The sequence below is a fragment of the Amphiura filiformis genome, chromosome 16 (assembly GCF_039555335.1).
Source record: "Amphiura filiformis chromosome 16, Afil_fr2py, whole genome shotgun sequence".
Lineage (NCBI taxonomy): Eukaryota > Metazoa > Echinodermata > Ophiuroidea > Amphilepidida > Amphiuridae > Amphiura > Amphiura filiformis.
Genome location: NC_092643.1, coordinates 37,359,378 through 37,599,592, shown reverse-complemented (window position 1 = coordinate 37,599,592; position 240,215 = coordinate 37,359,378). Strand labels below are relative to the sequence as shown.

Here is a 240,215-nt window from a genome sequence, read left to right as displayed (position 1 = left end):
TTTTGCTCAATATTTGTTGAGTAAAATACGTTTCATGTTGCTCAAAATGTTGAGTAAGACTTAACTCTTCATCATTTTGCAAATCTTTTCACTTAAGTTTTACTCAAATAATGAGTAATCGTTTTAATCAACACTTGCGTAAACCTTTACTCAAGGTTAAACGAGTAAATTTTTCCTTGTTTCAGAGCAAAAAAGGGAGCTACTCAATATTGGGTAAAATTTAATCAACAAACGTTGAGCAAATATTACTCCATAGTCAATGAGTAAAATTTACTCTCATCTTTGAGTAAAAAAGGGAGCTAGTCGAATTTTGAGTAAATATTACTCAACAAAAGTTGAGCAAATATTACTCCATGTGAAAGAGTAAATTTTAGTCTAATCTTTGAGTAAAAAGGGAACTACTCAATATTGAGTAAAGTTTAATCAACATGTGCTGAGTAAACAATTAATCAACCGAAGCTGAGTTATTCATATTCTTTCTGACTTCTTATCCTATCTTAATATGAGTCGTTTGTAACAAAACTAATTTGAAATATGGTAAAAAGAGATGATCAATTTCTGTACAACTAACGCCATATTTATTGTGTCAAAATTTGACTTATAGACTTCACATGACTTTGAGATCAATAAAGAACATGTAGCGCTTACTAGTTTGCAAATTAAAAGCCCAACATATTCCAATATATAGTAATATCAGTATATTACTAATACACAGCAAAAAATAAAAGCTCAATATTGAGTAAAATATTACTCATCACGATAGTAAAAAGGGAGCTAGTCGAATTTTGAGTAATTTTACTCAGCTTCGGTTGATTAATTGTTTACTCAGCACATGTTGATTAAACTTAACTCAATATTGAGTAGTTCCTTTTTACTCAAAGATTAGACTAAAATTTACTCTTTCACTTGGAGTAATATTTGCTCAACTTTTGTTGAGTAAAATTTACTCAAAATTCGACTAGCTCCTTTTTTACTCAAAGATGAGAGTAAATTTTACTCATTGACTATGGAGTAATATTTGCTCAACGTTTGTTGATTAAATTTTACTCAATATTGAGTAGCTCCCTTTTTTGCTCTGAAACAAGGAAAAATTTACTCGTTTAACCTTGAGTAAAGGTTTACGCAAGTGTTGATTAAAACGATTACTCATTATTTGAGTAAAACTTAAGTGAAAAGATTTGCAAAATGATGAAGAGTAAAGTGTTACTCAACATTTTGAGCAACATGAAAGGTATTTTACTCAACAAATATTGAGCAAAAAACACTTTCGAGTTGTATTGTGGCTCCATCTGCAGCTGGAACAAAGCAGTATTTTAAACTAAAAGAATGAAAAGAATACGAAATTAAATATAATATTCTGCATTTTCCTGGTTTTATTTTCAAAATAGGTATCAAATAAATCACAATATAGCATGTCTATTGTCTCATTACCCAATGTGAGCAAACATAGAATAAAATAGAAGCCGGTCACCTCTCCCAAAACTTTTGATGTGAAAAAGTCATTTGAAAATTAATGTTATTGATGCTGAGTGTTTTAAAAGGGACAGAAATTAAGTCTTCACTTCATTATGTTTTAACACTCAAGAATGGTCTAATGTTACCAGGTTCTTTAGTAGCTGATATAGTGTCCAGGAACTGCCAAATAGCAGTGATCAGCCTGTACATGTACTGGATATGCTAAGTCATTGTATGTGAAGGATTTGGTATATCTTGTGCACAAGTTCTACAACTTTCATCACTGTTGCGCATTGAAAAAGCTTGCCTATCCATTATAAAAACACTGTTCTGGATTCAACTTGCTTCACAAGTATATATGGCAGCGTGCGTCCAGTAAAGTTGGCGAGGAACCAGTCCAAAGCTGTGCCTTCCTGAAACATGTAAAATAAAAGAAAATGTAATAAAGGACATTAATTTCATGGATTGGGACTATTCAAGTGAAATAAAGCTGCCTTAAAATAGAAAATCCACCACCTTTTCATTGTATCAACCATAAATCAAAATTTGTTTGGTACTCGAAAGTGATGAAGTAGATGGAAGGTTTAAAATATATATAACCAAATTTATGGATGTCTTATTTTTAAACTGTCTATAATTGGTCAGATGGTATATAACCAAAAATGAAAACTCTTGCTGAAATTCTTGAAATATTAAAGCAAATATGACATATTTATGTAATTTACATTGTAATCACCCATTGCATTGGCATTTCTACTTTCATGCGATTTTGCAAATATTTAAAATATCTTTATAATTATTATATTATTATTCCTGTGATAGCGGGCAATGCTATTTTCAAGGGGACACAAACTTTAGGAGACAAGAATTTACAGAAATGGTAAACAAGATAATTATAAGATTCGCGCTTGATTATTCAAAGTTCACGATAGCCAACACCTGTCGGGTGAGGATGAGAGGTTCTACATGGGGTTTTCCCCTTGGCATTTGAGGTTTCATGAACTACACATTCAATGAACTACATGTATTCTGAAATGTACAAAGAAATTGGCAAGTTAAATGCAACATTATTGATAGAAATTTACCTGTTGACTGACGTTCGTGCATGTTTCTTCAACACCTTTCCTGGAAAGAGGTAGGGCAGCACAAAAATCCCGAAGTCACATCTGATCTGTAAGTAAAATATAGATCAATATTATAAATGCACTGAAAAAGAAAACTGCCTATGGAAAAAAATTTCAAGTGATATTTTGCAATGGTTTCACTCTCCTACTACATATAACTGCAAAAAAGTTATGTGGCACGAGTCAACATCAGGATCAGGGACGTAGCAAGAGCTTTGGGGCGATATGGACAAGGAGTAGTGTGAGGCCTTCTAAACATCTCCTTTATCAGCCCTATCCCTATCCACTTCATTTTCGCTTTTGCTCGGGGCCCATGGACTTTGTCCACCCTATCCACTTGCTGCTACGCCCCTGGTCCCAGGGCCTGGTCCACATCAGCGTATGTACTTCGAGGTTGCTCAGACTAGTACATAAGATATACGATCGCAAATATACAAGTACACAGCTAGCATGGTGAGCCGATGCCCATACTGATAAGCTTAACTAACTTAAAAACCTGTCTATATCCGGTTCAAATCATACAATAAGATTTCTAAATTGTGTAACAGGTATATGGACATAAAGTTATGAATAATAGTAATGAAATTAGTACCTTCAAATATTGGTTGTACTGCTGACAAACTCCATTCCACCAGCAGACACTGCACCTCCGCATCCCGGCTCCGCTTTTATACGCCATGATGACATGAATTTTAATACGTCGTCGAATTAAACTTACTCCGCGTGTTGAATTTACTACGCGATTTGAGTAAAATACAATGTGGCGATTAAAATATTTTACTTCTTTCCATTGACCATTTTTTTTTTTGGCAAAGAGTTGTGTCAAATATCGTCTTTTACTCGTTGATGAGTAAATAATTGGTCTATTTTTTAATCAACATACTTTAGTCGGTAGCACTTTACTCCTTATTTTTTGCTGTGTAATAACTAAATTATTACTATAAAATACAAAATAATGAGCAGTCTCTGTGTGTCGGGGTGTCTGCCTGTCTGTCTGTCATTCTGTCTGTCTGTGCGTCGGGGTGTCTGTCTATCTATCTGACGTTTTTGTAAATAAACCTCAATATGAAAGTCATCTAGAGTTCAAATCATAAAAATGAATAAATTGTTATATACACGGGAAATATTGCTGCTTATGCAATGGCTACAGGTTTTGTACTTTCAAAAACGAGAATAAGCAATAATTCTTTTTAAAATTACATACAAAATGAAAATGCCAACAGTGTAAACATTCTGTGGTTTTAGTTCCTTGTTTGTCTTCTTACTTTTCCCAAAGACTACATCATTTCTGCAGGAAAAGAAAATTCAAGCAACGTTCGCACCTGTTTATTCCTTCTATGACTTCTATAATTTCAATGACGCTCGTGTTTTCTTAAAGAAATACGTTGCATTTAAGAATAAGAAAAGAGCAGTAAGAATGTCCTGGAGATAGAAAGTTGTACATGTCGTCGCGTCTCAACATAATCGTTGTGTGGCACGGGAGAACACCTGTTTCCTGAGTATTATGTTGCCAACTTACACGGATGATTGGGTGATAGCTGCCTCTTCGTAATGTATTTGTTAGTTTGTTTATTTCTTTGCCTGCTTGCTTGAATTAAGGTAAATGCTCTAGTCATGCGATGTCCAAAGGGTTATTTTTGTATTTCATGTATCAATTTCAGCAGATGTCGTTTTAGTAAAATTGAAACTAAACATCTGTTTCTAATCAATTTAGTAAAATATCGTAAACATTATTATCATACATGTCAAATTGGCAGTAATTCTACGAGTTATGGCTTTCACATGACGATTTGTTTTCTCTTTACCATCTTCAAAAGATATTAAGTTGAACAATTATGATTGCAATGCCTGAATTAACATGTGAAATGTAATTTAAAATGTGAAAGGCGGTGCAATAATTTTCTGTCCTGGGGAAAAATGAATTTATAACTAGAAAACGTAACGAATTGTGACAAACAGACTGGTTTAGACATTTTGAAGAAGGATTTATGAAAAACAAAATGGCAAAAATTAATTTTGAAATTATGTTAATTATTATTAGGGGTGTATAGTAGATGGATAAACACATACCAGCAAACAGGTTTTTTAATTAATCTAATAATCAGCAGCACTCCATTTTTGCTACAAACATGCATTAGGCCGTATAAAAGTAATGTTTTGGTTCTCGTCCCCTCCCTCCTCAATTTCTGGGATTCGTCAGGTTTTTTTTTGGGGGGGGTAGATTTTTTGATTTTTTTTAGACTTTGGAATAATTTATGAAATCGTCATACATAATTAATAAATAAGTTGATTAGAGAACAAGGATCACTTCCAAGTCTTTTTGTGTGGTACTCTAGGGGGTTTATTCCTCAGAATCTCACATTTGAAAAAAGGCCTCATCGTTTCCTCGAGCACTGTTGGAAAAGACAGAAAACTACTGACAATGCTAATTTTACATTGAAACAAAACCATCTCCCTCCCTCATCAATTCATGAAAATCCTCTGGACGAGAACCAAAACATTAATTAATTTTATACGGCCTTAATATGTTATCTACACATTAAAGATCAATATGAATAGCTCAAATGAATCTTATATTTTTGAAATGGGAACATATCTGCTGGAGCTGAGGACGAACTCAAGACGTTTCATACCCCAGGTGCAATTGTGAAGTACCATATGGAATGTTAATGTTCACTCAGTGTTATCATATCCGTAGTCAAGGCAACGAAGTTCGTAGAATTTGAAATTAATTAAATTTATTATGCAAAATAATATATGATCATAGTAAGAAAAAAGAACCCCCTTCAATTCTAAAACATGCCTAAATACGCCTTTTGTAACAAACAAACCTAAGCCCATGACGACATTAATCAAAATACAGTAATTTGTGGAGATTGTGATGTATTAAGGTGTTTTTGTGCTATACAAACTCCCATCCCCCCATATACATAGATAGGCATCCACCCTAGAATATACACCCACACACCACACTCAAAAGAAACACCCCCACTCCACCCACACCCTCCACACTATACTCACTCCATCCCTACTCGTTTTCACCGACAACCATGGACCCGTATTGTGAGCTATTGTGTGTGTGGTTGTTAACAGTGAAACCGTGGCCCACACACACATACATATCATAATCCCAACCTGGACTTCTGTATTAAATTATGAAAGTTAATCGAGTAACTGTGGACCTATTTATACACCTATGATATTTACCTCATATGCAAAATTATGCTGTATTCCGCTGACGAGGACGTCCACGGTTCGCTACGTGTGGCTTTTCACTATAAGGGTGGTCTCAAACTCCACGTTTGCAGGTGAAAACAAACGCAACACAGACACACCCCTACACGTAAATACAAAAAAAAGTATTATGCAATAATTTCCATTATTTTACCATTGATCAAGGTATAATTTTCCTTAGAGAATTTACATCATTACTATGTAACCTAAAAATTAATGAACAACCCAGCAAACACAAAACGTTTTCGACATCAGTCGCAAAAGGTCATAAAAGGTTGTCAGAAAACGTTTAAATGTCGGGTTATATAAAGGGTATATTAACAGTATAAAACGTTTTCATGACCTTAAAAATATTTGTTGATAATCTACTGCTCAGCAAGCAAAAATGTTTTACAGAAAACGTTTAAATGTCGGGTTATATAAAGGGTATAAAAACGTTTTAGTAACATTCCAAAAACATTCTTGAAAACTTGATACAAAACATTCTAAACAGAATGTTATTTTGGGGTTGAAAAATATTTTGCCAAAATGTTTGCCCAAAATATTTTCAATAACGTTTTAAAAACGTTTTCATAACCTTTATATAACCCGACATTTAAATGTTATTAAAAGGTTTTGAAAAAAACATTTTAAGAACATTTCTGTGTTTGCTGGCTTTAAATATTTTAACATAATGTTATTTAAGTATTGCCACAATATTTGGCAAAAATGTTTGCAAAAATAGTTTACAATAACATTTTATGAAAACATTTAAAAATAGTGTTGTAGTGTGTTTTCATACAAAACATTTTAAAACGTTATCATGACCTTTATATAACCCGACATTTTAATGTTATTAAAACGTTTTTACCTAAACCAAAAGCCAAAATATAACATATTTAAAACGTTTTTAAAACGTTTTTGTGTTTGCTGGGAAGCAACACTTAGTAGTGAACAAACTCATCTAGAAGAACACTTATTTATAGCGTTGACGTCCATACATGCTATCGTAACATTTTACTAATGACATTACATCAAGAGCACTGTGATATGTGTGTGAGGCAATCGAGCAAATGAGTTGTATCTTGCGTGAAATCAATTTTCATATTTTTGCTTAATCACTCATGTTAATTAAATAGGCGGCAAATTGTGAAAAGTCCATTTAAACATTGCGTTGCAGTTCATTAGATACAACTATTTTACGCAAAAATTAAGCTCTTTGTTTGCTCAATCAGTCGGTCGGACGGACACACGCATGGGTCCTGATGGGACCAGAATCAGCCTGTAGACTCAAACGGAATGCTCAAGCCAAACAAAAAAGCTTTATAAGCATGCTGGCGTGTGCTGGTGTGTGGAATGAGAAAGAAGACAGAAACAGAAAGAAAATACAGTGAATAGTGTTGCCGAGATATAAGGATAGCCTATTATTATTCCATGATGCCCCAGTACTAAGGCTGCCAAATTGTTTCTTTCAAACAGTCAATGCAATTGACTTGGTTGAACCATTGATCTTATTTGCTTTGTCAGCGATTGAAATGTAAGTAAATCTGATAGCAACAATCATATTGAATGCGTTTCATCTTATAAAGACAGGTTGACATAACCTTCCGACATAATATGTAAATATTTTGCATAACCAGAAATAATATTGGGGCAGGCATCATTTGTATTTTCTTTGTAAGCCGAGTCAAGTCGTGAAGTTCAAGTGACTAATTTGAAAATAAATATATGGACTATTTTCGATAAAATACTACTTGTATACTAAAAAGGTCATTAAACTATATTTAAACAGATATTGAATTATTTTATTTTCAATAATGGAATTAGATACATAATGATTTAAGCTAATGTAATTTAAACAGTACTTGTTTTGTGAGTAACTCCTTGGTATTACATGGCAGAAGTTCTGGCGGCTTTCTTGATGAATTTAAAATCGAGGTTTAACACCGTAGCTCCTCTTTGAATTATTTTTTCTGAGCTGGCTAACAAGCTCAGCAAATATGAGACTTCATCCGGAATTTTTAAGAAAGTTTGAATTTTAGGGAGCACGGTGGCCGAGCGGAACGGGCACTGACTCATAATCGAAAGGTTGCGGGTTCCCCCTTGAGTAAGGCACTTTATCTCGATTACTCTTCTCCACCCAGGTGTTTAAATGGGTACCGGCATTCTTAAATGCTGGGAAGGTAACAGACTCGCTGTAGAGGAGGTGTAGCGATCCCCTATAGCAACATTACATGGAGGAGTCTGGCCCAATCGCCAATGAAAGAGAGATGGGCACTCCGATCACTGTTTATACAGGATCGACTCCTTTACCTTTACCTTTTTTGTATATTAAACGCTATATAATACTATATTTGCTGTCAATTGCTCTCCTCTATCCAGTGATATCAAAATAAGTATAAACACGTTACATTTTCCACGCAATGACGCTATGACGTCAAAATGGGATTGCGCCTTCGCCAAAATTAATGTCCCTTAAAGAACTTACATAATTATGATGTAACTTAAAAAATCAATGAACGTTCAAAATTAAGAAGTGAAGGAAACCATCTAGAAAAACACTTACCAATAACCTTGTCGTCTACACATCTTACAGTAACATTCATTAATGACATTTATTAATGCACCTTATGAAACGCAGTGATATGTATGTGATGCAATCGAGCAAAATGGCATTTACGGTGCATACATTTTTCTCCTCGTTTTTTCTTAATCGCTCATGTTAGTTTAATAGACGACAAATTGTGGAAAGTCTATTTAAACATTTCGTTTTAGTTCATTAGAAACCATTACGTTATTGAAAAACAAATAAGATACAGACGAATTTGATTCATTTTGCCTTAACTTTTTTTAACGAGACGGTTCGGGCACACTTGAGTCCTGATGGGACCAGATTCAAACAAAATCTTAAGCCACACTAAAAAGCATATATAATCATGCTGCCACGTACACTCGACCAGTAATAATTACTTTTTAGTGCATTTGATTAATTTAAAGGTAGGTTAGTGAAGAACCTCATTGTCGAACCTCAGCGGTTTTATATTATTATGTTTTATTAAAATACTTCACATTTAGTAATGTTCTGAGCGCTTTCAAGTTGCAAAATAAAATCCCATCCAATTACCAGTTTAACCACGGAAAATGCCTAAATGCAGTAAATTCTTTACGCACACCACCTGTGATTGCGCCACATAATGTTCCTCCGTCAAAATACTGACATGACCTGTTTATTAATTTCAATGAACCTGTTCATATTATTATTATTCTTTACGTGCATTGCATTATGTTTACACTACATTAGATATTCAGAGCAAAATGACGAGCAGCGGTTGTGCGAATACGATATTTTCTCCAAATATCAAGAGCTATCTCAAAAACCCTGAATCAATACTAGGCTTGTTTGTACTCATTCTAATGCATTTGCCATGCTGATACCAATTATGGTCATGACAATTTACAATTCTGAAATTTGTGAGTCTAAAAAAATTTAAACTTGTCGTCTGCAGTCGACACCCGCTTGGAGAGAGTTAAAACTAAGGGGACACTGATATGATGCTGGTTGAGATAAATTATTTAGTTATCGATCGACAACTTTTTCGGCAGTTGAATTTGAAATGTGAGCAATTCTGATAAAACAATCATATTGTTGGAATCATATTGAATGCGTTCTATCTTGTAAAGACAGGTTGACAACCATTTACGCTGCAGTCACTAGGTTCCAACATATAAATGTAAATATTTTTACATAACCAGGAATAATATTAGGTAGTTATCATTTTTGCTTTATTTGTAACCCAAGTGGTTCAGGCTCAGCTCAGGTGACTAACTTAAAGAATTCTTCTTAACGAAATATATTCACTCACAATTTTAAGTGCATGACATGTATCGAAAAAACACTGCGCATATCCTAAGGAGGGCATTAAACTAGTCAGAAATGGAATTATTCAGTTAAAATAATTGAATTAGATACACAATATTAAAGGTAATGTAATTTAAAGCATTTATTTTGCCACTAGTACCGCGGTATTACATGAGAGAAGCTTAGGCGGCTTTCTTGAAGAGAGATATATTATATTGTTTACAAATAAGCTTAAACCCAAGCTATCCAATTTATTTAAATACGGATTTAAATCGAAGAAAATGGAATTATTCAGATGCAATAATGGAATTAGATACACAATATTAAACTAAATTTAATTTCAATGAGTAGCATGTAAACATATTTGAATCTGTCATTTTGCCATTTGCTTAAAATATTACCTTTTTAAGAGTTTTGGTTTAGCAGCGATGTAGCTTGCGACACCATCACGGCGTCTTCATTCAGTGTAGTGTTTACAAGCTCTGCGTTCACATGACCACCGATTGGTGGTCAAGTGTCAGATCATCGTGTAGATGGAGGGCAGGTAGTATCCACCATTCATGTTGTGACAGGAGTATTGTAAATACTACGCTAAATGAAAACGCCGTGATGGTGTCGCAAACTACGTCGCTACTAAACCAAGACTCATCGCGGAATCGTTTAATCATATAGTTACTTCATCATGTTCATAATAATGTTCGTAATAAGTTTTCGACATGAAGTATAGCTGGCTATAATGAAAGATTAATTAGTTTGTTTGTGTTTTAATTAGTTTTGTGTTTATAAAGTGAGCTTATTATTGGAACACACAACAGAAGACAACACAACAACACAGGCAATATCTTAGCAATAAAATGAAACAGCTAGACCAACATACGTATACTCCTTACAAACATATATCACTAATTTAGGAGAAATATATTTGTGAGACACAATAATACTACAGACAAAACATGACTTTGCTATATCACTTGACAAAAATACACAAACAGATGTAATAATCATGGACTTCAGTAAAGCTGTTGACTCAGTTGAACACAATAGGTGCATGCTTAAGCTGGATAGATAATGGCACCCCTAGTAGTACACATGGTTTCAACATATAAACGTAATCAGTGGATGATGGTTGGCGGGAAGTATTTGAGTTCTGTTGAGCTGCGTTTGGTTGTGCCACATGACACAGTTTTAAGCCCACTTCTTGCTCTTCGTCAACGACCTCCCTCTGAACACAACATAATTTCTTACGATTGCGTGAAACCTATGAAGTAACACAGATACACACAAAACTATGGATTGATCTTGACACGCTTCCTGTATGGTAAGATTAATGCCAACTCCGATTCAAGAAATGTTATGTCAATACCATGAACAAACTACATCTACAACCAAGCACCCAAATGGATTATAGCACTTCAAAGCAACCCTCGTCACCCGGTCGTCTTACTCCTTAAGATAATGTTGAGCGTATCAACAAAGACCAAAACCAAGAACAAAGGTCTCTAAATCTCATCATACTACAAAAGATAACCTCTCATATTAATACACTCGTGAAAATTGTCTTGTGCTTTCACCAGCGGCATCATCAGTTGATTGCCACCTGTCTTAGGGCGTTTCGACCCTATAATCAAGACTCCCTCGAGGTGGGGGCAGTGAAACACACCACCTCCTGCTGGTGAGCTACCAATAAAACTAAAACTATGCTTCTAGCATCTGCTGCTAAATAAATAAATACATAAACGATATACTTAAACGCTTGTGGTTACACCCAAATGACTTAAGCTTGTCACTCATTTTTAGTAATAAAATGTTATCCCACCACAATCAAATTATGGACTTTGCTCTTGTGAAATTGTTATAAGAGATATGGACGTCAACCCTCGTTCTACTGCACACGGTTTTTAGAGAACCGTATTCAACTTAAGCAAAGTTGAACACCGATGGCGCTATTTATCTTAAATCTTGTTTCCATCTTTACAAGGGGTAGACACTTGTATTTTTTTATATCTTGAAATGAAAGGAATAACTCATATTATTGGGCTAAATTAAATTTAAGATATATGTAAATAGCGCCCTCAATTTGGACACAAATATACAATTTATTGAATAAAATTACCACAAAAAGGAGAAGAAGATGAAAAATTTGATGATGAAAAGAAAATCTAAGTTTAATTGTAAAGGTCTAGAAATGAAAATTATGTAATGTTTTGATACAAACATTACTAAAATGATAACATCAGACAACCATGACCGAGCCCCCTTTTGTAACACACACTACGAACAGGGGGAGAGTTGTTGCACCCCCTATTTTTCCATATTCCGTTATAATGTGATACCAATGTATAGCTATCCAGTGATACCAAACCTTTTCCAAATAATGTCGCTATGACGTTATAATGTGAGTGCCCTCGCAAAAAGCGGAAAATTCTGGCTATGTATAAAAGTGTAGGAAAAAATATTTTTGGCTAAAAATTCTACGAACATATATTTTCACCTACGATTAGCTTAAGTCGTTTGGGCGTAAACACACATGGTTTTTTATGCCGGATAAAATACATTGGGGTACAACTCCTCCCTCGTAGTACCAGGTAAACTCGATATATATGTTAAAATAGACATTTCCTTTCATACTTAGCAGAATGCCGCTGTAATTCGTATGTTCTGGATTTCTAACCGAAAATCAATCTTGTCTATACCTTATACAGAATAAATATATAGAATTGTGTACGTTAGAATTTCCGTATTTGGATAGAGCACGCTCACTTCATGAATGGCATAGCGATATTAAGTGGGGTATGTTTGTACTGATTTTGGTATCAATGGATAGAAGAGACACATAGCTATACATTGGTACCCAATAAATTTAGTATACAGGGTGTATCAAAATGTTTGGTACCCATCAGATTTGGTGTTTATTGGCAAGCTTGCTTCTTCAATATACAACATTGGATTCTCTTGAAATGCCAATGATTTATAGTTTGATGACCTTTCATAACATTCATCTACAAATAAGGTAGCTGAGTTACATTTTGTTGTGGTAGTCTTGTCCATAATCACTGGAAACTGATGGGTACCAATCATTTTGATACACTCTGTATGGTGTATAATATAGACAAACACAGGGGATTATACCACCCTAGCTGTGTTACTAAAATGACTCAGTTGACAGTTGGGCAAAGGTTAAAGTCATTTTACGAATAATACTTTTGGTCAACTTAAAGGTCGAGTACGTATTGCCTTGCATGAGCATACAAAAACGGAAAAATACATTATCATCAACATCGTATATCAATATATGATCAACATCAAGAATATCGTCTCCAGTTTCTTTACTCGCTATTCCTTTCATGGAAATGAACCACGGAGTTTGAAATAAGCTGAATAGAAAACATATCAGATTACAATAAATAATTTTGTGGATATTGTAAGGTTACATATATCACTATCGTCATATAGAGCCCTACCGAAGAAATCATTGTGTCGGACCTAGTTTGTACTATTTCTTAATCTAATAAAACTAACGATATTATTATATTGAAATGTATATATAATAATCAGTGCCCTCAATAAGATTAAAATGTAATAATACTATCAGCCACAAGACCTCAAGCAACCTTTTTTGTTAAATCAATAGCTGTGTATTATCTTAGCAGACCTCTGCCAAACGCTACTTCAGTGACAGCTCTCTTTTTATTAATCTTTATATTATCTTTATGTCTCAAAATCACCAATGACCTTTTATATATTTTTCATTCCTTCTAATGATATATGAAAAGTAAATGAAAAGTACACTACACAGGGATATATGATTACGACAGTCTGATAGACGTTCAATTATTGTCCCGCTAGTGTAGTGCCTGACTGAAAAGAAGAAAAAAATCGCCCAGTATATTGGAGGATTCTATCATCAATACGCACACGTATAGTGACAGTTACGTTAAGCATTCGTGTGGTGTTTCGCTGTTTATGTTTAGAGCAGGACGCATCCATGTTCCGGTTTTTTCCTCACATCACAGTTGATAGCCTTTACTGTGGTGATGCTGTAGTGACAAGATAAGCGGAATAATGCGACTTCACTATTTTCGGACTACCTATATAGCTAGTTAGTGCTTACTACCCGGCTGGTGAGATATTTTGGTTGAGTTCACGATGCCATGATGTGATATGAGAATCCACATGTTCATGTCGGCTGGCTGGCTGTGAGCAGGTTGTTCAACGGGAGAATAAACCATGTATTATGCAGCGTAAGGCTAAATGGCAAGGTGTTAAACTCCCTGAGTGAGTTAGAGAGAGAGATAGGAAGAAAGAGCGATAGAGCCTTAGTGTGTCCTCTCAGTGTATCAGTTAGACTTCACAATATGCGTCTCACTATGGCTAGAACAGACAGCCTTATCTCAATCATCGTAAATGTTATTTACACAATTCTATGCTATTCATTGGTGCTAACGAAGAGCATTGGACAAGGTAAGCCAATATATTGCTTGATTTAAATAACATTAAGGTGTTTTTTATATATTTCCAGCTACTGATGAATATTAATGTTAATCATAAGGAACTGTGATTGAGTGTCCGTAGGACATGTGCGTTATTTCTTGTATTATAATACAAGTAGCTTAGTGTATGTTTGTTGAAAATCAATTTGTTAATCAAAATTTGTGTTTTGCTTATTCATAGTACAGTAGCGTGGTTGAGCAAATATTATGCAAGTAGAGATCGATTCTTATGTATCATAACATTATATAGATTGAGTTAAGAAGAAAGTACAGATTACAGGGTTTTAAATATTAATTATAGAAAAACAAAAGGGGAAAACTTACTTTCACTCCCACGCAAGTCATAAAATACAAACACGAATTTTTCATTAAATAAATTACAACAAGACAAGGGTAACAAAAGGCGCCCATGCACACACCCCTACATCCAACCCGACACCCCTACCCCATCCCAGTGAGTGTAAATAATATCATTAATCTGATCGATGTGTGCATCTTAAATGACCTATGCAAAATCACACAGTGTGGTTTTTCCATATCCTAGTTTACCATTCTGAAGCAATATCAAATTCCTTAAACGAGATAGAGGAAGAACTGTCGCACACTCGCGAGCACATATCCAATCCACACCTTTACATCCCACCCAACACACCCCCACACCGAGAGCTATGAAGATAATTCAATTAAATCTGCATCTAAAATATACAAGCACACAATGTAGTTTTTCCACGTCCTGGTTTACCATTGTGGAGTAATTTCAAATTATGTAAAAAGGAAAAACTCGTCATAAATCCACAACCACCGCCACACGACTTACTTCACACACACCTCCACACACACAAACCCCACCACCCCCCACACACACACCCCCACACACCCCCACACACACCCCCACCCATACATCCCTACTAACATGTTTTCCACATCCTGGTTTACCATTGCGGAGTAATTTCAAAATATGTAAAAAGGAAACACTCGTTGTAAATCCACAAATACCTTTCGCTCACACACGCACCCCCACACCCCCCCCACACACCCCACACCACCACCTCTACTAACATTGCATGTAACAAATGCAAAACAATAGGTAAATACAATATAATTTCAACATGCATGGCTGAAAATCCCAGTAATTAAAATTACTTGGATTTTCAGCAGTGCATTAGAATTTACATACATTTAATATAGATATATAAATCAATCTTTACCTTGGCGAACAAGTAACTCATTGGTTTCAATACACTAATCATGGCGTTTAATTAAGACATTTGTTATTCTAACAGTGTCTGTTTTGTGGCCTGACAAATATTATTAAAAGCCAAGCACTTGTAATAAGTGTTAATGGAGGACTCACACAACAACCTTCTTATCGTAATGTGCTTATATTTGACATAGACGTATGGACGTAATCCTATCTACGCTATTGGATTTACTATTCTTACTAACTCTCCGCATGCTGGTGTCAATGGCTCTCATGTCAGCATATTAATGCTCTGCGTGCTATCCATGCGCTTCAACGGAAAAAGTTCAAGTTTTGAAATATTTTCTCAAAATATCAAGAGCTATCTTAAGAACTACTGAACCAATACTAGGCTTGTTTGTACTCATTTTAATGCATTTTTCATGCTGATTCCAAATATGGTCATAAAAATTTACATATCTGAAATTTTTTGAATTTTTAAAAAAATTTGAAACTTGTCGTCTGCAGTCGACACCCGCGTGAAGAGAGTTAATATTATATTTGAATTTATATGTTTTGTACAAAATCAAGTGCTCGTTTGTTTGTTTTCTTTATTCCAACGATAGTTTACTTTAATTATCAAGGTATGAATGGTTCGATATCCAAGATGATCAATATTTATTTCTTTGTTTTGTTCTTTGTTGCTGTTGTTGTTGTTTTGTTTGTTGTTATTTGTTGTTTGTTTGTTTCTTATCTTACTTTTTGGTAACATGCGGCAATGTATTCAGCAATTGTCCTTCGAATATTATAATGTGTTTTTACACTTTATTAGTGGTTTGGTTTTTTTCAACTTTTTCTTTATTCGTTGGCATTACCAGTCAAGGTTCTGTTTTTCTGACTCCCAATTTTGAAAGTTTTGAAAGACTTAACGTCCAGAGTATTTTTGTTAATTTTGTTAGAATTTGAAATAGCAAATAATCATAATCATTTAACATTTACATTCTTTGTACGTTATTACCATTACATGTATCGTTATCATCTAAATTATATTTCAAATATTGACTTTAAACATATTATAAAATGTTCAGTTAATCTGGTTATATGCGATGAATCAAAATAATATCGTATATACAATACATAATGATACAAATTACGACTCGCAACTCATATTCACTATAGAAGAAAACTATATAGCTATTAATTGCAGCCTTCAATAATCGAAGGTACTTGGGAAAGAAGCTGAGGTACACTTTGAAAGAAGGGAGTAATGAACTGAATTATACTCCAGTCACGAAAGACAAGCGCTTTAAATGACCAATATGGTGGACTATTCTTTCTAGATTTGGCAAAAACAATATATTACATTGGGTAACAACCAATCGCTTATTGCTACCATCCGGAGTATAAATCCAGGTTTATTGTATTAAGTCAGTACATGGAGTACTCTTTTGCAATGCACAGTAGGGTTTTATAAGAGCCAATTTCTTTTCAATTCCATTAGATACATTTTTACCATTCTGTAATAAACCCTTTGGGAGGCTACGTGTAGAATGTCCTTCTCAGATGTCAATAAACTTTAAATGAATTCACTGTCACTTATTGGAGCCAATCAGGCAAATGCCTTAGTGGATGTGACGTGTCCCTAAAAACGAATTGTTTTAATGCACAAGATTGGCGTGTGTGTTCTGGTATGGAAATCAGGAGATGCCATTGCTGGTATTTTTGGTTTTGGTTGGTAAGTTGAGATCATGGCAGAGCGTGCTTCACATGCATAATCAGTGGTTGGTGTAATACCGAGTGTAGTATATTCACTAAATAACCATTCTATCTTTATAACATCGTATTCCATTTATGCGTAGTTTAGTTCTCCCATAAACAAGCGACCAGTATGATCAGATTTTGGTACTTTAAATTGCGGGCTAGCTTAATAAAATTGGCGTATAATTAGTCTGGTAGCTTCGTATTTTGCATGTATGATTTTAAAACATTCTCTCAAAACTTAAGTCATGTATCAACATACTTTGAGTTTCAGAAACAATTCTCATGCGTCATACTATGAATTGTATTCTAAGTATAAAAATTGTTTTTATCTGATTAAGTTGCATTTTGCTATAAATTTATTTTCCTTCTAATATCAAAATGAAAAAATGAACTTAAAATAAATGCTGTGTGTCTAGAATAAAACAAATATGAAAAGCATGTGTACGGATTAATTTCGTTTAAAAAAGAGCTTCCTATATTGGGCGTAAAGTCTAGTCATCCTTTAAATGTTTTTGAACCGTTAATGCCGAATTCACAACAGAATATTTAGCAAAACAGCTTTGAATTTAATTATTCTCAACCTTCTTGAAAGGAGTAATGAATATGGCAAGGTTTTTCTAATGTAAATTGCAAATGTTTGGTAATACCTATGCCGTATTAATTACGTATTAGTAAACCTTCAGATGGGCTTCTAATGCACACATAATATGGCTATTGCTGGATTTAATAAGAATCGTCTCATAACTGGTGCGTTGTTAGACATATTTTTTCGAAAAAGTATTTAAACATGTACATATCCCAGCAGCCTCGGACTTAACAATACTAGTTAGTCTAGCAATAGAAAGGTCATGGGTTTAACAATCTCTAAATTCCATCTATTGATTGCAAATAATTATATTCGATTTAAAATACCGAAGACAAAACTGTTTAAGCATGGTATTTAATCGAATAACAATCGCTAAACTTATTTATTGTGCTGTAAAATTTTAATCTTCTTCATTTTTAAGAATTAAATTCAATTTAATTCAATCAAAACATGTCGACTTATTTGAAAAACAATTTCTTGGTCAGAGCTATTCGCTGGACCGCATAAGTTAGGGATTAAAATACTTCATCTTCTCAAAAAATGACAAATTTATAAATATTCTGTCTTTTGAAGAATACAATTTATCACAAATATTATTAAAGAGCCTTGTATACGTCTGAATCCATATAGAATCGGCTCATTTACCATTGAAGAATAAAAGGGCAGGCAATGCATTATATTTTATTCTTAGGTACAATACCCATTAAAAGTGGCTATTAAAGAGCCTCTGGTATATGGCTGAAGATAAACTTGATTATATCTCTTTTCCTTAAGGCTAACTGTGTAAAAGGGTTGGAATCAATTAGGAAAATAGGAGGTTATGAGTTCTTGGGCATCGTAATAACCTCCGAATAAGAGCACTATCAATATATGCCTCCTTGTTCTCGTGGTGGTTGGATGGATGCAATAATGCCATGCTAAGCTCACCCAACTCTAATTTCATTCGCATAATCCTTGCTGTTCTTTTCCTATCATCGTGTGCATAAGAATCACTGTATAGTGAATTATAGTATTGCATGTACATTACAAGATATATCTTGATTTCAATATGACGAAACTAGTAACAATTTCAGATAAAAACGTCTCGATATTATTGATGTTTCCTCTTCACATTTATATAGAATGAGATGAGTGAGTTAATGCTTATTGCCTACCTCCGAAATAATGTATGTCAAAGTACCTTCATGGTAATGCTATGACCATTAAACTATGATGCCGTTTGTTGATTCCGTGTATGTAATATAGGATTGAATGTCTATCGTAAAATTGTAGGTTAGAAAATTATGTGTAGTGACTGATTGTATGTAGCTGTATAGTAACTGCCTTTGCGTTCTACGGTATAATGTACAATATTTTATTACTATTAGAAAGTAGTCGCAAAATGCTGCGATTTCAAGATGAGTTCTTTTTACTTTTAATCCATTCTAATTGTCAATTTGACTTTCTTTTGCACTTTTATTTGCCTTTCTCCATCTAAGTGACATACTTATTAAAAGAATACTTAATATATCTGTAAGTTTCGGCATCTGAATACTTGTAGAACATAGCGACAATTATCAATGTTTATATAAAATTTGAGTTCACTTTTTAAGTCGTAATCAAGAATTTGTTACATTTTGTTTTACGACTAACTTACAATGACAAAGAGCAAAATATTACAACGCAAAATAAATAACCTTCAACATTTAATCAACATTTCGAAGTAAATTGAAACATTACTAGACACTTTTTTCTCTGTGACATAATATTTTCTTGTTCAGAGCATGCAAGATTATGCAGAAAACAAAATCAATGTTCCTAAATCGATATTTCATCTTAGAACCTTAGCATGACATGATTGGTTTTTGGTCTACATGTAGCTTTACCAATGTAAATTCTAGTTGTTCCACCTCTTAATTTCTCATAAAATCATTACAACGCAAAATATTAAAATAACCTTCAACATTTAATCAACATTTCGAAGTAAATTGAAACATCACTAGACACTTTTTTCTCTGTGATATAATATTTTCTTGTTCAGGGCATGCAAGATTATGCAGAAAACAAAATCAATGTTCCTAAATCGATATTTCACCTTGGAACCTTAGCATGACACGATTGGTTTTTGGTCTACATGTAGCTTTACCAATGTAAAGTGTAGTTATTCTACCTCTTAATTTCTCATAAATGCTTTCTAGAAAATTAAAATCATGAATTGGTAAGCATAATTTGCTACTTAACCATGCATGTAATGGACGCGTATTTGCCTACCTATCTGTCTTAGTCGCCATGACTGGGAGTAAGCTTAATGGCTTTATAATTAAACTCCTCCTCCTCTTCTACGCGCTGTTCTTTGCTACTGATATATTGCTAATAAGTGATGATGTTGTTGTCTTCAAAGTCAAGGATAAATTGTTGCCAGGATATTTACTAATAATTAAAAGAAAAATAAATAAAGCAACCGGTAAAACATGTAAAAATTCAGCAGAAAAATTCTTTCCATGAGATGGGTATTCTTATCTCACATAATTAAAAATTTTTAATAAGGACACGTAATGTGTCTCAGACATTCGGATAGATACAATATGTAAATCTTACTTAATAACAACCCCTTGTTGATATATTTTGACTCTTACTTAGAGAATTCCCTTTTCTTTCTCATTTGTTTCCTTGTGTATGTGTTGGAGTTGGAATATGGGGTATGTGGGAATGCAGAGGGGTGTTTAGTAATGGATGGGGTGGGTGGGGGAAGGAAACCCGTACAGTTGTAAAACAAAATTGCTATCAATATTGTCTTTGATGGGTATTTGTTGAACAAGATAACATATTTTGCAACGACAAAAAATTTCCTTTAAAGCCCACATGTTTGTTGTAGCTGTAGCATGGCACATACACCTCATCTGCTCATCTGCTAATGTATCACTTATTCATTTCTTACTGAGCACATTGATATCATTGCATTACTGTAAGCTAATAACACACTCTCCTTACAATCTTTACATACACAATTTAGAAACAAATAGCAGATAAAAAAAATCGACACAGCTAGAGACATGGTCTTGAATGTATAAAAAAAAAAACCCAACATTAGCGGTGAATTTATTAATCGATAAAGGTACAGAAATATGGGTGTATTGTATTTCATATCTGCTCGAATATTTGTGGTTTTAAACAAGTATGATTTGAGTCACGGCACGGTCTGTTTTATAATATGACTTTGGAATTGAATTACCTGCACATGGATGTATTTCTATTTTTACAAAAATGTTTTTGTATTTTGATATCTATTTATCTATTTACTGTGCATATCAGTTCTTATTTCAAATCATCATTCTTGATATCGGCAAAGATGGTCGTGTAAGTCTGCTATTTTCATGTCTTGTTGACAGTTATATTTAGTTCTGAGGAAAAATCTACTTATGATAACGTACCCGCAGAGGGATGGTTTAGAAAGTACCGCTAGAGGTGAGGATTTAGAAACGTTGGTATTATATAACTATGTAAGCTCATGAAAGATGCATTTACAAATAATGGCCACAGCTGCCGCTTGCAATTTATGACATTTCTAATACAAAGATAATTAAGGTACCAGTTATTTTCATCCCCTATACACAATGACAGATATGTCATAAGTAGCCAATAGCTGCATCTTTTAGCTCGCATTTAAGACCTCATTCGGTAACATCGGTCAAGAAATAAAGATACGAGGACCCAAAATCCCAAGAAAGATGGAAATTCAAAAGTTGTAGTTTGCTCTATTGTATACTCAATTGATTTGTACATCAAGCGTTCTCGAGCAAAAGAATTGGTGCCGTTAGAACATTAAGATGCAATTTTGATTTCGTTTCTAATTTTAACAAAGATATGTCTTTGTTTAGGATATCCAGGGGTGAAAATAACTGGTACCTTAATTCTTCTGCGGTCTGTATATTATTGATGTTATTTTGCTTTAAGTAATAGCTATTATTATGCGACGAAGTACATGTCATTGAAAATATTCTAAACCTAGAAAATAATCTATGTAAAAACGCGGTACTTGTACTTCATGAGCAAGGACATTTATATAAAGCAGCTATACCTTTGTATCGACGTTATTTCTCATTTTATTGGCATGACAATGTGCAATAAGATCAAATCAAATGTCGTTATTCGATATAGCCCCTAGTTATATCACAACAACTTTAAGTCAGCAACATAAAATTGCGATATAAGATAATAAGATTTTATGGCACTGCATATGAAATCCCCAATTATCTTTCCCAGTCGTTTCACACCGTTGATTTGTGTTGAATTCCGTGAGCGTTAAAACACATTTTAGCTTTTGCGTGTGCTCATTGTATGGTAATAATTAAGCATGATCCAGCTTCTAATGAGTTTATTTGTCACATCGTGAAATTGTTTTCATGTCATTAATCTGCTATTGGTTTTTAATGTCTTATGCCCTACTTGCATGTATATTTATGTATATTTATTTCATTCTGAATTATTAAATCGTGTTTTTAGCTAATATATTACATAACAGCATTATCTTTTTATTAAATGATGCATTGATGTATCTATGCTGCATTTTATTCACAATATTGCCATATTCATTAGCAATTATTCGTAAATACCGCTCATAGTGGGTAAACGCAAACTGTGGAAGAACTTGACAGTGTTGGAGGACTCGGGACTCGGACTCGGACTCGAGTCCGGACTCGAGTCCTTTTTTCAAGGACTCGGACTCGGACTTGGACTCGGGAGCTAAGGACTCGGACTCGGACTCGGACTCGGACCCCAAGGACTCGGGGACTCGGCTCCGAGTCCTCCTCGAGTCCGGCAAAATAGGGTCTTTTTAGGTCTTTCATTGTAAACTTCCTTGCTTGATCAATGATCACATCACATGATTACTTTAAGTAATTTTGCATGCAATTAGATTCAGTTTGTAAATAAAAGTAGACAAAAAAAAAAAAAGCAAGATTGCTTTCAGTTATATCTTTATAAATGGTATTTAATCATAATAATTTGTTTTGACATGACTGCTTTGTTAGACGCAAGTCTAGATTGTAGCCTACATGAATAATAATACCCTGGGATGGGGCACTCAAGTTAAATTTTGGTAGGGTGTGTGGCGCCGAACTTTGGGAACTAAGAACTGATTTGTGGGCAAAATAGGGGCTTGATGAACTGAAATTTCAACATTGAACTGGAACATGATGCAAATGTGGGTCTTAAGGAACTGCCGGAGAGCCTGAACATTAGGGACCCTTGACCGCTGCACATACTATACCCGTACCACCTTTACATGTGAGTGACCACCCCCACCCCGGAATAATACTGCATAGGCCTACAGCCAGATCCAACACCCCTTCGTTTAGCACCTGACGTTTGGTACTGCCGTCATATTTTTATTGTCATAATGCATCTTTTGCTCTCTTAAAAACACAAGCCTAATAAGTTACTGTGAGTCTGTGATTATTCTGTTTCCAAGGTATGCTACACATTAAAGGGCTGAGCAAATATTATGTGCATTGGGGGAAGGTAAAATTGGGGGTAAGAATTTTTTGGCCGATCGAAAGGGAGGGTGGAAGCCATTTTTGGCAAACCGAGAATTTTTGGCACATACGGGGCTCCTTTCAAATAAAACGCTCTAAAAGGCTTATAGAAAACAGTACGGAAACGCTTACATATGCAAATTTCCCTGCTCGCTGCACTCGTAACATAATCTAAACCATTAAGATTTGTAAATTGGAATCCTAAAATATGGCATGTGCAAAGGGGGGGGGGGTGCAAAGATTTTTGGCAAGCCGGGAGGGGGGACAAGCGATTTTAGGCAGACTGAGAGGGGATAAGCATTTTTGCAATTTCACCCCTCCCCGGGCTCCGCATAATTATTGCACAGCCCCCAAACAATACTAGGCATGCTAGGTGGGATGAGCAAATTATGTATTTACAAGAAAATAATATAGACCTAAAATTCTGGTTAAGTATGGGCCTACGTTGAGGTGAAAACCCCGGGCTTGAATTTGATACATAAGGACTCGGACTCGGACTCGGACTCGAACATTGAGGACTCGGACTCGGACTCGGACTCGGACTTCAGAAATTGGCAGGGACTCGGACTCGGACTTGGACTCGGACACCAAGGACTCGGACTCGGACTCGGACTCGGATGATGAGGACTCGACTACAACACTGGAACTTGAGCACTTCAAGTTATTCTTCTATGTTTCATTTGACAAGAACCAATTTAGTATAAACCAAATGTGATTTGGACAATATAAAAGTGCACTGAATTGAGTATAAACATAATTAGCATGAAAGTTCATCTGTATTGGTAATCCATATATAGAAAGATTTAAACTCTTGATCTCAATACAAAATATTTACCTCCGTAATTTTCAGCTGTTGCTACTACAGCCTTCGTCAGCGGAATGACCCGATCGTGCACTCTTGAAGTGTGACGTAATGACCGGGTCATAGACCTTTGGTAACTTGTAGCGCCCTCCGTCTTTGTTCAGAGATGGTTGGTTGGCCCTGATGTGGATGGCCTCCTTGACTCCTCTCTCAAACCAGCGAGGTTCCCTATCCAAGATTTGGACTTTGTCCAGGTCGACGTGATGGCCCGGTGACTCTATCTGGATATGTTTGGAAACCTCAGACGAAGTTGTGCTAGGACGTCTATGTTCGAGAAATCTGGTCTTGAGAGAACGTTCAGTCTCTCCAATGTACGATTCTTTGCAGGTGCCTCTTGTAGTCTGCCCCTGGCATGGAATCAAGTACACTGGACCAGTTACGTCCTTTTTTTTTTTTTTTTCTTTTGGCGCCACTAAAAATTGGCGCAGTGTCTGTGTAGGTTTAAATGTTACCCGTATACCGAATTTTGGAAATTCCTTCGAAGAGCCTCCGAAATCCCTTTGATATACGGTAACACGATCTGTCCTTTGTTTGTAGTACTACTGTCCTTATTAGCGTTTGATTTTGCGCTCTTGGGCTTATTGATTTTGTCAAAGACCCATGGCGGGTAGCCACACTTGGAGAGAGCTTGTGTAATATGCTCCTTTTCCTCAACAACCACTTGAGGGTTGGTGATCACTGTCTCTGCACGATGGAATAGAGTCTGTATTACACCAAACTTGTGTTCTAACGGGTGGTTGGAAGAAAAATGCAAATATTGATCCGTGTGCGTTGGCTTACGGTATATCTTGATCTCTAAGCTGCCGTCAGCTTGGATCACGGTCGAAGTATCCAGAAACGCGAGGGATTTATCTTCCTCTCCTTCGGTGGTGAACTTGATGTCGGGGTCCAGCGAGTTGAGATGATCCGTAAATTCCTGCGCGTGTTCTTTCTTGAGCTTTGTGTGTGTGTCGTCGACGTAACGATACCACCACTCCGGGGGGTGAGGTGCTGTGGTAATGGCTATTTGTTCTAAATGTTCCATGTAAAGGTTACACACAATCGGCGAGACAGGCGAACCCATCGCCGCTCCATGGATTTGCTGGTAATATATGCCATTGTAAACAAAGTACGTACAACGAAGACAAACGTCAAGGAGTTTTACCACATGGGCCGCAGACAACTGAGTTCTTTCTTGCAAGGTGTTATCTCTTTCCAGTCTAGACTGTATAATAGGGAGCGCTTTGTCCACAGGTACAGATGTAAACAGTGCTGTTACATCATACGAACGAAGCTCTTCATCATCCTCAACGCGTTCATTTTTGATGCAGTCAGCGAAATGTTGCGAGTTGGTAATGTGGTGTTTTGTCTTACCAACCAACGGAGATAAGATGTCCGCCAAATGTCTAGCACAGTTATACGTTATGGTACCAACACTACTAACAATAGGTCTCAGTGGGATGTCAGGTTTGCGTCCTAGCACAACTTCGTCTGAGGTTTCCAAACATATCCACATAGAGTCACCGGGCCATCACGTCGACCTGGACAAAGTCCAAATCTTGGATAGGGAACCTCGCTGGTTTGAGAGAGGAGTCAAGGAGGCCATCCACATCAGGGCCAACCAACCATCTCTGAACAAAGACGGAGGGCGCTACAAGTTACCAAAGGTCTATGACCCGGTCATTACGTCACACTTCAAGAGTGCACGATCGGGTCATTCCGCTGACGAAGGCTGTAGTAGCAACAGCTGAAAATTACGGAGGTAAATATTTTGTATTGAGATCAAGAGTTTAAATCTTTCTATATAAACATAATTATTTGGTATTGAAAATTTCGCCTATCCATAAAAACAACCGTTTTCCTTGAAAATAACATTGACGACATGAAAATATAGTAACGATAATACTTAAAGCAAATGTTAAGCAGCGCTTGTTACCAACTGAGGAGACAAAATAACAGCGACACACTGATCTAAATTCGCTACATCAAATGTGGTTACTACATTATATAAACAACAGAAGCACTCTGGAGGCTTTTCCAATTTCCGGATGCGTTACAAATGATAGTTAGAGCGGCAAAGTTTGATTCCAGTTTCAAGGGATATATTTCGGTTTTGGTTTTAATAGGTGTGATCTTTATACATTATTCATAAATTATGAATTATGTCAACTTTAAACAAATTTATGACAAGAAGATTCAAATTTATTTGAAATTTCAAAAGGATGATACCCTGCACTTTGTAAAGGATTACACTTACGTAATGTCAAATATCAATTAAAACATTAATTACAATCAAAACCAGTCACAAGATTCACGAATAAGTAACTTTTATTCATTACGGATTAATTGCTATTAATTAGATTAATTATCAAAACAAACTGAATCAATGCACTGTGGATACGGGAAGATCAGGTTTACTTAATGAATTCTGCATTATTTTAATGTGGTTTTTACCGTTTATTAGTGTTTGTTTTTGAATTCTTTCTTTATTCATTGGCATTCTTTACCAGACAATGTACTGTTTTTCTCACTTCCAAGTTTTGAAAGACTTAACGTCCAGAGTATTTTTGTTAATTTTGTTAAGATTTGAAATGACAAATAATCATAATCATTCAACATTTAAATTCTTTGTTAGCTATCACCATTACATGTATTGTTATCACCTTAATTACATTTCAGATATTTACTTTAAAGATTTTTGTTTTAAGTTGTTCTGGTTATATGCGATGAATAAAAATAATATCGTGTACAATGCATAATAATAATAATTACGAAATGTCGTAGCCTCGCAACTCATTTTCACTATAGACGAAAGAAAACTAAATAGCTATTAATTGCAGCCTTCAATATTCGAAGGTACTTGGGAAAGAAGCTGAGGTACACTTTGAAAGAAGGGAGTAATGAACTGAATTATACTCCAGTCACGAAAGACAAGCGCTTTAAATGACCAATAAGGTGGACTATTCTTTCTTGATTTGGCAAAAACAATATATTACATTGGGCAACAACCAATCGCGTATTGCTACCATCCGGAGTATAACTCCAGGTTTATTGTATTAAGTCAGTACATGGAGTACTCTTTTGCAATGCACAGTAGGGTTTTATAAGAGCCAATTTCTTTTCAATTCCATTAGATACATTTTTACCATTCTGTAATAAACCCTTTGGGAGGCTACGTGTAGAATGTCCTTCTCAGATGTCAATAAACTTTAAATGAATTCACTGTCACTTATTGGAGCCAATCAGGCAAATGCCTTAGTGGATGTGACGTGTCCCCTAAAAACGAATTGTTTTAATGCATAAGATTGGCTTGTGTGTTCTGGTATGGAAATCAGGAGATGCCATTGCTGTCATTTTTGGTTTTGGTTGGTAAGTCGAGATCATGGCAAAGCGTGCTTCACATGCATAATCAGTGGTTGGTGCAATACCGAGTGTAGTATATTCACTATATAACCATCGTATTCCATGTATGTGTAGTTTAGTTCTCTCATAAACAAGCCACCAGTATGATCAGATTTTGGTACTTTAAATTGCGGTCTAGCTCAATAAAATGGACATATAATTAGCCTGATAGCTTTGTATTTTGCAGTACGATTTTAAAACATTCTCTCAAAACTTTAGTCATGTAGCATCGTACTTTGTAGAGTTTCAGAAACAATTATCATGAGTCATACTATGAATTATATTCTAGTGTAGAGTATAGAGATTGTTTTATCTGATTCAGTTTCACTTTACTATAAGTTTATTTTGCTTCTAATGTTAAAATGAAAAAATGAACTTAAAATAAAATCTGTGTGTCTAGAATGGAAGAAAGCAGGTATTCGGATTAATTTGGTTTAGAAAGACCTCGTAAAATCTACTCAGCACTTCAATGTTTGTTTTGTTTTGTTTAACTAATCCAGTATAAAACGTTAGTGCCGAATTCACAACAAAATTTAGCAAAACAGCTTTGCATTTAATTATTCTCAACCTTCTTGAAAGGAGTAATGAATATGGCAAGGTTTTTCTAATGTAAATTGCAAATGTTTGGTAATACCTATGCCGTATTAATTACGTATTAGTGAACCTTCAGATGGGCTTCTAATGCACACATAATATGGCTATTGCTGGATTTAATAAGAATCGTCTCATAACTGGTGCGTTGTTAGACATATTTTTTCGAAAAAGTATTTAAACATGTACATATCCCAGCAGCCTCGGACTTAACAATACTAGTTAGTCTAGCAATAGAAAGGTCCTGGGTTTAACAATCTCTAAATTCCATCTACTGATTGTTTATAATTATATTCGATTTAAAATACCGAGGACAAAACTGTTAAAGCATGGTATTTAATCGAATAACAATCACTGAACTTTTGTATTGTGCTGTAAAATTTTAATCTTCTTCATTTTCAAGAATTAAATTCAATTTAATTCAATCAAAACATGTCGACTTATATTTTGAAAAACAATTTCTTGGTCAGAGCTATTCGCTGGACCGCATAAGTTAGGGATTAAGTACTTCATCTTCTCAAAAATGACTATTTATAAATATTTTGCATTTTGAAGAATACAATTTATCACGAATATTATTTAAAAGCTTTATGTATACGTTTGAATCCATATAGAATCGGCTCATTTACCATTGAAGAGTAAAAGGACAGGCAAATGCATTATATTTTATTCTTTGGTACAATACCCATTAAAAGTGGCTATTAAAGAGCCTCTGGTATGGCTGAAGATAAACTTGATTATATCTCTTTCCCTTCAGGCTAACTGTGTAAAAGGGTTGGAATCAATTAGGAAAATAGGAGGTTATGAGTTCTTGGGCATCGTAATAACCTCCGAATAAGAGCACGATCAATATATGCCTCCTTGTTCACGTGGTGGTTGGATGGACTCGGATGCAATAATGCCATGCTAAGCTCACCCAACTCTAATATCATTCGCATAATCCTTACTGTTCTTTTCCTATCATTATGTGCTTAAGAATCACTGTATAGTGAATTATAGTATTGCATGTACATTACAAGATATATCTTGATTTCAATATGACGAAACTAGTAGCAATTTCAGATAAAAACTGTCTTGATATTATTGACGTTTCCTCTTCACATTAATATAGAGTGAGTGATGAGTGAGCTATGTGTAATGCTTATTGCCTACCTCCGAAATAATGTATGTCAAAGTACCTTCATATCATGGTAATGTTATGACCATTAAGCTATGGTACTGTTTGTCGATTCCGTGTATGTAATATAGGATTGAATGTCTATCGTAAAATTGTAGGTTAGAAAATTATGTGCAGTGACTGATGTTGTATGTAGTATCTATGTGCAATATTTTGTTATAGAAAGTAGTCGCCAAATCTTGCGATTTCAAGATGGGTTCTTAATTTTGGACTTTTATTTGCCTTTCTCCATCAAAATGACATGCTTATTTTTCACATATGCTTTAAAAGCAACCTTTTACTGACAAAGAGCAAATTAATAATATAATGTAAAAAAAAACCCTTCAACATTTAATCAACATTTCGAAGTAAATTGAAACATCACTAAACACTTGTTTGTCTGTGACATAATATTTTCTTGTTCAGGGCATGCAAGATTATGCAGAAAACCAAATCAATGTTTCTAAATCGATAGGCCTATTTCATCTAGGAACCTTAGCATGACATGATTGGTTTTTGGTCTACATATAGCTTTACCAATGTAAATTCTAGTTACTTCACCTCTTAATTTCTCATAAACGCTTTTTAGAAAATTAAAATCATGAATTAGTAAGCATAATTTGGTACCTAACCATGTATGTAATGAACGCGTATTTACTTACCTATCTGTCTTAGTCGCCATGACTGGGAGTAAGCTTAATGGCTTTATAATTAAACCTCCTCCTCTTCTACGCGTTGTTGTTTGCTACTGTTTTTGGTACTGATTGCTAATAAAGGATGATGTTGTTGTTTTCAAATTCAAGGATAAATTGTTGCCAGAATATTTACTACTTATTAAAAGAAAAGGAAATAAAAAAAGGGTAAAACATGTAATAACTCAGCAGAAAATTTTCTTTCCTTGAAATGGGTACTCTCGTCTCACATACATGTAATTAAAATTTTCGAATAAGGAAGTGATGTGTTTCAAACATTAGGAGAAATACAATTTGTAAACTATCTTACCCATTATTTTGAATCTTACTTAATTTAGAGAATTCATTTTTAAAAAAAATTCTCATTTGCTTGCTTGTGTATGTGTTGGAGTGGGAATATGTGGTTGTGGTGTGAGGTGGGTGTTTGGGGATGTATGTGTGTGTGTAACTTGTCATTGTACATGATTTAGCAAGGAAACCCGGACAGTGGTAAAACGATATTGCTATCGTTGTTGTCTTTGATAGGTAATTGTTAAACAAGATTAAATATTTTGCTAACGACAAAACATTTAACTTCAATATTTTTTCTGTTTTTTCCGCTTCTTTAAAATAAACTTTCCTTTAAAGCCCACATGTCTGTTGTATCTGTAGCATGGCACTTACACCTCATCTGCTCATCTGCTAATGTATCACTTATTCATTTCTTACTGAGCACATTGATATCATTGTATTACTGTAAGCTAATAACATTCTAGCACTCTCCTTACAATCTTTACATACACAATTTAGAAACAAATAGCAGATAAAAAAATCGACACAGCTACAGACATGGTCTTGAATGTATAAAGAAAACAAACCCAACATTAGCGGTGAATTTATTAATCGATAAAGGTACAGAAATATGGGTGTATTGTATTTCATATCTGCTAGAATCTTTGTGGTTTTAAACAAGTATGATTTGAGTCACGGCACGGTTGGTTTTTTAACATGGCTTTGGAATTGAATTACCAGCACATGGATGTATTTTTTTTATACAAAAATGTTGTTGTATTTTGATATCCACTGATCTATATACTGTGCATATCAGTTCTTATTTCAAATCGTCATTCTTGATATCGGCAAAGATGGTCATGTAAGTCTGCTATTTTCATGCGTTGTTTACAAGATATATTCAGTTCCTGAGGAAACAAATCTACTAGCGTAACCGCAGAGGGGTGGTTTATAAAGTACCGCTAGAGGTGAGGATTTAGAAACGTCGGTATTATACAACTATGTAAGCTGCCGCTTGCAATTTTTAATATTTCTAATACAGATCGCAAATGAATTAAGGTACCAGTTATTTTCACCCCCTTTAAACAATGACAGATATGTCATATTTAGCCAATAGCTGCATGGCTTAGCTCGGAGTTATAACCTCATTCTGTGACATCGGTTAAAAAATAAAGACGAAATGATCCAAGATCACACGGAAGATGCAAATTCAAAATTTGCAGTTTGCTCCATTGCATGCTCTATTGATTTGTACATCAAACGTTCTCGAACAAAAGAATTGGTGCAGTGCGTTGCATTGATTAGAACATTAAAATGCAACTTTTGATTTCGTTTCTTCCTTCCTTGGGTCTTAGATCACCATTTCATTAATTCATAACCGATTTCAACAAATGAGGTCTTAGATTAACACTAAAGGATACAGGTGTTGGCTGCTGGTTTTAAAATTTACATAGATGTCTTTGTTTAGGATATTCAGAAGTGAAAATAACTGGTACCTTAATTATTTTGCGGTATGTATATTATTGATGTTATTTTGTTTCAAGTAATAGCTATTATTACATCTTGCAACGAAGTACATGTCATTGAAAATATTCTAAAACTAGAAAATAATCTATGTATAAATGCGGTGCTTGTACTTCATGAGGAAGGACACCTATATAAAGCAGCTATAACTTTGTATCGACGTTATTTCTCTTTATATTGGCATGACAATGTGCAGTAAGATCAAATCAAATGTCGTTATCCAATATAGCCCCTAGTTATATTACAACAACCGTAAGTCAGCAACATAAAATTGCGATATAAGATAATAAGATTTTATGGCACTGCATATGAAAGTCCCAATTATCTTTCCCAGTCGTTTCACACCGTTGATTTGTGTTGAATTTGTATGGTTATAATTAAGCATGATCCAACTTCTAATGAGTTTATTTGTCACATCGTGAAATTGTTTTCATGTCATTAATTTGCTATTGGTTTTTAATGTTTTATGCCCTACTTGCATGCATATTTATGCATTCTCAATTATTAAACCCTTTTCTTTAGCTTACAACACATAACAGCATTATCTTTGTATTAAATGATGCAATAAGACATATTGATGTATCTATGCTGCATTTTATTCACAACATTGCCATATTCATTAGCAATTATTCGTAAATACCGCTCACAGTGGGTAAACGCAAACTGTGGGAGAACTTGAGCACATTAAGTTTTCTTCTATGTTTCATTTGGCAAGAACCGATTTCATAACCAAATTTGATCAGTACAATATAAAAGTGCACTGAATTGAGTATAAACATATTTGGTATTGAAATTTCGCCTATCCATAAAAACAACCGTTTTCCTTGAAAATAACATTGATGGCATGAAAATATAGTAACGATAATACTAAAAAGCAAATGTTAAGCAGCCCTTGTTACTCAACTGAGGAGACAAAATAACAGCGACACACTGATCTAAATTCGCTACATCAAATGTGGTTACTACATTATATAAACAACAGAAGCACTCTGGAGGCCTTTCCAATTTCCGGATGCGTTACAAATGATAGTTAGAGCGGCAAAGTTTTATTCCAGTTTCAAGGGATATATTTCGGTTTTGGTTTTAATAGGTGTGATCTTTATACATTATTCATGTTATGAATTATGTCAACTTTAAACAAATTTATGAGAAGAAGATTCAAATTTCTTTGAAATTCAAAAGGATGATACTCTGCACTTTGTAAAGGATTCCACTTGCGTAATGTCAAATATCAATCAAAATTATATTAATTACAATCAAAACCAGTCTAGAGATTCACGAATAAGTAACTTTTATTCATTACGTATTAATTGTTGTTAATTAGATTAATTATCAAAACAAACTGAATCAATGCACTGTGGATACGGGAAGATCAGGTATACTTAATGAATTCTGCATTATTTTAATGTGGTTTTTAGAGTTTATTAGTGTTTGCTTTTTAATTCTTTCTTTATTCATTGGCATTCTTTACAAGACAATGTACTGTTTTTCTCACTTCCAAGTTTTGAAAGACTTAACGTCCAGAGTATTTTTGTTAATTTTGTTAAGATTTGAAATAACACATAATCATAATTATTTAACATTTACATTTTTTGTTAGCTATCACCATTACATGTATCGTTATCATCTAAATTATATTTCAAATATTGACTTTAAACATATTATAAAATGTTCAATTATTCTGGTTATATGCGATGAATCAAAATAATATCGTATATACAATACATAATGATACAAATTACCACTCGCAACTCATATTCACTATAGAAGAAAACTATATAGCTATTAATTGCAGCCTTCAATAATCGAAGGTACTTGGGAAAGAAGCTGAGGTACACTTTGAAAGAAGGGAGTAATGAACTGAATTATACTCCAGTCGCGAAAGACAAGCGCTTTAAATGACCAATAAGGTGGACTATTCTTTCTTGATTTGGCAAAAACAATATATTACATTGTGCAACAACCAATCGCGTATTGCTACCATCAGGAGTATAAATCCAGGTTTATTGTATTAAGTCAGTACATGGAGTACTCTTTGCAATGCACAGTAGGGTTTTATAAGAGCTAATTTCTTTTCAATTCCATTAGATACATTTTTACCATTCTGTAATAAACCCTTTGGGAGGCTACGTGTAGAATGTCCTTCTCAGATGTCAATAAACTTTAAATGAATTCACTGTCACTTATTGGAGCCAATCAGGCAAATGCCTTAGTGGATGTGACGTGTCCCCTAAAAACGAATTGTTTTAATGCACAAGATTGGCTTGTCTGTTCTAGTATGGAAATCAGGAGATGCCATTGCTGTCATTTTTGGTTTTAGTTGGTAAGTCGAGATCATGGCAAAGCGTGCTTCACATGCATAATCAGTGGTTGGTGCAATACCAAGTGTAGAATATTCACTAAATAACCATTATATCTTTATAACATCGCATTCCATTGATGCGAAGTTAAACAAGCTACCAGTATGATCAGATTTTGGTACTTTAAATTGCGGGCTAGCTCAATAACATGGGCATATAACTTGCCTGGTAGCTTTGTATTTTGAAGTACGATTTAAAAATATTCTCTCAAAACTTTAGTCATGTAGCATGATCGTACTTTGTAGCGTTTCAGAAACATTTCTCATGAGTCATACTATGAATTATATTCTAAGTATAAAAATTGTTTTACCTGATTCAGTTGCTCTTTGCTATAAATTTATTTGCTTCTAATGTTAAAGTGAAAAAAAAAACTTAAAATAAATGCTGTGTGTCTAGAATAAAACAAATATGAAAAGCATGTGTACGGATTAATTTCGTTTAAAAAAAGAGCTTCCTATATTGGGCGTAAGGTCTAGAAATCCTTTAAATGTTTATGAACCGTTAATGCCGAATTCACAACAGAATATTTAGCAAAACAGCTTTGAATTTAATTATTCTCAACCTTCTTGAAAGGAGTAATGAATATGGCAAGGTTTATCTAATGTGAATTGCAAATGTTTGGTAATACATATGCCGTATTAATTACGTAAATGAACCTTCAGATGGGCTTCTAATGCACACATAATATGGCTATTACTGGATTAAGAATCTTCTCATAACTGATGCGTTGTTAGACATATTTTTCGGGAAAGTATTTAAACATGTACATATCCCAGCAGCTTCGGACTTAACAATACTAGTTATAGTCTAGCAATAGAGAGGTCCTGGGTTCAACAATCTCTAAATTCCATCTACTGATTGTATATAATTCTATTGACTGATTTAAAAATGCCAAAGACTGTTTAACCATGCAATTTAATCGACTAACAATCGCCAAACTTGTTTATTTTTTTTATTTGAAAAACAATTTCTTGGTCAGAGCTATTCGCTGGACCGCATAAGTTAGGGATTAAAATACTTCATCTTCTCAAAAAATGACTACTTATAAATATTTTGCATTTTGAAGAATACAATTTATCACGAATATTATTTAAAAGCCTTATGTATACGTTTGAATCCATATAGAATCGGCTCATTTACCATTGAAGAGTAAAAGGACAGGCAAATGCATTATATTTTATTCTTTGGTACAATACCCATTAAAAGTGACTATTAAAAAGCCTCTGGTATGGCTGAAGATAAACTTGATTATATCTCTTTCCCTTAAGGCTAACTGTGTAAAAGGGTTGGAATCAATTAGGACAATAGGAGGTTATTAGTTCTTGGGCATCGTAATAACCTCCGAATAAGAGCACGATCAATATATGCCTCCTTGTTCTCGTGGTGGTTGGATGAATGCAATAATGCCATGCTAAGCTCACCCAACTCTAATATCATTCGCATAATCCTTACTGTTCTTTTCCTATCATCCTGTGCTTAAGAATCACTACATAGTGAATTATAGTATTGCATGTACATTACAAGATATACCTTGATTTCAATATGACGAAACTAGTAGCAATTTCAGATAAAAACGTCTGGATATTATTGACGTTTCCTCTTCACAAAAATATAGAGTGAGTGATGAGTGAGGTATGTGTAATGCGTATTACCTACCTCTGAAATAATGTATGTCAAAGTACCTTCATGGTAATGTTATGACCATTAAGCTATGGTACCGTTTGTCGATTCCGTGTATGTAATATAGGATTGAATGTCTATCGTAAAATTGTAGGTTACAAAATTATGTGTAGTGACTGATGTTGTATGTTGCATCTGCATCTACGTACTACGTTATGTACAATATTTCGTTACTAGTAGAAATAGTCGCCAAATGCTGCGATATCAAGATGCGTTCTGAACATACACTTTTACTCGCGGTTCATTCTAAATTATCAATTTTGACTTTATTTTGGACTTGAATTTGCCTTTCCCCATGTACATGACATGCTTATTAAAAGAATACTTTATCAACGTATATATCTGAAAGTTTTGGCATCTGAATACTTTTACATGTATATAGAACATAACAACAAAATTATCAATGTTCACTTTTTAAACCGTAATTTGTTTTAAAAGCACCCTTTCAATGACAAAGAGCAAAATATTACATCGCAAAATAAATAACCTTCAACATTTAATCAACATTTCGAAGTAAATTGAAACATCACTACACACACTTTAGTCTGTGACGTAATGATTCATGTTCAGGGCATGCAAGATTATGCAGAAAACACAATCAATGTTTCTAAATCGATATTTCATCTTAGAACCTTAGCATGGTCTACATGTAGCCTTACCAATGTCAGGCCTAGTTGCTCCACCTCTTAATTTCTCATAAACGCTTTCTAGAAAATTAAAATCATGAATTGGTAAGCATAATTTGGTACTTAACCATGTATGTAATGAACGCGTATTTGCCTGCCTATCTGTCTTTGTCGCCATGACAGGGAGTAAGCTTAATGGCTTTATAATTAAACCTCCTCTTCTACGCGCTGTTGTTTGCTACTAAGTTAGTACTGATATATTGCTAATAAGGGATGGTGTTGTTGTTTTCAAATTCAAGGATAAATTGTTGCCAGGATATTTACTACTAATTAAAAGAAAAAGAAATAAAAAAGGGTAAAACATGTAACAACTCAGCAGAAAAATTTCTTTCCATGAGATGGGATACTCTTATCTCACATGACTGAAATGTGATTATGGTGTAAGGTGGGTGTTTAGGGATGTATGGGGGTGTGGGTGTGTAACTTGTCATTGTACATGATTTAGCAAGGAAACCCGGACAGTGGTAAAACATTATTGCTATCGTTATTTTCTTTGATGGGAATTTGTTAAACAATATAATATATTTTGCTAGCAACAAAAAATTAATTTCAATGTTTGTCTGGTTTTCCGCTTCTTTAAAATAAACTTTCCTTTAAAGCCCACATGTTTGTTGTATCTGTAGCATAGCACTAATACCTCATCTGCTCATCTGCTAATGTATCACTTATTCATTTTCTTACTGAGCACAGTGATATCATTGTATTACTGTAAGCTAATAACATTCTAGTACTCTCCTCACAATCTTTACATATACAATTTAGAAACAAATAGCAGATAAAAAATCGACACGGTTAGAGACATGGTCTTGAATGTATAAAGAAAACAAACCCAACATTAGCGGTGAATTTATTAATCGATAAAGGAACAGAAATATGGGTATATTATATTTCATATCTGCAAGAATCTTTGTGGTTTTAAACAGGTATGATTTGAGTCACGGCACGGTTGGTTTTTTAACATGGTTTTGGAATTGAATTACCTGCACATGGATGTATTTCTATTTTTACAAAAATGTTTTTGTATTTTGATATCCACTGATCTATCCACTGTGCATATCAGTTCTTATTTCAAATCATCATTCCTGATATCGGCAAAGATGGTTATGTAAGTTTACTATTTTCATGTCTTGTTGACAGTTATATTCAGTCCTGAGGAAACAAATCTACTAGCGTACTCGCAGTGGGATGGTTTAAAAAGTACCGCTAGAGGTGAGGATTTAGAAACGTTGGTATTATATAACTATGTAAGCTCATGAAAGATGCATTTACAAATAATGGCTACAGCTGCCGCTTGCAATTTATAACATTTCTAATACAGACCACAAGAGAATTAAGGTACCACTTATTGTCACCCCTATAAACAATGACAGATATGTCATAATTAGCCAATAGCTGCATCGCTTAGTGCGGAGTTATAACCTCATTCGGTGACATGGGTCAAGAAATAAAGACACGATGATCCAATATCTCAAGGAAGATGCAAATTCAAAAGTTGTAGTTCGCCATTTCTTTAATTCTTAACCGATATCAACAAATGAGGTCTTAGATTAGAACTAAAGGGTACAGGTGTTGGCTGCTGGTTTTAGGATAGGATATTCAGATGTGAAAATAACTGATACCTTAATTCTTTTGCCGTCTGTATATTATTGATGTTATTTTGTTTCAAGTATAGCTATTATTACATCTTGTGACGAAGCACATATCATTGAAAATATTCTAAAACTAGAAAACAATCTACGTATAAATGCGGTACTTGTACTTCATCAGCAAGGACATTTATATAAAGCAGCTATAACTTTGTATCGACGTTATTTCTCATTTTATTGGCATGACAATGTGCAATAAGATCAAATCAAATGTCGTTATCCAATATAGCCCCTAGTTATATTACAACAACCGTAAGTCAGCAACATAAAATTGCGATATAAGATAATAAGATTTTATGGCACTGCATATGAAAGCCCCAATTATCTTTCCCAGTCGTTTCACACCGTTGATTTGTGTTGAATTCCGTGAGCGTTAAAACACATTTTAGCTTTTGCGTGTGCTCATTGTATGGTTATAATTAAGCATGATCCAGCTTCTAATGAGTTTATTTGTCACATCGTGTAATTGTTTTCATGCCGTTAATCAGCTATTGGTTTTTAATGTTTTATGCCCTACTTGGTATGTATATGTATTTCATTTTGAATTATTAAACCGTGTTAGTTAGCTTATATATCACATAACAGCATTCAATATCTTTGTATTAAATGATGCAGTAAGACATATTGATGTATTTATGCTGCATTTTATTCACAACAATGCCATATTCATTAGCAATTATTTGTAAATAACGATCACACTGGGTTAACACATTGCAAACTGTGGAAGATTTTTTCTATGTTTCTTTTGGCAAGTTTCTTCTATGTTTCTTTTGGCAAGAACCAAATTAGTATTTCATAACCAAATGTGATCAGCATTGGTTTCACGGTTGTTTGATGTCATGTGATCATTTATTAAATTTTCTATCAAAACATTATGTAATGTTCAATTTATATGTAATGTTCAATTTTAGACCTGGACAATACCAACAACTTTCACCCTAATATGTACATTATAACAAGTATTATTTTTAACTTTGGAATTAAAAGTGTTCAAACCCATTACAGGTGAGCGTAGAAACAAATGCCGTGAAACTATTAGTAACGGTTGCCTTTTCCAGAGGTCTATACTTTTAATATGTACATATATATTTCCAGCTCTATATTTGCGTTTTCTTTTCAAACTTATTTATCTTTTTCTGCCTTTTTGTGGTATTTTTTATTCTATAAACTGGTATGGTGCAAATTGAGGGCGGTATTTACATAATATATCTCTTTGATTTAATTTAGCCAAATACGAGGGCTGGTCAATAAGTTCCCTCAACTATGGTGTATCTCCGCTCATGCATGACTTGGATGGCTGTTACTTACGCTAAATTCAAATTTGTACTTTTGTCTTTCAAAACGAATATGTATTAGCGATGCTGAATGCTTAATTACGTAATGACATTAGCATAAACACAATAGCGTATGGGCACTGCCTGATTTATGGTGAAAAGTAGTCAAGAAAATCTCGCGCCAAATTGAGGTATTGTTACATAATTCCAAATATCTCGAGAATAAAAGTATAGAATCTGGCATGGTTTTTGCAGCTTTATAGACCGATAACATAGGCATGATGCTGGACTCTTTTTAGACATATACAATTTTTATTAAAGAAAAGAAATCGTGTTGAATATCTCCAATTTTGAGTAGGCTTTATCACCCATTGTTCTTTACATAATAAGAGATAGAAAGATTAATCGATGACAAAATTTAACCAATGGTACCTGGTTTGATTGGGTATCTACTGATTATAAAAAAGGGAGGTCCCAATGGTGAAACCATAAACATTTCTTTCTTAATGAACCCTTAATTTCAAAAGGTCTTGTTTTTGTAATTAAAGTAGCACACCATAGAGAGGCTCTGGATTGAATAAGAAATTTGATTTTCAAAAGGTATGTCTAATTCTAGCATAAGACTCGGTATAGCAATTCACTCACACAGCTACTGTTCCGCAAACCTTGTATTAGTCATATTTTTAGCGCGTTTTTGATGAATTTTACTTTTTCATACATTTTGGTACTTTCAATCATGCATACCATCAACGCATGCGCATATTTCTATTTTTGTTGCAACAAATCCTATTGTCCTGACTATGATCTCTAATACCATACCAATAATCATATTTGTTTTTGTTTCATTTTGGAGATAATTTGGATTCTTTCTTCTGCCGTGTGGGCTCTTTTTCGCGATTTTCACACCATTTTTGCTTGTTGTTATAGGCCTATTTTTGGTGAAGTTCAAAGACGGTCCCTTTCCTCATCTGTTGACGGATACATTTCTTCTTTCACAATTATCAATTGAATATACTCAGATTACCTCATACCGAAAATAAGGCTTGTAAACTGCTTTGGTCCTTACTTCTGCTTCTTTTTATTACACGTTCCTCAAAGCCAATTCAAATTTCTCGCCAATGTTGACAATTGTCAGTGTACATATAGCAATGACTTTATGCAAATGAGATTACATAATTAAAGGTACTCTGATGCTAATTGTTGTGCGTTTTCAAAGACAAAGGTACAAACTTTATTGATCGTAAGTAACAGTCATCTAAGTCATGCATGAGCGGAGATAAATAATGGTTGCGGGATATTATTGACCAACCCTCGTAGTAAGTTATTCTTAACATTTCATAATAAAAAGTTTTTTGAAAATTTTGTTGTTATTTGTTTTTTGATGTTTTAATGCCATTATACCAGTGTCTCTCCTTGTAAATATGAAAACACGACTTCAGATAAATGATGATCAGTGTTCACCTTAAAAAGGACAGACTTTACATGCTATCAAACAACCGTGGTTTACACCTTTTCGGGACAATTGCATAACATCTAAATTAAGAGTTTCATCTAGTTTGCATGATTATGGCATTCGATACAACAATAATATATCTCGCCAGTATACATTTGTCATCCCTATCATGTCTCAACTGCACGTGTTTATGGATAACTTGATCCTTTAAGTCGTGCCATCATCGCGCTTACATGGTATTCCCGTATTATTGTCTATATGACATATATGAAAGGGTCTAAAGAATATTCATTTAAGGTAAATAATTGCTTCCATACTATATCAGTGAATTTGAGATATATGAGGGATGTAAAAAAACATTTTTAGTATGCATTATTACATATCAATTTGTAAGCGCTCTTTTTTAAAAGTCACAGTTCATTGAATTTACAACCGTATGACAAAACAGGCGAAAATAGTAACTTTTTGCACAAGATTTGCACTTTAAAGAGAATTGACCATTGCTCATTCTAGTGACTCTAGTATATGGACAATATAAGTGTGCTTTTTCATTTAATGACATAAAATTTGAAAAATATTGTTAGGAACACTTGAGGTTTTGACTTTTAAAACCTATATTTTGGTCAAAAAAATGTGCTTGGATGGGTAGTTTTCAACAGATTTTCCACATCCGCCTTGCTATAACATTGAATTGTGTAATCTGTTGACCTAGTGACTAAAAGTGTTTTTAGGGCGAAGTGTTAGCTTTCGTTTGATATATAAAAAAACATTCTGATTGGATGAAAGGAACACTTGAGGTTTCGACAAAAACCAATCAAAGAGGACCAATTTTTAGCTAGAAGCTTCACAGCTCCTACATTGCTATGCACTCAACCGTGTAGTGTAATCAAAGACTGTGGTGGAGACATTCACTGCTTGTTGTTCTCTGCTTGGAAGCTCTTGGGAGGAAAGGTGTATCGAGATGGAAACTTTGCGCATGGTGGTTTAATAGATAATTGTTTTTGTATAGAAACCTTTCCATATGTTACAAATGAACCCAGGTCCTGGAAAACTTGTTTGTCATAAAGTAATCTTGAATGTAAAAGCGAATGATGAAAAGAACTTATCTAGGGAAAGATCAAACCTTACTCATGTTTATCGACCTAGAGTACCAGGTAATATCAAATCAAATCGAATGATTGTCAACATGCAATCTTTAATGCGAAAGCAAACCAGGATCTGATAAGTTAACTCTGATATCATGCAATTAATGAAGTAAAGCTACATCCGTCATATAAAAAGTACGATCTATTTACATTACAATAGATCTATAGGAGATTACATTCATATTTGGTATTGAAAATGTCTCCTATCCACAGAAACAACCGTTTTCATTGCAAATAACTTAACGACATGAAAATATAGTAACGATATAATACTAAAAGCAAAGGTAAAGCAGCGCTTGTTACCTAACTGACGAGACATAACAAAACAGTGACACGCTTATCTAAATTAGCTACATCACATGTGGTTACTATATAAACAAAAAACAAAACACTCAGGAGGCTTTACCAATTTCCGGATACATTACAAATGATAATAACAACGGCAAAATTTGATTTCATTTTCAAGCGATACATTTCGGTTTTGATTTTAATAGGTGTGAACTTTATACATTATTCATAATTTATAATTGTGTCGAGTTTGAAAAACAATTAACAAGAGAGGGTTCAATATTGTTTTGAAATTTCAAAAGGATGATACCATTAATTTGTAAAGGATTCCACTTGCGTAATATCATATATAAATTAAAAAATAATTATCAACAAAACCAGTCACGAGATTTACGAATAAGTTACTTTTATTAATTTATTAATTGCTAATAATTAGATTAATTATCAAAGCAAACTGAATCAATACACTGTGGATACGAAACGATCAGGTTTACTAACAGGAACTTTTGTTAGTTTAAACGCTATCAATTTAGTTAAATCAATAGTATCTTAAAACACAAGTATCAAATTATGTATGAGTATTTTTAATCAAGATAAGATTATGACACAGAATTGGGTTAAAAAACTCTACATGTATTATATTACTACATTACGCTTAAGGCATAGCACACATGCATTCATTGCGTGTAATTTAGTAAATCTAAAATGATAACATATTAATGACGTTTTAAATCTCACCGATATGTGATATCACTATTGCAAGAAAATATTTTTTCTTTCATTGAATTATACGTAATATGTTAATGCCTATATAATTTGGTAGCAAACTTGTCTTGCATATGTTTTTCAACCCATGAAGACTTTATATTTGACAAAAAGGCATAGGTTGTTTTTCTGAATACCCCACGGCTGCTTATCCCATCACGCGTGTGAGAACAAGATAAAATATGCATGCCATTATCGTCTTTTAAGCTGCCCAGATCCAATTTGATAAATTATTAAAGGAATAATTTCACGACTCCTTATATACACGATAAGCAAGCAGGAATAATTAAGTACCTCTTATGAGAGGTTTTACGTAGCTTCTAAGAACCTGATTTGTATAATCATTATGCTTTACGGAATATATCGGGGAACGTTAAAGGGTCAGCTTATGCTTCTACTCCCTTAAGGGATCTAAAATGAGCGTTTATTGCGTTTCGACAGTATTTTTTGTGGGACATGAGAGCACCTCGGACCTATCGAATTGCATTCTGAATATGAAGCATGTCTTTCTGATATCAAATAATTTTCATTTTTGAAAATCACAATATAATACAAATTTTATGACAAATTATAAAAATTTGATTTTTACAAATTGTTGATATATAACAGTACTCGAAGTAAATTATATAAATCTAATGATATATTCTTTAAGTGTATGTAGCAGGGAGGAAAAGCCGACGGTCAATTGAAAATTTTGACCTTTCATATTGAAGATATGGATTTTTTCCCAAAAAGACCTAATTTTTTTGGTGTTTTGGGAAAAAAAATCCATATCTTCAATACGAGAGGTCAAAATTTTCAATTGATCGTCGGCTTTTCATCCCACCTACATACACTTTAAGTATAAATCATCAGATTTATAAAGTTTACTTCAAGTACTGTTAAATATCAAAATATCAATTTTAATGATTTGCCATAAAACGTGTATTAAATTGCGAATTTCAAAAAATCAAAATTATTTGATATCAGAAGGACATTCTTCGTATTCAGAATGCTATTCGATATGTCTGATGTGCTCTGATGTCCCAAAATAAATACTGTCCAAACGTTCATACCCCAGCCCTTAAGAGAATAGCCTCGGGGGAGAATCTTTCTATCGTTTCGCTTACATCTGTACACTGCTGGCAAACTTTTTTTAAACTTAATCAATACATTTCTGCGTGATATCATTCGATGAAAGGAAAATGCTAAAAGTTCAGGAGACATATTTTCCAGGTACAAAAACAACGAATAGTTAATGTTATAAATTACCAAGATATATGAGGTAATATAATATAAGATACTGAAGTGTTTTGAGTACAAATAAACAGCCTCTCCTGCGTATGTTAATACAGTTACATTAGCTGCAGAATTTGAAAAATACCGACATGTGCATCACTCCATATTAAGGAGAAAAGTACTTCTGAACATGTAATTCGATTGCATTTGATGAAAATCATTGTTTTTCTTCTTAATAATCATTTTCTTTTAAAGCCGCCCACTTACGAACGAAATAGGATATTTGAGGTGGCATCTTCGGTATGTCTTATTCGCCTTATTCGCCTATCAATATGATATTGGGACAAAATGGCTGCCTTTTACAATGAATTATTGCGCTTTGTACACTATCAAGAAACTTATTTATATCATGAGTTGATGTCTTTCTTGACCATTGAGAGTACTGTACAGTTAATACAGTTAATACAGTCAGTGCAATAAAAAACGTAAACTTTTTAAGTCTCGGCTTCACCACATCATTATATGATTAAAATGCAACAAATCAGTTATTTTGTTAATTCTAAGACGTTCATTAAAAGAAATATTCTATTACGATTTTTATACGACATGCTCGTTATATTCCATCAAATATAAGCACTTCATATATTGGTTTAGTGCAGATGAATCTGTGTATCTTCAGACAGACTAAAGAGGTCTGATTCACCATTATTTGAACGACAACACATAAAACGAGCGCAATCTCGACCAACAATTCGATTTACACATTGATGAGCAATAAGAAACGTTTTCCCTTGTTTGACAGGTACGAAATAGCAACCGATCAAGAAAAGTAAATCATTGCCAATTCCCGTTTATTTGACCTCTTTTAAATTCTCGGAGGAATCCTTAATTGGTTTTCCAAAGGATTTCTTAGAACGGCGGGAATTCGAAGACATGCATATCATTTAGCAGCCTCTAAACTTAGCCGTCAGTTTTGCATACATGTAAAAATCATGCAATGTAACCTCATCAGAGGTCCTAGATACCCTACAAGGGTACTACATATAGATTTTATTCCATTATATCGACATTGTCACGAGATTTTGGTTACAATTGACTTATCCTTGCCAAGTAATATAATGCAAGGTAAACTCATCAAAAGGCATAGGCCTACATCCCGAAAGGGCACAATATAGTATATGTGTATCTGACTTGTATAATTATATATCAGTACAATTCTTCAATTTTCAACCATTTTCAACAAGCGGAATACTTTAACTATTTTTGTCTACATAATAGAATATTTTAACAAATCATTAATGAAAACTGAAAAGTATAATAATAGACAGTAGCTATACATAGATTTACAATGACAATCATGCTAGTGTCACAATGAAACAGACTTAGAGTTGAGTCGCCAGCGTTGAACAATAGTGACCAATTAAATTGATCGGACGTTTCGTCGCAAGAAGTCACATAGATGGTAATTGAAACACATCTTTGGCTTTAGTGTAAACCATTTAAGGGAATGACATCTGTCCACCTGTTTTCAATGGACCATTGCATCTTTACACAGGTGCTGTGGTGTCTTGACTCAAACTCGACTTACTGGAATTCAATTCACAAATTCTTTGGTAAGAAGCATTTGATATACATTACATGATGTATAGTACTAATCATACCAGAGAGTAAATAGATTACTAGGAACTATTGTAGTTGGTTGCATCCTATATACCACGTTATCTTCAGATTAAATCAGTATTACCTCCTACTAACCCTTCTAATCAAGAAGTTTCTCCCTCCTAGGCCCGCCAGCAATATTGCAGCCATAGTGATGGAAGATGATGAGTTTCTTTAAATCCACAAATGAAATGATACTTTGAATTGCAGCTCCTTTACCATCCATTTTAAATGATAAAATTGCAACTTGTACTGAACAGAGTTAGTTGAAACTCTTTAACTTTTCATATGTTTTAAGATATCTGAACCTTTCCGTATTCAATGTATCCAACAAGGATTAATCTTGATTTTATACCTCACCTTACCTCACAGGCTATGTCACCCACTATTGGATGTAGCCCTCCTCAAGTTGCTTCCATTTACTTCTGTTCTGTGTTTCTCTTTGCAAATAGGATGTGAGATCATCATCCCATCTTATTTTTTGTCTTCCCCTTCTTCTGTTCTTGGCTGCCATTCAGTTATACATCTTCGTCCATCTATTGGCCTCTCTCTCTACGACCTATGTGACTGCCCATCTCCATCTTGCCTCTTTGATCCTTTCAATGATATCTTTGGCATTTGTTTTGTCACTTATTTCAACATTCTTTACTTTTATGTAGCATTTTTCTCACCATAGTTTGCTGTGCTACCTTGAGTTTTTGTTACAAAAACTTGGTTGTTGTCCAGGTATCACAACCATAGGTCATTGTAGGTAATACACACTGGTTATAGACTCTCGTACTCGGTGTCATTGGCAATCTTTTGTCACATAGGATTTGTTTGTGTTTGCTAAAGCAGCTCCAGTCAGCCTTTATTCTTAGCATGACTTCTTCTCCCGTGTTGTCTTCCATCTTTACTGTCTGGCCTAGATACTTAAATATAACTTTCTACATGTTCTATCCCCGGGGTTCTATCTGTTCATTCTCTATTTGAATGGGCTTGTTTGTATGGTAATCTTCTTGATCCCCTTGTTCAAGCTGTTTAGTTGCACCTCTATATCTTCAACTGATGTAGCTATTAATGCAACATCGTCTGCAAATCTCAGGTCTGACCCATATTTTATGGGTAGTAAATTGACTCTATACATTAATACAGGCTGTATCAAAATGAAGTATTTACAAAAAGAAAAAAATCAATTCACAAATTCGTGGGTAACAGATGCGTTGGTAACTTGTGTGTACCCTATATTTATTTTAATCACAGAGAGAATATTCTTCACAAAAATACGTAAAATATTTAATGATTCTTCATTTTCAAGTATTGTGAGGATTAAGGTGCAAGGGTTCCCCTGCACCAGTATGTGCTAGAACCGTTGTGGCTTTACTTGTTTAAGATTGTTCTATATAATTACATTTCACATTTGGACGAATGGCATGGCAGGCAAATACATTGAATCAAATTAATTTATGTTTTTAAAACCTTTGTGTTGCGAGAGCATAGCACTTGCACTTCATTACTAATGTATCAATTATTAATCTACCCATTAAAGTGGTACCATTTGTAATACTCTAAACTGATAAGATAAAAAAATACTTAGCTAAGTAATAGCATTCTAACACTATTCTTACATCTTTACCAAATTTAGACAATTTATCTGCTAAAAATGTACACGGTCAGAAGCATGGTCTAGAATTTTTAAAGAAACCCAACATTAGCGGTGAATTATAAATCGATAAAGGTACAGTGATATGAGTGTATTATATTTCATATCTGCTAGAATCTTTGTTTTAAAACAAGTATGAATTGGGTCAGGGCACGGTGGGTTTTTTAATGATTTTGGGATTGAATTACCTCTAAATGGGTGTATTTGTTTTCTTACAAAAACATTGTTCTATTTTGATTTCTAATGATCTGCCTATTGTGCATATCAGTTCTTACGTCAATGCATCGTTTGTGCTATTGACAAAGATGGTCGTGTAAATCCACTATTTTTAAGTTTTGTTGACAATTCTGCACGTGTCTGAGGCAATGACTCTACTAGAGTACCCGTAAGGCCTGGTTTAAAATATACCGCGAGATGTGAGGAATTCAACATGTTGGTATTATATTGCTTTGTAGCTCATGAAAGATGTATTTGCAAACACGGATCGTAGCTGGCGCGTGATTCTTTTTCGCGCAGTGATTTATAGTGCGCTACGCACAGGCGCAACGCCTAGACGTTGATCCACAAGCCTCAGCACACTATATATGTTTCAATTTATAACTTTTCTATTATATCAGCGATGTTATTTTGTTTCATGTAATAGATATTAGTAACATCTTAATGAAGCATATGCCATTGAAAATGTTTTAAACTACAAATCTATGCATGAAAGCGGTACTTGATGTTAAAAGTAAGAACATTTATATAAAGCAACTATAACTTCGTAAGGACGGTATTTCTTTTTGTACTGGCATGACAATGTGCAGTAAAATCAAATCAAATGTCAAACATGTATATAAAGCAGCTATCACTTTATTTAGGACGTTATTTCTCTTTGTATTGGCATGACAATGTGCAATAAGATCAAATCAAATGTTGTTATCCAATATAGCCCCTAGTTATATTACAACAACCGTAAGTCAGCAACATAAAATTGCGATATAAGATAATAAGACTTTATGGCACTGTATGAAAGCCCCAATTATCATTCCCAGTCGTGTCACATCGTTAATTTGTGTTGAATCCCGCGAGTGTAAAACACATTTTAGCTTTCCTATGTGTTAATTTTATGGTTATAAATAATTAAGTTTATTTGTCACATCATGTAATTTTTTTGTCATGCTACTAATCTGCTATTGGTTTCTAATGTTTTATGCCCTAGAAACGTGTATATTTATTTCATTCTGAATTTAAATGTGTTATCATTTTTTATATAACACATACCAGCAATAAGTTTTTATGAATTAAATGATGCAGTAAGCCATTTTGATGTATTTGTGCTGCATTTAATTCACAACAATGCATTATTCATACCGTTTTTGTGACAAATACTATATTTACTACATGTAAATGCCGATGACACTACATTGCCAACTGGGGGAGATCTTGAGCACAGCAAGGGTTTTTTTCTCTTGCCACAAAAACAAAATTATTATTTTACTATTTCATAACCAAATGTGATCCGTACAATATAAAAGTGCATTGTATTCAGTACAAACAAAGCTAGCATTAGTTACATCAATTACACAGTTTGTTTCAAAATAACATCTAAATTGGGCTATTCCATTAAAAATCCACACTACCCCTGTGGAGGATTTTGGAAATATTTTCCACAGGGGGCGTATGAATTTCAAATAGAATTAACACATTAGCAGCTCCATTGGAAACCCATTCTCCCTCAGGGGAAGATTCAGGTGGAATCTTTCATAGAGGGTGTATGAAATTCAAATGGAGCTGCCAAATGTGCTCATTCCATTTGATATTCATACTCCCCCGTTGCAGATATTTCCAAAATCTTCCACAGGGGTGGTGTGGATTTTAAGGTGGCTGTGTACTCTTGACGTTGTTTCTTTCACGAAATTGAGTTTTTTTGTTATGTTTGTACTTTGTTATGTTTGTTATAAATACAAGGAATGAAAATCCAGATTTGTAAACTCCAACTGCAATATTTTAAGGATTTTATTTCACTATTCCACTCGTGTTTGCATTTTAAAGTCATACTTCTCCGTAACAGATATTTCCAAAATCTTCCACAGGGGTAGTGTGGATTTTAAATGGAATGAGAGTTTCAACCACTTGACGTGACTATAACATTTGATACAATAATATGTCATGCTGGTATAGCTTTGTCATCCCTATCATGTCTCAACTGCACGTGTTTATGGATAACTTGATCCTTTAAGTCGTGCCTTCATCGCGCTTACATGATATTCCTGCACTATATTATTGTCTACATACTGAATAAGAGACTGTCTAAAGAATATTCAATTAAGGTAAATAATTGCGTCCATGCTACATCGGTTAACTCGAGATATACCGTATGAGGATATAACAGCATATTTGCTTTTATAGTATACCAAACCTTCTTTATTTTCAGCGTTTGTCTTACATGAAGTTTTTTATTTAATTTATTTATTTCTATTTTTTATTACTATTGTTCAGTACTTAGATCACCTGATGCAAGATACCCTTTATTGCACAAAAGAAAGTTCATACTTTTCTGTACTCTAACTGTAAGCATGTGGTCCTCGGCCCCACTCTGGTCAAATATGCGCCCACATGCCTTTTAAGAAATCTGGGATGTGCCCTTACATACAACGCAGTTACATGAAAGGGTATGAATCGACCAGCAACCCTATTGAAACGTAAAATGTATGAATAGACGGGATAAGTGGACAAAATCAAAATCAAAATTAAAACCGGAGATAAAAGTTTTCGGATTCGTAAAAATATTGTGAAAAGACTGGTTACAAATGGTCATTTCATCTTTAAAATTATGATATCATCTTATCCAGAATATTACGGTAGTGACCCATAAATGTCGGATTTGGTATTAGACATCACTCTCACTTTGAACCTAACTTTCGATTCCAATTGAAATCAATGTTTCATTGTATATCTATTTTTGCAAGAATATTTTAGGTCGACCGCATTTTGACTCATTACCCTTCAAAACATATTTCTTCTTAAATTATTCAAACTTTTTACAGACCATTGCTGCTAGCATACGTCAGTATAATTCACCTGGGCACCTTGGGAGAACAATGCTAGTGCATTGAAAGGTCAACCCAGGTAAAATAAGAATGAAAAAAATAAATAAATAATATTGCTTTCCCTTGGAGAATCAAAGTGTTATTCGTCAGCGAATAATATAAAAAAATCTTGACGTATAGAAGAAATATAGTGATGATTTTTGTTTTAATTGACGTTGAAGTACACTGTTACTTATTGTTTCGGCGCCATTGTCATTAGGTAATCCCCTACGTCGGGAAACGTTACATTTTTAACATACATTATTAATATAAATTCATCCGGGTCCCGGTAAACTTACAGTGTTAATTCAACTCTGAATCCTACACGTCCGTTGATTGTTATCAAGTAATCTTGAATGTAAACGAATCGTGTCCGGGAAGGCTGACATTACTAATATGTATTATTATTACAAATGAACCCACATCCTGGTAAGCTTACATTATTAATTACACGTTGAACCTCTGCACGTCCGCTGCTGTTGATTATGAGGTATTCGTGAATGTAAAACGAATTGTGTCTGCGAAAGCTGTACTTGTTAACTCCCTGAGCACTACCTGCCGATCTAACATTGCCTCTGATTGGTCAATTACGTGATATCTTTACTTTAATCACCAATCAGAATGGAGCTTTGCAAATAATTCACCCCAATTTGGTGAAATTATTCTAACAATGTTGCTCATTGGTCCAATTGATAATGAAAACTTCTTTTTGGCCAATCGGCAGGTAGTTCTCATAGGGTTAATATGCAATCTTTAATGTTAAAGTACACCTGGATCTGATAGGTTTACATTATTATCATGTAATTCTTGAAGCATGGAAATAATTCCATGCTTGAAGTCATGCTACATCATATATAGAAAAATGTTACGATCGATTTACATTGGAATACAATTTAGGTTTGACATCTTTCATAGGAAAATATTCATAGGATATAGGAAAATGCATTATTTGAAAATAACATTGAAGACAATGAAAGACAGTTAAGAAATATTAAAAGCAAAACCAAACTGAGCTAAGTTACAAAATAAGAGCGACACACTTATGTAAATTAGCTACGTCAAGTATGTTTAATATAAATAACATCACCACTCAGGAGGTTTATCAATCCTCCCACTGCGTTACAAATGATTGTACAATAACAAAATTTGATATCATTTCCGGAACGTGTATTTTCAAGTGTTACTCTTCTATGCAGAATGCATTGGTGAAAATGATTTCATCATCCAACATTTCTTTAATGTTCTTATATCAGGTTGATAGTAAGTTTGTGTCCGCACCCATCGGAGATCAATATGAAGTCAGCGAGGTGAAAGGTCGTATGGGGTCAAATGTTAAAGTTCACCCAACACATCAAAAAATCAGGGGTCAAACAATATCGCTATCATGTTGTTGGTGCTCTTACAACTACATGTGCCCTAGTTTATCAAATAAAATGTTGTTATCAGATATAGCCTCTAGTTGAATTACATCAACCTGAATTCAGTGACATAAAATTGCCATAAGACAGATAAGATAGAAAGATGTTATAGCACTGCATAAAAAACTCCAATTATCTTTCCCCGTTGTTTGATGTGTGTTCAATCCTGGGAGTGTTAAACTCATTTTAGCTTTTCTATGTGTTGATTTAATGCTTCATAATGAACCATGATACAACTTCTAATGAGTTTATTTGTCATCTCGTGTCCCTTTTCTTAATGCCATCAATTTGGTATTGGTTTTGATGTACTATGCCCTTGTGACATGTATATTTACTTCATCCTGATGAATCCTGAATGTGATTAACTGTATTATTTTGGTTTATATAACACATAACAGCGATATGTACGTAGTAAATTATGCCATTTTGCAGACTTGTACCCGAGTCCAGCTTGCCCGAGTCCGAGCCGAGCCGAGACCATTTGTGTCCGAGTCCGAGCCAAGTCCGAGTCCGAGTCCAGCAAAAAGTGGACTCGAACAATACGTCACTGCCATTTTGGTGTATTTGTACTGCATTTTATTTACAACATTGCAATGAACTTGTAATTTCATGAAGGCCGATGAGGCTGGGTTCTCAGAGCAAACTGAAGATCTTGAGCAAGAAGATCTTGAGTAAAGCAATGGGTTTTTTTTGTGTGTGGTCGGGTTTTTTTAGCAAGAACCAATAATATTAGTATAATGATCCGTATAATATAGCCGTGGTTTTACACATTACATAAATTTAGAATTTCATACACGACGCGACTATAGCATTTGATATAATAATATGTCATGCCAGTATAAATGTGTCATCCCTATCATGTCTCAACTGCACGTGTTTATGGATAACTTGATCCTTTAAGTCGTGCCTTCATCGCGCTTACATGATATCCCAATATCATTGTCTATACAACCATATTAAATAAGAAATTGTCTATGAAATATTAAATTAAGATAAGTGAGTGCTTTCTCACTACATTGGTCAATTTGACATTTACAAGGTGTCCCATAAAAAGGTTACATGTAGAAAATGAACCGCATTTTGCAATTGTACCACAAAGCAATGTACTAAGAGTGCTAAAAGACATCGGAACCGGTTTTATTTTTCCTGAGAGGTTAACATTATTTACAGGGAATTGTTGATGTGAAGCAAGCATACACTGACAAGCTTACTCTATTATTTTTGTAAGATGCTATTATATGGCGAACCAAATATTGTGCAGTCTCAAGCACAAAGCGACTATTGCCTTGGAAAGTTTACATTAATAACATGGGTACCTTGATACAGAGTATGTGGTAAATTCTTTGTAGACTACCATTGGTATCATACAATCTTACGGACAAAGCGACTCTGGAAAATTGATAACATGGAACCTTTCATATAAAACATAACATGCCAACCACAGTAAACTTGCAATTATTTTCTTACTCATGGTCTTCATTGCCATTTTTATTACGTATTCCCTTCCGCCAAGAAAGGTTAACATTGTTAACATACATCATTAATAATATAAATGCATCCAGATCCGATAGACTTACGTTTTTAATTCCCTCTGAACCTCTGCCCGTCCGCTGTCGTTGATTGTTATCAAATAATCCTAAATGTGAACGAATCGTGTCTGGGAAGGATGACATTACATAAGCCTCAGCGCACTTTACAGGTTGTCGCTAACCACTACGGTCGCATATCATTCAACAAAGCATTAAACAGCATCACAGTGACTTGGAGATAAGACGCGCACACCCTAGATATTCCACAATTAACCTTCGCAGCCATGATTAGCTCCCCGAGTTTCGTACGGGTTACGTCGAGACAATTTTCCACGAGGGAGAACTAAACCACCACCAGGGTTTGAACCCACAAAATCTCATAGCTGAACGGCTTATCGATTGAGCTAACTTGACTGCTTATATTGAACATTCCATATAAAACATGGCAGCCACGGTAAACTTACAATATTCTTACGTATGGTCCTCAGTGCCATTTTAGTTACGTATTGCCTTGCGTCAAGAAAGGTTTACATGCATCATTAATAACATAAATGCATCCAGGTCCTGGTAGTACATTTTTAATTCACTCTGAACCTCTAATACGTCTGTTGTTGATTGTTATCAAATAATCCTAAATGTGAACGAATCGTGTCTGGAAAGGATGACATTATTAACATGTATTTACAAATGAATGAACCCAGATTCTGGAATACATTGTTAGTTCCGCTCTGAACATCTGCACGTCCGGTGTCATTGTTTCTAATCTTATAATCTTGAATGTCAGGTGAATCGTTTTCAGGAAAGTTTCAATTGTTATATAATACGTAGTTCATGTCAAAGCAAGTTAGGACCTTTTATACATATTGATTTGAATGGGAAATTGGAATCTTTTTCATGAATAGGTAAAAATTATTTTCTTTGAAACTAAAATTGAAGACATGTAAATATAATAAACAAAATGCTAAAAGCTACAGTAAAACAACATTTGCTACCAAACAGACCAAAAATAACAGCGACACACTTACGATAAAGTGGCTACATCAAATGTGTTAACTATATAAACAAAATAACCACTCTGGAGGCTTTTCCAATCCTCCCAGTGCGTTACAAAAGATAGGAACTGTGGCAAAGTCTGGTTCCCGTTTCAAACGATACGTCGTCACCTTTATATATTATTCATGCCACACGAAAACCGGAATGTGTATTTTCAAGCGACACATTTCTTAATAAGGACTGTGCCAATGCCATTTTGTACACATAAAGGAACACGAAATGTATATTAGAATAACCTAGCCTTGAAATAAATCGTTTGCCTTAATAACATACACAATATAAACAACATTTATCCATAGTTAGACTATAAAAATATGCATTTCGATTTTTTAAAACTATAATAAGAAGAAGATTAAAGGTAAAAGTTATTATTGTAAAGTTATTTTAAAAGTTTAACCAATGGAATTGAAGAAGTAAATATCACTTGTTTTTAAAAGAAACAAATAGGTAAATTACTTTAGTATAATAGGTTTGATTTATAAGAATAATCTTTACTAAAAATGATTGAACAATTTGACGATTTCAAAAGGATGATACCCATACTTTTTAACGAATACCAATTACCTTATATAAAACATGAGTTATCATCGAACCAGTTATGAGATTCAGTTAGTGCACTATTGATAAGTACAAGTATAATGACTAATTGCTATTAATTAGATTCATTAACAAGATAAGACTCAATACTCTATGGATTCGGAGAGTTTAGATTTACTGATGGGATTTGATATAGTTTAACCGCAATCAATTTATTTAATCAATAATTAAAACACAATATCATCTTAAAACACACGTATCAATTTATGTATGTGTATTTTCAATTCAAATTATGATTATGACACAGAACTCGTGTGAAAAAATTACATACATTATAGGTCTACATTACGCTAAAGGCATAGCAGTGATAGCACTTTCTTCGCACACATGATGTGTAAGTAAAGCTAAAATGATAGCACATTTATAATGTTTTAAATGTCACCGATATGAGTTGCCACCATTGCAAGGCAAAATTTCTTCTTTCATTGATTTATACGTATTAATATGTTGATGTCGACTATACAATTCCTCAGTAGGCTTGTCTTGCATATTTTTTCAACCAATGAAGATTTCACAAAAGGGATGTTGTTTTTAGCACCCCGCGGCTGCTTTAAAATATGCATGATATCGTCTTTTAAGCTGCCCATATCCAATTTGATTAATTATTAAAGGAATAATTTCTCGCTCCTTATACGATAAACAAACAGGAATAATTAAGTACCTCTTATGAGAGATCTAACGTAACTTCTACGAACCTGATTTGCATATCATTATGCTTTACAACATATATCGGGGAACGTTAAAGGGTCATCTTATGTTTCTACTCCCCTAAGAGAATAGCCAAGGAGAGCATCTTTCTATCGTTTCCCTTACATCTGTACACCGCTGGCAAACCTTTTCTTAACTTAATCAATACATTTCTGGGTGAACTCATTTTTCAAAGAAATAAAATGAAAGATATTTACGATGTACAAAACCTGTTAGTGAGCTTTAATAATGTATTACCAAGATGCATAGAATAATGAAGTGATTTTATACTGAAGTATTTGAAGTACAAAGGAGTTATTGTATGTCATTGCATTTACATGAGATGGAAAAGTTTAAAGTAATGATATTCGCAGTTATTGCGCATCACTTCATGTGAAACACTTTTGCATAGGTATTTCGATTGTATATTAAGTGTTTATGAAGATCAATATTTTTTTTCTTTATAATTTCTTTTAAAAACCGCCCACTTAGAAAGGAAAGACGAAATTTGAAGTGACAACTTCTAAATGTCTTACTGTTAAAAAAAACCACGCACTTAGCCTCGTGAATATGAGCGTAGTCAACAACATTATGATAGTGGAACAAAAATGGCTGCCGTTTACAATTATATAGTTCATAGTATCTAGGAACATTTATATACTTATCCTGAGTCGATGACTTTGTTGGATGATTCTAGCATTGGGATGTTGATATTCTTCACAACTGAATCTTATAAGTCTCGACTTCACCACATTAATCAAAATGCAACAACTTCAGTTATTTAGAGTCAAATTTTAGGACTTTCAAACACATAGTGAAATATTCTGGATCACATATATCTAGATATTAAATATTAATATTTATAAATGGCAGGTTTGTTTTATTCAACCATTTATGAACCGTTTAGTACGCATTAGCTTTAATACTGCATGTAACATTGGCTAACTATCTTCAGACACACTAGAGAGGTCTGATCCAGCATTATTTGAACAACAATCGAGCACTGTCTCGACTAAAATTCGATTTATACATAGATGAGCAATAAGAAACGCTTTCCCTTGTTTGACAGGTACGAAATAGCAACCAATCAAGAAAAGCAAATCATTGCCAATTCCCGTTTATTTGGACGCTTTCAGATTCTATGAGCATTTCAATTTCAAGAACTAATTTCAAGATTTCATGCGCAACAGTTCCCCTGCACTATTAGGTGATAAAGGTGTTGTGGCTTTACTGGTCCAAGGTTGTTCTATGTCTGTTCCACACTTTAAATGTGTAGTTTATTTGAAATGCGTTATTCAAATTGTACTGATTTGCTGCATCTACGGGTACCCTTTAAAATCCAGCTATATTCTATCCTTTTATTTACCCCATAACCAAGATGAAATGTTATCAAGATGTATCGACATATCAAAGATGTGTAATGCGTGTAAAGAGTTTCCCCAGTTGTCACTTGACATTCTTCTTAATATCGATATACTGCCGCTGCTGGAAAAAAATAAGAATAAAAACAAATCGGTGAGTAATATAAAAGATGGAAATCTAGAAGTGAGCGGCAATTCTAAGAGTTTAAAGGATAAAGCTATCCCTCTTTATTATTGTAAAGCAATTTGAAATTTTAAAACTTTGCTGTTGGAAAAAATAATCATGTTTTATTCAGAGTTTTCATACAAATATATAAGCGTAGACAATGAAAGATAAAGAAGTAAGTTTTCGGGTATCTCGTTTATTCACATTTGACATTTGGACGAGTGGCAGGCAAAAATATTGAATAAAATGAAATGTGAATTGATAACTTTGTTTCTTATCTGGATTCATAATTTAGATGCCATGTGATTGAATGTAGAAAATATGTTTATGATGAAGACTGCAGTAAAAAAAAAAGTACCTATATCCATTTCCTCTGATATGTCACAATGATTGATAAGTATTGCATATTCAAGTTACTTTTTTGCATTATTTATTGATACTGTTTTTAGAATTTTACATGCTATAATGTATTCACATCTTTCTTCCCAAAACATATTACGTGGTATATATAGCCCGGGGTAACTAGACGAATGGGTACTGAAAATCTTGGTTCAACCTGTATCACATTAATTTATCAAGTTGAAGATCAACCATTGTTGGATACATTGGATACGTGAAGACTCGGGTATTGTTTAAACGATTGAAGAGTTCAAGTTCAACAATTTCAACAACCCAGTTTTTGTCCTTGTATATGACGTGAGTGTATTTTCCTTCGAACTTAAAAGTTCGAAGGAAACCCGTTAAGTAGTAAAAAAAATTGCTATCGTCATTACCCTTGATTTGAGGTTTTTTAACAACAAAAAACGTTTTTTTTGGAAGAAAATTTTACCTCTCATTTCTCTGAAAGAAAGTTTCCTTTAAAACCAACATGCATGTTGTTGCTGTACCATAGCACTTGCACTTCCTCTACTAATGTATCACTTCCTCGTTCTGTACAGAGCACAGTGGTATCAGCTGTATTACTGTAAGCTAACAGCATTCTAGCACTCCTCTTACATTATTAACGTACACATTTAAAAAAAACATATCCGCTAAAAAAAAAAATCGACACGGTTAGAAACATGGTCTTGAAATTAGCGGTGAATTTATGAATCGATAAAGGTACAGAAATATGGGTGTATTAAATTTCATATCTGCTAGAATCTTTGCGGTTTTAAACAAGTATGATTTGAGTCAGGGCAATGTGGTTTTATAAACACGGTTTTGGAATTGAATTACCTGTACATGGGTGTATTTCTATTCTTTCAAAAATATTGTTGTATTTTGATATCTACTAAGCCTATACTATGCATATCAGTTCTTATTTTAAAGCATCGTCCCTGCTATTTGCAAAGATGGTTGTGTAAGTACACTATTTTCATGTCTTGTTGACAATTCTGTTCATTTCTGAGGGAGACAGGAAATATACTAGCGTACCCGCAGAGGGATGGTTTAAACAGTACCGCTGTATGTGAATATTTAAAAACGTTGGTATTGTATAACTCATGAAAGATGTATTTACAAACACAGGTCATAGCTCCCGTTTACAAATTTCCAATTTACAACTTTTTAATTTATCATCGATGTTATTTTGTTTCACGTAATAAATATTAATAACGTCTATATGAACCATGAGTCAATGAAAATGTGTTAAACTTCAAATCTATGCACAAACGTTGTACTTGACATTTATATGAAGCAGCTATAACTTCGTAAGAATGTAATTTCTCTTTGTATCGGCACATTGTGTGCAGTATAGATCAAATAAAATGTCGTTATTTGATATAGCCTCTAGTTATATTACAACAACCGTAAGTCAGCAACATAAAAGTGTGATATTAGATAATACGATCTCATGGCACTGCATATGAAAGCCCCAATTATCTTTCCCCGTCGTTTTACACCGTTGATTTGTGTTCAATCCCGCGAGTGTTACACACATTTGAGCTTTTCTATGTGTTAATTTTATGGTTAGTAATGAGCCATGATACAACTTCTAATGAGTTTATTGTTACAATGTATTTTTATGCTACTAATCTGCTTGTAATGCTTTATGCCCTAGTAACATATATATTTATTTCGTTCTTAATTAACTGTGTTATTATAGTTGATATAACCAATAACATTAATATCAACCACTACATATGGAAGAAATTAAGCCTGAACAATAAAACCGGGGAGGAAATTAAAATAAGGATCCAGAGAGGTTATGTTAGTAACACTGAGGTATATTTTTCGTGACACACTCTACCTATCTCCTTGTCAAAAAGAGTCAGGTATTCGACCAATGCATCACACCTGTCCTCTCGTACTGCATTTGTAAAGAAAACGTGTTGTTTTCTTGTCAAATATTATGTGCCCACATGTCCTTTATGACATTTAGTTTATATGGGATGTGCCCTTACATACAAAATACTTATGGGTAGTGACCGACAGCAACTCTACAAAACGAAACAGGTGGGAATATGCCAAATAAATGGACTTCATTATTTCTAAGATACACATTGGAATTAAAATCTCGGACGAAGAAATGTTTTACATGTAATAATACAATTTTTGAAAGTGGTATTGCTATTGTTCAACTAATTTATTTCACTCGATGCAAAACATCTTTTGAATAATTATTCATCCTCTTCCATGTTTTTTTGCACTGCAGTTGTAAACTTGCGGCTCACCACACAAATATGCGCCCACATGTCCTTTTGGAAATTAAGTTTATGTGGGATGTGCCCTTACATACTACAAACGACCAGCAACCCTCTTGAAATGTAAAAGGTTTGAAAAAGCAAGATGAACGGACTTTAATATTTTTTAGATAATATAGTTAAAACTTCGGATAAAAGTTGACGGATTCTTGTAAAAATGGAGAGAAAATAAGGATACAAAAACCGGCTAACATATAAAATGGTCACTCAATCTTTTTTACAATACGCACAGTTCAATTTGATGTAATCATTTCAGGAATATTTTTGTTATAATGTCGATATTAGTGACCAGGCTGACTCCGATTGAAATCAATTGAAATAATGCATATCTATTTTGCAAGACTTGTTTATGTAGACCGTATTTTGACAACTCTTACCTTTCAAAATGTCATCATATACAGGGTGTCCCAGAAAAAATTACCGAGCAAATAAAATTGAACGTAAGTCGAGAAATAGACATCAGAATCAAAAAATTTAAAATGTAGCGCATAGCTTATTTTGTTGCGCATCATATACGAACATTTTATTTGATTCGGTTGACTGGTTGCGAAGAAATGAACGATTACATAAAGTGTGCATCAATTCAGTTCATTCCAAGTTTGATCAACGGACGCTTTTTTCATACTCGCTCACCGCTGCCTAAAGTGTGTGTATCTCATTTAATTTAGTTCATATTATCTATTTTATAATCGGACGGTGTTATGTCATTCATGCTTTCACTGAAGATGAATAAAAGTTTGTCCGTAAAGCTTTGATTTCTGCAATTGGAAGCTTTCCAACTTCAATTTTTCATGTTGTGCAAATATGTTATATTTTAACTTTCCAAAGAACATTTGAGACAAGAATAACAATGGTCATGTGCTTACAGCTTTACGTGTGATTTTTGATACCATGCAACATCATTACTGTTAAAGTTTTAAAAGATTTAAACTTTGCATTACAATTTCTTGGAAATATTCCAAAAACATTAATGTGTGTGAGAAATTTTTAAGCCAGCTGGAATTCTTTATGCAATAATGTTTTATGCAACATTAACGAAAACTATATATTTACAAGTACCGAGCATCATCTTACATGCAAGCTTTCATTTTCAATATCGTGCAGGTTTTCAAATTTGAACAAAACCTAATTAAATGTTTTGCAAGAAACAACTAGTGTGCATTATTTTGAATGATCTTTCTTTCAAACTTGGAATGAAGTGAATTGACACATGCGTTATGTAATCGCTCATTTCTTCGTGATCAGTCAACCGATTCCAGCGAAATTGGCGTACGAGATGCAGAATAAGATGGGCTACACGCTGATGTTTAGATTTGTGGATTTTGATGTCTATTTCTCGACTTACGTTCGAATTTGTTCGCCCGGTAATTTTTTCTGGGACACCCTGTATCTATAAACAGACGCATAGATGTGACGATTTAGCCCCGGGCGATTTCTTATATTCTTATTTTTAAATTATATAAACTTACACCTGTGCCATGTTGTTGTTTTCTCAAATATTTTTTCGTATTAGAATAAAAAATAAAGTGTGATTCGTCAGAGAAGCACTGGAAAACCCTGCAATTCATTCTTGACCTTTTATACGTTGACGCTATTGTAGCAAATAAAATAAAATATAATAGTGATCATATTTGTTAGAATTGACTTTCTAAGACAAGTGTACTAGATTGTATTTTATGAAATATTAAACATTAGTTTATCTCTTTATTGAGCAAATATATAGCTACTAAATCGATTTGATTTAAGCTTATACTCAAAAACATCAAAGCAGAGCTAAGAGTGAATATTATTTTAAAAAAAGCCTCATATTTAGTGTAGAACATCTGCAGTTGCCAAAGATGATGTGCATTTTTAATGAATCAAACATTTCCTGTATTGCATAATAGATGAATCACATAAGACAAAGATTGCTACCTGCTCCTTATCAATATTGATGACGAATACTTATTGAAAACAACATTTTACAAAAAATTTCAGGACAAGACATAAATCTTCTTAAAGATTATACTTTTTTTTATAACACTGTGTCATAAAAGAAAAGGCATAATTTTCACTAAGTGTCAACATGTGTTTTAGTTTCACATTAACACATTCACTTCTTACTATACGGTAGCTTAGATTGAGAGGTTTTATGAGAAGGGCTTTCAGATTCCTTATAAAATATTAATTTGATATCATTACTTAACAATCTCGTCAGCCTTTTTTATGAATAGCAGCCATATGTCACAATGTATCACAATGTACTTATAATCAAATCACGTCTCAGGTAAACCGTATGTCTGAATGAGATCATGGTATATTCTGTCGAGACTAAATCTTAAGACCAAGATCCTGATATTTAATGTTTAGATCCAAGTCTTACTGATTAACTGCCCTGTGTCATAACCAAGCCTGTGTAAAAATGCGTAGTTACTATGTATGCCTTGCCCTTATAATACCATTTAGGTCTACGGAGGATCATTCTTTGCAGACTAAGATTGTTATCATGCAATCTTAACCACCAAGTGACTCTGGATAATTGATAACATGGCACCTTTGCAATAGAGCATGCCACAGGATGATTTAAGGAAGCCCCATCATGCACTGTAAAAGTGTTATCACTAGAGTTTCAACTGCCACTTTACTTTTCAAATCCCATTGAACTCTGTGCAAAAGATGTTGTTTTAGAATTGCCCGTGTGTCGTCATTACTTGGTCGATTTCAGATCTAAAGTGATGTATGCATGAAGGATAATTCACACCTTCTGTAGATAACATAAAATGTGAAATCGACCAACTTTTTGGAGGTGTTTTTATTGTAAATATATCTGTCAAATTCAAATTTAACCATGCACGTGTGTATGCAGTGGGCGGGCAGTGGTGTCATGTTCACTCACACAGCTGTGCTAACCGCAAGACTTGATGGGAAGTGCTTAAATCATCCTCTGAGAGCATGCCACGTGATGGTTAAACTTGCACTCATTTACGTACGCCTGATAGAGGGATATAGGATATTCTTTGTAGAATGTTACAGATATCATTTATAGCACCAAACAATTCTTGTCTGGAAATTACATTATTAAAAATGGACTCTTTGATGTGACATAAAGTTACTGTAAACCCCGGGGGGTTCACTCCCATTGTGGCCTGTACACCATCCGCGATAATGAAAACGCGTAAAAAGGGTCGTTTTTCGTGGGTAGACACGATACGCGCGTATCGCGTTTAGGGTGTCAAAAACATAAAAAAAAAAAAAAAAGGGTAGCAAAATTGCAATTGCTAAATACGCGGAAATGAAATTTAGGGTATGAAATTTGATGTTAGGAATGAAATCCCTGTTTAGGGTGTCGTTTTAGCCAAGGGTTAAATCCTTGTTTAGGGTGCTTTTAAAAGTTGATTATCACGGATGGTGTACAGGCCACAATGGGAGTGACCCCCCCGGGCTGTAAACCAACGCTGTGATTGTAAAGGCGTAATCCCGTTCTGGTTGTGTAAGCTGTCATTGTCATTGGGTAATCCCTTGTGTGGGGAAATGCTACATTGCTAACATCCATTTTTAATATACACGCATCCAGGTCCTGGAAAACTTTACATTGCTAATTCCATTCTGAAACACAGGACGTCCGTTATTGTTGGTTGTTATAATGTAATTTTGAATGTAAAGCGAATTGTGTCATAGAAGGCTGACATTACTAGCAGGCATTATTATTACAAATAAACCCATATACTAGTAAATATACATTGTTAATTCCACTCTGAACTTCTGCTCGGCCACTACCGCTGATTACATCATGTAATCCTGAATGTAAATGAATTAGTGTTCTGTAAGGCTGACATATTATTATTATTATTACAAATGAACCCAGGTCCTGGTAAGCTTACATTGTTAATTCCACTTGGAACCTCTGTACGTCCGCTGCCGTTGTTTGTTATCAAATAATCTTTAATGTAAAGATATTGCGACCGGTAAGGCTGAAATTGTTATTATGCAATTTTAAAGCAAACCAGGACTTGTGAAGTTTACAATGCTATATGATGTACTAATTATTGAAGTCAGGCTGCCCATAGATTCTAGAGTCAATGGGCTGCCTCAGTCATTTACGATCGATTTGTATTACAATATGGCCCATGTGAAAAATTCTATTTAAATTTTACTTTGAAAATATAATTAATGAAACTACAGTAAAGGAAATACTAAAAAGCACCCAGGAGACTTTACTAATTTCCAGATACGTTACATATGATTTTGCTTTTAGTTGGTGTAACCTTCGTACATTATTCATTCCACACGAAAAACGGAATTTTCAAGCGATACATTTTAAGGAATGTGTATTATTAGAATAAGATTAACGTTAATAAACCTAATGATAATGTAATACACGTAATAATTTGTTTCGATTTTTTTAAGAGGATTCAAAAAGATTTTTAAGTACAAGCAGATGATACCCCTACTTTAAAAGGTTACCATATCAGTATATTGCTAAGTATCAAATCGAAGAACAAGTTACTTTAGAGAAAAAGAGTTACTTTATAGACTAATTGCTATTAATTAGTTACATTAACAAAACAAACTGGATCAATGCATTTTGGATATAGAAATTTCAGATTTAATGACAGGAACTTTATTATTTTAACCACAATCAATTTAGTTAATCAATATTATCTTTAAAGGAAATAATATCTTAAACACACATATCAAATTATGTATGTGTATTTTCAATCAAGTTGTGGTTTATGACACAAAACTCGTGTAAAGACTCTATATACATTATAGGACTACGTTATGCTAAAGGCATAGCACTCTTTTCGCACACATGATGTGTAAGTTAGTAAAGCTAAACTGATAACACATTGATGATGTTTTAAATGTCACTGATATGTGATGCCACCATTGCAAAGCAATATTTCTTCTTTCATTGAATTATACGTAATATTCTGATGCCTACGATACAATTTACCAGCACACTTATATTGCATGCTTAACATTTCATCCAATGGATACTTTATATTCTACAAAAAGGCATAGGTTGTTTTTCTGAGTACCCCACGGCTGCTTATCCCATGACGCGTGTGAGAACAGGGTAAAATGTGCATGTCATTATCGTCTTTTAAGCTGCCCAGATCCAATTTGATTAATTATTAAAGGAATAATTTCGCGCTCCTTATACACGATAAAACAAGCAGGAATAATTAAGTACCTCGTATGAGAGGTTTTACGTAGCTTCTAAGAACCTGATTTGTATAATCATTATGCTTTACGGAATATATCGGGGAACGTTAAAGGGTCAGCTTATGCTTCTACTCCCCTAAGAGAATACCCTCGGGGGATAATCTTTCTATCGTTTCTCTTATATACATCTGTACACTGCTGGCAAACCTTTCTTGACTTAATCAATACATTTCTGCGTGAAATCATTCAATGATTTAAAAAATACCTGAAGTTCAAGAGAGATATTTAGTGCGGGGTACAAAAACGACGAACAGATAAGATTATAAATTACCAAGATACATAGACTGATTTTATGAAGTGTTTTGAGCCGAAGGTCTTACGGGGATGTGCCACGCAAACCTTCGGATGCTGACTTTCTCTATACCTACTTTTTGTTGATTTTGCCACCCATCAGTATACTAATTTTCCACAAAAATACCAAAAAAGCACCTTAATTTGGCACTTTTACCCAAATGCGTCCAATTGGGCGCATTGGTTTCCACTGAAAACCCACCCATTGATATACCAAAACCGTGGCACATCCCCGTATACCTTCAACCAGGGAGAACCCCCTCCGGGGCTTTGAGTACAAATGAATAATTTCTCCAGTGTATACATTAGGTGGAAAATTTTGAAAATAATGATATGCAAAGTTGTAGCTCATCACTTCTTATTAAAGGAGAGAAACACCTCAGAACATGTACTTCGATTGCAGTTTAGTACTTTGTAAAGATCAATATTTTTCTTCTTAATATTTTCTTTCATCTTTCAAAGCCGCCCACTTACCGACGAAAGACGATATTTAATGTGACAAATTCAGGTTTGTCGTTAATATTCTGAACACAGAATGATTTTGAAGACTTAAGCGGCCTTCGTCTTGTAAATCTGAGTGCAGACAACAATACAGTGGGAAAATGGCTGCCTTTTACAATGAACCCGACAATGAGTTATTGAACTTTAAACAGTATCAAGAAACTTAATTGTTTATAATGTACTAGTACCATAACTCGATGACAATCTTGGGTGACTGTACAGTACCATTGCGTCTATCGTTGTATTATTCATACCATAACATAACTTAAGCTTTTTCTCCACATATAACTAAAAGGCAACAGGGCAGCTATTTGTGATCGTATTTTAATTCTAAGACGTTCACATAGTAAAATATTCTATTACGATTTGTAAACGGCATGTTTGTTTTATTTGATCAAATATAAGCACTTTTTGTTTTTGTTTTAGTGCGCATTACCTTCTGCATGTATCTGTACCTAACTAGTTAGGGGAAAAAGTTCACTTTGGTGACCACTCTCTGGCTAGTAAGGTTTGACGATTGATTCGACTTCTATGGACCATTTAGAAAAAATAGCCACCATGTCCCTCGCGAAAATCCCGGCATTTTTCGCTAGAGGCCAAAATCCAAAATGGCCGCCACCACCATTTTGAAAATATAAGTTTTGAACCAGAGCACATATAATCATGCACAAAGACACTTTTTCGGATATGTCGAGTACAAGGATTCCGATTCTGACATTAGTTTGACATTACGGCATCATTTTCACCCAGAAATCCAAGATGGTGGCCGGCACCATCTTGAAAAATTTAGTTTTGAACAAGAGGACCTTAAATCGTGTACAAAGACACTTTTTTGGATAAGTCGACCAAAAGGATTTGAAATTTGACATTACTTTGACATTGCGAACTCATATTTACCCAGAAATCCAAGATGGTGGCCGCCGGCGCCATTTTGAAAAAAATAAGTTTTGAACCAGATTACCTAAAATCGTGTACAAAGACACTTTTTCCGGTAAGCCGACCCCAAGAAATCCGAATCTGACATTAATTTGACGTTACAAAATATTTTTGCCCAGAAATCCAAGATGGCCCCATTTGGTAGAGCGTAAATGTGATTTTTGAATGAAAGCAGAAGCAGATAAGTCTAAACCCCAAATAAGGTGCCTTAACCCTAAATAAGGAACATAAACCCCAGAAAAGGCATCTAAACCCCACATAAGGTGCCTTAACTCTAGATAAGGTTTGTTAGCCCCAGATAAAGGTCGTAAACCTCAGATAAGGCATCTAAACCCAAGATAAGGCGCCTTAACCCCAGATAAGAGACGTAAACTCAGATATGGCAGTCTAAACCCCAGATAAGGCGCCGTCTGGGGTTTACTTCTCTTATATTAGGTTTATGTTCCTTATTTATGGTTAAGGCGCTTTATTTGGGGTTGGGACTGGTTTATCTGAGGTGTACGTCCCTTATCTGGGGTTACGGCGCCTTATCGGGGGTTTAAACTGTCATATCTGAGTTTACGTCTCTTATCTGGGGTTAAGGCGCCTTATCTTGGGTTTAGATGTCTTATCTGAGGTTTACGACCCTTATCTGGGGTTAACGACCCGTATCTAGAGTTTGGGCACCTTATGTGGGGTTTAGATGCCTTATCTTAGGTTTATGTTCCTCATTTAGGGTTAAAGCGCCTTATTTGGGGGTTGGACTGCTTTATCGACGGTCTACGTCGCTTATCTGGGGTTACGGCGCATTATCTGGGGTTTATATGCCTTATCTGGGTTTAGACTGCAATATGCTAAGGTTAAGGCATCTTAGCCACAGGTAAGGAACGTAAACCCAGGATAAGGCCGTCTAAACCACAGATAAGGCGCCTTATCCCTAGATAAGGGATGTAAACCCAAGATAAGGCAGTTGAAACCCCATATAAGAGACATGAACCCCAGATAAGGCGGAAATGACACACTTATGCTTCTGCTCTCATTCATAAATCACATTTACGCTCTACTAAATGGGGGCCATCTTGGATTTCTGGGCAAAAATTATTTTGTAACGTCAAATTAATGTCAGATTCGGATTTCTTGGGGTCGACTTACCGGAAAAAGTGTCTTTGTACACGATTTTTGGTAATCTGGTTCAAAACTTTTTTTTTCAAGATGTCGCCGGCAGCCACCTTCTTGGATTTCTGGGTAAATATGAGTTCGTAATGTCAAAGTAATGTCAAATTTGAAATCCTTGTGGTCGACTTATCCAAAAAGTGTCTTTGTACACGATTTAAGGTCCTCTTGTTCAAAACTAAATTTTTCAAGATGGTGCCGGCCACCATCTTGGATTTCTGGGTGAAAATGATGCCGTAATGTCAAACTAATGTCAGAATCGGAATCCTTGTACTCGACATATCCGAAAAAGTGTCTTTGTGCATGATTATAGGTGCTCTGGTTCAAAACTTAAATTTTCAAAATGGTGGTGGCGGCCATTTTGGATTTTGGCCTCTAGCGAAAAATGCCGGGATTTTCGCGAGGGACATGGTGGCTATTTTTTTTCTAAATGGTCCATAGAAGTCGAATCAATCGTCAAACCTTACTAGCCAGAGAGTGGTCACCAAAGTGAACTTTTTCCCCTAACTATAACTGTGTATCTGCAGACACACTAGAGAGGTCTGATTCACCATTATTTGAACGACAACCCCATAAAACGAGCGCAATCTCGACCAAAATTCGATTTACACATAGGTGAGCAATACGAAACGTTTTTCCTTGTTTGCCATGTACGAAATAGCAACCGATCAAGAAAAGGAAATCATTGCCAATTCCCATTTATTTGACCTCTTTCAAATTCTCCGTGGAATCTTTAATTGGTTTTCCAGAAGATTTTTTTTTTATGCGGTGGGCATTCTGGCATATGCATAGTATTTGACAGCCTCTAAACCTTAGCTGTCCATTTTAAAGAGATATTTTATTTCATTATATTGCCTTTGGTCACAAAGCTTTGGTTACAATTTACTTATCCTCAGCAAGTAAAGTAATGCAATTGTAACCTCATTTAAAGGCGCTAGATACCTCAATGGTACTATGACTATGATAATGGACAGCTATATGTGACCGTACAGCACGAATGAGCCGTAAATGTCCTAAATTGTATTCTGAGTTACAGTGTAACATGTGTATGAAGGTCGTATTCATCGGTACCTCAAGTTGGTTCGACATGTATCTTATTTTTTTTATAGTCAAACATCTTTTAAACCAATCAATAATACTATTATTGAAGAGGAAAATAAGCTTCTATAGAATCCTTAAATAGTTCTAGTCTTTGTTTGCTTTGGCTAAATCCTGTTCAAGTGGTGTGTTACAAAGCATTGTATTTTGTCTAGGTATGTATAAACAACAATTAACAATGAGAGGACATTCCTGAACCTCGTTGACTTGGAGAGGATTTGAAATGACCGCCAATTATGATATTCATTACAAGCAATGTGAAAAAAGAGACACATGTAGAAACGAAAACAGGTACCATTTTGTTGAAGGAGGAAACTTCAACAAACCATAACCCCGAAGTCAAATGATACACCATTTTAAAGCTTATGATATATATTTTCCAAACACGAAATTAAACAAAATTGACCGGGGAGGAATTTACGGCTCATTCGCGCGTACGGTCTCATATATACTTAGAATTTCAGCGACAATTTGTGTGTTACAAATTGAAACGAAACAGACTTAAAATTGAGCCGTCCACATGGAACAAATTAGGGGCTCTGCAATAATTATGATCTTCCAGGGGCAAAATTTTCTAATTGCTTGCCCCCCCCCCCTTTCAAATGCCAAATTTTCGGCTTCCCAATTTCCAAACCTTATAAAGTGTCTAGATAATGATGCGAGCCTAGCGATCAGGAAAGTTTGCATATTTCAACGTTTCTGTACTGTTGTACCGTTTGATTTGCCAAAAATTCTTCCCCGCCCCGATTTTACCCTCCCCCATATTGCACAGCCCCTTAATATTTTGAGTCTATTTAAATTGATTGAACTTTTCGTCACAAGAAGTAACGATATGTCATTGATAAATCGCACCTAACTGGCGATTGAAACACATCTTCGGCTTTAGTGTAAACCATCAAAGGCAATGACATCTGTCCACCTGTTTTCCTTGGACAACGCGGCAAGCACCTGTACACTTGTGGTGTCTCGACTTGGATTCGACTTACCGGAACTCAGTTACATTACATGATGTATGGTACTAATCATATCGGATACTAAAATGGATTACTATATAGTAACTATTGTTAAACACTAAGGTCCGTATGCACAAAAGAGTTAGACCGGGTCTAAAGTTAGACCTGGTCTAAACAGAATTTAGTTCCACCAGGAATGGACCTTTACTCTTATTTCCTTCCTAAAGTAGCTAGCAAATTTTAAAGATTTAAATGCAAAGTTCAAAAATAATACAAAAGAACTTAAGAAAATGTAAAGGAAAATGTCCTTTCTCCTGGTATTAAATTCCACTTAGACCAGGTCTAACTTTAGACCCAGTCTAACTCTTTTGTGCATACGGACCTAAGTACGTGTAGTAGGTTGCATCATATATTATGTTTCGTCACGTTTTCTGCGGATTAAATCAGCATTACCTCCTACTAACTAACCCGTCTTATTAAGCAGTTCTTCCCTCCTAGCCCTCCAGCAACATACAGCTTATTGTGATTAAAGATGGTAAGTGGTTTAAATCCTAGAATGAAATATTACTTTGAATTGCAGATTCTTTTCCTAATCCTAATTGAGGGGCTCAATATAAAAACGACCTATGCCACATTTTTGGTAAGAATAGAGGGCGTTGCTGAAAAATGTAAAGGTCACCAAAGGTCATTATTACAAACATGAAACATGAATGTAACTTGGTAAAGTTGTTAAATCAACGTTTTAAAATGTGAAATTGTTATGTATTGTATTGAAAAAGTATTCTGTATTTTCATCACATTAAGAGAATCAAAGTTTCCTTAACAAATGTAAAACATTAAGTTGTTCAAGCAGTTTCAAAAACTATTTTCGAGGATTCATTGCAAGGGTTCCACTGCAGTAGCCTAGTGATTGCTAAACGTCTTGCGACTTTATACTGGTCTAAGGTTGTTCTAAATTTATATATGTTGCACACCTTGAATATATAGTTGGAATAAATGCATTTATTCATATTGTAATTATTTGTTACTTGCCACATATTCAAAATGAAATGTTATAAAGATGTAGGGTATTTTAACATTTCAAACACGTTTTTAAAGTGCGTGTAAGGAGTTTCACCAGTTGTCACTTGTCATTCTTCTTAATATTAATATGCTACTGCTGCTTGAAAGAATAAGAATAAAAACAAATCGGTGAGTAATATAAAAGATGGAAATGTATCGATAAGCGGCATTTCTTGGATTTGAAAGATAAAGCCATCCCTCTTTGTCATTGCAAAGCAATTTGAAATGCATTAAAAACTTTGCTGTTGGAAAATACTTATGTTTTATTCAGAGTTGTTTTCATACAAAGACATAAGCATAAGCAATGAAGGATAAAGAAGCAAGTTTTCGGTTCACATTTGACATTTGGACGAATGACAGGTAAAGATATTGAATCAAATAAGTTATGAATTGAAATTTATCTTTCCTTTCGGGATCTAGATGCCATAATGATTGAATGCAGAATTGTTTTTATCTACGACGAAGGTCGCAGCAAAATAATATCTATATCCATTTCCTATGATATGCCACAAGTAATGAGAAATAATATTTATAGAAGTTATTTGTTTACATGAATTATTCATGTTTTTTAATTTATTTGATAACTTTTTACTTTCTTTTTTAATATAATTATATTTGCATATATAGCCAGTTGAAATCTAGACTCATTGGTACTGATTATTTGGATACAAACTGTTTTCCAAGTATTTACTATTCAATGCAGAGGATGTTTAAACAAAGTGGTTTAAATACATTCCCATAATCCAATGGGGTTCCTGGTCTTCATATGTATGCCTTTTGCCTTTTGTACATATGTGGCACATTTGACCATACTTTGCATTGGGATTATGTGCAAATATCTGGTGTTTTCATCCTTTTATTTAACATTCAAAACATTAAGACTTATGAATAACATTAATGCAGTGTGACAATATGAAAGTTTTCTATAAGAAAATCAAATTTAATTTCGTAAGTTTCGACTATTAAGCTCGTTGGTTGCAATTTTAAAATTACCGTTTTGTGTGTGTTGTAATGGGGACTTTGCCTTTAAAATTAGGTTATATTGATAAAATTGCCCAATCATAGTGCATTATGGTAATGTATTTAAGCCTCCTCTGTATTCAATGTATCAAAAAAGATCAATCCTTCTTAGATACATTGGATACGTAAAGGTTCAGGTTGCAAACTTTTAATTTAGAAATTGGGTTTGGGAAAGGGAGCTTCTATTCAAAGTAACATTTCAGTCGTGGATTTAAAGCCAGTCATCATCTTCAATAAGCTGCAATGTAGCTGGAGGGCATAGGAGGGAAGACTTACTTGATTAGACGGGTTAGTAGGAAGGAGGTAATGCTGATTTAATCTGTAGATAACGTGACAAAATGAAGTATACGATGCAAGCTACTCTGTACTTAGTGTTTCACAATAGTTAATCCATTTTCTCTCTATTAGTACATCATGTAATTTCTATCTATTATGACTTAATGTACAGTTCCATATAGGGTTGTTAAAGGTGTGTGGTACTCTATAACATTATATCTTCTATCATGAAGTTCAAAATTCGATTAACAAGCCCCATTGATGAGCTAGTGGTGTTGTGAAAAGTCACTTTGAGAAACAGGTACGCTTACGCTAGTTTCATACTGTTATGCCGCTTGCCGCTGAACGGCGCGCCCGCATTGCAGACAAACGGACACAATCAAGGCTTGCAATTGGCTGATACGCCATGCCACTTGCCGTATCGGCAAGCGGCATGGAAGTATGACCATGATGACCGGGCCATTATTATATCGCAATATAAATATATTTGATTCATTCATTAAAAAAGAACAGGCTGTAGTAAATGCAGACTGACTTTAATACGAAAAACAAAACGCATTCAAATTTAAATGGATTACTTTTGCGTTAACTAGGACACCAGCCGGTCAAACTAGTTTTTTGATGCTATGAAACAAATAGCTGTCAGCATAGCTATGAATACTAAAACAGATACCTTGTGAAAATTATCCATCATTGATATGGACAAAAATCGAGTTGACAGAGAAGGAAATCAAATTCTTCTATGATATATCCATCAAATCCCTTATCCAATATTGACACCTTCATACAAGTAGCATTCAAAACAAACCACACAGATGATATGACCTTGAGACCTTCAGAGTTGATACTAAGAAGTCTCTTTCAACATAATTCACATAATTTTTACAATAAACAATATTTGCCCATTATAAGTTGTTTTGATTTGACAATCAGCGCACTCATTATATTGACTAAAATGTCAAGCAGTCGCTACAAAGTGCTTTAATTTTTTTCAGCATTTTTCTACAATAAAATGTCTCAAGGACTTTTCAGCACTGGAACTTTAGAAGGTAGCGACGAGCGAGTGGTTTGGTTGTGACCATGTTAGTGGTTCTCCACTAAAACAATCCACCTTATAGACGAATCTCACGAGCCAAGTGATGGTCAGAATTTAGTCGGCCACGACTGGGTCCCCGGCGCACCAAACTGGTGTTGTGACTGCCCAATTGGGTGGATTAAAGCCGCTTAAAAACCGATGTCATGTTGTATTGTGTTGTAAACTTTCATCATTCTATTGTCTACGTGTAACACGGCTGATGAAATGCAGTTTAAAATCCCCGCCAAGGACGCATCATTTCATATTTTAGGTGGAATATATCCGACGGGGACCCAGCTATGGCTGCTATTGAGGTGTAGGAATGCGTGAAATGAGATTCGTCTATTGGTTCTATCACAATCGCTATTCGCGGTCAATATTATACTCTGCTGTTATAATCTTGGCTGTGCAAGATTATGGAACAATAACATAAATGTTAGTTTTTTAAATGTCATTTCATTTGCTGAATGTTGTCCGTGAAACGTCACTACTTTTTCCATTACTTACCACTTGTTCCAGTACATATTTCATTTACTTGTTTTTGTTGTTCCTTTCTCAGCCCTTGGCCATGTTGGCATATCTTCTTGAGCTGTCAGATTTGTCACATTTTTCCATTATGCCGGCTTCATAGTCATACAGCGTATCGAATATTACCTTTGGTGCCTAGCGTCTGTTGCTTCTTACCACATTTTCACCATGTCTTTCTATAATTCATGCCTTCATCACATCTAGACTTTATAATGGCAGCGTTCATTTATTTGATATCAGTCCATGTATATCTCTTGTCCAAAATGCCTTTGCTTGCATGGCTTGTGTGAATATTGCGGTTATCAAAAACTAAAAAGTCCTATCATATTACCGCAGTTCTTAATGCTCTGCGTGCTAGCCATAGCTTTCGACATAAAAAGCCACAAGTTTTAAGATATTTCCTCAAAATATCAACTTAAGCTTTCTCAAGAACCACTGGACCAATACTAGGCTTGTTTGTACTCATTTTAATGCATTTGTCATGCTGATTCCAAATATGGTTATAACAATGTACAATTCTAATTTTTTTGAATTTTGTATTTTTAACTTGTCGTCTGCAGCCGACACCCACGTGGAGAGAATTAAACAACTAATGGCTGTCTGCATGTCCCAGCTTTAAATGACATCACACCTTCGTATCTTACTCACAACATAGTCACCCAAACATTTTGACTTATATACATTATTTTGGTTCATAATGAAGGTGAACTTATGGGAATCAAGAGGGCATTCCCATATATTGTACCTGTCAAAAGACCCCCTTTTTTGAGTCAAACTTTACACCCAATGAGCCCCTGTTGTCACCAAGTTACACCCAATAACCCCCTTTTTAGCAGCTTGCACCAAATCTACACCTACTTCTACAAATTTACAACTTTGGGGGCATTTTTAGCTTTAAAATTGCAAATGTTTGCAAATTGTGCTCATTTTGGTCCAGAGTTATTTTTCACTGTCAATGACACCCAATGTTTACCGCTCCCACACTGAATGACACTTGGGAGCCCACACTGAATGACCTCCTATTTTTTGGTTTGTTTGTCGTCCTCTGGTAGACACAGGTACGTCTCTTTCATATTCGAGTACCACCGCCCCGGGTTTATGATCTAAAAAAGATTCACCGACCAATATCCTGCCCGGTGGTTTGAGCTGCCTCGCAAAAGCCGTAAAAGCACTACCTTACCAACCTAAATACACTAATGGTTGTGTAGGAATTATGACGTGTGATACTGACGTTACATGTTGTTGTCCTAGATTTGGAGACCTTTCAGACCTCTCAACATTATGTATGTGGCGGTAATAAGAAACCATAATAAGCTCGTGAAAGCTTTGACAGCTCGGCTTGTCAGATGTAAGGCCCGGGATGTAAGGCATAATAGACAAGTGTAGCTTCTTCTGTATAGCTTGTGCGTGCATGTTATTGTTCGCATGCAGATGTTATCTGATCAAAACTCTAGAAGAAATAAGTGAGAACCTTTTAGTCAATGTTTTTAGGGGGACGAAAGTGGGAAATTTTGTTGAGATGATGAATCGTTTACATCACGGATTGCCAGATAAACTAAAAGCTACTAAAGACTAGCCTTTATGCAGGTACTTCTTACACATTTTATCGTTCGAGTGCAGATTTTAGCTGATGTTTATAATAAGTCAATTGTCACGAGCGCTAAGACATGCTTTAATGATGGCTAAATCAGGTATTTGTGCACCACTTCACTGCCGTAACTACATTAAGTTAATACTATATAATCTTAAGGAATCTTAAGGATTTAAAAAAAATAACAGATGAAGGAAAGACAACTTACAGATCGACATCACAATTTATTCGGTTAAATCCTTTCATAAAACATGTCGGTATTTTTACTCATGTGGGCTAGTTGATTCTATAATGTCTCACCTCAAGTTACCGACACAAAACCAAATTACATTTCATGTGTTCTATAAAATGTCATGTTTCATAATTTTGTTTACTGTTGTAATTAAATTGTACGTGAAACAAGTGTTACGGTTTCAGTTAACAATGTAATATGATGAAATAATATTGTCTTCTAAGCAATAATTAGAGAGAGTTTACAGCAAGAGCATAAGCAATTATGTATTCATATATTTATTCCTGTCATGCGGTCTTTGTTGACAGTGCATATTTCAGACTTATACTTTGTATATAATTTCTACATGCATACTGAATTATAGAATTACATAGATTTTTCATCATATTTTCAGTCTTCATTTTCACTAAATTAAAAAATTATATTTTGGCGTACATACAATTTAAATTTAAATTTTAAGTGGTATAGAAGGCAGAGTATACACTGCCTTCTAAACCAGACTGGAATACTGTTTGGACACACTATTATAGTTTATCTATGGGAAATTTATTTTGACAATCTTCTTTTACTCATAATCAATATTACTTCTCATCTGAATATTTAAAGTATTTGGTACTTTGGTGACCATTCGTTCTAATTATGCAAGTAGCAAATCTTTTGACAATTCTAAACAGTCTTCATTCAATGCAAATACAATATCTCCACAGAAAAAAATTGTTACCGCTTTGAGATAACGCCACAAAGCTTTTTGGTGTAAATCAAAACCATATACGCATTTAGTGGTAAGTTTGTGGTGTCAATTACATAAGAATATTTGAAGTACTAAGGAATATACACAGGAAAGCTCATCCTTTGATGGATTTCAACCAATCTGATCTTGGGCGGAAAGGCTGCATAGTCAGCAACACTGTGCCGAGTGTAGCTGAGTGTGAATGGCCATTTGACTACTTTCTCTAAACCACTGAACTGGAAAACTGTGCAATGTGTCCCATAGAATAAGTTTCTTATGATGTACCCCTCTCTTGGAAATTCACCCCCAACATCCACGATTTATAAATTGTACTTCATGTCGAATAACCTTATTCCCCGTCAGACTTTCCTGCCGCTTGCCGCTGTGGCAAGCAACATTACGTATCAGCCAATGACAAGCTTTGAGTATGTCCTTCTGTCTACAATGCGCGTGCGTCACGCCGCTCAGCGACTAGCGAGATGGCAGTATGAAACTAGTGATTTGCTATCGATAAACATCTTTTTATTTCTTTTTAACTCATGCTTTTACAGGTAGACGGTTTCAATGAAATATTTTTAAAAGATGATATAGCAGATTATAATACCATAGCTTTATCATATTATAACATCTACTGAAGTAATGCTTTGAAGAGGACATAACTTTAACATTTAGTTTTGTCAATGTACAAATTTTGATGGGGGTTAAAGCACATGAATGATATACTGCCATTACTGTGGAATACCATGATCAATTTCCTATTCTTTCAAACTGACAGAGTAATACTGTTGATATTCTAAAATCTGTCATGATATGACACATTGTCCTCTTCTGACCTCAATAGGTATAGATTTTATATCAAAGATGCATTCATGTTTACTGTCAAGTACAACTTACAAAAGATTTGCTAGATTTATGATGCTCATGACAAAAATATACGTATATATAATTGAACATCTATATACAATTCTACCCACCTGACATCAATAGGAACAGATTCATAAAAGCTATAATTTTTAACAAGAAGTATACCAAATAGACACGACAACGATATTTCATTTCAATGTGCTTGATTGTGTTATTAATTTTAAATCAAGTCTTGTTAATTTGTGATGCAGGTAGTTGGATTAAATGAGAACTACCTGCCGATTGACCAAAAAGAAGTTTTCAATAACTTGGACCAATCAGCAACATTGTTAGAATAATTTTACCACGCAAAAAAAGGGGTGAATTATTTGCAAAGCTCCATTCTGATTGGTGTAGATATCACGTAATTAACCAATCACAGGCAATGTTAGATCGGCAGATCGGGCGGCAGATAGTGCTCAGGGGGTTAGCAAAAACAATGAATAGAACCTACCTAGTCAGCCAAGTAGGGGCTAAGTTGAGATATAGCCATTGAACCTGTTTGCACTTTTTGATCAAAACGACTATAGACAAAAAAAAAGAATACGCTTTAATTAATGTGTCGGGAAAAGGAGAGTAAAAACTACATTAACAGAAATTATAAGCGCTTTGAAATACACAAATCTGACGTAGTGATTTTGTTAAGGTGTTCACCTTCTGCTTGCATCAAATTCGCAGCATATCAGCAAGGGTACACTACGGGTAATTCCCATGCCATCACAAACTTAATTTACGAATACACCAGGTTGCATCACAGTAAGAATATCTTTCCAATATTTCACATCATGAAATAAAGCTATCTCTATAAGAGTCATTGAATCTACCGCTTGAGCATGCTGCGTCTTTGGGCTTTCATGAAATATTATGTTATGAAATTAAATATTTAGAGACTAATTCCCTCAGAAATGCTGATAAAGTTATACAATTCTACTAGCATAGCATATGAAACGTTTAAAGCTGTCTGTTTGTGACCGCTCGATGGAATCAATCGACACACACACGTTCTTCCATACCATTGGCACGAACAGAGATTTATAATTTAAGTAAAATATAGATATCGGTAAAGCAGTTCCAAGGTTGCAATATATTTCAATTTTATCATTACCGTAAGTATTATTAAATCATGTACACTCGTCTCATCCAAAGTAGTGTAGGTGATAATACATGTAGTGTTACTATATACATGGTCCAAATACCAAAACGCTGATACTTCTTTGTTTGGGTACTTTCTCCTTTTCCTTTTGTTTTTTAATTAATCCAACATATATAAATTGAACAAATACCTGATAATTATGCGAGTATCAGAGTACTGGAGATAACAAGCTTCAGATTAAAGATGTTACACATGTTTTACAAAGGTAAATATATTTTATAATAAACTGTCCAGCCAAACTGCATACATTTTTTTTTTTCAATTATGACTCGTCCTGTTTCTGGAAGCACGAATACTCTTCTTTAAAAGTTCTTGATCTGAATTGTGCCAAGCAAATGAACAGAGAACTTCAAGTAAAAGTCAAGTACACACTTTATATTCTAGATGACGATTGATCTACCCATTTCCTCTGCTTACGCTCACCTCCTCTTCACCTTATAGTTAGCTTATTTTTACTTGCCGTATTCAGCAGACACTGTTCTACATCAACTTTGAAGATTTGTGCTGGCAGCCAACTGACCCTATGTTCTTTTAGTCGGTCAATGTTCTCAATTGCTTTGTTTATCTAGCAGACATAAATGTCCATCTATGTTTTGTAAAATCCGGTATAAATGCCTTTTGAATATTCCTAGCGGATGGAAGGTAGTGTACTTTAATGTGCCTTAGATATTATCAAGCTGAAATCGAATCGAGGTTAAGGTTCATTGAAGTATTGGGAAGCAGCCGTTGGGAAAAAACTTAGCAACAATAACAACACGAAAACATAAAGAGATAATATTGAGCGTGTTGAGGAAAGAGGTATTTAAAATGAGAGGTGACACTGATAGAGCAAGAACGATTTTGGTCATCCCATTACAGTCTTGACAGTGAACAAAATATCTAATCCCTGCCTATTTTCTTATATATACTGCGGTATCAACTAAGAACAGGTTTGGACGTAAAGAGGTGACAATGCAAAGAGGTGGCTACAAATTTAAATCTTTCATCAATTTAAGACTGCCAATATTTGGAGACAAATAATTCACCGTGAAAACAGCTTACAGCTTTAACGTGTCTTAGTGATGGTCAAACGTGTTTTTAATATCCTAACCGTATATCCAACCGCTTGTGGCAGGTAGAAATTGCAGTGTAATTGGCCCAATAAGCTATTTCAGTCCATATACACCTGCTGCATGGCATTGTTTATTTTAAATCTATCATCATTGTACTATAATGGTTAATGACAAGATCACACAGTTAATGAAAAAGTGTCTTTAGACGAAGACCGCCAAAGCTTATAGTGCAATGGCAATGATTCAGTTAAAAGATTCTACAACATTAAAAACAAAGTAAAAATGAAAACACTTTATTTCATTTTGATTTTTTGAAATTCGCAATGTATATATAATACACATTTTATGGCAAATCATTAAAAATTGATATTTTGATATTTAACAGTACTCGAAGTAAACTTTATAAATCTGATGATTTATACTTAAAGTGTATGTAGGTGGGATGAAAAGCCGACGATCAATTGAAAATTTTGACCTTTCGTATTGAAGATATGGATTTTATTTTCCAAAACACCAAAAGTAGGTCTTTTGGGGACAAAATCCATATCTTCAAAATTTTCAATTGATTTATAAAATTTACTTTTATATATCAAAAATGTGAAAAATATCAAATTTTAATAATTTGTCATAAAATTTGTATTATATCATGAATTTCAAAAAATGAAAATTATTTGATATCAGAAAGACATTTTTCGTATTCAGAATGCAATTCGATATGTCTGATGTGCTCTCATGTCCCACAAAAATACTGTCGAAACGCTTAAAACGCTCATTCCAGATCCCTTAACATGTCCCTATTGTTGTAAAGTAGATACCATTAGACTTTCACAATATCTACGTTAAGGTACCTTATATCAATGTCTATGCCTTATATTATAAGCATTATAATACATGATCTTGAGAGTATGAATATCATGCTTGATATAAAATCTATACTTGGTGATGTCAGAAGAGGACAATGTGTCAAAGAACGACAAATCTGCGATAACATGTTATAATCGTAATCTAAAGTCAACTAGAAAGGTACACTACAAGATTCCTATTGGTGCCATCTGCATAGGTACACTGTCGCCAAGTGTAGTGTAGTAAATTGATGTCAGTCTGTCAGTCTTGTATTTTGAGCCATCCTAAAAGGACTATTCATTGACTAAATTATGTAAATGTCATAAGATAAAATAGTGCTATTGTTATAATATCATTTAATGATTAATTCCTCTTATTCTCTATTTCATGACATATTTCATGACTACATTAAATGTAAGTACGTACTGATTCAAGCAGAAGATTAATGAAATGTTCGTCAACATGACACTTGACGCTATAGGATATTCTAATGAATTTTAATTTCAATATAATATCTGTCAAATTCAAGTGAGCTATCGACATCAAGTGCAATATCTAGACTACTTGAAAGGAGAGATAAGCGTCAAGAAGTATAATTTGAATTCGAGTTTTAAGGGGGTACTACACCCCTGTGGTAAATTTGTGACTATTTTTGCATTTTTCTCAAAAATTAACACACTGGTAACAAAAGGTATGTTGGGGCAAGGATTCCAATTACTACAATGAAATTGCAGTGATTCAAGACAAGCGGTTCAGTATATATGATAGGAAATGAGGTACATCCTAGCGGTACCTTATTTCTTATCATAAATAACAAACCGCTTGTCTTGTGTCACTGAAATTCCAGTGTAGTAATTGGATTCCCTGACCCTATAATATACATAACTTTTGTTACCACTGTGTTATTAGATTTAGAGAAAAATACAAAATAGACACAAATTTATCGAGGGGGTGTAGTACCCCCTTAAGGTACAGGTTTGATATAGTAAATGTTAAAATATCTCAAATAAACAAATCGAACGCATGTTAAAGTGTGGCAGAATATCTAGAGAACGGTAGAAATGCCGTTAACAAAGATCGCATGACAGCGATATTTCAAATTATTCATTAATATTTTTGCTTACATTTCTTGCACTTTTTGCAATTTCTCCATTGGTGATCGCTTCGATACTTTAGGAAGATATTGATCTAATTTGATGTTAAACAGTTAGACGAAACCGTAACACTTGTTTCACCAGTAATTAAATTAACATGGTGAACACAAATGTCAAGGAACATGAAGTAATTTGATTTTGTGTCGGTAGTTTGGGTTAAATAAATACAACTAAGACATGTAGAAGTCTGCTAACTGCTAAGCACAACATGTTTTACGAATAGATAAAATAGATTGTGGCGCCATGTGAGACATGTGCTTACTTTAATCCTTACAACCAAAGTATAGTAACAAAAAGTAGTAGATTAATTCACTTGGCTGTACCTGATATTTTGTCATCCACAAAAAGTCTTTTAGAGATCGTGATCATTGTCGTTAACGTACTTCTGCATTGGACAACAGTTGCGCCCGATATGAGTAAGAAATGCGTAGAACTGTATCGTCTGAAACTCAATTGTTTGGGTATTTTATCGCCACATTTAAACATAACTAAATAACTGGTGTGGATGATAAATAAATCAGCTATCATATACTTTTTGAATTTTGACAATTGACCACACTGTTCGTGAAATATAGGAATTTTACGAAACTCCCTCGTTTTCAAACCTTTCCACGGATTCAAATATCAATCGATGATCTGTTTTCGGAGTGCCAATCATCAGCGCATGAGACGCCTATTGTCATGACAGATATCTGACTCCCTGGAACGGGCTGAAATTGAGGTAGTTTCGTAAAAATCTTTTATTTCAAGAACGGAGGGGTCAATTGTCAAAATTCAAAAAGTATGTGATAGCTGATATATTCCTCAACCACATCAGTTATTTAGGTATGATTGGGTTATGCATTAAAATGCCCAAACAGTTCAGTTTCCGACGATACAGTTCTTTCAGGGACACCCTGTATTAACTACATTTTGACGTGTCGTGTGGTTAATGCTTCCACAAATTCGTCCCTCCTAAAAGCATGATAATAATGTTCTCGCTTATTTCTTTTACACTTTGAAGAGATAACATCTGCAAACAAACAATAACAGGCATTCACAAGCTATACAGAAAAACTATACTTGTCTTAGTTGCCTATACCTTACATCTGACAAGACGAGTTGTCAAAGCTTTCACGTTCTTATTATGGTTTGTTGTTACCGCCACATATTAAAGTTGAGAGGTCTGAAAGGATTTCAAATACAGAATAAAATCATGCAACGTAAATACCATGTATCATAATAAGCCCAATAGCCATTGTAACTTCTGGTTTTTGAGAGCAGTTTTGGGACACTTTGACCTCTGACATATCGGGAAAATTGCTGTAATTATTATTAATTAAGTTATTATTGTCATAATATTATCACTAAAAATAATTAATATATTCAATAATAATGTTTTTGGGGTTATCTTTTATTCTTGTAAAGACAATTTAGATTATATTTTTCTGAATTTTCTCAATAGGTCAGAGGGCAAAGTGTCCCAAAACTACAAAAACTGTCCCACAATGCATTGCAAACTTCCAATGTCGATTTGGCTTATTGCTATACAACATAATGTTTTAAGAAGGCTATTGCTAGTTCTATTGGTGCCTTTTAAAAAATGAAGAAGGATTAGCAGTTTCTTTCCTGTTCTCGATTTATTTTTTGAAGGGATATTACTATAATCATGATTACAAGTTCATTGATTAAGATGGCATTAAAAGGAAATCCAGATGCAACTTAATATGGGAAAATAACTAAACAACACATATTGTATTGCAAGTGGGGAGTATTAAACAATGACATGATGAAGACGTGGCAAGAAGTAAAAGGCATCCGGTTCTCAGATTTAACGGCCAGTATAACTTATTAAGCCAAGCAATCTAAAACTGTGACAGATCTGACAGCTCAACTTGACAGGATAATACGCCAATGTCTGAAAAACGGAACAACAAAAGCAAATAACGAAACATTAGCGTGTAGTACGGATCTAATTCTATACAAAAATTTGAACAAATAAATTGACATTTAAAAAAATGACATATTCAAAATAATATGATGGTATTACGATCAAAGCTAGATATATAAAATCAAATGGCGATATTATTTATGGATAACATTAAGGAACTTCAACATACTGTATTCATTATCACATGCACAGCATAACGAGTTATATTTCTTGTGAAAAAGTACACCTCTTCGGTTTATTTCAGTAAATATATACCAATTGACCACAAACCTATCACAGTCCCGGATGTAATAGCCTACTTGGTTTAAAATGTTGTTTAGACGAAGGTTATTGTAATGCATTAGAAATTGTCAAGCCTGAATCCATTTTTCAATTATGATTGCCCTTTTCTGGTAGCACGAATTATCCTTTATAATAGTTCATGAATTGCACTGCGCCAAGCGAATGAACAGAACTTCGAGAAAAAAGTCAAGCACACACTTTTGATTGTTGATGACGATTGATCTGCCCATTTCCTCTGCTTACACTCGCCGCCGCTTTGCCTTTCGAGTTATCTTCTCTTTATATACCGTATTCAGTTGTTACAGTTTCACGTCAACTTTGTAGATTTGTGCTGGCGGCCAAATGTCCCAATGTTCTTAATAGTCGGTCAATGTTCTCAATTACTTTGTTTGTCTAGCAGACATAAATGCCCATTTGTATTTAGTACAATTCGATATAAGTGCCTATTGAATACTTGAAGTATCCCTAATGGATGGGTAGTAGTGTACTTAAATGTACCTGGGATATTATCAAGCTCGAGGTTAGGGATACTTTGGCTCAAACTATAAAATAACAGCAATAACAACACGATAAAACATAACGATATGATATCGAGGAAAGAGGTCTTTGAAAGTGAGGTGGCACAAGTTTTGGTCTCAGTATCCTACATGTTAGCCTACGCCAGATTAGTCTATATTGCCTGTCTTGATACTAGACTAAATCTGTGGAGGTTTACATGACTACTGTGAACAAAATATATAATCCTTGGGTTTTAAAAGATAAGGGATGAAATCAAAACTCGACCAGCGGTTGACCGCCGGTTCCGTCCAGTTTCTATTGCTCTAAACAATGGAAACCGGGAGGAACCGGCGGTCAAGTTTTGATTTCATCCCTACAAGAAGATCTCATGCATAAGATTTGTTATAACCTACATAAATCAACTAAGAACAGATTTGGACGTAAAGATCTGCATCTGTGAGTGATATGATTCAATCTACCTTTCGGTCATTTAGGTTAAGACTGTCATTATGTTTCGGACGAGAATTCATCGTGAAAACAATCAGAACTTCAACGTCTTTAGTGATTGTCAAACCTTTTTTTACAAATATCCTAACCGTGTAATAAGCAACTGCTTGTAGCACATAGAATGTTTGCAATGTTAATGGCGCCTGAAAAGCTATTTAAGTTCATAAGCACCTGCTTGCTTGGCATTGTTTGTTATAAATCTAACATAATTTTACTATAATGGCTGTTGACAAGTTAATGTAATGTGAATAATGAGGAGTGCATTTAGGCGAACGCCGCCAAAGCTATAGTGCAAAGACAATGATTAAGTTTCAGCTTCTCTAAACTTGAAAGCAAGGTTTGTAAGCCTCAAAAGCACAGTTTATGCAGCATTTGCAATGCTAAGTATACGCGGTAGCTGTGACTAGCAAGTTTTACAAATAAACGATCGAATGATCACTGATGATAAAGAAAACATTCATTTGAGTTATATTGTTCCAAGATATTTATGTTACAAAATATATCTAAAACCATGCTAAATGTTATTTACTGTCCCATGTTTAAAATTTTAAAAACTTATTTATTCAAAAAAAATGACATCAATTCTACAGTCAATCATCGTTTGATAATAAAAAAAAACTTTCTCGTTTCATTTCACCCGGTATTTCATAACCTAAAAAATGCAACGTACTGTATTCGCTACAGTGGCGTAGCCAGAGGTTTTACAGAGGGTTTGGGGGGCAAGCCACTGTCAAGGGGGAAGAGGTTACACTGATGATTATCCAGGGTACACATCAAATTGTGCATTTATCTTAATCATTAATGGTACTTTGATTGTAAAAACATGGCATATGTGACAAGATATTTAATCGGGGACACAAATATAATAACTGAAAAGATTCATACCTTTTAATTTCATTTGCTAGTGTGACGCTGATGTTTATCCTTCTCGATTCCGTCCTTTGGTACCATTCTGGTCAGTTTCCTCAACATTCTACCAAAATGTACTAGTTCTTCACCTTTATTATTATTTATTTTGCGTTGTTTCTCCCTTGATCATAGTGTTTCCACGGCCTGGTAATTTACGAAAACAGGCAATGTATGCCTGCAAGGCTATTGTATCGATGTGTCGTCTATTTTCAGTTCATTTAATCAGAATTGACGAAAACACATGTGAAATGCAAAGCTTACATTGTTGTCGCAGTAGTGTGTCTGTGTAATGTTGTCACACCTTTAAGCATATCCAGCTTTAATTGCGCATATTAAAATTAATTCTTTTGAACATGAATTCATTGTCTTTTCAATGGAATCTAAAGAAGTTGTAGATTTTCTGAGTTTGATAAACAATACGGCATATTTTTATCAAAATGGAACTTTATCATATCATATTTGGTATACTTCTTGTTAAAGAAAGTTCAAATTTCACATAATTATGAAAATGTTCCTAATGATGTCAAATAGATAACATTAGACTTTCATATTATAACTCAATCTGCATAAGTGCTAGATTTTCCGAATTATACAAGACAATGCGGCATACGTTATCGAAATAAAACTTCGTGTACCTCTTGTTCAAGTTTTACTTATGAAAATGTTTCTAATGATGTCAAGTAACATCCTTTCAGGTGTCTGTCTAAATACTGAGGTACCGGATGCAACTGTAGCAGAAGTTGCAAATTTATTTCCAGTAGTTGATTTAACCTAACCTATATGTTATTTACTGGATGACTAATCGGGCTAATCTACACCAAGATAAGCAATTAGTATTGTTGAATCGAATATTATACGACATACACTGTCTACAAAGATCGCATGGCAGCAATATTAAAACATATAAATTAATGTGTTTACTTACATTTCTTGTAAACTCTCAATTGGTGATCGCTTCGATAATTATAGGAAGATACTGATCTAATTTGATCATGTAATAAGACTTAGATGAACCCGTAACACTTGTTTCACATGTAATTAAGTAACAATGATGATAACGATGTCAAGGAAGATGAAATGATTTTGTGTCGGTAGTTTATTTAATGTGTTAAAATAAATAGAAATGAGACATGTATATTAGTCTGCCAACTGGTATCGATATGTTTCATGAGTGGATAAAAACAACCGATTTGTCGAGGTTTTGTAGTTGTGTTTCCGTTTATCACCGGTATAAAGTGGTGATCCAAAACGTAAAATGTGAGCTCTGTGCTTACTTTAATCCTTACAACCAAAGCAACATATAAGTGTGGCATCAAGATGTAGTAGATTAATTCACCTGGCTATACCTGATATATATATATATATATATATATATATATATATTATTATCCCCAAACCATATGCCTTAAGCGTTCGTGATCATTGTCTTTAACATGTTTACATGGTATTTGTAAGAAGTACCTACACGTACGCTTCCCTGTATCTTAACTACATCTGACACGTCGTGTTGTTAAAGTTTCCACATATTCGTCCCTTATAAAAACATTATTAAAATATTCTCACTTATTTCTTCTACATTTTGATCGGATAACATCTGCACACGAAAAACATAAACTTTTCTTTACCTTATGACAAACCGAGTTGCCAAAGCTTTTAAGTTTCTTTTTATGGTTTATCATTACCGCCATTTTATACTTGTGATCTTGCAAGAGATATGTTTCTTGGTAGTGTCTTTGCAACACATCCCATGGCAGATTATTTGTTCTTGTTTTGTTTGAAATAAGATGTTATTAAGCACGTGGTTGGCTTTGTAAAATATCTAAACACTCTGTCTAGTCTAATACGGATAGTTTAACACTTGAAGCAAGTAACCTTTTTGTACTTTTTGAGTGATAGGACTATCGACAAGCGTGAATCCGTTATGTTCCACAGACCCTACACTCTTAACACTAAGTACCAGGATTGTGTCGTATTCAAACCGATTGAGTCAAATTTGACGCGATTTCTGGTTAAGTTGAAATCTAGTAAGATCTTTTTCACTTGGAATCTAGTCAAATTTGACGATATCATTTAAGAATGTATACTATTAATCAGTCTAATGCGTCAGAAAAAGTAGAGTTTTAGATTATGGGTTGAAAGGTGAGATTAACGTTTTCAAATTCACACATCTACCGTAGCCTTTTTTAAAGTGTGCATTATTAAAACCTGATGCTTGGACAGAATTACCGCAAAGGCACAACAGGGCAAACTCCCATATCTTTACAAACTTAATTTACGAAAACGAGTGTCGAAGCGGAATGCACCAGGTTACATCAAAGTAAAATTACCTGTCTAATATCGAACATTAAACAAATAAAGCCATCTTAGATAGTTGTCACACTTTTAAGCATAACCACTACCAGCTTTAACTGCGCATATCAAAATTAGTTTTTTCGAACATGACTTCATCGTCCTTTCAATAGAATCTAAACACTCGATCCCGTGGTAGATTCTTTTTCTTGTTTTATTTAAAATAAGATGTTTAGCATGTTGATGGATTTGTAAAAAAAATCTAAAGACTCTAGTCTATCTAATACGGTTAGATTAACACTTGAAGCAAGTAACCTTTTTGTACTTTTTGAGTGATAGAACTATCGACAAGCGCGAATCCGTTATGTTCCACAGACCCTACACTCTTAATACTAAGTACCCCGATTGTGTCGTATTCAACCCGATTGAGTCAACATTGACACGATTTCTGGTTAAGTTGAATCTAGTAAGATCTTTTTCACTTGGAATCTAGTCAAATTTGACGATATCATTTAAGAATGTATACTATTAGTCAGTCTAATGCGTCAGAAAAAAGTAATGTTTAAGATTCTGGATTGAAAGAAGATATTAACGTTTTCAAATTCAAACATCTGCCGTAGCCTTTTTTAAAGTGTGCATTATTTAAACCTGATGCTTGGACAGAATTACCACAAAGGCACAACAGGGGAAACTCCCATGTCTTTACAAACTTAATTTACGAAAACGAGCGGAATGCACCAGGTTACATCAAAGTAAAATTACCTGTCTAATAGCGAACATTGAACAAATAAAGCCATCTTAGATGGCTTTTTATCCGAATCTGCTTCTTCAGGTTGAGCTTCGTACATCGTTGTGTTTTGATTTGATGAAATATTATTACTATAAAAGTGAAAAAAGCGCAGTGATTTTGGGCGCTATAATTCAAGACCTAAGGAATTAAAGAGACTAGTTTGCGTATGACGTCATGTCAACTACACAACGCCTAGACGTTGCTCCACACGCCTCAGCACACTATACAGGTTGTCGCTGAACACTACGGCCCCATATCATTTCATTAACCATTAAAGAGGATTTCATACCCACAGCCTCATCCCCACGACCTTTTGACATTACACCACAGTGACATACGGGCCGCTGTAATATATGCAATTGTGAAAGTTTTCTCATACGCTACAAAAGAGGACGCTAAAATCACGAAATGCTCCTTAATCCCACAGAAATGCTAATACACGCAAGGTTGTAAAATTTAACAGGGATAGCGTGAACGTTTTCTCGTGAACGATGATATTGACACAAGGATGTTCCTACCATGGTACGAATGTAAACTTTTAATTGAGACAAATTATGGATAACAGCAATGTAGTTCTAAGTTTGCAATATATCTCACTCTTACCATGAAGTATTATTGAATCATTTACACTTATCTCATCCGAAGTAGGTGACAGGTGTTACCATGTAAATAGATGACACTTCTTTGTCTGGGTACTTTTTTATAGTGTCACTTTTCTGTTTTTACCATTATTTTAGCTAAATATATAAATTTAACCAATATACTCTCTCCCTTCTTGGGATTGAGCACTCTTATTCAAAAGGTAGTTTCACTGTAAATAAATGTTGTAAATTAAACCAATACATAATCGATAAGCAGGTGAGTATATATCGGTGTCAGGAAGTAATGCTTTTTTATGTGGATGTTACACAATCATGTTGTGTAGGCGACGGTAACTTATACTGTAATTTATTAGAAGCCGTCCAGCCAGCGTATATTCTGCAATTATGACTCCCCTTTTTGTGGTAGCACACATTCATCCTCTTTAAGGTGGTACTACACCCCCTGATATATTTTTTGACTAATTAAAAATAACTACACACTGGTAACTAAAGTTATGCATATTATAGGGGCAAGGAATCCAATTACTTCACTGAAATTTCAGTGATTCAATACAAGTAGTTCATTATATATGTTAAGAAATGGGGTACATTCTAGCGATACCGCTTTTCTTATCATAAATAACGTACCGCTTGTCTTGAGTCACTGAAATCCCAGTGTAGTAACTGGATTCCTTGCCCCTATAATATACATAACTTTTGGTACCTGTGTGTTATTATTTTTTTAGAAAAATGCAAAAGTAGTCTCAAATTTATCAAGGGGTGTAGTACTACCTTAACAGTAAGTTGTTTACGCTCTTTCATCTTAAAGTGATCTTCTTTTTACATACCGTATTCAGCAGATATTTTTCTGCAAGAACTTTGAAGATTTTTACTGGCGTCCAACTGACCCTATGTTATTTTAATCGGCCAATGTTTTCAATTGCTTTGTTTGTCTAGCAAACATAAATACCTTTTTGTATTATAAAAGTAGATATAAATGCCTATACGATCCTTAGTGGGTGGGTGCTAGTGTACTTAAATGTGCCTCGGATATTATCAAGCTTAAATTGAATCGAGGTTAAGGATCATTGAAGTGTTGGGAAAAAGCCTTTGGCTCAAACTATAAAATAACAGCAATAACAACACGAAAAGACAACGATATAATATCGAGGAAAGGGGTCTTTGAAAGAGAGGTTGAGCAATGGTTATTGAAGGCGGATACGGTGAACAAAAAATATAATCCTTGCATTTGGAGAGATATAAATGAAGATTTATTTTTCTTACAACCTGTAGTATAAATCAACAAAGAGATTTGGACGTAAAGAGATGACAACCTTTGAGTGATATTATTCAATCTGGTTTTCGATCATCATGGTCAAAATTGCTTTGAATATGGCATATACTAGCCATGTCTGTATACTTACCACCTGCTTGTGGCAGGTAGAACTTGAAATGTTATTGGCCCTAGAAGCTATTTAAGCCCGGAAACACCTGTTGTTTGGCATTGTTTGTTATAAATCTATCATCATTGTACTATAATGGTTAATGACAAGATAACACGGTTAATGAAAAGGTGCCTTAGAAGAACACCGCCAAAGTGCAATGACAATAAGTTAGTTTAAGATCCTATGAGATCGAACACAAAGTTTGTTAGCCTCAATAGCACAGCATAAGCACAGCATATCATTTTTGATGCAACGCAGGATATAATAATTATACGTATTTATAAATATCCAACAATTTTACGGTTTATACCTACATCATCTGCGTAAAGCTTTAAGGGGCTGTGAATTGGGGGAGGGGCAAAGATTTTTTGGCACGCCAAGTGGGGAGGCAAGGAATTTTGGGGAGCCGGATGGGGGGGGGGGGGGCAGCAATTATTCGGCACACATTTAAGGGGCACCTTTTAAATAACACCCTCAGAAAAACACTACAGAAACTATTTTCTCACCTGGATCAGAGTGTTTCACGGCCTGGTAATTTACGAAAGTAGGTAATACACATGGCTTTAGCATATCTATGTGTCGTCTATTTTCAGTTCATCTAATTAAAATTGACGAGAAGATAATTATGCGAAATGCTCTCAGAATGTCGTTACACTTTACACTGCAAAAAATATTCTACTTAACATTGAGTAAAAATCGTCACAACTCAACAGTTGAGTAAACAATTACTCAACATTGAGCTCGTATAGGTCACAACTCAACAGTTGAGTAAAAAATTACTCAATATGAGCTCAATGTTGAGAATTTGTTTACTCATTTGTTGAGTTGTGACCTATATGAGCTCAATGTTGAGTAATGTTTTACTCAACTGTTGAGTTGTGACTTTTTTACTCAATGTTGAGTAAAATATTTTTTGCAGTGTAAACATAGCAAGCTTTAATTGCGCATAATATTCCAACGGTGATCAGATGATTTGTCTCGAGATCTAGTTCTGAATTTAAAAGACAATGCAGCATATTATATCGAAATGGAATTTTATCGTCTCATAATTGGTATACTTCTTCTTGTTAAGTATCACTTGTGAAAATCTAATGATGTCAAGACTTTCAATTATAACTCACTCTGCATAAGTGCTCGATTTTCCGAATTATTAAAGACAATACGGCATACGTTATCAAAATAAATCTTAACCGTATCAAATTTCGTGTAACTCTTGTTGGAAAATTCAAGTAGCACTTATGAAAATGTTCTTATTGATGTCAAGTAGATGCCATTAGACTTTCAGTTATATATGCATCAAGTTATTTTTGTCAGGAGCATCATACATTTAGCAAATCCTTTTTAACTTGATAGTATACATTGATACAATATCTATTTTGGTGAGCTATACAGAGGAGGAAATGTTTATAAAAACACGACAAATTTCAAGATCCGACTTTTTATTACCGTAATAGTGTCAGCAAAGAGAGTAATCAATCGTGAAAGTATGCTTCTTAGCCATCCTAAGGATCATACATTGAAAACACCGAACGATATAACTGTAACACTTGTTTCACGTGCAACAAAAACGTGAAAGAACATAAAATGTAATTTGTGTCGGTAGTTGACTTAATGTATTCAATAAATAGAAGTGAATTGAGACATGTAAAGTCAACCAACTCCATGGAATCACAACTGTAATTACCGTCATTTTTTATGCAAGGGTGGCACAGAATAGGTCGAGATAGGTTGCATATAGCGCATGTTAATATTGATGGTCCAAACATTATAGGTCCATTATCCAACATGACTTATTGGCTCATTGCAATCTGTACAACCTAAAGCAAAATATTCGACCACCCTAAAAGGTTCTAAATAATGTCTTCTACATTTTGGTTTGAATAACACATCCACTTGTCTATCCTTTTCATCTGACAATCACTGAACTTAGTCGGTCACATTCTGTGAGAGCTCTGATCAAGATCTGATCTTCAACTCGATTCAATACATTAAATACTTCTTCCAATCCAGATGAATCATTTGATCCTTGACACATTTACAAAATTAAAGTTTCGCCGATGTTATGTTGCACTGATCTTTGTCCATCACTGGACAGTACTGCTTGTATCGATGATATAATAATCCCCATGGAATTATCAGGTGTTACCAACATTTAGAAATAGAAGCTACTGGATGTTCCTGACTGCGTGAATCAGACGACTTAGCATATTTTACAGACTCGTTCGAAGTTTATGTCCCAATTCTAATTTCCCTTTTTGCGTCCTGTAAAACACAGAAGCTAATGCAATTTAAGCTATTCAGTTGAAATCCATACACCCCCCTGTATGGAAGACATGACCTTAATCTTCCTTACAGACAGTGTACATTTCATGGGTTTGCCTCTATGAGTGACTCCAAATTTACACCAGATTAAGGTCCCATTCAGTGATCTCAGCGAAAGTATGAAAAATATAATTGTGTAAATCGCTTAAAAGTGAAGAATAATAAAATTGTTGTTGGGTATTTCTGAAATGAAACATTTGGGCAAAAAAACAAGGAAACAGCATTATTGACAAGACAAAGTTGAAGCCCCTTGCTAATTTATATAATGCCAGTATATAAATTGCAGATTCATGTAAAATGTCTTAATTTGTCTTTCATACATTGCTTTTGGCTGTACTACTAGCAGGCTATGTTAGCACATCTATGAGAATGACACAGGTACCAAAATCTGAATTTTCCATAGGGCGTGTATGATTTCAACTAGAATATAGCTTAATTATCTGTGTGGGCCTAATGAGACGCTTTTAATATAAATTGAACCATTTTGAACCAAAGTAACTGCTATAGTCACCTCATCTAATCTCATTTACCACTGTTTATATTTTTACACAGGTTTTGATGCTGCAGGACATATACCTATACCAGATCCCACCGTACCTGAAACATACTCTGTGCGATTAACTGATGGTTCCATTCCACTTGAAGGGAAAGTTGAGGTTTATTATGAACAAAGTTGGCATACTGTTTGTGGAACAGATTGGAATATAAGGGAAGCTCTTACAATATGCAGACAGTTGGGATTAGGATCAGCCGTAGAGGGCGGACTATGGGCTGATCTTACAGAATCCACACCAACACCTGTTGATGACACTGTGGAGCAATCTAACGAACAGGGAAATATAAGAATTGTAGGAGTGAAATGTAGTGATTCTACTGTGTCTATTGCTAATTGTACTGTGTGGAAGATAAATGAAAATGAATGCAATCATACACACGATGCTGGTGTGGTTTGTAGTGAAACATCCCCAAATGGTGAGTTTAAGTTAATGTTTATTGTTGTTGTTGTTGTTGTTGTTGTTGTTGTTGTTGTTGTTGTTGTTGTTGTTGTTGTTGTTGTTGTTGTTGTTGTTGTTGTTGTTGTTGTTGTTGTTGTTGTTTGAACTAAATGCAAAGAAAAGAATTTTGAAGTAAAGATGAGTTGCATTTCTAAAGGAAAAGAAAAAATAGAACCGAAATAACTAACAGTCTGCTTTAACGATTGAAAGGAAAATCTTCATGTACAATAAAGCAAATATGACAGAACTCAAACAGGAGCTTAAGACACTTTGTGAAAATATCGTTGAACAAGCCAAATTAGCTAACACCACAGTAAATAGCCTCTGGACATCCTTTAAAGGAGGGATCCACGAGGCAATGGACTCACACATACCAAGCAAAATGGTTGGAAAGAAACATCACACACCATGGATAAACCAAACAATCAAAAGGTTCCTAAGAAGAAAACAAAGAGCTTATAATAAAGCAAGGAAGACAAATCTTCCCGAGCATTGGGACAATTTCAAAAAACAAAGGAAATTTGTCCAGAAAGAAACTAAGAAAGCATACTGGGAGTACGTAAAATCACAATGCCTTGAATCTCCTAAGCAGTTTTGGAGTTTTGTTAACAAAATGAAAAAAGACAACTCGGGCATTGCTGCCCTGAGGAGTGATGGGAGATTAGTCTCGGACAATTTTCAAAAAGCAGAAATGCTTAATGCCCAGTTTGAGTCAGTGTTCACCATTGAAAAACCTATGGATGACTCCCACACTTTACCCACCCAATACCCTGATATTTCTGAGATCGTGTTTACCACCCCTGGGGTATTAAAACTGCTTAGTGAGATTAAGGTAAACAAAGCCTGTGGTCCAGATGAAATTCCTGGTAAGATTTTGAAAATGGCAGCGGAAGAGCTTGCACCCGCCATAACCACCATATTTCAATATTCTTACGACCATGGTTCACCACCAGATGATTGGCTCATGGCAAATATTTCTCCTATACATAAAAAAGGAGATAAAACTTGCCCGGGCAATTACCGCCCAGTATCACTGACCTCGGTGACTTGTAAACTTTATGAACACATACTTCATTGTCACATCATGTCACACCTTGAGGTCCACAAAATCCCTACAGAAAAGCAGCACGGCTTTAGAGCCCGCCATTCATGTGAGACCCAGTTAGTGCAAACAGTGCACGATTTAGCATACACACTGGAGAAACAACAACAAACCGACCTCATTGTGATGGATTTCTCAAAAGCCTTTGACACGGTTCCGCATCAAAGACTTTTGAGAAAGCTATCACAATGTGGGATTACTGGAAACATCCATCATTGGCTAAATAAATTTCTTACTACAAGAAAACAGAGAGTGGTAATTGCAGGTGAGAACTCAAACTGGGTGGAAGTAAAATCAGGTGTCCCCCAGGGGACGGTGGTAGGTCCCTTGTTGTTCTTGCTCTACTTGAATGACCTACCAGCCACCCTGAAGTCAAATGTGCGTCTTTTTGCGGACGATTGCGTAGTATATAAAACCATAATTACCAAAAAGGACACACACATGCTGCAACAAGATATGGAGTCACTTGAAAAGTGGCAAAACACATGGCAAATGGCATTTAATGCCAGCAAATGCTTTCTGCTGCGCATCACTCATAAAAAAAACCCCAATTATCACAGAGTATAAACTTGGCGAGGAGGTTCTAACTGAAACCCAAAGCCATAGTTACCTAGGTGTTGAAATAACAAGTGATTTAAGGTGGAATGCACACATAAACAACATAACAGCAAAGGCTAACCGCCAGTTGGGCTTCATTAGGAGAAACCTCCTATCGTGCCCAAAAGAATTAAAAGCTCAGGCTTATACAGCCTTGGTCAGACCTCAGCTCGAGTATTCGTCCACAGTTTGGGATCCGCATACAGGAGAACTAAAACAGCAGCTTGAATCCATCCAAAGAAGAGCCGCAAGGTTTGTTATGAGAGACTACAGAAAAACTAGTAGTCCAACAAGTATGATGGCCGAACTCGAGTGGGACACTTTAGAACTCAGACGCAAAGCAGACAGACTCACCCTCATGCACAAAATCACCAGTGGTCAGGCAGCCATTCCGGAGCAAACGTTTCTGCAGCCTGTCAGACGTCACTCCAGAAATCTCCACTCAAAAGCCTTCCAAAGACCAACGGGCAAGAAAGACTGCTGGGTTTACTCATACTTCCCCAACACAACCAAAGATTGGAACCAGCTTCCTCAAACCATAGTCGACATTACAGAAACCAAAGTATTCAAGAAAGAAGTCCTTAAACACCATCAAAACACAGCTCGTAACAACTAGCATCTGACGTTCTGCGCACAATACCCTTCTCGCCTGGCTTTGTAGAAAGTGTTGGGAAGTATTTAACCAGAACCAGAACCAGAATTTCGCTCCACACACGCAACAGTCACAATAGAGCTAAGCATGGGAATTTATTATTTTCAAATTTCCCGGTATTTTGTCTCATACACGTCAAGAATCATTGAGGTCCTAATTTATAGGTACAATATTGAGGTCCTAAATATTATTATTTGATAATATGTGATGCGATCAAGCAAAATCAGTCGGAAATATTGATTTTGAGATATAGCCAAACAAAAGGCAATATTTCCTTTTGTTTTCTCTTGTATTGGAAACTCTCTAATTGGTCTCATCTTTGGAACTGGTTGTTCAATTTCAATTGGGTTTTCTGTAAAATGCAGCTTTTCAAATGCCTTTTACTATCCTATAAGAAACTTGAAAATTTCATATATCTCCGAGTTCCGACTGATTTTGCTTGATCGCATCACATATTGGTAGATTTTGGATGTGTTTGTAGACTGCTTCTGTCTTCATAAGTAAAATATCCTCTTTGGCATGTACGCAAATCCTGTTACTGTTATTATATTAAGTGAACACCTTAGATGTTCTATGATTCCACAACAAAGGCACTGACCAAGACAGTATCATTTCCCATGGTTTAATTCAGCATCCGCTATCTATCGGTTAAGTCTTGGCAAGTTGATATACCGTATGTCTTGGTATATGATGTATTATTAAAAAGTCATTTCATCCAGGCCATGCACGTACCTAGCATACTTTGTCTTTCGGGAGTTGAATTGTGGAATATAATCTAACTGACAGCGTATACATAACTTATTAAGTTATTATGTAAACTTGCGTTGTTCGAGTGTATGAGAAATCTTACGATCAAGGGAATAACATCAAAACATTGATCCCGGAATTGAAGTATATCCACTTAACTGAAACAAGATATAAACCCCACCCACGAGTTTTATTGCGACAAATCTGGGAATACGACGAATGGTTTTATAATGTCCTGAAGTGCCAGGGTACCTGCGTCACCATGATTATTTTGATCCGAGTATTATTTCAAATAATAGTCATCTCTAGTCTCAAGTATTTTTGATCAATATTGTCGAAGTAAAAGATTACAAGATGAGCAATGTGGTTCAATAACATGCAACTATAATCGTATTACGACGATTAAATGGACTGATTTCACGGTACACCAGTATTTTAGGGCATTAATGCTCTGAGCATAATGTTCTTAGAGAGACTTGACGGTGTTTTCATATGACAACATAACGCACATGTAAATAAGCATTTCCAATGGCTATGCACGGTGGTTTGAAGGCATATAGAACTGTATTCCTTTTAAAACAAAGTAGAACACTGGTGGCGCTATCTTAAATCTTGTTTGCATCTTTACAAGGAGTAGACACTTGTAAAATGGTATTAATATATAAAATTGAGTAACATGTAGCAAGGAAATTTTCAAACTACTTTTTATCATGAAATGAAAGGAATTATTGGGCTAAGTTACATATATGTAAATAGCGCCATCAATATGCACACAGATAAACAGTTTACCACAAAAAGGCAGAAACGAATAACATATTTGATAAAGAAAACATCTAAGTCAAAATATAACTAAAAATATGTGTGCATATTAGTGTTGTTGGTATTGTAAAGGTCTATAGTTGAAAGACACATATTAAGTGATCACATCAAACATCCATGGCATACGTATATAATACATTATCACAAACGACTTGACTGTATGTGGTACGGTTGTTACTTATACTGTGTAATATTTTGGCAACGAATAGCTAAATTAAAATTGGACCGACATCATACTTTCTGCCTTCAAATGACATACTGAAACTCTCCAGCGAAAGTCTGGTACAGTGTAATAGGAAAGGAATCATTTTACCAAGGGTACGTGTTTCCTATCTCGACTTGACTTAATAAGGGAATGAATTGGAAAACCAGGAAATTACTTTTTCAACCTCCATCCCCAGAATACGATGAGTGTCACGTTAATTGTACTCATCTCTACGGGGTGACAGCGAGTCATGTAATAATTATGTTTTCCCTTTCAGCATGTTTCAGACTAAATCAATCACATTACATGCTTTTACGTATAACACGAGAATATGATAAAATGTAAAAAGAATGCTAAAGCCGTATAGATCATCGTCTGTCCATAGAAATAATTTGGTAGAGTTTTCAGTTTGTAAACTTATCATGTTTATTTATTTGTTCATGTGCTGAAACGTGATACGTTTACAAAATTACAATCCTAAAATCGGTTTAAGAATAAACTTAAAATTATGACATAAATGTCGATGCACGGTTATTTTGAAATCATAATATGTATTTTTACAGCTGTCATGTAATGCCGATTTAAAGTTTATAAATAATATAGCTCATTAAATTAATATTGCATATAATGTGTAATATCTATTACAAGTACGATACCACAGGGCTGTCAAATATTCAATCTGGTTCTTTTGTTGAAAAAACGTGCGTTTAAATTTTCTGTTTTGTGTTTTAGGTATCAATTTCAAATGACGTCATTTACAAATAAAAAGAGTTGCTCTATCTGGTAAATTGTGCTGTAAAGTCAACCACTGCGTAACCGGCAGGTTTCTTTAAAGTGCATGTTATAGATCATTCGATTTAAATTAATAGAAGAAGCAAAGGTACAGAAGAAACCCAGTGTATTGTTTGTTTCAAGCACCTCCTGGGGCGATGAAATAACCAGGATGGTTTATTGGAAAAACGTGCGTATACTAACACCAAGAAGCTCTTATTTACAAAGATATCACTTTTTTCCATTCTTTGTTAAGCCTTACTGGTGCAAAGTTTGTATAACCTCACTTGGAAAAATAGTTCTTGTCTACTTCCGCTTAATCCATTTGTAAGAAGAGAGGAAGTATTATCTTATCCGGTTAAGACAATTATCTAATCAACGTATTGTAATTGATTAGAATAACAATAGTATATAACGTATGGCGTCATGACAATGCGACATTATATAACACGTGTTTCTCTTGAGTTTGCTTAAAGCCATATTATAACATTTTCATACAAAATAGATCAGCAATTCTTTGCCATAAAATGTTAGCTTTTGCTGTCAGATATATCCACTTTTATTTTTGAGCCGAACAACTAAGGCAAAATAAAGAAAATTTGAAATTACTACCAGCGCCGATGTCGCCAATACGTATCACTCCTTCGGTCGTGTTATGGTACGATCCTTTGTTGTGGATCACCGTCCCGCACGCCATTTACGTACTGTGTTATGAACATTGTGTATGCGTTAGACTAATAATTCCATCGTAAACAATAAAACGACGGTTCCTGCGTTTTATTTTGACCAAACTACAGCACCTAGAGTCATGATTTTTGCAGGGTATGTTGCTTTAATACAGTACAATATAATCGTGTAAAAACAGAATTTTGAGAACTATTGAGGGCGTCGTTCTCAGCAAAAACAAGTGAAACCATAATTCCATGGAACTATAGTTTATGCCCCATAAACAGCAAAACACAATTTCAAACCAGCAACCAATTAATCTAAGCATGTCAAGACTAATACCAATCACATAAAGATCTTTAGATCCGCAGCAGAAAATATAAATGTGCCTGAAACAATTGGCCGACTTAAACGCAGTGATATACAATGGTAAAGAAGTTAATTTATTGACAACACCGCGCTGACATATTTTCCGATTCCTCCGCTGGATACGTCTGGTTTAAAGGATATAATATAGATCGTATACGGTTAAAGGACCAGGAAATAGAATAGCATGTAGGGCCAAGACCAAAGGTTTGTATCTTGATTACATGTTTGATGAGAGAAAAACACTGTTTTAAGAGCCCAAATAAGATGGAGGGGTAGGCGTAAATGAAAGCACGACAACCTTGCCCTAAGGCCAATTTCGTCTTACCTTTACTGAGATGAAACAATCTTAATACATGTATATCGTTAGGAAAGAATAGGGCGTGGAAGAGATGAAATTGCAGTGGTTCATTAAAGTGGCAGGTGGTTGGGTGGGTGTGAGAGATTCTAGGCTCTGGGTTGGTGTAATCTACCAGGAAATGTACCAAGTTTCGGCGTCTTTTACCATCAACTCAGCAAGTGAAAATCTTATACTAGTATGTAGCAGTTTTCTAATATGTACATTATTCAGTTATTTTGACTTGTTCTTATCAATAGAAGGAAGAAAGCAGGGAAATTAGGCTGAAACATTTTTCCTATTTTTAACTTATCCTCCAGCCCTTCAGCGCCTCGAGGGAATCATCTTATTTCCACTTCAAGATGATACCTTGCTTAAAATAAGGACGTAATTATGAATTACCCTTAAACGTGGTCTAGTCGAAATCTGGCAAATTCCGGTAACATTTGTGTGTCTGTTGAACTCTCCGATAGTTTCTTCTCACATACTTTATTTTGTTTTGAAGTCCCAAGGCATGTCAGGAAACTCAAATAGGAACAAAATATTTATCCTGAGTAAGCAGTTGGACAACCTCATCCTAAAAACATTTTTATAGAGTTTTTCCAAAGCTACAATAGGCTGCTTTAACCTTCAGTTTTTAACCGTTTCCGACGTAACAAGCCTGTATTCGCTTTAACCAACATAAACAGCCAAAATTCACATTTTCATCAATTAATTGTAGCCTAGATTTAAGAGTATAATCGTGAATAATTTCAATATCCTGGCATGTAAGATGCAGTAATGTTATGATGGAGGTAGAACTGTTTTGCATGACCCTCGCATATCGACTGGCAGCGTATGAGTGTACATGTTTGATTTCTTATCTTATCTTAAACTCCCGTGGTATTTAGAGCATATGAAAAGTATAAAATTCAAGGGAATACTACCAAAATATTGAAGTATCTCCACTTAACTAAAACAAGATATACGCCCCAACCCATGTATTTTATTGCGACAAATGTTTTGGTTTATAATATTCTGAAGTGCAAGGATACCCATGTCGCCGTGATTATTCTGATTTGATTGTTATTTCAAATAAATATCAAATCAAATATGGTTAAGTCATTTCATCCGAATACTCCCAGTATACTTTGTCTTTCGGGAATTTGTGGAATGACAGCGTATGCATCACTTATCAACTTGCATGGTTCGAGTACGTTCAAGTGAATCACTCGGAATCCCGGAATTAAAAGTTTTTCCACTTAACTGAAACAAGATATAAACCCCTACCCACGAGGTTTATTACAATACCGTAGAAACTCAATAGTTTGCATGTGTGCTTACTATCGAGCGCTTTTAAAACATGCAAACATGAAGCGCCCCATCCACAAAAGTGTAAAGGGTTTTGAGTAAATCATCGATACACATAGTTATACACGAGCAAGTAAACCTGGAAATGTGTGTCTCAACCCCATTAGCTCAGTTGGTAAAGCGCCGGAGTTTGATACGTCATGTTTTCAAAAGTGCTCGATAGTAAGCACATATGCTAACTATCGAGTTTTTACGGTACTAGTAATCAGGGAATACGACGAATGTTTTGGTTTTATAATGTCCTGAAGTACCAGGGTACCCGCGTCACCATGATTATTTTGATCTGAGTGTTATTTCAAACAATAGTTATCTCTGGTCTCAGGTAAATTCGATCAATGAATCAACAGTAACAGATTGAGATGGGCCATGTGGTGCATATTTATAATGTCCTGAAGTGCCAGGGTACCTGCGTTACTGTGGTTATTTTGATCCGAGTGTTATTTCAAATAATAGTTATTTTTGGTCTTAATCATCAAATTTGATCAACACAGCCGAAGTAAAAGATTACTTTAATCGTATCACAACGATGTAATGGAAAGCTTTCACTAGAGCATTAATGTTTAAAAGAAGAAAAAGACTGGAGGCGTTTCCATATGCAAACATAACGTGCACGTAAATTATTTATTTGTGGCCATGATAACATAACAAACAAGAAGGTGACTTCTTTAATCATGCTGATATACTCTTAAAACAACTGATATTTAAAATACTATTCCAATCGAAACTTAAATACCTATCTTAACCAATAGTATTCCAAATTTTACAGATTGTTATGAGTCGTTAATGACTCAAGGCCAAAACACCCTTTTCCCAAGGTCTCTTGAGAATGCAAAACAAAATACACTGTTTAATTAAGTTAACAATATCGGAGTCTCTTAATTAAAAGTAAAATGTGATTTATAATGATCTGATACATAAACATAAATACATGCAATCAAATACATCAATTATGAGTGTTTGATAATGTTACTTAGCCAGCAGCCTTCTTCTTGTTGTTGATTTGAAAATTTTGGTGTCAATATTCTTGATGTATATCCTGATTCACTTGTCCTGCGAAGATCACTGTTCAACAAAGTCCACTGAAGACTTTTATATCCTTTGCATAAAATCCTCGCACCTTCCACACAATATCTAATGGAAAACAGGCCTGCATTGCAGTTGTCCCCCTGTTTCCACCTACATTGACAGATGTTTTGTTTCATAAACCACATTGCAGCAAATCGACTGACGAATATAACATAAATTCCTTTCTTGGAAGAGGTACGCACTTCGACGTATTCTAGATCTCATGGAAGTAACTCTAAATTGTAAACAAAGATAATTTATATAATCAAATTAAATCACTCAGGGCATATTACAAGATATTAAACATAAACTATTTTATAACATTAGAAACCATCAAGTATGTCAAATAGATGTCCTTTTCCGATTTAGAAATCGTACAGATAAAAAATAAAATTGGTTTGTAAATATCAGTGATTTCAGTATACGGACGAACAGATCTCTAAACCATCCCTATAGTGCATTATGCGGTTTTTCGAGCGATAATGTTACAAATAATGGCTATAATACAACGGAACGGTTTATATTTATCTGGGGTTGGTCAGTATGCAGGAATCACGACAACTTCACTAGAGATTGATACTTCAATTGCGCTTCATAGAAAGTCACTGATCACGGTGACCAAATGTTGCTCATCCATAAAGGAACAGAACGCTAACCAACCTACATTTAGAATTTCTTGAGCGGGTCAACTTAAATAATGAGAGGAAAACTTTGTTTCCAAGTATTGTTATAACTATTATTATTATTATTATCATTATTATTATTGTTGTTGCTGTTGTTGTTGGTGTTGTTGTTGTTGTTGTTGTTGTTGTTGTTGTTGTTGTTGTTAAAGTAGTGTTGTAGTAAAAACGTAAATAATGGGGGAGGCGCAGCCGAACCCATTATTTAAACGTTTTTACTGCCGAGGAAATAGTGCAATTTAAAGAGAAAATGTCATTTTTGGCACAAATATTTTAAGTTGTTTACTTCAAGGTGGAGCGGGTACGCGTAAGTGACAGCACGTATCGCGGAAATATTGCACGCGTAACCAAGCGTAATGCTGTGCGTAGAATGTGTTACGGCGCTTGAATAATGGGCTTAATTATAAAAAGTGAGGGGCACAGAGGGTACCTGCTTCCAGTCATAACCTTGTTATAAAACTTAAACCTTGCTCTATTAAATTAGGAATTCTTCCGCTGAGAAATTCTTAAATATATACTACTAGCCTATATAGTGAAACCTTATCTTGGTTTCTAAAGAGAAGTATTTATACGTAACCAAAGTCATGCTTTTTGGTTAATAATATTCAAAACTGTGAATATCAAAGCAAAATATTATACCAATCATATGGGTCTTTTTGTAAAGTTCGGTGGCTCTGAAAAGAGCCGTTCATTCTGCGGTTCGAAAACCTTTTTCTGTCTCTTTTATAGAAACTTTAGTATTATGGTTAAAAAATCTATTTCAACCTTATTTATGGTAAAACTGTGAGTCCTTTGATGGACTCGAGTTTGATATCAAGTCCAGACTAGGACCTGATACCGTATGATGAAACCTGACTAGGTTTCAATCTTGAGGGTGGCGACTGCAAGTCCTTTCCTGGACTCTAACTTTGAAATAAACATCAAGCTTGTTTGATATCAAGTCCAGACTAGGACCTGATACCGAATGATGAAACCAGACTAGGTTTCAATCTTGAGGATGGTGACTGCGAGTCCTCTCCTGGACTCTGAATTTGATGACGAGTCCTGACTAGGACCCGACACAGAATGACGTTTCCTACTGAAAACATCGCTATTTATCATATATCTGTTGCACTCTCATTGGTCGGTAGACCGGGATGCCTGCTTGGACGGTTAGATTGGCCAATCGCGGAGCTCGCTAAAATGGCCAATCAAAGACGCTGCTGTTTTTCTCGCCGTTTCTCGTTTATCTACGTAGAATCGGCTAACATCTTAGCATCATTTTCAATGGTAGGCTTACCATTCATATATAAAAACCTTTTTGCTGCGGTTTTCATTAATTCTTATGACATTCAGAACTTTGAATATCATAAATTTAAAACGCCCTTACCAAAATGGAGAAACCTATACTTAGTGTGTAAACACATCATCACTTTAAAATATGTATAGGTCTGCATGTTTTTAAACTTAAAAACACTATATAAATTATTCATATTATAAGTAATAACTATTACTTATAAATAAAATATCCATGCCGACCGGCTTGGATAAAAGCATACAGTTAGCTAGACAAGCCTGTTTCGATCCTCAAGGGATCTCATCAGTAGCACTGTTAAGGTCTATATCTGACCTATGCATGAAGTAAAAAATTATAAATAATTTCTACTTCTCGGAAGACTCGCTGGTCAACCGACTTTCTTTTTGAACTTTAGGTGGCTCTGAAAAGAGCCGTTCATTTTACGGAGAATACTTTCCGTAATATCTCGTGCGATAAACTTATCACATTTGAAGGGTAAAATCTGTCCCTTTCACAAACCTATATAAAAGTAAACTTACTTTTTAGAACTTTTGGTGGCTCTGAAAAGAGCCGTTCGTTTTGTGATGGATCAAAAACATGAACTTTGTTTTTGGTAGAAGGAAAACTGTCGTTCTTCAACGATACTAGGTTTTTCTGGATTTGGTATGAAGTTAGGCCTTTCCCGAGTGCTAGAAATTCTTGATTCGATAATTTGTTAGCTTACAAATTCAAAATTTGGTTATTATACTCGCTACCATATTCTTGTTCAATACTATATTTTCTTAGTAGTGATATCTTTCACTACTCAATTTTAGCTGAGAACTTACAACTATATATCATAAAGTTGCTCTTTTCCGAATAGTCGGAACACTTTATGTTATGATTGGAAAAAACATGATTGCCCTTAATCATGATTTTATATGCAATAACTTTGCACGAAATACTTCAATAGTACTGCCCTCTGGTGGGCTAATTTAGAGATTGATAGGCATACTCTTGGTCTGAGCTCGGTATTAGGTTACTTTACCTCACTGGGTTAGGCACACGTTTTAAAATAGATTAAGACCTTCTACGAGGGATTGACTGCCCATGGACCTGTAAGGTACATGCGTCAATACTATCCTTCCCTCCCCTCGAACCCGCACAAATGGCTGCATACCACAGCCCGTCTACCGACCAATGAGAGTGCAACAGATATATGATAAATAGCGATGTTTTCAGTAGGAAACGTCATTCTGTGTCGGGTCCTAGTCAGGACTCGTCATCAAATTCAGAGTCCAGGAGAGGACTCGCAGTCACCATCCTCAAGATTGAAACCTAGTCTGGTTTCATCATTCGGTATCAGGTCCTAGTCTGGACTTGATATCAAACAAGCTTGATGTTTATTTCAAAGTTAGAGTCCAGGAAAGGACTCGCGGTCGCCAGAATCAAGATTGAAACCTAGTCAGGTTTCATCATACGGTATCAGGTCCTAGTCTGGACTTGATATCAAACTCGAGTCCATCAAAGGACTCACAGTTTTACCATAAATAAGGTTGAATAGATTTTTTAACCATAATACTAAAGTTTCTATAAAAGAGACAGAAAAAGGTTTTCGAACCGCAGAATGAACGGCTCTTTTCAGAGCCACCGAACTTTACAAAAAGACCCATATGATTGGTATAATATTTTGCTTTGATATTCACAGTTTTGAATATTATTAACCAAAAAGCATGACTTTGGTTACGTATAAATATTTCTCTTTAGAAACCAAGATAAGGTTTCACTATATAGGCTAGTAGTATATATTTAAGAATTTCTCAGCGGAAGAATTCCTAATTTAATAGAGCAAGGTTTAAGTTTTATAACAAGGTTATGACTGGAAGCAGGTACCCTCTGTGCCCCTCACTTTTTATAATTTTGGCCATTTTAGCGAGCTCCGCGATTGGCCAATCTAACCGTCCAATCAGGGCATCCCGGTCTACCGACCAATGAGAGTGCAACAGATATATGATAAATAGCGATGTTTTCAGTAGGAAACGTCATTCTGTGTCGGGTCCTAGTCAGGACTCGTCATCAAATTCAGAGTCCAGGAGAGGACTCGCAGTCACCATCCTCAAGATTGAAACCTAGTCTGGTTTCATCATTCGGTATCAGGTCCTAGTCTGGACTTGATATCAAACAAGCTTGATGTTTATTTCAAAGTTAGAGTCCAGGAAAGGACTTGCAGTCGCCACCCTCAAGATTGAAACCTAGTCAGGTTTCATCATACGGTATCAGGTCCTAGTCTGGACTTGATATCAAACTCGAGTCCATCAAAGGACTCACAGTTTTACCATAAATAAGGTTGAAATAGATTTTTAACCATAATACTAAAGTTTCTATAAAAGAGACAGAAAAAGGTTTTCGAACCGCAGAATGAACGGCTCTTTTCAGAGCCACCGAACTTTACAAAAGACCCATATGATTGGTATAATATTTTGCTTTGATATTCACAGTTTTGAATATTATTAACCAAAAAGCATGACTTTGGTTACGTATAAATACTTTCTTTTAGAAACCAAGATAAGGTTTCACTATATAGGCTAGTAGTATATATTTAAGAATTTCTCAGCGGAAGAATTCCTAATTTAATAGAGCAAGGTTTAAGTTTTATAACAAGGTTATGACTGGAAGCAGGTACCCTCTGTGCCCCTCACTTTTTATAAATTTGATTGGCCATTTTAGCGAGCTCCGCGATTGGCCAATCTAACCGTCCAATCAGGCATCCCGGTCTACCGACCAATGAGAGTGCAACAGATATATGATAAATAGCGATGTTTTCAGTAGGAAACGTCATTCTGTGTCGGGTCCTAGTCAGGACTCGTCATCAAATTCAGAGTCCAGGAGAGGACTCGCAGTCACCATCCTCAAGATTGAAACCTAGTCTGGTTTCATCATTCGGTATCAGGTCCTAGTCTGGACTTGATATCAAACAAGCTTGATGTTTATTTCAAAGTTAGAGTCCAGGAAAGGACTTGCAGTCGCCACCCTCAAGATTGAAACCTAGTCAGGTTTCATCATACGGTATCAGGTCCTAGTCTGGACTTGATATCAAACTCGAGTCCATCAAAGGACTCACAGTTTTACCATAAATAAGGTTGAAATAGATTTTTAACCATAATACTAAAGTTTCTATAAAAGAGACAGAAAAAGGTTTTCGAACCGCAGAATGAACGGCTCTTTTCAGAGCCACCGAACTTTACAAAAGACCCATATGATTGGTATAATATTTTGCTTTGATATTCACAGTTTTGAATATTATTAACCAAAAAGCATGACTTTGGTTACGTATAAATACTTCTCTTTAGAAACCAAGATAAGGTTTCACTATATAGGCTAGTAGTATATATTTAAGAATTTCTCAGCGGAAGAATTCCTAATTTAATAGAGCAAGGTTTAAGTTTTATAACAAGGTTATGACTGGAAGCAGGTACCCTCTGTGCCCCTCACTTTTTATAATCATTTCACATTTATATGGATGATTCACTCCTCACGTGGACAGGTTCAATGAAAGAATTGGAAGAATTCATAACAGAGATTAATGAATTACATCCATCATTGAATTTCACATATACAGCCTCTAAGGAAGAAATCCAATTTCTAGACCTAGTAATATACAAAGGTATAAGGTTTAGAGCTTTAAACATCTTAGACGTTAGATGCTACACTAAGCCTACAGAAACATGGTGCTATCTAGATAGAAGCTCATGTCACAGCCCCTCAGTCTTTAGGGGTTTTATCAAAGGCGAGTTAATCAGATACGCACGTAACTCGAATAACGTAGAGTCATACGTTGAAAAGAAATCTGTCTTCAAAAGCAAACTCGTAACAAGAGGTTACAGTATTGAAGAAATAGAAAAGGCAGAAAATGAAGTGAATTTTGAAAACAGACAAGGGTTTATCACAGAAAAACAAAAAGATGATAAAATCCCGCTAGTTTTCAAAATCAATTACTACCCGCATATAAATAGTAAACATGTCAAGAACGCGCTCCTGAAACACTGGGATATCATTTCCGACCAGCCAGATCTGAAACGTATCTTTCCCGAAATTCCTATTATAGCTCATAGTAGGACTAAGAATTTGAATGATACGTTAGTGAAGGCAAGATTACCGGTAGGAAATGACGATGAATTAAGCTTTGCCCTTGATTCAAGAACAGAATCACCCACCCTCTGTATGCTAACAGATTTAGCAATGGAGAGTAGAGGGCTAGATGAGTTTTTTCCAACATTATAACTAATCGTTTATGAACGACAATTTCCCTTATACCAAGACAAAAGTTCTTGTCTTTTGGTTCATCACATACAGAACGGCTCTTTTAAGAGCCACCAAAAGTTCCAAATAGTAAGTCTACTATTTATAGGTTTATAAAGGGTAAGCTTAACCCTATAAAAAGCGATGAGTTATTCGCAAAAAATACGGAAAAAGATTTTTTCCGTAAAATGAACGGCTCTTTTCAGAGCCACCAAAAGTTCAAAAAGTCGACAGACTAGCAAGTCTCTCGAGCTGTAGAAATTAAATTTTGAATATTTATATATATATATATATATATTATTTTAATTTTTACGACATGCAAAGGTCAGCAATAATTAGACCTTCTACAGTGCTACTGATGAGATCCCTTGAGGATCGAAACAGGCTTGTCTAGCTTTACTGTATGCTAAATATTTATACCAGTCGGCATAAATATCCCTCTATATAAGTTAAGTTATTACCTATATAGAATTATAAATTATGTTTTCAGTTTTAAAACATATAGGCCTATATATATTATTAGTGATGTTATATAGGTTTATCTGGTCACTGATAGAAAAGACGGTTTTCAGTATTAATATTCTAAGTTAAGAATATTACCATAATAAAACAAAAAAAAAAGTGTTATAATTTTAATGGAAAGCATTCCATTTAATAAGACGCTAAGTAGTTAGCCATCTTCACGTAGACATACGAGAAATGGCGAGAAAACAGGAAGCGTCTATGATTGGCCAATAAAGCGAGCTACGCAATTGGCCGATCTGACCGTCCAATCAGACATCCGGGTTTACGGGCCAATCAGAGTGCAGCGGATAGACGATAAATAACGATGTTTCCAGTAAGAAACGTCATTCGGTATTTAGTACCAGAACCAGCAACATGGAATCGGCAAGCAAGCATAGCAAGCCAAGCTCATCATCCACCAAGAAGAGAAGACTCTCGTTAGGTGACAAACGTCAACTTTCTCCAAGCAAATCAGGTCCTAGTCAGGACTTGGTACCGTCGTCTGCAGATCAAGCGCCTAAACCTAGCCAGGTTAAGCAATCTTCAAGAACACCGCCTCCATCGAATCCAAGTCAGGATTCACAACCAACACCTGGACAGAGAGTCCGGGAAACTCCCGAAGTATTTCTAGTAACAAAAGAGAACCTATCAAGGATAGCACAAACCGTAGTGACTGACGAGCTTCTCACTATTGAGAAACAAGTTGTTGCTAGGGCAATCCTTGAGGAAAAGAAGCTAAAGCTTCAAGCAATGAGTCGAGAACACGCGGGAGATACCGCGTGAACTCAGTGCAGTTAGAAGTTGGCCAGGCTTAGGCCCACTCTATAAGTTCTCAGCAAAAGCTAGACTAGAAATCGACGAGTTGGTAAAAGAGCAAGACCGCAAGTATGTGGAGATGCTACTGAAAGACTTAGTTGGGGTAGTCATCCCAGAAGCCTACAAAGATTTGGAGGACGCACTGGAGTGCTGTAGAAGAAGAATCAGGCGTAAGGTCAACGAAGAAGAGGCGACGGATTCGGTGAATTACTTCGATGAAGAAGCAGCCAACCTGCTTATGAAAGATGAAGAGCTTCTTAAGCAAAGGCGACCTTCAAAGAAGAGAAAGTCATCAGAACGGCAAGAAGATTCCAGAAGGCCAAGTAAACGGCCCCGTCATCATCAACATCGTCCTCAACATCAGAATAAGAAACGGTCCTGGCAGAATAAGCCGGGCCAAAATAAGCGGCAGTAAAGCCCAAAACAAACGGCTCTTTTCAGAGCCACCAAAACTTCCAAAAAGAGACTTTGACAGTTGTCATATGTAATTATATTAAGTAGTTTACTTAAATTTAATTAAAGCTTTAAATAAATAATAACTTTTAAGCCAAGTCAGGCTTATAAAATAAATAAATAAGTTAAGATAGTAAATCTTAACAAAAATAAATAAACATGTTTAAGCCAAGTTAGGCTTATTATGAAAAAATAAGTTAAGATAGAAAATCTTAACATTAACCCCAAGTTTCTAAAAAGAGACAGAATAGGTTTCAGAACCAAAGAATGAACGGTTCTCAATACGCAAAAAGACAGATATGATTGGTATTACCTTTTTGCTTAGATATTCAAAGTACCGAATATCTTTTTACCTGAAAGTATACTTAGGTTACATATATATTTCACAAAGAAACCAAGATAAGGTTTCAACACATAGGCTATTTGTATAACACTTAGGAATTCTAAGCAGAAGAATTCCTTATTAGAAAGTGCACGGTTCTAAGTTTTAAGACCGGGTTATTACTGAAAGCAGGTACCCTCTGTGCCCTTCATTTCTTATTATTATTACTCCCGTGGTATTTAGAGCATATGAAAAGTATAAAATTCAAGGGAATACTACCAAAATATTGAAGTATCTCCACTTAACTAAAACAAGATATACGCCCCAACCCATGTATTTTATTGCGACAAATGTTTTGGTTTATAATATTCTGAAGTGCAAGGATACCCATGTCGCCGTGATTATTCTGATTTGATTGTTATTTCAAATAAATATCAAATCAAATATGGTTAAGTCATTTCATCCGAATACTCCCAGTATACTTTGTCTTTCGGGAATTTGTGGAATGACAGCGTATGCATCACTTATCAACTTGCATGGTTCGAGTACGTTCAAGTGAATCACTCGAATCCCGGAATTAAAAGTTTTTCCACTTAACTGAAACAAGATATAAACCCCTACCCACGAGGTTTATTACAATACCGTAGAAACTCAATAGTTTGCATGTGTGCTTACTATCGAGCGCTTTTAAAACATGCAAACATGAAGCGCCCCATCCACAAAAGTGTAAAGGGTTTTGAGTAAATCATCGATACACATAGTTATACACGAGCAAGTAAACCTGGAAATGTGTGTCTCAACCCCATTAGCTCAGTTGGTAAAGCGCCGGAGTTTGATACGTCATGTTTTCAAAGTGCTCGATAGTAAGCACATATGCTAACTATCGAGTTTTTACGGTACTAGTAATCAGGGAATACGACGAATGTTTTGGTTTTATAATGTCCTGAAGTACCAGGGTACCCGCGTCACCATGATTATTTTGATCTGAGTGTTATTTCAAACAATAGTTATCTCTGGTCTCAGGTAAATTCGATCAATGAATCAACAGTAACAGATTGAGATGGGCCATGTGGTGCATATTTATAATGTCCTGAAGTGCCAGGGTACCTGCGTTACTGTGGTTATTTTGATCCGAGTGTTATTTCAAATAATAGTTATTTTTGGTCTTAATCATCAAATTTGATCAACACAGCCGAAGTAAAAGATTACTTTAATCGTATCACAACGATGTAATGGAAAGCTTTCACTAGAGCATTAATGTTTAAAAGAAGAAAAAAAGACTGGAGGCGTTTCCATATGCAAACATAACGTGCACGTAAATTATTTATTTGTGGCCATGATAACATAACAAACAAGAAGGTGACTTCTTTAATCATGCTGATATACTCTTAAAACAACTGATATTTAAAATACTATTCCAATCGAAACTTAAATACCTATCTTAACCAATAGTATTCCAAATTTTACAGATTGTTATGAGTCGTTAATGACTCAAGGCCAAAACACCCTTTTCCCAAGGTCTCTTGAGAATGCAAAACAAAATACACTGTTTAATTAAGTTAACAATATCGGAGTCTCTTAATTAAAAGTAAAATGTGATTTATAATGATCTGATACATAAACATAAATACATGCAATCAAATACATCAATTATGAGTGTTTGATAATGTTACTTAGCCAGCAGCCTTCTTCTTGTTGTTGATTTGAAAATTTTGGTGTCAATATTCTTGATGTATATCCTGATTCACTTGTCCTGCGAAGATCACTGTTCAACAAAGTCCACTGAAGACTTTTATATCCTTTGCATAAAATCCTCGCACCTTCCACACAATATCTAATGGAAAACAGGCCTGCATTGCAGTTGTCCCCCTGTTTCCACCTACATTGACAGATGTTTTGTTTCATAAACCACATTGCAGCAAATCGACTGACGAATATAACATAAATTCCTTTCTTGGAAGAGGTACGCACTTCGACGTATTCTAGATCTCATGGAAGTAACTCTAAATTGTAAACAAAGATAATTTATATAATCAAATTAAATCACTCAGGGCATATTACAAGATATTAAACATAAACTATTTTATAACATTAGAAACCATCAAGTATGTCAAATAGATGTCCTTTTCCGATTTAGAAATCGTACAGATAAAAAATAAAATTGGTTTGTAAATATCAGTGATTTCAGTATACGGACGAACAGATCTCTAAACCATCCCTATAGTGCATTATGCGGTTTTTCGAGCGATAATGTTACAAATAATGGCTATAATACAACGGAACGGTTTATATTTATCTGGGGTTGGTCAGTATGCAGGAATCACGACAACTTCACTAGAGATTGATACTTCAATTGCGCTTCATAGAAAGTCACTGATCACGGTGACCAAATGTTGCTCATCCATAAAGGAACAGAACGCTAACCAACCTACATTTAGAATTTCTTGAGCGGGTCAACTTAAATAATGAGAGGAAAACTTTGTTTCCAAGTATTGTTATAACTATTATTATTATTATTATTATTATCATTATTATTATTGTTGTTGCTGTTGTTGTTGGTGTTGTTGTTGTTGTTGTTGTTGTTGTTGTTGTTGTTGTTGTTAAAGTAGTGTTGTAGTAAAAACGTAAATAATGGGTGAGGCGCAGCCGAACCCATTATTTAAACGTTTTTACTGCCGAGGAAATAGTGCAATTTAAAGAGAAAATGTCATTTTTTGGCACAAATATTTTAAGTTGTTTACTTCAAGGTGGAGCGGGTACGCGTAAGTGACAGCACGTATCGCGGAAATATTGCACGCGTAACCAAGCGTAATGCTGTGCGTAGAATGTGTTACGGCGCTTGAATAATGGGCTCTCACGTGACGCGTTTCAACAAATCACAGTGCGCGATTTTGAATAATGGGTCGTGGAGGTAATAGAATTACTATTATTATATTGGTCGACGGAAACAAACGGATATGATCAGGGGAATCGAAAAATAAAGCATCAGTCGCTGTGAGTATTGTACCGATTAAGCTCATATAACGTACTGTGACTGTCAAGCTAAAGTCTGGTGCAGTCGAACAGGAAAGAAACTATTTTCTTCACCTGTCAAGGGTGCGTGTTTCCTATCTCGTTTTGACAAGGGAATGAATTGGAAAACCAGGAAATGACTTTTCAACCTCCATCTCCAGAAAAAGATGAGAGTCACGTTCATTTTATTCATCTCTACGGGGTGACAGCCAGCCATGTAATTCCATTACTGCTGTTTCCCCTTTCAGACTAATTCAATCACATTACGAGCTTTTACGTATAATACTATAACATTGAATATGAAAAATGTAAACTCACAGCACAGTAAAGCTGTATAATATTATTGTCTGTCCATGGGGATACTATGTTGACTTGAAGAAATTATGATATGTCTGTCGACAAAATATCATACAATACTGTTGTTGCGGTAAATGATATAACCAATTAAATTAATATTAAATATAACTTGAATTCTAAATGATATAACCAATTAAATTAATATTAAATATAACTTGAATTCTACATTACAAGACCAATACCACATTGTTTGATTCAGTCAGGTGCTTTTGTTGAAAAACGTGCTTATAAAAGATCTGTTTGCTGTTTTAGGTATCAATTTCAGCTGCCAAAAGCTACCAAATATAAAGAGTTGTTTTATCTGGTAGATTTTGCTGTATTAAAGTCAACCACTGCGTTAACGGTAGGTTTCTTTAAAGTGCATGTTATAGATCAGTCGATTTAAATTAATAGAAGAAGCAAGCACACATAAGAAACCCGGTGTATTGTGTGTTCCAGTCACCTCCTGGGGCGACAAAATAACCAGGATGGTTTATTGGAAAAACGTGCGCATACTAACACCAAGAAGCTCTTCGATTTACAAAGATGTTTAAGCCTTACTGTTGCAAAGTTTGTATAACTTCAGTTGGAAAAATAGCTCTTGTCTACTTTCACTTAACTCTATTCTAAAAACTACTATCTAATCCCGTTAATTATAATGACAACAGTGTACCATATGGAGTCATCTCTATATTATAAACATGTGCTTCTTGAATTTGCTTAAGAAAAAGAAAGTGAAATCGTATTAATCCAAGGAACTATAGTTTATTCCCCATAATTATCAGGGCAGAATGCAACTAATTAATGTAAGCATGTCAGGAGTAATTACCAACCACACGAAGATCTCTAGATTCAAAATAGAAAATACATTTGTGCCTGAAACAATTGGCCGACTTAAATCTAATGAATGGGTAAAGAAGTTAATATATTAACAACACCACGCTGACATATTTTCCGAATCCTCCGCTGGATACGTCTGGTTTAAAGGATATAGAATATTGACCGAAAACAACCGTGTAATTTTGGCTTATTCGAATAAAGGACTTGGACATAGAATGCCATATAGGTCCAAGACCAACAGGATTGTATCTTGATTATATGCATTAACAGTTAAAATCTAGGAGATAACGGTGACGAAACTTCGGCCAGGCACAAGTGGTTTTAACCAAGTCACGTAGGGTCACGTAGATAGCTGGTTGGGGCTTTTTTTTCAGAACAGGCACGTGCAGCCAACAATCGGGCTTATTACCCTGAACGGAACCAACTGTAACGATGTCTTTAATCATGATTCGTCTGTCCCATAGACCATAAGTCAGAGACTGTTTCCCTAAAGAACTTTAGGATACGATACACGATTTACCGACAAGTTACTCATTTCGGAATGCGATCATGAATTTTGAAGAAAATAAAAAGTTTCCACAGGCTTCGATGGGACTCGAACCAACGATTTCAAGAATCATTGATTATGAGTCCCGGTCTTTACCGCTCGGCCACGGAGGCAGATGATCAGAGGAATGTAATAATAAAAGATAAATCTCATAATGCTATCTTTGTTTACCTTTTGTTTACATAAAAATGATGCATTTTGTAAAGATAGATTGGCCGTTTTATGCATAAAAGGCCTCAAACAAATAATAAAGACACTGATACGATGATGAAATTGAATATCTGCGTCGCAATGTTTTGTTTTGATTTTACGAATTTGACCTTAAAATTTACGACGTTAAGACATTATCATTCGAAATCAACAAAAGATATTTCAGCAGTATATGGTTACATTCTTTCTCTAGAGTGTTTTGAACATGTATGTGAAATAGCTTCAACAATGGTTCGCTGCATAATGGTAAAAACAGCCTTGACCTGAAAAGGGCAAGAGGTGCCATATTTACGGATTCTTTTGTCATTAAAAGAAATTGTGTCTGGAGTGGATTACACTACAATTTTTATTCCTAGGGCTCTTTGATTTCTTCAAATATTTTTTTTTATAATGATAGAGTGAATCCCCTGGCCCTCTATAATTACGCACAAAAGATCGCCCCCCCCCCTTAAGTAAGACGGAATGGTGGGCGTAAATGAAACCAAGTAAACCTTGCCCGAGGGCCAATTTCTCCTTCCTTTTACTGAGATTACATTTACATTTACATTTACATGTACATGTATATCGTTTAAAAGAGAATACGTATATTCGTTATAGCGACAGGTAGGGTGGGTATCAAATTTCAAATAAAATATGATCCAAAATAGATTTGATCAATATATCCAAAAATATAACATTGATATGGCCCATGTGGTGCAATCACATTAATGAATACACAATTTAATATTCTAGGTCATTATTGCCCTGGGCATTCATTCTCAAAGATAGAGATTTGAGGGCGTCCTTCATGTGATAAAATAATTTCAAGATATAACGTTAAATATTCCAATTACAATAGACTTATAATAACCGAAGATAATGCAACATAAAAATAAACATAATAATGCCGCCATATACCATTTACTATAGCGTGTCTCGTCTCACGTTGAGAGTAACGCCATGTTGGATTTTGCAGTGATGGCAGTGTCTATTGAATTTTGCGGGGCGTATACACACATGAGGAGGGCGATTTGGTCCATACGCCACCGACGCAATCCCATAAAGCACTGGTGGGCTGATGGTAATCTCAAAAGTTCTCAACTTGAGACGAGACAGCCTATAGTACACAGGGTCAACAGTCATCTGTGGTTCGTCATTATGCGGGAATCAAGGCAACATAATATATAGGTTTATAAAGCTCAATTGAAGACCTGAGCGCAAGAAGACCGTAAGTCCACTTGGCCCCTCAACATGTATACACTAAAGTTGCGTATAGTTTCGTATAGTTTGGTAATGTTTTATACATGTTCAGGGGCCAAAAGAAATCTTTCACAACCTTTCATGATGTTTTCTTGCTCTCAGGTCTTCAATTGTGCGTCATACAAAGTTTTTGATCATTCAGCTACATTCAGAGGCACAAACAAATGTCACAGATTAGCAGTTATTATTATTATTTTTGGACCTCATCAGGGGAATCCAAAACAAAGTAATGAGGTGAGTGCCGTACTGATCGAACCAAAAGAACTTACTGAGACTGTCGAGCATAAGTCTGGTACAGTCGAATAGGAAAGAAACTACTTTCTTCACTTGTCAAGGGTGCGTACTTCCAATCTGGACTTGACAAGGGAATGAATTGTAAAACAACGAAATTACTGTTTCAACCTTCATCAAAAGAAAAAGATGAGTGTCACGTTCATTTTAATCATCTTTAAGGGCTGACAGCCAGCATTGCTGCTGTTTTCCTATTCAGGCTAATTCAATCAAATTATGAGATTTTACGTATAACACGATAATATTAAATGTAAAAAATGTAAAACCACAGCATATTAAAGCTGTGTGGATTTTCATCTGTCTATTAGAATATTTTGATGACTTTTTAGTTTGCTTTAAGAAATAAACGAATAAGAAAATATGCTATGCTTTTACTTTGTTCATACAGGGTGTCCCAAAAAAAAGAGGCCCCTCATTGCGCCCTCTTTTTCTCCTATTTCTGAAAAGTTGATTAAATATATCGTTAGCTTTAATAAACCAAAACAATTATTTCAATCCGCTCACAACTTTTGAAGATATGCCCATTTGAATAAAAGTACCCGTTTTTCGCTCTGTCCACGGATAGTAAACAGAGTGGTTGGGATGGCTCATGCTGTGGAGTGGCCTACACGATCATCAGACCTCACACCAGTTGATTTTTTTCCTTTGTGGCAAAATCCAAGATCTTCGCAAACGTATTACTGAATGCATTCGCAAGTATCCGGCGCACAAGGATGGTACGCAACGCAATTGATGCAAATGAGGGCCAGGGCTGAAACCTGTATTCGCCAAGGAGGCAACCAGGTAGAGGGCAGAGCAGCACAGTAAACTCACTTCAGAAGAACCAAAGACAAACCAAACAGCCTTTTAGAGCTACCTTTTATCCTAAAAAGAGAAATGACTTATGTTGTAAATAAAAAAGAAAGCAAGAAACAACAAAGTAAGAAAGTAAGAAACATAATAAAACAAAAAGGCATAAATAAGCAAGAAAAAATAAGTAATTGCAAGTAAAGCAAAAGAAGTCCCATTCGGCAACCATTTTACCCACAAATTAATGACACTATTAACAAAATCCATTGCCCATAAACCCACCGGTAAAGCCCATTCCATAAATAAAGTTAATTTATAAAGTTATCATTGATGAATGTTTGATATTCATGCATGGTATGTGTACTCCTTTTCAATCTTTGAAGTAGTCAAACCTTTTCCGTGGACAGAGTGAAAAACAGGTACATTTCTTTAAAAGAGCATATCTTCAAAAGGTGTGAGCCGATTGATATAATTGTTTTGGTTTATTAAAGCTAACGACTTAAGGTTTCTTTACATACCAAAATATATTGGATCAACTTTTCAGACATAGGAGAAAAGGAGGGCGCAATGAGGGGCCTCTTTTTTTTTTGGGACACCCTGTATACGAAGATAGGAGCTTAACATGTTTTTCAAAATTAAAATCCTAAAATTGGGTTGAGAAAAAACATTCACCAAAATATTTGTTCAAGATAAAATCCAATTCAGATTTTGAGGGTTTTTTTTAAAGCCCATTCAATTAATAGTTAACCCAATAACCTATATTTTCTAGTACAAGAATAAATACCATAGTACTGAATTTAATCTGGTACTTTTGTTGAAAAAAAACATGAGTTAAGCATAATTATAAAGAGTTATTCTATCTGGTAAATTTTGCTGTAAAGTCAACCGCTGCGTAACCGGTAGGTTTCTTTAAAGTGAATGTTATAGATCAGTCGATTTAAATTAGTAGAAGAAGCAAGCACACATAGGAAACCCGGTGTATTGTGTGTTCCAGCCACCTCCTGGGGCGACAAAATAACCAGGGTGGTGTATTGGGAAAACGTGTACATACTACATGCAGCATAAAGAAGCTCTTTGATTTACAAAGTTATCACATTTTATTGTTAAACCTTGCTGGTGCAAAGTTTGTATAACCTCACTTAGAAAAATAGATCTTGTCTACTTTCGCTTAATCCTATTCTAAAGGTATTGTCTTATCCCAGAGGATGATTTAAGGAAGCCCCATCATGCACTGTAAAGGTGTTATCACTAGAGTTTCAACTGCCACTTTACTTTTCAAATCCCATTGAATTCTGTTCAAAAGATGTTGTTTAAGAATTGTGCGTGTGTCATTATTACTTGGTCGATTTCAGAGCAAAAGTGATGTATGCATAAAGGATAATTCACACCTTCTGTAGGTAACATAAAATGTGAAATCGACTAGCATTTTGAATGCGTTTTTATTGTTAATATATCAGTCCAAATTCAAATTTAACCATGCCCGTCAATGCAATGTGCGAGCAGTGGTGTCATGTTCACTCACACAGCCGTGCTAACCGCAAGTCAACCCGGGAAGTCAACACAGTGGCGTGGTGGGAAGTGCTTAAATCATCCTCTGGTCTTATCCTGCTATACTTTGATTAGCTCGTAAAAGGCGAGAATTGTTCAGTTTTTGTTACTGCGCGAGTCCCAACTTACGCCCGCGTAACTTCACAAAAGCTCGCATCAGTCACGCAATATGCAAAGCGCAGTTCTCGTAGTTGCTGCGCCCAGCTGTGTGATCGCCATTCCATATCATTCCATGATGTTATGTGTCCCGCCTATTACGAGCTGATCAGAGTATAGGACAATCATTTCATAAACGTGGTGTACTTAAATATAACAACAGCAGCATGACATATGGCGTCACCATAATGCATTATTATATAACATGTGCTTCTCGAGACCTTTCGTAAGAGTAAGAAAATGAAACCTTATTATTCCAAGAATTGTAGTTTATGATCCATACTGAGCAACACGCAATTTCAAATCAGCAACCAATTCATTTAAACATAAATACCAATCACCAAATATCTTTAGATTCAAAGTGGAAAATAAATGTGTCTGAAACAATTAACCAACTTTTAAATAATTAAAAAAATTAATGTAGTGAATTTTCAATGTCTTAAAAGACATTTAGAAATGTAGTGATATACAATAATAAAGAAGTTAAAGACCCATTCAGTGATTTGCTCATCCGGACGATCGTAAAAATCATCAAAAGTCCGATTCTGGTATATACATTTGTCATTGTCATAAATGTGCTAACATACTGAGTCTGCTAGTTGTTCAGCTGAAAGTCCCGCATTCAAGACAAAACAAGACATTACATGAATGTGTAATTTATATGCTGACAGTAAATAAATTAGCTACATGTATTTGAATGGGGCTTCAACTTCGCCATTACTGCTGTTTTCTTTGTTTTTTGCCAAATATTCCATATCAAAAATACCAAATGACATTTCGAATGACTTATCCTTCACTTTTAAGCAATTTATAAACAATTTAATTTTTTTTACACTTGCGCTGAAATCACAGAATGGGAGTTTAATTTATTGACAACACTGATATATTTTCCAAATCTTCCCATGGATACGTCTTGTTTTACTCCCATGTTGTCATCGTATTGTGTAAAGGGCAGTATCGTAGCCAGCGGAGAGCAGTGGGGCAGACTGTTCCCCCCCTGACAAAAATGAAAGACAAAAGTCCCCCTCTGACCAAAGGGCAAAGGAAACGAAAAAGGGCAGTTTCTATCAAAATTTACCCCGATCATGGGCCAAAATAGTGTAAAATTTTTTGCTCGCTACGCGCGCACATCGTCACAATGAAGCCTTTTTTGGAACCTCGAAGACATTGTACAGTCTCTCTAAAAAAAATTGCATGTTGCAATTGCACTTTTTTTTCAGCTGTGCCCCTGAAATTTTATTTTGCCCCCCCCACACCAAGAAAGCCTGCTACGCCCCTGGTAAAGGGAAGAATATTGATCGAAAACAACTGTGTCGTTTTGGCGCGTTCAGTTAAATGACCTTGAAAGTATATGCCATATAGTATTATACTAAGAACATTTGTTCTATTTTGCAAAAATAAAGTGATTTCCAAGGCGAAGTCAGGGTTTTGTCTTCATAATTATTTTTGATGGAGAAGAAAACATTGCTTACCTTAAGACCTTAAGTAAGAAGGAAGGGTGGGCGTAAATGAAAACTAGAAAACCGTGCCCTTGGGCCAAAGTTGGGACGTCAAATATATATAGATTTTGCTTTTATTTTTTTAATGTTTTCTTGAAAAATGTATTTTTATCGATGGGACTTGATTACTGTCCCTAAGATTGGTGACATGACAACCTGGACATCTCGGGGAGAGATGAAGAACTTTTCTGTCGTGCATTGCTGTCTTAAAGTCGGAAACTTTCAGGCCAGCATCTTGCTTGAGAACCGAAGGAATGGGTCTCACAAGCTTCTTTTTCCATATCTTGGATTCCAGTGAAGTATCTTGGGTACCATATCTTTACTTCAAGGTGACCAGCAAATCGGATCCTTCTTACTTTGATCTTCTCACTTTTAAGGCACAACATCCTTTTGGTCCTATAGCGTTATCGGTGCCCGAAGAGGTGCCGATGGCACTTTTTATCTTACCCTTTTATTTAAATAAAAAACAATAATATTATGCATTTGTTAATTATTATGCTTGTTAAAATTTATTACATCACCAGGGAGTGATGTTAAGAGTCATCGGTACCTAACCGGGTACCGATAATTGTATAGGACCAAATTGGATGTGGTGCCTTAACTAGATCTCACTACTGTTGAATATATACAAATTAGTTTTATTTTATACTTTTTTATTTTAGATTATAAACTACGTCTGGTTGGAGGAACCCAAACTTGCAACGGCCGTGTGGAAATATTATACCAAGGTGTGTGGGGCGGCGTATGCAGAACGAGTTGGCGACAAAACGAAGCTTCTGGACAAGTAGCATGTCGCCAAGCTGGGTGTGGAGATTTAGTCACTCCAGACGCTAACTTTGGAAATTTATATCAACCAATCTATTTGTTTGAAGTGGATTGTGATGGTTCTGAGGAAAGACTAGTCGATTGTTTTCATGCTGGTTGGCAGTTAGGTAACTGTGATAAGGAGACTAAGGCGGCAGCTGTAGCATGTCATCCACCTCACACTACTCTCGCACCCGGTAAGTCAGTGTTAGTTACAAAATCTATAGATAGTTACGTAAAATCAGAACAAAGAATCTTATTGTAAACTGTGTTTTTATTTAGAGCGACATACAGAGATACCTGACTTTTTGTACAAAAGTGTTTGCTTGTAACTCAAAGAATTAGTCAATGAGCAAAATAGTCTCCGTTTGGGCTCCCGACAGGACCTTGCAGTTCAAATTCCAAGATCTAACCTTGTTAGTCATGAACGGCCCTTCATTCCATCTACATCCCGCACATTGAATGCACTCCAGCCTCAAATTGCAGAAATTGTAGAACGGGTCAGGGTCATAAATGAGGTTAATAGCTATCTAGGCGCAAACCCGGCAGCTTTACCGTAATGATAAATATCTGTTAATGACTTCATATGTCTTGATGTATGTATATAAAAGAAAAAAATAGAAAAAACTCATCATACATTTATTAAGCATGCTCGATTTGGTTTTAAATAAATAATCAGAACATTTTGGTATTTCTATTGCGAAAACATCACATCCATCATATTTACTGCGTTATTTTAGCTATTATTATGCTTAATTTTATTTTATACCTGAGCAAACAAACTTATGTTTACTCGTGATATTTCAAACCGCATGCACTGCATATCAAGCTGGCAAACACCTTTGATATTAAACTGTTGTCATATTGTATGATATTGTATAAATACTTTAATGGGGATAAAAGTACACTAAAACAAGTTGCATTAGAGATTGACACGTTCAAAACCAAACAACAAATATAATGGTGACACAAATGAGTGGAAGTGATAATAGATGTATGCAGCTTATACAGGCTGTGTCAAACTGATTGGTACCACCAGTTTTTGAAGTTTATTGACAAGCCCGCTTCTTCAATATGCAACATTGGATTCTCTTGAAGTGCTGAGGAAACAAGCTGTATCAAAATGATTGGTGCTCAAAATACAACATAAGATCCAAATAATTGGTAGATTAATTGCATAACAAGTCATAAACAATAGATTCTGGACATTTTTAGAGTATCCAATGTTGCATTTGGAAGTGGCTGGCTTTTCAATAAATTTTCAATAAAAATTGATGGGTATCAATCATTTTGATACAGCCTGTATCATGGAGTTTTATGGCTTTGATAACATTCATCTATATATATATAAATAAGGTAGCTCCTATGTTGCATTTTGATGTGGTAGTGTTGTCAATAATCACTGGAAACTGATGGATTTTGATACAGGCTGTATTGCTATTGTGAACAATGGTAAAACAGCATTATACAAGTATACACAAAGTTGTGTATACGTGTCACGAAACATAGCAAAATTAATTGCAGACATTAAAATGAAGTTCAAGAATAATTAGTGAAGCTCTCTATTCAGAGGTTTTTTCCATCACGCAGGAAACCTGGTTTTAATTAAGCATCGTCCTCATTTAACATATTGTCAACTCACCTCACAGTATGCTTCATTATAATTCAGTGAACTTTATCATGAAAGAGTTGAAAGTTAATCCACAGGAAGGTGATTTCCCTATTGGCGTAGTCAGGATCAGGTATTTCCGATGATAAAATAAGGGTATATTTTATAATTATAAGAACGTCATGAGTGAGTACAATGAGTGAGTGTAACATCAGTAGCTGCTTTAAAATGTTTTCCATGACACTACAAAGGACATCAGATTTGTAAAGGAATAAAGCTGCATAATGATTTCCCCCGTAAGGTGGGTCGGAGGGGAGCATGACCTAGCGGAGTTTGCATTCAAATGTTCAGATAAATATACAGCTGACTCACAGGAGGATTCGCATGGGTGCTATAAAGGAGATCCCACGCAGGCTTGATATAAAAGGTGCACTTTCCGCTCTATATGCATTGCATGATTTTTCTCGGTACGCGGCAAATGTCCAAAACTGATATTATTGTTGGCCTTAATTCAAGAACCACAAGGCCTATGGAAATATAATTGCAACTATTGGCTTCTTTAACTCATTTCCTTTAAGAGCAATGTACTAATATTAATTGTACTTTGAATATCCTGCTAGGATCGAAAGCTCAGGCCCCTAAAACTTTGAAATATTAATATTAATTACACTATAGTGTTTAAGTTTAAGGTGAGATGGAGCGGACTGGTCATGGGGTAGAGCTGTTCTGGCATACTTTGAGAAAAATCTGGAAGGACTACCGTAACAAAATATGTAACTGAGATGATGCTCTTCATTTTTTCATAGGGTTTGATAATTCATAATTGATATGGCATAATAATTTAATGAAGGGACAAACATACAAATATTTCCACGGTTTTTAACCAAACTCTGGCGTAAAAGTTATATTTTTGGGATATGCTTTTTTCTACATATGCCCAAAGAGAGCCAAACAAACTACAGTAATAAACCATTGGCTTTAAACGTTCTGATTTATCCTTTCGCTATTTTAAAGGCAATCTTTGTGGTTATTTCATGTGTAATTTTGACATAAAAAAGCTTTAAAACCACCAAACAAAACATTTTTGTTCACGTTCCTGAAAAATTGGGCTTAATATAGGGTCCACAACTTATAAGTTCCCCCCTAAATACTTTTTAAAATAAATCGAACAATATTTGACGAAATACAAACTTGTAAAAAGGAATGGGTAGCCTTATTTGTTTTATCGAACAAAATTATAGCGTCACAGGAACTATAACACACACTATCTGCACCTTTAATACCTTACTTCATTTTCTATAACGACTTCAGCAGTCAGTTCATTTTAATACAAAATTGAAAACAGTTTTTAAAGCGGCTTGATTCATAATGTCTTGCAGTAGCTTATAACATATTTATAGTGCTTAGTTCTCTTACCACAGTTTCTGCAGTATTTCCCCCTTATGATTTACAAAGCCTATTGATACTAAACGGGCTAATATTTTATGCAAATGTCAAATTGTCAAACTAGTAAATATTATTGTCCTTAATCCTGCCCCTAACTAGTAAATTGTCCTTACTCCTGCCCCTAACTAGTAAATTGTCCTTACTTCTGCCCCTAACTAGTAAATTGTCCTTACTCCTGCCCCTATCTAGTAAATTGTCCTTTCTCCCTCTGCGCAGTGCATGAAGAAGACAAGTTCAGATATTGCGTAAACGGAAAGCACCAGGCCACCTTAGTAATAGTAGATATGTCTAAACTGTGTAGCATAATACTGCACAGAGAGGAAAAAACAGCCTGTCATTGGTAATCTTACCTATACCGTGACTCTCTCAGCAATATTTGAAATGTCCAGGTGCAGGACGAGAAATGCTGCCAGAATATCTGAGTGGGATTCATATAAATGTTTTATTTAAAGACATTTGCCTGAGTGGGTTTGCATGATTTGTATTATGAATATGTATAGGGTGTCTTAGAATGATTAGTATCGGTATATACAGAGACATTCCATTCCAGTATCAATGACAACATTGAAGTTTCATTTCTAATATTTCATATTTTTTAAAGCAGAGATGGATCGTGAGTGGTGCACATCAAAGATTTTAACTTTGATGTGCACAACTCAAGATCCATTAACTTAACTATGTTTATTTTGAAACCATATCGTCAAGAACAATAATGCTGGTTTCATACTTTCTGCCGCTTGCCGCTGAGCGGCATGCTGCTTCATCATGCCGCTTGTACGTTTCTGCAAGCGGAGCGGCACCGCTCCGAGTTGACTTGAATTCAACTCCCAGCGGTGCTGATACAGCCTGTATAGAGTTTTATGGCTTTTATAACATTCATCTATAAATATCCTATGTTGCATTTTGATGTGGTAGTTTTGTCCATAATCACTGGAAACTGATGGATATCATTTTGATACAGGCTGTATTGAAAAATGGTAAAACAGCATTATTCTCTCTCTGTCCGTCTTTTTATTTATTTGTATATTACAAATGTTTCCTCTAAGTTCAAAACTTAGATGCCTTGTTTGTGTGTGGGTGTGTTTTGTTGGGGGTGCGGGTCGGTCGAGTTTTGATTTCATCCCTTACATGTTATGATGCCTAATAAGGAAACATAGCAAAATTAATTGCAGACATTAAAATGAGGTTCAGGAATAATTAGTCAAACTCTCTATTCAGAGGTTTTTTCCATCACGCAGGAAACCTGGTTTTAATTAAGCATCGTCCTCATTTCACATATTGTCAACTCACCTCACAGTATACTTCATTATAATTCAGTGAACTTTATCATGAAAGAGTTGAAAGTTAATCCACAGGAAGGTGATTTCCCTATTGGCGTAGTCAGGATCAGGTATTTCCGATGATAAAATAAGGGTATATTTTAAACATCAACATCTCCAATACGTTATAGTGAGTACAATGTGTAGTATCAATAGCTGCTTTAAACTCTTTTCCAGATTTGTAAAGGGTCGGTTATGGGTTCTATAAAGGAGATCCCACGCAGGATTGATATAAGAGATGTACTTTCCGCCCTATATGCATGATCTTTGTCTAAATTCAAGAACCGCAAGGCCTATGGAAATATAATTGCAATTATTAGCGTCGATTCTTGACTCATTTCATACATACGCAACATTTAATAGGGCGCCTTTCCAACTTGATCAAAGCGCCGTTCAAACTTGATCAAACTCATTTCCTTTAAGATCAATGTACTAATATCAATAGAGAATTTGCGAAATGAAGTTTGAAAATTTACTTCAACTGCAACGCCAAAATTAGGTCATTTATACTGGAACTTAATCCCCTTGCCGTTGAAGTTTTCACAGAACGCGATTTCGTGTGTGTTTTTTACCCAAACCAAATAGATTACCCAAACATTGCAGTCAATGAGGAAATGTAGAATCTATTGTTCTTAAATTGACGTATTTTCGTTTATAATTTACGGCTCATTATAGATTTCGCGTTTACTTCGACTTATAATTCTAGAGGCTTTCCTGGCAGAATGGTTTTGAATCGACAATCCTCAATATAATATTCCTTATTTTTACGACGAATCCTTAAAGTAAAATAGCATGAAATGTATAGTACTGGGCGCCGGCCAGTACTAGCCGTCTAGCAGTACTAGCCGAGTAGTAACACGTTGTACTAACCCATACGAAACTGGGGGAGCTGATCCTGGCTGCAAAAGGAAATTATGGAATGTCAAGGGTGTGCGCTATTTAGCTGCAAGCTGTTGGGGCCGTATAGGTTAGCGAACCTGTAAAGTGGGCTGATACTTGTGGATCAACGTCGTCTATTCAGGGATCTATTAAAGCGTTGTGCCTGTGCGTAGCGCACTATAAATCATTGCCCTTTTTAAAGTAGTCATAAGCAACGTACCATCTCGCTTTAAATGGTCAGAACTGAACAAATATTGCTTCTTTTGCCATCCCACTGGCCTTAACATCAAAAAAGGGTTCTTGAAAACGAGTACGAATCTTAAACAAGAAACGTCTCTCAAAATCCCAACAGACACCACAACCCAACCAAACTTTCTGTTTGGTGCAATTCTTACACCATAGGAACTATTATAATAATAACACACATCAACGGACTTCAGCAGTCAGTTCATTTGTAATGCAAAATAGGAAACGCATTTTAAAGCGGCTTGATTCATAATGGCTTGTAGTAACTTATAACATATTTTAGTGCTTAGTTCTCTTACGACAGTTTCTGCTGTATTTCCCCCTTATGATTTGCACAGCCTATCGATACTAAACGGGCTAACATTTTATGCAAATGTCAAGACGACTCTTGCCCCTAACTAGTAAATTGTCCTTACTCCCTCTGCGCAGTGCATGAAGAAGACAAGTTTCAGATGGTGCGTAAACGGAAAGCACCAGGCCGCCTTAGTAGATATGTCTAAACTGTGTAACATAATACTGCACAGAGAGGGAAAAACAGCCTGTCATTGGTAATCTTACCTATACCGTGACTCTCTCAGCAATATTTGAAATGTCCAGGTGCGGGATGAGAAATGCTGCCAGAATATCTGAGTGGGATTCATATAAATGTTTTATTTAAAGACATTTGCCTGAGTGGATTTACATGATTTGCATTATGTACAGGGTGTCTTAGAATGATTAGTACCGGTATATATAAAGACATTCCATGACAACGTTAAAGTTTCTTGTCTAATAATAATTGTTGCAATTTTTAAAAGCAAAGATGGATCTTTAGTTGTGCATCACTTAACCATGTTTGTGAAACCTCATTGTCAAAAACAATAAGAGAAATATTAAATCTAACTAGCACCAGTGAGATCTTATACTTATTATTATATACTCTTATTCAAGCCAAACTTGAGTTAGCTTGAAATTCCCCTGGACAAGGAACTTACTGCTAATTGTCTCGTTGTAACCCGTGCGAAACTCGGGGAGCTGATCCTGGTTGCGGTTTTTTGTGGAATGTCTAGGGTGTGCGCTCTTGTAGCAGCAAAGTCCCTGATTTGTTGTTAAATGGTTTATGGAATGATGTGGGGCCATAGGGGTCAGCGACAACATGTAAAGTGTGCTGAGGCTTGTGGATCAACGTCTAGGCGTTGTGCTTGTGCGTAGCGCACTATAAATCACTGCACTTTTTTTTTAGACAATGCTCTTTATATCTGATCTTTTTGTGAATTAGTGGAGGCATTTTATTATAGTCTGATATTTACTGAGGTGGCTGTGAGAAAACAGACATGAAATGACAACACTGCCCAGATAATGACCGTAATACTGCTTTTCCGTTTTCAAATTTTATTCGCACTCTGTCCATTAGGTACCATTCCAGAAAAACACTAAATTAAAAACAAATGGGTTAAAAATAGATAAAAAATTCCTCAGCTCGTCGGATTCGCTGGAAAACCCGCGTGACAGGCCAGAAACTTTTCAGTATATTACCATGACTACTGTTAGATTTTCTGTAGAGAATATCTGCTGTACTAATATACTTGTCACAACCTACCGACTGTGTCTGATCATGTTAAAACCCCAGAAATTCACGTGTAATGGAAATTGTCATATATTTTATTATGGGACACCCTGTAGCCTATATTGGTGATGAACCGGGCATTAAGTTCAACCAAGATTGTTTTGTGTTACAAGAGGTTAGAGAAATCTGCTTCGTATTCAGAGATTAGAATTAATTGTGGATTTGAATTACTTCTAAAAGCTTGTAAACTCAATGGAATTATTTTGTAGTTTGCAAATCTACCAAACTTTTTGTTCATAACTCTTTTTCAGTATATTGCGTCAATTACGTGGATAGAACGGAACTCACATCTAATTATTGTGACCTGCTGCCACGAAATGAGAGTAAAGTCGCAAGATTTTAGTTTTGAGACATCCTGGCTTCTGAGTTGATGTTCTTTGTTTTCCGTGCACCTTACAAGCCAGTAGTATGTCCTTCGTAAACGGCCCATTGTTCCCTTATTGGTGGCTTGTTCAAGTGCGTGTGAAACAAAGAACACTAACGCAGTAGCCAGGACTTCTCGAAATTACCAACTTGCGACTTAAAACTCATTTCGTAGGAGCAGATCATAATTACCGCCGCTGGCCTGGTTCCTCAATATATTGAAGTAGATGTGTGGCTTAATATGATAAAATAACGATATTCGTTCTTTCCGAATAATACATCAATATTTTCACTCTTTTCTGTTATCTACACCAGAAACATACGAAGTTCGTCTAGTAGGCGGAGTAAGCAACCACTCTGGCCGAGTTGAAATATATTACAATGGCGAATGGGGTACAGTGTGTGATAACGGTTGGGATATCACGGATGCTACAGTAGCGTGCAGACAACTTGGCTTTCATTCCGCCATATTGGCCACTACACGATCACATTTTAAACCAGGAACAGGTGCCCATATACTCTCATGGGTAGAGTGCAGAGGTACGGAGGAGAAATTGGCTGATTGTGAACATCCGTCTTGGTATAGTGGACTTTGCTCTCATGAGTATGGTGAAGCTGGTGTGATTTGTAGAGCAACGTTAGGTGAGTATCAATAATAAATGGACGCATTATTAGAGTCGTTATAAAGCTTGAAAGTTTTATAAACATATAATATTGCAACCCAAACGACCCGGTGAATAAGTAGGTTAATCTTTTAACAGTAATTTATCTCATCCGGAAGGGGTTGTAAATTACATCATTAAATTTTCATCGGAGAGACTTGAAACCGGGCTCACAGCTGACAATGCCTCTACAAAATTTGTTATAATATAAAGAGCCGTCGAAGATAATTATGTGTTTCTACCCAATAAGAGTATCATGGAGAGGCAATAGATTACGTAACGCGTTTGATCCTATGATGCCGATTTGAGTTACCGAACGGATATTCATAAAGTGGAACCATTGTTTCGAACAAAGGGATTCCGCATTAAATTGGTAACTGACCCGACAGTATATTGACGCTTAACACTGTAGGCGAGTATCAAGAAGTGGCCACAAGAAAGTCATGTGTAAGCGCACCATAAAGTGGTACCATTGTTATTACACATCTCAAGGGTGTGTTTAAGTCGCCTCAATTTGGTCGCAAAAGCGCACAAACCTGATTACTGATGGAGCAGCTCGATACGCCCAATGAATGAATAAAAACACCTAATAATAAAGTCGCAACAATTGAACAACTATAATGTGTCGATCGCGAGAATCCATGAATATTGATGGCAGCATTTTCCAATATGTCAGCGCTCAAAACGGACACAATAGATGAATAAAAGCTTCAGTCCGTTGTTTTCTCCTGTTTGTCACCTCTCTCTGCTGTCAACTGACTAGGTTTTGTTTGACAAAACAGGTGCCTTGTTCAATCGAGATTAATTTAAGCTATATATTGATGTCAGATCCATTCAATTCATTCCAATCCATTCATTTTAATCCATTCATACAGCTTTAGCTTGCTTTCCGGATGGAATGGGTCCAAAATGACGCTAGAGATTTCAAACTGATAGAAATAGTATAATTTGTTTTTCCATTTTGATCTTCACCTGCGTTCTTAGTACTTCGTTGTCATGGCCGTAACACACAATCAGCACTTCACTTGTGGGTCATATCTTGCAGTCTGGGTGTATTTTTAGAAAGATCTGCCGCATAATATAAAACATGTATTATTCCTCAAACATAAGCACAAGAAATACAACGTTCTCATATTACCACGCTCTTTCCCACAAACTTAATCAAAAGTAAGGAATTCAATGACGAAGGATGTCGGTTCATCTCAGAATAGAAACATGATCAGAATATATAATTGATTCGTAGGTTGCGGTAAATTGTAGAACTATGATCAGAAATTAATATACCTCTACTCTGCTGAAACTGCTCCACACACCAGGAGTTCCTATTGTTGTTGCTCTGAGCCCAATTCTGAGATTCACGCTCGATGTGATTAGGTAACAGAACAACTTACAAGCTCGCATGTTGAGTGGGTTTCGGAATTTGATTCCAGAACAACAACTATAATAGATATAATAGCAACTATGACTCCTGAGGGAGGGGAGAAAGTACGTCTGGCTACCATAGCAATCTTTGTCGGGTAAAAATGTCATCTTTATCCCCGCAATAGTTTTTTTTTTAGCCCAGCCTAGCATGTATAGTATATTCAGAGTTAGGTGGAATGCGATCCCTCAAATACTTTTTTTTTCTGAAAGGTCTCTACCAACTAATGAATGTTCTACCATAAGTTGTCAATATGACCTTTGTCCCATTTTTTTGTAACATGTAAGGTCCATGCGTTTTTGTACAGGTCAAGCTCCATCTTATACTGGACAGACTATACGAAATGTAAAGTAGTAAAAGTTTCTAGAAACACTCATCCTTCAGAGGAATAAAAGCGTGGGTAATAATAAATAAGTAAAACTGTCTGATGTTTGTGAAAACAAAATATCACTCTACGCTATAATAGGCCATTCATAATGAAAGGCTACCTAGCAGAATAAATACGTTAAACTAACTCTGCTTTAGGTCACTGTACACCATAATAACCGACGGACACTGATGATTTTCCATGAAAACAGCAATATGACACTACCTCGCAGCACGTTTTGATACATGCTAATATTATTTTCGGGTAAAATGCAAAACTTTTATAAATGTGACGTGCCATGTCAAAAGGAGACACTTTGGGGCAGGTTATCAATTTTGAGGTTTTAACATCCGTTAACGCCATTTTCCCAATGAAATCGGACATTCCTAAGCGAAGATATTGAGTTCGTAAGTTATGGTATTATAAAATTGGAAAATGAGATATCGGCCTTTAAAAATATTATTGACAATGTTGAGAGTAGGAATTACCTTGAAAATGTCTCAATAAATACAAGATGCCAGTTATATTCCGGTCTGAAACTATCAGAAAATATTTGATACATTAATAACATCACAAATTCGCAACAAACCCACATTTTTGGCTATTTCTCCATTTACGATCCTGCCCAAAAGTGTCTCCTCAGTTGAAATGACACGTCACAAATATATACGTCAACAACGTCATGTACATAAGAGTATTACTTATATTTTGCCATAATTAGACTATAATATTTACGTAAACTTCTTTAAGAATTGGTACAAACATGCTGAGCGTTAATAAATATTCCATGATCTAAACATCAAATCTGTGAAACATGCCATGTCGGTAATAGTAACACAAAAAGCAAAAACGTAGCTAAAGGACTCAAGATAACAATCGCCTGTGCAGGAGATTAAAACACATTTTGCGTTTTACAATCAACGTTGCTGAAATTTTACAGGCGCCTTTGTAAATAGTTAATGCCTTGACGGATATAAATCAGACACATTGAGTAATCGAAGAAAACAGGTAGATAATAATATGCGGCGTCGTTTGAAAGTTAATTGCAAATTAAAGTATCATAAAGAAGGCTTGTCGTGTGGATTGAGGGGCAGACGGTAATAGTATAGCTAGCTTGATGAAGATTGTTAAGATAAATTTTGCAAAGTCAAATGCAACTTATAAAAGATTGCGGCAATCATCATGCGTAATAAGTGTAGTTGACAAATGAGGTGGAAAAGTATCTAATTAGGAACCTCACAAATTACGTTGAAAACTATCTAATTAGAAATTTCACAAATGAGGAGGATAATTATCTAATTAGTTGCATTTCATTATCGTGTCTTTGTCTTTTAACAAAATATTGGCATACACTTAATGCTCAGGATTTGTGAGGAACAATACAAGTTTTAATTATGTTTATGTTTCTCCCTTTCAAGCTCTCTTCAAATATTTTCTCTACGAATCTTCATGATTATAAGTATTCTTGAGGAGGTAATTTTAAATATTTAAAACATGTAGCGTACCATACGAAATATGGAAATTGCATAAATCCCTAGAGTTTATGTTCACAACTATACGGGTCCCATTGAGGTATATTTTTCGCTCTACTTGTACAGATATTTAACCCATTGAGAAATATAACATGACTATTGTAAAAAGGTTACCTCATAAAACCAGGTTTAGATTAAACTGTTAAAAATTTCAAAATAAATATATTCCCATTTAGACCCAACTATGTCGAATTACTGTTAACCTTTGACGAGAGCGTTAAAGGTAACATAAAAAGCAATAACGTAGCTAAAGGACTCAAGATAACAATCGCCTGTGCAGAAGATTAAAACACATTTCGGGTTTTACAATCAACGTTGCTGAATTTTACAGGCGCCTTTGTAAATAGTTAATGTCTTGACGGATATAAATCAGACACATTGAGTAATCGAAGAAAACAGGTAGATAATAATATGCGGCGTCGTTTGAAGGTTAATTGCAAATTAAAGTATCATAAAGGAGGCTTGTCGTGTGGATTGAGGGGCAGACGGTAATAGTATAGCTAGCTTGATGAAGATTGTTAAGATAAATTTTGCAAAGTCAAAGGCAACTTATAAAAGATTGCGGCAATCATCATGCGTAATAAGTGTAGTTGACAAATGAGGTGGAAAAGTATCTAATTAGGAACCTCACAGATGAGGAAGAAAACTATCTAATTAGAAATTTTACAAATGAGGAGGATAATTATCTAATATGTTGCATCTCATTATCATGTCTTTGTCTTTTTCTGTTTTAACAAATATTGGCATACCTAATGCTCAGGATTTTTGAGCAACAATACAAGTTTTTATCATGTTTATGTTTCGCCCTTTCAAACTCTCTTCAAATATTTTTGTTCGTATATTTAACAGACCTCGAAGTAAACTTTATACATATGATGATATGTACTTAAAGTGTATGTAGCTGCTATGAAAAGCCGACGATTAATTGAAAATGTTGACCTTTTGTATTGAAGATATGGATTTGTTTCCCCAAAAGACCTAATTGGGAAAATATATATCTTCAATATGAAAAGTCAAAATTTTCAATTGTTCGTCGGCTTTTCCTCCCAGCTACATACACTTTAAGTAAATACTATTTTATAAGTTTTCTTCGAGGACTGTTATCAAAAATTTAACAAATATCAAATTTTAATAATTTGTCATAAAATTTGTATTATATCGGAATGCAATATGCCTGATGTGCTCTCATGTCCCACAAAAAATACTGTCGAAACGCTCATTCCAGAGCCCTTAATTAAGTTCAAAAAGTTCACTCTATATTCCGTATGTAGAATAAGGTAAAGGAAAAACTACGATCTCTGTCAGGACTGGCAGTCGTAACTAATTTTGTCAGAGGACTGAATACAATTTCTTATCCACTGTGTGCATAGCATAACTGATTATCAATATCATTTAGTAATTTTTCACTTCTGAAAAAACTGTATCCACAGCGGGTCACGGTGGAAATCATAAGCTTTATAACATGCAGAAGGTTGGATAATAGGCTACACGTTGTCAGCCCATGCATCATTCTATATACATAAAACTTCACGTGTATGCTTCCTAAACCATCGGCTAATGGACAGACTTATTTTTGTAACTCGTCGAACGAGCGCGGGTTGATAGGTTCTCCTGGAGTCCATACACTAAAATATGCTAAGTGTCCTATAATGAAAGTGTTTTAATCTATAGAGTAGCAACTAATGTTAGCTATCTCACATCCCGGGTTATCTCACCACCAGACTCCTTAAAGCTGACGCTTTTCTCGGGGCGACAACATGAAGAAAAGAGGACGAACGATTGGAAGGGAAAGGGAATATAGAATGAGAAGAGGAAGATCAAATGGGAAATGGGGGAAGAGAAAAGGAGCCTAAATCAAATCTACCTTTAGGACAATTACATAATCTCGCCCTGACCAATGCCTGATGACCCAAAGAACGACTTCCATGGCAAATGTAAACAACAATAATCTTTAATATAATATGTTATTGTAATTTCCTTTATTAAGATACTGCTCCAGTTGATATCAGACTTGTTGGCGGAACCTCTCCAAATGAAGGCAATGTAGAAGTATTTTACAATGGTGAATGGGGACCAGTATGTCACGATAGCTGGGATTTAGAGGATGCCGACATCGCATGTAAACAACTCGGTTATGGTATGGCACTAAAGGAATATGGGTAAGGATATTAGAGGCACATTGTGAGATTTCATAAAAATGGCGCCCTCAATTTTAGTCAAAGTCAATCTTTTAATATGTGCACAATGTTTGCACTAATGAGCATCTGAAATAGTTAAGCTTTATATTTTTGCGTCTTTCATGTAAAAATTCATGCATTTGTATTAAGGTTCTTCGGTACTTAATTCCACAACACAGTTCATTGGTAGATAAGCTTAAAGCGGCGCTCAAAATGTGTCTCTTATTTTTAATATACAAATTATACAGATGTTTCTCTCTAAATTACTGCTTGATAGGGATTGACGGGTGGTAATCGTGAGGCACGGTTGTTTGATGGAATGTAGAACTGTATTCATTTTGAAGCAAAGTTGAACACTGATGACTGATCTTAAAACTTTTTTGCATCTTTACAAGGGATAAACACTTGGCATAATGGCATAAAACATCATAAAACTGAATAACATCATTTAATTTAATTTAATTTAATTTAAAATGTATGTAACCCTCAATTTGCACAGAAATATACAGTTTATAGAATACAAATTACCATAAAAAGTCTGTTAGTATTGTAAAGCTCTAGAATTGAAAATTATGCAATGTTTTGTTAGAAACATTAATAAATGATCACATCAAACAACCGTGGAGTTAAACATCAAAATGCAATTAAAAAAATCACTCACATTCTAATAATATCTGGTCATCCCGTTGCTTGTATAGCTCTGGTATAGCAACAGTAATGTTTCGCAGAGTTTGATATTTTTAGAAATATTCATACTAGCAAAAAATTTTACAAGGTATGACGTTATTTTTGAAGATTTTTAATGAATGACGTAACATAAAGAGTCGTACAAAGATAATAACCAGTTATTAAACATTCGATACAAGGGATATTGGGTAACACTAACGGCATAATTGAATGAATTAGGGAGTATTTACTAACATAATAACATATATTAATACAACTTTCACGATTGTACCAACTTGCAACCCACTTTTAAGACGGTAAATCGTGACATTTCCTACAGAAGACGAATAAAATGTAACCTAGTTTGATTTATTACAAGCTTTATTGTCTGTTTGTTCCTCCGTGCAGGAATTCACACTTCGGTCACGGCAATGGAACAGCAATTCTCTCCAATATCAAATGCACTGGGACAGAATCTACACTCGCTGAATGCGGGCATTCAGGGTGGTACAATGTAGACTGTTACGTCATGCTGAATTCAGCCGGGGTACTTTGCTCTCCGTATAGTCCTAGTACTCCTGGGCCCTCTACAACACCTATTGCTGGAGTAAACTACACATCGGGAATCTTGATGGATGATGATGAATCAGTCACTAATGAGCCATATGACGATGTCACTGCGACTGTACAAACTAAAATAGAGCCAGGTATTTTACTTGGAGAATAAAGGTATTGGTTTTAGCCACTGAAGTGCATCTATCGTCTCGTTGTTTTACGTCAAAAATGATGATGTTGCCCGTGTTATATGAGACGATAGATGCACGACAGCGGCTAAAACAATACCTTTATTCTCATTCTTAAACATTTCAATTCAAATAGAAATATCGTAAGTATTACAAATGTTAAGCAAATTAAATCCTACATTTTACAAGGAACTACCTAGGGCTTAAAATCGACCAGTCCCGTTGTTGCTATGCGACTCCGATTGGTTCAAATAGTGAATACGCGTATCGCGTTGATGCACACGCAATGTCATATTACACGGGTAAGAACCAATAAGATTGCAGGAACGTTCTCAAGTGTTTAAGAATACTTTTTAAAGTTTACGTTTTAGGGAATGAGAGAGCATGGGAATGTCCCAATGATTGGATTGTCGACGTCGTTAGTCACCTGGATATGCAGGGTAATATTAATTCAATCCCAACAAATTGATGATAAAACATTTTCGCGCTTAGCAGATTATTATGAAATATCTAAGCTTGTTTGGAGAATCAAGAGAAACATTGGACTATACAGAGCTAGCATAATCAAGATATGGACAAGAGCATTGATAACATAGTTAAAGTTTGACTAGGAAGGGAATGTTTACACGCCTAATTATACCAATTAACTTTGAAACATTTTTAGAAAGATAATCAGCATTAGGAGACCAAGTCTTATTATTATTAAATTTACACGAAGATTCTTAAAGGAACACTCCAGCATTTTTAAAATGCTTAGCTAGAATTTGACACGTGCCCGTCATTTTCACCAAAATTGCCCGTCAAAATTTAACCCTGAAAACATAAACAAGACCTCTGCCCCATCTGGGTGTTCAGTCAGTTCAAATAGCTATTGCTTTTGCCTTGATCATGTTGATTTTAATAAGTCTGGTCTTGTTTTGACTGCACAGAACTAATTCAAACACCATTTTTAGAATTTAGCATTTGTTACAGGTATTAGTTTTGCCAGTTCCAGGCGTGAACTGCCCACCAAAATTCTAGGGCAATGACGTATGGTTATTAATGCACAATTGTTGTCAGCCTTCATTGTGTTACTGGGGCGTCATTGCCCAAGGCAATTTTGATGCCCGGGAAATTTGAATATCGCTTGGTGAGAGACGGCTGTCTTATTTTTTAAGGTCAATATGTGATTCATGCTTGATAATTGTTTTTCTAACATATAAGGCATAATGTTGTGATTGCCGGAGTGTTCCTTTAAGCATCTTGGTGTAAACTTAATAATAGTAAGACCTGATGTCCTAATGCTGATTATCGTTCTAAAACTGTTTCAAAATTAATTAGTATAACTAGGCGTGTAAAACATTCCCTTCCTAGTCAAACTTTAACTATGTTATCAATGCCCTTGTCCACATCTTGATTATGCTAGATTCTCAAAACAAACTTAGGTGCTTCATAACAATCTGGTAAGCGCGAAAAAGATTGGAATATTATTTACCATCAATTTGTTGGGAATCAATTGATAATTTATAAAATATCGAGGTGACTAACGATCTCGGCCACTAAAGCATTGGGACATAATTATTTAACATACATGTTTAACATATCATGTTTTAACCATAAAACTAGCCACATAAGTCCCCTACACTACATCTATAGTCTGATCAGTACGAAAAGTCCAGAGGGGTGTTTAATTTATTTTCTAAAATTACAAAATCAACTTTTAAGCATGATTTTACACAGCTAATGTTGTGATCGTGTTGAAAAACTACAACATTATAGTAGTAACAAGAATATTATTTAAGCCATTATTTGTTGGCCATCAAATCCCTTACATAATTCATATAATTGGTCAAATACACAGGCATATTCGCCGTAGAAGTGACGTAGTTAATTGGATTAACTACCATAGCAATAGATGAACATAATTTTGACTATATCGCCCTTCACTACAACGTTCACGCGGTAAAAATGCATTGAATCATAGCTATCAAAGAAAGGCTGATCACTCGCACCTGTAAGATTAGTATCTTGAAAAAGAGCGGTATTGTATTCAATCTATGTTTGCTGACATACACAGGTGATTAGTACAATCCGCTTGCAGTGCAGGGCGATCTGTTCAAAAATTGTATTCATCTATTGCTATGGTAGTTAATCCGATTATGACGTCACTTCTACGGCGTATACATTTGGTCGTGTATAGCTCATTCAATGATTTAAAAAACCAATTGGTAATCCAGAAATAGGTCAATATAATTTGGTTCATCTCAAGTTTGGTAGTGACGTATGTGCGTATGTCCCGTGCCGCGATATCAAATCGCACGCGTAAAGTTAAACGCCCTGAGTGTGCACGCACGCGTACATAAGCGTTTTGTTGGTACGCTTGCAGCGCAACCGCGAAGAAGCATTGACGTCACTACCAAACTTGAGGTGAACCAAATTATAGTTCCAACATCATCTTTATCACCAGGTTCATACATAGATGTTACTTTTGGTTTTTGTCAGTCTCAGGAAATCCAGATTGACTCAATGATAAGTTACACACGTAGGCCTGAGAGTGTGATATTAAAGGTGCAGTTAATTTAAGTGACACCTAATTAATACAATGCTGGTGATTTGTCGTTTTTGGTATTACATATTTGACTGAAATTAGAATCTTGCATTATTTCTGAGAATTGTCAACGAAATGTCCATAGTGGAGATACACATCTACAGTTTGTCCACTCTGAAGTACAAAGTGACAACGCACGCGTATACAGCGTGTTAACAGTGCGTAGTTCTGCGTCTCTGCTGCAGGTATGCGTGCCTTCAAAGTCGGCACAATGTTTGCGTCCGCGTCTGTACTTTGTACTTCAGAGTAGACTTGTATGCTCCAGATGGACATGAAGACCATGACAGTGACAAAAATTGTAGGGGTATTCTTTTTAATGGAATTTTTCATTTTACATGTAAAGTGTATGGAGATGAAGATTAGACGAGGCTGGAAAGGGCGCTAAAGCCAAAATCAGAAAATGTCCTATACCTTAGTGATTATGAAAAAAAGGTGTACAGTACACTTCTTATTATACCGCCGTGGAGAAAACGTCTGTGTACTAACAAGTTGATTTACATTATCTTCCATATAGTTTTAAAACTCAAACCAGAAAAACAATATACAGTACGGCTCCGAGATGGTCCCTCATCGTTCGAGGGCAGAGTTGAAGTGTTCCATGGGAATACATGGGGGACTGTGTGTGGATACGGCTGGGATATACACGATGCTATTGTAGTATGCCGTCAATTAGGATTAGGTGTTGCAGTTCAGGTAAGCGATGATTTACGGCAATTTGCCATCTCTAGATAACCTGCAATACGCAGTATCCATCCTTGGTTTCTCCACCGAAAGTAATTTTGTACCGAAATTCTTTCCCACAAGGTAATATGCAGATAGCATAACAATATATAATTTACAATTCAGATGTTAATCCATCTCCTTGTCCGTGGAAAAGAATTTCGGTTCAAACCGACATCCGGTAGAGAAACCCAGGATGTGCGTATTAGATTCACCTCGGGTTTGGTAGTGACGTCCTTGCGTTTACGCGAGCGTGCTGACAATCCGCATAAGTAGGGGTGCACGCTCAACGGGATCGGGATTAGGTTATCTCACGCGATTCGATATGAAATACATACCTACGATAACTAAGAACCCGGTGCAAAATCAAGCTGAATATGCTCGTCGGCGTGCCCGAAACCCACGACGCTTACCCATGCAAGACTATGTAACTATGCTGAAAAATAAAAATACTGTTGCGATAAAAAAAAAAGAGAGCCATGTTCAGTCACCCGTTCATCGGCTTCATCGGCCCAACTCTTGTATTTCACGCAACCGGCTTATAACACTTGATAACAATACCCAAACAAATTGCTGTCATTAATGAATAGTGCACTGTGCATTGATGAATAGTCGTGTTCAAACGGTCGGACATAAATCACTTATTACCGGACCTAAATATAAGTAGCAGTGGGAACGAGCGTCGGAAATAATGTGCCTTACATCCGACGATTTATTGCCGAAGCCGAGCAGGGTTACGTCCGGTCATAACGTTGTGTCCGGTAATAGTAATTACGTGTCGGAGATAGCTGTGACCTTTTACCTTCTGCCGATTCCGAATGTAAAACCAAAGCCGGCTTCTTCGTGCCTCTACCTATTCAATGCAAGAGCAGCAGAGGTATATATTGTCGCAAAAGCATGAAAACGAAACAAAACCAAATTGGCGAAGTCCTTTTGGTAGCGATTTCTCGTTGTTTACAAAATCACATTTCGCGCGATTTGGGTCAAAGGTTATGACGCTGAGGGATTTTTTCAATTGCATCGGACATAAGCCTAGACAAAATATTACCGGTAATAACTGCATGGGGGAACGCTGCAAAAGACTCTTAATATCATTTAATATGACCTTCGATATACATTCTTTGCCGGATTATATCGACTGATCCACAAATTGCTCACGGTGATTAAACTCAAGTATAAGTACTACAATAAACATTAGTATAAAGGTTTCGGACAATGAATTACAAACCACAGAGCAAGATGAATGCCAGATGTTGCGAAGTCAATACCCATTGTCAATGCGAAGATGCAACCAGTGATATGGCTGTACTATATTTATTCATGGCGGCGCGCTGCGTCTTGAAAATGCAAGACGCAGGAGAGTCATCGAAATGCTCCGACACGACGTTGACTTAGTCGGCGGGATTCTGCACCGGGTCCTAATTTAAGCCAAAACCTACCATAGGAGTGCCTATTGGTTCACTTAAACCTTGTCCTTTTTTTCGATAACATAAATCCCTGTTCTATTTGGTACCAATGTATAGGTATGAGTATCCTCTATCCAGTGTTACCAAAATAGTACCAACGTTCTCCATATGACATCACTATGGCGTTATAATATAAGTACGCCGTCGCACAAATCGCAAAAACGTGCACTTTTACCCGGATTGTTGGGTAAATATGAAAGAAAAACACTATTCTGATTTAAACACTCAATATCACTTGTAAGAGCTATCATACTTATCAGGGGGCTCATCATCACCCCTTCCCCCTCAAAGCTTTTCCGTCCACACCCTACCCTTGGGTAAAGTGGTACGTCGTAAGTCAATTTTAATCAGGGCAAGTTGGGCCTAAGATTAGCGAAGTCATTTGGCCGCTTATTTGAGCGTATATATCAGACAGACTTAAATTTTCTCATGGACACAATAAGTGAACATGATAAACGCATCAGGGAAAAGTGTGAAGTGTTATAGAATTTAAAGTTAGTATTCAGTGATTATGTTTGGTTCAGTAAGATCTTTGTTTTTAGCCAACATCTTGTAGACGTCAAATACATGTATCTAGTGTGTAAAATAGAACCCGTCCGCCCTTCGGACGTGCTATTTTCCTAACCAGCCCGTCCAACGGACGCCCTATACCGACCGCCGAAATACCAGGGCAGCATTTACCAAATATGTTATGTTTATTCCCCGTTTGGCCATTTTAGGCCACAAATACCCCTATTTCGGCACATTTCAGAATTAAAATTGCACATTCCGCGCGCACATGTCCCGGTGAAGTAATTTTGGTAGCGGATCAGCTGGATGATTTTGCAATTTAAACCACCTTGGAAATTGCGTCCACTCATAACTAAGTTACACATCAAATAATTATCATTATATTGACAGGTTACTTTCAGAATGGAATATATTCATGAGATTACATGAATTATTAGGTAATGTGATGGGGTATATGAATTAGTAGCACCCTTTCTTGCGGACTGGTTGCTTTTTGGCGAAATTTTACACACTGATGTCTCTTTTAATGTTTAATTCGGGGTTTCCCCGTAAGTCCGAAACACCGTCAGTCCGAACCACCGCTAGTCCGAATTTTTAGGGTTAGGGTAAGGGTTAGGTTTAGGGTTCGGTTTAGGGTTAGCGTTAGGGTCAGGGTTAGGGTTAGGTAAGCTTAAAATTCGGACTAGCGGTGGTTCGAACTGACGAGGTTTCGGACTGACGGGTGCACCCTTAAATTCTTTCACCTAGTTTTTAATAGTGCCCTACGTTGGTGTGTCTTTTTTATTGGTCGCAATATGGAATCGCGCGCTTTAACCTATCCCGTAGAACGTATACTTCTCGTTCAGGGCCGTTTTGTCGGTACGCTTTCGGGCAACTACGTAGAAGCATTGACGTCAATACCAAACTTGAGGTGAACCGTTCACCTTGCGTGAACCAAGTAAACCTTGCTTCGATTTCAAGGGTATTTTCAGGGCTTAATCTTTATCTTTCCGACCTATTTTTTGATTAAACACTTCACTAATGAGGAGGGGTTGTACCGACCATCCCATATTTATTTTGATAACAAACCGTTCAATTTAGTATCCCATGATAGCTATAGGCGCCTCTATCATGTCTCTTCATTGATACCAAAATAAGTAACAACATACTCCACGTTAGAGTGTTATGACACCATAATGTGCGTGCGCCCTCTCAAGATTCTGGCTAGTTACAAAACATGCCAAATATTAATTTCTGACCAAGTAATCGCACAAACATGCAATTTTCAATTAGAAAAATCACTATTCTAATAACGTCTTTAGAATCTAAAATGGAAGTCAATATCACTTTAGAACATCGCTCAGAAGAGCAAAAAAAATCGCTAAGCCTTAATACCGCCCACCCCCCCCCCTCCACACACACACACACACACACACACACCCACACACCACCACCCCCACACACCCCCACACCCCTCACTCTCGAAGTTTGACCGACCATCCTATCCTGGGTAAGGTGGTAGATTATATTTTTCAGCTAAAATGAACACAAAGGATGGATTTATGATTACAAGTCATTTGAGCGTTTCAGTGCACAAAGGAAATTTTGCTAGGGTGCTCACCTTTAAGTAAAAGAAGAGAATTGCAGATTGAAATCCCTTAATATTTACAAATAACCAAGTGCTAACTTTCTAAAACTGCTTGTTTAACATGTTTAATTTATTTTCAAACAAAATAGGCAAAATCGAATGCGGAATATGGAATGGGAAACGGACCTATTTTACTAGCCAATGTTGAATGTACAGGCTCGGAATCTTCTTTACAAGATTGTAAAAGTTGGGGCTGGTATAACATGGGAGAAGGCTACTGCAACCACACTAATGACGCTGGAATTGTCTGCAGTAAAGCGTCTTCTTTAGGTAAGTATATTAATTAATTGTGACTGTACGCCACGAATGAGCCGTAAATTCGGCCTCCGGTCAATTTTGTTTTATTTCGTGTTTAGGAAATATATATCATAAGCTTTAAAATGATATATCATTTGACTTCAAACGATATCCAGAAACTGAGTTATTTGCTCCTTCAGCAAATGGGTACCTTATTTCGGTGCTAAATATGTCTCTTTTTTTTCACATTGCTGGTAATAAATATCAAACGGTCATAATTGGCGGTCACTTCAAATCATCCCCAAATCAACGAGGTCTAGGAATATCCTCTCATTGTTAATACATACCTAAACAAAATACAATGCTTTGTATCCCACCACGTGAACAGGATTTAGCCAATGCAAACAAAAACTAGAGCTATTTAAGAATTATATACATAGGTAGAAGCTTATTATCCTCTTCAACAATAGGATTAATGATTGGTTTAAAAGGTGTTTGACTAGCACTACCAAAAATGAGATACATGCAGCATCAACTTGAGGTGCCTATGAATAGAACCTTTATGCACATTTTGCACTGTAACTCAGAATACAATTTGCCGACTTTACGGCTCATCCGTGGCTTACGGTCACAATTACCCCAGACCTTGCGCATACTGAGCGATACAAGATTTACGATACACCTTACTCGACTCGCGGAATATCCACCATGGTAAAACGGCTTTGCATTGTACAAATCGGTACATCGCCCTCTGTAGTCAAGATAATAATACAAAGGGTAATGACGGGGAGATTTATCTGCTATTCGTCACTATGCGATAATCACTCATGAAGCACGTCATGATAAGCAAAGTGTCACTGAATATCGCATCAAAAATAATGTATTAAATCAAAAACATGAAATAGTACGCTCAAATTAGAGTGTTAAATTTAGGTGTCAAATTAATAGAATGATGTCATGTCTGTTTAATATGTTTAATATTGTAAAATAATGTTGAAGGATTGTACCGTGGCGTGGCCCCCAATTTTTTTTAAACCAGGGACCATCGTGTACCAACATCCTGTCATTGCACCGACGATCCATAATTAGCAGGGCACAGTGTCGACACCCAGTATTATAAATATAAACTTAATACTCCGTTGGTGAACGACGGGCGATTGGTATTTCACCGAACGCAAGAAAAGGAGTCCTATCTGATTGGCTAGAAATCGATCGCTAGATCGCTCAGTGGGGAAGTACAAACTCAAAATGGAGAGATGGATTCAATTCGATTGAAATCAATATTCTATTATTGACGCATATAAAGGAAGTGGTATAGTGTGTCGATAATGTACATTGTATTATAGAAACAGCACCTGGATCTTACACGGGTTCCTTTATATAATTCATTTCTCAAACAGTTGAATATATCAAAATTTTGACTTTTGATTTCAAAATCGTTACTTATAAAATGCAGTAAAATATATCAACAGCAAACAGCATTCCCGCTAATTAGTGTATTGCATTTCGAGTTTGGAAATAAAACCTGGGTTTTACCTGAAAACAAATCGAATTTTCTTGAATGGCAACATCATATGTGGTACTGATCATGTGCAAATCGTAGAATAGAAACTCTGCGGCAGGCTCTGTGGTATCTCATATCGTGTAAATGGAATGCTTAGCCTGAGTCGCTCGGCCTATCTCGAACAAAATCGCCATGCGTAGCTTTTGAAAAACGAGAGGATTCGCCGTACTATCACGGCAATATTTGACACGAAGATATAGGGATGATGACGCTGTGCAGGGGCACTGCCATCACCTCCACCTCCTGTACTTCCTGTCTGCGCTGATACTTTCTTGGCATGCTATATATATTAATATCGCCCTCATTTTTAAACTGCATCGTGATACATCACACCATACAAAGACATTATAAGATAGAGACTATATATCTTTTCGGATACCTTCCTACATCCAGATCTAGCGCCATCTATTATAGCACTACCATGTTAATAAAATTGCGCCTCCATTCTTTGAAGTTACTAAAACATCTTGAAAATTTATGAGGATGTACCACAATGGCGTGTAATGCTTCGTTTCTCCTGTCCGTAGTTAAAGGCCCATTCAGTGATTTGCTCATCCGGATGATCGTAAAAATCATTTTGTCATAGATGTGCTAACATAGCCTACTAGTGGTTCAGTCGAAAGCCGTGTATTTAAGACAAAATAAGACATTTTACATGAATCTGTAATTTATATACTGACAGTATATAGATTAGCTACATGTATTTGAATGCGGCTTCAACTTCGTCAATACTGATGTTTTCTTCGTTTTTTGCCAAATATTTCATTTCAAAAATACCAAATGACAATTTGAATGACTTTTCCTTCATTTGAAAGTAATTTATAAACAATTTTAATTTTTCACACTTGCATTGGAATCACTGAAAGGGTCTTTAATCAAAGAAAAGAGCAAATTGATTAATGAAACTCATCTCTTTTAAATTGAGTTTCTGTAAATCTATTTAACTTTATTCAAGGATTTTAACACCCGCCCGAGCGCGAGTGGCGGGTGATTTTGCCGTCGGGTAGGTAAGTTTGTTTTCAAAAGTACCCGCCCCCATAGGCATAGATTCCGGGGATGAGGGGTAAATCCCCTATGGGGACCCCCCTCCATTCTCCTTTAACAAAACTTTCTTTTTGAACTAAAAGACGACATTGTATTGTTTTATGCCAAAACAATTAGTTTTTGCATTGTCAACAAAAGAGCTTGCAGTACTCCTTTCAATCTAATGTACGTATGTTTCCCTAACGTAAGTTACCCATAGAAAATACATGGACATTATTGAAATTGATATAAAAATAAAGTTTCACAAGATTTGATCGTCATATTACCCAGAATGAAACCTAGAAGCACTGCCTTTGATTTATGGATAAAAAGGAGTAGTTTAGAGATACTTAATTTTTGCCGATTTTTCAATTCCAAGTACTGCCGATTTATCGGTTTGACCCATGCAAAGACGTACATGTACATGTACAGTACAGCCCGTGTCATTTTGTTATGTAAACGATACTGTCCACATTGTTTTGGTTGAAAGTGTGTGCGTATTCGCCATAGAAGTAACGTAATAATCGGATTAACTACCATAGCAATAGAGGAATACAATGTTTGAGTAGATCGCCCTGCACTAAAAGCAGATTGCACTAATCACCTGTGTATATCAGCAAACATAGATTGAATACAATACCGCTCTTTTCAAAGATACTAACTGACAGGTAGGTGCGAGTGATCAGCCTTTCTTTGACATCTATGGTTCAATGAATAGGTACCGCGTGAACGTTGTAGTGCAGGGCGATATATTCAATATTGTATTCATCTATTGCTATGGTAGTTAATCCGACTAATCACGTCACTTCTACGGCGAATAGTGTTTCGTATTAGTGGAAAGAGAGTTTCATAGTGAATATCAGACAAAATTACATCATTGATAATTATGTTTTAAATGTGAAGTGAAACAATATCTTCCTTTTCCCATGCATCAATTAATCAATCGGTCGCAACACGGGCAGAGTAAGTTATATTTTTCGTCTAAATTGCGCTTTTTTAATAGTAGTCCGACTCGGGCAAATGTCGTTCTGACAACATTACTGTGAGGCTAGAAACTTTTATGAGTTACCTGCCAGACTGGATAGTGGCCATAAAAGTTAGAGTACACCCACACCCTTGGTGATGTTAAATTATTTTCACCATTCTTATACAGGATTGTTTTATTTTACAACTATTGAAATAATTAGATCAAAATAATATTCCATAAGATTTTATCATTTCTATTTCATTATAACAACCTATATTCCAGATTATGATGTCCGATTAATCAGCGGTACATCCCGATGCAGTGGCCGGGTAGAAATACTCTACCGTGGAAGCTGGGGTGGAATATGTAGTCAGCTATGGGACACATCCGACGCAGAGGTGCTCTGTCGGCAATTACGCTGTGGTGCTCCTCTATCGGCATTTGCCGATTTTGGACGTAGCTCAGGACCTATATACTTAAGTGAAATCAGTTGTAAAGGCGATGAGGATACACTGATAGCTTGTGGACATTCCGGTTGGGAGAATGCACCATGTGAGGATTTCCCACATGCGGGACTTGTATGCAATGAAACAAAATGGCTAGATCCGGAATTTCCATCCTTAGCTGACGAGGAATCCGACCAAGGTCAAATTGAAGCCTCTTCTGCAGCAATAAAAGTTAAACCAGCTTCACCTCTACTGGCAACAGGTTGGTACATAACCATTTTAACCATAACCAATCCCAAAGTTTTAACAAATTATATCACCTTGGGCGGACATTTTATAAATTAAATTAGAAAAGCGCGGGGGGGGGGCAACCGTCACTCAGAATACCCGTTACTCAGAAGGCCCACTATTCAGAAACCCGTCAAATTCTGAATAGCGGGCTTGTTTTCATTTAAAATGACCCGCTAACCCGAAGACCCGCTAATCAGAAAACCCGTTGATCAGAAGGCCCGCTGCTCAGAAAATATTTTCTGGCTATCGGGTATTTTCTGAGTAGCGGGCCTTCTGATTAACGGGCCCTTTTCAGGGTTAGGGTTAGATTTATGGTTATGGTCATGGCTAGGATTATGGTTAGGGTTTAGGTTTAGTGTTAGGGGTTAGGATTAGGATTGGGGTCAGGGGTTAGGGTTGGGGTTAGGGTTTAGGGTTAGCAACACTAATCCGTATCGTCGGTGGCGTACGGTGATTTTGCTTTGGAAACGAGCCAAAAAACCCAAATCTTCCGTTTTACATAATGACGGATGATGTGGCGTAAGGTACAAAAAGACACTGAAAGTCCGATCTGCTCCATTTCATACAGTGGCATACTTGCGACTTTATATGTAAGAAAAATAAGTATTAAGCACAACTCACGTGGTTTTATTTAAAACAAACTCATAGTGACCATAAAAACATCCGTCTCTCAACACGCGATATTCAAAATTCTCGGGCGCCGAAATTGTCGAGTGCAATGACGTCCCAGTAATACAATGAAGGCTGACGACAATTGAGCACAGATAACAATTACGTCATTGCACTTAGACAATTTCGGCGCGGGAATGGTAAATATCGCGTGTTGAGAGCCGACTATTCTTATTCGTTTTTATGGTCAATATGAGTTTGTTTTAAATAAAACCATGTGATTCGTGCTTGAAATTATTTTTCTAACATATAACATGTATAAGGCATAATGTTGTGATTGCTGGAGACTCCCTTTAAGCTTCAGAAACGTGCCGGAATCCCCCAATCTTCCATTTCACATAAAATATCTTGCCCTTCCTTGCAGATATCTATAAATATTTAGCACAAATAGTCGTCCTTCACACTTGTCCAATATTTTCTCTCTATTTAATCATACGAGAAGAAGATGTAAAGGAGAGGAGGGAATAACGGAAATATATATGTAAAATAATCTCATAGATACTCCTGTTGCATTTATTCATAGTCCTTAGTAGTCCTTCTGTTTGTAGTAGAGTGTCCTTTGAATAATATAAAGGCCAATTTCTTTAAAGTGCAGGTTTCTAATTTTGTATGTAGTATAAAAAGTCCTATACCTCCATAATAATAATACCAGGTATATAACTTGTTCTGAAAAGTTTACAAGTTTTCATAACCTTCCAGTATAGACTGTTCCACAGTCTCAGTTCCATCTCTGGGTAAATACTCAGAGCTAAAACGACCCTCCTCTTCTTCACTCCACAGACCTGGTCCACAGATAATACACACACATCATTGTAAAGACCTAGTAAAGTTGAGATATCACAACCATGTTTACGGTTGATAAGGCCAAAAAAAAAAGGTTCGTCTCAAAGCTTGCGCGCGCGTTTGTAAAATCGCACGATTTGACAAAAAAGAAATGCGGAAATTTTTTTTTTCAAAATTTTATTTTTTTAGTTTTTTCCAGAAAAAAATCGGCGAAAATCAGACTTTTTTCTCAAAATACCATGAAAAAAGTCGGGAATAAAAAAATATAAAAAATCGCATTTCGCATTTGTTTTAAATTTCTCGTGAGCTTTGAGACAAATCTTTTTTTTTTTGGCCTAAGTATAGTCTATACCAGTTGTTATCCGCGGAGCCAAGGGATGGTCTAGTATTCACAGCGTTTGATCACGATAATATTAAAAAATATTGAGACTCAAATGGGAAATCAACATGATCAATGGAGAAAATAAAAGCTTTCATTTCAATATTTCTCACCACTCGCACATGGTGAATAAGATTTGATAAAGAAAAACAAATCTAGGTTAAAAAAATAGCAGAACAATGGAAGTGTATATTAGTGTAATAGTATTGAAAAGGTCTAGAATTGAAAAATAAATAATGTTTTGTTAGAAACATTAATAAATGATTACATCAATCAACCTTGTATGATATCGAAAAGGATATCACCACAGAGGCCGCGATAAAATCTAAATTAGAAAAATAACATAGAATAAATTCGTTGGATGAAGATTGATCTACAGTAAAGGAAAATTAACAACACTAATCCCTATCGTCGGTCGCAACACATACACTCTAAATTTTGCAACGGTCAATGTAGTTGTGAACAAATGGTTGAACCGTTTTTTGCACTCTCTTGATGCTACGTACTTTGAATAACCTATGCAGTGCTTATAATGATATAATTACCATTAATTGCCATTAATTACCATTGCCATATGTGTCAAAATTAGTCTTTTGGTAAAGGGCTTGTAATTGTTAGAAGACAATTTCTTTGCTCTTTATATAAATTACACCATGTATTTTCGGGACAACTATGTGTTAGTGCACTAACACATAGTTGTCCCGAAAGTATGCGTTTGTATTTTCGGAACAATTATGTGTTAGTGCAATATAAATAGCCAAGAAATTACTTTGACCAATTACGAGATACGAGCCCTTTTCCAAAAGCATTGACACCTATGGCTGTTTTATTGGATTTATATTGTCATATAAGTACTGTATGTACACAGGTTTATTCAAAGTACGTAGCATCAAGACAGTGCAACAAACTGTTCAACCATTTGTTCACAACTACATTATCCGTTGCAAAATTCTTAGTGTAGTTGCGTACGGTGATTTTGCTTCGGAAACGAGCCGAAAACCCCAAATCTTCCGTGTCACATAATGACGGATGGTACGAAAATACACTGCAAATCCGATATGCGCCATTTCACATTGTGGCGCACGTGCGACTTAAGCTTCAAAAACCTGCCGAAACCCCAAACCTTCCGTTTCACATAGTGGCGTATAAGTTTAGAGCTAGATAAGTTATTCAGTTTTAAATATTTAAAAGGGCATTTCTTGATCCACAGCATCATCCCCCCACTTTTCTCAAAAAAAAGTTGAGATTTTCATATCACTGGAAACCTCTGGCTACATAATGTTTATGTACAACATATTTCTTGCAGATTAATTCGTTAAGCAAAGATATCGTGTAATACACATAATCATGCATAACTCGCAAACGCAAAATCGGAATCAACTGAAATTTTTGGAATAAGCTTTTTTCGTGGATATCTACTGAAAAATGTCATAAAAAGAGGATGCTAGGATCACGAAATACTCCTTTAAGTTACAGTTTAAAAGTTTAATCCGTTAACTTCAATTTCGAATAGAATTGGTCCACTGAGAGATAATATTGGACGAAGTAGTGACTATGTTATTAGTAGCATATCCTTCAAACGTGTTTTTCTCGAAAACGTATTTAGCATTTGTCCTGCAGGTACGCCACTTTGTGTTACGACCGTAAATTACCTTGCCCTTCCTCTGTTTAATCAGACAAGATGTAAGGAATAGGAGGGATTTAGAATTATATACTTACGATAATCTCATAGGTAATCATGTCGCATTTTATTCATAGTCTTTAGAGTAGTTAGACATCCACTTGAAATATCCTATGATGTGATGTGCGAGACCGATTTGCACTCTAGAATTGGAAGTTTTTCCAATGTTTCTATAGAGAATTTGACGCGTGTGTTAAGGACCTGCTGCTTGGATGGGATACCACATGTGGATAATACAAGAAAGAAATCGAGTGTTGTATACTTTCCCAAAAAATCCGTCCTTTTTGGTAAATGTATAAATTTCTAAAGAAGACATTTTGACGCGTGTGTTAATGTTATGGCCCCCACCTCGATGGAGTCTTGATTATAATAGGGCCGAAACTCCCCAAGACAGGTGGCAATCAACTGATGATCTCGCTGGTGAAAGCACAAGACAATTTACATCTGTGGTCTTTGTGTATAATTTATTTTAACCCAACTAAGAGAAGTCATAATTGTTGATTTATTTCTATTTTATTTTTTAAATGTATTCTCCTGTCATTTTCTGTAAACCTAATAAAGATATTCTGATAATTGAAAACATAAATGATAGAGGCTGAAATTGACAACAATACAAAAAAATTATAATTTGCCATAGAACTTCAGTCATATTTGATCTGAAATCGGATTTGGATGGGGTGTATGGTATGCATGGCATGACATGCAGGCACTAACCTATAGCACACCCATCCCGGATTCAAACCCCATTGTGGTATTCTATTGTTAAGCGGCTAAATAGGACAACTCATCATTTATTTTTGAATGAGCGGTCTGTCACATATTTTGTTTGAGGATAGCTGGATCAACCTCCTCTTCCTTACATTTTCTCTGGTTTAATGCTGCTCACAATTACAACACGCGATCAGGTTTTCTGTAATACGCTATCCGTGCATTTTATATGTTTATATTTTTGATATGTTATTCAAGAATCTAATGTCCCTTATGATTTGTTTATTTTACGCAGCTGCTGTCATACCGACGTCAGACTCGTCAGGTAATACTGTTTTCTTATTATTTTGTGTATACCTTTACAAAGAAATCATGTTACTTACTATTATACCATGAAGGTCCGTTGGTTTTTAACAAGTTCACCAAACAACAGCAGCACGAAACGTTCATAAAACGTAGCTGCGTTAGTATAATTTTGATCTAAAACACGCAAACATGTATTCCTACAGTGTGCACCTGTATCGTCGGAAACTCTAACTTTGGAGTATTTTAATACCCGCACCAAACAAGAATAAAACAGCTATCACATGCCTTTAGAACATTGACAATTGATTGCTCCGTTCTTGAAATATCAGACATTTACGAAAATGTCTCATTATCAAACCGTTCCACGGATTCATAATAGTATTCAATGATTTGTATCTGGTTTCAATAAGTGCACATATAGCGTCCAATTGTTATTGAATCCAAGGAACGGATTGAAAATGAGGTATTTTCGTAAAATTGTCAACTTATACCCATATTACACGTGTGGATGAAAGCTCCGTGGTTCGGCAGTTCATGTTTCAATGACCACACTGGGAAAGAAGCTAGAGCTAAGAATTTGTAAGCCGAACAGAATCTAAAGTCGGAATTCCTTTTGCTGAGATCTTATAATGAGAAAACACATTTATTTGGTATATTATAATCGGAGTCAGAGATAATAACTTAGGTCGCGTCTGACGATCAACTCCGCACAGACCGATGGTGCCTTCATCGGAGAAAAGGAAACGCAGAAAATGTCGGTACTTTTACAAGGCAACTTTGTGAGCCTATTACTAAGACCTAACCTTTGAGACTTTTTGTATATTTGAAGGTGCAAAAAAAGGCACGCTGCGTTCAGAAATTTCAATCATTGTGACAAATTGTAAACAAGTCGTTTCTGAGTGTGATTGACAGATGGCGTTACGCAAACTAGTCTTTTCAAATTAGTCACATATTATAATTACTGAGTGAGTATTTCTAGAACAAACAGGATCGTTCTTCAGACTCCAATACCGCATCTACGACTACCTTATCACTTCATATATCTTATCTGTTTTTTACTCTATTGCAGAAGACACTGTATGTGAGGGTGGACCATACTCAAACCAGCATCATAGACGCACTTCAACCATTGGTATTATCCTAGGAACATTATTTCTTATTGGTATAACATTTATTGCTGGCGCCATGTTGATTTCATTTGTGCGAAGGAAACGTGTTGGAGATTATAGTCCAGGTTTACCACTTAGCAGCTATGTGAAAATGGACAACCCTGAGGCTGAACATGGATTACCGTGATTAACCAGCGGAGTACCAAAGAAATTCCCCTCTTCCCTGCTAGAATCTTCTTCCTTTCCGCACACCCGATGACCGCAGTTTTTACAGATAGTCCCTATTTTCTCCCTCGGATGGATGCTGACTTTTATTAACCCATTGCCACACTCTCGATTACGAAATCCTGGTTACATTTCTTTGCACTCCACTTTTTAGCACATTTAGAATGAGATCCCTAATGCTGGTTTCATATTTTTCTGCCGCTTTGCTGCTCAGACGATGATTTTTGCTTCACTGTGCAGTCGCAGCAGAAGCACTAGCGGTGGCCTGCGGCAAGCCGATATATCGATCACTCCACCGCTTTGCCCAAGCTGCAGCATCACTAGGAGTTGAATTCAAGTCAACTCGGAGCGGTGCCGCTCTGACGTACGTATGAGAACAAAGTACGATTTTGGAGCGGTGAAGAGCGGCAACATTGGCTTTCAGAATTATGCTGCTGCTGCTCGGCGGTGTGCAGAAAAATACAAGCGGCATGATGAAGCGTCACGCCGCTCAGTGGCAAGCGGCAGGAATTATGAAACCAGCATTACACTTAAGGTATCAAACATTTTCCACTGCCTGGTCTGGGTTTGGTTCTTTTAACCCAATATGCTTGTACATTCGTGATATTCTTTCTGAATGTACTGCGTACAAATACTCGTACTGAACAACTTCAGGTTAATTTTTGTGCTGATTGTTTTATTGTAATCCTCTTTCTTAGCACTTCAGCAAACTCATTTTATATATATATATATTAGTGTGTCTGCATTAATGGTGCTTACGTCAATATAAGTTAATATCTTCATATTTTGTTAACTCTTTTGCATAATAACTCTTGCTTGTCTTGATTAAATCGAGGGTTGAGAGCCAGAAAGCCTTCACTCATAATCACCTGCTCCCAAAAATGAGCATAAAGTCGCCAGGGTACTATAAAAGATACAATCCATTAATCATGACAAAAATTCAATAGAAAACAAAACACATTGTGGAGGAAATATTGATTTTTGAAGACCAAAGCAAGGAGCCAACTTTATGCTCATTTTGTGAGAGCTGGTCATATTGAGTTACGGCTTTCTGGTTCTGAGCCCTCGAAATGTCCCATGCCTATTACTATATGGGAGATCGCAAGGAATCGTAATATTTTTCCCGTCGCTTGATCAGAAAAGCGACAGTCGATATATCGATTTCTGTCGCTTGATCAGCGACTGCATAATCCATCAGAAGTCGCTCAAGCGTATCCTATAATTGAAGACCGAATTTAAAAAAAAAATAGTTTGCGTATGCCGTACTGCGCAGGTCAGCAACCAATCACGTCGCGCCTTTGCCCTGACGTCGGACGCAAACTAGTCTTTTTAATTCGGTCTTCAATTATAAAGCGTCAAATCGCAACCAGTGGAGTAGCCTATCTATTATCACTGCAACTTGTAATGACTTGATTACTGCTATGTATTTTTGTAAAGTTGGGAACAGATCAGATCATCTTGACTCACAATGTATAGATGTCGCTCCCAGTTATATTTATCAGACGGTTTATAATTTGACTAAGGAGCCACAAGCTATCTGCAACCGGAACTGCGTGTACCCTTTACCGACATGGCGGCATGTTCCCTTGGCATATGCCAAATGATGAAGGGAAGTACGCTATTTTTTCACATATTTTGACTCTTGCTTTTATTCTTACACTGTCGACGCACCCATCTCCCATTATCGACCTGGTTGCTAATGTGCGGGTACCTGGACCCCAAACGTTTGTGGAAAGTTGCCGACAACGTCGCCGGATCTCCAAGAGCAATATACAATCAATCAATGTTATGTGGCTCAATCTGCGTTCAGGTGCTGCGTGTTCGTTTTACTTTCATCAGCTTGTAATCGGCGGGAATTATTAGGCTTTTATCACTACTCCAATAAGTAGTCACATGTTAAGAACGATACTACCTGGTCTATATTTTGCGTGTTAAAGAAAGTAGACAAAGTATATGACTTCGAATATTAATTTGTAATATTTCTAGCAGATTTCACAAGATAATTCTCCAAATAAAATATATTGATATTAATCCGCGATGTTATAAGGCCCGTCGATTACAAACTGATCAAACTATAGTTACTTATTCTCTGTCATTTAAAAGTTTTATGTATAAATTAAGTATTGTCTTAATACTTGATCATGATACGGATTTCTGTCTGTTGCTGGGCGGGCTACGTCAATTTACAATAGAGAAGTCAAACACAAATCTAAAACATATAATGCAAATTCGCCTCATTGGTAATCCCATAAGCTTGGGATAACTCTAAATACGTCATGTCGATGCGCACATCTTTACCGCGAATTCACCGCGCGCATAACGATGGTCGCAAACAATGTCCACATCGGTGTGACCATACCGCGGAATGTGGGCATCTTGCCGGTGGGGGTTGACGCTATAAGTCAGGTATGCGTAGGCGAACTCCAAAAAAGCGCAACCGTACATAAAAGAGACTTTATGCGTAATATGAGCGATGGCGCCATGTCTGAACGCTGTACCGGCGTCAACTGAAGTACGCTTAGAGAGTACAGACATGGAATATTCCAATCTACGTTGTTATTAGTCTATGGGATGGGTGTGACCGTGGTGACATAAGTAGAAATAAATTGCAAAGATTTAGGAGATTTACCGAAAAAGTGAATGCGTTAAACCATGATTTATGATGATTTACGATGACGTAAAGGCAGAATTAAATAAATAAATCGAATAGCTTGATTGTGTACTATTTTTGGTAACGTTTTATCTGATCACGTTCAATAAATTTGAAATTTATGACGTCATGCGTACCAAATTGAAGTCGTTGGATTATTCCAAGGCTGTATAATTTTAAAATGGCATGAAGTGTGAAAAGACGTCATTAATGAAGTAGCGATTTCGTAACTTTTTCCGGGGGGCTCACTAAACTTTACAAAGCTGAATCGTTCGTAACTTACGACGGATCGTAAGTTCAATTTCACTAAACATACTTAGGAATGGTACCCTTCGTAAGTAATAGGGATTTACTACAGGAACCCTTCGTAAAGTTACGTCTAGTATTGGGCATTCGTAACTTTACGAAGGGTTACCCGAGTTACGAAAGGTTAAAAATTTAGTGAAATGGACCCCTGATAGTCCTTCGTGAAATACAAAACCTCGTTTAATAGCCCACTAGCCCACCCAAAGGAGTACCAAATGCATGATTGGACGAAGTGCCGGTAAATAATGTAGCATTTCTAAATTGCAACACATTCATTAATGACGCGACTTTCGTTGAAATTTATGTCAGTAAATATTTGATATTTAATTTTGCTAAACTACAAGATTTTAATGGTGCCAAATCAACATGATCAAAACAAATCTCGTTTTGTGTGTGACGTTGATTTTTGCGGTTTATGTGGGTTTTATTATTTTATGAATGACATTACTGATTTTATCATTCTCGTGTTGTCATGAGATATAGTGATATACCGTAACCATGGTAACATAATTATCGTATTCAGTCATGTATCAAGAATAAGTGCAGGCTCGTAAAAAGGATTTATTTGGGGCTGATTTTTGGGGGTTTTAGGGGTCAAAAGGGGGACTTTTTTGCCATTTGGCGATTGGGGGAGACGGACTCTACCCTTGACCCTCACCCGGTTACGGGCCTGTATAAGTGACATATTATCATAATAAGGCTGGCAAAACATAGACTTCAATAAGTTTTAAAGTTAAAGGGTTCGGTTTTTATTATGACTCTTTCATTTCAACTGACTTCATAGTTTCAACTCAATACGTGTTATGGTTTATATTGGCCTATTTCAGATGAAATCCATACACCCCCTATAATAGAAGACATAGCCTTCTACACAGGGAATGTGAATTGGTGACTCCATTTGGAATATACGCCCCCTGTGTGGGAGATTAAGATCATGTCTTACATGAGGGGTGTATGGACTTACTACATGTAAACTGAAATAAGATATGTGGCAAAACCATTAAGTTGACCTCAATGCAAAGAACTCAATTTCATCAGACATATCGAATTGCATTCTGAATACGAAGAATGTCTTTCTGATATCATGTAATTTTGATTTTTAAAATTCACGATATAATTATACAAATTTCATGACAAATTATTAAACTTTGATATTTTTCACATTTTAGTGTATGTTGCTGGGAGGAAAAGCCGACGATCAATTGAAAATGTTGACCTTTCTTATTGAAGATATGGATTTTTTTCCCCAAAAGACCTAATTTTTATTTGGTGTTTTGGGAAAAAAAATCCACTACGAAAGGTCAAAATATTCAATTGATCGTCGGCTTTTCATCCCACCTACATACACTTTAAGTATAAATCATCAGATTTGTAAAGTTTACTTCGAGTACTGTTAAATATCAAAAATATAAATTTTAATCATTTCGCATAAAATGTGTATTACATTGTGAATTTCATAAAATCAAAATTATTTGATATGAGAATGACATTCTTCGTATTCAGAATACAATTCGATATGTCTGATGTGCTCTAATGTCCCACAATAAATACTGTCCAAACGTTCATACCCCACCCCTTAATAACAGAATCATGTCAGTTTAGCTGTTACCAACCCTGTTGACAAAAGCGGCTATTTACATTAAGCTTTTTTTTTTTGTTGCGATACAATCAGATAAAATAACGGAACTAATTTCTTGAATGAATTTCATGAAACATCTCACTTGTGATCTAAATTGTGAGAAAAGGAAAATAACTTTAATATATTTCCTTTTATTAAATTCCCATTGGATTGTGGACTTGTTTGTGAAACGGAATTAGTTACAAAAAGCTTTCTTTAATCAGATAATACTATCCTAATTCATCAGTCTTTTTTTCTGACATACTATCTTGGTTTTATCTTGTTGTAAATGGGCAAATATTATTTTGATTTACCTTATGTAAATGTGTCAATAATAAAATGTTCTTAGTCGGGGAGGGGGTGGTGCTGATAACAATTTCGGGGGAAAAACGAAAAAGTTCCCTGTTACATCATTTTCACCCCGTATTATCGGTGATATACATACAAGGTTTTGTAAAGTCCAATTAAAAACGGGCTCCTTCTTCCCTTATCTTTTCTTTTGCCGTCCCGATTTTCCCTTTCATTTTTGTAAGAGGGACCTTTTCTCTTTTTTATTATGTTGTTTGAGGGGGACACTATGCCCTCCTGACACCCCCCCCCACCTCCCACCTCGCTGACTACGCTACTGGCAATAGGTGGCATAAATATGTTCATTTGGTAGATTGGCGAATGTCATCATGATCCAGTCAATCTAAACAAATTAGTGGTGTATCTAACCAATGATTGCAACAGAATTTTTTTTTCTCTGTCATGCATTTTAGAGATTTTCCCTCAATTTTATACCAAAAGTATAGACCACTTGACATGTGACGTCATTGCCCGGCAGTATGCGCGCGAAATATTGCATCATTTATGTATCATGGGAAAATCGTGATGTATCATGGGAAAAGGTCGACATCAAGTCCGCGCAATACGAATATTACCATGCTATTACATAGGAACACGTGACAATATTTTTAGTTTGTCAATATAACGGTATTACACGCAAATCGATAGAGAAAAAATTAATTGTGCACATATTATTGAGTATCGATTCGCGTGTAACACCTTTATTTTGACAAACTAAAACAATATTGTCACGTGTTCCTATGTAATAGTATGGTAATATTCGTATTGCGCGGACTTGGATGTCGACCTTTTCCCATGATACATCACGATTACATCGCAAACCGCTGGCGGCGCCCTTATTGCGAATAGCGAGAATTGTTCTTTGCCCTGCAGTGTGCGTACGCATCGTAGTTTGCTCATTTTAAAACTCCCACCACATTTCATATAGTACAAGAAAGCCATTGAACAGTGAATCGGTTCGTTCAAGCATATTGATAGACCAATTCCTCGCCTTTGTTGATAAACAATGATGTCAAGTGGTCTATACTAAAATATACTTTGTGGAAAGGTAGCTTTTGGCGGGAAAGGGTCAAATTTCAAAATTACCTTAATCTTTTTAACAACTATTCCTCTATCCTTTCCACCAAGTATAATTAAGTATACTTTTTGTATGCTGTTCATGGGACCTCTCTGAAAATAATAGCAGTGAAAACAAATCTGTTGCAAGTAGTGGTGAGTCAAACCGCACTTTGACTGGACTATTAAAAGAAACACCAATTTAAGGGTATACGATGTATTGTTGGTCGAAGCAGCAGAAAAAAAGTAGTTCACAGCATCTTGAGAATGGTAGTGAGCTTTAGCAAAAATTACATTGCTCACTTCATAGCGAGCGTGTAGAAGAATTCAAATATCACAGATATACTTCTGTAGGTCCTGTGGTTCTTGAGTTATGTTGTAAAGAGGGCTGAAACAACAACACTTTAAAAAAACGTACAATTAATTAAGCAAGTTTTCAAAGTATGTGATTTGTTGAATGAACTTTTGCAAAACACCAAAGTATTAGTTTTCAATAATATATTGATTCAGATAATGAAAATCGATTGGGGGGGCTGTTTCGACCAACAATACCTCATATACCCTTAAAAAGAGTACTTGGAACATAAAAGCAGTGATATACTGGGTTTATATTGTAAACTTTGCTTTCATACGTTAATTGATCATGTTTGTAGATACAAGTAACACCGTCATTTCATACGTAGTTAGGCCAGTTTGTGAACACTAAGAGTAGTCAATATTTACCAACTGAAGCATCATGATCTCAATATTCTCTACTTATTGACAATAATATAAAAATTATAATGTACAGTTTGAATGGTGTAAAATGTAAATATTGCAAATAAAATATGCGTGTCATATTTGATGTTCTTTTATTAATTTTGAAGATTAATGAATTCTTTCTTTCACTTGTTGTGTGCTTGGTGTATTAATGAAGTTGGTTGAGTTGCTTCTGTCCCTTTCAAGTATTTACTATTAAAGGATGTCTCCGGCAATCACAACATTATGCATAATGTTAGAAAAATATTTATTAAGCACGAATCACATGGTTTAATTTAAAACAAACTCATATTTACCATAAAAAACAGTCGGGTCTCAACACGCGATATTCAAATTCCCCGCGCCGAAATTGTCCAGTGCAATGACGTCATGGTTACTTGTGATCAATTGTTGTCAGCCTTCATTGTAGCACTGGACAATTTCGGAGCCCGGGAATTTTGAATATCGCGTGTTGAGAGCCGACTGTTTTTATGGTCAATATAAGTTTGTTTCAAATACCACGTGATTCGTGCTTGGCAATTAATTTTCTATCATATAAGGCATAATGATGTTGTGATTGCCGGAGTCATCCTTTAACAAATGCCAAATGAATGACATAAATTATACATCCAGCATGACCCATGTTCGCCGTAAAAGTGATGATAAAACAGGATTAACTACCATAGCAATAGGTTAAACAATTTTTGAATAAATCGCGCTTCACTAGTACGTTCAAGCGGTATTCGTGCATTGAACTATATCATGTTGATCACTTGCACCTGTAAGATTAGTATCTTTGAAAAGATCGGCATTGTATTCAATCTATGATTGCAGGTATACGCAGGTTATGAGTGCAACCTGCAGGGCGATATATTCCAAAAAAAATTACATAATTGCTATGGTAATTAATCCTGTTACATCGTCACTTCTACGGCGAAGGTCACTTTCTGGAAAGCTGGACTGAACAAAGTCAATCAGGTATATACAATTATTCAGGGTTCCTTTTATGCGTTAACCATCGCGTATACGCACGCGACGTCAAGCGTGTGCATAGGGCCTTATAACCATAACACGATCTGGACGACTGGCAGTACGCTTAAGTTAACACTTCCCCCAAAAAACACTTTTAGTCACTAGGTCAACAGATAACACAATTCAATGTTATTGCCAGGCGAATGTGGAAAATCTGTTGAAAACTACCTATCCAAGCACATTTTTTGACCAAAATGTAGGTTTTAAAAGTCAAAACCATAAGTGTTTCTTACAATATTTTTCAAATTTTATGTCATTAAATGAAAAAGCATACTTATATTGTCCATATACTAGAGTCACTAGAATGAGTAATGGTCAATTCTATTTAAATTGCAAATCGTGTGCAAAAAGTTACTATATATTTTCGCCTGTTTTGTCATACGGTTGTAAATTCAAAAAAGAGCGCTTACAAATTGATATGTGGGTTACACCTCCCCCCACCCCACCCCCACCCCGTGCATGATTTTCCATCATAAGGGTAAATAGGAAAACATCCGTATTGCTATAATCAACTTTAGTTCACAGAATGACCAGATGCCTTTACAATGGTCGCCGCATGGTTTAATTGCTTTCTGCAAGGTATCAGGAAGATGGTGGTGGAAGAATGATTCTAGGTTGTGTCGGGTGGAAGATATTACCAGCCTTAGAAGACAAAGGTACTTAAAGGAAAAACGTCACGTTTATGACGTTTCAACCCCATAAGGCACCGGATGACCTTGAAGTACACCGAACTTTGTCTTACTCATTTGTTGAGTTGTGACCTATATGAGCTCAATGTTGAGTAATTTTTTACTCAACTGTTGAGCTGTGACCTTGTTACTCAGTGTTGAGTAAAATATTTGTTTGCATCCTCCAAACCTTTCAAAACGTCGGTCATCAATTGTTATTTTACCAGTAAAAAATATCCCATAACTCGGTCAGTGGAGCTCCGCTCGTACATGTCAATAGCGTAATAATCGATTGGATTAGTCGTCCGTAGCGGACAATTCGGTCGCTCATTGGATCAATATTATCAGGTGGTAATAAATTTGCATTGGACAATAGATTAATATATAATGGTTTAGTACTGCATATATCGGTTTAATCTTCAATAAGCGGGTTTATGGCTGGCAAGGTCACGGTGAATATGCCGTGGACGACACTGCACTATGTTCATCCTTTTTTCAGCGATGTTATAATACTTTACACATATAGGGAAAACAGATGTGACCAGTGCACGAAGTAAATCTATCCTGGTTTTCATGGAAATGTTCATTTATTCATTCATTCATTCATTCATTCATTCATTCATTCATTCACTTTATTTATTTATACACGGTTACATGTTCAAAAACAATTTGCTCTTCCACACGTTTGTGGTGCCAAACAATAAAAATAAAAACAAGATTAAAAGATAGATATATAAAAGAACAATAACATGTACAGATTATTACAAAACATGATAAAAGATTGTTTTAAAACAATCATCTTGATGTAAAACTTGAAAGAACAATAAGAAAATATACATAAATCTTTTCAGAATTCAAAGTCAAATTTACAAGTTTTCAAAATAATAACACCAAAAACAATTACACAAATTATATCTACGTTAAAACATGAAACCTATATTGAGATGGATTGCATTTAAAGCGCAGTGATCTATAGTGCGCTACGCACAGGCACAACGCCTAGACGTTGATCCACAAGCCTCAGCACACTTTTAGTTTACATTAAAAATAATGCTTGTTAGTAACCTCTTTATAAAATATTGCACGCTTGTTTAGTCCACGGTTGTTTGATGTGATCATTTATTAGTTTTACAAACAAAATATGTACTAATAATTTTAGGCTTGACTAGATAAAAGCGTTATCATGCTAATGTATACAAAGCTTTTTCAGATATAAAATGTATCTATTTATGGCAAGATTGGTGGCGCTATTTAGTTACTGAAAATTACTCTTTCAAGCTTTTGCTACAAATAATTCCGATTATTTTTTGATAAAATATGTTTATAAAATTTCTTTGTTACTTGTTTCGCCTATTCCATTTGGCAGTACTGATTACCTACCCCTTGCAAATTACGAAATATGATTTAGGATAAATAGCGCCACCTATAGTTTGCATTTGCTTAATAATTCTATATACATCAAACAACCGTGAGTCAAATCACGAAGAGCATTCCAATATACTGCACCTTTATACGATAACGATCCTTTCTTGAACTCTGTTCTGGTTTTGGGATGAGAACGTTTTTGTGGCCCAATAGGTTGTATCCATAATCCCTTATAGAAAATCTATACGCAATTTTTACATGTTTATGTTAACAACAAAAGACACACGTTTTTTTATTTGTTTTTTCTTTGTATTTATTCACTTTTTTCACTTGTTTCAATTTTATTCATGAAATCCTACTTTTTTCAAATATTTACTGTTTTCTACTTCCGATTCCGTGAAATTCGTCCGTTTTCCGGCTTTAAATTAATGTTTAACGTTTGCAAATAATGTGGTAAAACAACAACAACTTTTGGTTGTTGTTTTTTCAAGCTTATTTGCTAATCTTTACAGTTCTATCAGAATTGAATTATTTTAGTCATGCGGTGATGACATTTCACGGCAAATATGAGGGTTACATTCTCTCCGTTTATAGTTTGAGCTAATTTCAACATTAATTTTATTAGTAAAAAAAACCAGAATGCTCTCACCACTTGTATCCCCCAATCCCGAGAGACACAATTCTCTTACAATAAACTTATACTCGCTTTTTATATCATATTATATTAAGGGATGGGGTATGAGCGTTTGGACAGTATTTTTTGTAGGACATGAGAGCACATCAGACATATCGAATTGCATTCTGAATACGAAGAATGTCCTTCTGATATCAAATAATTTTGATTTTTTGAACACCATTATTGTTTAGAAACTAAACACTATAATGTCCAGGTCAACTAAACATTACATTGTTTAGTTTCTAAACATGGTGTTGATTGATGTAAAAACTAAACGTGTCACAGTGTCTAATAAGTGTTACATGTAATTAAACATGTCACAGTGTTTAGTTTCTAAATGCTGTGACATGTTTAGTTTCTACAGCAGTAAACACCATGTTTAGAAACTAAACACTATAGTGTTTAGTTGAGCTAGACACTAAAGTGTTTAGTTTCTAAACACGGTGTTGACTGTTATAGAAACTAAACACTGTGACATGTTTAGAATCTAAACACTTGAATTTTGCAGTGAGCGTATGTCATAATAAGAGGCTGCGTAATCCTTTGCGTACAAAATCCTTGTACAGACGACAAATTCCAGAACGGTGCTGCTTTCACCATTCGCTCACTTCAGGAACAGTTATTCATGCATCCACTCTGTTCCACTTAATCAGACTTTAGCATGACAACAGAAGAGCAAATCCCATTTTTGAGAAGAAGTGTACTTTGGATTCAGAGGATGATTTAAGCACTTCCCAGAAGTCTTGCGGTTAGCACAGCTGTGTGAGTGAACATGACACCACTGCCCGCCCACTGCATACACACGTGCATGGTTGAATTTGAATTTGGACAGATATATTTACAATAAAAACACCTTCAACAGGTTGGTCGATTTCACATTTTATCTACAGAAGGTGTGAATTATCCTTCATGCATACATCACTTTAGATCTAAAATCGACCAAGTAATGACGACACACGGGCAATTCTAAAACAACATCTTTTGCACAGAGTTCAATGGTATTTGAAAAGTAAAGTGGCAGTTGAAACTCTAGTGATAACACTTTTACGGTGCATGATGGGGCTTCCTTAAATCATCCTCTGCTTTGGATTATTCCCAATCTCCTTCATTCTAGCTGGATTATAAATTATTGCCTATAAGCAAAATAAAGTACTGATACAAGTATCTTTATTTGGCATGTTTGGAGTCACACAGACCACTTTCATACATTTGCCCGCTTTCATACATTTCATACATTTGAAGTCTTAGTCAACTAAGACTTCAACCCGGGGTTCAAACCAAGCAGTAATCTTTCCATATACTACAACTAACATATGGTTTGCAATCTGTCTACTCCAAATGATCAAAGACATTCCCAAAAGGTCTCTCTATGGTGTCAAATACTACTTTGAAGAGTATGAAGTTCCAGTGTGTTGAAATACTTCTTTCTTTTGCCTTTAAAAGATCTGTAGTGACTCTGAAACTCCCGATTCCACATTGTTCCTCTCTCAGATGGTTGGTTATCCACAGTGCGTTCTATTCTAAACCATTCTACAGACAACTTTCCCCGGGATCAACAGGAGGGTGACAGTTCTGTAGTTGATTGGGTCCAGTTTACACCTAGGTTTCATTATCATTGAGGTATAGGACTTTTTATTTTTTAGGAGAAGAGCAGGTAAGGCAACTACTTGATTATATTTCTACATGTTCATACTAAATACTCTGAAAATTTAAGAAAATTCGCACGAGTCCGTTTTTTTTAAATCACATTTTTGTTCCTAAAATGGGGGTTATAGCGCCCTCAACGGGCACTCTCTCCATAGGGATACATGTAAAGACCAGTTATAGACAAATGGCCCTAAAATAAAACGGACTCGTGCGAATTTCCTCAAATTTTGCATATGATGTAGATTTAACATCTGGAATGTAATGCAAGTGTTGTCGTTGCTGCTCTTCTATATTCATTTTTAAAATGTCCGCCCCAGACCAAGGTGTTTATCACCCCTTTTGTAAACAGGGTTTCTTAGACCTTTATTCCAGTCTTCATGGATTTTTCCTGCAGGCCAGACTGTGTTGATGATCTTCAGCAATATTTGCTATATCTTGCGCCATGTAGTGTGGCGCAATTCTGATTCAAAGAAGCAGTGTGGGTACGAGCCGAACAACCGTCACTCAACAGGGGCGGGGGCGTTAGAGTGAATCTGTCACATGGTTGGGATCGGGCCATCAAGCAACTTCCTCATCGATTGACCTCGGATGACCCTAAATCATCCACCCAGCTGAAGGCCAAAGGTTTTGGCCGAAACGTTGGTGATTCCATCTGACCAAAAGTGAGTTTTTCTGGTTGACCAGATTTAATTATCTACTAATTGATCAAATCCCAGATGACTGAAAGTATACACAGTGTTGGTGTTAGATTTGTAGAGCATGCAGTCTTCCAACAGTTTCTCCCCTCTGCTATTGGTCTTTCCATACTTTACACCACATACCGTACTGTTGCTCCACGAATTATTGTTAAAGCCTATTTCGGCGTTGCACTCCCCACCATGATAAGCTTTCCGACTCCTTCTAATTGACTTTCTGAAGGTCTCTGCATCACTGTGTTCAGAAGTGCGAGTTTAAACGTGAATGATGTTAAAAATTCCTTTCTTCATAACTTCGCTGTTATGATTCTAGGAGAGACAAATTTATTGGTGACATGGCATTTCCAATTTTCTGTCGGGTGTATTTCGCAAAGGTCAAAGATTAAATCTTTTAGCTTCATTAAGGAGGATTTTCCCATTTCCCAGAGACCTTCCTCCCTTAGCGTCCTGATATTCCAAGTTCGTACATTGATACCACTGGGGCTCCTTTAATGTGTAGGTTCCGCGACCCCAGTGGGCACAGGTTAGGATTTCGACGTTGTATCAACGTTGATACAACGTCGAAATATAACCTAACCTGATTTCAACCCGATTTCAACCTAGAGATTGGTTGAAATCAGGTTGAAATTTCAACGTCGATACAACGTTGAAATTTCAACCTGATTTCAACCATGTTTCAACAAACTTTCAATGCAAAAATTAAGGAGGATGAAATCAGGTTGAAACTTCAACGTTGATACAACGTTGAAATTTCAACCTGATTTCAACCAATGTTTCAATGCACAACTTAATGACGTTACATAAAATATTATTAGGACGAAATATGCATATGCCTAGTATAATACATGTTTAAAGGTCGATAGCATTGAATTTTTAGCCAAGTTTTTCTATATATCAATCCGCATGATCTAACGATTTACACCGAACTTCCGTTCCCTTCTTCAAGTGGCGCGCGCGGCGTGCACTACCTCAAATACTTACGCGAAAACACCGGGTGGTACGGGGTATGCTATATGGCCCCGTCGCCGCTCAATTGGCGGGCTGATGTTGATATGGGAATTCCTACAACATGGTGAAGTTGGTGCAAGAGACGTTCACAAACACTTGTTAGGGGGGCTGATGCAAAAGGGTGGGGAGGGGCTTTAGTTTTGACCCTCCTAGGGGTAGAGGGGGGGCCTTGAAAAAATGACCAAAAATTTTCCCAGGAAAATTGAGTTTATATGATTTTCTATGGGATTGACCCATAATTTTCATGTCAAAGGGGGAGGCTGAATTTTTAGAGATCTGAAAGGGGGCGGAAAACTTTCGCGATGATTTTTTTTTGCATCAGCCCTCCTAACAAGTGTTTGTGAGCGGTCCCTAATATGCCTATTCGCATATCTTCAAACTATTTTACTAACCCGATCATATCGCCCCGGGGAATTGCCCGGGTATCGCCACGGCGGCATAGCCGGTGTAGTAGCTACAAGGTCGGCATATCGAGGTTGGCACCCATACGCGGGAGGCAACCGGGTGTGGGAGTGGTTGGGCCGGCCGCATCATAGGCCTATGTTGTCGATCATAGTCGGAGAAAGCAGGGGAGTGTTAAAGGGGGGGACGCCCTCTCTAATTTTTTTTTTTCATGGGGACGGCAAGTGTTTATAGGTAGGCCTATACCGCACGTTTGCAAGATATTGTGGGTGGGTATGTACACGCGTGCACAATTGTGTTAACAAGCGTTCGCAAATGTTTGCGAGTACGCACTCATGATTACAAGTGTTCATGGGTACGCTTGCGTACATTGCCGGTACGCACGCACGTTCGCAAGTGTTTGCGAATACGCATGCGCGTGCGCAATTGTTTATGGGTACGCATGCACATGTTCAAGTCTTTTTATAGGTACGCACATGCGTTTGCAAGTTATTGCGGGTACGCACGCGCGTTCGCAAGTGTTTGCAAGTATACACATAATGCATACACAAGTGTTTGCAAGTACAAACGCACGTTCTCAAGTGTTTGGGAGTATACGCATGCACGTTCGCAAGTGTTTGCGTGAATACACTCGTTCTCAAGTGTTTATGCGTACGCATGCACGTTCGCAAGTGTTTGCAAGTACGCAAGCGTATGCGCAAGTGTTTACGGGTACGCACACGCATGCGCAAGTTGATGGGTACGCACTTGTGTTCGAAAGTTATTGCGGGTACGCACGCGCGTACGTTACGCAATCAAGTTTGCAAGTGTTTTCGAGTACGCATGCCCGTTCGCAAGTGTTTATGGGTACGCGAAAGTTATTACGGGTACGCATGCGAGTTCGCAAGTGTTTGCAAGTGCACACTCGCGATCACAAGTGTTTATAGGTACGCACGCACATTTGCAAATTATTGAAGGTATACGTACGCGCGTGCACAAGTGTTTGTGAGTACGCACACAAGTGTTTATGGGTAGGCCTACGCACACGCGAGTGCAAAACTGATGCCACTGCCACGAGCGGGACGGCGCATCAATCAATGACATAATGCCTTGAATGTGTCCGTTTGTTTGAACTTGATGTAGGATCTGGATTTGGATCTGGATAGGCAAGCAGTGAATTCTGCATCACGCTAGAGTCCCTGGGCTAGAGTTGTAGGCTAGTCGGCCTAGGCCTATGAAACATGTTGAAAAACAATTTCAAATTTTTGGATATTCGTTAGTTCTGGTCGCATTTTTACCTATAAACATGTTTCTAATCCTAGATCACCATGTTTGGACATTCAAAAGTTTAAAAATTTTTGGATTAAAATTGTAGTAGTATCGCTTTCGCCCAACACTTTTCCAGAACGGATATTGCGATATTGCCCAATGTACATCAGTAAGCAAAAGGAGTACACGCGTACGTGTGACGAACATAAACTTGAGGCCTAAATTTGCAAATAAAACAGGTTAGTAAACATTTAAATTTTCTTTAAAGGTCTACTTGACTTTTGGACTGTGACGGGACCGAGCGGCTAGGTACTTAGCAAGTGGCTTTATAGGTGGGCTTGCCGGAGCTAGAATCCGGCTATGCACTGGAGGAGACTGTGATGGACCTCAAAGAAACTGCAGTGACACCTCGTTTTACTTCCACAATGTATACTGATTTATTCGTGGCACTTGTCTTATCTGTATAACATACTACGGCTTCCAAAATACACTTTATCTCCACAAAGTAATACCATCTCACATATTGATCAACACTAGCTTTCAATCTGGCCAGCAGGCTGTCTCACGCGTCACAATAACCGGGCAGCAGGTAACAGTAACCACAAGTTGCCGTACCACCAATAACACGCTACACAACGGCAACAGTCTGATTTGTAAACCCGGGCCAAATTAACATGCTAGAACGGTCCACACCAGAATCTAGAACGATCATCACCGGACTAGAACGATCATCACCGGACTAAAACGATCATCACCGGAGTGGGGAAATTTCCACTCCAGCGAGACCGCATGGTAAGCAGCCAATCAGCGAGGCTTATTACCAGTTAATTGATTGATTGATAATGACGTAATGCAAAACGAAAATTCGCCTTTAAAAAGGCGCACTACGTGATTTGGATAGCAAAATTAAAGGATACTACTTTATAATATTTAATATTTCGAATCCCGTCACACAGCCCCCTCCCAACATTATTGACGCTCCGTCAAAATGTGATCTTTGAAACACTAACGGGGTTCGAAATTGTCTTACTCTACACATATATATATACACAATTTACTCTACAACATTTCTTAAATATATAGCGTCCTATGCTCCTTCCGACTCAGTCATGGCAATGGTAGATCAGCTTAATCATCTGGCATGCCTGAAGCCAACAATCTTCTGGCAATGGTAGTCAGCTTGATCATCTGGCATGCCTGAAGCCAAAATTATCCTTTGTCCAACATGGAGTCGGTCTTCTGATGACAGCAGATCCCTAGTCTTCTTCAGCTCCTAGCTGCGACCATTCTTCTAGACTCTGTCGATACTCTCCTTCCTCCTTCTCTTTTCTTTCTTGGTCCATGATTTGCCGCTCGAGCTCTTCTAGTCTCTGTATCTCTCCCTCTGCGTCCTCGATCTTTCTGTCCAATTGTCGCTTCTCATGTTCCTTCCTTTCTACCCGCTCTTGCTGTTTCTTTAACTTCCTTTCTGCTCTTTCTAATCTCCGCTCCAGCATACCCAACTCGTTTTCCTGCGCACTGACCCTCCGTTCTCTTTCCATTAACTCCATCTCCCACTGCCAACGTTCATGTCTCCTCATTTCCATCCAGTGCTGATAGTACCCTTCCGCCTGACTCATTCTCCTCTCCCTTTCTCTTAATTCTCTCTCCCAGACTTGGTACTCACGGCGGAAATCTTCTCGCCATCGTTCTTTTTCCTTCTCCCATTCTTCATCCACTCTTGCTCTATTAGAAGCCATGTCGATTTCTGTAATATAAGAAAATACAAGGGATTAATACTTTACAATAATCTCTCCTGGTTTACTCTTAGGCTAACGGTACCTAATGGGTCTCTGTCTGACTCGGCTTGGATTCCGACGTCCCACCCACATTTGGGGTCCAAATGTGTCTTTCACATTAGGTGTTCCTCTAGGTTCCCTGTATCTCCGACCTGTTCCACCATACGTCCACTCCCTGGGACTCTATTGCCTTTTCCCCATCTTGGGATGTGTCGCACTGCTACCTCTGGATTGAACTGAACTCTCTTCTTCTCTTCTAATCTTACTGGACGTTTCCTCAAGATACTTGGTCTCTCTGTATCCTGTTTCGTACTTGAGTTCTTCTCTTCAGTTCCTTGACTCTCTGCAGGTTTGTCCCCATTTGCTACAGGGTCATCTGGTTTAGGTGCTTCCACTAATCCTTCCACCTCTGGCAACACATCAGTCTCCAACTCAGACGGTTTCTCCGCCGGGACTGGAGCTTCGAAGACCCATGGTTCTAGCTCTGGTCCTTCATAGGGTTTGAGGCGGTCCGCATGCACAACCTTTGGTTTACTTCTGGCCGTCTTCTGTATGCGGAAAGTGACATCTGATAATGCTGTCACCACTAGATAGGGACCTTCCCATGGCAGGGTGAGTTTCTTGGACAAGCCAGGTCTCCTCTTGACATCAAACAGCCACACAAACTGACCCTCCTTATAGATAGGATCTCGTGTTCGGCGGTCATAGTTCCGCTTCTGACGCCTACTACTCGCTTCAAGAGCATGCCTAGCCCTTTCGTGTACACCTCTCATTCTCTCCCTCAACTCTTCTGCATAGTCAGTTGCACATTCTCCTTCTCCAGGCACTGCACCAAACACTAGGTCAACTGGGGCAGATACTTCGCGTCCTAACATCATCATATTAGGGCTTTCACCGGTAGATGCTTGGACACTTGATCTATATGCAAAGCCCACATAGGGTAGACACTTGTCCCACTCCTTCTGGTCTTGTAGTGGCAACAACATCAGCGACACTGCATTGGTTATCGTACGATTGTACCTCTCCACTAACCCATCAGACTTCGGGTTATAAGGGGTAGTCCTTGTCTTGGTGATGCCCAGTATCTTGCACATCTCGCTGAAAACTTCTGACTCGAAGTTCCTCCCTTGGTCTGAGTGCAGTTCTAGGGGGACTCCAAACCGGCACACAAATTCATGCACTAATTTGTTTGCTACTGTCTCAGCACGCTGGTCAGGTATGGCGTATGCCTCCATCCATTTAGTCCAGTAATCCCCCACCACAAGGACATATGAATTTCCTTGGTGAGTCTCTGTAAGGGGCCCTAAGACATCGATTGCCACTCGCTCTAGAGGGGCTCCAACACGGGTTTGCTGTAAAGGGGCTCGACGCTTGCACGGGGGGTTCTTCTTACGGGCACAGTATACACACTGCCGCACATAAACTCTGACATCAGCACTCATACCAACCCAGTAGTACCGTTCTCGCAGCCTTGGTAAGGTTTTCTCTCGACCCAAATGGCCTGCAGTCTTCGATGCATGCAGTGCATCAAGTGCCTTCCTCCTTAGTGACTTTGGAAGCACTAGTAGCCATTTGAATTCTTTGCCATCGTCACTTTCCCATCGCTTCAGAAGGACACCCTCTTTCACCGTCAACATGTCCCACTGGCCCCAGTATGTCTTTAATGCAGCCGACTGATGTGCAACTTCTTCCCATCTGGGTCGTTCACCCCCAGATTCCTTCAACACTATAATGGGTGACATAGTCTCATCAGCCATCTGAGCTTCTCGGATAGAAGTCAGCGAAACTTCAGGCATGGTAGTGATACGCCTAAGCCATACTTCAGTGTCACTGTTCTCTGCTGCTTCTGTCAGTGGTGTGTCCAGCATAACACCAACTCCTTCAACCTCAAGAGTGTGCTCTCCACCGCTACTATACTCGTTTTCAGTGCTGACTTGGGCAATCTCAGCCCCCTCACGACTTTCCAGCTCGAGTTCTGGCTCTGTCTGGGTCCCAATTTCATTTGTGGCCATAGGAACCTCATATGTCTCTACTAACTCAGCCTCCTCAACTTCTGCCTCCTGTTTTTGGCTTTCTTCTGCCTCTTTGGCCATCTGCCCTTCCCATCGACCACACTGTTTACATGGGCGCCTGGACAAGCCATCTGCATTCTGGTGACGCCTACCAGGGCGATACTCAAGGCAGAGATCAAAGCTTTGCACTACTTCTAACCACCTGGCGAGTTGGCCTTCCGGATTCTTGAAGTTCGACAACCACCTTAAGGAGCTGTGATCTGTCCTCACTTTCACTTGGCCCCCGCCCAAGTAATGTCTGTACTTCTTCAAGAACTCCACAATTGCTAGCAGCTCTCGCCTCGTCACACAGTAGTTCCTCTCAGCTCTCTTCAGTGACTTGCTACCATATGCAATCACCTTCTCCTCTCCTTCTTGCTCTTGTGACAGTACACACCGATTGCAAAATTACTTGCATCTGTGTCCAGGATGTACTGTCCTGCTGATTTAGGGTAAGCAAGAATTGGCGCCGTTATCAATGCTTCCTTCAATGTGCCAAAGGCTTTCTCACAATCCTCATTCCACTGGAACTTTGCACTTTTCTCCGTCAACCTGTGCAATGGTGCAGCCGTATCAGCAAAATCACGTATGAATCGCCGATAATACGACGCTAGTCCCAGGAAGCTACGGACCTGTGTCTGTGTAACTGGTGTCGGCCAGTCCTTCACGGCTTCTATCTTGTCCGGGTCTGTGTGTATCCCCTTCTCGGACACAATATGCCCCAAATACCGGACCTCTTTCTGCAGTAGGGAACATTTGCTTGGCTTGACCTTCAGCCCGGCACTCCCAAATCTGTCAAACACTGAGGACAACCTTGTCAGGGACTCTTCAATTGTACGGCCAAATACAATGACGTCATCTAGGTAGACCAGCAACGCTTCCCAACGCAGACCTGCCAGCACATTGTCCATCAACCTCTCGAATGTGGCAGGTGCGTTACACAGCCCAAAGGGGAGTACATTCCAGGAATACAGGCCACTGGTTGTCCTGAATGCAGACTTATCACGGGCATCTTCGTCTAGCTCTACTTGCCAGTAGCCTGACGCAAGGTCCAAAGGAGAAAAGAACTTCGCCTCTCCTAGCGCATCGAGCGAGTCGTCAATCCGCGGAAGCGGATAAGCGCTTTTGACGGAAGCTTCGTTCAATTTCCTATAATCCAAACACAGCCTCTTTGACCCATCCTTCTTCTTCACAAGAACCACCGGACTTGCCCACGGACTATCAGAAGGTTGTATCAGACCCTTGTCTAATAACTCAGCCACCTGTCTCTCAACTTCTGTCCTCTGCTCAGGTGAAGAGCGTCTCAATGGCTGTCTAATAGGCTGGGCACCCTGCGTGTCAATGCTATGCTGGACCAACTTGGTACGCCCTATGTCATACTCGCCCTTCGAGAATATGTCCTGATACTTGACAAGCAACTCGAAGATCTGTCTCTTCCCCTCAGGCTCTAAGTCAGTGGCACATCGCTCATACAATTCTTTCAGGTGCTCTGGAAGTTCCACCTCTGCTCCTACTTCTTCACATCTGCGTACCGACTGTTCGCATTCAACCTCAACATCTTCTTCCTCAATCTGGAGCAAACGGGCAACTACCTTTCCCGCCTTAAGCACCCTTTCTTCTGAGCCCAAATTCATAATTCTCACGGGTATGCTCTCCGAGCTAGCGTCTACTACGGCTCGGGCTACCATCAAGTCATCATCTTCTATCCCCTGATCTATGGGTTCCACCAAGCACATCATGCTACCTCTCCTGTTACCAGCCAAGCATGCAGGGATCACCATTTCATGTTCTGCAGGTATACGAATCTCTGATGACGTAACCAGCTTTGAATACAATGGTTTGTCATCTTTTGTGCGACAATCCACTCTCTCGCCGCGAATTATCAGCTGCAGACTATCAAAATCTATCTTAGCTCCGCACTTCCTCAGAAAATTCGTTCCCAGCAAGTTATCGCTGACTTGTGCAACGTAGACTGGCACACTCTCAACATGACTACCAACTTGCACTTCCATGTAGGCTGATCCCATTATCTGTACTCTGGACCCATCAGCCTGTCTCAAGTATACTTTCTCTTCTTTCAATGGTGGTCGTCTCGCCTGCGGGATCTGACGGTACTGCTCTGGTGTTAATGTTACTTTGGAGGCCCCTGAATCAACACAAAGCATTACTCTCTCTCCCTGTATGACAGTTGAAACCCATAGATCCTTTATTTCCCCGGGCTCATTCTCCCCTATCCCCAAGGCGAATTCTCTTATGTCCGTGAGAAGTTCGGTCTCCCCGGTGTCTGACTCTGATTGTTCCCCTGTCTCGCAATTTGGTTCGGTCTCCAGCCTTGGTCCCTCCTCATAGGTGGCCTCCCCCAGGACCATTGGTTTGGCCTCGTTTCGTTTCCCTGCCATCTTGCAGGACAATTCCGGTACATGTGTCCTTCCTGATGACACTCAAAACATGCCAACGTGCGCTCACATTGCCACCAAATATGATCACGGCCTCCACAATTGCGACACTCACTCCACTGGTCTACCCTTCCACCAGCTAGCTGTGGACAGGACCTCTGCATGTGCCCTGGCTCTCCACATTTGAAGCATCTCCGTGTGAAGTCTTGACGGGCTGGAGAACGCGGACTCACTCTACCATTTGGCGGTGGTTGCTGTGACTTTGCTGCAGGAGATGGCCGAGGACTCTTATTAACTGGACCTTGGCTCACGCCACTCATCGTCTTCTCCATTCCTTCCACCTTCTCTAGCAAGACCCTTACCATTTCATCTTGACTCTGGTATCCAAGACTATCACTTCTCTCTCCCCTACCAGAGGCAACTTCGGGTCTGGCTTGCTTAACTGACCTCAAGTCACGCTCCATCTCGCTCACACGTGCAATCAACTCACTCACTTCAGAATCTCTGGGTGAGTAGTCTCTCTCTTCACTCGCTATTCTACTATAGCCAACCTGCTTCCCACGACCCCTGATTTGTTCTGTCTTGCAGAATGACTCCACATTCTCAGCAAGCCCTATAGCATCCACCAGAGTTTTAGGGGTCGACCGGAAGAGTTCCTTGCGCAGCTCTGTATCAGTTATCGCCCTCTTGAAATGTTCTCTAGCTATGTAATCTTTCTCCGCTTTCTCAGACTTCGGGTGCGCCAACTCCACTAGCCTTTTGATCTGCTTCCCCAGTTCACGGAGGCTCTCTCCTTGCTTTTGCTCACGCCGAGAAAGAGACAGGAAGTAATTCTCGGGACACTCACGTGGGCCGAACTCTCGTTTAAGTACCTTCACTACTTTGGCATAACGAGCCTCACGTGGATTAATATCATTCACATTCAGCGTGGCCAGTGCCTCATCTTGGCAACAAGAAAACATCTGGAAGGCTGCCTCCCTATCTGACCAGCCATTGTAGTCTCTACACGCATCAAACTGGGCGGCAAAGTCCTTAAATGAGCCTTTCCCATTGAACTTCGGGGGCTTCATCCTTCCTCGTTTCTTAACTGTGTCGTCTGCACTGGTGGACTCATCCGTGGATGTCAATGCAGGTTTATTTTTCTTCCTTCCCCGCGACTTCTTCTTTGAAGGCTTCTTTTTATTTGACTTTGCTCCTGAGGGTGCTTTAGTCTCATCGTCACTAGACCCCTTGGACTCTCTCAGAAGCTTTACCGCTGACGTGCTCTTCTTAGCCTTTTTGCTGACTTTATTACGCTTGCCTTCAGAACTCTCTGACAATGTGTCAGAGTCACTCCCACTGCTATCGCTACTCTCGGTTTCACTCTCTACTTCTATCGCCTTCTTCTTCTTTGACACCGATGCTCTCTTGGGAGACGATTTAGGCCTAAAGTCAGACTCCGATTCACTTTCACTGCTAGTTTCAGTCTCGCTAGCCAATTGTGACTTCTTCGAACCTATTTGTACCCTATTCTTCTGCTTCTTAGACTGTTTCTCTACCGCTTGACCTGACTTAGCCTCTCGGCCATACAGAGTGTCCTTTCCTTTTGTCTTTCCCGAAAGGGATCCAAACTTGGCCTCAAATTGGCTTTTCCCCTTCAGCCTCTTATCACGCCTTAAGGGGGGTGGCTGGCTTTGCTCTGCAGTGTCACTATCTTTGTGCCCTCGGCGCAGTCCTTTTCTTCTACTCTGCCGACTTTGTTTCTTAGACTGCCGTCTCACTTCTCCTCCTGAATTGGAATCATCGGTCTGACAACCTACTTCTACTCCTTCTCTGGATGGCCATGCCATATTCACAGGCCCATACTTTTGCTCACGCTCTCTGTCTTGCAATGCTCGCAATTTTGCCACTCGGAGTTCTTTCTCTCGGTCCAGACTCTCAAGTTCCATTTGAAGTGCCTGACTCTCAGTGTTCTTTCCCCATTCTTGGGATTCTTTCCTCTCCCATTCTTCATGCTGTGTTATTGCAGTTTCTTCGCGTTTTCTCGCCATTTCTCGTTCCACCCTCTCACACTCTTCCTGCTCTCTACGACTATCTCGCAACTGGTTTATTCTCTCCTGCTTCTCTCGTTCTTCCCGTTCCATCAATCGCATATCTTGATCCATCCTCTGTAACTCCTGTCTTCTTTCCTCTTTCCTCCTTCGCATTTCCTGTTCCTCCCTTTCCATTTCCTGTTCCTCCCTTTTCATTTCCTGTTCCTCCTTTTGCATTTCCTGTCTCCTCTTTTGCATTTCCTGTCTCTTAACTTGGGCTTCAGCCTCAAATTTCTGCATCTTACGCTCTGCCCGTGCATTTTCCTCCATTTGTTCTCTTTCCCGTTCCTTGCGTGCCATCTCCAGGTTTTGGGCATCCCGAGCTGCTTCCTCAAAAGCCCTTCTTGCATCCTCTATACTTCTTTCTTTCACCTTCACCCCCCATTCCCTATCCGCAAGTTCTTTCTCGTGTTCGCGCCTGACCCTATCCAGCTCCGTCATTTTCGACTGGTGACGTTGATGTTCCTCCATCAACTCTTGTTCCAAATCTCTACTACTCACATCAAGCCTGTTCCTCGCTGCTCTCATCAGGGCATCTTGCTCTCGAGAGTCAACATCCTCACTTGCCTCCAACCTTGAAGCCATCTTCTCAGATCCTCTAGATCTAAGGTTGTACCGTCTCCCTCTGTGCTCCTGTCTAGCGCCATCACCCTCAACCTCTGCATCAGGTGCTTCTTCCTCAGACACATTTCGAGTCTTTCTTCTACCTCTCTTTTGCAACCGTTCTACTTCTCTCTTCTGAGTCTGTCTCCCTTCCTCAGAAGTACTATCCCTTCTTTTCCGAGCCATGTTCTTAGAACGTGCAGCCTCTCGCCCTCTATCATCAGGTTCGTCCCACATATCTGAGTCACTAACAGCGCCTAAACTACTTCCAGATTCACTCTCAATATCACTTTCATTACTGCCTGCCTCCTCCAATTGCTCTAGTTCAACCTTACCCTCTGTTGACTTTAACTCTGATGCATTACTATCACCGGGCCGAGCTCCTTCCCACTTTTCCTTCCATCCAGGGCTACCTCCATCTTTCCCTACTTCACTTCCCGACATTGCTCAATACACCCACTGATCCTCTATTGTTACTTCAACTTGCTCTTTCACCTCTCTTTGAATCTACTGTCTTCCAAGACTTCGGGTTTACTACTTGCTCAACTTGTTACTCTCCGTTTACATCACCGCAGTTTCCGGGTCCATCTAACTCACAACTCCTCCTAATCTCAGAACAAATCCCACCGCTGCCACCACTTGTGACGGGACCGAGCGGCTAGGTACTTAGCAAGTGGCTTTATAGGTGGGCTTGCCGGAGCTAGAATCCGGCTATGCACTGGAGGAGACTGTGATGGACCTCAAAGAAACTGCAGTGACACCTCGTTTTACTTCCACAATGTATACTGATTTATTCGTGGCACTTGTCTTATCTGTATAACATACTACGGCTTCCAAAATACACTTTATCTCCACAAAGTAATACCATCTCACATATTGATCAACACTAGCTTTCAATCTGGCCAGCAGGCTGTCTCACGCGTCACAATAACCGGGCAGCAGGTAACAGTAACCACAAGTTGCCGTACCACCAATAACACGCTACACAACGGCAACAGTCTGATTTGTAAACCCGGGCCAAATTAACATGCTAGAACGGTCCACACCAGAATCTAGAACGATCATCACCGGACTAGAACGATCATCACCGGACTAAAACGATCATCACCGGAGTGGGGAAATTTCCACTCCAGCGAGACCGCATGGTAAGCAGCCAATCAGCGAGGCTTATTACCAGTTAATTGATTGATTGATAATGACGTAATGCAAAACGAAAATTCGCCTTTAAAAAGGCGCACTACGTGATTTGGATAGCAAAATTAAAGGATACTACTTTATAATATTTAATATTTCGAATCCCGTCACAGGACACATTGCTGGATTTATATTTCAACTTGGTTTTCCATTTTGTATTATCAGGATATGTTAAAATAGTTACGCTTACTGAGCAGTTAAATTACATGCCTGCTGCACATGCCATGCATGCTGTACAATCATGAATGCACCCGAGACACGAAACAGTGCCTTGAAGTTGACATGCTTAATGACTTGTACTTGTACAAGACCCAGTCATGCCAGTTTGGAATATTTGCTGGGGGCAATCAGGCCCGTAGTCTGGATTGATTGGGGGTATTGATTTTGAAAAAGTGGACTTTTTTCAAAATTTGGAACTTTTTGGACTGGGCGGATTTGGACATTTTTGGACGGACCAAGATTACAGAAGGCATAAAAAACCTCTATTTTTCGCTCGCTGCGCTCGCAAATGGGACTTTTTGGGTTAAAAAAAAAGGGGAACTTTTTGGGCCTTTGGCATTTGGGGGGGTGCTGGCTACGGGCCTGGGGGAAATGCAAATGTTTATTGTATAATTAAGAAACTAGGCCCCTAGAGCCTAGCCCTAGTCATATCATGCAGCAATGCTCATGTGCTAGAGTCATTACAATCGCAAATTTTCAATTTGCGATTGTACTGTTTTTGGTCAGTTCTTCTTTCTTTCTTTCTTTCTTCTGTCAAACCTATAACGAGTCATCGTAGCCATATGCTCTAGGCCAGTGTCCAACTCGGTGGGTCAAAGGTCATATGTCATTTATGGCCAAAATGTGATTTTCACTAAAAATGCTTCATCTTCCACAAATTACATAATACAATGACGTCACTTGCATACCTGCATCGCCTTAGCCAATGTCTAAAAGTTGTACAAAGAATTGGGGTCAAAGGTCATTAAGAGGGGGATCTCACCATTGCATTATCTCGACATCCGTCATGCGTATGGGGCTCAAACTCGGTGACAACAAATCTCATGACCAGGGCCGGGGGACAGTTTACAGGGGTCAGGTCAAAGGTCAAATTTTAGAAATGCATTTTCTGTAAGGGGTACGGCCTACGGGACTCAAACTCTGTGACAACAAACTGACCAAGGGAATATATTGAACACTTTGCAGGGGTCAGGTCAAAGGTTATCTTGGGTCAAATCTTATAATTTCTTCTTCTGGACTCAAACTCAGTGACAGCAAATCTCATGACCAGGGAAACATTTTGCAGGAGTCAGTGAGTTCAAAGGTCATGCAGGGGTCAAATTTTAGAAATGAAGTTTTTGGACATCTGTAAGGGGTACGAGGCTCAAACTCGGTGACAACAAAATTAATGACCAGGGGGATATGTTGGAACACTTTGCAGGGGTCAGGTCAAAGGTTAACTGGGGTCAAATCTTATACCGTAATTTCATTTTCTGTAATGGATATGGGGCTCAATTTCGGTGACAACAAACTTCGTGGCCCGGGAAACATTAAGGTCAAAGGTCAGGTCAAATGGTCATTAAAGAGTTACATGCCTTGCGATTGTCTGCGCTCTGTAAGCGCAAATCATTATCTCTAGTGTATTTTTTTTAGACATTAAGTTACTGGTAGGGCAGACTAGATGTGTCTTTGATGATTTGACATGAATTTCAATGTCAAAATGACAATTATTTTTAAAAATAATAAACTGAGTGATAGTGATACCAAGTTCGTGGAAGCCCACATCCCACTGACAAAATGATATTTTAATAAGCGCAGAATTATGAAGCATACATGGCCCAGGCCTATAAATATGGCTAGGCGTAAATAGTAGTACCAGTAATATTCAGTTAGACTAGGCTAGTGGAATTTGTGGAATAAAGTTCTTTTCAAATAGATAGAGCTTAAGAGCTCGGATATCAACGTTTTCACGTATTTTGTGTGGGACCTGAGAGCAAATCAGACATATCTAATTGCATTTTGATTTGAATACGAGGAATGTCCTTCTAGTACGGTATCAAATAATTTTTTGATTTTTTTTATTAAAAATTGATATTTTTGAAACAGTCCTCGAAGTAAATTCTATAAATCTAATGATATACTTAAAGTGTATGTAGCTGGGACGAGCGGCCGTCAATCATATGAACATTTTGACCTTTCCTATTGAAGATATAGATTGTTCCCCAACAAAATTTAGGTCTTTTGGGGAAAAATCTATATATGAAAGGTCAAATTTGTCAATTGATAGTTGGCTTTTCATCCCAGCTACATACACTTCAAGTAGATATCATTCGATTTATTAAGTTTACTTTGAGAACTGTTAAATGTCAAAAATTGCCATTTTTAATAATTTGCCCCAAAATTGTTATTGCATCGCGAATTTCAAAAATTTAAATTATTAAATATATCAGAAGGACATCCCCTATTCAAAATTAATCATGTTAATGTTCGTTTGTGCTTCCTTGGTAGGCCTAGTTGCAACCGTTTAGTAAACATAACGGGTAGGCCTATATCTAATCTTTTCTGAGAGACTTAAGGTTAAATTACAAATATACATCATATGACCCTAATATTAATAATCTACTTATCTTCGTTTTTAATAGGCTAAATGAATTATGAACTTTATTCAGTATTTGTATTCACGAGATTTAGACCCTTAAAGCTATAGGCCTATACCTTCCAAGTTATTAAAGGTCGTAAAGATCTTCCTCAAATAGATTCAACATTAAGGTGCAATCTGCAGTTCTCTAGAAAGAAAGTGAGGCTATTTTTAATTTTTCATTAAACTTATCACTGCTCTATGTCAAAAATATCATGTTCTCTGAGTATGCCTACTTTAAACATGTGCAAGCATGAGCCAATTAGTGTTGAACACTCGTTAGGCAGATTTTTTTAGGCAGAAGATTTCACATCCCCAAATAATTTCTCTAGTCTAAAGCATGTGTCTAAAGGAGCAAAGATAAGTTATACTTTCCTCTTTTGGTCCCAAGAATGGCCCTAAGAATTGTTCAGCAGAATTACCCTAAACAGTCAGGAGTAACAGGTCTACCTTCAGTAGGCCTATGCCTATTTTACATTAAGCATATTAATCGTACTGTAAGTCTATGTCAAATATAATGTTTTTGTATGTGTAAATTATGGAAATAATTGTATTTTTAAATCCCTAAATTGTTATTTTTGTCGTTACAGCTGACCTGTTGTTGTGCCACGTGACAATGGAATCAAAACAAGATTGGCCATGCAATAGACAGACTATATAGTCCATGACAATGTACAATGTATAAAGCATCAAGAAAATTGACTTAACTTAGAAAGTTTAGATGCAGCCAAAGATTTCGGATGAACTGACAACTTGAGAGAGCCATAATTTTAATACATAAGAGCACGGTCAAATCAAAGATGGAGTAAACTGGCACGGCATGGCATGGACCAACTCCTACACTGAATAAAGTCCATTGTTGAGCAGTTGCTGCCACATACTACTCATCCGTTCAAGATCTAACTTAAGTTGTTAGTCATCATTCATTCCATATAGCCCGCAGATGGAACGAACTCACGCCTCACATTCCAGGAACTGTGAAATGGACCAGCTTCAAAAAGTGTTTTGGTCAAAAATGTGATTTTTGGTCAAAAAATGTGCAAACCCATCAGCTTAATGATAACAGCTGTTATTGCCTTGATATGTGTCTTGACATAGAAAGAACTAAGCAAGCAAATACAGATTCTGGTCTAGATTTTCTTAATATTGGTATTGATGACATCATCAATGCGATATAAGCCTACTGATAGGGTTGACGTTTTCGATGCTTATCTCCTTCAGCTTAAACTGAGCACGACAAGGATCCTTTGAATACGTTGAAGGGTGGATTGCAAACGCAGAACACTTCCAAAGCTATTGATCACACTATCTGTATATGATCTGATCATCAGTCTAAGAAAGTTCTGTGAAGTTCTTCGATGAGAAAAATAGAAGTATTCAGTTGTATAATCTGTCAACAATTTCAAGTTTAGTTATACGTGTAAAAGTCAGGACTTAGAAACCATAATTATGTTAAAGATATCTTATGTGGTATCAGAAGTTTTAAGTAAGTTGTAACGTGAAAAGAAGAAAAACTTGAGATTTTTACTCAAGATTTTTACGCAAGCCAGGGGAGACCCTATATTAACATTAAGTATAATGTGCACATTGCATCCAGTACATTCTTAAAAGGTTCCAAAAGGGTCAAGTTCTAAAGTGTCCTCCTAGTACATATATAGGCCTATGGATAACCCTCGCACTTTAACACAAACAGCTTTCTGAAAATTCACGAGTTCTTTTGAGAACCATAACTAAATCTAATGTATTTAGGCTCTAAATGTCCAGCTCTAACACTTTTTAAACAAATACACACGTTTTAAAGGAAGGCTCCGCCTATCACAACATTATGCCCTATTATATGTAAGAAAAATAATTATCAAGCACGAATCACGTGGTTTTATCTAAAACAAACTCATGGCGACCATGTGATTCGTGCTTGATTATTATTTTTCTAACATAAATTTATAAGGCATGATGTTATGATTGCCGGAGACGAAGTGCTTAGGAATAAAAGAAAATGTTGTTTTCCACATTTTCACGAAACGATAGGTATTTTTGGCAACTCCAACTCCTAAACATCACAAATCACAAATAATAAAAATTCCCTTTAAAAGGGAAAGCCAGCCTCAATGTAGAAGAGGTCTTGTAATTAGTTTTGGTCAATGTGAAAGGCATTTTTAGGATCACGCTTACATCTACATGACAGTCCACCAAACCATCAACGATGAGAACATGCACACTGAAACAGCAGAAAACATTAATTCCTAATCTCATGTCAACTCTTTTAATTCATTACATGTACTCCAAATTGTTCTGGTCTGTTTGTTTTGTTGTTGTTGTTGTTGTTGTTGTTGTCGTTGGGTTTTTTGTCTTTTCAGCTTTTTACCCACGATATCTCAATTTCCAATTTTGTAATACCAGAACTTACGAACTCAATATCTTCGCTTAGGAATGTCCGATTTCACTGCTTTCGATATATACACTGCCGGTTTGAGTTAACTTACATGTACATTTTATTTTAAAATAACTTAATTAATTCGCAATGTATAGTTTAAGCCTACTATATTATAATAGATAGTGGCCAGCACATTTATAAAGGACTGGTTACTCACTACAATCTTCACTCTTAAACTGTGTTTTTCTGAATGTGCTGATCATGTTGATTGCTAGTCGGAAACTCCTGCGAAGCTATGGACATGGCATCTTACATACTCCATTCTATAACAGTCTGCCTAGTGCCTTGTGTGTTTTCTCTTCAATCATTTTGTTGAATGTAATTTTATGAATCAAATAGTTATGTGTCATTTTATTTATAATAAAGAAGTTATTAAATTAATAAAGTAAGACAATTTATTTATCTATAAGTGCATGTCAAATGGGGTACATTGTTCAATACTATATGCATAAATTATGCCCATATTATAGCTAGGCCCTAAAAACTTTATTTTGCATCGGATTTTTCCCGTTGAAAAGACAAAACTGATGTTTATGATAGCAACCATTTCATCAATAACATTTTGAGTCATTTTTATCCATAAAACGACACAGGATATGATAGATAACTACTTTCACATCAATATGGTCCATATGATCACAGATTGTTGAGAATCTGTGATATGATCCGGGATATGATGAAGATTTTGATTCTATAGATCTGTTATCAACATGATATCACGCTGTTCAGTGGTCAAGGAGTAAGGACCCCGGTCAAGGACACTGATATGACATCATAGGTGATGTCAGATTTTCTTCTGCTGACCATATGATGCTATATATATTAACTATTATTGTTACATTTAGGCCTTTAAACTTTTAAAGTCATAATTAATTAGTTCAAACATAACTTTGGTAATACTCACTCGTTTTCGTTCGTTGAAACGGCAAAACATACTTACTTTTCCTAACAAATCGAATTAAAAAATTTAAAAAAAAATTTAACCACAAAAAGTAAAAAAAAAATCATTCCAATACCACTAAAATATAATCTCTTGAGTAAACTGACCCCAAACCTGAAACAGGTACCAGCCCCGAATGGGCTGGCGAAAAGCTTACATATCTAATTTCTAAAAGTTTAAAATGACTTTCAGCCCAAAATTCCAAGCAACCTTGAATTTTCGATGTGTGACACACATCTTCATGGTAGGAAGTCCTATGATGTTGTTACTTGTTACATACATGTATCTAAACATGCATGTCACTTAGCCAAACGTTAACAGTGTTGAAGACGGGATATAAGTGTTCAGGATGCGTTTAGATACAAATTGTATCAAAGTATGATACATGTAACCATGGTAACGTAACTTGAAAATCAAAAGGACGGAGCTGATTTTATTTTGGATTTGCGATGTGTAGGAGAATATGTTTCAAAATATGAAACCATAACTTACCCTGAATTCAAACTCTATTAAGGGATGGAGTATGCACGTTTGGACAGTATTTATTGTGGGACATTAGAGCACATCAGACATATCGAATTGCATTCTGAATACGAAGAATGTCCTTCTGATATTAAAAAATTTTGATTTTTTTTTAATTCGCAATGTAATACACATTTGAGCAAATCATTAAAAACTGATATTTTTAATATTTAACAGTACTCGAAGTAAACTTCATAAATCTGATGATTTTTTCCCCAAAACACCCAAAAATTAGGTCTTTTGGGGAAAAAATCTATATCTTCAATATGAAAGGTCAAATTTTTCAATTGATCGTCGGCTTTTCCTCCCAGCTACATACACTTTAAGAATATATCATTAGATTTATAAAATTTACTTCGAGGACTGTTATATCAAAATGTGAAAAATATCAAATTTTAATAATTTGTCATAAAATTTGTATTATATCGTGAATTTAAAAAAGTGAAAATTATTTGATATCAGAAAGACATTCTCCGTATTCAGAATGCAATTCGATATGTCTGATGTGCTCTCATGTCCCACAAAAATATTCATTCCAGATCCCTTAAAATTGCATATTATGTTCTAAAGACACAAAATAAAATTAGAAACAATTTTCTCAATTTCTTGAATAAGGACCTTAAAATATCCCAAATTTTGGTCAAAATTTTTGACCCATATTTTTGATTAATAAAAAATTATTGAGAGAACTGTTTCTAGTTTTGTGTCTTTAGAACATGCAGGTTTTTTAAGACACACAAAACTATTTAAGTGTTTTTGGTGTTTTTCCAGCTAAGGCAGCAGCCACTATGAAAGTGGCTATACCATCTTGAAAAAAATAATGGATTACCTTGTTCTGCAGCTAGAGCACTATAATATTCCTGGTTGATTTTATACCAATAATAGGTGAAAGACGTGTCCTGTATGTACATGTGTTTGTTGTTGTTTTTTTCAGCTAAGGCAGTTGCCATTTATTACTATTACTTGCATTATAAAGGTACAAAATGCTTTGTCAACTCTATAATAACATGTTAATATATCGTGCATCTATTTTTCAAAAGTGTTTTTAGAACGTTATTAATACGTTTTTATACCCTTTATATAAACCAACAATAAAACGTTATCTGTAAAATGTTTTGTGTTTGCTGGGCAACTCAACTTGCAGGTTCTACGACGACGTTGAAAAATTTATATGATGATGATATCAAAAATAAATTTCAAAGTTCAAGGTAACTCGACTTATGGCCTAAAACGCGACGCTTACTTTGCACGTAAAATCTTTGGAAAGCTATTTAGGATTTGAAGGTTAAAAATCATCAAATTGAGGCTTTTACGATAAAAAGGTGAGAAATTAGCAAAATCGAATACTAAGAAGATTGCCCAAGTTGCATGTTTACTCAGTGGTGGCCATCTTGAAAAAAAAAATGTGATTGTTGGGGAAAAATTAGATTTTTGACAAAATGTGTTTTTTGGTAAAAATGTTATTTTTGGTCATAAATGTGATTTTTGGTCAAAAATATGGGTTTTTTTCAAAACGTGATTTTTGGTCAGGGGTCAAAAATGTGATTTATAATATTAAAAAAATGTGATTCATGGTCAAAATGTGATTTTTGGTTTAAAATGTACTCTTGGTCAAAAATGTGATTTTTGGTCTAAAATGTGATATTTGGTCAAAAATTTAATTTTTGGTCAAAAATAGGATTTTCGGTCAAAAATGTGTTATTTGTTCAAAAATGTGATTTTTGTGGTCAAAAATGTGATATTTGTTCAAAATGTGATTTTCGGTCAAAATGTGATTTTTGGTCAAAATAGGATTTTCGGTCAAAATGTGATATTTGTTTAAAAATGTGATTTTTGGTCAAAATGCGATTTTTGGTAAAAATGTGTTTTTGGTCCAAAATGTGTTTTTGGTCAAAATGTGTTTTTGGTCAAAATGTGTTTTTTGGTCAAAATGTGTTTTTGGTCAAAATGTGATTTTTGGTCAAAAACATGACCGCCGCGCACCTGATTGCCTCCCGCGTTGCGGTGCCGACTGCACCGGCCCTCCGACTCCGACGCATGCTCCACTGCACGAGGCCAACCGACACCACACCCGGTAGACTCCCGCGTATGGATGCCGACTGCACCGTCCCTCTGCACCGACCACTGCGCGCGGCTCACCACGACTCCACACCCGGTTGCATCCCGCGTATGGGTGCCGACTGCACCGGCCCTCTGCACCGACAACGACGGCGATACCAGTTACCCAGGGGCGATACCAATCCTAGCATATAATCATGAATTCATGATAATATTCTCCCAGACGGACCACAGCGGTGAGGTTCTACAAGTGGGTACGTATAAATTTATTACTATATAATAATTATATTTAAATAAATATCAGGTTAAAATCGGATTAAATTCAGGTTGAAATTTCGGCGTTTAATACAACATGAAATTCAGGTTGAAATTAGGTTGAAATTTCGACGTTGAATCAACGTTGAAATCGGGTTGAAATCAGGTTAGAGTCGATTTGCAAATACAACGTGATTTCAACGTCGAAACGTCAACCTGATTTCAACGTGATTTCAACGTCGGGTGTGCCCACTGGGACAGCAGTCTTTGTTAAAGTGGGCTGTTCTGTCACTATTGGCTTCTTTGTGTTTTAAGGCCTGCTCAACTGTGGCTTTTGTCACATTCCTCCTTACATTTTGGCGTTTTGTCGACTACAGGCTACTTACACTGATCCTAGTTGTCTTATTTGTAGCTTTATCTGGTGGTGCGTGTGGAAATTGTACTCAATCATCTTAGCACACTGTTGCCGACGAGCAGCCACTGGGACTCGAGGCCTAAAGGGGCCTGAAGTATCCAATCGGTACCAGCTATGATGTAGGGATTGAGTTGCAAGTAGACAGGCCATTATGGGCAGGCAGACTGATGGAATTGCTACATGTACATTCAGTTAGCTAGGAAGAATGCAGTGAACAGAAAGGGTAAGGCATGCACGGGACATGCCGGAGTGAAATAGACAAAGGTGAAAAAAAGACACTAGCAAGCAAGCTGCAGTTGCGCATCTATGAACCATTTACTGACCATGAAATGAAATAATATAGCTCAACATTGAAAAGAATATAAGCATTTTAACAAATATTTTTTTACCAGGTATGGAGCACTGAAATCGCCAAATTTATGACGTTTATTTGATTTCAAATCAGTACCACTTATTCCCATTTTGTACATTAACATAATTTTTCTAATGTGGGACGCGTTTCCAAAATTTAAAAGGCACATGCTTGAATGTTGTAAAAATTCAAACACTAGCAGCAAAGGTTTCCCTTTCGTTAGAATAATGCGATTTCTGAAATACTAATTTCATTACCTTTAAAATGCACTGTGAATTTTCCTGCTACGATTCTTTTTCTTGACAAAACCTGTAGTATCCTTATTAGTATTATAACGAAATATTCATTTGAATAAATCCAGGGAATTCTACGCTCGTATGAAAATGTTTACATTATTTACTTCCTGATCCTCGGTCTTAATCACTTTTAGTTCTGCGTCCGTATACTTAGAACAGCTTTTACCCTATTTATTTATGTTAATAATTAGCATTAACAATCATTTTGTCAGAATTGTAAATAGCATTTCCACTCAAAAATGTTATTTGTCTGCATAGTTTATCGTGACAAATGTGATATGATGAAGCAAACTCAGTCGAATCGGAAATACTGATTTTGTGATATAGCCAAACAAAGGAATTATTTCCTTTTGTTTCCTATTGTTTTGGAAATTCTTAAACTGCTCATATCTTTTGAACTGGTTGTTCAAATTCAAGTGGGTTTTCTGCAAAATGTAGCTTTGCAAATGTTGTTTACAATCCTATAAGACACTGAAAATTGAATATGTCCGACTTCAGACTGATTTTGCTTGGTTACACCACAAATAAAAAGACGTCAGAACGATGGTCAGTATAGCTTCTTTCGCTGTCAACATGATGAAACAAGTAAGTGTTAAAAATGAAAGGATTGTATTAAATGCGTAAAGGAACAGTTGTGAACTCGGTGTACTACTCGCAGTGCTTTCGGACGCGTTTGTGTCGCGTAGGATTGATACATTTTTCATGCGGGTTGATGCCTTTATATTTATTGTTAGCATTTCCAACATTTTCAGTAACAATTTTGTGAACAATTCGCGTGAATAAAATAGGTTAATAATTGCGTATTACTTGTACTGAGATATTGATGAGCCTAATTGCCCCTGCGGGGTTCGTGCATTAAATCGTCGTAGACGTTTCATCATTAGTACGCGTCCACTCCCAACAAGTAAAATGCAGCTATTAATCTATGATAGGCCTACAAACATCAACAGTTATTTTCCCGTAAAATATGCAGGCACTTTGCCGGCAGATTAACTGCATCAGACTTTATATTTTTACAGACTTTGAAAGCAGAAGTCAACTCGATATTTGCAATCCTGTATTAGAGATCATCAAACTGCACATTTGTCGCGGTCCTTCCACATCATTTATACCTTCCACTATAATTTGATCACGCCCTAGCCAAAGTTGGGGATTTCTAAAAGTAACTTTTTTTGGTTGAAACTCCAACAAGCGTGCAATTTTTAAAATGTGTCAATGAAAGAAAATCACTATTAAATATTGTGTTTCAATTTGATATCACTATCATTTTTTTTTTATCTTAGAGATTATTTGGACAACTCCCCATCGGAGTATATTACCAGTGTACTTCGGTTACATTTATAAATGCGATTTTATAAATACGCACGTGACCACCTCCGCGCTGCCATAACAGCTTGTAGATAGTAAGTCTCAAAGTGACCATCTATAAAACGTAGCGGGTGGTCTTCCTATACATTTGAATGCAAAGGCGGAACAACACGAGACTACTATGCAGCAAAATTGTGTATTTTGTTCAACTTTGTAATTATATTGTAAACGTTTCCGTCGTTGAATATTTTTGTCCGTCGTCAAATACTTTCAAGATGTTGTTTTTGATAACATAAATACAAATTCGGACCCCCCCCATGTGTAATAATTTTGCTATTCAATTAATACTTGAATTTGATTATATTTATAAGACCAATTTCTGGCATAAAGGAAAATTACTACAAATTCACAAAGCTAGTCATGTTTCACACTTCACTTTAAAATATTAAAACACGCCAACAATATCGTTATTAAATAGTCAATTTTATTTAACAAAAGTAGATAATATTGAGTTTACACCACACTTTAACACATTCATCATATCCCAACACTGCAAACATTATTGTTTAAAAATGTTATAAGTATTGTCAACATACTGAGGTAAAATATTTGCTAAATTGTTTTCAAATAAAATTTTGACAACATTTTGAAAACGTTTTTGTAATGGTTTTTATACAAAACGTTTTAGAACGCTTTCATGATAACCATGATATAAACCGACATCCCAGGACCGACATTAATGTTATTAAAACGTTTTGACCACCCCACCCCCAAAAAAAAGAAAAATGTGTTTTAAATGTTTTAAAAGCCGTCCTAAAATGTGTTTGCTGGGATACTGTATGCAGATATTAAACAAGGTAATACACTATCTAATACATACATTCATCAATGTTTAGATTTTGACATTACCCAATCTCATTAGCGATAAAACATGCTTAATACTTTATAATATACATCATTAAAATATATCTATTTCATATTCATATTCAAAACAATTCTGTAGATTCGATTGTACAAAATGTTATTTCTTGATTGTACGTCCAAACGGTAAAATTACTATCAACAAAAGCTACTGCAGTTCAAAATAGTGTTATTTCCGCACATAAGCGTTTTTTCATAAAATCAGGTATAGTACAATAAATAATATAAGAACTGATTTTTAGTGATTGTAAGTACATTTCAGGATGTGTATGCATGAATGGTACAAGATTTCATCTTCACAAACCCGCAAAATGGAAGATTTTGGAAATATCTGTCACAAGGGGAGTATGAATTTCAAATGGAATGAGCACATTAGGTAGCTCCATTTGAATTTCATACACCCTCTGAGAAAGATTCAACCTAAAGCTTTCCATGAGGGAGAGAGAGTTTCAAATGGAGCTACTAATGTGATAATTCCATTTGAAATTCATACTCTTCCTGTGTCAGATATATCCAAAATCTTCCACAGGGGAGTGTGGATTTTAAATGGAATATCTTAATTCATTACCATCATAATCCAGAGGATGATTTAAGGAAGCCCCATCATGCACTGTAAAAGTGTTATCACTAGAGTTTCAACTGCCACTTTACTTTTCAAATCCCATTGAACTCTGTGCAAAAGATGTTGTTTTAGAATTGCCCGTGTGTCATTATTACTTGGTCGATTTCAGATCTAAAGTGATGTATGCATGAAGGATAATTCACACCTTCTGTAGATAACATAAAATGTGAAATCGACTGGCATTTTGAATGTGTATTTATTGTAAATATATCAGTCCAAATTCAAATTTAACCATGCACGTGTGTATGCAGTGGGCGGGCAGTGGTGTCATGTTCACTCACACAGCTGTGCTAACCGCAAGACTTGCTGGGAAGTGCTTAAATCATCCTCTGATCATAATCTGATCATTAGGTAAAGGGTCTTTTCGTGATTCTTGCATCTTTCTATGGTATTGTCCGGAGATTGGTCCACGAAAAAAGCTTACTTTCAAAATTTCAGTTGTTTCGGATTAATTTTGGAATTTGCATAAGTACATGTGTTACTCCACTGTGAAATTCCGGACAGACATGGCCAGATGACAAACAGAAAATCCAAATAGGACGATATCTTTGTCAAACGACCCAATCTGCTAGAGAGGTTATGCACACAAACACTATTAGATGCATTCCTGGGCTTTGATGCATGGTATAAAATCTTTTTGGAGGAAGTTTGTGGTGAGGCTGTGTGTCACAAAGAACCCTTTTAATGAAAGTGGGCCCTATTTTATCAAAAAAATATCGTTTTCTTACTTACGGAAATATAGTTACAAACGCATAAAGAAGCATAAACAATTCCAGAAAAATTGATTTCCATCTCATTTTGAGATAGAAAAGGGGAACACATTAGTTTCCACAACACTTGTAACATGATGTGACTTGAGCGCAATGAGCGGGGTTCGGAAAATATATTTCAAAGCGGGTTTAGAAGAGTATTTTTACTTATCATAAACTTGATCTCTTTGAGCATAATACAAGCTGTATCAAAATGACTGGCGCCCATCAGTTTTCATTGACAAAGGATTAGTGCACTCTAAAGTTAAAGGATTTAAAATAAATCCCAAGGGATTGTGATTAGTGACCAATAAAGTATTAGATTTAAAATTAAATCATTAAGATCTTAAGGGTTTATTTTTAAATCCTTGTAATATTTAGAGTGTATAGTCTGACACATAAATTCAACATGAAATCCAAATAATTTGTACATTATATTGTATAAAAAGTCATAAACGATACATTCTAGACATTACCAGAGTATCCAATAATTTTGCATTTGGAAGAGGGGGCATTCTCAATAAACGTCACAATTAATAGGGACCAATCGTTTTGACATAGCCTGTACAGTATCAAATTAATGAGCTTAATCGCTTTTTTAGAGCTAGTATTACTTTAGGCTGCGATCACGTAGAAGTATACTCCGGGGGGGCACTCCAACTTTGGAGGTGACGCGTATGTAGGGCTGTTAAGACCCCCTTTTTCAGCATCGCTGTCACTCAAAGACCCCATATTTTTTTTACGAACACATGCTCTGTCACCCGAAAACCCCTTATTTTACCATTTGATCTGTCACCCAAAGACCCTTACAAGTTCAATTTGAACAGCAACTTCATTTATCACTGATTTTGTTACTTATTTTGAAAAACCAAAGAAATTTGAAGCAATTTAGAACTAGAAATTCGATTTTCGAGGTTTCTGTGGCGCTTTTTCGGCTCTCACCCAAAGATTCCATTTAAAAAAAGGTCATGTTCTCACCCAATGAGCCCATATTTTTACATTTTGCTCTCACCGAATGCCAAAAATCATGCTCTCACCCAATGACCCCATATTTTTTACATTTTGCTCTCACCGAATGCCCCTTAGTGAGAAAGTGCCAGCCCTACCCCTATAACCATTTCATATTGAAGTGCCCCCCCCCCCCCCCGAGTATACTGTATACGGTATTCGCTATACGACATACGCTCATTGCAGCCTAACGGATAAGTACAGAAGTACAAGTGTTTTTTTCTCACGTTTACAATGTTCATACAAGCGTATCTATAATGACGTATGGCATCAGCTAAACATTAATATACAGGGTGTATCAAAATAAAGTAAACAGTTTGAAAATTTGACTTCATTCATACGCGCGGTTAATACGTACAGATTGTCCATTGAAATGCGTTTGCTTTGAAATTAATTTTCTCGGTCAAATAAAAACAATAATTTTAATTTCTTCAGTAAATGTCAGATAAAACTGTGGTGCTTAGGCATGAAATTGTGTCTTTTAGTGTAAGATTTAGTATTGTATAGTATTGTCAGAATTTTCGTTTTGATTTCACCATTTTTCACTTCCGACTGACAAAACCATGATATATATAGCCCCTATGATGTGCTTTAGAACTATCGAACTATATTAGTTTGAAACGCTAAAGAGTTACCCCCCCCCCCATTCAGGTCTGTAAAATCAAAATTCTAACGCTTAAAGACACAATTTCATGCCTAAGTTTAACATCAGGATTTAAACAAAATATAGTATCAAGCATTGTGGTTTTCTTCTGATATTTACTGACAAATATGAAAATGATTGCTTTTCATTTGGTCGAGAAAATTAATTTTAAAGTGAAAATGTGTAGCTGACAATTTTGTTTATTTTGTTTATTTATTCCAGTTTCATGTCAGATACTTGACCGTATCTCCGTTTATTTAGTATTATTTACTTATTATATTATAGTCTTAGGTTCTTATTGATTTAGAATTTCTTTTTTATTTTCATAATAAATATACTGCAAGTAGTTTGAAGTAGCTTATAAAACACACTTGTGTTTGCTTTTCCCCAATCGGAATTTATTCTCTAATTCAAGGAACGTACAAAACATCTTGGCATTTAAGTTAAATACTAAAAGGGATAAAAATCGCATTTGCTTTTCAAATCGTCTTTTTTTTTACCAACTGTACCACATAAAGGTTACTTGGCACTCTAGAGTCAGTAAACACGAGTGCCATCTTCAAAGCAACTAAATAAACAGGTTGTTGTGCTTTATAAGCACTAGAGGAACTGTCAAGGGGATCATCAGGATGCAAAATCTTTGTTATGTATTAAAAGTGGAGATAGTGAGCAGTTATTTCCTAAATGCAGGTCATACACTTTCAAATACAAGTTTTATTGTTATTGCCAATTAACTATAAACTAGCTAAAGCACTAACTCATTTCACAATTAACCTAATGCATCTTTAAAATGAAACTTTTCAAGTTATTTTGTTTTGCATGACAATAGTTTGATTCAAATATTTTAGTTTCGTTTGGTTTGAATGAGTTTTCCAGTTTACGTAAGACCTAATCAACCATTCGGTAGGTCCTACAGGTTTATCAAAATGATTGGTACCCATCAATTTTGATGCTTGGGTACTCTTGAAATGTCCAGAATGTATAGTTTATGACTTGTTATACCATTAGTCTACAAATTATTTGGATCTTATGTTGAATTTTGATGTGTCAGACTCGTCCATTATCAATAAAAACTGAAGTGTACCAATAATTTTGATACAGTTTGTATACAGAGTTACATAAAAGTTGGATGACACATCCATAAATTATGTCAATCATTATCATTCTTGATAGCAACAATTTGTAGAAGACCCACTCCAAAGAGAGTGGAGTTTCATTCAAGAATGGAAATCCATATACAGTATGCAAACTAATTAAGGTACCAGTTATGTTCACCCCTGTATATCCTTAACAAAGACAGATATGTCATAATTGGTACCCGCAGTCAATAGCTGCATCTTTCAGCTCGGTCAATAGCTGCATCTGTTAGCTCTTTTAGCTCGGCCAAAACAGTCTCACAATGCTTTTAGTTGTAATGCAGTCAACAGCTGCATCTTTTAGCTCGGTTTTAAGACCTCATTAGTTCAAATCGTTCTGAAAATATAGACACGATGATGAAAAACTCAAGAAAGATGCAAATTCAAAAGCTGAATTTGTTTTGCTCTATTCTATGCCCTATTGTACACAAAGCGTTCTTGAATAAGAGAACTAGCGCCGTGCCCCATTAATTCGCACATTAAATCTAGCGTCGTGCTTTCATTGATTAGACTTTTGATTTCCTTCCTTCCTTAGGTTTTAGATTACCGTTTCTTTAAGGGGGTACTACACCCCTGGCTATATAATTATAGCGCATTGGTGACAAGTAAGATATGTATATTATAGGGGCAAGGACTACAACTACTGCACTGAAAATTCAACAACTCAAGGCAAGTAGTTATTGATTTATTGATCAAATATTGGTTTTCCCTCATTTTTGACTGTAACTCCACAACTGTTGTCTGTGCTGAAATAAAATTTCCAGTGCAGTAGTTGTAGTCCTTGCCCCTATAATATACATATCTTACTTGTCACCAATGCACTTTAATTTTTGAGAAAAATGCAAAAATAGGCACAAAATTGACCAGGGGTGTAGTACCCCCTTAATTCTCATCCAATTTCAACAAATGAGGTCTTAAATCAGAGCCAAAAGGTACAGGTACTAGCTGCTGCTGCTGCTGCTTGTTTTAATTTTGACATAAATTTTTTTCAGGATATCTACAGGTGAACATAACCTTGATTATTTTGCACACTGTATTTGACACCTAGGTTTCATTACCATTGAGGTATAGGACTTTTTATTTTTTCGGAGAAGAGCTGGTAGGGTAACTACTTGATTATATTTCTACATGTTCATACTACATACTCTGAAAATTTTAGAAAATTCGCACGAGGCCGTTTTTTTAAAATCACATTTTTTTTCCTAAAATTGGGTTATAGCGCCCTCAACGGGCACTCTCTCCATGGGGCTACATGTAAAGACCAGTTATAGACAAATGGCCCTAAAATAAAACGGCCTCGTTCATTTTTCCTCAAATTTTGCATATGATGTAGATTTAACATCAAGTGGTGTCGTTGCTGCTCTTCTAAATTTATTTTTAAAATGTCCGCCCCAGACTAAGGTGTTGACTTCGAATATTCAATGCAACAAGTATTCGTTATTCAATCTGTTTCCATTCATTTGTATCTTCTAACGAATGTTTCTTGACGAAAAATCACTTATATTTGACGTTGAGTATATAATGGAAGTATGATATCGATTTTACGTCAAGAAACATTGGTTAGAAGTTCAAGATGATTAGAAACAGCATGGAAATTGATGAGAGGGTCTAGTTGTTCGTATTTGCAGTTTGGGTATCACGATTAGTATTCGTGGTGCTATGACTTCTATTTAGTATCGAAGTTACGTAATGTTAGTATGTTAACGGGATCACGCTCTTGAGTAATGAACCACGATTGAAACGATCACCACACAAAGTATATGGCACTCGAAGGCATACCAAAATAGCGAGATCCGGTAACCAAGAGAATTACGTAACCACTTCGATGCTGAATTGCCAGCATTATTCTCCTAGCTCAAATTACACCTTTGTCAGGTTTGTTTCACTATTTGGTCTCAACCCAAAACGTTTCCAAATGAGCTATAAGTACACAATTAACCTAATGCATCTTTACAGTGACACTTTTCAAGTTATTTTGTTTTGCATGACAATAGTTTGATTCAAATATTTTAGTTTCGTTTGGTTTGAATGAGTTTTCCAGTTTACTCAAGACCTGAACAACCTTTCGGTGAGTCCTACAGGTTGTATCAAAATGATTGGTACCCATATCAATTTTGATGCTTATTGGGTAATTTTGAAATGTCCAGAATGTATAGTTTCTGACTTGTTATACCATTTGTCTACAAATTATTTGGATCTTATGTTGAATTTTGATGTGTCAGAACATCGTTCATTATCAATACAAACTGAAGTGTACCAATCATTTTGATACAGTTTTTTATAAAGTCTGCACAAAAAGTAACTCAGCTGTTATAAATACGCCTATAGCTTCAGAACTAATAATTGTTTCCATAATATTTCAACATAGAAAGAAGGACGATTTATTTACGCGCATTTTGATACCCCATTTGTCCAATTTCGTTCAATATTAACATCACAGCAGTGTTTTTAAAGAAAATTACCCGAATTCAAAAGTTGCAGCTATTTGTATTGATTTGAAGTCAGCGCGAAGATAAATGGAGGGTGTTACATGCCACAATGCTTGTGTAAAAACCATTGATCGCTGTAAACTGCAACTTTTAAATTCGGGTATTTTTCTTTAAAAGCACTGTGTTGTTAATATTGAGCGACATTTGACAAATGGGGTATCAAAATGCGCGTAAATAAATCGTCCTTCTTTCTATGTAGAAATATTGTTGAAATCGTTCTAGACACGATGATGAAAAACTCAAGAAAGATGCAAATCCAATTTCAACAAATGAGGTCTTAAATCAGAGCTAAAAGGTACAGGTACTATAACCTTGATTATTTTGCACACTGTATTTGACTTCGAATATTCAATGCAACAAGTATTCGTTATTTTATCTGTTTCAATTCATTTTTATCTTCTAACGGATGTTTCTTGACGAAATATCACTTATATTTGACGTCGAATATCTAAGTATATTATCGATTTTACGTCAAGAAACATTGGTTAGAAGTTCAAGATGATTAGAAACAGAATGGAAATAGATGAGGCGGTCTAGTTGTTCGTATTTGCAGTTTGGGTATATATTCAGGTATGTACACAATTGGTATTTAGCATCGAATTGGTTACGTAATTCTCTTGGTTACCGGATCACGCTAATTTGGTATGCTCTCGAGTGCCATATACTTTGTGTGGTGATCGTTTCGATCGTGGTTCATTACTCAAGAGCGTGATCCCGTTGACATAGTAACATTACATAACTTCGATACTGAATTCATGGTGCTGTGCATTATTGTCTTAGCTCAAAGTACACCTTTGTCAAGTTTGTTTCATTATTTGGTCGTAACCCAAAACGTTTCCAAATGAGCTATAAGTACTAATCAATCAATGCCTGCACCAGGATATACGCGAACCGTTCAATAACAAGTATAGTGATATTAAGTAAATCCACTGTTTTGTGGCATTTTATTGCCGTACATACTTTCAAATGGTCTCTCTATGTGTTAATCAGTGTATTGGTCAACAGTTCGTCCCTTTTATGAAACAGCACTTCTTACGATTTGGTTTTCAGAGTTCCTTTCATTATTTTCTGTGTTGATTTCCAGACCGCGGGTCTCAGTAGATACAGTTTTTGCTTGGAATGATTCATTTGGCAACGTTGAGGGCGGTATGATATGTTTCAACACATCTTTTGTAGGTTTCAATGTGTTTGTGTCAGGAATGTTTGGCAGTAATAGAGGCATACCAGGTGGAATTCCATAAGCACCTGGCGGAACAAAGCCGGACGGAAATCTAAATCGTTGCAACGCAGCAGGATGAAATAAGAACCCCGGATGTGGCAGGATGGTTGGCGATGAAGATGGAGAAAATCCGGGTGAACTTGTCGGAAGAAAGGGGTAAAATGGAATTGTTGGCCACAGTTTATCGTTGATGGCGGGTACTCCTGACCATCTTGTGTGTGGGAGACCAGGAGAAAGCATATATGGGTACGGAAGACTCACAGCACATTGATCCCCAGAAGGCACCTGCAATTAAACAAACAAAATTATTAATTTTTCTATTATGAAACCTAAACGGGGGTACATTGAAGTGTCCCAAAACAGTCCAACAATGCTTTTAGTTGTAATGCAGATGTCGCTTATTGTCATGTTAAGGCGAGAATAAGGGAAGTCACATTCGTCCACGCTGTGTTAACTAGGTAACGTAACATCCTAGATGGTGCAATCATATCTTATTTGAATTGTTTTATCAAAACGAACAATTTGACACCTCTTTTGGCAAAATCGGAACACTTTGATGTTTTTGACCCCCATAGAGCCAAAAACGTGACCTTTGACCTTTTCGCTTATAACTCAAGAACGGTACATCCTAGATAGGTCAAACTACATTTTCTGAATCCTTGACTAGAGGAATACATTGGAATAGTTTTTAACACAATATGAGCAACTTTGAAATTTGACCCTGTGTAAAGTTTGTTGACCTTTTACCGCCAAAAGCTACTCCGGTTCAATTGCTATCATGCATTTTTGTGTACCCCAGCTTCCCCCCAACTGGTACCAAACACCCCATCTGAGGGCATCAGGCTCATACGCTATAAACCTTTCGGCCTTATCACATGCTAGGAAACATCAACCAATTGTAAAATGTACAAATGTTTTATACTTTTAAAGCTGTACTATAGAAAGTGCTATTACTTAAGAATTTTAGAATTGTGTTCTTCCTCAATCCTCACTTAGTTTAATCAAACAAAGGATCTTTGCTTTTATTGTGAAATGTCAAAAAGGCAGGTCTATTATTGTCAGTAATTACTAAGGTGAGCTGACAATTTTGTCCTGCTGAGACCATAAGGTTCAAGGCGTTGTGATGCAGCCCTATATAACACTATTATAAGTATGTTTATTTCCACGTCATCAACAACTGTTTTCGTCTCAGATCAACAACAAACAACACATAAAATAATTATGCAAGTGCTGCACCACAACGTCATGAACCATAAGGTATCAGGAAAACAAAGTTGTCAGCTCACTTTTATATTATTATTAAAAGGTACAGTTCAAGTGACACATTGACACACACCTTTGACGTGATGTAGTAAATTCCGTCACTTTTGAGCTATTGATTTCATTAACTGTTATGATGATTTAAGATATAAGAGAAGATTTCACGGGGCGGTCTTTTCTTTGAACACGAATGGAAATCAATGAAACAGAAGGCTGTACCTGGTTGTTAAAATTGTCCGGGTTGTTAATAAAATAGCGTAACGCCCAGCGCAGGTTGAAAATAAGTGAAGAATGGTAAACACAAGAGGGGTTTATCGACCTGGAAAATCATATCAAGGACAGCGTGTCAAAAATCAAACAAGCGTTTCGTGCTTTAGACCACAACATCACATTATGAGATGGTCGAAACACGACTATTCTATAAAATCGAATATCTACAGATTAATCAACAGATAACTGGCCACTTTATGGACAAGATAAAAGGTGGTCTTTTCACTATGGACCACAATGGCCTCATCTCAATGGCATAGTTCAATAACCTCAATTAAACAATGATATTGCAAAATTTGACCTCAAGTTGCAAGGTATGAGTTTTTGTACCCAAATTTTCAGAGGTCATTCAATGAATATACAAATGTATTAGGGTTAAAGAACTGTGCCCTGATTAGATGAGCTTAGACATCACTAGATGTGTCCTTTTGTGTAATCGGAAATCGAAATATGTCAGCATATCACATTTAGGAGGTAATTTGTCATGGTTGAATATTTCGTTTAAATCATCGGCAAAATTAGTTACGGTGGAATGACGGGTTAAGTAGATCGATTTGGACGCTTATGTTGTAAAAAATAATGTGCTGTATGTTCTGAATGTGCTTTATCAGACAGCTAATGTGACTAGAAAAAGGAGGATAAAGAAAAGGAGAGGGTGAAGACAATGAAGTGATGATGTGTTTTTTCTTAACTGTCTGCGTTATTTATGGTTAATCAATCATTAAATCGAATCCTTGTGTATTTTTTACACATCGCGGGTTAACAACGGGAGTAAACATATAGATATAAATATTAAGATATGTTTAAATGATCCTACATACTTTTCAGTGGATGTAGTATATTTGATGTTACATAAATCTACGTTATTTATTCCCATTATATTTATCATTTTGTGATGTGCTCTACAAAGCCCTTTTTGCTGTAGGGTGTAAAGAACTAAAAGCGTTAGCAAAGACTACATTGTTTTTACGATAAACAATACCAATCAATTTTGCGAGGTACAACAACTCATGAACTTGTTTATGTGCAATGGCAAGAGTGGCCCAAGTCGTTTTCGAGACGCTAACCAAGCATTAAAAGAAACCAACTCAAGTACCTCTGGTAGTTAGTTGAGACAACGGTAATACAGGAAATATTGTGCCATTGCGCTCTTTTAGTTTTTACTCCGAAACAAAAGTCCCACGGCCCGCTGGTAATTCGAGACTACATTGTGTTTGTATATATGACAAAATGTTTTTAATGCTCTTCTTTAGCCTACAGTAATTTGGAACAATGCTACTCTCGTGTAAAATCATAATTTTATCCTAGAACGTATCATCACCAGATGCTTTTGTCTGCAATTAAGCATGTGTGGCTCGCAGAATTTGATAGAGAATATTTTTAGTCCGATGGGGTTAAAATGTTACCCATTACTCTAGAGAAAAGAAAAGATTGGCCGGTGGATGGCTTGTGTTTAATTGTGTTGTTTCCCTTTCTCGATGTTAAATATCAAATTTCTCGATGTTAAATATCATGTTGGTCTGAGTGAATGTTCTTAGTCTTTTTGCATCATGTAATGTTCCCCTTTCATTTTTTTATGCGTATAGCGTATCTAGAACTGGCTCCGTTCCCTCTGACCGCGATGCCCCAATTGCGAGCGAGGTTTAGGAATTGGATTGTCATAAGGGCGCACACCACTAAATAATCGTCCCATTGAAATACACGGGAAAATACAAGAAAGTAAGTTTGTTTTTCTACCCCATGTAACAACATTTTTAATATTTTGATCGAATCAACGTCTTAAATAAAGATTAAACTTTTATTCAAATTTGATTTTTGGGACAAGTTGAGACAAGCTTAAGAGATACGAACTCCTGAACAGCGCCATCCTAAATTTCAGCCGACACTCTCGCCTCCTTACCAGTTCCGGCCATGATATTGTTCCGAGGGCCTATTGCCCATGTACATTCGATTCGGAACATTTTCTGAACAGATTTGTAATGTTGAGCTCCTATTCTATCGTTTTTATCAACACAACCAAGAGTCACTCAAATTTTTGTTCCCTTGGGACGCCGATATATTTCGCATAGGCGCTATTTTTTACCGGAACTATGAAGGGTTACACCAAATGCGGAAGGATTTAGTGTAGTGCACCCTTGTCATAATGGTACAGTACTTTGAGCACGTAACCAGTGCTAAGCGTATCCAAAGCGTGTCATATTATCAACACCTGGTCATTGCTGGCACAACTGACTTAGCTTTTCAAGTCTTGTTCCACTTCATGAATAAATAATGCAATGGTAATCGTTTGTGACTGCTTTGTGCTATGGTTGATTGGTGAATAGAAAGAAAATCGATGCCCAGTTTCATGGGATCCTACCCCGGCGGGACGTGGGGGATAAATCCCCCCACCCGCTATGTTGACGCCTGTATATGGGTTTCTGACCAAATTAACCTTATATTTGGCCATTTTAGCCTAAAAGGTGCCAATTTTGTACCCTAAGCTTATTCTGTCACCACAATGTGCTAGATTCACTAATATTTAAGAGATCTACGCCACTGGATATTTGTACACAATTGAAAGAAGTGAAATGGTTTACCATTAAAATGTAATAAGCCTAGCATAATCGTTATTGGAAATTATAGTATATTAACTAAGCCGGCTAATATAGTGTTTTAACTTTGACTGGGAATGACCATATATCGATTTTTGACGATCTATGGAATGACAGATGCTTTGATATTTGTTGTACCATAAATACACCAAATTTCATGTTGGGAGTGTCTCTGCTATAAAAAACAAGTAAAAGCACTATCAGTGACTCATAAAATAAAAAATTAGACAAATCATCAACATATTTGCATGTATATAAAGAATACTAGGCCTTTTGGTATTGATATTGAAAATTAATTAACAGTAGTACACTAGTATGCGGCCAAGAATCGATCCCTGCGGAACGCCACATTTACGATTCGAAGAGCTTTTCAATCCAAATCATACTTTTGGAAAATGATATACTGTCAAGAAAAACATCATCCACAAACTTTTAATTGGAGTTACGTGCGACGCAAACGATATACGCAGCCGCACAGGTCAATACGCATTCAGGTGTGATCTATTGTCTCATACGTGCTAGAACCAATAAAATTAAAGGAAAGACGACACTCTCAAAATATCACATGTCAACTCAATTATATTAAACTATGCACATCATAAGTTTACCTTAGAAATCTTAGAAGTAGGATCGGTCACATATTCTGCCTCCCTTTCAGTTCCAGGTTCTAATTTCACTGTGAATTTGGATTTCTCTACATGTATGTCGTCCCCTTTTTGTTTCTTCACATCTGCAAAAAGAAAAAATAATCAAATAACTTTGAAGTATTTTTGACAACTCAAAAGTTGTCTCGGAATTTCTTGAAATATGTCATTTCATTACCGCCATTACACTTTAGTTTCATGAAATTTTTTATGAAGAAATTTCATAAAATAAGGAGGAAATACGACATTTTTTAATGGAAGCGAAAGGGGAACTTGGAATTTTTCGTCGCAAATAGTGACCGGTCAAATTTAAAAGAAGAAAATGTGACGGACGCAGATGAAATTAATGAAGTAGAAAGTGGAAAGTAACGGTTAAGAATGAGGTTAATGACCTTGCATCTGTTGTTTTTCGGGTCAAAAATATTGTGCTTTGTACTTCTGGATATACCTCGGTTCCAAATCACATTTGTTTAGATATTTCAGAATACTCTGAAGCCAACTAAATGCGTAGTGATTAATCTCTAATCAGCATCGATCTACATGTACATACTATACTTGATTATCTACATTCTGTAATTATTGCTGATAAAATCAGGACTTTTCAATAGGTACCAGGGCAGTCTTGGTAGTTGTGGCACAACAAATTTGTCAACATCGGGATTCCACATCTATATTATTAGTTTTATCTCCATTAAATTAATTATGGAACATCGTCCGGGAATATCGCCAAGTTTGAGATCTTTATCATTAGTATTATTCAAATTCTTTGTCATCTTTATCTGGTATACATATGGGACCAACTATTTATCGACACACGTTTCCTTCCAAATAATTGATAATGCTACGTGACACACATCTGAAGCTTATTTTCAAATGAATACGTCACAAAAATCACATTTGAAAATAACTGTAACCGGCGCAGCCTTGCACGATGCTCAGCCCCCGTAATAAGGAAGTGATGCGGGCAGCAACATAAGTGGTTACTAGTATCGAAAAAACAATATGACCAACACTTTCCAAAGTGTTATGTATTTTATTGTTTCCAAAGTTATACAAATTGTTGAAAACGAAGCAGAAGTCAAAATATGTCGCGAGAATTTCAGTAAATAAGCTACCCACTTGTTTGGGGTGGTGCAATGATTATCTCCCCGCTCAGGGTGGGGAACATTTACAAATGGCCTGCCAAAAAACCTTGCCTCCCTCTCACCCCGCCAAAAATTGCTTTCCCCTTAGCCTGCTGACCCCTCCGCTGCTTAAGGGATCTAAAATGAGCGTTTATTGCGTTTCGACAGTATTTTTGGGGGACATGAGAGCACCTCAGACCTATCGAATTGCATTCTGAATACGAAGCATGTCTTTCTGATATCAAATCATTTTCATTTTTTGAAAATCACAATATAATACAAATTTTATGACAAATTATAAAAAATGTATATTTTTCAAATTTTTGATATATAACGGTCCTCGAAGTAAATTATATAAATCTAATGATATATTCTTAAAGTGTATGTAGCAGGGAGGAAAAGCCGACGGTCGATTGAAAATTTTGACCTTTCATGTTGGAGATATAGATTTTTTTCCCAAAAGACCTAATTTTTTTGGTGTTTTGGGAAAAAATCCATATCTTCAATACGAAAGGTCAAAATTTTCAATTGATCGTCGGCATTTCATCCCACCTACATACACGTTAAGTATAAATCATCAGATTTATAAAGTTTACTTCGAGTACTTGCCATAAAATGTGTATTAAATTGCGAATTTCACAAAACCAAAATTATTTGATATCAGAATGACATTCTTCGTATTCAGAATGCAATTCGATATGTCTGATGTGCTCTAATGTCCCAAAATAAATACTGTCCAAACGTTCATACCCCAGCCCTTAAGCTTTGCACATGTCAAATCGGGAACCCGATTTGAAAACAATTTTAAGGATGGTTTTGACACTGGTATACAAACAGAATACAAAAAGAATAAGAAGAATACAAAGTCTATTCCCCAAAAGTCTACACTTATGTAACCAGAAACCTGCTCACGGTTTGACAATTTTAGCGACACTGTCGTGTGCAGCATGTTAGTACCAGTGGCGTAGCCAGTGGGGGAGCCGCTCTTCAGTGCCGTCGGTTCATCTTAGGCCGTCTGTAGATGACGTGCCTTGGCTAAAAACAATTTGGGGTCAACAATAGACAATTTTGTGTGTACATTTTGAAGAAATAAAGACCATGTCGCTCAAATACTTCAAATATTGGATATGACTCTTCCTTTTGAGCTGTTGACGTTAGCACATTGAATGATATTGATATTTTGATATTGATATTGAAAAATTTGCCCTACCACTTTCTAGATTTTCGAAGACCGCAGTCAACAATTCACAACTTCCGTCGGCAAAAAAAAATTTCGTCGGTACATTTACAAGTTGGGCCACCCCGGTTCCGAAAACCTGGCTACGCCACTGGATAGCTCCAATTTGACACCGCATTTGTTACCAAAAGCTCTAAATTTACAAAGATTGATGTTCTCATTGATGGCCAAGATCCCTATGGGCCCAATTTAATTATCTCATTCACACATTGCGATTTTAAATTTGTTGTTGTTGAAATAACCGGTTTTCTTGGGGAGTCGGCAATATCTAAACAAAAATCCGGCAAAACATATGTGCGTTAACTCGCTAACGTGGAAAAGATTTGTTGTTTCCTTTAAAAACAATTTCTAAACAAAAAAAGCCGGCAAAACATGTGTGCGTTTTATAATAACTCGCTAACGTGGAAAAACCAAGTAAACTGCAACTTTTAAGTTCAGGTATGTTTTTAAGGATGGTTTAGATACTGGTATACAAACAGAATACAAAAGGAAAATCCACTCCTCACTTATGTAACCCGAAACCTGCTCATGGTTTGACAATTTTATCGACACGGTCGTGTGTAGCATGTTACCTCCAATTTGACACCGCATTTGTTACCAAAAGCTCTAAATTTACAAAGATTGATGCTCTCATTGATGGCCAAAGTCCCTATGGTCCGGCTTCTTGGGGAGTCAATTTCTAAACAAAAATCCGGCAAAACATGTGTGCGTTAACTCGCTAACGTGGAAAAGATTTGTTGTTTTCTTTAAAAACACTATTGGACATAATGTATCTAAGGGTGTGAGTGAGTCCTGGGAATTCGAGTCCCGCCCAAGAATCCTAAAAACCATTGCATGATGTTTGGTGTTTCTAATTTGAAAATTGTTAATTTGTATTCATGTCATACTCTATTAATGATATCAAAATGCATTCAAATTCAATGCATTTTGATATCATTAATAGAGTATGACATGAATACAAATTATCAATTTTCATATTAAAACACAAAACATCATGCAATTTTTTTTAGGTCAACCATAAATGATCCTAGCATATAAGTCTAGGTCCAGGGACACTAGAAAACCGGAAAAAATGTTTTAAAAAGGAAAAAACTACATTTTTCATTTATTTATTTATTTATTTATTTGCAATTTCGGGTACACGGTTACCCGCCCGAAAAATGCACCGGGTACCTGGGCACAAAATTACCCGAAAATCACACCCCTAGCACTGGTATCACAATGCATGTAAATAAACCATGGTTCTTTCTATGTTAAAATATTGTAAATACGATTGATAGTTTCGAAGCTATATGTGTATTTATAACGGCTGCGTTACTTTTTGTGAAGTCTTCAGATGACATCATGACGAAACTTCCATCAACATTGGAGCTTAAAGTTCCTGAGATAGGTCCAGTTTTACGTTGCTGGAAATATTGAAAACAATCTTCGTTTAGCGACAAATTAAAATTAGAACGACTCAATCTATATCTGATCGCGTAGCAAACGGAATTGAATTTGTTTGCTACATATGCAGATGTGATCTCTTTGCAAATGTACTTACCTTTTTCTTCTGTTTCTTTAGAAGGTCCTGCCATACTTTCAGAAGGATCCCTGGATCGCTTTAAACTATTTACCAGCACATTGCTTTCGCTCTCGATATTTCTGCCCAAAATATGTTCCATTGTGAAAGACATCCGTCTTGTGGATGTGTCTCTGTCGTCTGTGTCTTCTCTTGAGACATCTCGTTCCTCTTGTGTTGCTAAGTGCACCCGTGATTCATTCTTATTGTTATTACCATCAACTCGTTCTTCCGGCTCGACTTTGTCGTCTTGAACGATGGCAGTTTTGTTGTTAGGGTCAGAAGTAGTCATAAAACTGGAGCAGTTCCTCAGGATTCGATTAATGGAGCTCACACTGGGAAGGTTTTCCTTACTACATACTCCATCAGCCAACAATCTATCTCGTATCTCCCAGGCAAACATGGAAGAATTCTCACGCTTGTACTGCTTGATTTGTGACACCACCGATGGAGTCGAAACGCGTGGTTTGCTTCCACCGATAGCTCCAGGTAGGATAGAGCCTGTTTCTGCATAGCGACTGAGGATCTTAGAGACGCATCCGTGAGAGACAAGAAGTTGACGAGAGATGTCACACGGTCGAAGACCAAGGTGTGCTAGTTCCAGAATACGATGACGGATGTGCAGCGGCAACGGACGACCATTGGCAAAAAGTCCACCAAGTTGGTTGACCCCACCCTGACCTGCACGGAAAGTGAAAACAAAAGTAAGATTCAGCTTTAATATTTCACGACGAATCGGAATTTATAAATGGCCTGAACTCAATTTTATTGAGATGCGCAACTGCATTTTTACTGGGCTCATCAAAATAGCCACTGAGTCCTTGTTAATGGTCACACATCAGTGATATTTGGGAGGACAATGTGTTGATTCAGCAATCAACCAAACCATTTTGCCCAAATACCTCGTACTTTTTAATTAAGTGTCTTTTTTCCAAATTCAAACACCCTGTGCACGACATATAAATGTGTTCTTATTAAAAAACTGTGGCATGATCGACGGGAATTATAATAATAAACGTAATTTTTCACAAGGTTCGCCATCGGAAATAATAAAGGAGACAAGCAGAAAAAGTGATCCCGCCTGGGAATCAAACCAAGGACCTCAGGTTTTTAAGACCTGTGCCTTAACCACTTTTCTAACCTTTTGCGAATAATGTCGAAAAGGTTTTTTTTGTTTGCTAGGGTATCACTGAACTTACTTATTTCAAGCTTGTTAGGAGCATATAATTATGTATGATTTTCAAACAGCGAGTCAGTAAGAGAGCGCTGTGACTCGGTGGTTTTTGATCCTTAGATGGTGGGTGATGTAGTAAATAAGACCTTGCAGTCAGTTCCGATGAGGGTATAATTAAAGACCGAATTAAAAAAAGACTAGTGTGCGTCTAATTTCAGGGTAAAAGGGGGCCTGATTGGTTTCTGACTTGCGCAATGCGACATTTTTGGTCTGGTTGACAGGACGTCATACGCAAACTAGTTTTTTAATTCGATCTTCAATTATATAAACGACTGACTGCTTCTACACCTCATCGTGGTTCCGGGCATCATGAGAGAGCAGTGCTTCAAAACTGAATGATCTACCCTGATTGAATAAGACGTTGAAAAGTTTCAGAAAAATATCGAGTAACATTTGACGGTATGTAGTCTGTCCACATAAAAGTAAAGTAAATAGACCTCGGAAACTGGAGGTATGAGAATAATAATTTCAGTGCAATGCTTCTTTGGCGCACCAACTGCTGCGCGATTTGTACTTACCGAGCGTGCCACGCTCTTAACGCGTCGCGTCGTGTTTGCGTTTCGCGTAGAATCGATCAAAGGTGCCACAGATTTGGTTTGTACTTCTATGTGGACAGACTGTACATAACATTGGGTTCAAGAGCTTCGTCAAATCAAATAAATTATTCAGATATTCGTATTGTCATATGTGACCGTACACCAGCCGTAAATGTCCTGAATTGTATTCTGAGTTACAGTGTAAAATGCGCATGAAGGTCGTATTCATAAATTAGGTACCTCAAGTTTGCGCGACAGGTATCTCATTTTGAACCAATCTATAATCCTATTGTTGAAGAGGATAATAAGCTTCTACCTTAGATGTCTATAGAATTCTTAATAATCTAAATCCTGTTCAAGTGGTAGGTTACAAAGCATTGTATTTTGCCTAGGTATGTATAACCAACAACTAACAATGAGAGGACATTCCTGAACTTCGTTGACTTGGGAATGATTTGAAATGACCGCCAATTATGACTGTTTGATATTTATTACCAGCAATGTGGAAAAAGAGACACATGAAGAAACGAAAAAGGTACCAATTTGTTGAAGGAGCAAAGTTCAACAAACCATAACCCCGCTTCTGGATACCGTTTGAATTCAAATGATATACCATTTTAAAGCTTATGATATATATTTTCTAAACACAAAATAAAACAAAATTGACCGGTGGTGGAATTTACGGCTCATTCGTCGTGGATGGTCACATATGGAGTAAGAATCATAAAAATATATCCCAGCAAACACAAAACGTTTTACAGAAAACATTTAAATGTCGGGTTATATAAAGGATATAAAAACATTTTGATAGCATTCGTTAAACATTTTTGAAAACGTGATACAAAACATTCTTACGTAATGTTATTGAGTGTTTACAAAATATTTTGCAAACATTTTTGCCAAAAATATTTCACAGTTACATTTTGACAACATTAGTAAAATGTTGTTGCAGTGTTTGTTCATATAATACGTTTTTAAATGTTTTCATGTTCTTTATATAACCCGACATTTAAAATGTTATAAAAACGTTTTGACCAAAACCAAAACGCGTTTATAACACGTTTAACGTTTTAAGGGTAGACGAGGTATTGTTGGTCGAAGCAACCTAAAAATCGATTTTCATTATCTAGATCAATATATTATTGAAAAATAACACCTTGATGTTTTGCAAAAGTTCATTCTGCAAATCATATACTTTGCAAACTTGCTTAATTTATTGTTGTTAATGAGTTATGTACGTAAGTGTTGTTGTTTCAGCCCTCTTTACAACGTAACTCAAGAACCGCAGCACCTATAAAAGTATATCTGTGATATTTTAATTCTTCTACACACTCGCTATGAATTGAGCAATACAGTTTTTGCCAAAGCACACTACCATTCGTAAGATGCTGTGAACTACCAAATCACAACAGTTTAAAATAATTAATAACCTTAAATATGTTTTTGTGTTCGCCCACATACGATCTTGACACAACATTATGCCGCAGTTGAAAAAATAAGGTTGCTCCGATTTACGTAAAAGGTGAAGGTAATCTTCTTATGGATTCAGAAAAAGTTTGCAAATATTTATGTTACCAAATAGAAACGATTAGCCGAGACAAAAGCTTATGAAATACTCCTTCAACTCAGGTACTAAATTTGCAACAACTTGAGAAGAGTAGATAATGCTGATACAAAACCCTTAAGGCAAACGCCGACATTCCTCTTGATATTAACTTAATATTATTGTACAATTTTTACTGAAAAGGAACAATATCAGAAACAAATCATATTCATTAAAACATAAAGAGATCAAATTTCCACTACTTCTTGTAAGAGTTTTGACATTTAGGATATAAACCGCTGAGTGCAATAAATCCGCGTGATTTCGGAGTAAGCTACTAGTTTAGTAAGCTGGCGAGTATCATGAGTATCTCGCATTAAGGCCAGAGTAATGGAAGACACATTCGTCCACGCCCGAATTTGAGATTTCTTGATTTTTATCAACACTAAGATGTATTCTTTCACTTGAAACTGATAAAATACAACTTGTTAATATTTACACGTATTTTTGCTTGATTTATTTCACTCTTTTCAACTCTAAAAAGTCACATGGCTCAAGACAGCTTAGTAAATTGGCGGGAAATAATGAGTCAGAAATGCGCGAATGCGAAATATTGTGATTACGCGCGCGATTCGCGGCGCGTGACGCGGCGCAACTCTGCGCGTATGTCCAACGCAGTCAAGGCGCATTCGGTATGTTTTTAACGCCGGCAAATGCGGTGTAAACAAAACACAAATTTGCAGTCAAAATGCCACTTAGATTTTTCAATTATGTTGAATTTTGGCAAACTAAAAGCAGACATTATAAATTCATTGTTGCAAAAAGATGCATATTAAGACCATGCACCAGGTACAGCTTTTACAAGCGTGAAAGTCTTGCCGTTTTAAAATATAAGGACATTTTGTGCATAATTTTGACATTTTTTACTAAAACGTCGATTTCTCATAGTTCACTTTTGACAATATTGCACGATTTTTGTGACAAGATAACTCGAAAAATATGCAAGCAAAAGGTAAACTTTTTGCACTATCGTTTAGAGTACATCAAAGTCTAGGGAAGGTTTTCTCATTTTTTCAAAATATTTGTTTTAAACAAAAATATACACCATTATGTGCAATTTTTAGCTGAATAGAATGACAAAATTGCTTTTTTCACATGTTTTTTTTAATATTTCGAAAAAAAGAGACGAATTTCAAAAAAATTAAAAAACCTTCCCTAAGTTCATGTCTCTTCTTCATGAAAAGCTAATTGATTTTTTTTTACTCCGAACTGATTTTTTTTAAGTTGTCACAAAAAATTGGGGTAAAAAGCGATTTTTGTGATTTTATCAAAAACTCGAGATTTTTGAAAAAATCTGATGTCACCATGGGATTCCTTGACTCATTTCCTTTCCAAAAATGTATAGTTTTATATACTTTGAAGATACAATTCAGAAATAATGATGCTCGAAAAGGTCCATATTCTCTCCCATTACTCTGCCCTTTTAAAGCCATAATGTGTGATTTGCTTTACAGCGACGCTCTCAAATTTTACTCGGATTGCTACTTTTTGCATAATTATAATGCCCAGTAGTTTACAAAAATACCACGTAAAAGACTAATCCTGAAGTGGTTTAATAACAGTAAAATTTAACTTTCTATATTAAAACCGGGTGGACCCGGTTTTATTCAGAGTTCATCGATCGACTGCTTGCTAACATCTCCCGTGGATGTCAGCTTATGTGTACATACATCGAGCGCGATGCTCCGTACAGTATAATCATGTTATGATCGGCGAGCGTAAGTACACGCATTGTAGGCGCTGGAATGAAATCACAATTTTCTTGTTATACCTCATTTGTTTGGCTCGAAATTAAACGGGGATAATGTGATCAGTGAAAACAAACATTTAAAGAGGAATCTATTCTTTATGCAAATCACACATTATTGCTTTAAGTTATTCGACTGGTAAGTTCTATTGTTATATTGTTAATATTCGGCAACTTACTCTTCATCTTTTGCGGAATAATTTGGCGAGTATCTCGGAATTAAGTTACACGGGTTTGGTGCACTCAGCGGAAAGAGTCATGAATTTGCTTGATAACTATAACTCTGGCGGGTTTTTTTTAAATCATGTTTCATTGAATGACATTCTTATGGTTAGCAACTATTTTTGTTCATAGCATCTAGCGAATAATAGTGAGATTTGGCAAAACATTTAATTGATCATTTCATAGCGAGTGTATACAATGGTGTAGAATAATTCAAATATCACAGATATAATTTTGTAGGTCATGTGGTTCTCGAGTTATGTTGTAAAGAGGGCTGAAACAATAACACTTTTGTAAAACGTAACATAACTCATTCACAACGATAAATCAAGCAAGTTTTCAAAGTATATGATTTGTGGAATGAACTTCAAAGCATCAAAGTGTAATTTTCAATATATACGGTATATTGATTTAGATAATGAAAATCGACCGTTTTGGCCGCTTCGATCAACAATACCTGCTGTACCCTTAAGTACGCGATTACAATCTGTTTGAACCAACGCTCTGCAGGGTCTATTGTTCTATTGTTTCCGATTAGAGCGCTGACATATTGGAAAATGTTGCCAATCAATATTCATGAGAGTGTACATTCAACGTCCAGTTTGCGAAATTGGGTGAGTTGTGTTTGGTAGGTGTGAAATACATCTGACTGGGCGTTTTAATTACGTAACGAATAAAGGCATTGACATCGTCGAATGGCTGCCCAGTGCTGTTATGTGTTTAGTTATTATATAGGCCTAATAATTATTATTAAATGTATTCATCATTCCTTTCTTTTCCGTACTTATTCTTTCCTAGGCCTACATTTTATCACTCCCTCGCTCTCATTGTCCCCTCTCACCCTCCCTCTCTCATTCCCATCATTTTCCTTATATTTCTATTTATCTACTTGTTTTCATTATCCCTTCCTCCAGCCCTCTCTCATTCTCCATATCCCTCCTCTCCTCTTCCTCCTCCACCTCCCAAGACTTCTCACAGAGGTGAATCTGTCCCTCCCCAACCCCTCCCTCTTTGGATACGCCACTATTTCTATACCAATCTCCTTCTTAAAATAAAATTAAATGGAAATTTCTTAAAAACAACCTTTATAGGCCTATACTTATACTTACATGTATACGTATAGCGATTACCATTATACGGCGCGGTGTAATATAGATAATGTATATGGACTGGAAATGGCAGCCTTCATACATTCTAATGTGTAATCGATCACCAAGAGCATTCAATTTATTTAAATGAAACACCTATCGTCAGGTGGGTGGTAAAGATGATTGCATCGACAGCTAAAGCCTCCTTATAGTCTTCAGACCCACACAAGCACACATTTGGAATACATGAGTACAATGGTACCACTTTACACATGACTGCCCTTACACATGACTGTAGTGTGGTCACTTATTGATACTCGCCTGTTGTGTAGAGCGTTAATATGATGCCGGATCAGTGACCAATTTAATGGCGGAACCCTTTATTCGAAACAATGGTACCACTTTTATGAATAGCCTGTCGCAACTTCTAATCGGCATCAAACGAACAAAAGATTATATAATCTATTGCGACTCTATTTCTATTTAAAACCTCTTTGGTTTGAACCACTTGATTTAACACTTTACAGTAATATCATAATATGCTTGATAACTAAAACTCTGTTGGGAGGTTTATTTAAATTACGATTGATGGAATGGGATTCTTAAGTAGGCGATTACAAAATGTTTGAACGACTTGATTTAAAACTTTACAGTAATAAGCTATATAAAATGCGCATATACTTGTTTAACGTTCCAGAACAGTAAAGCGTATGTGTTTAATTTATTTTAGTCCGCACCAAAGTCGCAACTAGTCGACTAATACGACTATTTGGAGCTTATAATTTGAGTAAAAACTATAAAGGTAACTTTCATGCCCAAGATACACAAATCGTCTGCAATCGCTATCGCCGTGATAAGTGTGAATGGAAAATGCATCGCAAAATTCGGCGGTTGCCAATCGCTTTCCAAAAGCGGTGCATCGCAATTTATACTCGATCGGATTCTCATGCATGCTCAATGTCTACTTCCGTTTTCAGAGCGTCAAGCCGATCAATCAATACAAATCGCTGATGCAAAAGCGACGTCGCTTTTGCGAGTTGAAAAAATCTCAATTTACGAGCGATATCACTTGACACGTACGTGAATGCATCAACCAATCATTTCCTATCAACTGGATGAATTAATTCAAAACAATAATTACCCAGCAAACACAAAACGTTTTGGACATCATCCACAAAAGGTTAGAAAAGGTTATCAGAAAACGTGTTATATAAAGAGCATATAAAGGGTATAAAACGTTTTCATAACAATAAAAACATTTTTGATACCCTACTGCAAATGTATTGTGCCGCAGTCCGAAAAATAAGGTGAAGGAAAGTAATATTCTACTTATGGATTCGGAAAATAATACTTTGCGATAAACCAAGTCAAAAGCTTATTTTTAAATAAGCTTATTCTTAAAAGACTCCTTAAACTCTGGTACTTAAGTCAAAAGCTTATTTTTAAATAAGCTTATTCTTAAAAGACTCCTTAAACTCTGGTACTTCATTTTCAACAACTTTAAGAGGAGATAATGCTGATACAAAAACTGTGGTAAAAGTCAACATTCCTCTTGATATTAATTATTTGTTTTTTATTTTACAAGGAATTTTTAATATTTCCAGCAAATCATTCATTTAAACACAAATCAAATTTCCACTTCTTGTAAGAGTTTTGACATTCGGGATATCAAGAGTTTTAGTTTATGAACAAATAAAATACAAAAAGGTCTTTGCTATGCATATATGTGCATGATAACTAAAAATCTGGTGGGCTTTTTTAAGTAGGTGATTACTTAATGTTTGAACCACTTGATTTAACACTTTACAGTAATAACATATGCTTGATTACTAAAACTCTGGTAGGTGGTTTATTTAACTCACGACTCATGGAATGACTTCTTTAGGGAGTGTTCATAAATACTTTGATGGGGGGGCTAAAAAGTTGGAACATCGGACGTCAAAATTTTTTTGATCCCCCCTACAAAGGGTGGATTTTTTTATCCCCCTTTTTATGGTCTAAAATTTTTTTGATCCCCCCTTCATGTTCTAAAAAGAAACCAACAATATACATCATTATCAACAGTGGCATAGATTTATTGTTAACATTAGGGTTGGAGGAAATTTCAAGTCCAGTGAATCCAGCACCTTTTTTGTGGACAAAATAAGTTTATGGTAAAAATGCGCGCGAAGCGCGCAAAATTTTTTGCCATATTGAAGCTAAACTGGTGAAATATAGTACAAAACTGGAATTCATTTTTTATTTTAACATGACCAAATATGGGGTTAATTGTGGTTAGAAACCCATATTCAGGCGTCAACATTGGATGATGATTGGACCACCTCCCTATCAAAATATTGGGGGGGTTATCCCCCATCCCCCGGGATCTACCCCTATGGTCATTAACTCATTAGCTAAAAATTACCCTTTGGAGTTATTACTCATTGGAGTCATAGTGTTACACCAAAATTGTAAAGTGCGCACATTTTGTTGATTTGTAGCTTGAGATTACAAAATTGAATACTTAACATTGATGCACGCGGAGCGCGCAAAAATTTTGGAATGTACAATGTCATGCCTTCTCGTACATTTTACCCCGGAAATTTACCCTCAATTTTTTTTTGATCACCCTCCCTATTAAGGACTAATTTTTTTGATCCCCCTTTTTAGAACCCAAAACCACTTGATTTAACACTTTACAGTAATAACATATGTTTGATTACTAAAACTCTGGTAGGTGGTTTATTTAACTCACGACTCATGGAATGACTTCTTGAAGTAGGCGATTACAAAATGTTTGAACCACTTGATTTAACACTTTACAGTAATAAGCTATATAAAAATGTGCATATATTTGTTTCACGTTCCAGAACAGTAAAACGTAGGTGTTCAATTTATTGCACGGTTTCAGCTTTTTTAGTGGTCGACTATAATAGTCCGCACCGCACTGTAAAAAATATTTTACTCAACACAAATGAGTAATAAATTACTCAATGTTGAGTAATTTTTTACTCAACAATTGAGTTGTGACCTATTATGAGATCAATGTTGAGTAATTTTTTACTCAACTGTTGAGCTGTGACCTTTTTACTCAGTGTTGAGTAAAATAGTTTTTACAGTGCAAATAGTCGCAACTAGTCGACTAATTACGACTATTTGGAGCTTATAAAATGTATAGTATAATTTGAGTAAAAAATATTAGAGTCACGCGGTAGCCGTGACCAGCAAGTTTTTAAAAAAAAAGACTGATAAAGAAGACTAATAACAGATGCTCCCGCGAGACTATATTTACACGTAACATTAAAACACTTGACTTCTATTGTTCGATGTTATTTTTCGCTGGGTACAAAATGTATCTAAAACCATGCTAAATGTTATTTACAGTCCCAGGTGTAATATCGTGACAACTCATTAATTCCAAAAGGGCCACCAATCCTACAGTCAATCATTGTTCGTAATAAACAAATATTTTTGCTTCCATTTCACGCGGTATTTCATAGCGAAAATTAGTTGCAAATCATACTGATCCGGAATTTTTGGACACTGCTACAGGTCTACCTGGTTATCACCTTCACACTACTTTTTCAGATTCACTTCCAAATATACCCTAGCAGTTTCCTGGATACCCTACATACAAATTCTGAGCCCCATTCGCCAAAAAATCAAGTTTTTTACAATTCTTTTGTTCATATCGGACGACGCATCCATTTATATAATAAATGCTGTATTTCGACACAGTAATTTACAGCAGAGGTCCGTGGCCTAATGGTTAGTGCGCTTGACTCCAGATACGCTATCCCGAGTTCGAAACCCGGTGACCAACTGATTTTTTTTTCCAATGTTTTATTAAACAATTTATTGTCATTAATCAAGGATAACATAATTTTAAACATCCAGTGCTATTGTGATATTATTTTTTATTAAAGCAAGTTGTTTGATTCTCATGGAAATTGTTTATTGTGTTAAGGGCCTATTTAAAAACACAGCATAATGTGATACAACACCATCAAGGATCAAAAGAAATCTGAATAACACAAGAAACCAGATCAGGTATTATAGGTATGCAATACGACGTTACTCATTGTTATTCACATTTAAATATATTTTGTCCTACCACGGGCAAATTCGCATGATAATAGGACAATGATGATTGTGATATGTATGAATGGTTGTTGAATCGATTAAAGGGGCATTTCGTGATCCACAGCCTCATCCCCCCACTTTTCCCAAAAAAGTTGAGATTTTTACACCACTGGATACCTCTGGCTACATAATGTTTATGTACCAAATATTTCTTGCAAATTAATTCGTTTAGCAAAAATATCGCCAAATTTGAATTTCGTTCTGGTGCACCAGAACGAAATTACAACACATTGTCTATGGAGCAGTGTAATACACATGATCATGCATAACTCGCAAACGCAAAATCGGAATCAACTGAAATTTTGGAAATAAGCTTTTTCGTGGATATCTACTGAAAAATGTCATAAAAAGAGGATGCTAGGATCACGAAATCCTCCTTTAAGAAACCTGACTCTCTGTCATCTTCAGCTATCGTAGAACATGACAATTGTCATACCGTCCCGGTAGGTTGATTACAAACACTCTGTAGGTGTGGAAAATTGTTCCGCTAGTATGGAAGGCCAGCAGGAAAAAAAATATCAAAATAACATTTATCAAGCATATATAGTACGGAAGCGTCTATGTGACACAACTTGACAAGATAATTATCTTGCCATGTCGACTTATTATCAGCATTATGTCAACATGACGATATAAAATATCTCGCCAAGACAACTGAACAAACAAGTCAACATGGCAAGATAAATTATCATGCTAAGTCGACATACCAAAAATGGATGTTGTCTTCCCGAAATATATTATTATGCCAAGTCAATTTAGCAACAAATTAATGTCTACATAGCAGGATATTTTGTCACGTCCAGTTGACTTAACAAACAATATAAGTCAACATGGTAAGATAAATTATCATACCAAGGAATAGTAATTTTTGACACCGTATAATTTAAATTATTGAAAAGCATCCTCGGGATGTAGAGGAGGGGCGGCCCGAAATTAAAGGGAAAATTAAATCTCAAAAGACCGCCGACAACCGCCGCTCAATAGGGATATCCAACTAGATTGCCCCGCAGGGCTACAAAGAACCACAAACCGCGAAATTTGGATATCCAGCTAGATTGCCCCGCAGGACTCAGGAACCACAAATCTTGAAATATGGATATCCTGCAAATTAAAACCACAAACCGCGAAAAACCGCCAACAACTGCCGCTTAATAGAAATATTCAACTATATTGCCCGCAGGGCTACAAAGAACCACAAACCGCGAAATTTGGATATCCAACTAGATTGCCCCGCAAATCTATAAAGAACCATAAACCGCGAAATATGGATGTCCAACAAGTTTTAAGTATAAATTAGCTCTCGATAGAGGGCAAAGCTTGAAGGATTAGGGAAATTATAACCACGAACCGCGAAAGTTGCCTTAACAAACAATATAAGTCAACATGGTAAGATAAGTTATCATACCAAGTAATAGTAATTGTTGACACCGTATAATTTAAATTATTGAAAAGCATCCTCGGGATGTAGAGGAGGGGCGGCCCGAAATTAAAGGGAAAATTAAATCTCAAAAGACCACCGACAACCGCCGCTCAATAGGGATATCCAACTAGAAAGAACCACAAACCGCGAAACTTTGATATCTAGCTTGATTGCTCCGCAGGACTCAGGAACCACAAATCTTGAAAATTAAAACCACAAACCGCGAAAAACTGCCAACAACTGCCGCTCAATAGAAATATCCAACTAGATTGCCCCGCAGGGCTATAAAGAACCACACACCGCGAAATATGGATGTCCAACAAGTTTTAACTATAAATTAGCCCTCAATAGAGGGCAAGGCTTGAAGGATAAGGAAAATTATAACCACGAACCGCGAAAGACCTCCAACAACCACCTCAATAGAGATATCCAACTATATTGCCCCAAATACAAAAGAACCACACACCGCGAAATATGGATATCCAACAAGCTTAAACAATAAATTAGCCCCGATAGAGGACATGGCTTGAAGAATAAAGGAATACCACGAGCCGAGAAAGACCGCCAACAACCGCCGCTCAATAGATATATCCAACTAGATTGCCTGCAGGGCTACAAAGAACCACAAACGGCGAAATTTGGATATCCAACTAGATTGCCCCAGTGCTACAAAGAACCACATACATTTTAGTTATAGGTATAGCTACATATACTCGTATTTTTTATTGTCATAAATCAAGGATAATATTATTCAAACTTCTAATTTTCGCTGTATTCGTCTTATGGAGTACTTCGTAACCGGATGACTTTTCAAGCTTGGAGCTACTCGGCTTCATTCATAAAAAGAAAAGAAATCTACCAAAAAAACGTTGACAACGTAAAGAAAGCAGCAAGTTTTAAAAGCCCCCACCTCGGCTCACTTTTTGAAACTTGGTCCCATTTGTAAAAGATACTGACTTAAACTTTGTCATAATTATCAACTTAAAACATTACCAGAAGTGTTATGTATCTTTAATGTGCCGATGCGATATTAAAGTTGTTAGCATTCTGGAACGATCAGAAAGGTTATTATGTTGTTCTTGGCCAATATCCTATATATGTTTTGTTTTATAATAATTATTTCATGATCAAAACGAATAACAAGTAGGTATGTTAATGGCAATGATGCTATTGTTTAAACGTTAAAAACACCGATTTGCTGTTGATATTCAAAATGGGACCAAGTTTCAAAAAGTGAGCCGAGGTGGGGGCTTTTTAAACTTGCTGCTTTCTTTACGTTGTCAACGTTTTTTTGGTAGATATAGGTAACTTTCATGCCCAAGATACACAAATCGTCTACAATCGCTATCGCCGTGATAAGTATGAATGCAAAATGCATGGCAAAATTCGGCGATTGCCAATCGCTTTCCAAAAGCAGTGCATCGCAATTTATACTCGATCGCTTTTGCAGAAAAGCGATTCTCATGCATGCTCAATGTTTACTTCCGTTTTCAGAGCGTCAAGCCGATCAATCGATACAAATCGCTGAGGCAAAAGCGACGTCGCTTTTGCGAGTTGAAGAAATCTCAACTTAATAATGCATCAACCATTTCTAACCAGCTGGAACTATTTTTTTGATAATTAATTAAACTTTCTCGATTATTAACTTTCTGTGATGAATTAATTTAAAACAATAATTGTTGACAGCAATGGATGTCCTAAAATGTATTTTGTGGGATTTAGAATATTTTAAATGTCGTCTGCAACATTCCTTTCCAACCTAATCCTAGCCAAGCTTCGTTCTCAAGGCGATATATTGTCTAGGCTATTGTGCTTGATGAAGCTACAATAAGTCATCCCTGGAAGCACTGGATAGGACAGTCAGAGACATCACAGGAATTGATGAACCTATTGGAGGTATAACCCTTATACTTGGTGGAGACTTCATTCAGGCAGCAACTACCAGTTGTTTAGAGGTGGAACACGTGCAAATGAAATACATGCTTGTCTCAAAAAATCATATCTGTGGCCCTCACCAAACTACTCGCACAAATACATGGAGACTCCAACGCTGATATGTTTGCAGTCTTACTCCTGGATGGACATAGGAAATGGGAACTTACCAACTCTCCCATCTGAAACAAGTGACTGGATCCAAGTCCCACCTCAACTCTGTAGGCCTACACATGTCCAATCTATTGAAGATTTGAAATTTCATGTGTTTTAACATCTATCTGACCTCTACCAAGATACCAACAGCGTGCCATCATAATCATAGCTCCCACAAATGAAAAAAAAAAAAAGAAAGAAAGAAAGCGGACAGGCACAGCGCCTAGACGTTGATCTACAAGCCTCAGCACACTTTACAGGTTGTCGCTGACCACTACGGCCCACATCATTCCATAAACCATTTAACAACAGATACGGGACTTTGCTGCTTCAAGAGCTAGACATTCCACAAATAACCTTCGCAACCAGGATCAGCTCCCGTGTTTCGTACGGGTTACAACGAGACCATTAGCCGTAAGTTCCTTGTCCAAGGGTATTTCAAGCTAACTCAATTTTTCCACGAGACCGTATATCGGCACCACCAGGGTTCGAACCCGCAACCTCTCGCACCATACTGCTAGTGAAAGTGTTGACATCAACAACCAACTGCTGACTGACAGCTCTGGTAACATGAGCACATAGAAGTCAATCAACACAGTTGTGGATCAAAGTGATGCAATCGTATACCCAACTGAATACCTCAATTCTATCAGGCATGTCCTCACTCATGCGCCATCTTTAAAAAAAACAAAGGTGCACCAATCATCATCCTAAGTATAGCTCGTCCTCGAGTATGTAAGGCTGCGTTCACATAGAAGTATACTATTCGGGTATACGGTGCACGTTTTGCAGGTTCACGCGTATAGCTTAAATCGAGCAAGGCAATTTCATAGTACCGGGTCACATAAGGCTACGATCGCATAGAAGTATACTATTCGGGTATACGATGCACGTTTTGTAGGTGCACGCGTATAGCTTAATTCGAGCAAGGTAATTTCATAGTACCGGGTCACATAAGAGCTATTCGAAAAGTCCGTATACCTGCGTTTAGTATAGTATAGTGGGAATCGCGCGTGTGCGATTTTAGTGCAGCGTATACCGTCCAAATTTTAAAAACCTAAACCATATGTGGGTAAATTCATTTTTTTAATAGATGCACTATCTAATTCTGCACATTATGACACCTCATTGAATGCAATGTGACCTCAAGAAGTAAAGTTACAAGCATTTGATAAGACGAAGAAAATGGGTAGAATGGCATACTCGCTATTCGCTATACGAAATACGCTCATTCGATCAGGCTGAGTTCACATAGTATACTCCTATATGAACTCAGCCTGGTCGAATGCGCGTATTTCGTATAGCGAATACCGTATACCGTATACTTCTATGTGAACTCAGCCTAATGGAACCAGATGCACAATCGGCAACATCTCTCCAAATCTGTGTTATTACAAGAGGTCCTCACAAAGGAACAAACATCTTCTTACCTAGAATACCATTGTGCGCAACAGACATTGATCTACCATTCACCTTAGGCCGTATAAAATTAATGTTTTGGTTCTCGTCCAGAGGATTTTCATGAATTGATGAGGGAGGGAGGTGTTTTTTTTTGTTTTTTTTTTTCAATGTAAAATTAGCATTGTCAGTAGTTTTCGGTCTTCTCCAACAGTGCTCGAGGAAACGATGAGGCCCTTTTTTTTTTTTTTCAAATGTGAGATTCTGAGGGATAAACCCTCTAGAGTTCCACAAAAAGACTTGTCACTTGGAAATGATGCTTGTTCTCTAATAAACTTATTTATATGTATGAAGATTTCATAAATCATTCCAAAGTCTAAAAAATTGAAAAATCTAAAAAAAAAAAAAAATCTGACAAATCCCAGAAATTGAGGAGGGAGGGACGAGAACCAAAATATTAATTTTACACGGCCTTAAGAAGAGTGCAATTCCCAGTGAAACTTTGCTTTGCTATGACAATTACAAAAGCACAAGGTCAGACTTTAGCAACTACTGGAATGAATCTAGAAACAACATGCTTCACCCATGGGCTTCTACACATGCTGTTCGCGATCAGGATCTTCTAAAAGCTTGTGATTTTACACCAAACGATACAACTAGAAATGTTCTCTATAAAGTACTCCTCACTCACAAACGCCAACCAGAACAATGTCATGCATTATAGACCACATCCCTGACTGGAAACACCATATTGATCTGGTTAACAAAGTTCTTTGTATCTGATCCAGAATGTTCACTTACTTGTGTACGTTTCAACAACAGCTGTTGTCTTTATCAACACTTGATGGGTAGTGACTGCTATTGGCAACCGACGCTAGAAGTAGTTCCAGCGTTGATCTTGGAGTTGCCAGTCTGTTTTCCTTCAAGGGATTTTCTTGATCCCTGAGTCAGGAACTCATCAAGCATGTGAGAGAGTTGGTACTGTCCTTCATCTCTGTTCATGGTGGTGCCCCTCCGCTTTCTTATTTCTATAGCCTCCTTTATCCAGCGAGTGTATCTATTTTGCTCTGTGCCGATGACCTCAGCTTCCCCCATCCTATGACGTGATTCTTGTCGACGACATGATCAGTAATGGCCGACTTGTGTGTTGTTGTTAACGATTCCTTTCTCCCTGCTCTGGTGGTTACCGTTTTACTCACTTTCTCCGCCTCGCTTTTATGTTCTTCAAGTCTTGTGCCAAACTTTCTGCCAGTTTCCCCTATGTAAGACAATTCGCAGTTCATACAGGGAATCTTATATACTGCATCAGTGGTGTTATTTGGATCGCGTTTGTCTTTTGGGTGTACCAGTTGTTTTCTGAGAGTGTTGTGCGGCTTCATCGCAGTAGAAATGTTGTAATTTTTCATAACTCGAGAAACTCTTTCTGTGACACCCTTTACATAAGGAAGTACAACCATGCCTTTGCTCCTGGTTTTATCATCAGTCTTTTTGCTCACTTTCTTGGGCTTGACGCTTTGTATCTGATCTTTGACCTTTTAAAGGTCCAGTCAGGATAGCCGCATGTTCTGAGGGCTTCTTGCACTTTTTTCTCTTCTTCCACTTTATCCTCCTCCTCTGTCACAACGCTGTCTTTCCTGTTATACAAAGTGCGTATCACACCAAGCTTTTGATGCAGAGGGTGATGGGACTGATAGTTGAGGTACTGGTCTGTATGAGTTGGCTTACGGTAGACCAGTAGCTTTACGGTGCCGTCTTCTTTTTCACAATCAAAGTATCCAGAAATGGAAGGCTGCCTTCAGATTCTTGCTCAAAGGTGAATTTTATTGAACCCGACTTGTCCACTTGGTTGATATGATCGGTAAGACGCTGGACACTGTCTTTGTTTATAACTTCCAACACGTCATCCACATAACGCAACCATAGCTTCGGTCTACAGTCTAGAGGTGCCGTAGCAATTGCCTGCTGTTCCAGAGCCTCCATGAATATATTGGCTGCAATCGGGGATACAGGGCTGCCCATCGCAGTACCAAAAAGCTGGCGGTAAATCTTACCTCTAAAGGTAAAATATGTGGTAGTTAGTATGAACTCAAGAAGTTCTACCACATCCTTGCTGGTTAGCTTAAACCCTGTCTCTCTGTTGTAAACACGCAATATGTTTTCATTCTCAAGTCTACGTTGAACAATGTCTAATACTTGGTCTATAGGGGTGTTGGTAAACAAACTAACTACGTCATGTGAGTTGAGAATGTCTTCTTCATCTATGACCACTTTAGCGAGATCTTCAGACAATTGTTTGGAATTCTTGACATGATGTTGAGTGTTACCAACCAATGCACCTAAAATATCAGCGAGCCATCTCGATGTGCTATACCCGATGGTTGCTGTATAGTCTACGATTGGACGCAATGGGGTGTTAAGCTTATGGATTTTTGGCGTACAATATAATCTGGGTACATTTTCCGCCGTAGGATAGAGCTGTTTATACTTCAATTCGGTGATCTTACCTTCCTTCTTGAGACCTGTCAACTTGGCAACTAATTTCCGTTTGTACCTCTGTGTCGGGTCAGCCGGTAGTTCCTCGTACGTCTTCTTGTCTCCAAGCATGGTAGTAACTTTCTCTTCATATTCAGCTTTGTCCAGTACAACGGTCGATTTGCCTTTATCTGCAGGTAATATTATGATATCCTCCACTTTCTTCAAGTCTTTAATAGCTTTCCTTTCGTCTTTGGTGATGTTTTGTTCCGGTACTTTCGATGATTTCAGCGTGCTTGCTATTTTACCTCGAAGTTGGATTCTATCGTCCTGCGGTAGGTGGGTGCACGCCAATTCGGTTGCTAACACAAATTCCTCCGCGCATATTTCTGGTGGCGAGATAGCAAAATTTAGACCTTTTGACAAAACGCTGGTTTGTGCAGGGTTTAATTTGTATTTCGAGAGATTGATGACCCATTTTTTGAGTTGGGAGCCCGACAGATCGATGTTTGAAGCCTGGGACTTTTTGTTTCTCGCGGCGGTTTTCTCACTCAGAATCTCTAACTTCTGTAGGTGACGTCGTTTAGTATCCTGAAAAGTAGTCTCGCCGACGGTCGTCAAGTGACGCTCAATTCTTTGTCCCAACTCCGATTTCGCGGGAATTATGTTGTTTACATCTTCTTTCAACTGATCTTTCTTGGCTTTTAAGTTCTTGATTTTATAATTAACCACACGGATTCTCTCTCTGATAAGACCTTTTTCCGCGCGTTTGATGATCTCCTTGGCTTTGTTGGTATTTAGCGGACAACGTAGTTTCAAACTGGGCGGGGTAAGCTTTTGGTCACGGCAGCGGAGGCTATAGACTAGATGGTTTCTATGTCTCTGTACCTTTTTCTCACAATTTTCCAAGTCACGTAGTTGTTTCACCGTGCTTTGTCCATACGATTGTCGAACATGATTGAACAGATTCATCAGGATCGGTATAGTAAACTGGTTAACAAAGTTCTTTGTATCTGATCAGAATGTTCACTTACTGTGTACGTTAAAGACAACAGCTGTTGTCTTTAAACGTGTTGACAACAAGTAAGTGAACATTCTGGATCAGATACAAAGAACTTTGTTAACCAGTTTACTATACCGATCCTGATGAATCTGTTCAATCACCATATTGATCTGCTGATGTACCCCAGAACTGCAGAATAACTCAAATTGGTTGGACTACATGATGCTTGCATGTTTGATGACAAGTAAGTTCATTTATAATAATCAGTGCCTTCATGCTTACAACCCTACTGCAAGTTTAACTTGCTGTATTTCTTTTCAATAGTGACACTTGCTTTGATCAGCATTGATGTAGTCAAAAAGCCAAGATGATAACGATATTGCAACACATTTCTTGAGTATCAACATGAGTGTATGTATGTATGTAGGGGTGTGGGGGTTGTGGGGTGGGGTGTGTGGGGGTATGTGTGTATGGAGTTGTGTATGTATGATGTCAACTGTTCAAAATAGCACAAAAAAGATCCAATTTAGGGAGTGGATCACTTCTTCATTTTTATACATGTAACAAATTTCTTTTGCAAAAAGTACACATGTGGGAATTCTGGCTATGAGCTTGTTTAGAATGTTTGGCAACAACTTTTGAACATGTTATTCCGAGATATTACTATTTTAACCCTTTATATAGCTCAAAATTTAAATTTTCTGGCAAACTTTTGTGTTTGTTGTAACAAAGTTATACCAATAAGCACTCTATTAAATTAGTAATGTGAGTAACAACCTTTCCGCTCCCCTGTACTCAAAACCAATCGGGTACCCACGCGAAGCGTGGGTATCCAGCTATAGTTCTTAAATAATTTTGTTGAAAGCCAATTAGCAGTATTTTCCTCGTCCTCATCCTTTGTTTATAAACACCTGCTGAAGCCACTTCAAATTTATATTTTTAGTATTTTCCAATGAAAAATAAATATGTTGTGCTGTTATAAATGAGAACAATGATGGCTACCTGATAGTTGGAAAAAAGATATATTACAAATTTTACCATGTTTATTGCACTTTTTACACGTTTATTTTATTGAAAACAACAACAGACACATATTTTTTTTTTCATTTGTTATTTTATTCATTGTTTGCAATTATTTCAATTTAATTTTTCAACAACATGAAATCTTGTTTTTCTTGAAATTCGTCTGTTTTCCGTATCACGGAAAACTTATGGCTCTAATTTAAAGGCCCATTCAGTGATTTGCTCATCCGGACGATCGTAAAAATCATCAAAATTCAGATGTTGGTACCTTTGTTATTTACATAGATGTGCTAACATAGCCTGCGAATGGTTCAGCCGAAAGCCGTATATTTAAGACAAAATAAGACATTTTACACGAATCTGTAATTTAGATACTGACAGTATCTAAATTAGCTACATGTATTTGAATGGGGCTTCAACTTCGTCCGTACTGCTGTTTTCTTCGTTTTTTGCCAAATTTGGCATTTCAAAGATACCAAATGACAATTTGAATGACTTATCCTCCACTTTTAAGCAATTTATAAACAATTTTAATATTTTTACTCGTGCGCTGGTATCACTGAATGGGTCTTTAAAGGGGGGTAACCCTATTGGTTTTGGATATGGATTGTCTTTAAAATTACATAATAATATCAAATATCGCCTCCTTTATGCTGCTTTTTGAAAAAACGAGAGCATTTTCAGCGTAAATGTGAATAAATAGCCAAATTTGCAATCCAATACCTTGGTATACGTGAATTGCATTCTGGGCAGGCAATGACGAATGCTGACATGCTGTACAATGCCCGGCCCGTATTGAACGGAAATTTTTTTTTTTCGTACCGTTTCAGAAAAAAGGAAACAAAATATATGTCACCTTGAATTATGTACATTTCAAATGAATATAAAAAAAGTTTGGGTAAAATGGAGAGGAAAAAAACCCTTCCGAGACCGGGTTTTGAACCGGGTACCTCTCGGGTAAAAAACAAACGCGCTAGACAATTGAGCTATTTAGCACACCACGCTTATCGTTGCCGTTTTCATAACTATATACGGCGCACCGTCTTGCGGTGACTGATATTTCGTTCATAATTCCCTCCCAGAATTCCAAAGTATTTACCATTGTTTACAAACTGGTATACCTGTAAAATCCGCTGTGATTCATGATTTCTCCGGAAATACATCGCCTTGGTGCGTCAAATTTCAGGATAGTAATGAGAAAAATAGTATCTATTATGTGATACCAAAACCTCATCAACAATGAAAAAAAATCGGGGGATGATGCTGTCGATCGGGTTACGGACCTTTAAGTGTTAAAGAGAATTTAAAAATAGCCGTTTTTTTGGCCTAAGTGGATTTAAAAAGATATCAATCAACTCACTACGTTGAATACTCAACAACTTGTCACTTTCATTGCAAATGTGATGTAATAAAGTAAATAAATGAAGTAAATAAATCATTTATTAATTCATTAATGAAATAAAAAATTTAACCCTAACCGCCTAAGGGCTTTTTGGCGACGGGAAGGGAAAGAAGGAAGGAATAAAGAGAGAAAAGAAGGAAAGAATTTGTTTGCTCTGGGTGGGATTCGAACCCGAGACCCCTCGCATGCCAGGCACTGGGTTTGCCACGGGTCTTGGGCTTCGCTGGCCAGCAAAATCGTGCCTATATATCACTTAGTGCGATTGCGTCATCACACCACGTGGGATGCATGCACGAACAGCGCATATATCAAGTAGTATTGTGTAGTATATCGTCCTGTTAGGGTTAATAAATAAATAAATTAAAAAATAAAAATTAAAAAAAAAATTAAAAATTAAAAAATAATAAATAAATAAATAAATAAATAAATAAATAAATAAATAAATAAATAAATAAATAAATAAATAAATAAATAAATAAATAAATAAATAAATAATAAACAGTTAATAAGTGTCGACGGTCGACGTTATTTTTCAATTTTTTTGAGGCACGGTTTGATGAGTTGGCTGTCGTTTGGGTTCCTTGGATTATTTGGTTCATTAGTCACCATTTGACCGAAGACGCTAATTGCATGGTTTTAGACTAACTCACCGTGACCACTGACTCTACATACGTATAATAATAGCTTTCACAATTAAGACAAGTGTTGTTTGTTATTATGGTTTAAAACAAACACAGAGCAATATTGTAAAAATTGTGATATTAGACGGAGGGGGGGGGGGGGTGATTGGAATGCACCTTAATGTAAGTATCGCGATCTTTTCATTACGTGACCAGAGAAGATGAGAATAGATCTATTTTCATCTTCTCTGGTATGACTAATACGTCTATGGCAAGCCAAATGCGCAATTGATCGAGAAACCTGGTTTTACGCTAGCCATACACGTCTTTCTTGCACTTACCATGCTTACCCGGGCACTTAACACGCTGTCAAGATGACAGTGGCGTGTCCAGGGGTGCTTTTGGGGCTTAAGCCCCCGCACTTTGTTAAAAAATCATGTAAAATCAGCCGTTTTTTGGCGATTTTAGCCATTAAGCCTTCCCCCCAACTCTCAAAGTTTTTTTTTATTATTTTGTTGTGTTTTTTGCTGTGAAATCATCAATGACATCTTAGTTCAAAATTAAGTTTTCAAAAAATCTTTTTAAAAAAATCTTAGAAAAAAACGCATTCCGCATTCGCTTTTGAAACTGCCATGGGCTTTGAGACATTTTTTGTTGTTGATTCATACAATAATAAAAACATTCTGAGCTGCAGTGAACCATTTGATTGGCCCGTCAGAGCTCTTCTCACGAGTTATCAGTTTGATACACTGCAAAAACTCCGGTGTTGAATATGCAACACCAAGCTGGTACTTATGTCTCAAACATCTTAGAAAAAAACGCATTCCGCATTCGATTTTGAAACTGCCATGGGCTTTGAGACAACAATGTTTTGTTGAGCCATACAATAATAAAAACATTCTGAGCTGCAGATACAGTGTCGAAATAACACTTAGCAGTGCTTCATTAACACCGAAAAGCGTGGACCTCTCAGAACTCAAAATCAACACCCTCGGTGTTACTTTTAACACCGACGTTTTTGCAGTGTAGGCATATCTGTTGGGCTATTGTTGAAGATTGCGATTTGTATACCAAAAAAAAACAATCAATAAAACATGAAAAATTATCGTGTTTTTTTCATGACCTATTTATATAAAAATGTTTTGACTAAAACCAAAACGTGTTTCTTGAGAATAGTAATTTGTGTACGTGCAATGAATTTGACGCACTGAATCTATTGTTAATTCATGGAAAGTTTGATCAAGGGCCACATACACCCCTATGGTAGACATGACACGGGGAGTGTAGATTTTAAATGGAGTCACCCAATCAGGTAACCCCATTTAAAATTCATACTCCCTGTTATGCTTGTGCGGAAGATTAATGTCATGTCTTCCATAGGGCGTATATGGATTTCAGCTGGAGAAGCCCATTGTGAAAACAAACAAATAAACAAACAAATCAATACTTTTCGGCCATCTAGTACATGAGTCACAACACTAAATTCACTATTATCCCTATACAAATTCAAATTAATACATGTATTTTTTTTTTTAAATGGGGGGTATACAAAAGTTTATCGTCAGTTTTCTGATACCTATAGGACTATTATTTGCGATGAAAGACGCATTGAGGCTTTAAAATAACAGGATTCAGAATTAACCAATCTATAGTATGACACGTCAGTAGCATATTTTAATGGCGGAAACATGCAAAATGTTGCCAGAAATGAACCCAGGACCTCGTGTTTGCGAGACGTTATGAAATCTACGGTTCAACAGCCGATACTTTAGTAGTTTTTGTAATCATAGAAACAGACCTATATAACATGTAAAATGTTCTTTAATAAAACTAGAAGCTATCATATCAGTGATTCACCTAATCACAGTATCTAAAATATTATCCCAAACATCAAATATCTCAATTTTGTAAATGGTATATAGGAGTAACATGCTCTGCAAGTGAGTGACCCAAAGTGAACTATAAGGCTGCGATCACATAGAAGTATACGGTATTCGCTGTTCGCTATACGAAATACGCTCATTCGATCAGGCTGAGTTCACATACGAGTATACTATGTGAACTCAGCCTGATCGAATGAGCGTATTTCGTATAGCGAATACCGTATACTTCTATATATGTGATCGCAGCCTTAGGTACATTGCCATTCTAATCAACATGCTCAATGGAATATTCCAGTTGAAGTTGAAATCCACACTACCCCTGTAGAAGAGTTTGGATATATGCTCCATAGGGGGGAGTACGTTTTTCAAATGTAATTGGTCAAGGCTGATCATTTTGAAACTCATACTCCCCCTGTATTATGGTTTTACCTTTATCTTCCACATCTGGAGTGAGTGGAAGCTACCAAATTGCATTCTATTCAAAACTCTCACTCCCTCTGTGGAAGACTTCAACTAAATCGTAGTGTGGATTTTAAATGGAATAGCCTAATGTTGGAGTTAAAATTATTGTCCATACTTAGACCTACAGCTACAGCTACACAATTAAATGGAACTGGCGTTTTCTTCCTTTTTGTCAACTTTCCACATGAAAAATATACCTTGAGAATTTGATAGACTGATAATATATATCCGTCATCTTCACTTTAGGCTAATTCATTGAATCATTTGTACAGTGCATACTCTTTTAAAAGAAACCACGAAGCGCAACAACATTTTGAGAAGGGGAACAAGTTAAGGCTCTGTCCTCGTTTTGCACAACTGAGGTTCAGTGTTCGAGCCCCTGTCGACTATGTTTGTGTGCATGTCGTTTCTAGTCCATCTCAAGCAAGCACACAATGTTTTTTGATGAATTTTTTGTAAATGTTTTACAGAAAACGTGTAAATGTCGGATTTAATATAAAGGGTATAAAACGTTTAATAACATTCAAAAAACATTTTTGATAACCTGATGCAAAACATTTTAACAGAATGTTATGTAAGTGTTGACAAAATATTTTACAATAACGTTTCAAAAACGTATTCATAACCTTTATATGAGCCGGCATTTAAATGTTATTAAATGAATAAACGTTTTAAGAACATTTTTGTATTTCCTGGGAAGTCGCTCCCGCAGGTTTTCTCCGGGTACTCGACTTTGGAAGTGACGGGGATGTGCGGACAGCAGTTCGAAACTAGGGTCTTTCAGTGAGAGCTAGACACCGAAAAAAAGGGGGGATCTTTCTGTGAGACTGGGGAAAATCTTACCAAAAAAGGGGGTCATTCAGTGAGACTGGGAAAAATGTTGGGTCAAAATATAAAAGATCATAAAAATTGTTCAAAAATTCATCAAAATTTGAAACAAAAAATGAAATTTTTGAAAAATGTGGTATTTTGGTGACAGGAAAACAAAAAAAAGGAGGGGCATTGGGTGAGAGGGAGTTCAGTAAAAGAAAAAAGAGGGTCATTGTGTGAGAGGTAGTTGAAAAATGGGGGTCAATATCGGGCCGCACATCCCCGTCACTCAGTTTTAGTGAGAGCCCCCCCCCCACCTACACCGGTTTCTTCCTGCACTTTCTTGTTCCATCTGGTCTTCAGTAGGCCTAGGCATATTTATTATGATAAATACGGGGGAATGGCTAGTATTAAAGACCCCAATCCTTCCCACAGCGCCATTCCACACACAAAAATGAAGATAAACCCCTAAAAGATCGACGCATATGAACAAGCTTGATCGTGTTGATTGCCGAAAAGAAGCGGGAAGTTAGATAGGGTGTAATAAACAAAAGTTAATCAGGAAATCAAATTAATGAAGCATCACTTGCTTTGTTTTAGTATACGCGAGAATCACTAAAGCATTAAACATCGCCAAACAATTAGCTGTGACTAGGCTAAAGTAGGCCTACATCCGCATGAATTGTAAACATGGTAAAAGATGATTCAACGGAACATGCATGTGTCGATCAACACAACATACAAAACATGCAAATAGGTATGATATGCTTTATGCAGATATGCAAAAAAGTGACATTATTATTGGATTATTAGTTCATATTCTGTGTTATCCACATCGTGCATACTATTGAGCAGTCTATAATAGCAATGGCTATAAAAAAATTAAAAAATTAACTTTTCTTGCAGTCGATTTGTAAACACGTTTATTCCTAGACACCAATTTCCAAAAATGTTTAAAGCCTGACACAGATGTAAACAGGGTGAAATGACATGTTGAAATTCCTAAACACAAACCACACATTAACTGAACATAATGTTCAGTTAATATAATGTTTACAAATTGAAGAAAAAGTGTAATCTTTATACACATTTTCGCTATTGATGTGCATGACGAAACACAAACACCAGTTTCGTATAAAATGTAGACCCCTACTTTAGCCTTAGTACTACATGTAGTACTATCCTCCAATACCTATGATTCAAGGCCTATAACTGAAAAGATTTCCTAGTTTTCTATAAGATTTCCAAGTTACCTTGGATTTTAGACTAACTGCAAGGTGAGATAAAGCATAATAATAACAGGAAGGAATTAAATACCAATAGATAAAGAAATACATTATAAAGTTTTCAAGCTCACCTTTCTGTTGCTCGTTGTTGTCCATCCTCCGTCCTTGTAATATCCCGTACTCACTCACTCTCTTTTTTTCTTTCCTCTACTTTATGGAAAATAAGTTTACTTTCCTTCAACAATAATTCCTCCTATTTGCCAAACTTTTGTCTTCTTCCAGTAAGCAAACATGAAGCAAGAAGTTGTCTACCACTTCACCACACTAGCACAATGCATGTGTGCTAATATAAGATGAGTGCGTGTATGTGAGTTACAAAGCGTCTGTAAATGTATACAACTCTCTTCACGCTTCAATTGTTGTGTGCAACGGACTGTGCGATGTAACCCGAAACTTAATGCTGGTCTCTGCCTCTCGCATATGGAATTACTGGTTGTCGCAAACGAACCTTGACGACCGTTTAGACGGGAAGTTTAACAGAACAATCCTAAGGAAGCAATGAACCCTTTATATGAACCTGAGTTTCGGATCCGCTCCAACTTTTTATTATGTTGATAGTGTCCCGGTTGAATATATATAATATTCAAGTTGAATTAATTTGACTGCAGAAATAGTTGGTAGTATAAGGTGGTGTAGTACAATAGTTTCATCAGCTTTGAATAACTGTTATCCGTTATTTGCTTTATAACATAACATAAGCGTGAAACAGTTTCTTGCTTATCATTTTAGGCTCAACTCGGCCGTAACTAATCTATTATACACTCTCCCAAAAAAGCCGCCACCACCTTTTATTGCATACTTCGATAAACAGCTCCCAAGGCAATCGTTTAAATCGGTCGATTCTGATCCATCAAAACGTCCTCTTCAAGAAGAAACCGAGTCCTCAAATGATAACGAGTGGAATTAAAATACTCTTTGTTTGAGTCCTGTTTTGCGAACAATATGTAACTGTCCTTCTAGCCTTGTTCAAATTGTACCATGAAAAAGATTTTGTTGGGAGGTTTTATTGTGCTCTTGATAGATATTGATCAATTCGATGATTTTGACACCTCAGGTTTTAAATAGCTTCATAGGCTACAGTTATATTTACGGTACTTATCGATTGATTCAAAATGTCCTATTTATACGGCAGAAATACTTTAGCATATGAAAATAAACATCAAAATATGTAAATTTTTACAGATGAGATGATGACAATATTTTTGAAATCATGACTTTATTTTTTGAGCAATATCTTGATGTTAAAATGTTAGACCAATTATTACAAGTATACACGAATATAATTGTGTTCAACATGAAAGAAAATTTAAGTATAGTCTTTAATAAGCCTGAAAATAAACCACAAATTACAAGTATTTATTTTTATTTTGACAAATCCAAGAGTAGTTTCTACCACTGACATCAAGTGGTCTGGGAATCGCCATATGCCATCCGATACAGATCAGCTGATGTTTGAAATCGATATCGATTACTCCAAAGAAGTCAAATTAGCAGAGAAAAATATCACACGGATGGGCTACATTATCGATATTTGTATTACAGTCGATATAGGCAGTCAATGGGCCATAGCAGCCCGTTTACAGTTATATCATGGTTATAAAAATAACACAGTCAGTGGTTGACACGAAATACGGATTCTGCATTAGCATACTAAAGGTTATAGTTTTGGAAAAGATGGCCACCACGTTTACGAGAGATGCAAATTTGAACAGGGCCTAAGGTGAATATCGTCATTTTGTCGGCAAACTACTCGGGGGAAAACCAGTTTCCGGGGAGCAAGCAATTTGTGACAGCAGTGCCGCTGACAAGACAAGACCCCGGGGCCCGGGGTCCTAGGGGGCTAGTAAAAAATGAGTAAATAAATCATACGTTACTACGGGCCTTTAAAGCAAAGAAAGGGGACCTCAGGGGTCCGTAAAAAAATAAAGAAAAGATACTTTGTACTTGAGGCATCTTTACTTTGCTTTACTATACGGGCCAACTAAGGTTAGGTATAAGGTATCTCTTCTTTTTTTTTTTTATACATGCTCACTAAGGTCTCTTTTCCTCCTTTTCAGGCCCACAGTAAAGTTCTTTACTTTTTACGGGCCCACTACGGCCTCTTCTCTTTGCCTTTACGCGTTCATTACAGGGCCTGTTTTCTTTGCTCTTTTACGGACCATAAAAAGCAAACAAATGTAGCGGGCCCGTAAAAACAGTAAAAGAGATACAAGATATAGCCTTTGACACATTGTCTAATAAATATTTCACTTGAATTATTTTACATTAATTGTCCAATTCAACAGTTCATACTTAATCATTCATTAGCTTCAAATTGGCATTGTTTCTGCACTTCGCGCCTAACTTCTTTTGAGAAACTTAATTATGTCGCGCGCATTTGTCTCCTTCAATGTTCATACTTGATTATTTGCAGCTAAGCACGCTACTTTGAACATGTGTTCAAGCATTTTACACATGTTACACCAACCTCCCTCCCCCATGTCACAAAGAAATTTACGCCACTGCTGTTTCCATTCCCCACCCCACCCCAAACACCCACACACCTATGAAGTCCTACACCGTCATCGTTCAGATCAAAGGGGCCCGTACGTTCATCATACCCCCGGGCCCGTAATGGCTCTCGCCCGGGGGGCACTTCAATTTGAAATGGATATTAGGGCTGGCACTTTCGCACTAAGGGGCATTCGGTGAGAGCAAAATGTAACAAATATGGGGTCATTGGGTGAGAGCATGATTTTTGGCATTCGGTGAGAGCAAAATGTAAAAAATATGGGGTCACTGGGTGAGAACATGACCTTTTATTAAATGGAAAACGGCGCCACAGAAACCTCGAAAATGGAATTTCAAGTTCTAAATGGCTTCAAATTTCTTTGTTTTTTCAAAATAAGTAACAAAATCAGTGATAAATGAAAGTTGCTGATCAAATTGAACTTGTAAGGGTCTTTGGGTGACAGATCAAATGGAAAAATAGGGGGTCTTTGGGTGACAGAGCATGTGGTCGTAAAAAATATGGGGTCTTTGGGTGACAGCGAGAAAAGGGGGTCTTAACAGCCCTACATATGCGTCACCTCCAAAGTTGGAGTGCCCCCGGGGGGGGGGGCTCTCGGCGGCACTCCGGCACATAATTTGTTATTGTTAATGGTAAATACACTCAGTACGTTACTGACCAGATTCTTTTGTTATGCATAGTCGCGCTAAAATTCGATCATGATAGTCATGTTGAAATCAGCACAATTCAGAGATACACCTTCTTGTTATGAAATTCATTTTCTCGGTCAAATATAAAGTAATATTTTTTTCTCTAGTAATGTCATTTAAAAACAAAGTGCTCGGATATAACTTTAAAAAAAATCTTGGTGTTAAAAGTAGGCATGAAATTGTGTCTTTCAGTGTAAGAATTTTCGCGAGCTTTTTTCGGAATTAATGTTTTGCGTTTCAAACTAATATATAGTTCGCTAAAGAAAGATATTTTCCACCTCTGTAAGGCACACCGAGTGGGTCTATATACAGTGCCGCCGACAAGGGAGGGTAACCGGGTGCGTTACCCCGGGGCCCAGGGTCCTAGGGGGCCGTAAAAAGTGAAGAAAACATAGTTACTTTACTATGGGGTAGTAAAAGCAAAGAAAAGGGACCTCAGGGGCCCGTAAATGTAAAGAAAAGATACCTTGTAATTAAGGCATATTTTCTTTGCTTTACTATACGGACCAACAAAGGTCTCTTTTCTTGTCCATTAGGCCTAAGGTATCTCTTCTTAATCTTTGCTTTTTACGGACCCTCAAAGGTCTCTTTTTTCTCCTTTTTATGGGTCCATTAAGGTATCTTTTCTTTGCTTATTAAGCTTTTTTACATACTCACTAAGGTCCATTTCCTTTCCTTGACCTATACGGGCCTATGGAATCTTTTCTTTGCTTTTTACGGGCCCACTGCAGTCTTTTTTCTTTGCCTTTACGGGTCCATTATAAGGCCTGTTTTCTTTGCTCTTTTACGGCCCATAGAAAGCAAACAAATGTAGCAGGCCCGTAAAAACAGTAAAAGAGACGTACATTTACAGTACAAGATAGCCTTTGACACACTGTCTAATAAATATTTCACTTGAATTATGTTACTGTCTGCTTTTGCCACAATGATCATCCTCGATATAATGAAGACTTCGGGAAATCAGGGGAGTGCATCTTAATCGTGGGAGTGCAAATTGCAAATTGCAAAAATTGCAGATCATTCAGCTTAAAATTGGCAATTGTTCCAATAACTTTAATTTGGGAGCAAATTTTCGCGCGCTTCGCGCACATTTTGTTCGATTCAACAGTTCATACTTAATCATTCATTAGCTTCAAAATGGCATTGTTTCTGCACTTCGCGCCTTCTTTAGAGAAACTTAATTTGGGAGCAATATGTCACTTTCAAATTGCAAATTTGCGCGCCCTGGCGCGCGCATTTGTCTCCTTCAATGTTCATACTTGATTATTTGCAGCTAAGCACGCTACTTTGAACATGTGTTCAAGCATTTTACACATGTTACACCAACCTCCCTCCTCCATGTCACAAAGAAATTTACGCCACTGCTGTTTCCACCCCCCCCAAACACACACACCCCCACACACCCCTGAAGTCCTACA

At 36.4% G+C, this 240,215-nt stretch overlaps 2 protein-coding genes across 2 annotated transcripts; one reads left to right on the top strand and one right to left on the bottom strand.

Annotated features, from left to right (window-relative positions):
- The first annotated feature begins 13,498 nt into the window (after positions 1–13,498).
- Positions 13,499–159,170, top strand: LOC140135948 (scavenger receptor cysteine-rich domain-containing group B protein-like). The gene is made up of 11 exons (XM_072157646.1): positions 13,499–14,112; positions 93,903–94,322; positions 122,481–122,819; positions 130,406–130,732; positions 136,059–136,230; positions 137,323–137,621; positions 140,759–140,937; positions 144,657–144,837; positions 148,641–149,066; positions 153,611–153,640; positions 154,691–159,170. Exons 1-11 carry the CDS (start codon positions 14,007–14,009, stop codon positions 154,915–154,917), a joined length of 2,706 nt encoding a protein of 901 aa, XP_072013747.1. The 5' UTR covers positions 13,499–14,006; the 3' UTR covers positions 154,918–159,170.
- Positions 159,171–199,496: 40,326 nt separating this feature from the next.
- On the bottom strand, positions 199,497–236,409 carry LOC140135946 (uncharacterized). The gene is made up of 4 exons (XM_072157643.1): positions 235,671–236,409; positions 209,163–209,861; positions 205,223–205,344; positions 199,497–200,775 (listed from the first exon to the last, which is right to left on the bottom strand). The coding sequence occupies exons 1-4, from the start codon at positions 235,693–235,695 to the stop codon at positions 200,287–200,289; spliced, it is 1,335 nt and encodes a 444-aa protein (XP_072013744.1). The 5' UTR covers positions 235,696–236,409; the 3' UTR covers positions 199,497–200,286.
- Between the last annotated feature and the right edge of the window lie 3,806 nt (positions 236,410–240,215).

Coding starts and splice junctions, on each gene's coding strand:
- LOC140135946 (XM_072157643.1), bottom strand. CDS start 235,695: ATGGACAACAACGAGCAACAGAAAG. Junction 205,345..209,162: donor TAAAGAAACAGAAGAAAAAG/GTAAGTACATTT, acceptor TTCTTTTTGCAG/ATGTGAAGAAACAAAAAGGG. Junction 200,776..205,222: donor CTACTTCTAAGATTTCTAAG/GTAAACTTATGA, acceptor GTTTAATTGCAG/GTGCCTTCTGGGGATCAATG.
- LOC140135948 (XM_072157646.1), top strand. CDS start 14,007: ATGCGTCTCACTATGGCTAGAACAGACAGCCTTATCTCAATCATCGTA. Junction 14,113..93,902: donor AACGAAGAGCATTGGACAAG/GTAAGCCAATAT, acceptor ATTTTTACACAG/GTTTTGATGCTGCAGGACAT. Junction 137,622..140,758: donor ACAAACTAAAATAGAGCCAG/GTATTTTACTTG, acceptor TCTTCCATATAG/TTTTAAAACTCAAACCAGAA.